General features: G+C 44.5%; 1 protein-coding gene across 1 annotated transcript; it reads left to right on the forward strand.

Moving 5' to 3' along the window:
* Positions 1–78,848: 78,848 nt before the first annotated feature.
* On the forward strand, positions 78,849–232,485 carry WTAP (WT1 associated protein). The gene is made up of 8 exons (XM_085611648.1): positions 78,849–79,237; positions 87,824–87,859; positions 88,002–88,057; positions 114,182–114,240; positions 115,864–115,991; positions 138,577–138,755; positions 191,113–191,267; positions 231,290–232,485. Exons 2-8 carry the CDS (start codon positions 87,830–87,832, stop codon positions 231,859–231,861), a joined length of 1,179 nt encoding a protein of 392 aa, XP_085467774.1. The 5' UTR covers positions 78,849–79,237; positions 87,824–87,829; the 3' UTR covers positions 231,862–232,485.
* Positions 232,486–288,358: the final 55,873 nt, after the last annotated feature.

Consider the following 288,358-nt stretch of genomic DNA (forward strand, 5'->3'; position numbering starts at 1 on the left):
CACGCACGGTGCGCTGTGCGCACCGTGTGCGCACAGTGGGCACGCGGTGCACTTCGCGCACCTCGCGCACACTTTACGCACTTCGTGCCGTGGGCGCACGGATCGCTTCGCGCACCGTGTGCGCGCGGTGGGCACGGAGGGCTTCGCCCCCAAGGGCCAAATACATTTTTTTTTTTCGAAAAATCGCGGAGTGCGCGCACGCTGCGCGAACTTCGCAGAATGTTTTCCGTTTGGGTGGTGCGCGCACGGTGCGCGCACTCGGCGATTTTTCGAAAAAGAAAAAAATATATATTTTTCCCTTGGGGGTCCTTCTGGGACCCCCTGACCACGGCTAGGGGGTCAGGAACTGTCCACCCTGCCCCCTTTTCACGTTCTCCACATTTGTTTTTCACCCCCTCAGAGTGCGAGAGACAAAATGGCGGCCGACACTTCCTGGTTTTGACCGATTCGAATGTTTACTGAGAACTTACAACCAATCAGAATTGTGCTCGCACACGCACCGCCACCCCAGTGGGCCCCGTGAGGGACGAGTCCAGGGACCGCGAGTACAACGCCCTGTGATAGTTACCACCACGCAGCAACCACCTATCCATGGCATAACCAGGGCTGAGGGCAGGGCCATAGAGACCATGATTAATCGCGCTCAGCTGGGTGGCCCAATAGTAGCGTCGGATGTCTGGAAGCGCAATACCCCCATCATACCATGGAAGCGTCAACTTAGCGATTGCTATTCGCGGCCGCCCGTCCCACAACAACGTTCGTTGGAGGCTTTCGATCTCCCGAAAGTATTTGGCCGGTACCCAATCTAGAGTATTCTGCAATGCGTAGAGGAACCGGCGAAGAGACATCATTTTGAACAAGGCAGCGCGCCCAACGAGGGAGAGCGGCAGCCTCCGCCAGCCCTCTACATCCCGCCGCAGGCGCGCCAGGGGGGGGAGCAGGTTCCTCTCATACCGCAAAGCGGAGTCCGTGGAGATAAAGATCCCCAGATACACGAAGTCCTGCTGAGCGATCTGGATCGAACAAGTTCGCGGGATCGGTGGAACCTCGCCACTCAGAACATATAAATACGATTTACTCCAGTTGATGACGAGACCCGAATTCCTACCGAAAGATGTAAGAACGTCACAGACCACTATCAGTGATTTCTTGGGCGAGGCAAGATACAACAGGATGTCATCAGCATATAGCGAAATGTGGTCCTCGTGTTCGGGCGACCATCTAAGTCCCCGTATATCCGGGTTCCAGCGTATCCACGCCGCCAGTGGCTCAAGGGCGAGGGCGAACAACAATGGCGACAGGGGGCAACCTTGCCGAGTGCCCCTCCCAAGCTGAAACGGAGTCGACGCCCGGACATTTACCACCACACTCGCAAGGGGTCCCTCATACAGCAACCTCACCCAGCTCACAAACCCATGGCCAAAGCCGAACTTGGCCAGCACAGCCCACAAATATGCCCATTCCACCGTATCAAAGGCCATCGTGGCATCGAGAGACGCCACAACGGCTGGTTCACGCAGCGTGCCCGCCCTGGCGATTACGCCATGAAGGCGCCGAAGGTTTAACGCGGTGTTACGATGCGGAATAAAACCGGATTGATCCGGGTGGATCAGGTCTCCAAGTACCCTGATCAATCGGGCCGCAAGGACTTTAGCCAGAATCTTCGGCTCGGCGTTAAGAAGTGAGATAGGCCTATATGAGGCACACTTATCTCGGGGTTTACCATCTTTGTGTATAACAACAATTGTCGCCAGTCGCTGATCCAACGGGAGGGTCCCACTCCCCCGCGCCTCCACGAACATGGCGCGCAGGTGAGGAGCAACCCTATCCGGAAACAGCTTATACAGGTCAATTGGCAAGCCATTCGGGCCCGAGGCCTTGCCCGAGTTCAGCGCGCGGATAGCTCCCGCCACCTCATCGACCGTTATGTCTCCATCCAAATCGTCCCTATCTACATCGGAAAGACAGGGCAAAGCGATATCACGCAAGAGGTCATGCGAGTCCTCGGGCGGCCTATCCGACACTGAGGCATAAACCATACGGAAATAGTCCGTGAAGCACTGTACAATCCTCTCAGGTTCCACAATCACCTCTCCCCCCTCTCCCGTCAACTCCGGCACTACTCTATTAACCCGTTCTTTTTTGTCCAGCCAAGCTAGGAGTTTCCCGGCCTTGTCACCAACATCATACAAGCGGCCCTGCTGTTCCCTACTGAGGATCTTAGCAGCATTCGTCACCAGGTCCTTATACTCGGCTTGCTTCAAGCTCAGCTCATGCAGTGAGGCCTCTGTAACCTCCTCCTCTAGCGCTCCCTCCAAAGCCACGATCTCCTCCTCAACCTGCATAACCTCGCCATCTCTCCGCCGCTTGGCCGCCACTACAAGGGAGAGGGCCTCCCCTCGCAGCACGGTCTTAAATGCTTCCCACAGCGACACTGCCGAGTCCACGGATCCCTGATTATCCTTGAAAATGTTTTAACTGTCTTCACCAGTGCGCTGCGCATCTTGGGGTCTCGGAAGTACCAAGGGTTAATAGGAGCCACTCTTCCCCCTCCCTCACGGCCAACATCCAGCCTGACCCACACTGGCGAATGGTCCGATATACCTCGCGCCATGTGCCTGGCCTCGGACACCATTGAGGCATGCGCAGCCAGAGTGAGTAGGTAATCAATCCTAGAGAGGCTACCATGCGCTCCGGAGTGGAAGGTGTATTGGCTCTGTGTGGGTTGCCGGAGCCTCCAGCAGTCTATCAGGCCAAGAGTGTCAAGAAAGTCTGGAAGCCACTTCTGAGCCCCCCCTGTGTCTCTGGGCGGGTATCTATCCAGCAGCCCAGAGCCGACAGCATTGAAGTCACCCCCCACCACAAGCATACCCCCCGGGAGATCCAGCAAGGCCCTACCCAGATCTGTAAACGTGGAGGCCTGCAGGGCCGGCGGGACATAAACCGAAACTAAAACCAAAGTTCTTCCTTCCCACCGCCCCGCCACCGCCACAAACCTCCCCCTATCGTCAACAATGGTGGAGTCCACCTCAAATGGTAGCGAGGCTCTGACTAGGATGCCCACACCCCTGGACCCAGAGGAAAATCCCGAATGTGCTATGAGTTTATAACCCTTCCTATTAAGAGCATAGCACGTGTTACCTATAAGGTGCGTTTCCTGCAGTAGGGCGACATCCGGCAATGACCGTTTCAGGAATTGCAAAACAATCCCGCGCTTAATGCGATCCCCCAAACCATTAACATTCCAGCTAATAACACTTAAACCCCTACCCCCCATCCCCAAACGTAAGGAGGCCCACCCCACACCCGAAGAGCCACCATGGAACAGTCCTGAAAATAATCAATACGCCTTGCAGAAACAAACCCCCCAACAACAAACCCAAAATCCCAACTATCCCCCCCACCCTGCACCCCTGCTGCAGCTTACAAAGCCCCCCCAACTTGCAGTGTGCCTGTCGCCCTACCAAACCCAAAATCTACAAAAAGTACCCTAAGGGAGGAAAGAGCTCCCCTCGTCCTCCCACAACCCTCCGTATTTACTGCATTCTGTTCAAGTCATTAACTAGAGTCAGATCGAGTCAGTCCGGTTCCGAAGACATCAACCTTGTTCATCCCGGCCACTGTCCCCGTCTGCGGCAGTGTCCTCTCCCGTCCGTCGTCGGGGCAGAGCGTCCAGCCATTCATCGGCCATGACAGGCGACTCAAAAAAGAATGTTCGGTCTTCGTACACCACACGTAGTCTGGCAGGGAAGAGCATGGCATATTTCAGTTCCCTCTCCCGAAGCCGCCTCTTCACCCCCAGGAAGCCCTGCCTCTGCCTCTGCACCTGCTGGGTAAAGTCAGGATAGAAATTCACCGAAGCGTTCTGGAAGGGGACCGGGCCCGTCACCCTCGATGCTTGCAGGATAGCGTCCCGATCTCGAAAATGAAAGAGCCGGGCGACAATCGGCCTCGGTGGGGCTCCCACCTTGGGCCTACCACCCGGCACTCTATGGGCCCTCTCAACTGCGAAAAACTTTCCAAGACCCTTAGGCTGCAGATGGTTAAGCACCAAGTCCTCCACTAGCAGGTCTACAGAAGTCTCGTCAAAGGACTACGGGACCCCGATAACGCGCACGTTATTGCGCCTGGCCCGGCTCTCAAAGTCCTCCAGCCGACGGGCGGCGAGATCACTCTCGGTCCGCAACTTACGGACCTCGGTCTGTAGTTCCGAGACATCATCAGCGAGGCCCGTGGTCTTGAGGTCCAGGGTTTTAACTCGTTCGTTCGTTTTGCCCAAATCCGCGCGGATCAGATTAACGTCCACCAAGATGGCATCCACTTTGTGCGCCAGGGCATCAAACTGTCTCCCAATCGAAGTCTGCAGTCCTTCGAGCGCGCCCATGACATCCTGGAGCGAGAGCTCCGGGGCCAAGGGTGAGGCAGTCTTCTGTGCATCCGGCGACTGGCTCGGTCCACCCGGTGACCCCTTCTGCTGGGCGTAGCGGTCCATATTATTGGCCTGAGTATAGGCTCCCCGCCTGGTGGCCTTAGGCTTCAGCCGATCCACCTCTGCTTTGCCCGACATGGTTGGCTCAAGCAGGTCGGTTCAAACAGGACGACCCTCCTCCAGCGAAAGGAGGCAGGAGTGCGCAGTCCTGCGATGGGCCGCCAGAGTAGCGTGCAGAGCGTCCAAATGATAATAAAGCAGCCGGGAGCACTCCCTGGGCAGGGCCAACAAAGGGCGAGAAAGTGAAAGTGAAAGGATGAGGACCTCCGTCCGGTAGTTCACACCTCGCCTGGCCGCTGTTGTTCAATTAGAGGTCGGGCATCCTGCCAACTCTAGCCCCTGGCATCCCTCGGAGATAGGCCTCAATCTTCCGCCATGCATAACTCCGGTTCCCGGTGGGCGATCCGACCGCGGGTGGCATCAATCGCCTCCCTGACAAGTCATCTGCACGATGCCATGCATGCAAACAGGATTAGAGACAGGATAGTCGACGGAGGGCACGAGGGTCTCGGGAGCTCAAAGCTCACGCGGCCATCTTGGTCAAGCGCTAGGCTCCTCCCCTAAAAATATATATATTAAACATATTATAATACTAATTACATATAACAAAAACCTACAAATACTATATAAGATAAAATAATAAATAAATGTGCAAAAAGATTTTTTTAAACTAGAAAATATTCACAAACAAAAAAATAATTAAAACATAAATGTAGTTACTTTATTTCCTACCCTATAACACCACACCAATAACTAAACACTTCAACATGTTTAATTACATTTATTTCCATTATTAACATAATTTATATTTTATTATAAATATATTATTAATTAAAAAAACGAACACACATTAATTAACTACACACACTTTAACACCTAAATTAAACTATAAAATAATAAAAACACAATTAAAACTAATTCTAAAATTAAATACTATTACTAATAACAACTAATAATTAAATATTAACAATTTATTTAATACCCTCCCTTTACCCCTTTAAAAGTAAAAACAACACACACAAAATAAACAATTACCCAAAATAAATATAAAATAATTAACATTAATTAACAATGATATATATTTAATTACACACACATTACTTACCATCCTTTACTCCTATTAAAACCACAACACACACCTAAAACTAATTACCCAATTACCATAATTAAGATCAAGGGTGTGTCCTTGCCCCTTTTTTTTAATTTTGTCTCTATATTAATGACCTAGAAAGTTACATTAATCAAGGGCATGTTGATGTTCCCAAGATAGGTACTAGAAATCTTCCGGCACTACTCTATGCTGATGTCTGTGTGCTAATATCCAGAACCAATGTGGGCCTGCAGAAGCTTGACACTAGATTCAACGATTTTATAACCGAACTGGGCCTAAAGACTAACACGGCCAAGTCCTACACCACGGTGGCAGGTAAATCTCCCCCCTTTTAAAATCATGTTTTATTAAAAATGAAAGGCTGTCCTATGTCCCAACTTTTTCGTACTTGGGAATCCCTTTTGATAAGAAAAGCACTTGGCACCATCTAGTTGAAACTTGGGTGAGTAGCTTTAATCAAAACCTGGAGGCGCTATTTAGCTTTTGTCAAGAATTCCTGTCCTGCGAGGGGAGGAAAACGGTAACCAGCGAAAACGGACTACATCTCCCAGGATGCTTAGCGGTTGAGAGGTTATGTAAACAGGAGAACTGTTACATAACTCAAGGAAAACACGCCCTTATGTAAACAGGAGAGCTGTTACATAACTCAAGGAAAACACGCCCTTATGTAAACAGGAGAGCTGTTACATAACTCAAGGAAAACATGCCCTATAAAGGGAGGAACCGGGAGGTACAACGCTGTCGGATATTGTGTTTACACCGACGTACCTGCTTAGTGAAGAGCAGTGTTCCGGAGTTGTGCTCCAGTAAGGCAAGAACGGAGGTAGGTCGAGTCGTTACTCCCTGGGCCGTGTCTTGCCCCATCGTCACCTGTGAAGGACCCGGAAGCTCTACCGGATAACCATTGAGCTTCGCTTTTTGACTCGGCTGAGTCAAAGCGCAGTGGCGCTTTTTGCTGGTTGGAGTCGTAACTCCCAGCCCGACCAGAGATACAGGGACTGCCAGCTGTAACGCACACCAGGAGGTGTTTGCCGCGTTACAGACTCGGAAGTCCACAGGATCGATCGAGCGGCTGCTCTCGGTTCAGTCTTCTTTGCTTGTGATTGGGGTATCGGTGACGCATCACCAGGAGGTGACTCCGCGTCCCGGTGCAGTCTGAGGAAGAGGTTGAGCGGCTGCTCCCTTCAGGTAGAGACCCCGGCTGGGTGTTTCCCTGACTCCTCGATTCTCCCCAACACTCTTCGTGCCCCTCACAGCCTACCGATTGGCATTGTATTGTTTTTGCCTTCATTAAAATAACTAAACCTTCACAAGTGGTTGCGTTCTCATTATCGTGTCTGTTAAACGATCCTGAGACGTTCAGGGCGTTACAAAATATCCGACCTTAATAACACTAACTGTCTCCCGGTCGATAACAGACATGGCAACACTTGATGATGTGCTGGCTGCTTTAGCGACCGTGCAAATTGAATTGGCTGCCTCCAGGCAAGAAACAGCCGATGTAAAAGCCAGACTGGATGCTATCCAATTGGACCCGCTCACGCCCAGCACCTCCCTCACGAACCAGACCCCTGCGGTAGTAGTGGAAATGCCGGTAGCCGTCCCCTTGGCAACACCAGAGAGGTACAGTGGGGATCCTAACACAGTGCAGGTATTCCTCACACAAGTGGCGCTACATTTATCGTGCAAACCAAGGGCGTTCCCCACGAGTCAGGCTCGTGTGGCTTTCCTTATATCCTATTTGGCTGGAAACGCGGCACAATGGGCCGTACCTCTGGTGAGCAGGGACGACCCCATCTTATGTGATTGGGGTGCTTTTCGCGAGGAATTCCTGAAAGTCTTCGACTGAAGGGCTGACTCGTACACAGCGGACTGTGAAATGCTTGAGTTGAGACAGGGATCCAACGACCTGGTGCAGTATCTCAACGCGTTCCGAAGGCTGGTTGCGGAAACCAAGTGGCCTGTTGCTAAACAGACGGCGCTCTTCCATCACGGGCTGTGCGATGAGCTCAAGGACGCCGTGGCTCATATTGACCCACAACCCAAGACATGTGAGGGCCTTATCAACCTGGTATTACGGCTGGAACATAGGCTAAGTGAAAGAAAGGGGGATCATGGGAGAAAAGGAAACTCCCTTCCATCCTATGTGACAGTGGGAAGTCCTGAAACTTCCACCGCATCCAAGGGAGAACCCATGGACATCGGCGCAATACGAGCGAGCCTCACAGCCACGGAGAAAGAGTCACGCCGTAAACAAGGATTGTGCCTATATTGTGGCAAAAAAGGCCACTACGTACGTGAATGCCCTGCCAAACCGAAGACGTCACGTTATCGGGCCAACCGGTCGGTAACAGCCGTGGTGGACGTACCGGCGGAAAACTAGAGGACTCCCAGACCAAAGAAGGGGCATCTCGGAGTCACTCATCCATCCCTTCACTTTCCAACTCGGTCACTAAGGGACAACGACACCTGTTTCTCACGGTGCACGTGGGAGTGCATGACCAGTGGATACCCGTTGTGGCCATGGTGGATTCAGGGGCCACTGGCATGTTTATGGACCACAACGAGGCATGCAGGCTAGGGCTAGTGCTTCTTCCCAAAGCTGTACCCGAAGACGTCTATGCTGTAGACGGAAGGCGATTGGTGACGGGGCCCATCGGGCAGCACACGGGGGTCCTTCCGATGAGATGTGGGAGGAACCATTTGGAACAAATCGATTTTAACATCATCCGAGCTCCCCAATATGGCGTCATATTGGGATTGCCGTGGCTACAGAAACACAACCCCTCTGTGGATTGGCCAACACATCGCATCGAACTGACGTCACCGTATTGCATCCTGCATTGTGGAATAAGAACGGAATCCCTTGACGCAGATGAGAGCGAGAGTCAGACGGTGGCCACAGCGGCAGAAAAAGATGTGGCTCTCCCCCACGCTTATCACAGTTTTGAGGATGTATTTGATGAGGTGAAGGCGGAAGTGCTACCACCACATAGACAGTTTGACTGCCAGATCGACCTAGTGCCAGGGGCCAGCGTTCCCAGCGGCAGGCTGTATGCCCTGACGGAGCCTGAAAACGTGCATCTCCGGGGGTACCTGGATAAACTCCTCAAGCTAGGATTCATCCGCCCGTCCAAGTCTCCGGCCGCCTCGCCACTCTTCTTCATCCCGAAGGCTAATGGGGAGCTGAGAGCCTGTGTGGACTTTAGGGCATTGAATGCGATAACCGTAAAGAATCGGTACCCCTTGCCTCTCATCAGTGTACTTCTGGAACAGGTCAAGAAAGCTCGTATCTACACCAAGTTGGATTTGAAAGGGGCATACCATCTGGTGCGCATGAGGGACGGAGACGAGTGGAAGACCGCCTTTAAGACCAGGTTCGGCCTTTTTGAGTACCTCGTCATGCCGTTCGGTCTGTGCAACGCCCCGGCAGCCTTTCAGTACTTTTTGAATGAGGTATTCAGAGAGGAGTTGGATATCTACGTGGTCGTATATATCGACGACATCCTCATCTATTCGTCCAGTGTGGAGGAGCACGTACACCACGTCAAAGCTGTGCTCTAAAAGCTGAGGGAAAACCTGCTGTTTTGTAAACTCAGCAAGTGTGACTTCCACGTCACCTCCGTGGAATTCCTCGGAGTGATGCTGAGTCCAGAGGGACAGGAGATGGCAGAACGAAAGATCAAGGCGGTGAAAGAATGGCCGGTGCCCCAAAGCGTGAAGGACGTCCAAAGTTTCATTGGCTTCGCCAACTTTTACAGGCGGTTTATAGATGGATTTTCAGGATTGGTGGCCCCAATCACACAGCTACTGAGGAAGTCCAAGGAGTTTGTCTGGTCCCCTGAAGCGAACAAAGCCTTTGAGGCCCTGAAAAGCGCCTTTGGTAAGGCGCCGGTGTTGGCTCACCCCGATCCGGATCTCCCCTACGTGGTGGAAGCGGACGCATCGGATGTGGCGCTGGGGGCTATCTTGTCCCAACGCAACCACGACACAGGGGTGCTTCATCCCGTTGCGTACATGTCCCGCAAACTCAACGACGCCGAACGCAACTACCATATTGCGGAGAAGGAGCTTCTCGCAATCAAGGACGCCTTCACCGAATGGAGGCATTGGTTGATGGGGGCAAGACATGTGGTATCGGTGTACACGGACCATCGGAACCTACAGTTCATGACGGCCACAAGACACCTTTCTCCCAGACAGCTGCGGTGGATGATCTTCTTTGCGGGGTTCAACTTCCGCATCACATATCGGCCGGGGACGGAAAACCGGAAGGCGGACGCCCTGTCCCGTCAATCTGCAGTTAAGGAACCATTGCCTGCGACCGAGCATTCCATCATTTCCCCGAGGATGGTATTGGGGGTTATCCAACCGGATACTTTCCTGAGGGGAATAAAGAGAGGGATCAGGTCATTCGCATGGCGGAGGTGGCTCCTCAGTCACAGAGAATGGCAGCTGAAGGACGGGATACCCCTGAAGGGCAGGTGCCTATTGATACCCACGCCTAGGCTAAGGAAACAAGCATTCATCTGGTGCCATGACTCTCCATGCGCAGGTCATTTGGGCTTTGAAAAAACGGTGGCTAGCATGGGACGGCATTTCTGGTGGCCAACCATGAGAGTGGATGTCAGGAGGTGGGGACAGGAGTGTCCTACGTGTGCTACCATGAAGGCCGACCATGGCCGAACCCAAGGGCTCTTACATCCACTTCCGACCCCGGATAGACCATGGGATAGCATATCACTGGACTTCGTGGTGGGCCTACCGGTAGACCAGGGGATGACGGCAATACTGGTGGTGGTGGATTACTTGACGAAAATGGGGCACTTCATCCCCTGCAAGAGAGTCCCTACGGCCGGGGAATTGGCGTCACTACTCCTAAAGAATGTGGTACGACTGCATGGATTACCTGGGGTGATCGTGTCGGACCGGGGGTCGCAGTTTACTGCGCAATTCTGGAAGACTTGGTGCACTGCGCTGCATGTTAAGACCGCCCTGTCCACCAGCTACCACCCTCAAACGGACGGCCAAACCGAGCGCCTGAACCAAACGCTCAAACAGTATCTGCGATGTTTTGTGGACCAGGGCAGGGAAGAATGGGTCGACTTGCTATGGGTTGCAGAGATAGCCTATAACAACGCCACTCACAGCTCCACACAGTCATCTCCGTTCTATAGCAACTATGGCCAACATCCCAGGTTCTTGCCATTTCTACATCCGTTCAGAGAGGACAGGATTCCCGCCACAGCGGACAGGGTGGCACACATAAAAGACACGTTGATGCGCTCAAGGGCTGTCCTAATAGAGGCCAAGAGAAGATACAAGGCTGCGGCAGACAGGAAGAGAAGGCCCGGGCCACTGTACCGCACTGGAGACTACGTCTGGATATCCACAAGAAACATGAGGTTTCGAAAGAACAGTGTGTTCCATCCCAAGTACATGGGCCCCTATCGAATTACCAAGTGTATGGGTCCCGTGAACGTGAAGGTGTGCTTGCCCCAGTCATTGCGGATACACCCTGTCTTTCATGTATCATTGCTCAAACCAGCACCCTCCAAGCCGTCTGGGACACCTAGGCCGGTATGCGTGGAGTCGGAGGTGGAGTATGAAGTGTCGGGCATACGGGCGTCCAAATGGCGCAGGGGGAAGCTGTGGTACCTGGTTGCGTGGAAAGGCTATGGCCCGGAGGAGCAGTCATGGGAACCGGCTGAAGGGGTTCATGCTCCGCGCTTGGTCTCCTTGTTCCATCGGCGTTTTCCTGCCAGCGCTGGACCCGTGGGGAGCCGCTGAGAGGGAGGATGTACTGTCAAGAATTCCTGTCCTGCGAGGGGAGGAAAACGGTAACCAGCGAAAACGGACTACATCTCCCAGGATGCTTAGCGGTTGAGAGGTTATGTAAACAGGAGAACTGTTACATAACTCAAGGAAAACACGCCCTTATGTAAACAGGAGAGCTGTTACATAACTCAAGGAAAACACGCCCTTATGTAAACAGGAGAGCTGTTACATAACTCAAGGAAAACACGCCCTATAAAGGGAGGAACCGGGAGGTACAACGCTGTCGGATATTGTGTTTACACCGACGTACCTGCTTAGTGAAGAGCAGTGTTCCGGAGTTGTGCTCCAGTAAGGCAAGAACGGAGGTAGGTCGAGTCGTTACTCCCTGGGCCGTGTCTTGCCCCATCGTCACCTGTGAAGGACCCGGAAGCTCTACCGGATAACCATTGAGCTTCGCTTTTTGACTCGGCTGAGTCAAAGCGCAGTGGCGCTTTTTGCTGGTTGGAGTCGCAACTCCCAGCCCGACCAGAGATACAGGGACTGCCAGCTGTAACGCACACCAGGAGGTGTTTGCCGCGTTACAGACTCGAAAGTCCACAGGATCGATCGAGCGGCTGCTCTCGGTTCAGTCTTCTTTGCTTGTGATTGGGGTATCGGTGACGCATCACCAGGAGGTGACTCCGCGTCCCGGTGCAGTCTGAGGAAGAGGTTGAGCGGCTGCTCCCTTCAGGTAGAGACCCCGGCTGGGTGTTTCCCTGACTCCTCGATTCTCCCCAACACTCTTCGTGCCCCTCACAGCCTACCGATTGGCATTGTCGGCCATTTCATTTCTGCCCTCTGTTGGCATACGCCGGGATCGGCGTATATGCAGAGGACGGTTAGGACCATCCGTGCTGTGGGCTGGTAACGTACTTAGCCTGGAGGATTCCAGTGACTATAACCTTTGTTTATTCCTTGTATTGTTTTTGCCTTCATTAAAATAACTAAACCTTCACAAGTGGTTGCGTTCTCATTATCGTGTCTGTTAAACGATCCTGAAACGTTCAGGGCGTTACAGCTTTACAAAGAAATTAGGCTCAAGACCGATTAACTCAATAATTAATATTTATAAGGCCCACTCATGCCCTGTAATTTTGTAAGGGGCGGGAGTGTGGGGATTCTGTAACACGGCTCATCTTTAAGCAGCTGAGAACAATTTTCTGAGACGTTTATTAACAGGTCCAAGTAGTCTCCCTGCTACCCTTTGTCACAATGAACTTGGTTTGACTACTTTATCCCATCGAATACAAACTGCACCAATTTTATCATGGCATTCAATTTGGGAAAAAGAGTAGCCGGCCCTTAATCGTGCAATTATTTTAGACTGTTTTAAACTGTATCGCATGTTGAAGATATCATGGTTTAGCTACAAAAATAAAACAGTTGGAAACAGCGGGGCTGGTGGACTGTTTCTACAACCCAGCGCACATTGTAAAGATCCCAAAATTCCAGCTGAAAAAGGACTTCTTGCCTGTCTAAAGTTGTCTAGTGTGCGCCTGGTGATGGTGAAAAAGAGAGTCTCTGAACACTTCCTTCTAGTACGTTCTCCAAGTGTTGAGCCTTATCTCTCTTTTTATTTTTGTCATGTCAAATTGTTTTATCTCATTAGATTCAGGTTTGGCATTGCGCACCTTCTGGTCTCCTATCCTCGTAAAGCCTACTGTGATGCTAAACTGTATCTTTGCCCTTGTGACTCCAAATCTACACAGAACACGCTGCATTTCCTGCTTTTCTGTCATCTCTATTCCAAGCAGAGGCGGGATTTTATCATCCCCCTTTTGAAAATTTAAATATTAGGAAGTGCCAGCCAGCTCTACATCACCTCCAGCTTTTAAATGATGAATATATTTGTTTAACGGTCTACTACAGATAGATCTCCACACTGTCTGTTTACGTAATGTTGTTGCGAAATTACTGTTTTGCACTTGGTTTTTAATGAATTACTTTTGGATTTTATAGTTTTATGGGATAGGGGTTTGCCATAAAGCCCATTATACGCTGTTTGTATGTCATGCTGCTATTTTGTTGAAACACTGACTTAATCAATTATCACTGTTACACTTTGATTATGAATGAACACTGTCATGAAGTGTACCATATAGGGGGGCATGGCTTGGTGCCGATGGAGTGAGCAGCAAGCTCCTGGCACCCTAAGCGGGATTGAACCCCCACAGAGCACTCCCACGGTTGGTTAAGGGGAGCGGTGTGTACCAGTGCTGAAAGAACCTCTGAAAATCAGCTGAAATCCGCTGAACGGAGAGAGCTTCTTGCTGCCGCGTGGCAAGCCAAGATGGCAGTGCCCGCAGAGTGGTGACAGAGCCAGGGATGACACCGGTATTGCTTGAGCTGCGGCGGACCATACCTGTGGGTGCCTCCTCCTTCCACCCCTCCGCGAGGCTGGGGCTGGCCATGGAGACTCCCCCCTATTTGGAGCTGCCTGGACTGTGAGGAGGAAGCCGATCACAGCTACGGGCGAGATAAGATGGTGGCGCCCGCTGGTGGTTGACGGAGCAAAGAAGATCGCCGACCGGCGGCTCCATCTGGGATAAAGCGGCCTGCGAGTGCGGATATTCCCTCCCTCTTGCGCCGCCTCAGGAATTCACTTGGGCTGACAGAGCCTCCCAGAGGCTGCACAGGTAACTGCGAGGTGAGACAAAATGGCGGCGCCCATCGAGGAGGCTACAGGGAGGGTCGCGACAGCGGCACTAACCAAGCCGTGGCAGTCTGTGCTGGGGAGTCAACCCCCCCCTCCTACCGACCGCAAAACCGAGATCGCATGCAGGTGAACCCCTCCACAGCGGCGCCAAAGGAGCAGAGCGGGGGCTACTTCGGCATGCCTGGGACCACTGGGGGACGGGCCCGAGCGTGGAGCAAAGTGCTGGCCGGAGACACCCAGAGCAGAGGAGCAGGCTACCTGACTTGAGGAGGCACGTGCTGCATGGTCCCCCCGCGAGGTGAGCAAGTTGTGAGAGAGCCTGAGGAGAAAAGCAGGGGCAGAGACAGGCTGCTGAGCAGAGGGTGAACCTGGGAGGCCCCCCCTCTTTGCCTGGCGGGATAGGGGGGGAACGAGCCTGAGATCCCGAAGGGACTCTGGAGGAGGAGAGCCGCCACGTGAAGCTGGACATCCATGGCATTGTGAGACATCTCGGCTTGCATGGTGAGGCACTTGGCATAGCCTGCAGTGCATGATGGAGCCATGATGACCCCACAACAGAGGCTCTTAGCACAAGACCCCCCCCCAAAAAATAGGACGCAGAGACCGTAGATTGAGGCCTGGGGGCACACAATCACCCCATGAAATAAGCCTGCAAGGCTTGAACATGTTATGGTCATGAGCCCCTTACCTGGCCCAGCGGAGAGACCGAGGACACAGGACACTCCTGCGGGGCTGAGAGCACAGCAGTGAAAATTGAGACACAGGTGCGCTGTAGCTGACCGGAGGGCAAGGGGGGGCGCGCACTGGATTGCAGAGGAACCACCGGGGGAGCAGGTCCCACGAACGGCGGAGATCCCCAGGGGCGCCCTAGGAGCACGTGCAGCACCAGAAGCGCTTGGGACAAAGAAGGCATCATGGGAAAGATCCCCAAGAAGAAGGCTAGAGAGGAGGGCCCAACAAGTAAACCGATGGAAGAGGGGAAGAAGGCACTCTCACAGGCGGAAAGCCCCAGAGACCCTACGTTGCAGGACATTCTCCAGGCCATCACCTCCTCCAGTGAGCGTCTGGAAACTAAAATTGGCTCGCTGAGCCTGGACTTGGGTCTGCTCAGAGAAGACCACAAAAAGCTGGCAGACTGAGTCAAGACAACAGAGGGCCAACTCTCTGAAACGTTGCCAGACATGGCCAACATGAAACAGCGCGTAATAGCACTGGAGAGGAAGGTACGGACACTGGAATCCCCGGCTGAGGATGCTGAAAACAGATCGCGTAGAAGCAACCTCAGAATCATAGGACTACTGGAGAAAATTGAAAGCCGTAGTATGCTAGCCTATCTGGAAAAATGGCTACGGGAGAAAGTTGCGCCGGACGGCCTGTCAAACTTCTACGGCCTAGAGAGAGCACTGAGCCCCGGCGAAGCCACCGGTGCCTGGAGCGCTGCCACAGGTAGTGATATCAAAGCTCCTCTATTTCAGGGATCGGGACCATAGCCTTACCCAGAAGCGCCTCAAAGGAGACATAGAGGTGGATAATACGGTGGTGAGAATCTTCCCAGACTTTTCCAGGGAAGTTCAACGACAACGAGGGTCCTACCGAGAAGTAAACCTGCGGTTGCAGCAACTCAATTACAAGTATGCGACGTAATACCCGGCCACACTACGAGTCACTACAGAGAGGGGCACAGAGTTCTTCAGGTCCTCACGGGAGGCAGCTGACTGGCTGGAGAAGCATGAAGGGATGGCGCCGCCAAGGGAACCACAGCGGATGAGAAGGAAAGAGAACCGGTCCAGAGGTCGTCGGGCCATGAGGGAGAACCTAGTAAGAAGAGGCAAAAATTCAACGCCAGAACGCAATGCAGGTGGTGGTGCTAATCAGCAGCAAAGAGAGGAATCACGCACCCCTCGAGAGCAGTGAGACAGCGGCAGACTCAGAGCATGGATCTAGTGAGTCCGAGACTTTGAGCGTGGTGCTCCCGGACGTAACACCACAGACGGCAGACGATATCGCCTAGATGAAGGGAGCAGAGATCTTCCATGAACTGGTCTGGAGCCGCACTGGACACACCTAACCCAGCAATGAGGTACAGGGACTGGTGGAGGGGAGGCATTGTGGGGGCCCTGATGGGACAGTGGAACTGTGAGGCGGCTGCAGAGACCGGGAGAGCGGCGGACGAGCAGCCTTCCCACATTGCAATTGACTGATCGACCTGCAAGCAGTCACTTGCGGACCTTTGACCTTTGTTTGGATGGGGGTTGTTATCCTACTTATCCTGGGGAGTGGGAGTTGGGGACAATGTTAACAGTTAATAAGGAGGGAAAACCTTGAGTTGCAGCATACCCTGAAGCATGGAGATTTGAGTGGAGAGAGCAGTTGGAGGAAGACATACAAGGAGGGTGGCAGTCCAGGAACAGTAATATCTCCCAAAGGCTGACAAACACAAGTATAAGTGCATGACCTGGAACATCAGGGGTATGCACACAGTGATGAAACACCACAAGATCCTCTCATACATTCGGAGGAGGGGAGCTCATATAGCCCTGTTGCAGGAGACGCACCTCACGCAGAAAAAGGGACAAGCCTTGCACAGACGATGGAAGGACCAACTCTTTTACACTATCTATTCAGCATATGCGCGGGGGCCCTAATATGGATCTAAGCGGGGTACCATTCCAACTGACGGACTGGCTGGTAGACCCAGAGGGCCGATACATAGCTATAAAGGGGTGGCTAGTAGGCCAGGAGATCAATATGATTAGTGTCTATGCTTCCAACACAGAACAACCGGCATTCTTTGCGAGACTGAGCCACTGCCTGACACAATATTTGATGGGCACCTCCTTAGTGGGGGGCGACTTTAATAGCGTCGATGACAAACTTCTAGATAGATCACACCCGCCATTGCGTAATTCCCAAGCAGCGCGTGCCTCACTAGCATTTATGGCCTGGAGACAGGGGTAGGGGCTGGTAGACGCCCGGCGGACTTTGAATCCTCAAGATAGAGACTACTCCTACTTCTCGGCGGTCCACGAGGTTGACGCGCGACTAGATGCTTTCCTGTGCTCAGCAGCAAGCAGTGTGAGGTTCATGCTGCGGAATACTTAGCGCGCCCGATATCAGACCATAATCCACTGGTCCTCTCTCTGGGATGGAAACACCCTGTGCCAGCGATACTAACGGGGAGGCTCCGTCCGGACACACTAGAAGACCAGGTCTTCCGCAAAGAGATCATGGGGGAAATAGCGAGCTACTTCGAGGCTAACGCAGGGACAGCCTCTTCCCGAATGCCGAATGGGACGCCTTTAAGGTGGTCCTGCGGGGCCAATGCATTACGTGTGCTGCAGGGATCAGGCGTGTCATCTTGAGAGAAGTAGAGGGAGCAGAGATGACCTTCAGAGAGCTGGAACGCATGCGGCCTGGGCGCCCATAGCTCCAGCAGGCACTATTAAAGGCTAAGGAAGAAGTGGCGAGGCAGACCGAGAGGCTTCGATGCTTCGAATACAAGAAGTATCTAGAGCGCACCCACGCTGAGCGGGACAAGTCTGGAACGCTCCTAGTATGGCTAGCAAATCCGGTGAGCAGGAACTCGCCACTAGTGGAGATAGAGAACGAGACGGGGGTTAGACACTTTACACAGGTTAAGATCAATATAATCTTTGCGAGCTACTATGCACAATTTCATAGAAGGTCGAGAAAGGGCAACCGCGCAGACGCAAGGGAATACCTGGCAGATCTGCAGATGGCACAATTGGGCCCTGAAGAGGCGGAGGAGCTGGGTGCAGACATAACACAACGGGAGGTGCGAGAAGCCATCAAGGGCTTGGCAAGGAACAAAACCCCGGGCACAGACAGCCTACCAGCAGAATTTTATTTAACATATATGGAGGAGATGGCCCCCAGACTAGTCACTATGTATCAGGAGGCCCTGGGAGCGGGAATAATGCCGGAGAGTACTAGAGAAGCCCTTATTGTCCTGGTGCCTAAGCCTGGGAAGGAACCGTATGACTACACAGCCTACAGGCCCCTATCCATGCTCAATATGGATTACAAAATCTTGAGCAAAATTCTAGCAACGCGCCTCCTCTCAAATATGCCTTACCTGGTTCATGCGGACCAAGCGGTGTTTATCCACGGACGGTACACGCCCATAACTATCAAGCGAATCTTGGCTGTCATGGTCTCCAATGGGTACGATAAACATGAGGCGACGGTGCTCGCGGTGGACTTTGATGAGAAGGCCTTTGACAGACTTGAGTGGCTTTACCTATATGAAATCCTTTCAAGGTTGGGGCTGGGATATGGATTCTGGGCATGGGTACGGCTACTGTATACGTCCTCCACGGCACGGATGCGCACTGGACGAACCATTCCCCCCAGGCAGAAGGTGGAGAGGGGTAAGAGGCAGAGATGCCCCCTCTCCCCGCTCCTGTTTGCTTTGGCTATGGGGCTGCTGGCATGCAAGGCACAAAGGGGACAGGACTACAAAGGTCTGAGGGTAGGAGAGACGCAACACTTCATAGCACTGTACGCGGACGACCTTCTTCTGTTCCTCTGGGACACAAGGGGCGAACTAAGAGGGGCACAGAGAATGCTGGCCCGGTCCGGGCCATGTATGGCCTTAAAGTCAACTGGAGGAAAACTAACTTATACCCCATGACAGCCCTCCCACCACCTGACCTTGACCACCTGAAATGGGAGCCCAGCTGCGTGCAATACTTGGGAGTCAAAATATATCATGAACCGATGGAGCTACTAGAGGGAAACGTGGGCAGAGCAATCAGGTCAGTGAAGACTGCGATAGAATTCTGGGGTACATTGTCGTTATCAGTGACAGGACGGGTGGCAGTCCTGAAGATGGTGGCGCTCCCGCGCATCCTGTACTACTTCGGGGCCTTGCCGGTATGGATCCCAAGAGCAATGTTCAGAGATCTTGACTCACAGCTCATGTTATTTATCTGGGGAGTGGGGTGCAGACAAGTAGCGCTGGCCTCCTTGCAGCGCCTGACGGTGGCAGGAGGGCTAGCGGTCCCAGATTATGAGGGTTATTATATTGCTGCTCAGCTGTACTGGCTGATTCAATGGCTGGCAGCAAGCCGCGACCCAGAACGGGAATAGTACCCAGCTGCACCGGATGCCACAACCCTCGCACAGATACTCCTAAGGCCCCGACGGAACACGCCTGCTGACACCACGGCAACCAGGGTGGTAGTGCGATGCTGGGCTAGGTACTTGAGACGGGTGGGGGTCAGGATTCCCTACTCTCCAGACATTCCAATTACTATGCTGCAATGGTTATCACAGGGGACTCATTGGGTGGGGTTGGAGGACTGGGAAAAGGCAGGACTGAAGTCGATGAGTGACTTATACCTGGACTCCACGCTACTCCCATTTGAAGAACTGCAGGCGGCATACAATTTAGCGGGAGGTCACTTCCTTAGACACAGGGTCCAATTTACCGGGAGGTCACTTCCTTAGACACAGGGCCCTCACCAGAAGGATTAGACGACATTTGGGGGGAGGGGGTAGGAAGCCACGGGCATTGGTGGGATCTACATATGTAGTATGTAGTACTCTCTGCAGGAAGAATCAAGACAGTTTCCTGCCTGTACAAGGCAATGAGACGGGACATGCAGAAACCATTAGAGTGCTTGTGATTACAGTGGGAGGAGGATTTGGGTAAACAGATCCCAAAGGCGGAATGGGACAGGATCCTCAAATGGACCCCGAAAGTATCTAGGAATGCGCAATTCAAATTGATTAATTTCTACATATTGCACAGAGTGTACTTAACCCCCTCCCGCATTAGAAGATACTTCAACATAGACAAGGAATTGTGCCCGAGGTGTAGAGAGACAGAAGCACATATCATCCACATGTTCTGGAGCTGCCCCACACTACAAGCCTTTTGGGAAGAGATTAGACAAGTAATAGGGGATCTCATAGACAAGGAGCTCCCACAAACCCCTTAGCATTTCTTACTAGGATGGTTCCCACATACGGCCAAAAAGTAAACAACCGGGATATTCCAGGATTTAGCTTTTGTCCTGGCCAAAAGGGAGATAGCCAGAAACTGAAAGGCACCGGGAGGTCCTAGGATTGTCTCCCGGAGGAGAGAGTTAGAGAAATGGGCTAGAAGAAGGCAGATTGCTCCTCAGGAAACCTGGCCAAGGCATAGGGAAGATAGACAGGGCAAGGGCCTGGGAAAACTTAGTAGGTGAATTAGCAGCGGAGAGGCAAGATAGCAGTGGAGTAGGCTCCCCACCATCACCAGCGAGTCCAGAAGGAAATGACGAACAAGGACACCGAGAACAGGGAAGGCAGGAGCCGTAGTAAGCCAGAACAGGCGCCTTGCACTCAAGAACCCAATAGTATTTGAAGAGCATATTGTATCCACCTAAGTGCATCTCAAGGAGGGAGAGGGGATGGTTATGTTGGGGGGTAAGTTCTGAATAAATGCACCAGGAAATAATTGCAGGGTGTTTTATGTACTTGACTGAAGATGCACAGTGCCTATGACTGTAGATGATGTATTTGAAAACCAATAAAATCCGGTTGTACAAAAAAATGAAGTGTACCATATATAGTCTGTATCATATTTTTTAATTGCTTTTAAATATTTTTTATGATGCAATCTTTTATGGCTGCAAGTCAGCCGAATAAAGATACTTGGCTGACTGACTGACCATAAATAATCACCAATTAATTTCTTCAAATTAATTAACAATCAATTATTAATTCATACATTAAAAATAAATGACATCCCACCCTTTACACCTATAAACATCATAACACACACCTAAAATGTATTACACAACTACCATACTTAATTACCAATTAATTAATTACAATTAATTAATAACCAATTATTAACTAATTAATAATAAATTACAATTAAACAAATATTAATAAATATCATTTAATCAATACATTTAATATAATTAAATTACTTCTCACCCTATTCCCCTATAAACCCACAACCCGCTACGGAACTAAAAACTCAACATTCAAATATTTTTTTTAAAAATAAATGGAATTTAATTAAATTACTTCCTACCCTATTCCCCTATAAACCCACAACCCGCTACGGAACTAAAAGCTCAGAATTCAAATAAAAATAAATTATTAACTAATCAAAAATTTAACACATATATTAAAAATACAAACAATTCTTATACAAAAAAGCAAACATCACATACACATAAAATATATACTATTATACATAACAATAATAACAAATCGATATGTTTAACAACTATATTTTTGCAAACGATATTTAACACTTCAATATTTTTTAAATTGATATTACTTACCTTAAGTCGATATTCTTGACCACGATATTCTTGCTGTCGATATTTCTGACCCACGATATTAATGACTCGATATTTGTGCAACTCAATATTTTGTACTCAATATTCTGTCTATGCACCAATTCTAACATGTGGTAACACCCCAACCCTCTCTCCCCCCTCCCATCCCCAGATTCACGTGTCCAAGGAAATCCCTCCCAAAAGACCAACAGTTGTAACATTCTAATTATAAATCTTAACAACTTTGAGTTTAGGTCGTGGTGCGTATTCGCATGAGGGGTGCAATGCCCCGCCTGCTTCCCCAGTTCTTGTAATATGATATTTTATGAATCAGTGTCATAGTTCCTTTGTTTTTAAGGCCTTGGGTGTAATGTCTGACATTTCCACATATATTGCATTTCCCGCCAGTCCGTCGGCCGTTGTATAGCATGCTTACAGTTGTGGGTATTCATGTCCCTATTTTGCTTGCCCAGTTTCCTGCTTGGACCCATTTATCTCCTTTGGCAGTGAGTCTCCCTCATGACTCTGAGTTCAAGAAGGGCGCTCCTCTGTGTATTTTCAGCAGAAGTCCTGTACCGATGATGGGTTTTCAAAGATGTGCAGTTTGCCATTTACGTCCAGGCAGAGACGTGCCGGATATAGCATTCCATATTTCAGTCCCTGATTACGAAGCGTAGCTTTAACTCTGACAATTTTCCATCTCGCTTCTTGCACTACTGCTGTGAAGTCAGAGAATATATTCAAGGTGGATCCTTGCCATTGTAGCGGTCCCTTGTTTTGTGCTAGGCGCAGAACTGTGTTACAGTCTCTAAAGTTCAATAAGCGGGCGATAAGTGGTCTTGGTGGGCAGCCAGGATTAGCCCTCGCTCCCAGCATGAGGTCTTCTCTTTCCACTACAAAGGTGGACGTGGAGGAGTCTCTGCAAAACAGGTCTACCAGCAAGTTCTCCACGAATTGGTCCAGCTGGCCAGTATTTGAGGTATCTGCAAGGCCTATAATACGAATATCGTTTTTCATACCCTACGCCTCCAGATCTTCATTTTTGAGAGCCATGCTTTTCATGATTTTCTCTAGATGGTCAAGCTTCATGGAGACTTGCAACACCCCATCCTCCAATTCAGACATTCTACCCTCTGCTATGTCTAATCGGGCTTCGCTCGCCCATCGCATCTAGCCGTCTGTCCAGGCCGTCGAAGCGTTCCTCCATGGTTCGGAATCCGGATCGTAGTTCAGTCATAAGTGTGGCTATGTCCATCTTCCGTACTGCTGGTGTCTCCAGTTCCCCCCCTCTGCCATTTCTGACTCCTACGCAGTGCTAGTGTTCTTGCTCTCATCAAATGTAAGGCACCATTGTTTGGGGGTCTCCCAGTACCAAAGTCTATGTTCCTCGTGGCTGCGGGTAGTAGGTGGAATGTGGGTGGGGGCAAGCTACCAAGTTGCACTCTGCGGCCACCGCCCCACACTGCACCGCAGGGGACACTAGAATCTGCCGCAACTCTTACGACTGGTTACTTCCTGTTCAATCTCATCTTCCTCTGGTATGTTGCTCCTGTGGGTTTACGCTATGTCGGCGTGGACCATTTACTGCTGTCTGCCACAGTCGAATATCCTACAATGGGGAGGGGGAGGTGCTTGCGTTGTACTCCTGGCTAGTGTTTGGCCCCCAGGTCACGTGTGTTCTGTATCCCATGGGCCCTGTCACATCTGTGCCACTGGCAGAGGTCCTTTTTCTGATTGTGGATGCAGATAGCCCAGCACATTTTGTATGGAAGTGCCCTGTCAGTCGCTCACTTGATACCCCATTTCTCCGCCGCCCGGACTCTATTTCTGGTGCAGCATGGTCTGGGGCAGGCAAATGGAGCCCTCGACCCGAATGCTTCACGCAACAGTGCAGTTAAGAACGTGAGACCGAGATCTTCCATCCCCCCAATCACTCCCAGACACAGCGCGATGCAGGCGGCCCACCCCGGCATTCCGAGCCGGTTCCCCAGGCTCGCTAGCGGCCCCTGTCAGCGCCGGGCCTCCGGGGATGTGGTGGGGCTATGTTTGGCTGCCTGCCTAACCGGCCTCCTCTGCTTCTTCCCGGCTTCGGGTCTTTATCATGGGGGGAGACGTGTCCAGCCATGCCCACAGCCTGAGCACTGTTCCCTTGATCCCTCCACTCCTCGCCTTCTTATTTGGGCAGTGGCTGCTGAGTGCGTTTCGGCCCAGTTGTGGGATTTCTTCCCGGCCAGCAGCCCTGTCTTGTGTGTGTCCTGGGGCTGAATGCGTGTTGCTCGTCTCGCCACACTAGGTCGCAGGTCCGCTCTCGGCTATGACAGGCCCGCAGCCGGTAGTAGGAATTGAGCATCAGTTCCAGCCTCCACTCGGCCTCTGGAGGATGACTATTAATTCATTAGGAATAGGCAGGATTGCTGGGAGTTGCGGTGGAGCTTCAAGCCTTCGCTGCCTCTTGGTCGGCGGCTTGGCCACGCCTCCCAGAATGAATCACAGTTAGGTCAGTTAGTACACATTGGAGTATGTGATTCAGTGCAGAACATAATCTCTTATCTGTTTCTTGTGGAATTTGGTTCACTATATTTGGTAAATGAAACAGTGCATTGAGAACAACATTGAGAACATTTGCATAGCAGTTGACACCTAAGCTGTTTTGCAACTGGTAACCTACAATATCTCTGTCATTTTGAAGTTTTCTCTTTTTAGCACCCTCTGCATTTTACTTGTGTCATATCTTTTCTTGACCATCAGTAGAGTGTTTTGTAATCTTCCGCTTTGGATAGCTCATCTGTTTCTCATAAACATGGTGCTGGTCTAAATGAGAAGCGTATAGACTTCTTAACCAATTGTACTCTGTTAGAGTACTAACTTTCTTATCTTTGAAGTCAATCAAAAACAAGCCGGATAATGTTCTAATTTGTGACAATGCTACATATGACACTCCTTCTTTAAATACAGAACTTCCAACATTAACAAGAGCTGCATCTGCACTTAAACCTTATAATTTATGGATGGTTACAGCAAATGCTAGAGATAGTGTGAACTGCTGGCGAAATACATACACCTCATCGACCATCAATCTGATTACATTTTATAGTTAAGTATTTAACCTCATCTCTATTTGGGAAATGAATGAAATCAATAATCTTACCCAAGGCACCATTTACTAACCGTTCCTCAACATTTAAATTACAACATAAAATTAACAGTCAGTTTTTGCTTACGTGTAAACGCTTCTCTAATCCTGCAGTTGTGCATACAGACTTCTCCAGATAAACCAATTTTGCTTCTAGTTTATCTGTCAGTAGTTTAGTGACTCAAAGATGTTCCATTTGATCAATTGCTGTAATTTCCAAAATATCTTGTTTCTCTAGTTGCAGTAATTCGTCATTAAAGGTGGAGCACTTTTGAAGTGTTGGCATTAGATAAACTATAGATTTCTGTTCTTTGATGAAATTAAACATTAGTTCTGCCACTGTAATATTTGATGGGAATAGAGTTTTGATAAGGTGACTTTCCAAAGCATATTTCCCCTCTTTTGTCAGTATTCGCACTATAATATCCTTCAGCATGTCTCCATATTCTACATCAGATGCTAGGTGCATATTTTTTTTTAAAACAAATTTGTATTCAGGTTTTCTAGTTGATACAGCATTGGCCGGACAGCCTATACACCAATATAATTTCAATATAAATGTCACCTTGTACCAATTAAGAATAATACAAAAAAAAGGAAGGAATGGAAGAAAACAAACAGTTAACCATTACTAAACTAAGCACAGATTCGGCACCCCAGCTTTTTCCCCGCACCACCCTATCATTGACTCATCATATCATACTGAACAATTATATCTAATTTACAGAGGCTATGCAATTAGATTGCCTACCCGTGCTATGAGGGATTCCAGGGATTCTACCACTGGTAAGTCTATACCTCTATAGTCAGCCCATCGTTGCCATACTTTCCTGTGTTTTTGCGGGCAACCCCATGCCCGAAACACTGCCAGTGTCATTCCCATACACCTGCCCACAGCTTTTTTCCACTTTCCTATGGGTGGTGGGGCGGCACTCTTCCAATGTTAAGCGATATCCTGTTTAGCAAGTGTAAGCCCTAGAAATAAGAGGTGTTGTTTGTACCTTTTGCCATCGACCTCATTTGTTCCAATGAAAAGTTCTAGTTTGGGTTCTAACAGGAGATGCCATAATAGCACCTGATCCAGCGCTCAGGAACTTATAATTTTCCAAAGACAGGGTCCAATTTTCCATTACCCAACAAGCTCATTTGCGCTGGGATTAGTGTGATTCTAAACTTATACCAATTTACCAATCTCCATTATTATGTTTCCCTAATTTACCAAATATGGTGATGTAATCTTTGTGTTGTTGATCATATAGACAAATCAGTACTCATGAATAAAATTCTCTAATAAAGATAGACTCATTTGTAAATTTATAATATTTATCTAATAATGAAAATAATGCTCAATAAAGTACAAAAATTCAGTACCACTCATTGACCATCACAAAGCAAACAACACCGGAAGAGAAAATGACAAATTCATAATCAATGACATTGCATTAAGGAGTGGATAGGAGAAGAGACAAAAGATTCAGAGACAAAATACATTTGCAAAAGTTATGCAAATTCAGAATATCAGGTTAATACTAACCCAATTAGGAAACACTGTCACCTGGCCAGGGTAAAGAGCAAGGGCCTTTCAAGAATATTTGAAGAGGCAAAGACTAAGTCAGGAAACACAAGAAGAACAGCAAACCGACAACATGCGATGATCTCTCACCATCTGTCAGCAAAATTTCTGTACGAAACCCCTCCCTTCGGGCACCTCAATTATACCCTAAAACCCAAAAGACCAACCCACAGAAGTATCTAACTTAGGTCATGCTTCACATTTGATTGGTTTAGGAAAGAGGTGTACTGTCACACCATTCTCTACGTACACATAGGTTTTAATGACTTCTTTGTTTTAGTCATCCATAATGACATCAACTTTCTCCTCAGGAAATAATGTCCAAATCTCTGTCGCTTGTTTCCTCTTCTCCAGCAGTCATCTTCTACATTGTATTATTTTTCCCGCTGAGCGCCTCTCTGTAGAGGTAACTTCCCTCCACGTTCATAACATTGCTCTTTTCATTTGGATCTTGGCAGGCACTCAGGATTTTGAAAGACAAGGCATGTCCATCTTTCCCTCTTAATCACATTTTCGATTTTTCTAGGATTTAATTTTCAGCGCAGCTGACTTTAACCCTTTATCTGTCATGCAGAATGAAACACATACTTCTATCTACAATAAGTAAAACACAAACATTTATTCTTATTTGAAATGCATTTTTCTACACACCAACCCAAATGCTGCATTTATCCCTGCGAAACCCATGTTAGTGTTTGCATTAAAGCTTTTATTAATAACATGCACTAAAGCAGCATAAGTTCTCTGTTTTTCATTAGTCAGAAGCCTTTTGCGGCCTACTTCAGTAATTTAGTTTGCGCTTGCGCAGAAGCATTTTCTCATGTTACATTTTTCTCGTTTATTATTTCACTGCAAACGGTTAGTAAGTGTTACTGAGGGTTCAATCCGAGCAGGTTTTATTTTTACGCGAAAACCCTGCTCCATCATACCTTACCAAGACAGGTCAGTATCTTATGCCAGAAGGGTTGGAGAGCACTGCAACTCCATACTGTATGAAAGAAGGTGCACGTTTCTTGGTTGCACCTGAGGCACACCGGCGACGGTATTGCACCCATGCGCTAAAGGCAGTGTCTTGTATAATAGGCTCAGTGAATGGATTTAAATTGAATCAGACGGTAGCAAGACGCTTTAGCGGCACGGCGGGGACTCACCAGTGCCTCCGTCGTCCGAGAGATCAGTTATATCACTCTCCCAATTCTGTTGAAGTGTTCCTAGTCTTGTATTGTTATGTGTAACTATGGTTTGATATATTTATCTGATCTTGTGTGCACCTATGTTCCCCATTAATAATTGCCCTTCTGATAGATGAAATTCGGGGTGGTCTGCAAGTAGTGTAGTGTATGGGGTCAAGGCATGTCTCAATTTTAGGTATTTGTAGAATTGGTTATGATGGAGGTGGAATTCTTCCTGCAGTTGCTGGAAGAATTAAAGGGCTGTTCCCTTCATTACATCTCCTAGTGTGGATATACAAACAAGATCCCATGTGCGAAACCCGGACAATGTCCCAACCTGTCGAATGTAGGTTCCCTGCCATAGGGGGGGGTCGTCTGTGTTAACCGTCCCTCCCAGCCTATCTGCCGGACCACACGTCTCCATCGTTGAATTACTACCCTCGTAGCAGGGGGTAAATGGTTCAAGTGACTGCTACTATACAACAAGTCAAGCAACGATTGGCCTTCCTTCATGCTTCTTTCGACCACAAATGCTGGGTCTGTTTGAGAGTTGTGCAACCATTCGTTGATGTTGAGGAGATGGGAGGCTGAGTAGTAAGTGACTATATCTGCAAACGCTATCCCACCACAGTACGTGGATTGTGTGCATGTTCGTAGTGCGAGCTCTGTAGCCCCACCACCCCATAAAAAGTTGGTAAGAATTGCATTCATTTGTGTAAACCACAACTGAGTGATGCTATATGGATAATTCTGAAACCAATATAAAATCCACAGTAGTGAGATCATCTTGAAGATGGCGGATCTACCATATAGGGATAAGGAAAGGCGGAACCAAGCACGCACCTCATCTCAGATCTTTGGTATTAGGGGGTTTATGTTGCGTGTCCAGGACTCTGTCTGGTTGGGTGATATAAAAACACCCAGGTATTTGAAGCCGCCGGATGCGTCTGTCCACTGTGATGCCCATGTGCCTCGCCCTTAATCTCCGCAGACTGGGAATCAAATGGTTTTGGTCGGATTTGTGCAGAGACCCGACGTTTACCCAAACACTCTAAGGATTTGCATTATCCGTGGGCCCGTAAATCCCAGGTCTGTGAGGAAAAACAGGACGCTGTCTACATATAATGCAATCCTGTCCGACACCTTCTGGGACCAGTCTAAGCCGTGGACTTGGGCATCCCGTCACACCCATGTTGCCAATGGTTCTATAGCAAGTGCGAAGAGGAGCGGAGACAGAGGGCACCCCTGTTGGTGCATATTTTTCACAAATTCTTTGTATTCAAAGTTTAACCAAATATTGACGTTGCCAACATTTCCCAGAGAATTTCTTGTTTCATTATGGAAAAGTGTTTTCAAAACAGGTTGTCTTTTAACAGGGGTAAACTGTGGTAGGTCAGCAAACACAATTAAATGCTTTCCTCCAAAGAGCACATCATAGTTTGTTCTCGAGTTCTGCTGCATTCTTAAGTGTATGACAGCCAGCATTAAGTGCTTCATTGCAAGCTTCACCAGATCATTTCTGGTATTCCAGTTTATTGCCATGTTCAACAGGTATCATTAGTAGACCATGTAAAGTAATCCCTTTAATGTTATGTGCGGCTAATCCTTTTGGTGCTGTTGATGCACATGACAAATTTGATTCTGTAGTCTTCTGTAGATAACCAATGAAAACTTTAATTAGGAAGCTTTTTCCAGTGCACCTTGACCACTGATGTATAGTAATATTGGTTTGTATGAAGAACAATCACACTGTCTCCTCTTGTGGAGAAATCCATGCTTTATTTTTCTTTAACTTCATTGTAAATGTCTTTCTGTTCACTGTTCAGTTGCCCTACTGAGTGTTCGAAAGCCACAATTTCCTCTCTTGCTTGCTGCATTGCTATCCCTACCTCATTGATAGTTACAGCTGCTTCATTTTGAATAAGTGGTTCTCCAAGAGGATCTTGACGTGCTGGTGTAGAGCATTAGCTTCTTTGTGAACTCTCATTGGCTATCTCAGCTCAATGGTTACTTCCTGTTCAATCTCATCTTTCAAAATTTGCAAGTAGGTTTGAAAGAATGAATACTCAATGCTGTCTTTTACAACATTGAAAGAGTTTTCATAACAGTTATAGTGTCTACGTGAATCTGATTCAGAATGCCATGGTTTGAACAACTGTGAAAGTGCAAAGTAGAAAAACTCTCTTCTTTCTGGGGTTTGACAACTTAGCTTTTGGTGGTTTATTAGATTCCCTTTGTGTCTCACCAAACAACCATCCCATCCAAGTACTGCATATCTTCCTTCTTCTCTGTTTTCAGCTAGATTACTTCTATATGTTTAGTGCTGAAGTACTTCATAAAGACACATATTTTTAAGATGAGGACTCCTTCTTGGGTAGTAGGTATCCAGCATGTTAGTTGTTAGAATGTCTCTACTTCTGGGATTGAATTCTGCGATATACAGTATTTCTGGGAAAGACTTTAATACTCTATTTCGAATACTTGCACAGTCTAGGCTTACCCATACAATTCTTCTTGACTTAGAGTATAAACTAGCCGAGCGCAACCTGTCAGAACCTTCATAGGATCAGATTTCTCTGTGGAAAAGCATTTTCATACTTAAACTCTACAATTTTTTCTAATTACTTTTCTGCTGAAATATCCTCCTATGTCTCAATTATCTGTCTTCTATGATTTTGTTCTATATAAAGTTACATAGCAAGCCACAGCGATGGAATTGTCTGCAACAAAGTGTAGATCTATATTTGCATTCCACATCTTCAGAATCACAGGGTTGTAGTCCTTGATGTACTTGGAATCTTCTGATCTTCTGACGTTGTATGTATTTTTTGGTAATTTCCATGTCACGGTATGTCTGGCGGCAGACAAAAAGCTGTTGACTTTTCCTTCTGAGATGACAGGTTTTGAGAATCCAAAATGACACATCATGTAGAATTTTCCTTTACATCTGTATTTTCGTCTACTGTAGTTTCCACATCTATGAGTTTTAACCATAGACCTTCTTGTCTCAAGCTCTTGTCACCAGCATCTTTTGGAATGGTGCATGTGACATACTGTTATATAAAGGACAACACAGACTCATCACTGCCTGTACCAAATTTCAGTACATCCTTTACCCATAACAGCATGTGAATATGTGGAGCATCTCTAGCTTGGTACTCTTTGTAGCAAAATAAATCTGTTACTTGGCCATGGTGAGGGTGAGTTTTGTTGCAGATGAATGCAATAATCGCTTGAAATCTGTGGTTAAAATATTTGCAAACATTTCCAGGATCCAATGGGCAAAGTTCTCCTTCTGTCTTCAGACTGATATCTTTTATGTCTGAATTTGCCTCTCGCAGGAATTTAAGCAGCTCATCCCACTCATACTTAGCACAAGTGAGTGTAAGAAACCAAGTAGGTGCTCCTAGATTTCTCAACATAAATTTTAGCTCACCATGACGACGATACAAATACTCACTGGTACCACGTTGACACGTCATTAGATTAATCAAGTTGTATTTCAGGTTTTCATCTTTTCCTTGATGTTTCTCAACAAAGTCCCTTGCTAAAAGATTTTGCAAATGCACTCCTGTTTTGAGAATGTGATTTACTGCATAAGATAGCCCTGACAAGTTGCTTTCGAATAGTAGATTAAATATATAGGGAATACACTGACGAAATCTAGGATCCTCTGACTATAGTCTAGTTGATCTTAACTCAGCTGCTGGTATCTGTACAGGCAGGTCATCATACCCACCACCCATCCCATTGGGAAAAGATGCAGAAAACATTGAGCTTTTAAACTTTTCTCCCAGACACTCAAGGGAGTTCCTCTTGCTTCTTTCATTTAAAAGACATCAATTGCATCACACATAATCTCTTTAGAATGCAGAGGGTGGATACTGTAGTGTTCATATTTTTTTTAAGCTTGGGATCAATCCATCTCTTCTATCTGACCTCTTGATGTTTGATGTGTCATCCTCTTTATGTACTACTTTTTGAAGAACATCTATAACTTTATAATAAGTATTTTTCATACCAGATACAATGTTGCTTTTTTTTACTTTACTAACAGTCACTAATACTTGCCATTTTTTTTATTCTTCGTAGGGAGACCATTAACTAGAATAATACATCCTTCTTCCAAATCTTTCTGCACCCCGACAGTTTCAATATTGTGCTTGAAATCTAATGGCAAGTATACAACTCTACCTTTAAGACCTTTCTGGAGCTCAGTTGGAGGTAACTTTTCTCTTGATCATATCATTCAGTCATTAACTCTTGCGCCGGGTCAATTTTATCTCAGAGTGGCATATCTCACTTCTCAAGATACTTGTGTTAGAAATGGGGGTATCTAGTTGGAAAAGGTTGGTACCTTCGTCCAAATAGGGACCCTTTCTTCTAGTCAGGGTAAGGGGGGATATACACTTTGGATAAGCCCTGCTCACCCTCTGGGTCGCTTGGCACGAGGAGACAGACTTATCCCTAAGGCAATGTGTAAAGTACTTGTACTCAAAACACGCAGTAATACAGTGATAACACCACAAATGGACACCACACCAGTTTAGAAAAATAAAGTATCTGAAGCTAAACTCAACAAGACCAAAGCAACAAAAATCCAACATACATACAATAAGAATATGACTTTAAAAAGGTTTCAGACAACTTGCCTGATAGAAAACTTTGAATGCATAATTTCTCTCAAAGTACCTGTAGTTGCGACAAAATTCACAAGGCCAAACAGCCGCAGAGATGGGAAGCGGCAAAAAGCAAAGAGATGCGTGAGTTCATGAGACCATAGGGAGGTGATGCAACAGTACTGCTGCATGCAGAAGTGATGCGTCTAATCCAGTTGTAGGGGGAAGTGATGCGTAGATTCTGAGTCGGGTCTGGTCCGCGGGTGATGCGTCAGGAAAACTTGCAGCACAGGTACGATGCATGGCAATCCGGGATTGTTAAAGGTGACGTTCCTCAGGGCTTGCACGATGTTACCAGGGTCCACCTCCATGCAGCCCCAAATCTGATTGTCATTATGACACAAATGATTAGAGTGGACAGGCGGGGTAAAGGGTGTGGGGAAGGAACAGCAGGGAAGGAGATCTGAAATAGAATTACAGGACATGTTAATCGAATTGAAATCCTAGTAAAAGCTAACAATGTCTTAGTATCAGTTGAACATATTCACCTGTATCTTGCCTACTGTTTAGCCAGGAGAACTTGGGAACAGGAAAGCTATGAACAGAACATACAGAGATATTAAACATTGCACATTAATCAGGATTGTTTAAGCAGTATCTCGCAAGGATGAATAAAGTTCTACCTACTGAAGATCTATTCTCTTGGTTCTTTTATAATTGTCCCAGATTGATATGTTTTCCTTAGATGGTGATTAATAGAATATATGCGGGACCTGCCATGCAGCTTTATAGAAGAATGAACCTTAAATAGTGATGATCTTTCAACCTTCTAGTTCTGTCATCCGGAAAAGGTTTTGACTAAGTTGTCCAAAAATTATTCCTCACACGTTCAAGGACTAATGAAATTGTTCAAGATACACAGATCAAAACAATTATGTAAATGTTGTCCATAAATTCACGGAGTAGTCTTGATAAAAGTGGGACCAATCCTCAAGAGAGATGAAAATGAATGCTCTTACCCTGAATCAGCTGAGCAAATATCTTTTCCTGCTCCACGCTATTCTCCGTGCATTCACTTCACTGCCTGTAAACTCTGCGCTGCAGCATCCGAAACCAATGGGGCGACCGCATCAGCCGCATCTGCTGTCTTGGGAAGCGAGGGAATAACGAGCGCATGAATAAGGGCGTGGTCTCCTATTATAGAGGAGACCCTCCCAAGATGGCTGCCATGCTTTGAGGATGTACTTGGAGGGTGTGGCCAGATGATGCCTATGGAGGAGACTTGGAAATGATTGAAACAAAGAGTGTTTTACAAATAAAATACAAGCAGTACAATGACTATTTATATATACATATTCAATGTCTTTTCATTGGATGGAGTTCTTTATGTGTACATCACTGTCCTTTGGAGTTCTTTATGTGTACATCACTAAGGTCCTTTCACTAAATACTGTTTACTGTGCGCGCAGTGCAGTCCTTTCGTGGCATTTCCGATGACAAGACCACTAGTAACGCGCCAAGGAGGTGGCACAGTGCATTTTGCCACAGTTTCTGCGCGAGAGAGCACACCTGCCAGAACTGCCATTGATGTTGCGCATTGTGACAGTGCCCCTAGAGCCGCAGCTCATAGCCATGACAGGGATGCATCGTGATCGATGAGGCAGCGTTGAGCGGCACGGCGTTGGTTGCTTAAGTCGCGATTCCTCGATGCGTTTGTTCTTGCAGCGGCGACAGTCGCTGCGTTGGTTCGGCAGTGGCGCGGTGATGTGTGAGATTCTTCTCTCACAGCTGTGCTGTATCGGAAAATCAGCCGCAAGAACAGCGATGCATCAATTTTCCTGTAGTTGCATTGCTTTCCCAGCAACCAACAGAAGGAACAACCTCCAGAAGCCCAACACAGTCACAGGCAACTCCTGGCAGGTCAAAACTCCCAGCAAGGAAGTTCAGGGTGTGAGAAGTTGGCCTAGTATATGCTGTCCGCTAATTATAGTGGGCACTTTGCACCAGTCCAAACAACCCCTTATTGATGATAGGTTAAAGACAACCTTTATTGAAAGCTATCCTAGTGATAGCTATGGAGAGCAGCCTTCAGGCTAAGTCTTTAAGGAATGTAAAGCAGCTTGTTTTACCAGTCTATAATCTCTTGAGTGGCTAAATAGAAGGAGACCACACCAGGTATATATATAAAATATATATATTTATTACTAAACTTACCCCTCTAGTCTCTTTATGAGGCTAGAGGCAAAAGCACATAAGTTACACTTCAAATATTACAGTAAATTAGCACAATACACGTTAGGGCCTAGGGGCGGACCAAACCATATACTAAGAAAGTGGTATAAGAACCACGACTTGACTAGACACAAGGCCTAGAGACTGTAGAATCGCTGGGACCCCAAGTAACCACCCAAGGTAGTGACACAGGGGACCCACGGGGGCCGTGTGTAGTGTGAGAACACAGCCGTGAGCTCCCGTTAGCTTCTATGGGGAAAGTCGCGGTTAGAATTTTTAAGTTTAAGGACACTTAGAGGTGGACTAGGAACAAACCCTTTTGGACTTAGATGGTTCTAGGGCCAACACCCACGGGAGCACCAGAGTACTCGTGCTACCTCACCCAGGGAAGCCAGGTGCATTGTTGTCAAATGGTGTCAGGTCGCGTCGTCGTTTTCAATGGCAGGTGACTGAAAAGGGCTGATGCCGTGAAGAGGAGAAGTGTCCGAAGAGATCCAAGCCTGTATCGAAGATGTGAAGAACCTGAAAGCAGAGAGGACAGTGTCTGGGTCACTTGCCAGTGACCAGGGGCACAGTAGACGAATGCCCACCGATGTCGGGTGCTTCAGGTGAGAAGAGGGGAAGCTTGACTCTTCAGCCATGAGGACCAGGATGCATCGAGGACAACCAGGAGCTGGATTCGAGCTGTCCCATGAAGGATGTCGAGTGATGCAGCGTCGGTGCCCGGATTGGACACAACAAGCCTTGGCAACAGCAACCCATGCAGGAAGAGAAGAAATGCTTCGGTCCGGACGAGCATGGTCCTGGGGACTCCCCAAGCGATGGAGAGTCAGGGCACGTCTGGAGCAACCAGGGAAGCCCAATGGAAGTAAGACTTGCCTTCACAGGGACCCACTAGTCGACGGACCAGGGATCGCGAAGGAGCCTCGAGCGAACACACAAAGAGCGGGCTCACAGAACACTCGTGGAGTGTAGGCCAGCAATCTTCAGTGGAAAAGGTGTTCGGGGTCTGGGCTACAAGTAACCCAATGCACAGCCTCAAGGGACGTTGAGAAGCTGATGCACTTGCAAATGTGCACGGTGTCCAGGGGTTCAGGTTCCACGGCACCCACGAGGACTACGGGTCTCAGCTTTGCTGGGGACTTGAGTCAGCCTCTGGGAAGTCTGGAAACCCACCTCCTGAGATGCAAAGTCTTCGGCGTCCGGCGGAAGCTTCGGAAATGCAGACCGGACAGATGCGTCTTTGGTGCCTGCCAAGCAGGGGAGTAACTCCTTTACTCCAAGGGAGATTCATCAGTCATCTAGTCATGTAGCTCATCGAAGTTCCGGGATTTCTGTAGCAGAGTTTCGTTGAGGGGAAATCTAAAGTCAGGAGTTCCTTCTTTATACCCAAGGAAGGGCTTGGACTAACTCTGGGGACCCACCTATGGGAGGGTTTGGAAAGAGGGGTGGCTACCCCCATTTCCTTTGCAGGGGCTGGTAGCCCCTGCAACCGGTGTGAGCTGGACTATGCACAGGGACACCAAATGTGCCCCCAGTGCAAACTTCAAAGCACTCCTGGAGTGCTCCCACCCAGCCCTAATCCACTAAGGCCTGTCTGGGAGGTGATAACACCTCCCTGTGACAGGAAACCTATTGTCCAGGCCTCCCCTGCCGGAGTTTTGGTCAATCCACTGATAAGTGGCCGGCATTAGATCATGCCCATTCAAACATGGCGGCAATAGTTACCAGGTGAAATCCTCACTAACGCGTGGTAACGTGACTCGTTTCCGGTCGCGTAGTTTGAATATTATGCTACAGCCGCGGTCCCGCACTCATGAAACATCGCTCGATTGAGAGGTCCCCACGGCGACGCTTTAGTAAGAAGACTATAGACACTTCTAATGCTATAATAAGTGTCAATACACGACTGACACGGCCCTAGTATTATCGTGGTTGTTACAATGTTATTATTAAAAAAAATTGCAGTTCGTCCCGGCACTGCATTCAGTGAAAAACATGGCATCAGGCCACATCCAAGGGTTCCACTTTCCACCCACAATGCCCATGCAATCGACAGAACCTTCCAATAGTGAGTTCTGCTTTTTACTAATTTATTTTTTAATAAGTTAACATACAGGCTGTATTATGTCTATATAAGGTACTACATTGAACCCATCCTTAATATTACAGGTTCAGCTATTATGCTGATCTGATCCTTGGTTCCCCAAGATCCAACAGCAATTATCCTTTCTGCTAGGAACCTTCCAGAAATAGATGCCCTGTGCTGTACTGGTAAGCAAAGGTACACACAATCACTGAGCCCTAATCACCACCTCCATGCATTCCACCTCCATAATGTAACATCTTTCCCTCATTCAGTCCCCAGAAACGCTGTCCTGAAGAGACCCCGTATCAAGAGAGGGTCGAAACGCCGTTGACACAAAAAAACAGAAGAGAGAGCCTATAATAATTTATTCCCTATTGTGTACAGCTCTCCTTTTGATGTTTTTTCCAATAACCAATTCCCCTGTGATGGGCTTTCTTAGACACAATTTATGGTAAAGCGTACCTGGACTTATCCAAAGGTCGTATTGGATATTAATAGTGTGAATTTGATTGAGTCTGAGCAAATAATTTTATTTTGCATATCAAAAAATTGTTTAATTAAATGAGTTCCTTGTGAACATTTGTTTCTCTGGCAATAGTGCTTACCCAGTTCACAAGGACGTATGGGTTGCTCTTGTTTCTTGAAATATTGATTGTGCAGGTCTCCTGCAAGAGCTTTTTCTAAATAGATTGCTCGAAACCCAAATTGTTGGGGTGTTTGTTGTTTAAATTGTTGTGTTGTGTCCAAAAATTAGATAAGGTCGTTGACCTCTGATTTTTACGAATCTATTGTGAGTTGACAATACATATTATGTCAGACAGAGAGGCACCACTGTACACAGAAGAGTATATTGCTAGAGTGATAAGTGGCCCCTCTCTTTTTTCCTCAACTACACATTCAGTAAGCACTAATCCTAGACTAGTCCTTTTAGACAAGCTAGAACGTGCAAAGTAAAAACATGTCCGCACGGAGCTACACGCTCAAATGCTGACAGAGTACTTAAAAGCCAATATCATCCCTCAAGGCTTAATAGTGAGGAACGTACCCAGGATCTTCAGAGAAGATAAAAATTTCAAAGGAGGTTTCTCACATATATCCACCACGTGCTCAAGACACTGGATGGTCCTGGGCATAGAAACAGCTTTAGAACACAGCAAATGAGAACTAATTGAAATAGAGAGCCTCGAAAAAGAGCTCTTTGGGTGTGATAATATTGAAGAATCAAAGCTGGCCCTTAAGAAACTAAACAATACAGGAGTTCAATTCCTTTGAACTGAAGAAAAAGGCAGATAAAGTGCAGAAGGGTATCACCGCCTACAGCAAAGAAAAAGCCTTTCCATATCTTCAAGAGGATTTCTACGCCCAACCTCAGCAATACAAGAAGAGCGTCACCTGGGGCCGATATAAGAATAACAACCTTATTGGTTTCTCAGATTCATCAGCAGGTTCCGAGTCATCTGACGACGGAGGTGAAGGCACAAGTGGACTTCAAAAAAAGCAGCAACAGCCTTTTTTAGGACAAGCTCAGGGGGGCAGAGGGACCAACAGGAACCAAAGGAGAGTATGGCACCAGTTTGCAGGAGAAAGACAAACGCGCCGCCAATATTACACCTGGGGACCAGATGGCCAATGATAACAACAAAAAGACGGAAGATCTACAGAGTACATTGATCCTGATAACAATGGAGCCCAAGAGACGGAAGCTACCAGGCTGCATAGGCGTATCTCTGAGGACAGTAACGTTGATACCTCCAGATACCTGATTAGCCACATGGACCCTCTGATCAACACCGACAATTGTAACTCAGATGGCACAATCCCTGTTTTCAATTTATCCACACACATAATGAATAACGATGAAATGTCCCTTTTAAGTAAAGGCTTATCATATGTTGTAACGGAAACAACGGACTTCTTTAAACTGCAAACGGAGTTGCATAAATTCTTTAGGACACTAAGGCTTACAGTGTTTTTTTAGCAATCAAGAAGAACCACCTACAACTCCTAGATCCTTTGTGAGACCCAGATCTACCTTTATACTAACCAACAGTATGATGCCTCCAGAAATCGTAGCCTTCGAAAAAGGTGTCTTGGAAGACCTCCTGAAACTGAAAGAACAAAAAACATTCACCCCATACAACATTACTAAACCTGAACGTAATGTGCTCATTACTCTGAAAAATAATCAAAACATTATTCTAAAACCAGCAGATAAAGGTGGAGGGATCGTCATACAAGAAAGAATCAAGTATGAGGCTGAGATAATGAGACAAATACATAACACCCAACATTACAAGAAATTACCTCGTGACCCCCTGGGAAACATCCAGAAATTGATAGAAGCAACCACAAAGAATGGCCTTGATAAAGGATTCCTGACCAAACAAGAATTTGACTACTTAAATAAGGGACATCCTAGGACCACTGTCCTATATACCTTACCTAAGGTACACAAGGATACAACTAATCCACCAGGTAGACCCATCCTGCCCGGATGCGGGTCTATATTGGAACCCTTGGGACACTACATCGACAGTTTTATATATGTCCCTCTCTTACCCACCTACGTCAGAGATAGCACATACATGATTAATCTGGTTGATGGTATGGAATACAATCCCATGGAAGAGATACTAGTGACTATGGATATAGATTCACTATATACAAATATCCCACAAATGGACAGCATGAATGTTATCAAAACCATCTTGAACTGTCGTACAGCACCATTTAGAGTTCCCACTGAGTTCATAACCAAGCTGTTAGAAATAGCACTCACCAAAAACTATTTCAGATTCAACACTAGCTACTACCAACAATGTTCGGGAACTTCGATGGGAGCTATTTTTGCACCAAATCTAGCGAATCTCTACGTAGGTGATCTTGAAGAGAAATATATCAACAACATAACCAATCCATTCTTCACCAGCATTAGATGCTGGAAACGCTATATCTACGACATCTTCTTCATTTGGAATGGCACAGAAGAAAATCTAGAACGGTTCATCGTATACCTACATGAATGTCAGTCAGCACTGACCTTCACACACCACAAAGACAAGCAAATGGTCCCGTTCTTTGACCTAAAAATTAGATGCTATAACAACCATCTGAATGTAACACTGTATCGCAAACCTACAGACAGAAACACGTTGTTACAATACAACAGCTTCCTTCCAAGGGCACTGAAGGACGGTCTCCCATATGGCAAATTCTTAAGGTTGCGACGCAACTGTACGGAGAAAGAAGGCTTCTTCAGAGAAGCCAATATACTAAGCAACAGACTACGCGAAAGGGGATATCCTAAAAGATTAGTCAGGACCTCAATGAAGAGGGCCTGGTTTAGTCCACGTGAAGCATACTGGTGCTGTCATGTCTCTCCCTCTAGAAGGGTGGGATCATACTCCCACACCAGTTACTGGTGTGGGGGTATGATTCCAAGGTGTTTGACACCAAACACAACATGTTTCCGTGCAGCCATCCCAAAGTTAGCATTTACCGCGAGGATATAATGCACTTAAGAGTATATGGTCAGGCTACATCACAGACAACCCTGAAGAATAGATTCTGAAGGCTGCAGAGGGGCTCTGCTCATGAATGGGCACCCTCTCACATAAAACCAAGCACCCTGCCGTCAGGATTGATAAGGCCTGCCATAGGGGGGACTGGTAGATTTATATGTGCAGTGATAGGGTGAGATATAGTGAACCTATATCTCAGTAAGGGGTGCATGCACCACCTTACCCAGGCTGCAGTAGTAGACCTGTGGTGTCATTTTGGAGGGCTTCCCAGGGGTGGCATAATACATGCTGCAGCCCCTGGTAGGCCTCTGGGGTATCTATGCCCTGGGTACATAGTATACCATATACTAGGGCCTTATAAGGGCACCCCAGAATCCAATCTGTGGTTTACCTAAGGTACATGGAATCAATTTAGAGAGGAAGCAACTAGGCTGGGGTCCTGAATAGCAGGGCCTCAGCTAGACTAAAGTCGAAAAACAGTGAAACATCAGCAAAAAGTGGGGGTAACCATAAGAAGCAGATCCTACTCTCCTACACAGGGGAGCTAGGGAAGAAGTCTATGTGTCCCTGAGACTTCAAAACAGGAGGCAAGCTCTACTCAAGCCCTTGGAGATCTTCCTCAAGCAGGGGGACACAGCACACAGCAAAGTCCTTGTCCTTTTCTTAGCAGAAACAGCTACTGCAGGCCAACCCCAGACAGCACACAGCAAAGGGGCAGTACTCCTCCTCCAATTTCTCCAGCTCTTCTCCTTGGCAAAGGTTCCTCTTGAATTCCAGACAGTTGTAATCTCCTAGACCGTGTCGGAACCCTTCCGACCAACTCGGTCGGTTTACAATCCGACCGACTGATTACGATGTTCGAGGTCAGTTTGTAAACCGCGTGGTCTTTCTGAATCGATCCTGACAGCTCTACGGACTGCATTTTCGACCGAGCGATTACGATGTCGGTTTCCAAGAGCCTTTCTGAGTCGGCCTGCCTGACACAAAGAGGCTGTCAGAAAGTGACGTTTGGGCCCCTTCATCCTGTGGCCTCTGGTTGGGGGCCGGGGGGGTACCTAAGGGACACACTGTAAAACCCTGCACTGTGTGGCAGGCACCATGGGATGCCTAAGACAGGGTGCAGAGTTTTCACACCCTCCCATTTTCCGATTGGAGCCTGTGTTGTCGGGCGGAAGACGGGCTCCCATAGAAGTCAATGGGAATCCGACCAAACAGTGTTTGATCGCATCGTAATCGGTCGGGAGGAACTGCTGACCAAAAGTCAGTCGGTCCCGATTCAGAGTCTGACTGAAATTGCCTCTGCCTTAATAGAAGTCAAGGGGGAAAATGCGTTCCTACAATAATTGTTTTCAAAATCTCCCACTTTTCTGTTGTAAAATGTCGGTGTAGTAACTTCCAAATAACACAGGACACTTTGAATAAGTGAAGATTTGTTACTTTTATTACAACCCCTGCGTCGCAGGTACAGCCAGCAAGACTGACCACACAGAGAATCCCAACTACATTGTACAATTCTAACATTCTAAGGTTCTACAGCAGTAGAGATATTCTAACATTAACCTATACATGACTTACCAGTGAAATACAATACTACAGAATCCCCTTTTAAAAAGGAAAACAAAAAAAACAAAAAAAACAAAAAGACGTAACTGCAATCAAACATTTCTAAGCACTTTGGTTTCTTAACAATCCTACCACAAGAAGTTTTAACCACATTCCTATCACAAGAAGGCAAAACAGAATTAGGAATACCAAGTAGATCCTCATCTTGCACAGGTTTGAGGGTGGAATAAATAACTTGAATTTCAGTAGGTTCAGGTTCAATGTTACCCCAATCTAAATCAGCATGGCTAGTATTCCCAACATCCAGATTCTCTTGAGTGAGATCAAAAGTATCTAGCCAGGGGGAGGAGCCTAGCGCTTGACCAAGATGGCCGCGTGAGCTTAGAGCTCCCGAGACCCTAGTGCCCTCCGTCGACTATCCTGTCTCTAATCCTGATGGTATGCATGGCATCGTGTTGCTGAGTTGTCAGGGAGGCGATTGATGCTACCCGCGGTCGGATCGCCCATCGAGAACCGGACTTACGCCTGGCGGAAGATCGCGGCCTATCTCCCGGGGATGCCAGGGGCTAGAGTTGGCAGGATGCCCGGCTCCTAGTTGATCAACAACGGACAGGCGAGGTGTGAACTGTCGGACGGAGGTCCCCGCGCTTTCACTTTCGATTTCGTTCCCTTTGTCTGCCCGGACACTGGAGAGCTCTGGGTGGCTTTATTACCCCAAGGACGCTCGGCGAGCTACTCTGGCAGCTTAAGACAGAACTGCTCACTTCTTATTCCCCTCTCTGAGAGGGACCAGTCTTAACTACACTGGACGGCCTGGAGTCCATTATGTCGGGCAAACCAGAAGGGGATCGGCTGAAGACTAAGTCTACCAGGCGGGGAACGTATACCCAAGTCAACAGCATGGACCGCTACGCTCTCCAGAAAGTATCACCGAGTGGATCGAGCCAGGCGCCGGATGCCCAGAAGGAGGACTCGCCTGTGACACCGGAGCTCTCCCTACAGGATGTCATGGGCGCGCTCGACGGGATGCAGACCTCGATGGGGAGACAGTTCGAGGCCCTGGCGCATAAGGTGGACGCCATCCTGGTGGATGTCAATCTGATCCGCTCGGACCTGGGCAAGACGAACGAGCGCGTTAAGAACCTGGACCTCAGGACCACGGGCCTCACTGATGATGTTGCGGAACTGCAGACCGAGGTCCGTAAGCTGAGGGCCGAGAGTGACCTCGTCGCCCGCCGGCTGGAGGACTTCGAGAGCCGGGCCAGGCGCAACAACGTGCGCGTCATCGGGGTCCCGGAGTCCTCGGATGAGGCTTCGGCGGACCTGCTTGTTAAGGATTTGGTCCTTAATCGTCTGAAGCCTAGGGGCCTTGGAAAGTTTTTTGCGGTGGAAAGGGCCCATAGGGTGCCGGGCGGGCGGCCCAAGGCGGGTGCCCCGCCGCGGCCGATTGTCGCCCGGCTCTTTCATTTTCGAGATCGGGATGCCATCCTGCAAGCATCGAGGGTGACGGGCCCAGTTCCCTTCCAGAATGCGTCGGTGAATTTTTATCCGGACTTCACCCAGCAGGTGCAGAGACAGAGACAGAGCTTCCTGGGGGTGAAGCGGAGGCTTCGGGAACTGGATCTGAAGTATGCATGCTTTTCCCTGCCAGACTACGGGTGGTGCACGAAGATCGAACATTCTTTTTTGACTCTCCTGTTATGGCCGATGAATGGCTGGACGCTTTGCCCCGGCGACGGACGGGGGACGACACAGCCGAGCATGGAGACAATGGCCGGGATGGACAGGGCTGATATCTCAGAGACGGCCTGACTTGATCTGACTATACTTGAGAAATTGAACAGAATGCAGTAACTGTGGAGGGTTGCGGGAGGACGAGGGGTGCTCTTTTCCTCCCTTAGGGTACTTTTTGTAGACTTTTGGTTTTTTAGGGCGACAGGCACACTGCAAGTTGGGGGGGCTTTGTAAGCTGCAGCAGGGGTGCAGGGTGGGGGGAGTTTCGGGGATTTGGACTTTGTTGTTGGGGGGTTTATTTCTGTAAGGCATGATGATTATCCTCAGGGCTGTTCCATGGTGGCTCCTCGGGTGTGGGGTGGGCCTCTTTCCGTTTGAGGATGGGGGGTAGAGGCTTAAGTGTTATAAGCTGGAATGTTAATGGTTTGGGGGATCGCATCAAGAGGGGGATTGTTCTGCAATTTTTGAAACGCTCAATGCCAGATGTTGCCCTGCTGCAGGAAACGCATCTCATAGGTAATACGTGCTATGCCCTGAATAGGAAGGGGTATAAATTCATTGCACACTCTGGATTCTCTTCTGGGTCCAGGGGTGTGGGCATCCTAGTTAGAGCATCGATGCCTTTTGAGGTGGACTCCACCATTGTTGACGATAGGGGGAGGTTTGTGGCGGTGGCGGGGCGGTGGGAAGGAAGGACTTTGGTTTTGGTTTCGGTTTATGTCCCGCCGGCCCTGCAGGCCTCCACATTTGCTGATCTGGGCAGGGCTTTGTTGACTCTCCCGGGGGGTATGCTGGTAGTGGGAGGGGATTTCAACGCTGTGGGCTCCGGACTGTTGGATAGATACCCGCCCAGGGACACAGGGGGGGCTCAGAAATGGCTTCCAGATTTCCTAGACACGCTTGGTCTGATAGACTGCTGGAGACTCCGGCACCCCACACAGAGTCAATACACGTTCCACTCCGGGGCGCATGGTAGCCTCTCCAGGATTGACTACCTGCTCACTCTGGCCGCACATGCCTCGTTGGTATCCGAGGCGAGGCACATGGCACGCGGTATCTCTGACCACTCGCCAGTGTGGATCCGGCTGGATCTAGGTCGGGAGGGAGGAGGGAGGGTGGCCCCCATCAACCCATGGTATTTCCGAGACCCCAAGATGCGCAGCGCCCTGGTAAAGAAGGTAGATAATTACTTCGAGGACAATCTGGGAACTGTGGACTCGGCGGTGTCGCTGTGGGAAGCTTTTAAGACCGTGCTTCGGGGGTAAGCCCTCTCCCTGGTGGTGGCTGCCAAGAATCGGAGGGATGGCGAGGTACGGCAGGTAGAGGAGGAGATCGCGGCCCTTGAGGGGGCTATGGAGGAGGGGGTTACAGAGTCCTCACTGCATGAGCTTTGCTTGAAGCAGACGGAGTATAGGGACCTGGTTACGAACGCCGCTAAGACCCTCAGTAGGGAACAACAGGGCCGCCTGTATGATCTTGGAGATAAGGCAGGGAAACTCCTGGCGTGGTTGGACAGGAAAGAACGGGTCAATAGAGTGGTGCCAGAGTTGACGGGAGAGAGGGGAGAGGCGATTGCGGAACCTGAGGGGATTGTGAAGTGCTTCGCGGAGTATTTTCATAGGGTTTATTCCTCTGTGTCGGACAGGCCGCCCGAGGACTCGTCGGATCTCCTCCATGATATCGAGTTGCCCTGCCTCTCTGACATAGATAGGGACGATTTGGATGGTGACATAACGGTTGACGAGGTGGCGGGGGCTATTCGCGCGTTAAACTCGGGTAAGGCCTCTGGACCGAACGGATTGCCGATCGATCTGTACAAGCTGGTCCCGGATAGGGTCGCCCCTCACCTGCGCGCCATGTTTTTGGAGGCGCGGGGGGATGGGATCCTTCCGTTGGACCAGCGGCTGGCGTCGATCGTGGTCATACATAAAGAGGGTAAACCCCGAGATAGGTGCGCCTCCTATCGGCCCATTTCACTCCTCAACGCTGAGCCGAAAATTCTGGCTAAACTCCTGGCGACCCGTTTGATCAGGGTACTTGGCGACTTGGTTCACCCGGATCAATCCGGATTCATCCCGCACCGAAACACAGCATTAAACCTTAGGCGTCTTCATGGCGTCATCGCCAGGGCGGGCACGCTGCGTGAACCGGCTATTGTGGCGTCTCTTGATGCCACGATGGCCTTTGACACGGTGGAGTGGGCATACTTATGGGCCGTGCTGGCCAAGTTTGGTTTTGGTCGCGGTTTCGTGAGTTGGGTTAGGTTGCTGTACGAGGGGCCGCTAGCGAATGTTGTGGTGAATGGTCGGGCCTCTACTCCGTTTCGACTTGGTAGGGGTACTCGGCAGGGTTGCCCCCTGTCACCTCTGTTGTTCGCCCTCGCCCTGGAGCCGTTGGCTGCGTGGATACGTTGGCACCCGGATATACGGGGCCTTCGGTGGTCGCCTGATCACGAGGACCGTATCTCGCTTTATGCCGATGATATCCTGTTGTATCTTGCCTCACCTAAGAAGTCACTTATAGTGGTCTGTGACGTACTCGCGTCGTTCGGTAGGAACTCGGGGCTCGTTATTAATTGGGGCAAATCGTACTTGTACGTTCTTAGTGGCGAGGTCCCACCGATCCCTAGAACATGTTCGATACAGGTCGCCCGGCAGGGGTTCGTGTATTTGGGGATCTTTATATCCATGGACCCTGCTGTGCGCTACGAGAAGAATCTGCTCCCCCCCCTGGCACGTTTGAGGCGAGATGTTGAAGGTTGGCGGAAGTTGCCGCTCTCCCTTGTTGGGCGTGCGGCCCTGTTCAAAATGATGTCTCTTCCCCGCTTCATCTACGCCCTCCAGAACACTTTGGACTGGGTCCCGGCCAAATACTTTCGGGAGGTCGAAGGCCTCCAACGGACGTTGCTGTGGGATGGGCGGCCGCGAATAGCTATTGCAAAGTTGACGCTCCCGTGGTACGATGGGGGCATTGCGCTTCCAGACATCCGACGGTACTATTGGGCCACGCAGCTGAGCGCGATCAACCATGGGTTTTATGGCCCCGCCCTCAGCCCTGGGTATGCCATGGACAGGTGGTTGCTGCGTGGTGGCAACTACTACAGGGCGTTGTATTCGCGGTCTCTAGACTCGTCCCTCACGGGACCCACAGGTGTGGCGGTGCGTGTGTGGAAGGTGGCGACTGACTCGTTGGGCTGGAAGGATAGGCTCACCCTCGCTACCCCATTGTTTGAATCGGAGAGATTGGGAAGGCTCTGGCATACGAAGGGCTTTGATAAGTGGGACCTGATAGGTATATCCAAGGTGGGAGATGTGCTGCATAAGGGGAGAGTGAAGTCCTTCGAGGAGTTGCAGACAGAGTATGAGCTGGGGCCCTCCGAGTATTTCAGGTATATCCAGCTGCGCCACGCCCTCCGATCAGTCCTCGTGGAGGGTGAGAGGGTGCCGGAGTCCTCTCCCCTTGAGGACCGGGTCCTTGATGGTCATATGCCCGAGAGCACGATCTCGCTCATATATAAGAAATTGATTAACGTCCGGGCAGACATGCTTTTGGGGCTGAGAGAACAGTGGACTAGGGATGGCCTTGAGTTGGATAATGAGGACTGGCAGTCAGCGGTTTCTTCTCCTAAGGAGGTTGCGATCCCGTCGCGTCTGAGGCTGGTGCAACTTAAAATACTGCACCGGGTGTATGTGACGGGGCCAAGGCTGGTCCACATGGGATTCTCGGAGGATGGCCTGTGCAGGAGGGGATGTGGTATGGTGGGCACTTTCCTGCACATCATTTGGGAATGTGGTGTCATTGTGGAGTTCTGGAGGAGAGTCCATGCAGTTATGGGGGAGGTGACGGGCATTGCTGTGCAGCCGGAGGCGCGGTGTTGCCTCCTGAACGTCTGGGGGCCCACTGACCTTGATGAGGCGCAGACCCAATGGGTGACTCTGGGTAACATGGTCGCTAAAAGGGATATCGCGCGATTGTGGGGCTCCTCGGGACCCCCTACACTGACCGCGTGGAAAGAGAACATGGACTGGAGCATGTTTAGGGAGAAGACGGTCTATTGCTCCAGAGGTCGCCCCCGGAAGTGGCATGCCATCTGGGGGCGGTGGAACCAATACAGGGGGGGAATATGTCTTGCCCCGGATCTGGAACCTCCCGAGGAACAGCTTTCCCCCTGACCTTCTTTCCGGCACAGTTGGGTTTTAGGAACTGTTTTGGGCCTCTGCTGCCCCCCTTCTTCCTCCGTACACCGTCCTGTAACTAGTAGATGAGTGGGGTCCGGCCTCCCCTGGGGGCTTTCGCCATGGGCTTTCAATGTTCTTGCCTTGCTGGGGTTTGTTGTGGTTTTTTGTGTTTACCTAAAATTGGACCTTTGCACTACTCTTTGTACTGTACTGGGGACACGTCACTGTATCTAATTCTCAATGCTGCCGAACCTTCGGGCTGTCGGCTGAATAGCTGTGTCCAGATTTTTGAAATAAAGGTTTAAAAAAATAAAAAAAATGTATCTAGCCACCAAATATTTTGTGTTTTACCCTCCACACCCCTCAATTAACAGGTGCAAGGCGGCTAAAGTGCCAAACTTCACCATTTTGTAGTAAAGCAGTGCTATTCATAACTTTAACCACAAGCTTGGGTTCACTGAATTTGCTTTCTCCCTTGGAAACTTTTTTAGTGTATTTAACACGAACCCATTGGCCTTTGCATAAATTTACCTGTTTGGTACCATGTTTTTGGTCATAATAAATTGTATTTCTCAACTGAGACTCATTAATGCGTTCTCTCACTTCAGGTATATCACATTGAATCATTCCATTTCTTTTCAACCAACCAGGATTAATTTTGGAATGAGGAATTCTGCCTCTCATCAAAGAAAAGGGACTCCTGCCAACAGTGCAATGGGTAGTGCTTCTATAAGGTCATAGCAGTTTCTTTAACTCTTCATCCCAAGATAAATTACCCTTATTGGCCAGTTGAAAAATTCCTTTAAATACTACGGTTGTCTCTCTCAACAATGCCATTTCCACTATACCAGAAGCAGTTAAATAATTCTTAATTTCCATAGACTTGAATTGCACACCATTGTCAGACAAAATAACACTGGGGAACCCCTCTCTTATCAAAATGTCATCTAAAAATGTGATAACAGTTCTAGTGTTAATCACCTCAACAACACGCACTTCTAACCATCTGGAAAAAGTATCCACGAGAACTAAAATTAATTTTTGTGAACCATCTTGCCATAAAACAGGTCCCATGAAATCTATTGCAACTACCTCCCAAGGAAGACTTGGAAATGTCGGAGAAACTAGAGGTGGGTTGAATGTTTTGAGGGTTTTATCAGAAAGTTCACATTTGACACAGGATCTCACACACCTTTCAACTTCAATGTCAATTTTGGGCCACCAATAAAGTTCTTTCAATCCGAGCTTGGTGCGTGTAATGCCTGAATGTCCTTGGTGACATAGATCCAGTATTTTGCTTCTTAAACTCTTCGGAGGAACAATTTTGTCACCTCGTAAAACTAATGAATCACACAAACTGAATTCATCACGAACTTTCCAGAAACCTCTAAGTTCATCATTGACCAACTTCTTGTCCATAACATTCCACCCATTCACAATTAATTGTTTCATTTCAAGTAAGATTTGATCAGAATTCTCAGCCTTAAACCATTCTTCCTTACTGAAACTGTTCTGAGTTTTGTCAAAGGTCACTGAAGCAACCGAAAAATCATTCCAGGAGTTCTTGTCAACTTCAGTCGATGGTAGAGACATGCGACTTAAGTACTCAGCGGTGCAGTTTTTAACACCAGGTACATATTGTATGTCATAGATGAAGTCTTGCAATCCCATAGAGAGTCTAGCGATTCTAGCTGTGGCATTGTTCAAACCCTCAGTAGTTAGTAGTTTAGTAAGGGGTTTGTGGTCGCAACGCAAAACAAATTTTCTGCCCCATAGGAACTTCCTGAAATGCTCCAGGGCCCAAACACACGCTAGAGTTTCACGTTCTATAACAGAATAACGCTCCTCAGCAGGAGTAAGAGAACGAGAAGCAAAAGCGATAACAGATTATTTTTTATTGTCATCTAATTGGGTTGGAACACCACCCAAACCTTTGCTACTAGCATCGGTGGTGACGATAGTATTAGCAAGGGGATCAAAGCCGTGAAGATTTGGAGCTTGACCAATAGCCTTTTTTATCTCTTCAAAAGACTGTTGGCAAACAGCGCACCAAGTGAACTGCACTTTGTTCTTAAGTAAGGACCTCATGGCATGAGTTTTTTCAGAAAACATTTTAACAAATTTTGCGTAAAATTCCGCAAGCCCTGATCCAACTATACTACTTACACGCCGCCTACTTAACCCCAGTACGCCTTCATCGGGCAGGCTTCTATCCGACTGCTTCCTGCACAATGTGCGGCCAAGACCCTGCCGAATTATTCCATATGGTGGGGGCGTGTCACCTTCTGGCACGGTTCTGGGGAGACATTGAAGAGGAGCTCACCGAAATCCTGGGATGTGAGTTCCCCATGACCCACTGCACTCACTCCTCGGGATTTCGGATGGGTTGGATGGGTCTAGGAACGAGAAATTGTTTTTCAACATGGCTATGGTAGTGGCCAAGCGAGACATAGCTGCTTCCTGCACCTTGCTCTGGGAGGTGGCGGAGAGGGGTGGACTGGTGTGCGTTGCAAGATAAACCTATGTATGAGGCTCGGGTTGTCCAAAGAAGTTCTGCAGGGTGTGGGGCAAATGGATGGGTACCATGGAGTAGTCAAAATTGTGTACACATTGTTTATATCCAATTGCATCTGATGGGGTTGTGCGTTTGGGGATTGGTCATGAATCTGGCTGTGATTTGTTACCCTCTGTGTCCAATGCTGATTTGCTGGTGTTTGTTTATTGTCAAAAACAATAAAATTGCTTATCAAGAAAAAAAATTCTGCAAGCCCTTAGAAGGATCTGAGATCTTCCTTGGACTTGGGCGCAGGTGCATTAGTGATAGCATTCACTAAACTGGTTTTAGGTCAATTGCCTAGGGAGCTTACTTCATGACCCAGGTAAGTAACCTTCTTTTCAGCAAACCTGCATTTAGAGATCTCTGCAGTAACTCCCTTATCTTGTAAAACTTTCATCACATTCCTTAAACGTTCATCCTGTGTGTTCTTGTTGGCACCAATAATTAGAATATCGTCCTGAAAGAACACTACTCCTTGCATATCACCAAACAACTCATACATGAGTCTCTGGAAAACCGCAGCTGCGGATGCCAGTCCAAATGGCATGCGGCAAAATTGAAAACAGCCTGAGGGGGTACAGAAAGCAGTAAGACTTCTACTCATGGGATGCAGAGAGATTTGATGATATGCACCAGAGAGCTCAATGGTTGAAAACCATGTGGCACCTTTGGTTAACAACAGCATTTCAACCAATCCTAGGAAGCGGAAATTAATCAATTATGATGTTATCGTTCAAATATCTTAAAACAATACACATGCGAATTTTCCCATTGGCACGTCTGGCAACCACAATGGGAGAAATCCAGTCAGATGCCTCTACTGGCTCAATTATACCAGCATCTTGCAATTTTTTAAGCTCGTTCACCAATTCATCTCATACAATCGATGGAATGTGACGTACCTTATGTAATTTGGGAACCGCATTAGGTTTAACAAGGATTTTGTGTGTGAAACTATCTAGTTTACCAATACCACCACCGAAAACTTTAGGAAACTCACCTAAAACCCATTTTTTTGTGTCTTCAGCATCGCACATTACTAACACTTATTCAGGGCTGTTAGGATCCAAAATAATATTCAGAGAACGTTGATATTTTCAACCTCAAATAGAAGGCCCATTGGTAGCTACGTACAACTTGCTCAATGCTCTTCTGCCCTTAAATTCAAACATCAGAGATCTGTACACCAGCATCTCACTTTTTTCTCCAGTGAAACTTTCTGGATTTACATCAGTAGGTTGTAAGTGAGAACCAATGGTGTTAGCAAATTTGTCTTCCCAGATGGATCGAGCAATAATAGTAAAAGGTGATCCAGAATCTGCTGCAACCTGTAAACTTATGCCAAATCATATACAAAGGTTTGTTACTATCACCACCACTTATGTATACAACAATATATTTCTTTGCACCAGGGGAAATAACATCAGGATTGTCAGGATTGTCATCAGAGTCATTACATGATAAGTCTAAGTTATTGTTCGTAAGACATGTAACACGAGATTTCTTAAAACGTTTCTTTCTACAAACTTTAGAAAAATATCCTATAATCCCACATTCTAGACATTTAGCTGACTTAACAGGACACCTATTACATCTTGCTGTATGTGATGTGCTTCCACATCTACAACAGACAAAGCCTGATTGACTATAGTTCTCTTCTTTCGTGAAATTGGTAATTTGATAAGGTTTTTGTTGTTTATATGCGGGAGTTTTTCCAGTTTTATTGTCACTAATCTTATTAACAGACAACCCATCAGAAGAAGGAGTTACAGCTTTTGCACATCTTTCGGAAAGTTCCGCTTTTTTGACTAACGTGATGATGTACTTGTGTCAAGCTTCACCTTTGATCCACAGCCTGTCCTGAATATTTTTACTCACACTCCATTGATCTGCTTCCCTAGAGGAATAAGCTTCCAAACGCTGACATGAAAGGAATACCTTTACCTAAATACGTTGACTCCAACCCTAAGATATTCACCTCATAAGGCAATGAATCATTTAGTTGTTTTTATAGGTTTAGTGTCACACCCATTTATCTACTCTTTTCATACTAAACTAAATTCTCTTCTTTAAATAATCAACGCAACACATTTGTCAATTAATCAAATATTCTTTATCTAAGAAATATTGCAAAAATCGTTAGAAATTATCATTAGCATTGCAGAACATCATATTTACCTAATCTGGCTAAAAGTCGTCCTCTAAGTCAGTCAGGTCGGGGAAAAATCTTTATTCAGCAAAGTTAGGCCGCAATTTAGTCTCTCAAAGATTCAGGATAACAGCTGTCCAGCAGTGTCACCGTCCTCTCCGTCAGCATAACGTCAGGAAATCGAGTTTGTCAAAGAAGAGCGAGGTTTTTAGTTCAATTCCCTACCTACTTTTATAATGAAAATAATGTCAAAAAGTATCAAGATCGGGGTTTAGAAAGTCCTGATTGGTCGACTTAGGGTCGCGGGGTAAAGTTCTCATGGTGTCTGTGTAATGAACTCATCGCACTTGCTGGTTCCAGTTTTAAATTGTCCATTGTCTTTGTTGCTGGCGAAGTTCCCGGAGAGACCTTGAAGGTTACATGTTCTCCCAGGGTCAGGTCCAGGCCACTGCTGCTGGCGGTGATGCCTGCGCACTTCACCCAGAACCTCGTGTTGTCAGGGGCAGTCGCGTTCAACGTCTCGTTCAGCCATCTTGTCTAGGCCAAAATGGGCAACTTAAGCAAAAGAAACACAAAAAAAAGGTAATTAAACATAGAAATGGCTAATAAAATGTTAACCCCTCGCTAATACCCATATGTGTGAGTAATTATCTAGCAGAAAGCAACACTCAAAGCGGTTTATACTTACTTAATAAAGCACAAATCACAAATACATCACCAAAGCAACATATATCATGCAATATTCTAATTTTCTACTATTAGTATGCGTATACAAGTTAATTTACAATTAATATAGCCATACAAAGTGCAATTCCCACGTGTAATTCTTTTGTTAATATGATTGATAAGTATTTCACTGCAAACTCATTAATAAGATTACTATTAGTTAATTATTCAAATTAATATAAACATGCAGAATGGGGGGTATACAAAATGTTGTACTACCCGCTCCAGCAATCCCCCCTTTGGTGATTATATCACCACGCCAACCAAAAATTTTGTATCCCTTTTACGGAATTTTTAAATTGATTTCTTGTTTCATTCATATTTCAGTTTCCCCTGTTTCTTCTCTTTTTGCTGTTTTTTACATGCTTTCCTTTATCTCTTCTAGTTCTATTTCTTCAAATTCTCTTTCTTGTTTCTTATCCCTTCTCCTTAAGTTTTTTCTTTTTATTCTTTTCTGGTTTTTATTCTTTCTACAACAAATACATCCTAGTCTAATTATTAATTCTAAGGAAATCACACATGTTAATGGAAATAATATCTTACCTATAAATGTACTACCTAATTTTACTACAAAGTCTTTAATAGCTGATATTTTCTTACCAATCTTCTCCCAGACACATTCAACCTCCAGTGGTACAATTTCGTCATGCAATTCTGTAATATTCTTCATATAAATTTCAAATCTCTACTTTCGTCAGGAATGTAAGTACAACAATGTTGAACTTTTAGCATTAAACAGACTCCACCCTCTTTTGCCAATAAAATATCAAGGACAAGTCGATTTTGCATTACCATAGCACGCATGGCAACCATATCAGTATTTACCAATAAGAATCCTCCGGCGGTGCTTGTTGACAAGCGATCCACTACTGTTGAAAGTTTTCTAATTTTGTTTGCATTCAGAGATATTCCCACTGCGGGAATCAGTGCTCCAAAAATGTCACCCACAATTTCAGTCCAAGATTCTCTCTTACTACGTGCTAAATAACTACCTAAGCTATGTACACCGTCTTCTCCTCTATCCATATGAAAAATCTTTGGAAAAACCAGGCCAACATAACATGTGCCATACCAATGGTCTGGTAAACGATAATATGCCCTGTTCTCACAAATGAAATACAGTCCTGGAAAGACTGGATCTCTTCCACCTTTAAATCCCCATCCTCCCATGATTCGGTATGTATCATGGCACTCACTATTCCCTAGAAAATAATTGTCATATGCCGTTTGATTCCTTCTTATACACAATTTCCCCTTCTGAGGCCAATCTAAAGCCATAGTTGGACTCGTTTCTCCTTCTAAGTGCTCCTCCATTTCTACATCCCAGACTGTTTTCTTCACTTTCCCTTCTGAAGCCTTTCTTTGCATTTTCAATCTCCTTTCTTCAACCATATCTAAAAATGTCTTCTCCTCTTTCTTTAAACTGCAAGTCAAATTATTTCTAAATATATATTCTAGTGTTAGTTCTTTAGTCTTTAAGAAAAATTCACCTAATACCTTTGCAGGTTTTACCTTGTTTAGTTTGTTAATTGCTGGTACTTGTGAAAATATAGTATCTACATCTGAAAAATAATACTCTAATTTACCTGTTTGATAAAATAAACTAGCTATTACACTACATGTTATTCCATAGGTTACTGGAAGGTGATGATAAGTCACTCCTTCAGATACAGATGCAGGTAATTGCATACAAATGTAGCAATCCCTTACGTCCATTGTTTTTACATATTCATATAAACATTTTGAAAACACATTGTTAGAAAAATCTGTTATTGACCTATCTTTATGTAAATAGTTTTTATCTATTCTAGTTGGAACTACCTTTTGAACTTTCCCTATATTAGTTATGTTATCACTATGTCCTTCTAATGTATCTACAGTAACTTTAAATGAAATTAGTAGAGCAAGAATACTCCAAAGGAGCATTAATAATCCTGTACAACAACAACACGTTGCACCATCTTCTAAGGGAGTTACATCTACTTTTGCTACTTTCTATGTTTGCCAATTTTTCTAAAATGAGCCGTGTCTTTTGACTTAACCTCTTCTACTTCACAACTAGTTTCTAACACAAGGCTTCTAAGCACCTACGTGGTTCTACCAGTTTGTCTTTTTCAGTATTTTCTTTTCTTCCCATCAGTACTTTCTTGTCTCATTCAGCTTGAAATCTCATCATCTTTCACTTTCCCTTAGTTTTCAGCATACAGCTTGTCCTGAACATCCGCTTCTTCTCCAATATCGGACAAGACAACTCTCAGGATTTCCGATTCTTCGTCTTCCTCAACCACTTCTGGTACAACCACCTCTGGATTTCCTTGGCTATCCGCCTCTTCTTTCACTTCAGGCAGGGCCACATATTGTCATGTCCTCTCCTACCGTTGCAGCTGGCGCATGAACTCATCTGCCCATGCGCGCACCAGCGATCCACCGGAAAGAGTACGAGGGGGTCAGCAGTCTAGATGTTAGACGTGACCCGCCTCGCACCAATCAGGAAGTACTTCCGGGGGCATGTCTATTTCTATTCCGAAGCCGCCTGAATCGGGGCTTCGTATTAACGTTTCGGACGCATTGGAACTTCGCAGCAACCGGACCTTGTCCGGACCGCGCAAGGGTGCCAACTTCGAATTCCAGTGGGCGTGCATCCGCACGTAGCCGCCAGCATCGTGTCCATCAGCGCAGGAGCGTCTGAGAGACACGTCCTTGGAGCCTCTCCTTACCCTCGTTACAACAGCAGCACATCAGGTGCACGGAGCCGCTTTTGTTCTTGTTTTCGCACCGGTGCACAGTTCTTTCCCCATGGCAATGTCGGCTCGTGCAGTGACACGGAGCTGATAAAGATCTTTTGTTTCTTCAGCGCAGGAGCGCCATACATTTTCCTTTTCTACCCGGCTTGTGCACAGACACGGAGCTGTTATTAACCTTTGTTTCCTTCAGCGCAGGAGCGCCTTTATTTATCCTTTTTCTTCACGTCTGATGCAGGGACACAGAGCCTAATGATATTTACAGTGGCAGCGTGAGAACACCCTTGCTCTCCTTTCCAGGTATCGTTGCTTTGGAGTGACTCTCATATTGTTACTTGTTACGTATACTTGTCCTGGAGGTTTCTATTTGGTGTGTGTGCTACCCATGTGCTCTTTCCCTTAGGTCGCACCCTCCGCCAGAAACCCCGTGACTACCTGGGCAAGCTTCTCCCGGCATCATCCCCAGTCATCCCTTTCCTCCTCTGGCTACCTCCCCCGGTCCCCTTTGTTGTCTTAGATAGTGTTCAACCTGTCTGAGGGGGTGAGGGTACCGGAGGGGGTTGTTCATGTCGCCTCTGCGGGATTACTCCACACAACAACACGGTAAGCGGTGTGGGGATCTGACAGAATACGAAGCCCACGTTGTGTATCCCGCCCGGTCGACATGGACAACCCCACGGTTACGTTACAGGACCTAGCCGTCATGCTCACAAGTATACAGGCAGAAAATCGTAGTTTGAGGCAAGACATAACGGCCCTACAGGGACAGGTGGGCGCCCGTCCCTCTGGGCCTTGGGGTCCAACGGTTAGGCCCAAGCACGAAGGGGTTTTGAGACCCCCTTTGTTTACATATGGGGATCCTGGGGCCTCGCCCTCCACAGTTACTACGCCCATACAGGTCATAGCCCCGCAGTTAGCACAGTTAGCCGCACCAGAGCGCTTTTACGGTGACAGCTCTAAATATAGCATATTTCTCAACCAGTGCCATCTCCACTTTATGGCTCATGCCTCTGCCTTTCCTGACGATGCCTCCAAGGTAGCCTTTGTCCTCTCCTATCTGGGAGGCGATGCTGCCCAATGGTCTATCCCCTTGGTAGAAAATGACGAACCCCTACTCTACAACTTTCCGGTGTTCAAAGATGTTTGCTCGCCATACATTCGTCCAAGCTGCGGATAATGAACTACTCAACTTGAAACAGGGCAACACTGACCTGTTGCATTATATAACTACGTTCAACCGGTTGGTGGTTGAGGCCCGATGGCCAGAGACAAAACAGGTGTCGGTTTTCTACCGGGGTTTGCGCGATGAGTTGAAAGACCTGATTTCTCAAATAAGCGAACCCCCAGAAGAGATCGGCCCCTTCATCGACATGGTAGTCAAACAAAACTATCGCCTTCAGGAACGGCGGACTGAAAGAGCAAAAAAGAACGAGATCAGGGTACCCTTCTACAGAGAGACCATTAAAAACCAGGACACCTCAGAGCCTATGCAAATAGGTGGCATCCGCGGCCCTCTAACCAGAGAAGAAAAAGAGAAACGGCGCAACCAAAACCAATGCCTGTATTGTGGCAAGAGCGGCCATTTCGTCAGGGACTGTCCGGTGAAACCCCGGAAACCGAAAGAAAAAACTCCTTTCGTCCTTCCCATAACCCGAGGAGAGGGGCTGGGAAACGGGGCAACCCAGTAGCTAATGGGGTCTGTCTACTGGGGTTGTCTGCTGAGAAAAAACAGACCCCTACCTTCCAGGGCGTTCCACGGCACATAGGCATGCCAGTGATCCTGCAATCAACCTCCGGTCTATCCTGGCATGTCACGGCACTAATCGATTCAGGAGCAACAGGGAATTTCATAGACACTCGATTTATGGCCACCCTGGGCATATCCAGCAGAGAAAAGAGAAAGCCTGAAACAGTCAAGGCAGTGGACGGCACAGACCTCACCTCAGGACTGATTCGCTACCAGACCGAAGAACTGGAAATGACATTGACCAATACGCATACTGAGGTCATCGCCTTCGACGTCATCGACGCCCCACAATTCAAAGTGATACTGGGAATCCCCTGGTTAACGCAACACAATCCGCACATAGATTGGGTAACCAAGATACTCACGTTAAACTCAACCCAGTGTCTTTCTTCTTGCTACTCCCCTGCCAAGCGATCCGTTACCAGAACAGTACAGGCCTGCGCCCTGCTGCTCCATGAGGTAGGAACCGTTATACGGGGGGGGTCCCTACTGAATACCAGGATTTGGTCCACGTCTTCGACCAGAAAGGCGCCAATACATTACCCCCGCATCGCAGTTTTTTTTTTTTGTTTTTTTTTAAAAAACCTTTATTTTCAAAAGTCAGGACACAGCTATTCAGCCGACAACCCGGAGGTTCGGCAGCATCGATATATAGAAACAGAGATGCGTCCCCAGTACCGTGAAAGGAGAAGTGCAAAGGTTCAATTTTAAGTAAACACAAAAACACACAACAAACCCCAGCTAGGCAAGAACACTGAAAGCCCATGGTGAAGCCCCCCAGGGGAGGCCGGACCCCACTCATCTACCAGTTACAGTACAGTGTAAAGAGGAAGAAGGGGGACAGCAGAGGCCAAAGAAGTCCATAAACCATACTGAGCTGGAAAGAAGGTTAGGAGGAAAGCTGTTCCTCTGGAGGATCCAGATCCGGGGCAAGACATATTCCCCCCCTGTATTGATTCCACCGCCCCCAGATGGCGTGCCACTTCCGGGGGCGGCCTCTAGCGCAATAGACCGTCTTCTCCCTTAACATACTCCAGTCCATATTTTCTTTCCACGCGGTCAATGTGGGGGGCCCCGCGGAGCCCCACAATCTCGTGATATCTCTCTTAGCGACCATGTTACCCAGAGTCACCCATTGGGTCTGTGCCTCATTGTGGTCTGTGGGCCCCCAGACATTCAGGAGGCAACACCGCGCTTCCGGCTGCATAGCAATGCCCGTCACCTCCCCCATCACCGCATGGACTCTCCTCCAGAATTCCGTAATGACACCACATTCCCAAATGATATGCAGGAAAGTACCCACCATACCACATCCCCTCCTGCATAGGCCGTCCTCCGAGAATCCCATGTGAACCAGCCTTGGCCCCGTCACATACACTCGATGCAGTATTTTAAGCTGCACCAGCCTCAGACGCGACGGGATCACGACCTCCTTAGGAGAGGAAACAGCCGACTGCCAATCCTCATCATCCAACTGGAGGCCATCCCTAGTCCACTGGTCCCTCAGCCCCAGAAGCATGTCCGCCCGGACGTTGATCAGTTTCTTATAGATGAGCGAGATCGTGCTCTCGGGCATATGGCCATCAAGGACCCGGTCCTCCAAAGGAGAGGACTCAGGCACCTTCTCACCCTCTACGAGGACTGATCGGAGGGCGTGACGCACCTGAATATATCGGAAATACTCGGAGGGCCCCAGCTCATACTCCGTCTGCAACTCTTCAAAGGACTTCACCTTCCCCTTATTCAGCACATCTCCCACCCTGGAGATGCCGATCAGGTCCCATTTATCAAACCCTTTTGTGTGCCAAAGCCTTCCCAGTCTCTCCGATTCAAACAGCGGGGTAGCGAGGGTGAGCCTATCCTTCCAGCCCAGCGAGTCAGTTGCCATCTTCCACACACGCACTGCCACACCAGAGGGCCCCGTGAAGGACGAGTCTAGGGATCGCGAGTACAACGCCCTGTAGTAGTTACCACCACGCAGCAACCACCTGTCCATGGCATACCCAGGGCTGAGGGCCGGGCCATAAAACCCATGATTAATCGCGCTCAGCTGGGTGGCCCAATAGTACCGTCGGATGTCTGGGAGCGCAATGCCCCCGTCGTACCATGGAAGCGTCAACTTTGCAATAGCTATGCGCGGCCGCCCATCCCAAAGCAACGCTCGTTGGAGGCCTTCGACCTCCCGAAAGTATTTGGCCGGAACCCAGTCCAAAGTATTCTGCAGTGCGTAGAGGAAGCGGGGAAGAGACATCATTTTGAACAGGGCCGCACGCCCAACGAGGGAGAGCGGCAGCCTCCGCCAGCCTTCAACATCCCGCCTCAGGCGTGCCAGGGGGGGGAGCAGGTTCTTCTCATATCGCACAGCAGAGTCCATGGAGATAAAAATCCCCAAATACACGAAGCCCTGCTGAGCGACCTGTATCGAACATGTTCTAGGGATCGGTGGAACCTCGCCACTAAGAACATACAAATACGATTTACTCCAATTGATAACAAGACCCGAGTTTCTACCAAAAGATGTGAGTACGTCACAGACCACTATAAGTGATTTCTTGGGTGAGGCAAGATACAGCAGGATATCATCGGCATAGAGCGAAATACGGTCCTCGTGTTCAGGCGACCATCTAAGGCCCCGTATATCCGGGTGCCAACGTATCCACGCAGCCAGCGGCTCAAGGGCGAGGGCGAACAACAAAGGCGACAGGGGACAACCCTGCCGAGTACCCGCGCATCGCAGTTTTGATTGCAGAATTGACATCATCCCAGGATCCACGCTCCCCTGCAGCCGAGTCTACGCTCTCACCGAGAAAGAAAACGAACACCTCCGCAACTACCTCAAGGAATATCTACAGAACGGATTCATCCGTCATTCACGATCCCCCGTCTCGTCTCCTCTCTTCTTCGTGGCAAAGAAGGAAGGGGATTTGCGCACGTGTATAGACTTCAGGGCGATCAACGCCATAACCGTAAAGAACCGGTACCCCTTGCCACTAATCCCTGACTTATTGGACCAGGTGAAGAATGCGGCAGTCTACACGAAACTGGATTTGCGCGGGGCCTACCACCTAGTCAGAGTTCGGGAGGGAGACGAATGGAAAACCGCCTTCCGAACACGGTACGGCTTATTCGAATATTGTGTCATGCCCTTCGGACTCTGCAATGCCCCTGCTGCTTTCCAGTTTTTTATCGACGAGGTATTGAGGGAGTATATCGACCGCTTTTACATCGTCTACATAGACGACATACTAATCTACTCGGCAACCATGACAGAACATATTCCACATGTACGGGCCGTTCTCCAGCAACTACAACAGCATGGTTTATATGTCAAGCTAGAAAAAAGCGTCTTCCATACCACCTCAGTGGAATTTTTGGGACATATCCTAACCCCGACCGGTGTCGAGATGGACTCCCGGAAAGTAAACACCATACTGCAATGGCCGTCCCCGGACTCTGTGAAACAAGTCCAGAGGTTCCTGGGATTTGCGAATTACTACCGTCGCTTTATCGCGGACTTCTCTAAGTTAGCCAGTCCCATCACTTGCTTATTGCGAAAATGAACACGGTTCTTCTGGAATGAAGAAGCCGAAAAAGCATTTCAGGCACTGAAATCATGTTTCACATCAGCACCTGTGTTGAAACACCCGGATCCAAACCAACCCTTCATTGTAGAAGCCGACGCTTCACAAACCGCGCTGGGGGGAGTATTATCACAAAGAGACCCCATAACCGGTCTGCTACACCCAGTAGCGTATTATTCCAGGAAACTGCAACCAGCAGAATGTAACTACTCCATATCAGACAGAGAACTATTGGCCATCAAGGCCGCCTTTGAGGAATGGCGACATTACCTAAAAGACGCCAAACATACAGTCACCATTTTCACTGATCATAGAAACCTACAGTTCCTACGTTCCGCAAGGGCTCTAACCGCTAGGCAACTACGATGGACTCTTTTCTTTAATGAATATGATTTCCGGATTACCTATCGACCAGGAAAAGAGAACGCCAAGGCCGACGCCCTGTCCAGGTTGGAAGAAACAGGAAACAGCCCTGAGCCTACCGAACCTATACCAATTCTCCCAGAACACTGTTTTCAAGGAGCGATACTCACTTCCACATTCCTATCCCAGCTACGTGGGGACCTAGGAAAGAAACGGCCTGAGGACTGGACAAGAGACGTCCAGGGAATGACTGAAAAAAACGGATACCTATACAAGGGAAAGAACTTCTACCTACCGTTAGAGAGTCATCAACAACAGGTACTGTTCCTATGCCATGACCACCCCTTGTCGGGTCACCCAGGGTACCAAAAAACCAAGGACCTGCTACAGAGACACTTCTGGTGGCCTACACTAGCTTCCGATACACAGTCTTACATCGCTCGCTGTACCGTGTGCGCCCAAGGGAAAACCTCTACCCAGCCTACGGTGGGTCTATTGCACCCGATACCGGTTCCACCCTACCCATGGCATACCATCTCAATGGACTTCATCGTGGACCTCCCAAAAACCAAGACAGGCCACACCACCATCCTCACCATTGTGGACCACCTCACCAAGATGGCGCACTTCGTACCCCTCAAACAACTCCCCTCCGCAGCAGAACTAGCGGTAGTCTTCACGCATAACATAATCCGGCTTCATGGCATTCCCTCCGTTCTGATCACAGACAGAGGAACCCAGTTCGTGTCCCGCTTCTGGAATGAGGTCTGTAACATTTTGGATCTGGAAGTACGCTTGTCCTCCGCCTACCACCCCCAAACGGATGGACAGATGGAGAGAACCAACCAATCTTTGGAGCAATACCTCCGTTGCTTACTGCTCACCGTTGACAAAGACTGGTCGGAAGTACTATGGTTGGCAGAATATGCGCATAACAACAACAAACATGCAGCCACTGGGGTGTCGCCATTCTTCTGTCTCCACGGTCAACACCCCCGGACAACACCTTGGGAAGACGACCGAACATGCAACATACCCACCGTGCAGGAAAACCACTCTTTGCTCCGTGCTACATGGCAACAAGCCCGCTTTGAACTAGCCAAGGCCAAAGAAAGCTATAAACAAAATGCTGACAAACACCGACAGGCAGAACCTAACTACCAAGTGGGGGATAGGGTGTGGGTATCCATCAAAAATCTCAATACCCATGGTCCCAAAAAACTATTACCACGTTTTATAGGTCCTTTTCCCATAGCACAAGTGATCAACCGTGTTTCCATGAAACTGACCTTGCCCACTCAGATGAAAATCCATCCTGTCTTTCACGTTTCCCTCCTGCGACCCGCTCACCCTGACAGTCCATCACATACCCCGCCACCTCCTATTCTCGTTGACGATCATGAGGAATACGAGGTCCGGGCCATCCTGGATTCCCGTAGAACTAGGGGTAAACTCTTTTACCTGGTAGATTGGAAAGGCTATGGCCCCGAAGAACGATCCTGGGAACCCCTGTCCCATGTCCGACACGCCCCCAGCCTAGTCCACGCTTTCCACATTCTGCATCCCCAGAAGCCGCGCCCTGCTACCCCTGTATAGCCGATGGGGTGGGTTTTCTTTAGGGGGGGGGGTACGTCATGTCTTCTCCTACCGTTGCAGCTGGCGCATGAACTCATCTGCCCATGCGCGCACCAGCGATCCACCGGAAAGAGTACGAGGGGGTCAGCAGTCTAGATGTTAGACGTGACCCGCCTCGCACCAATCAGGAAGTACTTCCGGGTGCATGTCTATTTCTATTCCGAAGCCGCCTGAATCGGGGCTTCGTATTAACGTTTCGGACGCATTGGAACTTCGCAGCAACCGGACCTTGTCTGGACCGCGCAAGGGCGCCAACTTCGAATTCCAGTGGGCGTGCATCCGCACGTAGCCGCCAGCATCGTGTCCATCAGCGCAGGAGCGTCTGAGAGACACGTCCTTGGAGCCTCTCCTTACCCTCGTTACAACAGCGACACATCAGGTGCACGGAGCCGCTTTTGTTCTTGTTTTCGCACCGGTGCACAGTTCTTTCCCCATGGCAATGTCGGCTCGTGCAGTGACACGGAGCTGATAAAGATCTTTTGTTTCTTCAGCGCAGGAGCGCCATACATTTTCCTTTTCTACCCGGCTTGTGCACAGACACGGAGCTGTTATTAACCTTTGTTTCCTTCAGCGCAGGAGCGCCTTTATTTATCCTTTTTCTTCACGTCTGATGCAGGGACACAGAGCCTAATGATATTTACAGTGGCAGCGTGAGAACACCCTTGCTCTCCTTTCCAGGTATCATTGCTTTGGAGTGACTCTCATATTGTTACTTGTTACGTATACTTGTCCTGGAGGTTTCTATTTGGTGTGTGTGCTACCCATGTGCTCTTTCCCTTAGGTCCCACCCTCCGCCAGAAACCCCGTGACTACCTGGGCAAGCTTCTCCCGGCATCATCCCCAGTCATCCCTTTCCTCCTCTGGCTACCTCCCCCGGTCCCCTTTGTTGTCTTAGATAGTGTTCATCCTGTCTGAGGGGGTGAGGGTACCGGAGGGGGTTGTTCACGTCGCCTCTGCGGGATTACTCCACACAACAACACGGTAAGCGGTGTGGGGATCTGACACCTATGTCCATTCCGGTGATTTATACTTCTGGTTAGGTTTTCTTGTTCTTTTGCTTTCTTTAATTACTGTTGGTTCTTCTCCTTTCGATTTCTCCTGACTCGTCACTTCATTCACCTGTTCAACCCTTGGCGAATTTATACGTGTCAGTCGATATCTCAGTCTCTTTATTTTGTTTGGCCACACCTCGTCCTTTGCCTCTCTTTTCAATTTACTCCCTTTATCATTCTTTTCAGTTCTCCAAGCTCTCTTTCTCAGAACTCGGCCTTCTGGTATTTCATCTTTTCTTTCCTCAGACTCTGTTTCAACTTGCTTTTTACCTTCAACGATTTCTTTTTCCACCACTTCTTTTGTTTTCCCTACTTCTATCCCTCCTCGAATCTCTGACACGCAATCTTCCTGCTGACTACTTGTCCCTGCTTCTAACTGGATGATGGAATTCCCTACACCTCCTCGGGGGTCTTCCGCAATAATCTTTCCCTCTCTCTCTGTATCTGCCACCTGTCCATCTAAAGGTGTTGTTTCAGGTGGAATTCTCTCAGTCTTTCATCTGGCACTACCTTCTCATGAATTTCTTTTATTGTCTCTCCACTGTCCTTTTCTTTGTTCTTCCCTTGTTCTTTCTTGGAAGAGTGTGCTCTTTGTTCTGTCTCTGCATCTGAACTGGTATCAGAAATCTGTAACCTTCTCCTCAGGGAATTACTTCTGGGGACCAAAGTTAAATTTGGCTCTGTGTCCCCCCTTTAAGGGTTTTCTTTTTCTTTGTCTTTTGGCTCTCCGTCATCCGACTCAGTACTGGATTCTGATTCATCAAAATACTCCTTTTCTTTAAAGTCAACTGGATTTGGAATTCTCAAAGTATGACTTGCATGGATCCAGTTCTTCAATCCAGCACACTTCACAGCTGTTGTTGTGGTCAAGATGACTTGCCTTAGTTTTCCCAACCTAGGAACCAAACAGTTTCTTCTTCTGTGTACTTTTATCCTTACCCAGTCCCCTGGGCTTAGATCATGGGCTGGCTTCTTTTCAAGGGTGGTAGCATCCGCTCCAACCTGATGAAACACAGAATGAACTGCGTCAGCCAGGCTTTTACAGTATTCCAACACCATGTCATCAGTTATAGTCATCAGCTTGTTGACTGGTATAAACACATGGTGCATGGCACGTCCCATGATGATCTCATGCGGACTCAAACTAGTAGTTCTGTCTGGAATTGATCTAATAGTCATGAGTACCAGAGGCAAGACATCGGGCCATTTTATACCTGTGACTAAACACATTTTCCGTATTCTGTTTTTGATAGTACCGTTCATTTGTTCTACTACACCAGAAGCCTCTGGTCAGTAGGCACAATGCAGTTTTTGTCGTGCATTCAATGCTTCACAAATCAGTTTTATAATCTCATTATGAAAATGTCCTCCTCTGTCTGGTTCAATTGTTACTGGGAACCCAAATCTAGGTATAAATTCCTTCAACAGTAATTTTGCCACTGTCCTTCCATCATTTCTTCTTGTTGGAAACGCCTCTACCCACCTGGAGAATAGGCATACCATCACCAAAACAAACCTCAACCTGTTACAAGGAGGCATCTCAATGAAATCCACTTGCTTTCTGGTAAAAGGCCCTCCCTCTTCACCTATTGTTCCTAAACTCACTACTGTCTTTCTTCCTGGATTGTATTGCTGACAAATTAGACATCTTTGACAAATACTTTCTGCTACAAGCCTGAACTTGGCATTATACCAAGTTTGCTTGAAAGACCTAATCATGGCGTCTCTCCCTATATGTCCCTGTCCATGATACATCCGTGCCATGGCAGACATCACGCTATCAGGCATAACTGGTCTTCCATCTCGATAGACCCATACATGGTCTTTTTCTCTTGGTGCACATCCTGCTTTTACCCACTGTTTTACTTCTTCCTCTCCTGCTTCTTCCTGCAATTGTCTTACCTCTTCCCATGTTCCCACAGTGTTAGTAAACATTGGGAAAGAAGAAATCAATTCCTTTTCCTTTGCCCGATTGATTGAATTCTGATTTCGTGCACAATATTGCACCATATCATTAGCGAATTTGTTTCCAGTGGCAATGTAATCACCACTGCGACTATGGGCAGCACATTTTACCACAGCCAATTACCTAGGCAGCTGCATTGCCTCAAGCAACTTTCCAACCACTTCAGCATTCTTAATGGGAGTTCCACTTGAGGTTAGGAAACCTCTTTGCGGCCAAATTTGGCCAAAATCATGGACCACCCCATAGCCATACTGGCTATCAGTTATCACAGTCACTCTCACACTTTTCCCAATCTTACAAGCCCTGGTCAGGGCAACAAGTTCAGCTACTTGGGCCGACCTTACTCCTTTCAAATAGGATGCTTCCATCACAGCTGCAACTGTACATACCGCATATGCTGCACTCAGCACTCCATCATCTGTTCTCAAACAAGATCCATCAACAAACATGACATAATCACTTTCTGGCAGAGGTTCATCTTTTATGTCAGGTCTTGGTTTTGTACAGAAATCAAGTACATCCAAATAGTCATGATCTGCTTCATCTCTTACCTCCACATGCTCTACGTCTGGCAACAGCGTTGAAGGATTCACATTCACACGTCTCACAAGACTCACATTTGTTGCACCCAAAATTACCTTTTCATACTTAGTCAGTCGGCTGTACGTCATATAATGAGTACGACTCCTTGTTAAAAGAATCGCCACATCATGAGGTACAAACACTTTCACAGGATATCCCATCACAATTCCCTCACTCTGTTCCAAACTTCGACATGTAGCAGCTACTGCTTTCAGACACCCAGGAAGGGCTACAGCTACTGGGTCCAACATGGATGAAAAATACGCAATTGGTTTCCTCAGTTTTCCATGCTTCTGTACTAGAACAGAGAGTGCACATCCATTTCTCTCAATGCAATACAACTCAAACTCCTTGTCGTAGTCAGGCATTCCTAATGCAGGTGCTTCACACAATCCCTCTCTTAATCTCTTGAATGCTGCCAACTCCTCTTTGTTCAAATCAATTGGATCTCTCACATCACTCCTTATCAATCGTACCAAAGGTTTTGCAATCAATGAAAAATTGCCTATCCACTGACGACAATATCCAACCATTCCCAGAAACATTCTCACTTCTCTTTGGGTCATTGGTGGACTCATTCTTTTTATGATCCTGATTCTGTCTATGGTTATTTTCCTGTGTCCTTTCTCAATGCTGTGTCCCAAATATTGGACTTCTTTCTTACAAAATTGTGATTTCGATGGTGACACTTTTAGTCCTCCATCTGCCAAATGATTCAGCAATGCTACTGTGTTTACCTCGCAAGCTTCACGAGTTTTCGATGCCACAAGCAGGTCATCGATATATTGCACTAGTACTGAGTTTTCAGGCATTTCAAGGCTTTCCAAAAACTTCTTCAATAACTGATTAAATATTGAGGGGCTTTCTGTATACCCCTGTGGAATTCGGCACCACGCCAAAATACGCTCACCGAAACGAAATGCAAAAATTTGCTGACTGTCATGGTGCAATGGGATGGAAAAGAAAGCATGGCACAGATCAATCACTGTATACCATTCTGCGTCATGAGGGATCTGATATAAAATCACAGATGGATTTAATTCTTTTGGTAATTCGTCAGGGTTAAATACAGCATAGGTTCCTATAACCTCTTTCTCTCTGTTTGCCATTGTCATTTTATACAGCACATCATCATCTGGTGTTTCAAAGGCTATTCTATCTGGAGTACAAAATATGGTGCAGTTCATCTTGCACAATAAATCTCTACCTAACAAGTTCACAGGACTGGTATCGCACACTACGAATCGGTGCATTTCAGAAAATCTCCCTATACTAACTTTCACTGGTTCTGTAAGGTAAGTTTTAATCTGTCTGTTGGATACACCAACTACTTGGATCGTTTCATCCGAGAGAGGAAGATTCTTGACATCAGCTGATCTAACAGTTGATCGAGTAGCACCAGTATCAACTAGGAAAGTAATATTCTCATTATTAACTTTCCCATCTACGAATGGGCCTGTCTGTTCTACTTCTAGAGTTGCGCCAAGTACGCACTCTTCTTCCTCCCTTCGGCACCATCAATAACCCTCTGATTAATCGCTCTCATCGCGTTGCAGCCAATACTGCGAAGCAGCGCTAGCGCTTTGCGGCTTATTTACCTGTTTTTCGTTGTAGAATCCATTCTCCGTACTATACTTCTGGCAATTTTTGTTCTGTGGAAAAGGTGGTTTGGGCACCTGATTCTGTTGTGTTACACCCTGCTGTTGCTGTTGCTGTTGACCACTCACCTCATTCTGCACCTGTGGATTCAATGATGGATTTTCATTGTTAGTACTTGGTGGAAATTTACACTCGGATTTCCAATGCCCTATCCTATCGCAATTATGACACGGAAATTTATTTTTAGCTTCCTCAATATTCCCTTTATTTTTCCCAGGATTAAATTTTTGTTTCGACCCAGCTTGTTCTGCTAATTGTGCTTCCTGCCTCTCTGCTACTTTTACCTGTGCCCACATAGCCTTCTCTTTCAGTTTTCGCTGTTTTGCTTCAATTTCATCACTGACATATTTAGCATGTCTCAATACTTCGTCTATTTTCTTATTTTGCCAATCTACCGTATGCTGTTTTATCCTTTCACTAATTTCTGGACGAAGACCATATACATATCTGTATACGAAATGACTCAAATCCTTCTCACTCAAATTTTCATCTCCACTGAATTGTTTAAAGGCTCAAATTAACCTCTCATAATAGGCATGTACTGACTCTTTGCTTTCCTGATGTGTTCTGTCAATTTTTACCCAATCTGTCTCTTTAGGGGGTACCTTGTTCTTCAAAAATGCCATAACCTGTTCATATTTCTTCATTACCTCGGGGTCTGGCGCTCCTGTCTTTGGAACCCTTGGGTATTCCTGTGTCGGCCAATCTATTACTATTTTACATTCTGTCCATAGATCTGCTGGTACTATTATGTCAAACAAGCTATTCAGATCAATCCACAACACTTTGGATAATTTCACAAATCTGACCACCTGTCTATACCACTCAACGGGTTTTTCACGCAGTCGAGGGAAGTCATTCGTAAATGACAAAATATCCTATCTAGTCCATGGGACATGTACATATCCTCTTCCTGGAATCTCTCTCATAGGGCATTCTGTCACAACCTTCTCTTTTTCTCTCACAGGGTAAGCTGAAAACATTTTGTCTGAAACTTCGTCTCGTTTACGATACCATCTGCTTTTCCATTTGTCCACATCTCCCCATTTTCTCAACAAAATAATTATCTCTTTAATCTGACCTATTCGTCCTGTGGTATTCATGTTTTCAATGTCTTTTCAGTGAAATCTACTCGATAGGGTTTTTGTGGTGCCTTTACCTTTTTAATATCAATACCCATTTCATTTGCCACTTCTTCTAATCTTTCATGAAGACTTTTTGCTCTCCATGTTACGCTTTTACACAGAAATAACAACTCCTCATCTTGATAAGTTTTTAACTTTTCTGTCGGGATAGTTCCTATTATTAATTTTTCCAGTACCATTTGTAATTTGGCCACATCTATTGACTGGGATTCTTTGTCTTTCTTTTGCAAGCTTCTCAACCATTCACTCAATTCCTCTGTAGATGGTCCTACTGGCTTTTCTACATTTTCTTGTCCAAAATCTTTTTGAGTTTCTGACATTGTCTCTATCATCGTCATACGCTTTTCTGCACAGTTTTGACCTAAAAACGGATTCTTTGAAAAATTCGGTTCAATCATACTCATAGTCTGTCTCCATGGATTCTCACTCTGACTTATTCTTGGTTGTTCAACCGGTTTACTACTTTTATAAGGGACTGTCAAACAATGTTCACGTTCTTTCTGTTTATCAAAAATAGGCATTACTGGACCTATCGTTACTGGAACAGTTACAGCTTCTAGATTTTTAGTCAATTCTCTTATTTTCTCGGTTAATTCTAGGGTCGTTTTTGCTAGTTCTGCTGAATTTTCTCCATCTAATTTTCCTCTGGACTTCTTCTCTACCTCTCTAATGGAATTGTTTCTTCCCAAAACTTGGAACTCTGGTTCCGATTTTATGATTCGTACTGTTTCTTTCATTGGGACACTGGGGTTAATATTTCTGGTTCTGGTCGATATGGAGGTGGATTCTTATAGAACGTATCATCAAGTACATCATCCTCTGATTCATTCATTCCATACCCCCTCGATTCCACATTATGCCTCTTTTCTACACACTTTTGTCCTTCATTCTCTCCTACAGTTCTTACGGGAAACATACCCTCAGTCATACTCGCATTCCGCCACCTTCTCATTCGATCATCATGCGTCTCATGTCCGTATGATCTGCCAAACAGATACCTATATTCTCTACCGTTTCTCTGTCTTTCTCGGTCATGCATCTCGTCTTCCCACTCCGTCAAAGTCTCAAATTGTGACGGTCTAGGTCTTGGTTCTAAATTCATCATTTTCTCTCTCAAATTTCTCAATACAGCCAAATTAAATGAACCATGCTCTGGAAAAGCCAACACTCCGTCCTTCTCAGTATATTTGACCCAATTATCTAACCAAATACAAGTGTGATATCCATATTTCGCAACCATGAAGGATGCAGGGGTTTTCGGTGGAGGAAGTAACTGTCCTTCCCTAGTTACAATCGGTTTGTCGTTCTTAAACCACTTCTTAATTCTACCAAACCAAGACTTTTTCTCTTTTTCTGGTGGATCGTAATACATTTTCCCTTCTTTCATGTCTCACTAGTCTCTTTTACAACTGTACCGCTTTTCTGTCCAATCGTAGCGCGACTCACACTAACGCACCAATCTGGAGCGTTTATATCACTTTTATAATGCTCCAATCCCAGCGCGACTCTCACTAACGCACCAATAGGGAGCGTTTACGTCACCCTGTATTTCTCCACTCCTAGCGCGGCGCACACTAACGCACCAATCCGGGGCGTTTTACGGTTCTGACCGACTGTCCAATCCCAGCGCGGTCGTTCTGACGTCAGCAGCCGCTGCGGCAGCTCCTGCTCCTGTCTACCCCTCCTTCACAATCCGCTTAGTAAGTTTTTGTTTCAATTTCTACAATTCTGTTAGTAACAACATAAAAACGCCACCATTGTCCGCTTCGCTCAATAAGGAATAGCAATAGACCTTTCTCACGAGAATTCCGTCTTTCCCGAGAGCAGCGCTTACCTCTGCCCTACTACGCAATCGTTACTTCCGTTGATAAAGTAACACATCCCTCTACCTTACCCTTCTAACAAGCATTAGCTAACCGTTTTTCCAGAATTAAGACACATAGTTGGAGACCCAATACTTCTGAGAATAAAACTAGAGTTTCACAATTAACCCTAATGCCTTTACATTCACGCACTTTCACATAGGAAAATGTAGTACGTTCACACAGAATCCTGCCTTTCCCGAGAACAGCGAACAGTCTGTCCTACTACAGAATTATGACATACGTTAACAAGCGTTACAACAAACAAATGATGGACGGAATGCTGACAATGCATACATTCTCCCCCAGTCAAGAGATCTGGGTTAAATCCATCGTTCTTTTGCCCACTACACCACCCCAGTTCAGACATGGCCATATGCAAATCAGTCTTGACCCTGTGCCTCATGGGAACAGTCCAGCCCGAACTGCCAAGCCATGTCTTCCCTGGACCGGAATCAAGCATCCTAGGACCGGTTTCTGGCTATCAGCCGTCATCAGCCAGGATAGCTTGACTCCAGTGGCGTAGTGAGCACGGGTCCCACGTCTGGGAATACCCATCCCACTTAGGGCGAAAAGCGTTACAACAAACAAATGATGGACGGAATGCTGACAATGCATACATTCTCCCCCAGTCAAGAGATCTGGGTTAAATCCATCGTTCTTTTGCCCACTACACCACCCCAGTTCAGACATGGCCTTATGCAAATCAGTCTTGACCCTGTGCCTCATGGGAACAGTCCAGCCCGAACTGCCAAGCCATGTCTTCCCTGGACCGGAATCAAGCATCCTAGGACCGGTTTCTGGCTATCAGCCGTCATCAGCCAGGATAGCTTGACTCCAGTGGCGTAGTGAGCACGGGTCCCACGTCTGGGAATACCCATCCCACTTAGGGCGAAAAGCGTTACAACAAACAAACGATGGACGGAATGCTGACAATGCATACATTCTCCCCCAGTCAAGAGATCTGGGTTAAATCCATCGTTCTTTTGCCCATTACACCACCCCAGTTCAGACATGGCCTTATGCAAATCAGTCTTGACCCTGTGCCTCATGGGAACAGTCCAGCCCGAACTGCCAAGCCATGTCTTCCCTGGACCGGAATCAAGCATCCTAGGACCGGTTTCTGGCTATCAGCCGTCATCAGCCAGGATAGCTTGACTCCAGTGGCGTAGTGAGCACGGGTCCCACGTCTGGGAATACCCATCCCACTTAGGGCGAAAAGCGTTACAACAAACAAATGATGGACGGAATGCTGACAATGCATACATTCTCCCCCAGTCAAGAGATCTGGGTTAAATCCATCGTTCTTTTGCCCACTACACCACCCCAGTTCAGACATGGCCATATGCAAATCAGTCTTGACCCTGTGCCTCATGGGAACAGTCCAGCCCGAACTGCCAAGCCATGTCTTCCCTGGACCGGAATCAAGCATCCTAGGACCGGTTTCTGGCTATCAGCCGTCATCAGCCAGGATAGCTTGACTCCAGTGGCGTAGTGAGCACGGGTCCCACGTCTGGGAATACCCATCCCACTTAGGGCGAAAAGCGTTACAACAAACAAATGATGGACGGAATGCTGACAATGCATACATTCTCCCCGAGTCAAGAGATCTGGGTTAAATCCATCGTTCTTTTGCCCACTACACCACCCCAGTTCAGACATGGCCATATGCAAATCAGTCTTGACCCTGTGCCTCATGGGAACAGTCCAGCCCGAACTGCCAAGCCATGTCTTCCCTGGACCGGAATCAAGCATCCTAGGACCGGTTTCCTAGTCCTGCATATGGCCATGTCTGAACTGGGGTGGCGTAGTGGGCAAAAGAGCGATGGATTTAACCCAGATCTCTTGACTGGGGGAGAATGTCTGCATTGTCAGCATTCCGTCCATCATTTGTTTGTTGTAACGCTTTTCGCCCTAAGTGGGATGGGTATGCCCAGACGTGGGTCCCGTGCTCACTACGCCACTGGAGTCAAGCTATCCTGGCTGATGACGGCTGATAGCCAGAAACCGGTCCTAGGATGCTTGATTCCGGTTCAGGGAAGACATGGCTTGGCAGTTCGAGCTGGACTGTTCCCATGAGGCACAGGGTCAAGACTGATTTGCATATGGCCATGTCTGAACTGGGGTGGCGTAGTGGGCAAAAGAGCGATTGATTTAACCCAGATCTCCTGACTGGGGGAGAATGTCTGCATTGTCAGCATTCCGTCCATCATTTGTTTGTTGTAACGCTTTTCGCCCTAAGTGGGATGGGTATGCCCAGACGTGGGTCCCGTGCTCACTACGCCACTGGAGTCAAGCTATCCTGGCTGATGACGGCTGATAGCCAGAAACCGGTCCTAGGATGCTTGATTCCGGTTCAGGGAAGACATGGCTTGGCAGTTCGGGCTGGACTGTTCCCATGAGGCACAGGGTCAAGACTGATTTGCATATGGCCATGTCTGAACTGGGGTGGCGTAGTGGGCAAAAGAGCGATGGATTTAACCCAGATCTCTTGACTGGGGGAGAATGTCTGCATTGTCAGCATTGCCTCCATCATTTGTTTGTTGTAACGCTTTTCCCCCTAAGTGGGATGGATATGCCCAGACGTGGGTCCCGTGCTCACTACGCCACTGGAGTCAAGCTATCCTGGCTGATAGCCAGAAACCGGTCCTAGGATGCTTGATTCCGGTTCAGGGAAGACATGGCTTGGCAGTTCGGGCTGGACTGTTCCCATGAGGCACAGGGTCAAGACTGATTTGCATATGGCCATGTCTGAACTGGGGTGGCGTAGTGGGCAAAAGAGCGATGGATTTAACCCAGATCTCTTGACTGGGGGAGAATGTCTGCATTGTCAGCATGCCGTCCATCATTTGTTTGTTGTAACGCTTTTCGCCCTAAGTGGGATGGGTATGCCCAGACGTGGGTCCCGTGCTCACTACGCCACTGGAGTCAAGCTATCCTGGCTGATGACGGCTGATAGCCAGAAACCGGTCCTAGGATGCTTGATTCCGGTTCAGGAAAGACATGGCTTGGCAGTTCGGGCTGGACTGTTCCCATGAGGCACAGGGTCAAGACTGATTTGCATATGGCCATGTCTGAACTGGGGTGGCGTAGTGGGCAAAAGAGCGATGGATTTAACCCAGATCTCTTGACTGGGGGAGAATGTCTGCATTGTCAGCATTCCGTCCATCATTTGTTTGTTGTAACGCTTTTCGCCCTAAGTGGGATGGGTATGCCCAGACGTGGGTCCCGTGCTCACTACGCCACTGGAGTCAAGCTATCCTGGCTGATGACGGCTGATAGCCAGAAACCGGTCCTAGGATGCTTGATTCCGGTTCAGGGAAGAGATGGCTTGGCAGTTCGGGCTGGACTGTTGCCATGAGGCACAGGGTCAAGACTGATTTGCATATGGCCATGTCTGAACTGGGGTGGCGTAGTGGGCAAAAGAGCGATGGATTTAACCCAGATCTCGTGACTGGGGGAGAATGTCTGCATTGTCAGCATTCCGTCCATCATTTGTTTGTTGTAACGCTTTTCGCCCTAAGTGGGATGGGTATGCCCAGACGTGGGTCCCGTGCTCATTACGCCACTGGAGTCAAGCTATCCTGGCTGATGACGGCTGATAGCCAGAAACCGGTCCTAGGATGCTTGATTCCGGTTCAGGGAAGACATGGCTTGGCAGTTCGGGCTGGACTGTTCCCATGAGGCACAGGGTCAAGACTGATTTGCATATGGCCATGTCTGAACTGGGGTGGCGTAGTGGGCAAAAGAGCGATGGATTTAACCCAGATCTCTTGACTGGGGGAGAATGTCTGCATTGTCAGCATTCCGTCCATCATTTGTTTGTTGTAACGCTTTTCGCCCTAAGTGGGATGGGTATGCCCAAACGTGGGTCCCGTGCTCACTACGCCACTGGAGTCAAGCTATCCTGGCTGATGACGGCTGATAGCCAGAAACCGGTCCTAGGATGCTTGATTCCGGTTCAGGGAAGACATGGCTTGGCAGTTCGGGCTGGACTGTTCCCATGAGGCACAGGGTCAAGACTGATTTGCATATGGCCATGTCTGAACTGGGGTGGCGTAGTGGGCAAAAGAGCGATGGATTTAACCCAGATCTCTTGACTGGGGGAGAATGTCTGCATTGTCAGCATTCCGTCCATCATTTGTTTGTTGTAATACGTTAACAAAGCAGCGCTTCCCTCTCCTTTGTCCTTCTAACAAGCTCAGAGAATACCTATTACTTTCAAATTGATGAGCGTTATCGGAATGCCATTTGGATTCCTGGTACCTAAGACCAAAATTTCACAGGTAAGCTTCGCTATCATACACACTTTTCTCACATACAAAAAATGTCTCTAATGGCAACACACGGAGATGTCACTGAATCGAACCCAGACAATGCATGGTGCAACTTCAATCGTTACACGTTTCCCCTGTGTACCTACAGGGCAACAACAATTCCGTCTTTCCCGAGAACAGCGCTTTCCTCTGCTCTACTACGGAACCGTTACAAACTTCCGACTTCCTACATCCCAGAAGCCATGCAAACAATATAAAACTCAACACGACTCACATAGAATGTTAGTACATAAACCAATATCAATAACCAATAATCAATAAGCTATTTACAAGCAATAATCACCAAACCAAAACAATAAAAACCATAACTCTGCTACCAGAAAAACTGTTGCAGCGTGGAACATCAAATTCCCCCTTCGTCACAGACCAAATACCTCAACTGCAAATTCACTCAAATACATTCATTGGTGGGGCCCATAACACCAATACTCACACTCCATTGATCTGCTTCCCTAGAGGAATAAGCTTCCAAACTCTGACATGAAAAGAATACCTTTACCTTACTCTAAATACATTGACTCCAAACCTAAGATATTCCCCTCATAAGGCAATGAATCATTTAGTTGTTTTTATAGGTTTAGTGTTACACCCATTTATCTACTCTTTTCATACTAAACTAAATTCTCTTCTTTAAATAATCAACGCAACACATTTGTCAATTAATCAAATATTCTTTATCTAAGAAATATTGCAAAAATGATTAGAAATCATCATTAGCATTGCAGAACATCATATTTACCTAATCTGGCTAAAAGTCGTCCTGTAAGTCAGTCAGGTCAGGGAAAAATCTTTATTCAGTAAAGTTAGGCCGCAATTCAGGATAACAGCTGTCCAACAGTGTTACCGTCCTCTCCGTCAGCATAACGTCAGGAAATCGAGTTCGTCAAAGAAGAGCGAGTTTTTTAGTTCAATTCCCTCCCTACTTTTATAATGAAAATAATGTCAAAAAGTATCAAGATCAGGGTTTAGAAAGTCCTAATTGGTCGACTTAGGGTCGCGGGGTAAAGTTCTCATGGTGTCTGTGTAATGAACTCATCACACTTGCTGGTTCTGGTTTTAAATTGTCCATTGTCCATTGTCTTTGTTGCTGGCGAAGTTCCCGGAGAGACCTTGAAGGGTACATGTTCTCCCGGGGTCAGGTCCAGGCCACTGCACTTCACCCAGAACCTCGTGTTGTCAGGGGCAGTCACGTTCAACGTCTCGTTCAGCCATCTTGTCTAGGCCGAAATGGGCAACTTAAGCAAAAGAAACACACAAAAAACGTAATTAAACATATAAATGGCTAATAAAATGTTAACCCCTCGCTAATACCCATATGTGTGAGTAATTATCTAGCAGAAAGCAACACTCAAAGCGGTTTATACTTACTTAATAAAGCACAAATCACAAATACATCACCAAAGCAACATATATCATGCAATATTCTAATTTTCTACTATTAGTATGCGTACACAAGTTAATTTACAATTAATATAGCCATGCAAAGTGCAATTCCCACGTGTAATTCTTTCGTTAATATGATTGATAAGTATTTCACTGCAAACTAATTAATAAGATTACTATTAGTTAATTATTCAAATTAATATAAACATGCAGAATGGGGGGGTATAAAAAATGTTGTATTACCCGCTCCAGCACTGGCACTCACTGTTTGTGCAGAACTTGGTGTCACAGACGCTGTGCTGGAATTCCCTTCCATGTTATAGTTGAACAATTGTATTACAGTACACAGTAAATAATGGCAGATGAACAGTTGCGAAAAGAACGAAAGAAAGTTAAAAAAAAATTATAGTAATCTTACGGCCAAATATCATCCATGCGCAATCTCCCACAGGAAGCGGTTGAAGAAAACGGGACCGCTGGAGCAAGTAGAAGAAATTGTGAGCTGTGTTTGCGAAGATGCGCTTGAAACAATAACAAAAAATCAAAGATGACTGCCAAGAGGTCACGCAGGCTCCTGTACGCTTTGACGTTATATGCTGGAGGCTTGGAACGCACACGATGGAACGCAAGAAGAGAATGCACAGTACATGTCTTCGCGTTTGTTTAGCGAGGGCTGCGAGTGAAGCAACAGTTGACCATGATTTAAAGGTAATCAAGGCAAAGCTTTGTAGATAGGAAATTAAAAATTTAAGTATTTGACTCACAATAAACCAACGGAGTTCTCTCAGAGGAGCTTCTCTTCAAATGCCTAATGTCGCGGTTGAAATAGGCATAATTTGTAGAAATACCGGAACTTCACGATTCAGTGGAACAGAACTTCATGAATTTTCACGTAAAAAGTTGGCAGGGGTTGGACTATCACTCGTTGACAAAACGATGTAGTAACTTCCAAATAACACAGGACACTTTGGAAGAAGATAGGTTCTTTTTATTCCAACCCCTTCGTCGCAGGTACAGCCAGCACGAACGGGCGCCAACAAGACTGACCACACAGAGAATCTCAACTACATGGTACAATTCTAACATTCTAAGGGGCATATTATCAAGGGCCATATTGCCGCTTAAAGCCGAAAAAGTGGCGAGATTTCCATCGCACTATAAAACAAGCTCACAATAACCCTTGTTAGTGCTTGTTTTCGTGCGATGGCTGCCGTTTTTTTATCGCCCTTTATGCCATCGCTAATGACATAGTAGGCGTTCCTGGGTAAAACAGCATGAGAGAACTCGCTAACACGGCTTCGTGCTATCATCAAGCCTGCAGCAGACCCGCGAAGTGATGTAAATAATCGCGCTAAGCCCCTTTTATCGCAGGAATTTAACTCCTGTTTTAAAGTTGACTTAGCCATTAGTAATGGGAGGTGGATTGCAAGGCTGAGACCACAGGGGTGTATTAGCAGGGTTTCCATTATCGCCCAAAATATATTGCAGCATTTCCCGCGCTATTCCCGCTTTTTGCTGCTATCGCTGGATTTGCTATCGCCTTTGAGATAAGCGTTGACAACGCACTAAGGGGCATATTATCAAGCAGGGCGTTAAAATTATTGCCGCTTTAGCGGCAGAAAACTGCCGCTAAAGCGGCGATAATGGGCTTGATAATATGCCGCAGAGAATTCCCATAGAAGCCCATGTTGGCACCAGAACATGGGCTTCTATTGGAATTTAATAACGCATATTAGCAAGCCCATTATCGCCGCTTTAGCGACAGTTTTCTGCCGCTTTAGCGGCGATAATTTTAACGCCATTTCTTGATAATATGCCCCCAAATCGGCGAGGAAATCCAGCGATAGCCGGTAATAGAATAAAACGCGCTAAGCGCGCACTTTGATAATATGCCCCTAAGGTTCTAGAGCATTAGAGATATTTTAACATTAACCTATACATGACTTACCAGTGAAATACAATACTACAATCGGCATTTATGTAACTAGAAGCAAAGAAAAGAAAAGCATGATGTTCACCGCTAAAAGCATAATAGAACTGAAAATTCGTGTTCTTGTTTGCTAAAAGAATTTCGATTATGGTGTCTTGACATTTTCCGCCACTACACCTCTTCCCTGGCGAGAAGATCTCATTAACGTGCCACAAAAAAAGTTAGTGAAACGAAGCGTCTGTGGCTCATGTGTGGAGAAACAAGTGGCAGTCTCGCCTCCCGGGCTGCGCGCGCACCTCCTCTCTGGGGCGGACGGACGGACTGTGCAGCTTCTGGCAGGCCTCCCCTCCCCCCTCAACCGCCGCCATTTTGTGTTCACAGCTTTTCCGATCGAGAGCTCCAGGGAGAGAGAGAGGAGGGAGCGCCGCCTCGGCAGGCTCCTACGTACAGAAGCTGGCTTAATCACCGGGGACAGGGCCCCCTGCGTCGACATTACACTTCCAGCTCTCGTAAGGTGTACGCGGTATACGAAGTACTTTAGAAAACCGTCCGAGCAAGCTGCGCGTCCGCTCTCCATGTGCAGGGCGGGGCGGGCCACCCCCAGCCGCCGTTGTTCTCCCTCAAACTAAAGGTAGGTGGCTTTCCTTCGTTTGGGTTACGATTCTGTCTTTTACTTAGATTTTGTTGGCGAAATTGTGTACTGGAGTACTGCTACAGTCTGTGGAAGACCTCCTGCTTAGAGCGGTGGAGCTGCGGTATTTTCGAGGGGCGGCGCTGTTCCCTTTGGTATGACGCTATGCCCCCCTCCCCGAGTAGCGCCCTTGAGTTCTCCGTTTTAAAAAAAAATACTGAATTATTTTCCACGCTGGAAAGAGTCCCACTACAGGCATTGGTGAGGAGTTTGGTCTGACTGTTTGCGATGCAGAGTAAAACGCATAGGCCTTTATTTTTCAAGCCAGAGGAATATGGGTTTGCCAGATCTATGTGAACACTGGGCCATTTTGTGCAACTCGCACTGTGTCGTCAAAAGGTTGCCCAGTATTCTCTCCCACCACAGGACACTCGAAGTGGTTTTTTTTTGTCCCGTCATTGTGGTAGCCTTTCAAAGGCCTTGCATGCAGCCTTACCCTGTTTCCATAATATTTGCCTGTTTGCGGCTTCTTGTTGTGCTCTTGGCTCCTCGGACATATTTTCTAAGTGTATTAAGAACACGCGTCGCTCAGTGCGCATACCTATCAGGTTTGTTTTTTTATGTAGAATGGTGACATTCATGTTTACCTTTTGTCACCCATTATTGTGAGAATTCTTCAAGTTGCAGTGGTAGATTAGCAAGAGTCCCCGTTTCTATTTTTACGCTTTTTTCCCCTCCATATTGGCACATATATACTTTGAGTTGTGTTCCGGGTAAATGATCTTTTAAATCTTAAGAAGCATTTTGTAGCCAAAGGTTAAAAAATCACCATATAATTTTGACCTGGGTTATCTGGTCGTACAGTTAACAGTTTTCCCTCAAAACTATTTGACTGTGTAAGTTGGAGTCCAGCTACAATTGCCTTCTGAATGTAGCATCACTCCAATCCATACCTTCGATAAAGTAGTGTTTATATTTTAAATTCTGACCTCCCGTGTGTTTTATATTCTTTTCTGCCAGCACACATTACACGTGTCGAATTTCCACTTGGTGTGGACATGTTTCGAAACTGTTACGTTTCGACCACGAGGTCATCACTAATCTCTTTGTACTGAAACTCATGGCTGGTTCAACACTAATCCACTCGTTCCCGCAATGAGTTTTGAGGTGGCTGCAGGTTTTAGTCCTTGTAATCAACTTTGCTTAACCTTTCTTAACATAAACGCTTGCATCCTTCTAATATTACCCACTGTTGTGGATAATCAGTTGGCAATTAGGTCCTGGTATTTTTGGAAAACGTAGTTTAGTATTTCCTGCATTATCAATCAGTGGTAAACCATGAGAATGACGCTTTTACTTACCTCTTTGCGTATTTATAAATCTTGACTGTACGTTTTACCAAATGATTAGTAGTTTGTAAAACATTATTTTCTGTGCGTTTTATTTGATTGGGACCCTGATGTCTTTATAGTAGGCTGGGCTGATTGTATAGTGAGTGCTGCGCTTTATTTCAAGTATGAACGATGTTAGGCTTGCAGCAATATTTAGTGGAAATTAGCTGAAGAACTTTTATAATTGTGCTCTTCTGTTGGGACTGTCTACCACATGCTATTTACACTGGTGGAATCACTAATTTTGGCACCCTGATAACCGTTTAGATCAGCGATTAGGACAAATGTGATGCTGCCATTATAACGTGGTACATGTAAACTAAAGCTAAGTTACAAAGCTTTTCGAGTACTTGAACATGGTTAGTTTAGGATAGAGCACATGCATGACATTTTAATGATTTAGTTATTGGAGCCGTTTATTTATTGGTAGTTTGCTTTACTTTTTCAAACCTTATTGTTTTTCAAAAGGTATATGCAGTTGTTCACATGCATCAATTTCCGCATGGGCAGCATATATAGGTGCATTTACAATAACTCGCATTGCTTTACACCAGCATCTATAAGCATCTTCGGTTTGCTTTACTTAATTAAGATCAGTTTGTGGTTTGCAATTAGTAAATCTAACCATACATAGCAGTGTGATGGATGTGACCTAAATTGAATAAGTGCTCATCATTCACAAGCAAATTGATGCGAACCATATTTTGCATAACTGTACGTCTGCCTCCGTTAAAGACAGCACAGACATCCACCGAGCGCACTTTTTCAGTGAAGACTTGTGCGACCTCGTCCCCCTCACATAGTGCTTGACCACTGAGCTTGTAAAGCTGCTAAACACCAATCTTTAAGACATTCTTTTAAAAATTACTTCCACCAAGGTAAACGTGTTCCCATCTTACCACATTGCTTGCCACCAAGTTTTCTTGATAGCATTTCAAAAGGACCACCATTTATGGCCGTGTGGGTAGTCCAAAGGAACCTTTAATATATCCTGAGGTTTTCAGCTTGTACAAGTAGTCAGTCGGTCCCTTTTTGCAAACCGTGGATTTAAGAATAGTCAACATCCATGCAACGCCCTCCTTACAAACTAGATAGACCATTATTCATAATTGCGTTCTGTATTTCTGCAGTTCCTACAAATCATTCCATAGATCACAATGTCTTCTTAACCAAATAAATACCTCATATCGTCCTAGCCTCTATTCATCCCACCAGTCTTTTGAGAATGCCAGAAAGACCCCACTAATAATGTCATATAACGCCACAAAAGAAATTGTAGTAAATGCATAGAATGCTTTCCGCTAGAGCACAATACTAAACCTAATAAATTAACCACTATCCTTGTGTTCAGAAGTGTGACTGCTTCAATGCTCTTGTCAGGGATAGTAAGCGCTATACAAACGTCAATATCTTCTAATTATTATAACCACGCACCTGTAGTCTGAAGTCTTAATACATAATGTTGATTGAGTCAAAGACCACCTGTTAACCGCACCTGAATGCCAGTTGCCTGTGTAAAACTTATACCGACCAGGATGAGAATGTAGCCATGATCCTCGCCCAACGGTGATTGACATACCTAAATCCAGTAACTACAACAAATGCAAAATTGCCCAGATTTACCATAGACTCAGACCACTTCCTTTAAACCTGTTGCCAAGAAAATGTAGACTCCTTGGGCCATTCATGTGCTGAAATGAGCCACACAGCCATTGAAGTGAATTTTTGACCGGCCAACTATTTCCTTTTACTTGAATGAGAGCAGCTGTTGTTTTTCCTATACCGTTGTGACATGACAGACTGGCCTTGTCAAAAGTCTGAAGAAATAAGATCGCATCATGTTTCTCTTGGTGTATCGCCTACGTAAGAAATGGCGAGGTATCATATGTGCTACAACATACTCCGCATTCGTCAGGGGAACCCTGATCTGGGTAAGGCCGGGGGTTCCCTTTCGAGAACAATCCCGAACGGTAGACAAAGAGGGCAGATACTCCCTACTAGCGGGACTCCTGGAGGGCAAGGAAATAATGGTTGGAAGTATTTATGCCCCAAATATAGAACAGGAGCCATATCGGGCCCGCCTTACTGGAGCATTAACGCAATACACATCACTGCCATGGCTGTTGGGAGGGGATTATAACTGCGCTCTAGACTTTAACTTGGATAGGTCTCAACCCCCTCCGCCACGGTCCCCAGCGTGGAAACAGACAGAGCAATTCCAAACATGGCTGACCCACTGGTCATTAGCAGATGCCTGGCGGGAGAAAAACCCAAATATAAAAATATATTCCTTTTACTCCGCCCGCACAACCTCAGGGTAAGACTAGACAGATTCCTGTCCTCCACAGCGCTGCTCCCCCCAAATACAACATGCAGACAATCTAGGCAGAGTACTCTCTGATCATGACGCACATTCTGTGATCCTCTGATGGAGGCCTCCCCACCCTCCGGTACCCACGTGGAAATTGCCCCGAGAGTGCCTCACAGATCAGGTGTTCTGTCACACACACGGCGAGCATATACAGGATTATTTCACAGTAAACACGGGTACAGCCTCATCCAGATCAATTGAATGGGACGCGTTTAAGGTTGAGGCTAGAGGTCACTGCATACAGCACATAGGAGTGTGAAAAACTTTAGAGCAATCACTGCAAGCAGCGGAAACCAAATTGGCGAACCTCACCAAAAGCATGGACAAAGGGGAGGCTACCCCAGAGCAAGTGGCGGCGGCGAAAACAACATACGCGGGAACCATGAGCGACCTGCGTAAATACAATTTTAGGGCTTATGCTGCCAGGGCCCACCGGGAGGGAAATAGGGCGGGAACACTCCTAGCCTGGCTAGCAAAACTGGATACAAACATACAGCCGATAACAGAACTGATAGATGCGACGGGGACCCCTAAACAGTCACAAGTAGATATAATGCGCATTTTCCGCAACTGTTATACGGGAATCTATCGGGCTCCGCCACAGCGACTGGCGTTGCCCCAATTCTTCCACACACTGCATTTACCACGCATCCCGGTGGCAGATAGGAAGGCGTTAGAAACAAAGATAAAATCTCCGGACATGACCCACACAATCAGGGCAGTGGCGCGTCCCAAGTCCCCGGGAATGGATGGCTTTCCCCATGAATATTATACCACCATCTCAGGTCACCTGACTCCACGGCTTGTATCCATGTATGAAGACGCACTACAGTGAGGTGAACTTCCTGGTTCACTTCGGGAGTCTACCCTGGTCTCATTCCTTAAACCACATAGGGATCCCACTCTTCCATCCTCATACAGACCTATAACCCTACTCAATGCGGCTTGGAAAATTTTAGCAGACCGGTACATTCAAGTTCTCCCGCAATTGATCTATCCAAACCAAAATGGGTTTCTCCCCAGACGCAGCGTTTCACAGAATATTCGTAGACCCTTCCATATCCAAGACAGAGTGAAAGACCTTCCCACGTGCCGCATGCCTAATTCTAGACCTCGAAAAGGCCTTCGACACACTACTATGGCCATACCTATTCGCAGTCCTTCATAAGGCACGTGTCGGCCCGACCGGCATACACGAAACTCCTCTACAGGAGCCTCACGACTAGAGTGAGGAGGTACATCTCAGCTCCTCTCCGGGTGGAACGGGGGGACAAGGCAAGGGTGCCCCTTGTCTCCCTTCCTTTTCGCCATGGCAGTGGAACCACTGGCCATCTGTTTGAGACAGGGGAGTGGGGCATCCCAATAGCGAACACAGTGCATAGTGTATCACTGTACGCTGATGATCTCCTGATTTACGTGCAAGATATCACCAGCGACCTCACGCCGATATGGACAATACTACAGGACTTCGCAGAGGTCTCGGCCTCAAAGTTAATTGGGAAAAATCGTCTCTCTTTCCGTTAATCCCCCATCTAGTCCCTTCGGAAATAGCGATTGGGCCCCAGATGCTCGGTTGGGATGCCACGGCACCCCGATACCTGGGAGTGCGACTATATCACTCGCCCGAGAGTCTATATGAGGGAAATCACCGCAGGACTTGGGCGGGACTGCGTGCGGCGGTTGCGTTCTGGAAGACTCTGCCTTTGGCCCCCATAGGAAGGGTAGCTCTAGCGAAGATGATTATGGTACCCAGGCTACTCTACTCTTACTAATCTCCCAGTAATACTACCTCGCTCCTTTTTTCAAGAACTAGATGCGCTACTCACAACCTTAATATGGGGGTGGGGGGTAGACACAGGGTAGCTCTAAAAACCCTGTATTTGCCCACGTCGCAAGGAGGGTCTGGGAGCGCCCTCCTTTGAAGCTTACTTCCTGGCGACCCAATTACAGTGGCTGTCCCATTGGACGGCAGAGCGCCACATAGAGGAGACATTCTCCACCAACGGCCGGCTTCCTCATCCAGCCCTTCAGAGATTACTGATACCGGGCACCAAACCAGAGTGTACTCATTCACTGCAGGTAGTGATAGCCCGTAAATGCATGATGCGCATACATCGCATGTCAAGGGGTCAGCCCCTCTAATCCCCATTGCTCCCATTAGTGGGATTCCATCAGCGGGAGAAATATTACACCTCTAGCGCCCTCCGGGTATTGACGGAGCATGAGGTGACAGAAGTAGAGTCCCTGTTCGAAGATGGACAGGTGAAAACGTGCGCCCAAATGAGGGAAAGCTATGATCTCCCCCGGGACAGTTTTTGGTCCATAGACTATTGCTAGAAAGCGCCCGGCAATGCTGGGATATCACGGGGGTTGAACCACCGACGCACCCACTGCTGCACACAATTCTGCGTAGGGGCAGACATTTAGTCACCTGGCATTACAACGCGATACAGGAATCGCTCGCAACTCAACTACAAGCCCTGCGCCAGAAATGGGAGGACGAAATAGGACGGGCGCTCCACGATAAAGAATGGGAAAAGGCACTAGAGTTCCCAAAAAAGGTTTCCAGAAACGCACGGTTCAAAAACATCCAATTTAACATGTTACATCGTGCTTACTTAACACCTCACAGGCTCCACCGATTTTACCCAACACATTTCGCATGTCCCAGATGCCAAGCACTGGAGGAGACCTTCAAACACATGTTCTGGGACTGTCCCACACTCTTCCAATATTGGAATAGGGTACATCAGACTCTAAGGGTGACGGTCAACCTCAGATACTTCCACGTGGGAAGCCAGCGCCCTAGGTATCTTCCGCTGCCGTAGACGGAAAATGTGCAATGTAGGTTCGCTTCCCTAGCTCTGCTCCTAGCAAAATGAGGAATAGACATGCACTGGAGAGCCCCGGCGGGACCCCCAGAGGCAGCCTGGATAGGCGCAGTTAAAAAATGGGGGGCAGCAGAGGAAGATGCTCTGCGAGATGAGGAGGTGAAAGGGATTCGTAAGCATCCCATTTCCATGTCATGGGCTCAACTCAGGTTCCAATTTGCTCAGGAAACGACGGTTGAGGACGCACCCGCGGCCTCACAATCCCAACCTCCGCCCCAGTACCCTGCGACGCCCACAACCACTAGCATGTAATGGGCATACGGCCTGGAGGGCAGACGTTATGCTAAGGCCCTATCGGAATATCACCCCAGATTTAATGATAGGCGACACACCCTCTCCAGGGATTCCCCTCCTCGCCACTGACACCACGGTACAGTAATGAACAAACCGGAACCAGAATCACCCACACACTAAGTGAATAACACGATGCAATCTACAAGCTCCCTGACCCCCCCCCCCCCCCACTTCCCTCCTTTAACGGTTATTGTTTTACTTCCCCTGGTGGCTACTTAGGCAATTTCACCGGGTCGGAAACACATTTATAGGCAACTCCAAAGAACATGCATCGGGATAGAGCTGGGGACTGCATATTTACCTACATAGGCAGGCACCAGACAAACTACCACTGCCTGTACTAGTTCAGTTGCAATGCACTCTCCGTCCCCCATTTTACTATTTCATATGTCTAATGCAGCATAGATAGGGGGATAGTTGTTTCTGGGCCACAAGGAAATCATTCAACGGTCTGCATACAACTGCTTTCATGTTTTAGTAATAAACATGTGTAATTCTGTACCATGAAAAGTGAAAATCCCAATAAAAAAAATGTTAAACCAAAAAAGTTTCTCTTGGTGGACCCACTGTAGCTTCTTTTCTAAGTTCTTATCTTCCAGTCCTGCTGCATCGCATGCACAGCAGTGACCGTGCCCTCACCTATCTTTTTATATTTTTAAAAACCCACATACACCTAAATGAGGGTCAACACTAGAAGAAGTTAAGAAATGTAGAATTAACCTTTTGCAGAAATATTTGCCCCACTATGCGCCTCATATCATGAGTAATGTCCCGCTATATTAACTGCGCCAGTGATACTGTAGCAAGAAAAATAATCTGACAACTAATTTCTTCAAAGATCTGACTGAAATGAATACCTCAACCCTTATAGACCCTAGGAGAAGAAACTTCACTTTGTACACAGTCTTGAATCATCTAACTAACGTGCATTGTTGCTCCTCAGCTAAGGTAGCACTTTATACAGGTTAGCACACAAATATTTTGAGTTCAATGTCAAACAACAAGGATTGGTAACTGGTTTAAATAACTTGTGATGTGATAATTTTAAATTCACTGAAGCACAGCCTGACTTGATATGCTGGTGAAATGGAGGCATTGCCCTTGAAGTTCGATTGTGCAATTTACAAATAGAATACATATATGCAAGAGAAAGTGACGAGCTTGGTGCCATTGGAATGAGAACGTGGCCTTGCTACTCCCCTGTACAATTAATTCATATGTGAAATGGTTGTAGACTCACTATATATATGTTTTCCTATATGAGTGAGTTTGGAGTTCATACCCTAAGTTAAAGGAAGCTCTGTACAATGCCATAGCTGTACATGGGACAAACAGGGTAGGCAGCAAAAGTATGCGTTACAAGCCAGTCCTTTTCTAATTCAGTATTTTTGGGACATGGGTTGTGACAGACTACCAAAATTGCTTTCGGTTTAAGCCACAAGCCCCAAAACAATCATGGCTGCGTAAATGAACTTAAGGGGGGTTTGTGCTCAAATAAAGGTAGGTGAACGCAGGCATGGTACATCATTGATTGCCATATGATTAATTTCTTAGATGTTTGTAAAATAAACTTTCAGTGCTAGCTCCAGTTGACACCGTGGATATTGAAATGTAACTGTATATTTTATTTTTTTACCAGGTCACAATGACCAACGAAGAACCTCTCCCAAAGAAGGTAGGTGCTGACAAGCTTCTGTTCCTAAATACTGATCTTCGAAGCATCCACTTGCACCACAAGTTTACAGTTTAACAAAAGCCATTTTTGATGCTAATGTAAAGTATGACATTGTAACAGTTGTGCTTTTTTGTCTCTTTAGGTTCGACTGAGTGAAGCAGATTTCAAAGTCTTGTCCAGAGATGAACTAGTACAAAGGTAAATTAATTCTATTTCTGGGTCGTAAAGGATTGATGGCATTAAGGTGCTGCATGGGTACCCAATGAAACTCAAATATGTCACAGTTCGAAGTATGATTGAGAAACAAAATGTAGTTGTTGACCTGCTCTTAAATGCAGTGTATAGATTATCAATATCCTTGTATACACAGTAGGTGCACAGGTGAAAAAGTATGTGACTGTGTCTGCAGAAATTCTACATTGTGGGTGAGAAAATCATGTGGACGGTAGTTTTCTTGGTGAACGAGGTCAACTAACTCTTGCCTCTGGAATTTCTGATGGCCTCCAAAGAATATTTTTCCCCTAAGCAATTATAATTATTTTGCAAACCAATTTGTGAAAGGCACTTGGGCAGAGAATTATTGTTGCATGTGTGCCACTGTTCATACTTCTGCACTTTTGAACTAATTGTGAATAATACTCTTTATTTGACTTGTTGCAAAATGGTTTGGTTTTCCAAAATAATAGAACCCTTGTTGCTCTGTCTAGAATGTCCTAACGACTACCACCCTTGATATCTGCCTCTGGGGGGAGGGTGCTCTGTGGGTTTCTCAAACAGTCTTGAGGAATCATTTCCATTTTTTCCTGTTTCTCCCTCTGCAGCACTTTAAGAGTATGCTGGCAAACAATGCTATTTCATTTGTGCGTTTAAGGCAGTTCTGCTATTTGCCAGTCACGTAATGTTTTAGGATATTTTTGCTTGGGTTGGAGGTACACCATTTTATTCATGAAGTGGTACTATTGTATGTACAAAGTTAAAAGGGAAACGCTTACTTTTGGAGAATTTTGAGTTCCCGTTCTTTTGGGTCGGATGGTTGGGACTGTCACTTCAGACTACCCGGTTTCTCAGGGTGACAAAGCATTTCTCCGTATAGCTCTCCGAACAGGTTAAGCACTGTAGACCCTTTGGTTGATTTCTCAATAGGAATATTCGGCTGAGGAGTAGTCTTATTTTTGGGTCCGGTAAGTTCCCTCACCTTTCCCTGGGCCAGATTATCGATCGTTACTGCATGAGACTGGCGGGTCAGTTAATTTGGCAATCCTTTTGTATAAATATTACCCAATTGATGGTGGTTAATTACAACCAACTCCAGGGCAAAAAGGTCTTTAATGTTTTGTCTGCTTTTCAACTGTTAATTAAAAACTGAACTTGTTCGCCCTGAAGAGCAACTGGGGCACTATTCACACCTAAAAAAAATCTTTGACTGCAAATTACACTGCCAGTCTAAGATCGTAGCACATATGCAAAGAGACAGTAAACAGTTTTGACCTGCTTTGCTTTTCAGATATTCTAATCCGCCTATACTTTTGAGATTCAAATAAGTAAAAAAAAAAACTTCTCTGCTTGGCAGTGTGTTGTAGTAGAAATTTCAAGAGTCCGCGTAGTTGCTCCAGGTTGTAGTTTATTAGATGGTTCAGTTGGTTCAGTTAGAGGTGATAAAGTAGGTAGCCAAGGTGGTAGGTCGGCCAGTAAGTAAGTAAGTTGGTATGAAGGCCCCACCAGGAGCAGCTTCCTAGCTACTCAGCCTGAAGTCAACTGACTCGCATGAGGCACCCAACATTCTATGACCTGTCAGGATTCTGCTGACAGGCAGGCTGAATAGCAGAGAGAAGTCAATGCAGAGAAAGAGAACGTAATAACACCGTACTACACAGTGCTATAGGAAAAAGTCCCCATTATGGGCTTCTTAACAAATTTAATTGACTTGTATTCCAGTTTAGAGACGTACGTGCTTGTGGAGTACAACACAACCACTCATCCCTTAGTAAGGTACCTCTTGTCACTTTTAACTTGAGCAGGTATGCTGAGAACTTGTGGTGGTGCAGCCTCTTGCATTGTCAGGTTTGATGTAAATGCCTGTCTCAAAGCAGAGTGCTGTTGCTGTAGATCTTGGGACCACAGAGACAGGTAGGCTAATGGCAGAGACCCCTCTGAGTAACCAGCATCTTGCAGAGTGGTCTTACCTCAGTTTGTGAACTTCAGGGGCGCTACTTCACTAAGATATCAGGTTCTACAGCACACTGCAAACTCAAGAATAGGAGTAATTGTATTTGTTTAGATAACTATAAACTGGGTATATAACTCAAGGGCACTCTTTAATAGTGTTACCGTGGTATGGTTAAGCCCTCTACATAGATTAGGCATAATAATTTAGGTCCTGACAAAATACCAATACATCCTGTATGGGATTGTGAAAGGGCAAGAAACATATTGGGATATGATCAGATCCAAAGGAACATAATCTTCCCTAGGATCGTCTGTGTTTTTAACCTTAACAAAACATTACTTTAATTTTTAAGAGGGATTTTTAGATAATTTTCTTCACCCTCATCCATCTTGAAAGGCGACTGTCAACTCGGGTAGACTCTTTGGCTAAATAACAAAAGATCTCCAGCAAGGAGCCCCTTTGAGGGGCCCAAAGGATATTGCAGCTCCAGGCCTACGAGGAGCATATGCTCGATGAAGCATGCCACCAAATTGTTTTTCATACCTCTGCGACTCAGCAGAGCTTTCTCTCCATAGTCTGTCAGGATGTTGAGGTCTAGATTTGAAAATCTTTGGTTAATTAATCAACTTTCAATGTTTCTCGCTCCAGGGTATTACAAACAGAAAAAGTATACGATAGTGCTCTTTCTGGTCTTAATTCCACATCTTTAGAATATCTCTCTACACTAAACTGGATACTAAGAATTTCAACAGCAGTGCTCCCGCACACCTGCATATGGTGTTGTGCAGCTCCAAGTAGTCTTCGTATTGCCTCAGACTCGACAGACAGAGCAGCATATAAGAACCACCCCGATGCTCTGCTTTCAGATTCTTTATTTTTCAGCCCCCCTCTGATGATCATAGAACTATTGTCGACAGTGCTCCTTTGAAATTTTTTAGATGTCGAAGGGGAGTCAACAGTCTGTAATTAGATAGAGTATCCACCGGATAGAGCATTACTAAAGAGAAGTAACTTGTTCTTCTGATGTAGCCTACTGGCCGCATATTCCTACCCTTATAATAGATACCAAAGCAGTTCCTTCCAAAGGTGGACATACTGAGGAGTGGATCCAGACCAAGAAATCTTGCTGTATGAGTGAGTGATCCTCTTGTCAGACTTGACTGTCAGGACCGGAATACTTGGTAAACATATGCATCCAGTGGCGATTACGATGTATAACGGAGTGATAGAGCATCGCAGACAAGTGTGGATTGCAGTATGAGCATAGAGTGCAGTGCTGCTTAAGACTCTTCTACATTCTCAAACAGGATTCAATACCTTCCCTATGCTGAAAATCATTCTTGATCAAGAAGGGAGGCTTTCGAACAGCCGTTGGACTGCAAATCTGTAACCCCCAGGGTAGGCAAAAAAATATTAACATTCCTCAAAAGACCCCTTATACATCAAGGGCAGTACAGCATCAGATTTCATTCTTAGTGGTGACTACAAGAAAGACACCGTGCCCCACCATACCTTGGACACCTGAAAAGGACTGCAAGTCCGTAGGGATTGTGAGGTCAAACGGGGAGCAGCAGTGTAATGGAGAATTGCTAACGGCAGTGCCCTGCTAAATCTCCATGCCCATCAGCAATGGAAGGATGTGGGGGAGCTAACCATGCTCCTAGAGCAATACCAGCAAATGACTGTCTCTTAGAGGTGGAAAACAAGCTACAAATAGTGCCACCCAGAGCAGATTTCAGGCAGGTGATAAGACAAGCAGGCAGCAAGTCACAGGAACGACCCTGAGGAGACCAGTCTGGCTACAGGTATCATGCTTCAAAAAGGATCCAACATCTTTTACTTAGGAACACTTATTCAGTGCAGTAGTGGACAAGACGTATTAAAAAAGATGAGGCACCAAAGGCCTCGGGTGCACAATAATATCGTGGCCACCCACGAAAAAAGTAACCTCTATGAGCAGACCAACAGGAACCGAGCTTCCAAACTTCAACACTGCAGGCCTCCTTTCAGCATCCAGGGTCACTGCAAACCCCTCAGCAGTGGCTGGGGGAGGGGAGGGAGGCAGAATTGAGGCCTTATTCTGTTCAAAAAGAAAGGTGACTTAAGAAAAATGGATACTCATCATCTTGCACTTTTATTTGATAGAACTTTAAAATTACAAATGAAGACGTTCGGTCTACAACAGGATGTGAGAACTCATGTGAAAACAGGCAGTGGAAAGAGTACAAAAACAAAAAATGGGTGTCAAGGGAAAGAACGCGCAACCAGCAAAATTTCACACCATCAGTAGTATTGATACACAATTATCCTAGTGCGGTGCTTTCAACTTGAGGATAGGCACCCTAATCCTCAGAACAACAATCAAATTGATTCATGTATTTTCTCGTGTTGAAGCACTCACAAATTAACCAACAACGTTTCCTGTTACTGTCACAAAACTAAATACACATTAAAGTGGGCTTCTCTTCTTCTTTTATTTTCATATGAATCTCCAAACTTCTTTTATTCATAACATTCCTCCACTCCCAACGCGTTTCGTCGATAGGGAATAACCCATGCGACTTCCTCAGGGCTTGATCTTGTGTAACTGTCTCCTTAAAGCAATTTGAATTAAATAATATCCGTATCACCTTCCTAATGGTCGTTTTGTTATCCAACAACACCTGATATCACTGAACACTGTACGTGACCATTAGCGCAATTGTTTAGGCAGTAATCCTCAAATTTGTATTCCAAGTCTCTGAAGTACGGAGACCTGATATCACTGAACACTGTTCGGAGACCTGATATCACTGAACACTGTACGTGACCATTAGCGCAATTGTTTAGGCAGTAATCCTCAAATTTGTATTCCAAGTCTCTGAAGTACGGAGACTTTTAGCAATAGCAAGCGTCCCCAGATACGGAACCGTCTTCGTGTTCAGACACGAAGACGGTTCCGTATCTGGGGACGCTTGCTATTGCTAAAAGTCTCCGTACTTCAGAGACTTGGAATACAAATTTGAGGATTACTGCCTAAACAATTGCGCTAATGGTCACGTACAGTGTTCAGTGATATCAGGTCTCCGTACTTCAGAGACTTGGAATACAAATTTGAGGATTACTGCCTAAACAATTGCGCTAATGGTCACGTACAGTGTTCAGTGATATCAGGTGTTGTTGGATAACAAAACGACCATTAGGAAGGTGATACGGATATTATTTAATTCAAATTGCTTTAAGGAGACAGTTACACAAGATCAAGCCCTGAGGAAGTCGCATGGGTTATTCCCTATCGACGAAACGCGTTGGGAGTGGAGGAATGTTATGAATAAAAGAAGTTTGGAGATTCATATGAAAATAAAAGAAGAAGAGAAGCCCACTTTAATGTGTATTTAGTTTTGTGACAGTAACAGGAAACGTTGTTGGTTAATTTGTGAGTGCTTCAACACGAGAAAATAGTGGAAAGAGTACCACAAACGAGTTCGGCCAGTGAAACTATTCTGCATACATTGGGTACCAAAACCCGACGACAACTCTGAATTCTAGATCTTTGCTTCCGAAACAGAATCATAAAGATTCCGAATGACCACACACCATGAGGTCATCCCTCTGCTGAGAGAAACGTGATATTGCAGACAAAAAGGCCTAAAGGAATCTTGCTTATACATTCCCATGAATCACAAACACAAAGGATTTGTAGGCTTTGTTAACTATTAACGATCAATTCAAGGTGCTCCCCAGATTGGCACCCAAAGTGTTCATAAAATGCCTAGCCTCGGAAGCAGCTTACCTGCGAAGGGAAAGGACACAGCTATACCCCAATCCCGATGTGTGGTGGGTAAAATAGCGTTTGTTCTTTCATTTCTGGAGGAGCTGCAGGATAGTCCTCGCACACTTGATAAACGTAGAGAAATATTTGCCAGATAAATAAATACATCTTTCTAGAAGCAAAGATGAACGCTGGGAGGGCAAGGGCCATCCTATTAACCGAGAGGATCCAGGCATTAACAGGCGACCAATTTCGCTCATACTTCTAGTGATGAATGCAAATAAGCACACAATGCTGATTTTGATATACATGGTTCACAAACCTTATGTGAATGGCACAGGTACACAGAGACTACCTGTTGCCCATGGCCATGTAGTGTAGGCAAGCAGATTCAACCACCTGGAGCTGGCCTGCCTTAATCTTGCAGCCTGACTCCTGAAGACATAGTTTGAACATCTGAATCTTCTAAAAAGTTCAGTTGACGTTCTAAAGGAAGCCAAACCACAATAAAATGCTATGGCAAAATAGGAAAAATGCATTCTGTAGAGCAGACACAAGGGACTTTCCACAGCAGTGAGTCTAACCTACTCTTCACTAGAGGCCCATTTTGCAGCAATAGTAGCCTACACAAGAAGACGCATAAAAGCTTTGTCATTCCACAGGTGATCAAAAGATACCCGGGGGCAGCTAAAAGGAATGGCTCCAGCCATGTCGCCACTAGCACTCGCGTGGAACCTAAATTTGGCCTTGCGTTAATGAAGCCTTTTAAACCGCTCCACTAAACTGAACTCTGGTTTTTAACCCGAAAGCCTTATTTGTAATTGCCATCATGTTGCTATTCAGACTGCAAGCGCTAACCACTCGGAAGTCTTACCTAAAAATATACAAGCACAGGGTGGTTATGGGAACCAACCCACCTTTCCTAGCGAAGGTCATATTAGTTTCTGGTCAGTCAGACCATGCAGCTGCCAGGATTATCCCAGCAACAAAAAATGAAAGCAGAAAAACCCTGCATATATCCTGGATGTACTTGGAACAGTTATGTACTACTTAGGACAAAGGAAGTCAGGAAAGGAAGCAAATTCTTTGTGTGAACAAGGACTCGCCAGTAACAAAGGGCACCATTTCAGTCGATACTCCAGGCAATCCATATATGCCCTATAAAAGCTGGTCGCAGTTCCAGGCAATGCCTAGAACTGATTGCAAAAGAAAGAAAGGAGCCACCCTAGCCTTTCTAGGTTGCATCCCTATCAATAACTTGTGTTACAGCCAGTTTTTCACCCATCCGTTCGCTCACAAATCACTACTGTGTGCACATTCTAGTCAGCAAGGAGTCACAGGTGGGACCAAGTGCTTGAGCATTTTTAAGCTAATTTCAACGAACTTCTAAAATATTAACAAGAATATTGCTACAAAATCAATGCACAGCATGTGAATCTAGAAAAGATTCCTGTTGCAAAACAAAATTATTACTTACCAGTAATGAAAAGTTTTGCTGCTCAGAGAATTTTCTGGATTCACATGCAACCCACCCATTTCCCAAGACGCTAGGTAAAACTGAAAGTAGAACAAAACCAGAAGTGTTCAAGATAGCAGGAGTCCTAAAAGGACAAAACAGTTTGCTGGAAGAAAAAATCTGAAGATGGCGATCACACATACAGGCTTTTGGGGCACACGCCTGATGTGATAGGGTGACAAACATATAGCCAAACGGGAACAAGCGATGCCCGTATGATTGACTACAGAACATTTTTGCAAGCTTCAAAGCTAAGTAACAGATGAGTAACCATTTCATTGGACAGCTGCTGAGGGAATGAGTTGTGAAAGGTGCAATGAGCAAGAACTTGGAGGCAAAGTGGCATGCTAGAACAAGGAGCCAATACATTGCAGAAAGTTAACCACTCAAGGTAATGCAGTGTGAGAAACTTGCGCTACCAGATCTCCTTTTTGACCTGAAAATACAAAGGGACTAAAGGACCCGCTCCCCCTGGCTTGTTTAATCCAGTCACTGTCTTGAGTTGGATTGGATGTCCTGGATATGGCTACCAGAATTTCCATTTCTAATTACCGCTATCTCCTTTGCGTAGACTAGAACAATGCCACAACTGCTTGATGGAATCAGGCCCATAGATCAAGGAAGAAGAGATGCCTACTTTATGGAACACACCATTTTTCCCTGAATAGGTAACACAAGGGTTAATCCAACACTTTGGTGAATGTGAAAGAAAAGCAAAGCAAGTAAAGCAAAAATATTTACGTTAAATTTTTTTTTTATAATTTCATGCCAGAAAATCACTAGATGCCCTGCCCATCTAAACACACCGGTATAATTGGCCTCCTGCAGTGTTTTATCAAACCAACACCAAGATATTCTATTGCTATTAACTCCCCTCACAAATACATCACCCGATTGAGATGATCTACTAAACAGTTGAACTGCTGGCACATCCTCCATTCTGCCAACAGCCCTGCATAATCATTTGATACCAACTATGCTTTTGCAAAAAAAAAAAAAAAGCCAGCATACAAACATTAACAAACTTCTCTCTACAGGCATATCATCTCCAACCTGAATGTTTAGTGCACACCAAAGGTACCCCATGTCTCCTCTTTGTGATGCAGCCAGTCCCCTAACAGACCTCTGTCAACATGTCAGCCAGAGCGCATCACATATTCAAATCTGTTTCAGCAAACCCCTTATTCCCCGCCTCTGAAAAAATACCTAATCATCCCTACATGCCATCTGAGCTTTAAAAAAAAAACACAAAAAAAACCCCTCGCTACTAGGCAGCAGCTCCCGCTTGCAGCCTGAGTGATTGACAGAGCAGTGCAGCTGCACACTATCCAGAGTGACAGAGGGCATTCCTTCTGGTACATGCACAATATACAAATGACATAACAGTGGCAAGTGCTAGAAGCAAACACCGAGTGACTATTCTGTGCAGCGCAGCAAATTAAACGGTGAAGACAGCTAGCTGTGGAAATCTGTACTTATAATGGGCAGCCCTGGCAGGTGCACAAACAAATTTATGCTGCAATTGGGGGGCGAGGGGGGGGGGGGGGGGGGATTTTGAAAATGGAACACCCGGACAAACTGGCTTAAAGTTGAGCAGAGTTTAAGAAGTTATTGAATGGTCGTGGCAAAAAGGAAGGTGCTTGTGTGCAGACCTACTGCATAAACGCCAAGATACCTGTTGGTTTCATCTGCCATTCTTGAACAGCGCTAACTGCAGAAGCGGCATGGGTCTGAAAAATCCTCAAAAGGAGCATAGGCCTGTTAATTTCCCTATGGTACAAACCATTTTCTGGGTGAATTGAATTGTTTCCAATTTAGCTTTCTCGTTTACCCATGTCAGTTCAGATGCTGTTCTGTGGTTCTACTAATACTTCGTACTTAAGCTTTGTTTTCACCTAGATGTGAGTGTTAGTCCTAGAATATGCTTGTACTGTGTGCCAAGTATTGTCCTGCTCTAGATGTGTATGATGAGCTGCTCCATTAAACAAGTCCTGTTAGTATCATCCTGTAGTAGTGCAGTGTTCTGTTTCATTAATTCAAAGCTTATTCTAAAAGTGTAGAAGGCAAATGATCAAGTCATCAATCAAAAAAGCTTTAAAAAAACAAAAGCTGCCGCAGAATCCATAATGCGTAATACCCCAATGAAGACATTTTTTTAAATACTCTCGGAATTTCGATATCCAAAATGTACCAGAGGAATCTCATCCCATTTCTTAGTAATTTTGTCACAAACGTGCAACCTGTTAATCAACCAAAGCAGGCATGTTTGATTCGTACTTAAATCATTAAAAACATTCTTCTAACCACTTCAGGGGCTATCACAGTCAGAATGTTGATCACCAACTCCTTAACGATGGCTGTTTTTATAGAAGGTTTCAAAAGTAATTTGCTAGCTCATTATTAAAGAAAACTAACATTAGACCCTCAAGACCCCAACAATTACAGACCTGTAGTAAATAGGCCATTTCGAGGTGCTGCCTGTGATCGTACCATGAGCCTTGCGCTCCCGAGTCAACCGCTCTGGCTGCCGCGCCATACCTCTCCTCGCTGCTTCTCTTGAACCTTTCAGTTGCCTTCGCCACAGTCAATCTGACTCTAATAAGTCTACATACAGGACACTGCTCTCACTTGGCTCTCATCTTAGCTTCACAATAGAACACGTGATCCATACACCTCCTGTCTCATGGAAACCCTACAGCATACAGGCAGGAGTCGCTCAAGCCGAATCATTCCTACCCCACCCCCTCTGGACTCAAAGCACTCGGTTGAATGGCTAAGCTATCCAGATCAAGCTTCCCCCACATGGTACAAGCAACAATCTCTCTTGTACTGTCAAAACTATAGTACGCTTCACCATCTGCATCATGGCTCACATTTTTCACATATAAAAAGTTTTGAAGTTTCAGAACTGTCTCTAGACTACTCAATGTAAAGTTGCAAGCCCACATCTCCCCTGCCTTGAAGGCTCTCCAATGGTTACCAGAAGATCCTACTTGGAGCTGATATGTACCGCCCACAATGCAATGAATGGCCAAAGACCTCTTCTCTACAGCATAGTAGTAACCTACCCTCTATATTGGCACCCCGTTCCCAGAATCTCAGCATATAGGGAAAAAAATCATGGGTTGGTTCTGCAGGAAGTAATCTAAACAAGCATTGGCATAGCCAATAGGTCTCGCCTTTGGGACCTTATAAGTGTTTAGCCATGCAACAGTTGCATAACTAAATACTTAAGGTCCCAAAGCGAGACCTATTGGCTATGCCAATGCTTGTTTGTCATTGCCGTACTGCTTTGTCAAAAAGCGTTGGCTAAGACAATAGTTTGCAACAGTGCTTAATTTGTGCCCAAAGCTCTGTTCAGTCCATGGCCTCTGCTATTAAATGTTGGCACGGCAAATGCGTGGTCTTGATTCTACCCCTTGTCTCTTTAATCCACCACTTGACACACCCCACCCATGTATCTCTCTCTAGTAGGTTTCTGCTTTCTCCCTTTATGAGGGTTTTTTCCGTCGGATGAGAAAAAATAAGTGACAGTCCCAAGAATGAGTGCAGTTGGACACCACCAGCAACCACCCGCTCAAATTAAGCACGGGCCTAAAAGTGAGACCTATTGGCGTTGTCATTACTTGTTTTTAAGAGATGCTCAAAATAATAGACCGGGCAGTGATGGAGAGTGGCAGTTCGATGGACAACCGAATATAGAGGAACACTGGAAAAATAGGCATTGTCTCATCATCAAAGTAATTCGCAGACGAGCACACAGAGTTCAAGTGCGAATAACTGGCAGAAGGGAAAGTGTCTGCTCTTGATCGTGAATTTGCAGGTGTCTGATAGCAGAAAAGGTGCCTGTGAATTCAAGCGTGCTTCGGGAAAATCAGAACACATTACCCGCTCATGAAAAATACAACTTATGATAAAACACTCTAAGGGAGGCGTGAGAAGCGCCCAAAACTCAGAATACATTGTGCTAGCAAGAGGGCTTTTAAAGGGTAGAGGCATCGCCCGCCGCTGCGGCATCTTGCAAAGTACGTCATCGCCCGACGCGCCTCGGAGGCAAATGGCCTTATTTACAGCAGCCCACATATAATGCTACTTTTTACTCCTTCCCTTTGAATAATGGGGTGAAGGTGTTGTTGCAAACTGGAATTAATTAGAACAAGGATAGCCAGCATAATTGTGCTGCCACTTTAAGGACCTCCAACTAGTTTGGGGCTTTCAGCAGAAACAAAAACAAGCCAGCGGCCGCGGAAGACATCGCATGCGCAATCAAACATGAAAAAGTGAAAGTAATCACGCTCCAGCTCGGCGCGCGCGCCCGTGCACATGCACTGTAGTTCTAGGCTGGCCTGGTAGCACTTTTTGGAGCCCTCTCAAGTCTCGCCAGACCAGCGCATGCGCTGGGTCAGGCGAGACCTAAAGATGGAAGCGGTCTTATTGGCCTGGAGTGTTCACTCACCCCTGTCGGCGGCTCGCTCTTTTGGGACTCTGCCCCATGTCCTAAAAATAGTTTAAAAATATATATTACGGGAGGGTAAGAGTATCCTGACATTTGTAGGCCCACCACTGGGGCAAAAAAGTTGCAGTTTTTGAAATCTTGGTACTCTTTTGGGCCACAGTCTGCAACCTTGTGTTGGGCTGGTGCTGGGTGGCTGTGTGCGGTGGTGGGGTGGGGTGGTAAGTGGGTCGAAGGCCATACACACTGATGGGTTGGCTGCAGACCAGGCCCTGGGCCCAACTTCCTCTTCGCTGCTAAGCACAGCAAAGGCAGTGTGTGTCGAACGTTTAAGTGCAGAGCTTGGCTGCTGGCAAGGCCTGAAACCAAGGCTGTCCCTTCGGTGCGCACAGTATTTAACAATCAAAAAATTGAAATTCGCCAGTTATAAGTAACTGACGTAAGTATAACTTGTACTACTAGGATGCTCTGTTTATAGTCTCATGGCTGCTGTGGTGAGAATTGCGACAGAGGTCCTTGACCTCATCCCACCCTCAGTGGCAGTCGAGACTAACGTCTTGACGGATGTGCTTCAACCGGAAGTGACCTCCTCAGAACAGCTTCTCCCTTTCAATGAAGCCCTCACGGACGTCTTCCTGGTCACTTGGCCCAAACCCTGCACGCTGTGAACAAGATGATTGCCAGCTGCCATCGCCCTAGGGGACTCCAAGTTCCTCACAAAACACCCTACTCAGGAGAGCTTGGTGGTCTAAGCCTCCACACCCTTTATAAATCCCTTCTCAAGAGGCTGGACATTTTATGAAAGAAAATGTTTTCTTCTACCAACCTGGCGGTCTGTGAACACGCATACCTTATGGGCAGTTATTCCCAGTCCTTATGGGATCCAGTTGGGCAGGTGCTGCCTGTGGTCCCAGAGGATCCCCGGGCGATAATCTCTGAAGCTGTTGCTGATGGGAGAGATGCAGCTAAGTTCATGATTCGATGTGGGCTGCACACGACTGACTCGCTAAACAAAGCTGTTCCTTCATCAGTGGCCTCAATAGTGCCACGCCTGGCTGAAAAAAAGCTGGCTTTTCCGGGGATGTCCAAGTGTCCATTATGGACATGCTCTTTGTCTCTTCAGAGGACACCGTGATGGAGCGCTTTAAGGATAATAGCTGCGGCCAGGACCTTGGGCATGCCCCTCGCCAATCCCAGTCTGCCTCTTGCTTCTTACATGGACATGTAAGCGGCTACCAGCCGCATATTAACCAGGCCATCCACCATGGTGTGCAAGATCCCCAGCCTCTGCATGGCCGAGGACATGGTACCCACAGACCCAGTGGGTTGGGTGAGAGAGAGAATCTCTCGTTTTCCACCAGGAAGTGATGGCTTGCTTGGCTTAGGGGTCATATAGCGCGCCAATGCGCCCCTCTGGTGATCTCCAAGGTAATGGTGGTGGTTGCGACTCATCTGCTAAGATCAGGGGTGGCAGTCTTCCCCCTATCTTGGCGACTGGCTGTTGGCGGCAGTCTCACCCAAGGCTATTTTCCCACCCACCACACACACTTCCAGACTACGGAGGATCTCCTGCAATCGCTGGGTTTCACTATCAATTTGCTGGAATCACACTTAACTCCCTCTCAGATGCTCCCTTTCATCAGAGCTGTTCTGCCCTTCAACAAGGAAAGGCCAGTGCAGATGTTCAAGGGCAACACCACCGCCATGTGTTGCTGCAACAAACAGGGCGGGTGGGGTTCTGTCAAGAGGCTCTGAGTCTCTGGACATGGCTGACAATGTCTGGGCATTCCGTTGACGATTCCAACACCTGGCGGCTCTCTGATTGCCAGGGCAGTCAAACTCAGCTAGGGATGCCTAGCGGATCACAAATGGCCTCTCCCTCCAGACTTGGTGCAAGGTGTCTTTCAGCTGTGAGGCGAGCCTTGGTTTTGCAGCGCGAATCTTTCTGGATTCACTATGCTGTGCATTATTCTGCGGTCTCGTGGTTGGGTCCGGAATCGTAGTATTCTATATATATATATATTTTTTTTTTTTCTGTGGCCCAGGTGGGCGTCGACGTCCCGCCATTTGGTGTCGTCCTGTGACGTCGGCGTGCTTCCTCCGGAAGTTCCCACCTTTGGGCGCCATCTTCAGAATCTTTTTTCTGCCGCTAGGTCAGGATTGTCTCGGAGTTAGTTTTTGGGAAAGAAGATAAAATCAAGCAGAAAACACCAAAAGTTAGTTTTTCAACGCACGACCAGAAGCACAGAGCCAGGACGAAGAAGAGGGCGAGACAGATAAAGAACTTCAACGTCCAACGGAGAATGCGCACACAGGGGGCCCCCTGAGCGCAGGAATGGACAAAGCCCCATTCAAATTTTGCTGTAATTGCCGCCACAAGTACGCTCAGAAGGACCAGCACCCGATCTGCAACCTCTGCCTGCCAATCGACCACGAAAGCAAGGATTGCAACGCTTGCTCGTCATTCACCCGAAGACCTTCAGGGTGAGAGAGACAGAGGAGAGCGAACTTCGCCATGCAGGGGCATGGACAACCTCCGTCGCTCCGGGACTTGGGCCTCTCCAGCGGAGAAGAGGACAACATCGGCGAGGGACCAGAGAACTACGTGGTCGCAGAGACCGATAAGAAGTCGACAAAGGAGGTAAGAGACGTCGACCCTTAAAGCCCCGACAGACTCTCGAAAATCTGAGCCAAAGTCCTCGAAAGGAGCACTGGCGCCGAAGCACTCGACGACTACAGCTGCGTCCACGTACAAACATCCCAGCGAATCCTTCGAAAAAGACTCCCAGCCGGCGAAAGCTCTAGACAAGCCTAGGTCGTCTAAGCACAGACCCGAAAAGTTGTGCTCGACGCTGAAGGAGATTTCGACGTCCACATCGACGACCTCGAAGAGAAGCGCCGAAATGGAAAGAAAGAAGAGGAGGCTCGAGGCCGAAATGGACAGTGTCCTCCAGAGGAAGAAGGACTTCGAACGGATGAGAAGATTCACCATCCCTTCGAAGCCTTCGACAGTAGTCGAACCAGAAGTCGAAGAGCAGTTCGAAAAGGCCGAAAACTCCAGAACCAGAAGAGAAACAGGACGAAGAGGGCCTGTATTACTACGAAGAAGGTGAGGATGATCAACAAACTAACTTGGGCTTGACACCCTCGGAGGCGCAGGACCTGGAATGGCAGGACCTCGACGCCGAAAGCCCGGAGGAGGGCGTAGAGTCAAACCCGCCAAGGCCTTCGCCGCCAGACGACATTGGCATCTACAACATGGTCATCAAGAATGCTGCAGCAACATATGGGGTAAAATTAGAGGAAGAGAAACCAAAGGCTTGTTTTTTCTTGGAGACCCTACTCCCCACTCAAACAAGGAGCCAATTCCTACCCATGCTTCCAAGTGTACTGGACCAGGGTAGGGAAGCTTTCAAGGAGCCAGCCGCCTGCAGATTCCTCGAAGGATCCAGCGTATATCCAGGGATCCGTACCAGCTGACTCCATTATAACGTCAACTGCCAGAAAGTGGGCCAACATCCCCACGAACTCTGGACCACCTCCAGACGAGGAGAGTAAGAGAATAGACCTCATGGGGAGTAAGATAGAGAGAAATGCTGCGATTCACTGGCGCATTGCGAACACCAATGCCCTAATAGACATGTGTACCAACATTGGGAGGAGGTCGGCCAGCTGCTCAAACATCTCCCAGCAGAATACCAACAGAGGGCTACACACCTAGTGGAGGAAGGCAAAAACATGGCCGACACCTGCCTAAAGTCGGCCCTGGATGCGGCAGACAAATCCGGAAGGCTTATGATGATTGGAGTGACGGAGAGAAGGCATGCCTGGCTGAGGATCGCTGCCTTCAAGCCAGAAGTCCAGAACAATATTCTGAACATACCCTTCAATGGGGAACAACTGTTTGGCACACCAGTGGTCGAGAAACTGACACAGCTCAAAAAGGATAATTAAACTGCAAGGTCCATGGGAGCTCTGCAGTTCAGAAGGATGAGAAGGGGCACACCCTCAAGACCAAATGGCAGAGGAAGGAGCCAGCCGGTAACATCGCACCAGGCTTTCCAGCAAACTTATCAGGGAAACAACCAGGCGCAGCAGGGTCAGCAACAGCAAAGCTGGCAGTACCAACTCAGGGGCCAGTCCTTTCGGGGGCGACCGAATGGGCGGGGACAAACCAGAAGAGGGGGACAGCAACCCACCTCCAAGTGACTCCGCTGTATCGAACTTGACCACCTCCACAACATCTCTAGAGGGGCGGCACAACAAAAGACCCAAAAGAAAATTGAAATGGAGAGAAAGAAGAGGAGGCTCGAGGCCGAAATGGACAGTGTCCTCCAGAGGAAGAAGGACTTCGAACGGATGAGAAGATTCACCATCCCTTCGAAGCCTTCGACAGTAGTCGAGCCAGAAGTCGAAGAGCAGTTGGAAAAGGCCGAAAACTCCAGAACCAGAAGAGAAACAGGACGAAGAGGGCCTGTATTACTACGAAGAAGGTGAGGATGATCAACAAACGAACTTGGGCTTGACACCCTCGGAGGCGCAGGACCTGGAATGGCAGGACCTCGACGCCGAAAGCCCGGAGGAGGGCGTAGAGTCAAACCCGTTAAGGCCTTCGCCGCCAGATGACATTGGCATCTACAACATGGTCATCAAGAATGCTGCAGCAACATATGGGGTAAAATTAGAGGAAGAGAAACCAAAGGCTTGTTTTTTCTTAGAGACCCTACTCCCCACTCAAACAAGGAGCCAATTCCTACCCATGCTTCCAAGTGTACTGGACCAGGGTAGGGAAGCTTAACGGGCGAGGACAAACCAGAAGAGGGGGACAGCAACCCACCTCCAAGTGACTCCGCTGTATCGAACTTGTCCACCTCCACAACATCTCTAGAGGGGCGGCACAACAAAAGACCCAAAAGAAAATTGGACACGCACACAAAGGAGAGATCAGCGAACATGTAACACCGGTAGGAGGCAGATCAAAACACTACTTCCAGGAGTGGAAGAAAATAAGACAAATGGATACTCAACATCATACAGTTCGGCTACTGTATAGAACTGAAAAGAAAGCCACCAAACAGGAGGCCAACCAACAAAACGTGCTCAACAAAAGAGCTCGCACTCCTTTTATAGGAGGCACAAGAACTCCTCCACAGGGAGGCAATAGAAACAGTACCGTTCAAGGAAAGAAACAAGGGAGTGTACTCCAACTACTTCCTCGTACCAAAAGTGGACGAAACGTTAACGCCCATCCTGGACTTGCGGTTCCTAAACAAATACATAAAAGCTCAAATTCAAAATGACGCCCCTACAAGAGGTTATACCACAAATAAGGGACAGGAATTTGATGTCCACTATAGACCTCTAGGATGCCTACCTTCACATTCCCATGAACCAAAAACACAAACTCCTACTGAGATTTGCCATCAACAAAGCGCACTACCAGTTCACAGCCCTGGCCTTTGGGCTAAAATCCGCACCACGGGTCTTCACAAAATGCCTAGCTGCGGTAGCGGCGCACTTACGGAGGTAGGGAATACATGTGTACTTACCTACCTCGACGACTGGTTGGTAAAGGCGAATTCCTACAGCCTATGCAAACTGCATGCTCAGCGGGTCACGCACACGCTTGCAGAACTAGGGTTTACGATACAATGGGGAAAGTCCTTTATAGAACCAGAACAGGTGAAGATCTGGGCGCACAGATCAACACCATTCAGGGCAGGGTGTTCCCCAGCGAGAAGAGAACCTTCGCCCTGCTGAAGGACACGTCCATACCGGAAGGGGCAACCTCTGACAGTGAGCACAGTGAGCAAAGTCATGGGGATGATGGCGTCCTGCATACACCTTGCCCCCAATATCCGACTCCACATGAGACCATTCCAGGAATGGCTCCAGCAGCAATGGTCACAGGCAACAGGGAGTTGAGAAGATCTAGTGGTTGTAACGCACTCAGTGCAAGAGGAGATCACATAGTGGCACACAAAGAACATAACAAAGGGGAAACCATTTACACCACCAACTCCAACAGTGACCATCACAATCGACGCATCCCAAATGGGATGGGGAGCACACATGAACCGGCTCAAAGTGAGGGGTTTGTGGACACAAACAGATGCGATCAGACACATTAACTACCTGGAACTAAAGACCGTGTTCCTTGCCCTTAAAGCCTTCCAGAAACAACTTCACGGGCAGAGAGTGTTGATACAACACCACAACAATGTTCTTCATCAACAAGCAGGGAGGAACACAATCTGTGGCGCTATCCAGGCTAGCGCAGGAGATATGGAAGTGGACCATCCCACTACAAATAGACCTCCTGGCGATACATCTACCAGGGAAGGACAATGTGGAAGCAGACGGACATCAGCATCCCACGAGTGGGAGCTCCATACACAGGAAACGCAAAAGCTATTCAAGAAGTGGGGGACCCCACAAATAGACCTGTTTGCAACACACCAGAATGCAAAATGCCAATACTTTGCATCCAGACAGCCAGGTCATCAATCCCAAGGAAATGCCCTTCTGGATAAGCTGGTCGAAGACATTTGCCTACGCTTACCACCCCCGATACCGCTGAGTGCTCAGCAATTGCAGAACAAGCAACATGACGCTGATACTGGTAGCACCACAGTGGGCCAGGCAGTCCTGGTTCTCACAGATAGTGAAAATGGCACAGGGGCCACCACACAGGTTCCCAAAAAGAAGAGACCTGCTCTCAATGCAAAACGGAAGGGTGCTCCACCCAGAACCAGAGAGCCTCAGCCTAGCAGCTTGGCTCCTGAAAACTTGGAGTTCGCACACCTAAAACTCCCATAGAGCATGCTGGCGGTGCTGCGGGAGGCAAGGAGACCTACCACACGGAAGTGTTGTGTAGCAAAATGGAAAAGGTTCACCCAATGGTGCATCAAGGAAAAGCTCCAGAAGAGAATCACCAGGGGATCAACAGTGCCAAGATATTTAACACACTAGCTAAAGAGTAACCTAAGCTGCACCTCGCTAAGAGTACACCGAGCAGCAATAGTAGCCTACACAAGAGGAGAAACCGGCTAAAGTTTCTTTACATCCCAGGTGGTAAAAAGATTCCTGGAAGGAGCCAAACTAATCCCCCCCCCCCCCCAACCCCGACAAAGGATGCCACCGCCGGCATGGAACCTCAATGTAGTTCTAACTCAACTTATGAAGGCGCCTTTCCAACCCATTCACAAGGCCTCTCTACATATGCTCACCATAAAGACAGCTTTTCTGGTAGCAATCACCTCGCTACGCAGGGTACGTGAACTGCAAGCACTAACATTACAAGAACCCTACATTCAAATTCACAATGACATGGTGGTAATGAGAACAGAACCACATTTTATGCCAATGGTGGTGTCAAGGTTCCACTTAAGCCAGACAATACAGATACCAAGTTTCTTCCAAAAACCATCCTCAAGCGCAGAAAGGGCACTGCACACTCTGGACGCTAGAAGAGCAGTGATGCATTATATTGAGAGAACTAAAGATTGTAGGAAAACAAAGCAGTTCTTTGTGTCTTTCGCAAGCAGTTTCTTGGGAAGACCGGTAACCAAAAGCACCATCGCACAGACAATCCAATTCTGCCACAAGCAGGCAGGCCAAGAACTACAAAGAGCGGCACAAGCTCACTCTACCAGAAAAAAGGTAGCAACAATATGATTCTGGTCACTCTTGCTTTGGTGATCTCTCGCCTGGATTATGCCAACTCGTTGTATGTTGGCATCCCAGCATACCAACTGAGGAGCCTCCAACTGGTTCAGAACCAGGCGACCAGGCTGATTTTCCATCAGCTTAAATGGCACCATGTCAGTCCACTTATGAAAAGCCTTCACTGGCTTCCAGTGATTAAGCGCTGCGCTTTTAAGATGGGTTGCACCATTTTTAAAGCACTACATTGTAGCGGTCCGGCTCGTCTTCATCGCTACATTCCCTCTCGAGACCTCCGATCTTCCCACTTGAATTTGTTGGAATTCCATCATCCAAACGGAAGAAGTATGGCGGATTAAGGTTCTCAGTCCTTGCTCCACAATTTTGGAATTCTCTCCCGGTTGAGATAAGGTCTCTGACCTCCTTAACCCAGTTCAGGAAACCGCCAAAGACCTGGTTGTTCATCCAAGCATACTCTGACTAAGCGATCTCTCGGTCACCGCCTTGATCCTCACTTGAGCGCCATGAAACCGTTGGTGTACGCGCGCTTAATAAATGCTTTTAACATAACATAACAATAGACTTCCTGGCAAACACACCCATCAAAGACATTTGCCTGGCGGCAACATGGGCTTCAGTGCACACGTTCACTAAGCACTACTGCGTGGATATACAGATGAACAAGGAAGCACAAGTAGGACAAAAAGTGTTTCAACATATATTCAACAACCAACGCTCCTCTTCCACCCAGCCGCCACAAACCTAGCAAACCGCTACGGAGTCTATGCACAGCATAGTGAATCCAGAAAGATTCACGCTGCAAAATGAATAGTTTCTTACCTGTCGGTGTAGTTTTGCAGCGTGAAGACTTTCTGGATTCACTAGCGAACCCACCCACCTCCGCCAGAAAGATGAGACCGGAGGAAGGGGATCAAAAAAAGATCAAATGGGAAAAGACTTTGAAAAGAAGGGGATGAACAAAAATAGCACAAGACAAAAAAAAAATCTGAAGATTCCACCGACGTCACGGGAGGACACCAGATGGTGGGACGGCGACGCCCACCTGGCCACGGGGAAAAAAAAGAGAAATACTACGATTCCGGACCCAACCACTAGACCGAGGAATAATGCACAGCATAGTGAATCCAGAAAGTCTTCAAGCTGCATAACTACACCGACAGGTAAGAAACTATTCGTTAGAGCTGTTTGCCATTAACGACAGAGCTCCATCTCAGCAGTTCTGCGTGCATGAGTTTCCAAGACTGCTTTCGCACAAAGCCGCTTTTCGCTTTGAGTTGGGCAGGCCTGCTTTACGCCCATGCCACTTCTGCCCAGTGTTCTCAAGTAGATTAGGAACGACTGGGCCCAAATCATCCTTGTGGCTCTGGCTTGCACTCAGCATGTTGAGCATGGCCATCGGTCCTCGGATCCCACTGCCTTTTAGAGAGAATCTGTCAAAGCAGCAGGGGAGGATTCTCCATCCGAACCGGTCAGTGCTCCACCTTCATGCGTGAAGATTAAGCCATGGCAGTTGACCACCTTCGACCTTTCACTTTAAGTTTGTATTGTTACCTTGGCAGCCAGGTTTCCCCACCCCTTCCCTTGACATCTGGTAGACAGCAACGTTCGCCTCTCTGCACACATTCATGAAACACTACTGCCTTGACAGTCTGGGCCGTCTGGATGGGCACTTCACCCGTTCGGTCCTGCAGGACTTTTTGGTTTGAACGTGTTTTTCAGACCCACCTCCAAGGGGGTATTGCTTGGGTATCTATTCTAAGGTATGGGGTCTGCGGCTGGATGGGCTCTACCAGATAAGGCGTTACCGAAGGTAAGTAACTTGATAGTTTATGAATTAGATTGACATGCCTTTCTATGTAAATGTAACTTCATCTTAATGTATCCAGGTACTTGTGATTGTGCATTGTATATTATAATTATTTGTATAGGGTAAAAATATTAAACATCTGTTATGTACGTAAAAATGTTTATCCATTTTTTTCATATATTTGTGTGTATATATCAATAACTTACACATGTGTAAGTATATGCTTGTTTGCATGATGCATATGTCGGCAGGTGTGAATATGACTAGAGGGTGGGTGCCAATACCTGTGCACGGGTTTTTATGCTTTTTGTCTGGATGTGTATTAAAACATCCCAGAAAGTTATGTGGGTATGTAGATGAAGTTGCTTATATACATGTATGTAAATTGTTTGTGCTTGTTTATAAGGATGCATACAGAAATAAAAAAACGAATTTAAGTGCATGTATATTTGTGCAAAACATACGCAAGTATGTTTGGCCATGTCTTATTAAACATATATGCATGTAGGTAGGTGTGTGTATGTGTTTATATATGTTTACATCTTTTATAAAGCTCTGGGAAATAGGGAAATACACGTCACTGTGTGTGTGTATATCTTCATATATATATATATATATATATCTATATCTATATATATATATATCTATATATCAAAAATAATTCTTCCTGTCTTCCCCCTTCTCTCTGGCTCATCCCAAACTTTTCAGACTACAATGGTTTCCCCAACATGTTTCCAAGCTCCTCTTTCTAACCAACGAACCGCCGCACATAACTCCTATTAACATCTCGCATTGTCCCTTAGCTAGTTCACTTCAATTAATCTATCCCTATTCAAAACATGAGTAAATGCATGAGGATTCAAGAGCACAAACCTAACTACTAATCCTGATATGAAAAGGAAGCATATATGTTTGTGTGTGTGTGTGTATATATATATATATATATATATATATCTATCATCTCGTACTTCATCTTGGGTTCAGGAGTATTGTGTTGGTCACCACAAATCGCTTCAGTGCCTAGTCAGGGTAGTAAGCGCTATATAGATACAACCTGCTTTGGCCTTCTCTTATTAGAATGGTTTTAGAATCTCCTTGGGCAGTTTCATTATCAGTAAGCCAATGTGTGCTTGATCTATGTTTTGCTAACCTCCTAAGCAGCTTTAGGAAGAGGGCAATTTTGGACACAAAATGTAATCAACGTTAAGTATCCTTCAGTAGGGACCTGTATTGACAATTGGATTGATTTGATTTTATTGGTTGAAATTAGGAAGTCCTTTATGTGGAATGACTTTGGGGGCGGGGGGTGTCATTTAGCAAATTGGGAAATCACTGGATTATGTGTTCAGCCTTATACAAATCAGAACAGTGTCTGTTTAGTATCAATGTTTCCTGGATTTAATGTCTGTCGTCCGGAGCTAGTTGAGCAGTGTGTACAGCCGAATGCTCAGGAAGAGTGATGTTTAAGCATGAACTAGTTTAAAATGAAGCGTGCACTAGGTAACCACTAATGAGCAGTGCTAAAACTCAAGATTGTTTTTTTTTTTTCTCCCTCTGGAGCTGACCATCTGAATGGTGCCAAGGTTAAAAGTTTTATTGTCTTTGAGATGCCAGTAAAAAAAAAAATGCTCAAATACTTCTGCAGATCTGATCAGTTAATAGCACAAACTGCTTTTTTCAGGTGTTGTATGAAGTAAAAAAGGCATTGAGAAATTAATTGAATTCAAGGAACCAGAGATCTTGCTAGAATTGACTGAGTGAGTTAAGGTCTGTTAATGAATTATTTCTATTTAACAGCCAGTCTGGAAAATGCTTTTTCAGTAAGTGAAAACCAGTAATAACCGCTGCAATGTATAGGGAGTATTTGGTATAAGTTCACACAGACTGGAGTTCTGGAAGGAAATCAGAAATGTATAGGCTGAGAGGATTGTATTAGACTTGACTTTGGCACCTGGGTTGGAGTCTGGTATATAAATGTTAAGTTCCAGGACACCACTTTACTGAAGTAATTTGAATACTAAAACGTAAAGTGACATGGGTTCTAAATGCAGTGGTAGTGCTGCACAAGTCACCATAGTGTGGCTAAGACACTAGGCTTTGTTATCATGGTTTTTGACCTGTAAATTATTATTTCTGCAGCTTGGTACAAAAGCTTAGCTTTAGAAGCACTGATAGAGAGAGAGGCTGATATGCAAGCTACTTGGGTATGTGACAAGTGTGAGGTTAGTATTGGGATCTATCTGTTTGGTTTGTCTTCGGTGTTGCCACTAGATACAGCAGTGTTCTTGTCAAGGCATTATGTGGGTTCACCGTGACTTACCAGATTCTTAATGTTTCTTCTGAATTCAGATTGGGGCTCAGTCGTTTTTGGGTACTCTTGGTAGCAAAATGATATGCCCTTGCATGGCAAAGCATAAAGACTTTTCAGGTCAGTGAAAGCATAGCAGATATGGTTAGTAAAATATAAATGGCCTTCCATAAGGATATCACCAGGGCAGTCAAAAATGTAATCCTTGAGGATATTCTAGATAGTTGAACGAAAAAAAAAACTTTAGGTTTCAAACTGCTTCAAAACTGCAAGTAAGCATGTACTTAAATTTGTTGCAGATCTTCTGGAACTCCTAACTCCATATTAAAATATGTAGAGTATTTTGGAAAAGATGCAGAAGCTTAGAATCTGAGTCTTTCTTATTGCATGACGCACCGCTATCAGATTTCCTATTTGTTTTGATGGCAAAAAGTCGTTCTTTAGGGGCAGGATGGCAACAGTCACTGAAGTGACTTATTTCATAATGGGCCCTTGGTACAGCAGAGGACAGTTCTGTTGGCTCACAATTGCTGTTAAGGATTCTGAGGTGGCAATTGTGGCTACTATGAATTTTCTTGCACTCCAAGCCTACCCAAAAATAGTCTTTCTTTTTTTTCTGGAGGCTCTACTTTATGATCTCCTGTAAATAAAATCTGAAGAATGTAAACACAGTTGAGGACTTTGGTTAGAAGGCTTGAGAATGTTTCCTTAAATATAAGCACAGCTAACAAGTAACTTCATCACCTGTAATGAAAAACGCAGCTCTTCTAAGAACAGCAACAGATGCCCTTTCGGCGTAAATATACAGATGTTAAGGATATTGCAACATCCTTCTCTAGAGCCAAAATATGCCCTGCTGCAAAGTTATTCTTTCAAGCTTGCAACCAGGTAAAGGTATATCCTCCCTGTGTGGCAGAAAATACCGGTAAACGGTCATGATTTTTGTTTGGTGAAGGCGAACAGAAAAAGGATTTATATCAGCTAGCCTGCAAAGTATGTGTTGAAGTTGTAGATTGGGTTGAAGGAAAACTTTTTTTGGTGACTGAACCTTGATGGTAAGATTTCAGATTGAAGTGAAGAAAATGCTCTATAGTATTGTAGTCTGGATTGTTGTCTAGAAAGAGTTGGGGAGGCCAGAAGTGTGTGTAGAGTAAAGTTTAGGGCATCTGATCTGTAAACAATGGCCGACATGGAAGATTGAGTGTACTTCTTAGTGATGTGGTTGGTGTGCTGTCTGGACGTGGCTGCCTGAATCTCCATGGAACCCCGTTATGTGTATTGAAACCATGAAAACATGCTTCTCAGGTAACTGCTTTTTTCAGCTGCATAGATAGTGGATAATACAAAGATTTTCTGAAGAGGAGTCAGTTTTTGTAAGCTTTTTTTGCGATGATTAGCATATCCTAAAAGTAAATCGGCTTGCTGTATTAGGCTGTCACTGCTTACATTAACATGATCTGTAAATTACGTTTGAAACTTGGGAATGGAACTCTGCCTTTATCCTCCTGAAATCGTTGGGCCGAGTCATTATTACATTGTGTAATCATTACTCCCGTTCTCTGCAAAAGAGAATTGGAACAAACCAACTTACGACGTAGAGTGCAGTGTGTTGGCTGCGGGTAAGGGTCATTCAACAAAAAATATTCGGGGAACTAGGCCTGCTAGCTCTACAAAACTAAATACATTCAACACCAACCCCTTGGGGTTGTGCATTGTGTGGAGCAGATATTTGTTTAAATGGTATGATCCTGACTAAAATGGCCTCTTCATCTCTGCCGAGATTGGCTGAAAATCCACCCCTATATAGGCAGCTTGGCCTGCAGAGCATAGCGAGTAGAAATGTCCATTTGTCCAGAGATGATGTTGCGTAGTTTCTGAACAGGATTCTGGCTGACCATCTCCTGTGGTTTAAATATGTGAAGGATCTTTCAAATTGGCATGACAAGGATCTGAGGAAATACAAGGATCAGGAGCTACAATATTGGGGCTAGTGCGTCTTTTTCTCTAAGAAAACAATGAAATGTGCCACCATCTTGGCTTTGTTTCCCATCAGAGTATGTTGGGGGAGGTTTTTTTTTTTCCTTCCTTTACCCACATGTTGAAGGCGCTTTTTTTTTCCTAACCATTTTTAGGAATTAGATCAGAAGGGTAATTGGGGCTGTATAATATTGCTCATTGGCTGCAATTTGTCTGTTCGAAGTTTCAGCCATTCTGCTAGGTCCTCTTGCCGCCTTTGGTTAATGGGGTGCCGGTATTGAGTGATTGTATTTATTATCTAATTTGAGTAGGGAAAAATGGGCAACTACAGAAGACTCTGGTAGTGTGCAGAAAGGCAGATTTTGTACATTCTGTGATGAATGAACATGTAAGGTACTATGCCTTACCGGTTACGATCTTGTCTCTGTTCCAGTTCTTGTTTTTATAGTAGATTTATTTTTGCTTTTTATAAACGATATAAATTGTATGCATGTCTTATGATAAATTTATCTCTAAGCCAATTTTGATTCTTGCGGTGACCATAGGATAAACTCCTTCATTAAATGCTTTTGATGTCATTCTAAATATACATGGCCGTGTTTTTCCCTGCTAAACATGTTTAATAAATTGTAACAAATATTTTGTTTTAATTTGTAGGTGGAAACAATATGAATCTTATGTACAAGCCTTGGAGAGCAAGTATACAGATCTTAATTGTAAGTTTGTATCAGAAGAAAACTGAAGCATCAGGACTAGCATTACCTTAAACTATTGCAAATTGCAGATTAAATTATTTCAGATTGACACATTTTTTGTATTCAGAGGCAGCTTGTGTGCTGATGTAGAGAAAATTGAAAGCATTTTCTCAATCTAACCAGGGATAATACAGTAACCCCCAAAATAATGATTTCCTGTTTATTCATGTGGGTTAAGAGAAAGGAATTAAAAAGTGCAAAATTAATTTGTATACTTCACTTGTGTTGCTGATGAACAAACATTTATTTTTGTCCCCTAAGCCCCAATTTAAAATGAAGCATTTTATTTTTTAGTAGTCATCACTTCCAAACAAAAGAAACACTGACCAAATTGTCTAAGCTTTTCTCCAGTTATAAATAGCCTAACTGCATGTATAATAATTGCAGGCAAGTGCCAGATTATGGTTTATTGTGTTTTGTTTGCAAGCACCATGGTGTTGTGCATTCTCTATCCGTTCTTGGTGAAAGCCGTTATTTCACGCTGTTTCGAGGTATGAAACAATTCAACGAATTTTGAGGGAAACTAAATAAAAATTGGTATTTTTAAACCTTTTATTCTTCCCTTTCTTTTAATATGACATACTTTATAAAATACAAAACTGCAGCTGTTGTGTTTAATTGAAAGGAGCACCCAGGTGTATTCAAGGTTTGGGAAAAAGAGTGTAGCAGGTGCGTCTCTTGATGTTGTACTCTGTGGAAAGTAAACATCATCTCCCAAAGGTGCTGTCTGTTAGTTGGCTTTAAACATGAAAGCTTTGCTGTGTATTAAACCTATCTGTGCATATTGGATGCACCTAAAGGGTCTTGATGCCCCCTTTGTCGAGGGTAGGTTAGTCTATGAAATTTAATTTAGCTCTTTTACTCTCATGCACCTCTTGGGCTTTTGGTACACAACGTTGCTATCTAGCCCGAGTGTTGCCTGAGAAATGTTGTTGTCTTCATTGCGCTTGGCACCACTTTCTTGGGAATCACTTCCAGTTCTCAGTAGATCCAATTTATTTAGACTGGTAAAACTTGGCCAGAGGGAATACTCTGCTCGAAGGTCTAAAAGCCAGCCTTTAACAAAACAATTGTTACTGTAATCACCTGTCGAAATGCTAAAAAATCATCAAGCCAGTAACTGATTATCCCACAATACATAACTTTCTTGACAGATGAAATGCTCTTATGAATCATTCAAAGAATTGTCTTATGATTTGTAGTTATCGTTGTAGAATTCAGATTCAGCTTTGTTCATTAAAAGTTTCATATAATGATACACTAAAGTATGAAGTATAACAGCGTTATAAGTTACATTTTATTAAATTTCCTTTGCCAGAACGTTTTCAGTTAAATTACTGTTGGCAGCAATTGCTGTTCGGGTTCAGCAAATAACTTGTTTGAAAGACCCCACACTACTGTTTAAGGAAACTAATGTTTAAGTTAAGTTTTCACTGTCTACTTGAGGCATCCTAACACCTCCTTGTAAATCCTGCTGTGTCCACTGAGCCATTGTTCATTAGTCCCTGTTAATCAGAAAAATAATAGACCACTTGATTTGTATAACCAGTTTCAGACTTCCCTGCACTTTCTTTTTAAAACCAGCTAATGATGTGACTGGGCTGAGAGAGTCTGAGGAGAAACTCAAGCAACAACAGCAAGAGTCTGCTAGAAGGGAAAACATCCTGGTAATGAGGCTGGCAACAAAAGAGCAGGAAATGCAAGAGTGTACGGTAAGTTTTAATATTGCTGCTGTGTAATTGTGAGTTTAGACCTGATCTACTTTGTTTTATGATCAGAATAAAATAATCAAAACACTTTTGATCAACCTGAGATTGTGCTATAGCCTAAAATCTTGTAATTTAAATGATATTACAATGGCATTGTAGACCATCTTAGCCGCTCCCCTACCGATGCTCCAGTATTAGCAGGGGCTCGCGTGCCTGTTCTCATGTTCGCGGACGACACGTTGATAGTTTCGCGGACACCGAGCGGGCTTCAAAAGGCACTAAATATGTTTGGAGATTTTTGTAAATCACGTGGTCTTGAAATCAACCCCTTCAAAACCAAGTTTATGTCCCTAAACCAGCGGAAAAGATTTAGAGGTGTAATTAATTTTAATAATACCCCGTTGGAACAGGTCGAGGCATTCACGTACTTAGGAATATCCCTCCAGAGTAACATGTGTTGGAAAAACCACATTGATATGGTCGCCCTAAAATTCCACCAGTTGGCGGGGGCAGTAGCCTCCAAACATAAACTTTCCCTAACTAAGCCCATTACTCCTGTCCTAGAAATTTATAATATGAAAGTCATAAGTGCTTCATTGTACGGTTCAGAACTGTGGGGCTTTGCTAACTTGAACCAATTAAGTTTGGCAGAAAATAAGTTCTTACGCTGCTTAGTTGGAGTTCCTCAAAGTACCCCAACAATACCGCTCATATATGACCTAGGCAGGAAAAAAATAGAGTATATAGCACGGCTACGTCCTCTCCTTTTTTGGCGACGGATTATAACTACTCCTGAACTTACCCATTATGCCATCGCCATGAAAGATATTATTGTGGCCGATTGCTTTCACTCTATTCTATGGCTAAAGGAAATTAGGGGCTTGCTAACTAAATTAGAATTAGGCCACCTATGGGACGAATCAAGTGGCTCAAGCTTTCCATCTAAGCAAATCCTCAAAAAAATGTACTGGGATATGACCTGGACGTTTGTCCTCAGTTCTGGCCAAAATGCTAAGCTAGCAGGTCGTTTCCTTGACATTAAATCTATACCCTTCTGTGAGGCCTATTGGGACATCCTAGAAAGGGCCTTTGACAGGAAACTGTATTTTCAGTTTAGAATTGGGACCCTGCCTGTAAAAGCATTTACCCATAGATGGTCATCTAACCTGGATAACAAATGCCATCATTGTAAAGATCTGATTGAGGATATAGGCCACTTGTTGTTTGTATGTCCTTTGTACACCAAACTTCGCCACAAATGGCTAAAACCAGTGTGCCTAAATTTGGGGACACGTAGGTACAAAGTGGCTCTAAGAATATTTGAATCTGATTGTTCCCCTCCCATGGCTATTGCTGTGGCAAAATTCCTAGGGTGGGCCTGTATGAATTCCTGACACCTAAGAATGTATGATCAATTTTAAAACCAAGTTTTCCTTTTTCAGAAGTGTTTTTCACCATTGTTGCTGAAGCTTTTTCTTTTAATTCGCCAGCATCATGATTTAATGAGTTTTTAAGGGAAAACATGTATATTGTATTTTATTGTAGTATTTATGGTATATGTTAGGATGTTACATGCTTTTATGACATGCTGTCGAATAAAGCTTTGAAATTGAATTGAAATAATCAAAACACTTTTGATCAACCTGAGATTGTGCTATAGCCTAAAATCTTATAATTTAAATGATATTTAAGCATCTTTTAAAAATACCCATCTGAAACCTAGTTGATTAATTTCTAGAACAAACATCCCCATTAAACAAGTATGTCGAAACCTGCATTTTTTTGGTCTGAGAGCATTTGTGAAGTTTTTAAACCATGAATAGGTGTTATCAACTTTACCCAATTGCTAGCCTGCTGTATAGCCCTGCAGAGACCAATAGTCATTACATGTTCTCATCCGAAGTCTTCATATCGGTATGTAAAAAATATTTTTACTGTGTTTTTGGAAGTCTGCACAGTAGAGATTATTTGAATGAACTGGGAAACATTCACAAATCTTTTGTTACTTGTTCTTTTATTATGCTAAAGCAAACTGTTATCAGGGAACACAACGTGACAGACTACGACATACCAATATTTTTCAGATCCCATTTAATATCTTATTCTGATAGTTTTTCGGACTTTACTTCTGTATTTTCTGAGCTCTGTTAATAACAGGTTGTTACCCAATTTAAAGGTACTAAAACTATCTGTCTTCAGAAGCACTGAAATCTGAGTATGCCTTCCGAGTATTCCAGCTTGTGACTTGTAGACTATCGCATATTTCAGCAGAGAAACTCCTACTCACTGAGCTGTCCAGTTGGTTTACTTACCTGACTACTCATTTATTCAGTTCCGTTCTTAATCGTTTGAAGGATGACCCCAAAATAGCAGTCTGACCTATTAAATTACTCCTTTATGTACATTGCTTTTCAAGTAGCTTCTCTAACCCATGTAAATAGTTGGCTTATATTTGTTTAAGAAGGTATTAGTGGTGCTGATTGAGCATTACAGTTTAAAAGCTTAAAACTCCACTCGTGCAGTGCTAGAACCAGGGGGAAAAGCTAGGGTTGATGGGGGTGTGTGGTCCCCCCAGATATAGAGGGTGCAGAGTTGGGCCGAGGGGAGGTGAATACTTTATTGACCTGTTGGTATAGGACAGTGTACAGGTCCTGAGAGGTCCCAAAAAGAGAAGGGGACAGAGCTATTATGCTTAAACAACAAGAGGGCTCCTTGGGGAGGATAGCTTGTGTGGCATTCTCGTCGGGGAGCGGCTTCTGTGGTCCTTGACTGGCTTCTCCTTACTGCCGGGACGTCAGGGGGTTGCGTGTGTGGCCCGTATCCTCAAAGAGAACAAAAAAACAACCAGGTCAGCTACACAGGGTTTGGGTCGGTTACTTCACCGCCAACGTCACCCACAATCAGGGATGTGCCTTGAGCTTAGGAAGGAAGGATTTGTGCACGGGATGAGGGAAGGGTTTTTAACCAAGGGCCTTCTCACAGTCCTGACCTTCACCATCCCGCAGTGAAATAACTAAAAAAACGGTACTTGCCTAGGGCCACGGCCCTCCTGGGTCGTGGCTGTCTGAGTCTTGCCACCCTCCTTCCCGCCAGGGTGGCTGGACTCTTGGGCATTGCCACTAGGCGGTTCTTTTGGCGACGGGCTGTTTTTCCTCGCCGTTGTCTTTCTACTGGGATGAGGTTCTGGTCCAGTCTCCTAAACAGCAGTCTGCGGAAGCGGCGTAAAACGAACCTTGGCGTTCTCTCTCCCTGCTGTTTGTTCCTCCTCCTGCCGGGCAGTTGGATCCTCTTCTGGATAGACTAGACCGCCTATTTATTGTTCCGGCGGTCTAGTCGTGGGCGCCATCTTTGAATTCTCGCCCGCGAAGGGCGCGGGACTACAGGGTGACTCAAGATTTTCTCTAGATGACACTGCTTCCCTGGTTCAGGAGCTCAAGAGAATTTTACCTTATGAGATTAGTAGCAGTCATTCTTTTTGGCTGCTGTGTTGTGCTTTCCAATGTCATTTGTGTCTTTTTTGTTTTTCCATGTTTCTGGACGATCTAATAAAAAAAATAAAAAAACTTTCTTGCAAGACTTATTTTTCTCACTTTTTGTATTGTACCAAAACTTTATCTGCCTTGCAATGTGCTGCACATAACCAACTAAATAAAATTGATGTTCAGCAAGCCCAGTTGAGCGGTAACCACTATCCTGTGCTTTTTGATGATTGGTGTTGCAAATATTGAATTAAATTCATCATTGTTCAAACCCACAAAGGTCCCAAGCAAGCCTCTTTGGTTGGTGTATGAATAACTGGGGACGTTTTGTTAGTGTGTTTTTATTTGTTTTTCTTATCACTTCCTACACTTACCACCAACACTTTGTTGGTATGAGTGTTTGGGGACTGGAGGAAGAGGTGGGATGACAGCCTAGGGGCTATACATTCCCTCCCTAAAAAGGTGAGGTGGCACTAGGAAGTAGATGTTTTCATCAGTCATCATCCAGGAGAGGGAAGGAGCTCCCTGACAGATAACACAGTATTGGACAGGATGTGGTGCAGCAGCCAGAGCTGCCGATTCGAGCGCTGGGGTCCGATACTTGGCGGTGCCCCAAAGCAACATTCTGTGAGTCTATGCAAATCGATACGGGTGATAAATTGTTATATAAAATGCTGCATTAGAAAAAGGCAAACATTTATGAAAATATAGTTCCACTAAAGTGGATATTAACAGTATTTCGGTGGCGGGAAACCAATGAAAAGCAGACCAGGAACCAGCATTGGTAAATGCAGGAAAATATGCTGCAGCCAATAGAACCAGAGAAAAGTTTAGTGGCATGCACAGGAACCAATGAGACGCCAGGAAAAAGAGGAAGCCAGATGTAAGTCACTTAAGTTTATATTAATAGATTTCTCAAGCACAGTGCAAGGGGAACCTAAAAATGTCATCCTATTCTGGATCTTCAAACTACGAGCACTCGTAGAAATGTTTATTTTGTTCTGGAAGTGGATTACATGTGAATGAAGGATCCAAAGGAGGTTTAGCCTAAAGTGTGTGGGTGTGCAAACGCGCACACAATTTTGTGTTATCTGAGACTGTAAAAAAAATGTAAACCCCACCATTTAAAAACTTGCTTACATCGGAGAGCCCTACTTCTCCAAAGTAGTTGGACATGTACATTGGTCCAAACTGTTAAGCATTTTTATTTTGAGTCTGAACAGATCCGTATTAATCCATACTGTCAATAGAACATTTATATATTTTGTAGCTGAAATGTAGCTAGTCAATTAATGCAGCAAAACTATTTTTCACTTAGTAATTGGGTAGCTGACTGCAGACCTTATACAAGTGAGGACTGAAAAGAGAGACCAGATTACCCTTGTAAAGATTCAAACACTTGTAAAGTGTAGCTAGAATCATTAGTGACAGAAGGCCATTTTGCTATAGGATGCATTCTGTAGCGTAATTGCACAATTAAGCACAATTATGTGAAATGCATCTCACACTAAAAATTACCCAGGTGCTTGTTAGAGTAAAAATTAAACTCCAGAAAGTTTATTTCTGGTTCCTCGTGTTCATAACGATGACACTTTCAGAGTTGTAGTTTTGTGCTTAAACAATACATACACAGTTCGCTCGGGTAAAAAAATCTATCTGAAATGCTGCTCGCACTCAAAAGTTAACCACCCAAAGTGGTGCATCTCGTGTTAAAATTTCTCCATGAAATTACGCAATGTTTGGTGTAATCTCAATTTTGCAAACATGTTAAACCAAATTACCGAAGTTACACTGGTGTAATCAAAATTTCACCTTGGCCTATACTAAAATAGGTTTATTTGGGCACAGTTATTTTATAGCTTGTGCTTTTTTGACCTAGGGAGGGAAGTCTTTAAGCAAAACTTGTGGCCACATAATTTCTCTAAAGCTCTGTTCCCTACCTAAAAGTCCAGAATCACTCTCATAGCTTTCTAAATATACGCTACAAGTTTTGTCTGCACATACTGATGTCAGTCTTGAACTGCTGCCCCCGCCAGACAACATACAGGCCTATTGGGAACGACTTTGGGACCACCATAGATGAGTTTGTGTGGGAAGGACTACTATACTGCGCTCTCTGATGGGGTGAATCGGGGGCTGGATTACTCCATATGTTTTGGAGCTGCCCAAAGCTTGGTGTCTTCTGGCAGATAGTGACTAACACATTGACCGAGGTTATAGATGGGGAGGTCCACTGCACACTGGGACATTGCTGCCTCCCACTGGTTCCTGCATACACCCAAGACTAACTGGTAGTTTTCCGGACCTGGTGCTTCTCTTGGCCAACAGGGAGATTGCCTGGAACTGGAAGGCACAGTGAGGGCTTACTACCGAGGGATGGAGAAGGGAGGACTGGGTGGACTATGAGGGTGCGGTACGACTCAGACGGGGCCAGGGATCCCTCGAGGCTTCTAGAGCTTGGGAAGCATTAGTAGAAGACTTGAAACACCTGGACCACTCCTTACCCGAAGAACCCCTACATACGCCCTGATATGGATAACATTCTAGCCCTTGTAGAAAATGGGTACGGTGCGAAGGGATAACCCACCCAAGGCTACGCACCTAGATGATTTCACAATTTGGGCACTAATATTACAGTAGAGCATCCTCCAACACCCTCTTAATTCCACAATGTGGTTAAGTCAGTTTATCGTTGTCTACCTAGTAGCAGGCGCAGCCATGGCACACCAGGGGTGGGGGGAGGTGAGAGGGAATGGAGGTTGCTGCTCCCTATAGGCAGCACCGCAAGTTGATTATCACGATTCTTGGTGACAACAAAGACGTTGTGTCTGACAAGATAACATTTCTAAATTAATAACCCTATTATTACTGTTTAGGAGGGCCCAGATTCTTGTTGGGTGCAAAATTGTGTGCATTGCCTGTGAAATGTGAACTAGCAGCATTTAATGTTTATATGTCCTATTGGGTGCCAATCACCTGGTTGTACTTGAAAACAATAAAAAATGTTTAAAAAAAAATGCTGATTTAAGTCTTGTAGATATTTCCATAGCAGCCCTATTAAAGAGTGTTCACTGCAGGATTTGCCATTTGTTCATAGTTTTTAGCAGTTTCGTATATTGGCCAAAGCATATTCTTCCTTTTCTCTCCATAGATTTTCTTCCGGGGGTTTTAAGAAAAGACCTGCCAGTGACTTTGGTTCTCCCTAGTTTTGCTGCCTAAGAGCAGCTTCATAAGGATATACCTAAAGCCTGGTAGACTAGCTGACAGTGACTTGAGAAGCGATTAATTTACGCAGTAGGTACTATTGCAGATCTGTAGTTGAAGATTACAGTGAGAAGCAATGTGTGAATGTTAGGGGTGTTCTGTTTGACAGAATAGGAAAATATGACCAACTGAGGTACAAATAAATTTCTAAACCAATCTTTTGGAGGATAAAGAAACGACTGACCCACAGTGGGATAGAAGGGATAAAGCTTGTTGGCAGCAGGATATAATTGGACTTCATTGATTAGAACTAAAGGCCGTCAATTGTCTTAATTCCTCCACAGTAACAAAGTGGTAGACTGTTGCTCAAAGATTTTGGGTAATCGGTAGATCTTTCAAGGTACAATGTAGAGCCTGATCTATTCTACCACAGTTCATTGCTTTGAGAAATCTATCTCCAGCTAACACTCAAACGAAACTGGCTTCAGGAATGGTTTTTAATAGTCCTGTTTCAATGCCTTATTACACAAGTGTTGGATATCAGCTTGGGGAGGATGCGCTGTGTATTCAAATCCGTCAAGATGAATCCCCTCTCTGAGCTTCCTTCCATCATGCTTTCTACTTCATGTGCCCAATTTTAAATTTTACTGTGACGTTACATAACTGTTTGTAGCGGTTTACATTTCAGTTATGTGTTTTTGGTTCTTTGAAGAAAAGGGGTATTAAAAAGCAACCTGCTAAACTAAATGCTTGTTGCATTTCCTACATTTCCTTTTCAGGAGAACTTTCTATGTTTGATCAAAATGTATGTTCTCCTTCAATGAGCTTCCAGAATTTCAGTACGAGTATTAAAATAAATAGCTTTGTATAATCCTTTTTATTAATAGCTGCAGTCTGTTGCCACATTTTCCTTTCCGTTGCTTTTGACCAGCAAGTTTGAACAGGAACCGCTGCTGTCACTTAATTATTTTTAATGGCTTTAGACCTAACACACGTTTTCTTTGATACAGTTTTTAAGTGTCATTTATTTCTGCGTGCACCTCGGAGCTTCCAATAAGCAACGCTTTTACTGTGAATAACATTTAATCTCAATCATGAGCTGGAAAATTAGCATTATATGTCAATTTACACTTCTTGGATCATGTTCACATTTTTGATTCCACTCAAGTCAATGGTTGTTGAGCACGCTGTAGCTGCCATCTGCAGTGTTGTAGGCACCTATTTATCATGTAAAATGTCAAGCACCCGCTTGTCTCACATGCAATAGATTTCACTCGCATTTCTTTCCAATTTAGTGATAATATGGAATCATACACAGCATCGACAAAGCAGCCCCCACTCCACAATCCTATTAAGAAAATTGAAGAGGTTAGTGGAAAGGAACAGGGTGTTTGTTTAAACTGTAGCATGATCTAGATTACCCTGGGAATGGCGTAGGGTTAGAATGGTATTAGAGCAATAGAATGTAGGGTACGCAGTAGCTCGTAGCATCACCTGCTTTGAGGCCATGCAAAGGTGCCACAATTGCTGTGATTTTCTTATGTAACCATTTGGTGTAAGTGAGGTTCAAGGAAGGCACATTTTTAACTGCCCTACTTCGATCGCTCTCAGATAAGTGGCTGGACATGATATTCTGGCTTCACAGAAGATGACTGTAATGCTCAAGGCATTCGTCTTATTGACAGTTTGTCACCTCCTCCCTCTGCTACAGCATGATCCTATATAAAATGTTGCCCTGTCCATAACCTCCATAGTGCTATTCTCCAGTCGGTTGATCTCCTCAGACATCAGCAGGCTTGAGATGGAGGGAGTGTCCAGTAGGCCAGTCGGGATACTTCATGCTGTACTCTTTTCTAAATCCCTTTTCTAAATGCGCCACCATCCGATTGTTCCGTCTTAGTAGCTTTATCCATCGCCAAAATCAAGAAAACTGGCGTAAATGTATCTGCAAATAATACAGAAATTGGGACTGAAATGGGACCAGTAATGCTGCACGTATGTTAAAGCATGCACCTTAAACACCTTTGGTAACCCTACTGCATCTTAGCCCTGCATCTCGTGAGTTAAGCAGAAGAGATTACCATTTTAAAAATGTTTTGGTAGGAAATCAGTACTTGCTACATCATGTTAAAAATTAGATCTCCTTTTAAATGGCATCTATTTGGAACGTTTATTAAATAAGAGCTACTTATGTTTGATGAAAATCATCCTGAGCTAAAATTGGAATTGTATTTGTGACCACTTAAGACAAGATGACGTTGGTGTGCACCATATGCTAGATTACTTGCAGCTATCACCCCAGTTCATTGTATACGTTTGTCAGCAGTAATGTAAATACAAACTTTGTCAATGTAGAAAGCCTATGTGATAATACATAACAGCCATAACTGCAATGCCTCTTGCATCAAGTTAGCATGAAGTCTTTACATAGTTGCATGATTTATCACTCAAATGATCAGCTTTAACTATATTTTGGAAATTAAACCATTTTCATCTAAGTATCTGCTTATGACTTCTGAAAATACTCACATTTTCTCCTTGAAAATATGCCTTTCAATTTTGGTATACATTTATTTATTCAACCAAGCAAACTCTTTCAATTTAGTAAGATGGAGGGCCCACAGGAGTGCTAATTGCATGTAGATGGAGAGCTACCAGTAGATTACATGCTATTAGTTGGAGAAACCTGGTATTGCCTCTTCATAATCACCCCTACAGTGTAGTGGTAGACATCCAATAATTGACCGCAGTCTACTGGAGCAAATCGATTGGTGTTCCACTGCAAACACTGAAAAAAAGTAGGGCTCAATAAATACGAAGTGGAGCATTCAACCTTTCAGATGCACAGTTCACTTGCACTAACTTCGCTTAATGTGCTTCTCATTTTACTTCCCATTTAAACTGATGAAGTGGATGGAGCCAGAGCGAGCTTGCTACATGAGAAAGTGCTGGTAAATCAGGACAGTTCAACGTGAAAACCGAGATGGGCAAGTGGTCAGGAGATTTCCTTTGGTGCTGCTGCTGTATGACCAGCTGAGTTCGGGCGATCGGCCCATGAAACCAATCTTTCCTGGTCCTGCCATACTTTTAAATGCATTGATTTGTTGAAGGGTCTTTTCTACTCTCCGGCCAGACCCGTTGTGACATCAAGCGCTCTTCTAGCCCTTGCCTGTTTTTGGCACGCCTCTTTCACTGACTCTATATACAGCCAGTGAAGCTGAGTATCTGTAAAAGCAGCAATCAAGAGGGTTCGTGAGCTGTGGAAAAGAATAACGATGGGGCTGGTCTTCAGGGGTGTTCCTTTTTTGTTGGGGGGAAATCAGGAGTTCAGCTAGTGAGTAATATTGAAAAGATGTATAAAATTAAATATGTATAGTTATTGGGTGCTAACTAATACTCTTGAATAAAATGAAAATTAACCGTTCATTTAAGAAATTAATTGCTGCAAATTTTTAGGGAATTTGGGATGTGCCTTCCACTATGAGAAGCAAGGGCTGGTATAATTCATGGTAATTCATAGAAACTAATTGTGTTCCTCATTGCTCTGTACAGTTTAGCTGGCAATATCTTAGAGTAAAAGTGACTTGTCTAAGTAAGTGATGTAAAGTAGCTTCTTTGGTCAGTTAGGCTGCCCTAATGCATTTCAACAGCCCTTCTGTTTTTTTTTTTTTTTTGTAAATGCTTCGTTATTCCTTTGATGTAGACTGCCAGAACTGTCTGTAAATCCTTCCCCTCCACCCAACTTCAACACTGCCCACTTAAGTTTTCAACTTTTTTCAATATGTTAGACGCTTACATCAGCTCTCAAAATTAGTTAACGCTCCACCTATCCCCACATATATTTGTCAAACTTGGTCATATTACATTTTTTTAATAACGTTCCTTTATTATTATATAGGTTGTTGTAAAAGTTACATGAGCGTCATTCTAATGATGCCTTCAATTTAATTGATCTTTAAAACAGATCAAATCAAAATGCTTAAGAGAAACCTAATTTTAAGATTGTCTGATTGCTCATACAGGCCACATGTACTTGACAAAGATGGTAATTTTGATGGTCCTGGCAGAAATTGGTGCTGCCCAGTGACTATTCTGCACCCCACTTTTGATTTTTCAGCTGTTTATAGCACTTTATTCTGCATTTCAGGAAGACTGTTCTGCACACTCTAGTTTGGAGGCATCTGTTAGGTGCGACCAGCATGTTGCTCCTTTATTTCCTTTCTAGGAAGCCATTGTTCAGGGGTGTAATCATAAAAGTACGCGTGGTTTTTTTTTTTTTTGTTGGTTTATTTTTTGTACAACATCTATGACAAACTAGGTTAATGAAGCTTGCACTCACACAAAGGTGACCCTTCAATTTCACAGGAAATTAATAAGTACTTAAAGCATTTTCAGGGCTTTGCTTTCACCCATAACTGCCACATTCCCACCTTTTCTTATGGTGGTAACCCTCCTTGGCCAAACACAACCTGTACAAGAGGACTTTTTCCAGCCACACCAATTACAGAGGCCCATGGAAAGGAGCATCTCTTAAAGAAGCAGAGGGTCCTTTGGGTTCTACAGCTTAAACGTAACAGATTTTCTGTTCTTTTGGGCACCAACCTGTTGAGGTCCAGCTCAGCAAAGCCTGCCATGCATTGGACAAGTCCTCGCCAGTCCAGGCAGCCTACTGCCAGTTATGGAGAGAGACGAGAGCACTAGCTCGACAAGAGAGGCCAAACCACACGATGCGCATGATGCCAAGTAGGTAAAGACTGAGTATGTGTTTTGCTACAGTGCTAGTACGTAGGCAACCGATGCACAATTCAGACATGAACTGCCTCAGTTAACCTCTTCAGCCAGTCTCGTCTCTGATACAATTTAATAAACTTCGAAGTAAAGTGTTCTTATTGATCCCTTGTCCGATCCTGGATGATAAAGTGTGCTAAAAGATTGACTTGGTTTTTTGGTGCTGGGGTTTTTATGCATCCCAGCTGGGAGTTCACAAACGCCAGTCTTTATTTGTAAAGAGGGCCTTTATTTGATCACTTTCTTCAATAAATGTTGACTATATGAAGAACATTTTTGATTACTGCTATAACTGACCTGCAGCAGGAGCTCAGAACAAGAAGATTCAGGATCCTGTTGCACAAGGCTTCTCTCCTAGTCTCTAATCCCTTTCAGGATGCTGTGAATAGCAACCCACATGCAGGGTTGATCTTTGCAAAGTCTAATATGATATTTGTTCATTATACAGCCAGTCTCGACACGAACACTGTCACAAATATTTGGCTCCAATGCTATCTCGTCAAGTGATGGCTACCCCGAATCTTCCTGCCTCACTAACTCTTCTGGCATATCATCCTTTAAGCCTCCTCCTTAACAAAGACCAGATACTGAAACAGACAGGAAGCAGATATTGAAGACTAATTCATCAAGCTTCCTTTCTCAAGGTTAAGGGTGTTCGAGTTGACGGTCTAATCACCCAACCAGTTTTTAATTTTTTTTAAAACCATATTTTTCACTGGTTGCTCTTGGCTTCCCCACTAAACCTTTGCCTCTGGATAAAGCCTCCAGTAGACTCAAGTATTTTTTTTTCTTTTTTTTTTTTCTTTTTTTTTTGTCCTCATGCGCCACCAAGGTTCTATATACGTGATCGATAGGTTAGCCAGCAGAGTGCTAGCTCAGTCGGCGACTGGAGGGGACCAAACGGTGAGCGAGAGCCTCGTCCCGTAGCAGTGTAGCTTGACATACCCACGATCGACATAGAATAACCTTGCAGAGGATTTTAAGGATCCACCAAAATACTGAACAAAAGTGTCCAGTCATTACTCATACCCAGACAGAGTATAGATGGCTTAATCATTGGACCTGGGGGAAAAAAAAAAAAACCCCAGAGACTCAATGATCCCATCTCAGGAGGTGCCAAAAAGACCTTTTCTCAGGATTCCCTATTCTGACCAAGTCAAGCTTGGAGACTTGCAGGGCGGAAGCAAACCATTCTATAGCTGAGGGAGGTGAACAGTCCTTCCACTTCTTGCATATCTCCCTTCTAGCAAGTAATATTGCATAAAAGACTAGCTTTTTCGCCGTATTGGAAACCCCCTCTAGGATTCCAAAGATCACTAACTGAGAATCCAATACTATGTTGAAATCGACAGACGTTGACAGAATCTTACAAATAGCATCCCAGAACTGCAACAAAGATGGACACTCGTAAAACATGTGGATGTCCGAGGCAGCCAGGAGGCCACATCTAGCACACTTCACCGTGTTCCCTTGAGTAAATTTGGACAGGCGAAGGGGAGACTCAAGTTTTGGGTGAAGCCTACCCCAAGTTCTTCATCTCTGCCACAGCAGCCAAATCAGTGTCACTTTTTTTTTTTTTACAACATGGAAGCACAGTCTATTTTGCTGAATGCAGTGGCCTTGCCTTGTCACATGTACATAGAAGCTAAAATGTCTTGAACTGTGGGAAAATAATTAGCAATTTCGTGGTCTCATTAAACAAGCTTACATTTAAGGATTGCCTTTTATAAACTGCTCTAGAATATTTTCATCAATATTGTCAATCTGCGTTCCTTCCTACTTTCTGCCTAGTCATAAAAAAAGAGTATAAATATGTGCTCTGACTGGGAAGAGGGACAGCAGAACAAAAACTGCCTATGTCTAGGATCATCTATTAAGACAGTGGCCAGGACCATGAGTCTCTCTTCCATATGCCTCTGCGGCCTTAATACTAACAGCAGAAATACTCTGATAAAGTGATGTACGTGGACTTGAAAAATAATCTCGAGCTCTTCTGGCAGATAAAGCACTATTGCAGTTTGTGACTGCTACAGTGAATACTAAGTCAAATTGTAGGGTTCCATCTAATGGCTGCTGAACAGACCTTAGTCTTTAAAATGGGACAAGATAATTTTACCTTAAGCCTCCAGACTGCCTGCGCTTTCTCTGTCACAAAAACTAGAGAAAGACACTTCAGGGGTGGAATAAAGCCCTTATTTCAGTCCACATGTGAGAAGTAGTAGTCAATTACTTCCCCAGAGCAGTGCTGGCCCGAGCCACTCCCATCACTAGAAAATCTTACTCTGTGGAGGGAAGGGGAGTGATAATTTGCCACCACTACCACCACTGTGTCTAAAGAAAACGTAGTAAATCAATTGCTGTGTCCTGCTGGTGGAGATTTCAAAGGCTAAGCTCTTCAATCATCTGCCTCCTCACTAACTTTCTCTTCCAGTTGTTCTGTGCACCCTTATAGAATTGGAGCTAGTCCAATGAGACCTGTAGAGCTGACCGCTAAAAGGGCTCAATTCTACTTCCAACTCTGGCCAAGGTGTTAGCAGCAGTTTAAATGAATTTTAGTTATCCTGAACACATAACCCCGATTAAAATGTTGTGGTACTGTAGACACTACCATAAGAAGTTCTATAAAACGTTTCCAAAACTAGCCTGGGTTGTGGCCATTCTTTATCAGCCCAATGTCTGCTGCTTCCCCTGTTTTTGCCATGTCCCTATACTAAAACATGCAAGTCTATTGGTGAAGCACAGCCCATGTTCCTGAGGCTTCTGGGATTGCCGGTTTACTAAAGTGTGATCTCAATTGACAAAATGCATATTACATCACTAAGACTTACCCTGTCAGGGCACTTGGGACCGTTTCTGGACAGACAGTATAAATCCATGCTGATTCATCCACTTCTTGCCTCCGGTATAGCCCCTTGAACGGAAACTGCATTTCGTACTCACCCCACCATTTCTTTGCTTAACATAGGTAATTATGACCACATTTCTGTGTATGAGTAGAGAGTAAAATATGGAGCCGTGCCTATTCCTTAGACCCCACTGACTATCCTGTCCAGACCTTCAAAAAAGTAAGTGAGAGTCCTAGAAGTTCTGCCGTCTGGGTGGCGCCAGGCTTTTCACTCTGGGTCTGGTTTTTAGATATCCATCATCCCTTTAATAAGGAGACCATGCGCTGTCAATTGAGGCAATATTTACTTGTCACAGAAGTTCGATGGACTGCTGCTCTTTCCTTAAAATATCTTGGCTTGAGTGCCTTATTCCTCAAGAGCTAGCTTAGGGTACTAGGCTTTTTTGACAATCTTAAGAGTTTGGGGCTTGTCAAAAAATTAACAATCTGTTATATGTCATATTGCGGTATTTTCACTGTTCATCCTTGCCCAGAAAATCGAATCCTTTTTGCCATTGCCATCTCTGTGGACAATGTAATGTCTATACCAATTACCAGCTGCTCCAAGATATGCCTGGTCCCTGATGTTGCCTACATCCGAGGAATGCCAAGGTGATCTTGAGTCATAAAATGACTGGTCAACTCTCTTTCTCCACATTGTGACACAAGTAGTGTGATGCTTTCTCATCGGTATCTTGTCACTATACCTATCCTTATTAACGTGATGTGAATCATCTTTCGTTGAAATAGTCTTCCTAGATATCCATTACTCCTTAAAAGGCGTGTTAGTGCTACAATTCGTTGGGGCTTTTGGCGTATACATCCTTTTCTCACAGGGATTTATTGTTGCCTTGCGCACTTGTATTTTCTCAAAGCTTTTGAGACTTCAGCGCAAACAAGGCTATTCACCATGTATTATTTTTTTTACTTTTTATTGGTTGTTTCCAAAACATACAATAATACACATGAAAGGACGTGAAAATATAACCAAAAAGGACAACAAAAAAAGACAAATACAGTGATTATTCAGATTGAGGTGGCAATACGACAATCTGGGCAATGCAGACTGGGTATAATGACAGATACATGTTTAGATTTACTTAGGATTGACTTAGTATTGTTTTAGCCATCTAGGTCCATCAATCAGAGGTGTACAAAACCTAATCAGCGTGCGGGAATGCAAAGAATACAATAAATCAGAATATGTAAAAATATAAATACCGGTATGCATCCATTGGACTATAGTATGTTTGACAGTATTTCTCTATTAATGTAGTACAGCGAACAAGTGTGAGAGCATCCCCTGTAAGGGACTAGTTTGGTAAGCCTCCATTGTGATTCATGGCAGTTTGTATGAATTAAAGAATAGATCAAGGCTATCCCACATGTGTCTAAGCGGGGGGTTTCCATGGTGAGTTCTGGAGAGCAATATTGTCAGCTCCCCTTAGGTTAGTGACCCAGTTCAACCAACATTTGAAGGATGCTTTTCGTGTGTCTTTCCAGTTGTTTAGTATGATCTTAACTGCTGCTGTTAGGAGTAGGTCAAGCAGAGCCCTAGCCTTATCATTCAGTGACTCTACTCTGAGGTAGCCAAATGTCAACGTAGATAGTTCCCTACTGAGGGAGCATGAAAAAAGTTTGTAGAGATGAAGTCAAAAACCTTGTCCCCAAAGGGTTTCACACATTTGCATAGTAGTAGTAGATGGGCTGTCTATTTCTTCCTTACAATTCCAGCAGTTGGGGTCCCCACAAATCTTATGTGAATGTAATCGAGATGGTGTCCAGTAGGCCTTGTGTAGTAGCCAGAACTTTGTCTGGGAAAGGGCTGGTGTAATCTTATTCCTCGAGACAGAGCTCCAGGTTTTGGACCAGTCAACCTCTGATATCGGCGAAGAGGAGAAAAAATATGAATATAACCAAATTGCTGGAATGTGGATCAACAAATTCAAGGCACTCAAGCTCTGCGAAGGGAACAAAGCGGGCAAACTATTGGCCTCGTACCTCAAACACCGTGTATTTTCATGCTCACGCTACCGTGGCACATGTTCTCAGATTTATCTGGACACGACTAACAAATTACATTGTAGTTACAAACTCGGTCACTGGCGGCAGCGAAGCAGGCAGGCCTTTACCCAGAGCAAGTTTTGCCTAATCGGTCACTACCCGTGCTCTTTTGTATGGTTTGCAGTCCTAATCTCACCTGTTAACTAATTGAACATTTTCCAGCTGCAAAAAGTCATTTATGGTGTTCTTGCGGACAAACAGTTTACAAGTCCTATCCCCTTATTGCTTCTTGCTGGGGCAGTCCAATGAATTTTAAGACCACTTTCCTTCATTCCGTCTGTATGATGTGGCTTCTCCTCATCTTTCGATTGGCTGGAGTGACTAATTACGTTGTTATGGTCAAAGTATTGAATAGAATGCTTTGTGGGTATAAAGCGACTGTCTCCTGATGACCAGGGCATTCTTGCCATAACTATTACAATCACATAAGGTAACATTAACCTACTTATTAACTGGCTAACTCCACCTGTGAGGGTCACTGCAACAATCGCACAAGCACTTGTCCATGAGTGGCAACTAAAAGCCTGAGCTGAAGGTAATTACTTGAATAGTGCTTCATACCTCTGAACTGCCATTTCGAAGCACTGTAAATGTTACTGTCCCCAAATGTAATGGTAATGAATTTAATACAACAAATTTGGAATAGTAATAAAAAGATTGCCGTGCTGCGATTCAAAACTTGTGATCAGCTGACTGCTTATTAGTGAACATTCAGCTTGCTGTGCCATCCTGCCTTCAAATTATTAGATGACTGGTTTTTCTGCTGGGAGCACATGCACAGTTTTTTAGGCAGCGTGACCACTTGGAAATCCTACATCTTTAAACAGGTTTGGCTCTCTACAATAAATACAAGTAGGGTGGGGTCTAGTGTGCTACAAGAGTGTCCTCCAGGGTTTCAGGGACGGAAGGTGTTTGGGAGGGCTGTAAAAGAGAAAGCTAGTACTCTATTTGGCAGCCTGAGAATCTCGAGGAGTGAACATTTAGGTTCAGACTGAACTTGTGTGTTCTAGAACAGCATGGTTAGGTGCATCAAAATAACATGGTTAGTGTAAACAGATTTATCATTTTAGGAAGAAATCAACTTCCCTCTTCCCTGTCTGGATGAATACAAGAAGCCCATACTGATTTATCCTTGACCTGTCTGCTTCCGTTGACACAGTGGATCATGAAACACTGCTGGAAAGGCACTGCAGTGGGTCCAATCCTTTCTCACAAACCATAGTTAAAAGGTGAGAATAGGCTCTTCAGTTTCTTTTCAAAGTCTGTGATCTGTGACTTTCCCCCACATATCCACTCTCGTCTTTTCTATATCTACCTACACCCCTTAGCACACGCATCTAAGAGTACAAAGTTTCAAACATATACCTACAATACAGTGCTTTGATAATGATCTGAAGAGACAAGATTCCCACAATTAGACCTTGTGTTTCACAAGAGTTTGTGCTTCCTGTTTAGGAAAGGAGACCTTTATGGTGAGATTAATGTCCACATCACTCCCCTTTGAATGGCGTTCCGACCTCCGAACACCCCGATCACTTGATCAAAAGTGAGCAACCTTGGAAAACTGTTTGACCTAAACCTCACCTTTGAACTCCAACTTGAGGCAATGCCAGTCTGTTTTCTTGTAGCCCATGCTTTTTGTGGAAAGCCCTACTTCTCTTTTACACTGACCAGACAGAAGTCCTTGCTTAAGTCTACTACTGCAATATGCCCTATTCGTATCTACCTATGTAACTCATTTAGAGGCTACAAAGATTTTGGAACTTGCCAGACAGAATGTACCTTAACCTCTGTAAGAGGAACCAATTCAAAATGGCCCTGAAAACACTCCTCTAGCTTTTACATAAAATGATCATGATCCTACAGGAGGATGAAACTCTGTTAGTTCCCTGACCGTCCAAGGGATGAGGCTCTAGAGACTCTCAGTAATCTCACCCTGAGCGCTGCAACCAAAGGCAGTAAGTTCAGAAAACCCATGAAAACTGAACTTTGCATTGCACAAGGGTATTCTCGCTTAATGCCATAACTTTTTGAACTCTAAAAAACGTAGTCCAGCCACCTCTTCTGTTGTCGTCGCACTGATGTAACCAATAGGAAATGTACTGCATTACAAACCTCCTTAATAAATGAACCGGTTCTTCTGTTCGGTCTCTGGCGAGGGAATCCTTGCTCTTTGAGAGAGGTCAGACTGGCAGTCTTATTGACCATCCTAAATAATCATGACACATAGTAAGGGAAAGAATGAGACGGAACATTTTTTACACCTTATTCCCATTGGCAGTGCCTGGTCCAGGACTGAAGGAGAGTTCGAATATTCTAGGTAGAACAAAGGAGTGCTGCAGTTCCGCACGGAGGGGAAGAGGGTTAATGGTAATCCCGGCTTCTTCAGAGTTTAAAAACCTGCAGGGGATGGTCCATTGGTATAAATGCCTGCATCTGGGGTTCATAATACCAAGGAAGCTATGGAAACTACTGGTTGAACTTGTCATACATAATGCAGTCCATCACCTGATCTTCGCTACCTCTCTGTCTCTCTAGTTCCGGATAAAGAAACCTGAAGGTGAGTTATTGTTGGTTCTTTACAAAGAAGCCGTATAAAATTAATTTGTTGGCCAGTAGCGTCTGAAAGACTTGAGCACAGTCCACTTTCTGATGTTTCGAGAATGCGTGGCTGCAATTAATTTCAGTTGTAGGTCATAGTAAGGCCAGTGACTCCAAGTCAGTTGTCGGTAACAGTTTGCATATTCCTCCGTTAACGCATATTAAAAACATAGGCCTAATACAGAGTGCTTAACAATCATTAAGACATTTTTCTAGAATGATTGCGTTTTAAACACTAAACCAGTCTAGGGGGGGGGGGGGGGGGGGAGAAAGGGAAAAGGAGAGAGAGAGAGAGAGTGAGAGAGAAATGCTTAGTCACGGACCTTGCTGTAGCACTTAAAGCAGTTCCAAAGGTGAATGAATTGGTCTTCAGAATTCAAGGAAAAAAGCCATTGCTGAATGTGAGAAGAATTAGCGACATTAGTGCCACTGCTTCAGTACAGTAAAAGGGGAGCTTTGATATTGTTTGTGTATGTTCTCTCAAGTGAAAACTACCTAGGCATTTAGCAGTGGTCAACAAAAGAATATAAAAAAAACAGCATGATTGTTTTATTGATGTTTTTTTATGATGATTGCACTGAATGCCGTTTGCCCTATTCTGTTTCCTGCAGCAGCGTCTTCCTCTTCCATCATCTAGGTCCCCTACACCCCATTTCCCAATACCCTCCCAAAAACACTCCTTCCTTGATGAGTGAAGCGAGGTTTGAAATAAATACCAAAAAATCATTAATTGTGCTTGACACAGAGTGTAGGTTTCACTGTTGGTTACTTTCCTTCAGGTCTCGAAAAAAATGTGCCTACAATTCAGTACGTTGTTTTTCGTTGAACTCTCAGCTCTGTGGCAACCCTCATACAGAAAATAGTTGCATTTGGGAACCGGAGAAACTTTGTTTTAGGTTGAATATTTGCCCATTTCCTTCAGAGTCCAAAGCTAAAATTATGGGAAACTTAGTAAGGAAAGTTTTTTGTGAAACCTGCCCATGCTGTGGTTAACACTAATCAACTACAAAGGTATTTCTTATGTAAATTATAAACAATAAGTGTAGAACAATCCCTCTAGATTATTCGTTCAAAAAGGGTCCGATTAGATATCTTTCATTGTTTGCTAGTTTGGCCCACTGAGGTAAATTACTGCATTGCGTTAGGTGGTGTTCAGTCTATGGTTTCCGATCATTGCATCTGGTTTTTGAGGGCAGACCGCAAATGTCACTTTTAGATTAACTTTGGAACGTTTTTTTCAAAGAAGCTCTGTTTCACGCCTTTCATTGTTTGGTAAGTCCATTGCATTCAGGCTGCTTGTAGACTTGCAATTTTTCTAAATTTGTTCATGCTTTAATGGATAGACTGGTTTAAAGACTGACACGAGGACAGCAAGATACACATGTCCTGACTCGAATTTGGAAACGCAGGAATGTAGGAGAAAGTCACTAACGCCAAGGAAGGCAGGAGGACACGGACCGAAGAACAAGTACACAGAGAAGGGAAGCTTTGTCTTTGTAATCCGAGTCCACTCTTGAGGAATCGCCACAATCTGCGGAAGCGCACACTCCATATAGCCACAGCACTTCGAGGATGAGCGGTGGAAGGAGTACACTTCAAATACTAAGTTCCAATACTTAACCTATTGCTTGCCGACATGAGGAGGGAGAAACGATCACCGTTTTGTTTTATAGCATACTCTGGTAGATTTAGAAAGAAGTTGAAGGCTTTGAGAGAAGATGTGGTGTAACGGCCCAAACTGCAATTTTGCAACTGGGGAACTGGGTTTGAGTGTCGCCTCAACATCCTGTGTTTTTGAACAAATCACTTTATCTCCACGTGCTTACAAAAAAAATTGTGTCCTTGTGTAATTCAGTTGGTGCTCATGTAAAGTGATCCAGTACCCTTGGGTCGAATTTGCGCTATATAAAAAAATTTAATTAATTTAAAATATGTTGCCCGCCCACACAGCAACAAGCAACACTGTAAGGCTCGCCAGTACCTGCATAGCTATGTTTAATGGGGTTGCGTGGAAACTTGTTTTCATTCTTGCCGACATTAAATATGCAAAAAGAATGTCACAACTACAGGTTAAGATTGCCCAAATGCAACGTATCGCCAATCTATTTTCAGGCACTGTGACACCCCTACTCAGTGAAGAGAGCAATCTGCACCCCCCCCCCCCCCCCCCCCCGTCCATAAACCCTCTCACTTTGAAGTCAGACTTGGCCTTTGAATGCACAGTATATGTGATGAGGCAGATTAAAAAGCAAGAAAATGCGAATTGCAAACCACAAAGCCAATGGCAGGCAACGGGCAGAATGCATTCCCAGGTCTGCTTCATAAACTCCCCAAGATGTCTTTTACATAGCGCATCTGTGTGGTATCTGGTAGTCCGCGATCTAAAAAGGAGCCTTGTATAGTATTCCTAAAACATCTAACACAGAACAAAGACAATGTTGACTTTTTAAATTAACTTATTGCATTACTAAATTATTGACATTAAATATTTTGCAGTATGAATTGTTTTTACATTTTTGCTCGGTGGGAAGCACATGCAGTTACAGGCTGTGTTTAATATGAAGAATGTTTGAGTGGAGATTAAGTAGAGCGCTGTATATACACCTATTCTTGATATACAGAGCTCAGTTCAATATTACAACATTTTTAAATCCTTAATCTATGTAGTAGAGGAAGAGCTATTGTAATTAATAGTTAAGTCTTTATAAAGGGTGTTTGTCTGCCCAAGAACACACTTCTCTGTATTACATTATCAATGTTTAGGATAAGATTTCTTTTAATTATTAAAGCAGAAGATAATTTTCAGATTCAGAAGTCATGCTTTTAAATGGCATATTTTAATGTTTTTTTCTTTGCTGTAAATGTAAATTACCTTTCCCTCAAACCATAAATTGAAATGCCTTTGAATAAAAGTATGTACAATAACTTTATCTAGTGAGTAGTTCGTTTTCAAGTTGCAAATGTCCTAATTTTCCTCCTCCTTTCTTGCCTTATACGCTACCATCTGCAGCACGTTATCTGCAAGATAGAACTTTCTCCTTTCTAAACTATTAGTATTTTGGCTTAATGTGCAGTGTGTAGCTAGGATGGATTCAGTTATGTAAGGACGTAGATGAGCTCTTGTTTTTTTAAATTTATTTTAATTTAAGCAGGCCATTGTTTTAATATCAACAACGTTGTTGCCCTTGCCGCCTCTTTCTTGGAATGTTGGTGCTCTCCCCAAGATAACCGGAGGCTGATGTCTACTCCATGTGGGACATGTTGTATGGCATATTTGCATTTCTGCAGAGACAGAAGTCTTCTTTTGATAACTTAGTGGTTGTGTGTTCTTGCAGCCGGAGTGTGTCCTAAATATTGGTAATTTAAGGAGTAAGGGGTTGATTGGTTTGGCAGGTAGACAGTACTCTGCAGCCCTGTGTTTACTAATATTTAGTTTTCAGTGCTTAGATGCTGTAGAAGTTGTGCATTTAGAGTAGAAACATGAACAAATCACATTGTACGATTTAGAATTGTTTAGCCTGCTAAACGTAATATTCATAAGTCAAACATTTATTTTTTGTTAATGCAGAACCAGATACAGTACCTCAAGCAAGTTCAGCAGCCGAGCGTTGCCCAGCTGAGAACAACAATGGTGGACCCAGCCATCAACTTGTTTTTCCTAAAAATGAAAGGTGAACTGGAACAGACTAAAGACAAACTGGAACAAGCACAAAATGAACTGAGTGCCTGGAAATTTACGCCTGATAGGTAAACAAACAAATACTCCCCAATCAAGACAACCCTGACAGTCCCACAACAAGAATGATTTGGTGGGACAGACAAGTACTCTTTCCACTCCAAGACTCAGACTTTTTTTGAGCCAAAGCCACATTAACTGTCCAGCTTGTAATGCTTAATGTTATCAGATGACCTTGTGTTTTAGCTTTTTTTCCTCCCCATTGCTTCAGAGGCCTGACTGCGTCGGAATTCTCCGAAGAAGTGGCCGCATCCAATACCAAAATTGTTTCATTGCTAGAACTTGGTCACACTTGCACAATGGTTCGGTTTGAAGACATTACAGGGAGGAACTGAACTCTGTAGTACTTTGTGTCTACAGACAGTTTGGAAAACAACGTAGTGTTTGAAATCCTGATTGAACATATAAAATTCCAGTAAAAATCTAAGGAATGTTCTTCGCTCCTAACCTGAGCCTATTGACTTACAGACTGTAAGTCAGTTTTGCCAGTATGACTGTGGACTTCCTGCGTGTTCACTGAACTGAGTCAAATACTAATACCTGGGGGATTATGCCTTAAATACTGTTTGCTAATACATTTTTGAATTACCACACAAAGTGCCATAACTGCAAGTTGCACTACCAACAATGTGCATTTATGCTTCACCAAGTGGTCTTGGGTTCTGTAGTATGCAACTGAGCCCTGATTTGGAAAAGTCAAAACAATGCATTGTTGTTTGTAAAATTGGATATTCAGATATGCAAGAACTTAAAAAGAAAACCTGATTTATGTGCAATATGGGTGTCTGGAATTAACCAGATCTCTTAATTTGAGGCAGTTTCGCTGCTTGATTTTTATAACAAAACTACATGTATTTAGTACAACGTGTGTACCTGTAGTACAGGGTTTACGTTAGCTGCACTGATAGTAAAAGGCCAAGCAAATGTAGCAACATTTATGGTAGGTTTTGGTCAATTTTTTTGTTACATTGTATGACTGTTTTGCACTGCTTCTTAAAATATATTTAAGTTTGATGGTTACACTTCTGAGGACCATTCCTTTTTATATTCTACTGTGAAATCCTTTTGGCAGCTGGGTTGACTAGAAATTGTTTGGAGAATTTCAACAGCAGCTTCTGACAGTTTTGTTTTTCCTGAGAGGATCCAAGACCTTTTTCAGTGTAGGTTGCACACATCAGAACTGGTACTATAGATATATTTGACCCAGTGTTAGTTGTCCTGAGCTATAATTTCTGGCTTTATTTAATGTATAAAGCCAAGATGAGACAGTAGATATATACATTTTCAGGTTAATATTAAAGCTTCTTATTTCCTGGTTCTGCAAAACCGCACTACTGAACGTTTGTCCTAAAGCTAGGCTTAATATTTTATTTGAGGCCTATATATGTCTATTTTTAATGAACTGGGGGAATATGCTCATGTAAGCTTTCAAAATATTGTGGCTGGCAGTTCTGGATTATTATGGTCTTGGACTTTGCTTAGAAAATTTTAAATAAAGATGTCTCTTTTTAAAAGGATAATACAGCCATTGAAATGACAAGGTTTTCTTGTTGGTTTCAGAATTATGGCTTTTGCTCGTTCAGGCTCGGGTGTGCACAGAGTGAATTGATTAACTAAAAGCAAATACTTGTTTGCTTATATATGCTAGATTTTAGGTAGGGTGTACTTATGGGATACATGAAAAGGGATAGTGAATAACATTTGTTTACGTTCACACCAGGTCAGTGCCTTTGGTGGATAACATCCTGTAGTTTACCTAGAACAGTTAAACAATATTGTTTTGGTTTATATCTAGGGCAAAACATGGTTTCCGGATGCACTTAATCAATTTCAGTCCTATGCAAACTGTAGATCTACCACAGATAGAAAATAAAATTGTTATTGGGCTGTCATGCCTAATATAACATTTTGATTTAATAGAGCATTAAAAACCAACATCTAGAATCGGTCCAACCTGCAAATTGAACTTTGCAGGCCTCTATGTGTCCTATGCCGCAATAGAGGAGCCAGATCTAAAAATACCCTAATGTGCAATTTTGATACTATGTAAGAGTGAGTAGCAAAATCCAGGGGTTATATGCCTCAAATCTTTTTGACATAAAACTATAAGGGAAGGTGACCGTGTTTGCAGTATATTTTCAGCACACCTTCGTTTCTCAGTGTCGGGTTTTCAGGTGCAATTAAAGTAGTATTGTATCTATTATAACAGCCTGTCTGGTCTACAACAACATTCAGAACCTATTAAAAAAACACGTACTTTTGGTGTTATTGTACTAAGCTCAGCACGTGTTTGTGCTGTTGCTGGAGCTCATTGGAGCAGAAATGATTACTTAAAGTAGCACAATCTGTTGCAAAATGGGTTTGCACGTTAGTACAAAATATTTAAAATGTGACGTCTAACAAAGCAGAATAGTTTACTACTTCCAGTAAACAAAAGGAATTGTAAACACTTGTTGGATTTTTCTCCAAACTGTTAAGGGAAGACAACATTTTTGGATCTTCAGATTAAGTGTTTTAAAATATTTAAAACTGCATACTCGTATGATAAAAAAAAGTGACTCAAATCTGAACCAAAGCTTGTGCGTATTCTCTGTATGTTTTTGAAAACTGAAATACCTGCTCCTCATGCTTTTCCCTGTCGGTCAGAACCTGAAGTTACTGCTGTTGGGCTGCAACGTGTCAGACCAATTTAAGGTTCTGTTTTTTTCCTCTTGAGCCAGCCCAATAGTATATTTCTTGTTTCAAAGTCCTATCTAAAGACTGTCTTAACTAGTATCCTTCAATAAGAATTTTGCGCTGCATTTTTCTGTTATCTCGTGTTTGCGGCATATCTAGAGTGTTTGTCGGCAAATTTAGACTGCTGTATCCACATGATTTTAAATCTTTGGTAACCTAACTTTGCTATATGTAGAGGTACTAACGCCGCTAATGGTTCAAGTGAAAATAAAACCACGCAACTGCAGGCTTCTGCTTGAAATTTGTACGACCTATTGCCAAATGCTCGGCATAGGTTTAATGCATTAATCGTTTCCAGTCTTTTAAAAGTTTATCAGTCAATCTTGGAATGGGTTTCCAGAGGACTCAAAATATGTATTGCAATGAACGATTTATCATGTGGCCCAAAAGCAAATTTCACCTTTTAGTATTCTTAGGAAAACCATTTTAAAACCAGCCCCAGTAATACCAAAGCCACATTGGTTCTGCAGAGCTCTCAAAAAACTACATCAGCTCTCAAAAAACTACATCTCACGTACTTTTCATAGCCTGGACCCATCTCTAGCCATTATCTCTTCGATCACCCAGGTTTAAAAGAAAAATCAATTTTATAAAATCCATTGACCGTGTTGAGATTGAAACATATTTTCTGTTTCTTAGGTTTGATGGGGGATTGAGTCTCTTCTACTCTCCCATGAATTAAAAAGGACTTCTTAAAGAAATAATCATTCATGATAGTAACATTAATAACTGCGTCATTGTGTGTTTTAGCAGGTAATCTTAAAGTTGCCTAGGATTAAAGACCTGTTCTCCTTGGCTCTGCCGTAATGCATTTTTGCAGCTGTAGAGGCCGCACATTTGTAATGCCGGCTTAATTTTGTAGTGTTTATTTGAAGCATAGTGTAGAAAGGTCAGTCATAAGAATGCAATAAGTGACATGCCTAATTTATTCCAAAATAGTGTCCAGAATGCATGCACATTAATATTTTGAAGCAGTAATTCAAAATAATTGACATGTGGACTGTTTCTTGCCTTAATTATTTTACATGACTCCACAAAGCCTTAACAGACCTGAAACTGTAAAACTGATAGGCTTTTTAATGTATTCCAACACCTGATAAGCATTTATCACTGAACATAAAAATGTTCAAAGAACATTGAGCAGTTCATTGTGTTTCCTATTTGAAATCTATTAGTGCTGAATACTGCAGACTGTTACCTTAAAATTATAAGTTTATAACTTGGAGCTGCAGATGGATTTAATACTCAGATTTTTGTGTTATCCACAGAAATCTATCCCTAGCCACGTTTTACATTGTTGGTATTCCTGAGATTGATATTCTACACACACAGCATTATTTTACTACTTGGTTACATTTGTTGGATTTTGTTTTTTTGGGTTGGTTGTCCACCAGCACTACTTAAGCTGAAGTTCTAAACAGTTGGGGCAGTGCACATTTTTAGCAACCTGACAATGACCGTTCGCACCATCAGTTGCAACTGATTTGCTTCCCTCAACTCTACCTACTGAATAATCTTTACATGTTAATTACATTAGTACACTATAGGTGGGGGTTAGTGGGCTATTACATTTTCATATTTTAGTATTTGTTGTAATACCCTTGATTCTTTATAGTTTTCAGTTGTTGTCCTGATCATTTACTTGGCAGGCCATTTTCAATTCAATCTTTATTTCAAGTTGATAGTTCTTGCAATAAATAGTTCTTACCTTCTCTACTCTGAACAGTTTTAAGTAATACTTCTGAGACCCCTCCTTTTCAACCATCCATTCTTGATTTTTGTGGAATCTCGTTGTTTGAAAGACTCCTGCTGCTTTTACTTCACTTTAATCCTTTTAGCTCAATCTTTAGTACATCTTCATATTTCGGTCTTTTTACCGTAAAGTACACTTTTTGTGTGTTCACATAAATGCTCTTGTGCGATAATTGTTCAACTCCCCAAAAACTAGAACACCCCCATGCTAATTTTCACACTATTTGATAAATCTGCAATGTATTTTGGCAGAGCTTAATGAACTTAGTTTGTCATGTTTACTGCAGAATGGGAAGTAGGGTGTGAGGTGATCTGAAATATAATTTTCAAATTTAACTCTAGCTCTACAGTTCAGAGATTGGGACTCTAGAACCACACACAATACTCATTCTCTTTTATCCCACCACTTCTTACTACTCTTTTAAATGTACGACTATGCACTTGGTTGCCCTGCATTTCAACAGCTGCTTCTCTGACAACTTTGATTTTTTTTTTTTTTTTGTAAACCCATCCTCAGCTTTTAGTGTGGTTTTCCAATTGCATGTATGTGTGTATATATAATATATATATCCTCTGCCAAGAAGCTTGGCTTTTTTAAGTTGGTGGTAGCAAGTTCACTACATCGCACAAAACCAATTTTCACTTGTAGCCTTGTCCCCAGGATTTCCAGGATGGGGAAATTGCCAGTTTAAATCAAAGTTTTTTTAAAGCCAAATTAGTAATTATTATCTGACTTTCACCTCGGAGTCTGTTGCCCCATCATGTCTAAAAGTCCCAGTACCAGAAACCTAGTCAAGTAAATGGTGAGTTCAGGGCATGACTTCCAGGAAGCCCTGTTTCAGCAGGATGTCCACTACACTTTTTTTTAATGTGGGCCAAAAGTGTAAAACGGCTCGGAAGCAGTTTCCCAAAATCTAAGAATGTCATGGCGTCCTAAAAAGTGAGCAATTTTGTTTGTTGCAAGATCTGGTAGAATAAGCAAATCATTGTCACTAATTTAGTCGGGTGGGCCTGTTGAAGCATTTTCAAAACCATAGGAAAGTTATTAGCTTGCCTTTTTGTAGTCCTAGTTGCTGAGGTATAGGCATTTTTTTTGTAGTAGAACGTATTTTGCAGTAGTGAACTAAGATTCTAAAGTTTTCTTAGGAATTCCATTCACAAACTGTTGCAGTTCAGAGAGCATAGGGGCTGAGTTGTTGTCAGTCCAGTCATTGTATTTAAAACATGCTATCTGGGTTGCTGAGCCGCATCTAGTCTTGCCGTTCGTCCAAAAAATAGTTCTTTAAGAGCAAGCATTACAGGCAAGTAAATCATTTTTGTGTGTCTTGCACTAAAAACTCCAATTTTGTTGAATTGGAACATCTGTCTATAAAACAATGTATTTGCAATGCATATTACTTCAGGTTGAGGCTGCAGTTGCATTTTTTAGTGGCGACTTATCTGCCTTGATCCTTTTGTCAGTGTTTTTAGTTAGAATGGCAATTGATTGATTAGAACAAATATTGCTGTGCTAATTTTTCTTAATGTCCAACATTGTTCAAACGGCTATATGGGCAGCCTGCTGTAATGTGAATGCATGTCTTAGCATAGTAAAAAAATATACCAATTCTGTAATAGATTGTATGATGCTGTGTTGGTACGACATTCTTTACATTTGTCACAGTATTTTGCTCTGCCACATATGTCAAGCAGAAGAGTGGTTTTGTATTCATCAGGTAAGCAATTTGAATTATTGGTATTTGAAGTATGAGATTAACCACCTATTTTGAATGTGAAATATGTATGTTCTTTTGAGCTAAATGTCTTTTAAATGTAATGCAGGAAAATTTACACTTTCTCTACCATGGGATCTACTGTTGTAGGATAATTTACATTGTTTATCCATCGTGGAATCTTCATTAATACTAGAATATTTCGGTGTATAAAATCATGAAATTTATTCAAAAAAATTATTTTATAACCTCGATTGCCCCCCCCCCCCCCCCCCCCCTCCAATTCAGTTTCTTGTGTAAAGTCAATACATTGTGTTCTGTATTGTTATGCTCCAGTTCGTATTAACGGTCATTAATAGCGAAGTGTATGACTGGCTTTCGTTTTTTTAGCCTTTTAATGTGTACGAAGCAAAGCCAGGTAGCCAACAGTGTCTATAAGAAAGAAAACTGAGCACTGTCAAAGCTGTATTGAGTGTAGACCAAGTTGTCTGCTCTGAGCAAGGATAACTGAACATACTAATGTACTTTTAGGCTTTCTAGCTCCTCAAACTGTGTAAATACTCTCTCTTTACTTTACATTTTTGATTTGAGAGCACTATCATAAGGAGAAACCTGTCCTTACTGGTAGTATTAAACCTACTTGTCCCACAATGGAGGGTCTTTCTACCCCTTCCCTCCCTCATCGCAGGGGGTCGCTCGCGCCTAATATTGTACCAGGCCATTGAACCATTGCTGTCCCAGTCTTGAACATTTTGCTCGACTAAGGATAGTAGCATGGAGGAGTTGCTGTACCCGGATATGCAGATAGCCTCTTAAAGATACCAACCTACGTAAGGGAGTTGTCATTAATAGGTAGGGTTTTGCTATATTACTCTTATTAGATTTATTTCCTCACCCCATGGAGCTTCTTTCCAACACCACTTTCCTTCAAAAACTGCTTTGCAACACAGTATTGGGTATTTATCTTCAAAGTGTTTCTATAAGAAGCATTTGACAGTGCAGTGTATCTGACTCAATTACAAAGAGGTGCAGAATGTTTTGAAACCCCTCATTTACTCTCTTTAAACTAACGACTGACTGTTAAAAATTATCTGATGCAACTATAGATCTGCTTTAAATGCAAAAAAAAATCTATATAGATATACATTTGTTTTTTTGTTGTGACGTTTGAGAACTGTGTCCTAGACTAAAACCATTAATATACCTCTGCTGGAGTTGCGTAGAAAACACAAAAGAGAAAGGTGCCTCTTGGTTTTAAAGTTCACCAGCTGCACTCAAGTACATTGTTACTTCAAGAGAGCCAGCATCTTCCATTACCCAGCATGCACTGTAATGGTAGTTTGCCTTAAAGGCTCGGGTATGGTTTTTTTCTCCAGGTCGTACTGGCTGGATCTTAGAGCATAATCATTTTTAAGAGGATTTTTCTTCTTACTTATTCCTTTTACACTTCTTTAGACCTTTTTTGAAGAATATAAGAATTCTTGTATTTTTTCCATCATAGAGGGCTTGTTTTGACACATAGTGAAAGCATAATTAATACAAGTGTGAGAGAAAAAAAGGCTTAATCATCTCCGTACCATTTATGTGAGGTTTGCCTTCCAACTTCTCACCATGTAAAAGACTGTACCCGTTGTCAGAAAACATGGAAAATAACTTTGAAGGACAGGGTTGAAGTGGGTGGGATTGGAGGGCCACGACATGCCCATAATTTAATTTGAGGAAAATAGTTCCCATACTTTCTGTGAAAAGATAACCTTCCGTGGACGGTTAATTCCGAGAGCTGAAATGCTTCAGCTGCGGTGTAAGGCAGGGAGTCTCCTGTGCTGTAAAACCTAAGGCGAGCAGACAGCTAAACAAGCCTTCTTGCCAAGGTGCCGGAAAGAAAAGTAACGGGTCAATCTGCAAATGTAAAGGGAGCTCAGGAGTCTGTATTGACTTTAATTAATCGAATCACTTGACACTTGCTGATTACAGATGTATTCTTTCCGCTCCAACTAGGTTTCTAGTCTGTGGCTCTCTGGTTACCGACATAGACCTTTGCGGTGCATTAATTAAATAAGCGGGTTCATATAGTACGACAGTTAATTTCCCACTGATGAACTTAACATGCATTTATTTTACGTTAACACTGTTATTTTATATGTACGTACTTGAAGGGGAAAGACCGAACCAAGTTACAAAATATTTTAGTTTTCCCCCACACCTTTGACCCCTACCGCCACGCTTACTCGCTCGCTCCCATTGTGCACAGTATTACTGTCCCCTTACTTTTTAATGCACTTCGACCGCTGCAGGGAAGGTTTAGCCTTTAAGGAAAATTGGAAAATCTTAAAGCAGATAAAAAGGACAAGACCTCCTTTACTATTCAATGCTTCTCCTATGAAAAAGACATCCACAAAGGTAGACTCACACAGAGAAAACGTCAGAGACGTCATCCCCATCGTTCCACACATTCTTGCACCTCTAGGGAGCACCAGTTGATCTCTAAGGCATCAGCACCTCCGTTTTCACATTCAATAAATTCTTTGGCACCTGCGAAACAGACTGACAGCTAAAATACTAAACACTACAGAATGGATTCAACTGTCCTCGACAGGGAGACTGGTTTCATCAACAACTATAGTAACAATACCTGGTCCATCACACCGTTGTTCTCAACAGCACAGAATCCACAACATCACCACTCGGGACCATCTCATTTGAAAGTTCCACCGTTGACACATTGCATCTCTGAGCCATAAATGTCTGATACTATACAGCCAATGTCCAAATTGGACGTTAATGCACACTTCAGTCTCAGTTCATCCCCTTTCTTCCATGAACTTTAATGCAGTGACTCCAATGGATAAACCTACATTACCTCCAAGACCTAGGTATGCAAATGCTTTTAGAATCACTACCTCCTCTGCCAGACGCTTCAGTGCCACACTGTATCATCAGCCCATGGCACCATCCGCGCCACAACCTATGGATTATCCAGCTGTTCCAGTTTTGCCTATGCCTAATGGGTCATTTTTCAGTATGCGCTTCAGATTGATGTAAAGAGAACACTTCACTCTGCATATACATCCTATACACCTTCTTTGTTAATTGATGAAGTCCTTACATTTCCAAGATATGTGAGAGGTGAAGCAAAACGAAATATTCAGATTGAAGTACCACTAGCTTTGTATTTGGTGATTATGGAGACATTACAACCATGAGCATCACCAAAAGTGATATTGCCATTGATGCCAGGTTTCACAGAGCTTGCAGAAGAAAAGTTTTCAATTCCTGCAAATTTAAAATTGGCACACCACTTCTAAAAAAAAAAAAAAAAAAAGTACATACCGGCCCAACAGGGTCTGGTTTCGTTAGACAAGAACTAAAACAGGACTCTGTAATTTTGTGGTAGGTAAAAACCATTTATCGGCTCTAGAACATCTGCCCCTTCAGAACTGTAAAGCAAAAGAATTGATGCTGTGGGCGGGAAAGTTTGTTGATCTACAGCTGTTACTTTAATATCAGTGAGTGATTCTGACATTCTTTGATATGACCGGGCTTTGTGTGAATAATTTCCTGCCTTAGCTGGTGACCTTCCAAGGGACAGAAGACTACTTCATGGAAATACTAAACGAAGGTCGGATTGTTTCCCACCAAGTTATTAGTGCGGCCATTGTTACTGCAGATTTATCAGCAACAACAGGGCATCACCTTAACGTGAGCATCTTGACTTCAACTTAACATCTTCTTCCAGATTCACAAACTATTATGAATCTGCCTTACTCTGGTTAGGTCCTCCTTTAAACCTCACTGTTGATGAGATGAAGTGGGTAAAAAGGAATCTGAGACCCTAAAGGCTGTGGGTCTTGAAGAAAGTTTTATTGCCTCAGTACAGGCGTAGAGCTTACAGACAAAACCAGAAACAGAAGGTTCTATCACCCAATTGGTCCTACTGTCCCCAGTCTCGAGTACAAAGGAAAGGGACAACAACCACCCCAATATGCCCGTAGTGGCAGACGTCAACAGACACATAAAATATACAAAATGCAGAACTAATATTATAAGTAACATTTCCTTTACAGGCTTTGTACATGCATTTATAGAAGGTTAAAACCTCCATAGCCTTAACATCCTATTGTTTCCAGATTCCTTTTTACTTTGATTAATGCACAAAGCAGCATTATAGCATAAAGTCTCAAGCGTGCTACAACCAATAAACTCAGATGAAAGAAAGCACATGACGCTGAGAAATAGACTGATGAGCATACTTTATAGAGAAGTGAGAACATGCACTCTCATTGTCACCTGCATCTTCCCTATCCCTGCATGTCTTATACTGACAGTTTGTTCATTGATCTTTTTCTCCATGTCTTAAACATGCTTGACGCTGTTCCACCTTTTTTTTTACCTGCAGGAATTTCGTTTTTATTAGTCTTTCAAAGCATACTCATATTTACATGTTCACTCTTAAAGGCAGCATCAACGCAGGTTTGTCGCTGAGACGGAGCAACCTCTCCACGGTAAAGGAGAAATCTGTTTTTCCTGGCATTTGACATTGGTCCATCAGCAGAGATATCGGTCTTTGACACTCGTTTTTTGAGGTTTTTTTCATCGCTTGATGTCGAATACCACCGATACCGAGCGTCTAAGAAATTTGACTGTGTTGTATTCAACATCAATAGTAGTGTCACATTCTCTCTGGTAGAAAGTAAGTGCCACAAACTTTGGAGGCACCGCCATTGCAGTCGAGGTCTCCGATGAAAATGACAGCAGAAGATCTGTTGAAGGTTTTTACAGGTGTTGCTCCTTCCTCCTAAAACTGCTCATGGTTCAAATACCTCCATCAGGAAGATCCATCTAACATCAGATGTTCCGGATCTTCTCTCGGCAAACATGCCAGATTTTCAGCCTCTGCTTGCGCAGCACCCCAGCTACAAGAGGACAGATCAATCCATACTACTTGGGTGTGGTTTTTCAGATTGGAGTTTGTCATACTTATCCTATACACCAACGGTTTCACTTACAAGTTTGTCACCCTTAGATGACATTACAACGTTTCAGGATTTTCTGTTGAGGAGAGTAATTAGATTAAACAATCCAGATAATGTCCTTTTAAATTGAGTCTTTCACAGTGGATCTCTGCAATCTTAGTCGCCACCTAAACTTCTTCAGCCTAGACCTCTTCTGCTGTTGGTTCCTGGGTCTACAGAGATATTGGAGGAAAACCTCGTCTACTGCTATGAGCAGGATTTCGACCCTAAAACTGCTTACCAAAATGTGATATTACTTCATCAAGAGCCTAAACAGGCCATAGATCTTGAGCAATTGAAAGTTTTTGCAGGTTGCAGTTCAGGAGTGATGACTGCTGTTCCCATCCAGGGCGGAGGGTTCAGGATTCCGTGGTCCTATCTGCTCTGGACAAACAGTAGCTTCTATACCACATGCAATGGTCTTCTAACTCTGGAACATTACAACAACAGTGCTCCTCAGGGATGACGCAGTCTCATTCCCAATAGTGCCCCACATTCTCTGCTCTGTAGATGACTTTTTCGGAGGGAGTGAATGAAATTATGCAAATACTAATTCACAGAAGTGGGCATTGCAGTTGATCCAAAATGAGTGCCCTCCAATTCAAGCCCTCTGCTACAGTGATTCCTCCAAAAGCAGGCTACACTTGCTACAGAGAGAAGCTGAAACAAAACAAGCTATACAGGCCTGTTCCTTCCTCTCAGGGAGCAATAGGCATATCTTAAGTTTTACATATTTGTGTTTTGCAAGAAAGGCCTCAAGCAAGAATTAGAACAATTGTGGACCTAAAGCTAGCAAACAAACCAGAAACCACTCATTTGATATGCTGGCACTTTCTAATATGTCCCCAGGTTATGAAAGAGGATTAGATATGCCTGATACTTTTTGGCATATTCCATTAGCGGTGAAAAACAAAGGTCCTTGGGGTGCTCACAGTAGCATCTCTCAATTCAAGTTCAGATTTCTACCATTCAGTCTAGAATAAATACCTGCCTTTTTAGCTCTCGCCTGACCCAGCGCCGCGCTTTACCGCGATTACTTTCACTTTCGCGGCCGCTTTGATGTTTGATCGTGATCGCGTTCACTTTTACGGCCGCACGGCCGCTTTGCATAGCCAATAGGTCTTGCTTTTGGGACCTTATAAGTATTTAGTTATGCAACTGTTGCATAGCTAAACACTTATAAGGTCCCAAAGGCGAGACCTATTGGCTATGCCAATGCTTGTTTTGTTGTTATGCATGGGTGTGGTGTCCATGTATTTGCAGTCAATTTTTTGTCTATAGATATCTCGACAGCCTGCTGAAGGTCTTAAGGGAGAGAAACCATTGCTCAATTTCAGCATCCAGGTCTTCATGTGGGCTTCCAAAAATCTACATCTATCTAAGTTCTGCTTCTTATTTAGGGCCAACCTTGAATGCAAGGCGATGTGAAGTGTATGCTTTTTGTAGACTATCGTTTTTCAGAAATGCTTCCATATTCAAGCAAATTGCCACTTACTTGCCAGATGGCTTTGCTTATGGGGAGGATGACCTGCTTTTTTCTTGTCCCGAAACCAACCTCCATCTGAGACTTCTTCAGCAGTGCTTCGAAGATCAGTGGTCGCCGTGGAAAGACAACTTGGACATTTAATTTATGCTATCCATTACATAAAGCATTTGCTGCTGTGGTGGTGCAAGAGGTTGAATCATCTTAGAGGAGTCCCATTTCATACAGACCGGTGTTTTCAGAGTGTTGTGTAAAATGGTTCATTGACATGCTGTCCAACTCTTCTTCAGAACTTGATAGTGCAAGCTCTGTGTTAAGATTATGACCTGAGGCAGCCTACCAGGCTCTCAAGGCTTCCTACCTTCTCTGAAAAAAGAATAGAATTGTACTTTTTTAGTCAACACAAATGCAGTGTGCTGTTTCACCAGTGTGATACCAGATCCAGCATTCTTTCTTTTTAGGCCGTACATTGTGGAATTGTTTGTGTGAACAGGGACAAAACATTTGAGGAGTACACTCTTGGGACTCAAAGCGGTACTTAGCACATTCTTCATATAAAACACTGAACAGGTTCTCAAGTTTCTATAAGCTTTTCCACCAGTCCTTCTGATTCAATTGGTCCTTGTGACAATGAGGTATGCTAATGCGCGTGCGATTCTTATTGCTTCAGAATGGCCAAGCCAGTTGTGATTTCCAGAGCTTCTTCACCCGTCTTTAAACCCAAGCAGGAAGATGTTATGAAAACCCAGTTTGCTGACTAGGCTTTAAGAACTGTTATAACACACTATGATTACTTGAATTTGGCAGGTTGGCTCCTAAGATTGAGCAATATGAACAGCTAAATCTACATCCATAGTGTATGAACAATCTATAAGAGATTATTAACCGGACATTCCTGTGCTTTTATTTGGGGAATATTTTGTTTTGTCAATGTCCTAACCATGACTATGCCACAAAGATCTTATCTTTCCATAGCTGCTTCATCTGCAGCTGTCAAATCTACAGCAGCTGTCAAATCTAGAGTTTACTCCTAAAATTATGCTTGGTGGCTATTACAGCATACAATGCCTGTCATAATCGTTTTGGAAGGATTAAAGAAAACTTACCCTCCTAGATCAATCAATCATTTGTAGAGCGCACTAATCACCCGTGATGGTCTCAAGGTGCTGAGGGGGGAGGTGGGTGCAGCTACTGCTCGAACAGCCCGGTCCTTAGAAGCCTCCTGAAGGTCCGCAGGTCCTGAGTATGTCGTAGTTGGGTGGGTAGGGTGTTCCATGTCCTGGCGGCGAGGTAGGAGAAGGATCTGCTGCCGGTATAGGTCCTGTGGGACGGTGGCTAGGTCGGCGGAGCGAAGCTGGTCTTTCGGGATGTAGACGGTGAGACGTTTGTTGAGGTATGCTGGTCCGGTGCTGTGGAGTGCTTTGTGAGATGGGTGAGGAGCTTGAAGGTGATCCTCTTGTTGACTTGGAGCCAGTGCAGGTCTTTCAGGTGGACGGTGATGTGGGTGTGGCGGGGTATGTTGAGGATGAGGTGTGCGGAGGCATTCTGTATGCGGTGGAGTCTTTTCTGGAGTTTGGCCATGGTTCCTGCGTAGAGGGCGTTGCCGTAGTCCAGTCTGTTGCTGACGAGGGCCTTGGTGACCGTCGTCCTGGCTCCGGTGGGGATCCATCTGTAGCTCTTGCGGAGCATGCGAAGGGTGTTGAAGCAGGAGGAGGAGTTGGCGTTGACTTGCTGGGTCATTGATAGCGACGAATCCAGGATGAACCCCAGGTTCCGTGCGTGGTTGGTTAGTGGGAGTGGGTGCAGCTCCCAGGGCGGCTGGCCACCAAGAGTCGTCCCAGGCGGCGGGGGTGGAGCCAAGGATGAGGATCTCGGTATTGTCTGAGTTAAGTTTCAAGCGGCTATTCTGCATCCAGTGGGCGACGGCTTTCATTCCTTCGTGGAGGTTGGTTTTGCTGGTGGCGGGTTTCTTGGTGAGTGAGAGGATCAGCTGAGTGTCGTCGGCGTAGGAGACCATGTTGAGGTTGTGCGAGCGGACGATGTTGGCGAGCGGTGCCATGTAGAAGGGTAGGGCTGAGGGATGATCCTTGGGGTACGCCGCAGAGTATCTTGGTGGCTTCAACAGCCTTCTCCTGTATAAGAGCTCACTCTGTTTCTTTTTAATTTGATGGCATCTCCTATTGTGCTTAGACAGAAGTTTATTTCAGCATTGGACTTCTAAGATTGATTTTCTAGTGGTCATTTTGTCAGAACAGCACGAGTGAGCTTTAGGCTCTATATACAGTGGAGCCTTACACAGTATTTAACAAAAACAGATTATGAGAACGTATCCCTTTCTTACCTAAAGTAGAATCCGATTTCGACATCATTCAAACTGTTTACATCAGTGATCCTATCTCTCCTATAGAAAGTTCTCTTCATTCCTTAGATGTAAAGAAAAGCCAGGGGTTTTATTCAGACATATAAAAAAAAGATCTAAGGGAATGTAACCTGCTGTTTATAAACTGGGCCTGGGTTAGGCACGTCCATGCAGTCCATTTCCAGATAAGTAGATCACTTCCATTTCCTTTTGATATAAGCTAGCTAATGAGCCTCTTTCTAGTATGCCAAAAGCTCATTCCACACATGGAAAAGTGGCTACAGAGGCTTTACCAAAACGACCCAATGTTAGAAATTTGTGGATCAGCTTCTTGTAATTTTGTTCATAGTTTTACATAGCAAACTTTTATGCTGACTTTAGAGAAACCGAACCAACACTACATCTATTCTAAAGATTATTTTTTTGAGGTCCTTTTCGTGTAAACATTTTCTTGATTGTCTTGGATATTCTTGATGCAGAAGAAAATGTTACTTTTAATCTTAGTTCTGCATCTTAGTTATATTCACCGAAGTCGCAAATAATCCTCCCACTTTATATTTCCTTTATTTTTCTGAGTGGCAAGTACCTGTTTGATTTAATATGAAACTTTAAAAGAACAGAGCCAGTGAATCATATACTTGCTTCACTGTGGTTGTAGCACACTTCAGGGTTCATGCCGCAGTGTTGCCATTTGTTTTATTGAAAATAATTCAGAAAACATCTAGCAAGGTTAATGCTGTTGAGGTTTTGTATGGGAAATCAGGTTTTTGCACCCTGTGAATGCATATACTAAATTTGAAAGGTAAGTCTGTAGATGAAGAGTTTTGTTCTTGCTTTCTATAAGAAGAAAAAAACAACCTCTAACGACTCTGTAAACTCATCAGCATATCAAAGATGACCAGATAGCCAGCAAAAGTGACTATTGCTGTACTGAAATGCAAGGGGTGTTGCTCATTTTTTATCCATTTGACTTGGGTGCAAATTATATAGCAGATGTTAGGTTATTTGGTACATTCTGTAATTGAATTTAAAGCAGTGTGGCTGTTAAATTGCAAATTAACTGCTTTGTGTTCCCGTGCTTTCCGTCAAAAATCTCACCAGTACAAAATATTTCTAAATTTAGTGGTGTTATGGTTACCGATTTTACAAAGGGTACCACCCTTGGTTCAGCTATCTTCGAAGCACACTTCTTTTAAGTTTGAAATGTTTGACTAAATACTCTTCCATCATGGAATCTTCATTGATGCTCAAAAACACTAAATCTGTAAGCCTATCTGTCTCTTCTGCCAGTGTTCTCTGATTGAGTAACACAACTCTGAAGTGTCCAGAATGACAAACCATGTCTAGAAGTATACTCCAGGGACTGCCAAGATTTCCAGCGGACGAGTCACTTGCAAAACCCAAGAATAAACAAGCATTGGCATAGCCAATAGGTCTCGCCTTTGGGACCTTTTAAGTGTTTAGCCATTCAACAGTTGCATAACTAAATACTTATAAGGTCCCAAAAGCGAGACCTATTGGCTATGCAAAGCGGCCGCAATAGTGAAAGTGATTGCGATCACGATCAAACATCAAAGCTGTAATCGCGGTAAAGCGCGGCGCCCGCGCACATGCACTGTAGCTCTAGGCTGGCCTGGTAGCACTTTTTGGAGCCCTCTCAATAAGTCTCGCCAGACCAGCGCATGCGCTGGGTCAGGCGAGACCTAATAAACGGGGAGGGTTACTGGCCCGTCTTTGGCTGTTTGGATCTCATTACGCTAATATGCACAGGAGTTATGCATGGCACTGACGGCTGATAAAAAATATGTAGTTTTAAACTTTGTGATGGGGACTACTACGTGTGTTCTTTGCTCTGGAAGTTCGGTCCTTTTTTCTGGGACAGACTCCAAAGGCTTTTGTTCAGAGGCATAACGGCGTAGTGTAGATCTGAAGATCCTCATTTAGTACCTCGATGATTGCCAAAGTTCCACTGCGAGCTTTACCTCTGGCGCTCCGAAAGTTATTTGGCATATATGTTGGAGACAAAAGGGAAGAGAGTATCCTTTGTATGCAAGACCGAGCATCCGGGCTACCAGGTTCAGTGCTGTTCATCTTTTTTTCTTATCTAAGTTTGAGGTCCTTAGTGCATACTGAGGCAGTCATAAAAATAGACGCATGCTGCATAAGACTGGATATGAGAAGTTAAGTGACTAAGTTGGACTATTTAAATATTTTCTCGATGCTCAAACCATGCAGTTAGTGGAAAAACACAAGTAACGCTCCTGAGTAGCACACCACTCATTATAAAGTATCTGATCTACATAGCCATAGAGATAAATGCCTTATGACCATGTCATCCTTTAGCAGCAAAGGCCCCAAGGCATACTAAGCAAATACAGATTCCCATCAATGCTAAGCATGTAAGTGAGGAAAAAGCACCTCATACCATCTTTCAACTTGACAGAAAATGAAACTTGTGCTTGATGTTGCGCAGAACAGATATCCTGGCAAAGATTTTAAAAGACTTCTCCAAACATGCTACCTAAGCAGCAGACTGCTTTAGTCAGTCATGCAAGCTGCTCATGCGCCTCTGTTGTAGAAAAGTTTCAAAACATGAAACGAGGGGGGAAAAAATTCTTGCCACCCCTAGCTAGAAAGGTGGCTTGAAATCTGAGTAAAAGCTCTAAAAAAAAAAAGCATGCCTTGCTTTATTTCCCTATTTTTCAAGGACACTGAATGTGTGCACTATTTTCTACAATAGGTTTATCCGTTTAGTTGCAAAGAAGTGCAGACCATTTAAGTGAAGTTGGAAAGAAATGAAACGGTGCCAGGTATTGCCATTTTTCTAGAAGTGAGTCTCCGCTTTTTTCCAAAGGACTGTCATTGGATATGATGGGATACCCTGGAAGCATAACATGCTTATTTGACTACACGTACAGGGGGGCAGCTGCCTCTGCATCGGCATCCTGCTCCAGATAAACCAGAACGATTTGAGTCCCAATACAATGCCTGGTCATAAATCCTTCCAGTAAAGTTGTTTGTTTGCTTCTGGTCTGTAGATATTTTAAGATGTCAAATGTCTGCAGAAGAGCGTGGCATATTTTCAGATGAAAGATTCTGCAACTTAGAGCCTAGTAAAATGCTTTTATTTCAGGATGCAGAACGAGCAGATGGTTACACGTTTCCAAATCTTTTATACGATTTTCTTCGTAAAACGTGAATAGACAACCATTGCGGCACATATGAAATGTGCACACTTTTCCATCAGCGATTAGAGCTTCTTGGAAAGACTGAATAAAGATTCACTGCAACCCCTCAGCGAAGCGACACTCCACATTGAAAATTGAATTGACTACACTGGTTTCCACATTAACAGTTGTCTCATTTATGAATGTGCATAAATCTAACTATGTTGAACTGTCGTGGGAGGAATCGTTCTTTGAACGTCAGATCGGCCAGAGGAATGAGTGAACTGCAAAACCTGTTCTAAGCCGCCTCACTCAAGCATAATAAAATAGTTTTGTAGAGAACATGCCCTCCTTTCCTTGTAAATGTTATTTTTGATGTCCGGGTACAGCAAGTGATTTCTCTAGAATTGCTTTCTCGTAATCTTTACCCTTCCTTCGACTCGACTTTTTACATCCTTGATATGAAAGAGCATTTTAATAATATTTTGAATAAAGAGAAAAACATTTTAGGAAGTCCAGCAAGTCTTTAACTTTAAATCATTACCATCAGCAAGCATCCGACCCCCTCAGGATAAGCCAAGAGTCCAGTTCACCAAAGGAAAGGCACGTGCTGCTGGTGTCGAATCTTTAGATTGCTATTCTGCAAATATGAAAAAAGATTAGAGTGCCTCTAGAATAGACACTAGTTTGGACAAATAGTAAATATTTTCGCTGTCTCTCTTCCTATGTCCCACCTCGTAGTGTTTGCTTGTGTTCTATTTACCGTTTATTATGACGATTATTTAAGATTCTTTGAAGAAGGGAAGATAAATGGTAATTCTGTTTTTCCATCATAGGACTGGATTAAATACGTAAATATCCCTCTTACTTCACAGTACTGTCAGGAGAGTTGATGGTGTAATGGTGTGGGGAATTTTTTGTCTGACTTGTCCTAATTAGAACTTTACTTGACTCTGAGCCTAAACTGCTTGCTACCTTGCAGTGGCTTAAGGGGACAGTGGCAACTTTGGGTGTACGAAAACTTTTTGCCTGTTTGGTTCAATTTCCTACTGTTTTTCTGCTTAGCGTTTTACTGAATCTTGTTTGTGAACTCTAGCTTAAAAATGGAAGACAAAATGTTTTCTTTTCATAGATATATGAATATATTTTGGGTAAAGAGTAATTTGTCTTTAAGCTTGTTCTTGCATTTGTATATGTTTTATTTAGAGGCACAGAGCTGAATTACAAGTGATTTATCCAAAATGTTGGCTGCTAGGATTGTCCCATGGGTCCACTGTGGTCACAGAACACTTAAACATGTTAATTATAAAAAAGTTTGAAAAACGAGTATCCTCATTTTAGACTAGCTGTCTTCTGTCCCTCACGCGAACAGCTGGATTGGTGTTCAGTGCCTTATTTTCATGAAAGTTTCATTGGTGGTAGTACAGGTCAGGTGCCAGATGCTTAGAAATGTCCTGATGAGATCCTGTTTGAAATGGCGTGACAATCTATTAAGTGCACGATCCTAGTATCTGCGAAGTCTTTGACAGTGGCTTCTGCAAGAAGTGCCTGAAAGTGGTGTAGAATAAGTCTTCTACCAAACTTTTTTTTCCCCTTTTTTTAGCTCTCTGTACTTGTGTAAAAAGCTAAGAGTTACTTTTGCTTCTAGAATTTCTTCTTGCCTCCTTAAGAAAATAGTTTTTTTTTTTTTCTTTCTTAAAAGTGATGATCCTATTAAAAGTGATTATGAAGAACGGCTAAGACTCCATAATGGAGGATCCTAACTTGCATAAAATCGCATTTCTCCATCTTGGGCATGTTCAGCATTCGCCTAAAGGACTTGCTTGATCTACTCAGTACTAGTAGTGCTCAAAGCTGTGCAAAATTAGCATTTGTGGTCTGATCTTAATGAATCAGTAGCCAGTTCTTTTGCAGAACATCTGCACCTCTTTTTTTCTTTTTTGACTTTAATATTTCCAAAAATATAAATGACTAAGCTTTTCAGTGTCCTGCTTTGACCTCTGTGTTATAGGCAAGTAGCAATGTGATGAAAATTGGCAAGCAGAAAGATACTTAGTGGTAGGATGCTTTTGTTCTGCTGTATAACAGTGCATATAATATGCAGTACGAATGGGCCTTGGTATAAAGACATGTTTTGCCTTTTTATTTAGCGAAACTTTTCAGCATGTCCGTTGAGTTATCTTTATTGTAACAGTGACCTGTAGCTTATGTAAACGGCTGGTTAGATATGCAATTTGTAAGCGCAAACTACTTGCAGCACCACCACTTATGTTCTCTTTGTCTGCCCAGGTGTTACCTTTTTCACCACTTCAACACATGTTGTAATCACTTTTTTTAATGGTTTCCTTTTATATATTTTTTGTATTTATCAACCTTAGGCAAAGTATTTTTTAGTTGACCAGTGCCCCACTTTTGTGTGCAAGATTGCAACGTTTGCAAAATGCTTGCAAAGCTTCTTTACAACGGATTATCCGCTGTTAAGTGTTCTAGTGCCAGAGGTTCATAGACCTTACACCCACAACATTTACCCTCTTAGAGAACAAATTGTGCTCCCTGCAAAATCTACCAAAGATGCATGAAGTACTGGAAAAAAGTCCATGGAATGGCTTCTGGATCCCCCTGAGATGTGGCCTTTGCATTCCTCAATTTTCTGCAGTTTCTCTTTATTAGCTCTAAAACATAGCAATTTGCATTTGTGACTCCTGCATACACTTATTTAATTTTCAAAACCCGTTTTGTAAGGTGAAAATATATTTGAGCAATATTTTAAATGCATTAGCATGAAAATATATTTAAGTCCTTCAGATTGCTTTTGTTCCTTTACATCTCTGAGAAGAATTTCTTTTTTAAGAGTGTCTAGCTTGCAGCTGGTCAGTTTTCCGCAATGGGTTCAAATTTAAAGCACGCCACTTTGCTTATTTCGGTACCTGATGTTTACAGACGTTTTCTTTGCTGGTAAAAGCTTAAATTAAACAGACTTGTACAAAACCTAACAACTTGAGCAGTAGATGGGTCTGCGGTGGTTTTAGTCTCGGGCATTTTCACATTTAGTCACATTTAAAGTTCTTTCTATGGGGCCAGTATTTGGATCTATTTCTTGGTTGCCCTTTTAAATGAGCAAAGCACCAAAGTACTGGTGAACCATGACAGTGCATACCATTTATTGACGAATCTGCATGAGGGCTGTAAAACATTGAGGTAATTCATCCATAAAATTTGGTCTTTTTGATTCCGTATGAAATTTCATTGCCAGAAGCTTGCGTGGTGGAAAAGCTCATCCAGAATTTGGACTGGTTTCAAAGTTATATTTCCACGAACTATTGAAATGGATTTAATGTCAACTAGACAGTTTTTTCTGTTGCATTGTTTAGCATTTGACACCTCAGTATCAACAGTAGGCAACATGGAATGTCGATGCCTCAAACAAGGCCACTTCAATATTAAGCAAGGTTCCTATACTCAATGCTATTTCTTTGGGAAGCTAGTTGATCATTAGAAGAGCTGTTCTTACAAGATAATATAAACAAGCCATCTTGGTCCAAAGTCAACAGGGACTTTTAATCATGTTGCTGGTGTGACATTTAGAAGCTCATTATGAAATGTTTTTTCCTTTCACAGAACCTAAATCCCTGATAATTTAGGCTTTGACTAGTCCTCTAACACTACTGGTACTTGATCTAAATGATTCTAAAAAAACGAATGAATAATGTAAATACTCTCCCATGCACTATGATGTTATACCCGTTTTGTTTGTTGTTGGATGCTTACGGAAATTCTACAAATCGCAGAATTGTTTTGACGTGCTTTTCCTCTTGGCTACTCCTGGACCTTGAGTTTGTTAAATATAAATGTTGTGAATTGGATACATAAGTAGCCAGTGCCATTATAGCTTGCTTCCTTCTTGCGTGAAGGCTTGGTCCCATTCATCTACAAGTCTCTATCCTGTTTTCCCGGCATTATGCATTCCATGTTTGTTCCAAACTGGGCAGTGTTTTCAGCTCGTTGAGTTCTTTGAATTTGTGCTTCTTTTTTCCCCTAATGATGTAAAACATGTCCTCTTTTAAGAAAAAAGGTGCTAATGGATGCAAGCATAAATAACCTACTGGGTTTAGCTCTTCTAGGCTTTCGTCACCCTAAATCGTACGACGCGCCTTGTACTCTGGCCACCTTGCAGGCAATGTAAATATGTAATTGAGATGTCCTAACTAAAGAGGCAAGAGGGTGGGATGGGTCTTGAATGGAGTAGATTCTCTTAATCAACCCTCTATTGGGCCTTATCCCCTCTGTGCAAGAGCAGTTGCTCGACTGTGCTGAGAATTGGACCATTTCAATCATATGACTGAAGGACTAAAAAGACTGAAGTGTCACAGAGAACATGCTGCATTCCTTCGATGACCACAGAAGAATTTTCTAAAATTTAACCAATGCTGTACCGAACGCTACAGCAGCCTCTTGCTCACCAGCCCTATAGGATTGATTACAAATGTTGCAGCAGTATCTGTAAACAACTATCTGATTGCAAAGAATATCTGGTGGTTAACCCCATCATAAACTGTGATTGTGGAGAAAAGAGTTTGTCCTGAGCAGTCTGTCAACTGCAGAAAAAACAAATCTACCAGTTTAAGTATTGGTTTTGACGACACAGTTGTCAAACACCTATTGCTACAATATGTAGTGTGTATGTCTGCATCTTTCGACCATTGGCTTACTTCAGCCAGTCTCTCAGCCATTGACTGGAAACTGACACATAATGGCTCAGCCCAGTGGCGTATTCATGTGCCGCATAATGCTGTTGGCTCTTTGGATGCATCCTTTCCTCTGGTGCTTGCTTTAAACTGAATGAGGGAGGACTTTGCCACTTTAGGCCTAACTCTTTGCTCCCGCTTGCTCCCCATGAGTATTTTACTTTTATATGCTAATGCTGTACACATTAAATCCAGGCCTGTTAGCACTGTCTACGCTTGTTTTTCTTACCTGTTTCCGTGCTTAAACAAGAAGTGCCAAATCATTTGATTAAAACATTTCATCCATATGGAATGCGTAACAATTTGATGGACTAATCGGTTTAAAGTAACATGGAGAGTTTCTTCTGTTTCTAAATAGAACAGCTAAACCAGCTTTGACAGTGATGATTTGCTAAGTGATTTTCTTCTAATAGTGTTTCTCTATGTTCCTCTCAGACATTGGCCTATGTGCCAACTTTGCTAATGACATGATTAGACGCTCTCCAAATAACACATTATTCCATCCTTGACCACATTATAAATACTCTTAACCATGCTTAACACCTCTTACAACAGAAGCACTCTAGACTTTATAAAAAACATTACAACGCAATTCTTTTAATTCCAGAATTTCAATGGAATTCACTTGCATCCAAGAGTCTTGTGATCTTATTGACTTCTACGTAACAAAACAATAATCAGGTAGGCCTCATGATTGGCATATAGTGTTGATCCCTATTCAACCCCATTTTGGTTACTTTCAAGTTTATTCATTGTGTATATAACTGGGAAGCATACTGAAATGTAGCACAGAAGCTAGTCTATTTTAGTGTCCTGCAAGACTTTCAAACAAAAGAGCCAGTTTGGTGCTTCATCTCAAATTTTTTTTTTTTTTTCTCTTGGTTACGTTTATATCTCTTTGGTTCCTTCTGTATTTCCCATAGGAAAATGTTGACTGTTTTTGTGTGTTTTTCCTTCAGTTTATGGCTTGATTTTAAAGCCTATTAACCCTTTTCTTGCCTATTCCTATGTTTTTTATATACATTGCCCACTGTAGGGGTCAGTGTTTGACCTCATGCTCACCGGTTCAAATCTTGGTAGGTACAATCAGCCTTTCATCCTTCTGAGGTCGATAAAATGAGTACCATTGAGTTGGGCAACAATAAACATCTGTTCTTCAGCAGCAAGATGGCCACGGTTGAATGCGCACTTTACAAATACACTTTGTCTCGGTTACCTCTTCAGTCTTCCTCTGTCTGTTTTTTTTTTTAAAATAACTAATTGGTCGCTGTAAACATAAGGCCCCCTGGGCCTTTTTTTGAATACGGACATTTAATCTTTTTCATGAAAACACACTACTTTTTGGAAAAATGTATTTAATCAATTTGACATTTCTTCAATTAAGTTTTGTCCGCCTGAGTCTCATGCGCAAGTCTTAAATAATAGTTTCTCTGATTGGTTAAGGACTTTTACTTATGGTTTCCAAATATTTCACTAATGGTCAGGATGCAGGTTAGTTTCAGCAGCAATAGATGCAAGCACGTTTATTTTTTCAGTATATATCAAATGTGTCTACAAAAATAAACCATGATTGGGAACTCGTTCATTGGCTAGTACCAATTATCCATTTAGTTTCGCTGAGTTTTTAAAAGTTGATTTTTTTTTTTTTAGGAGTGCTTATAAACTGGATGAATTACTACAATCTGCCATGCACACAACACAAGGATCATGGTCCCAGTTGCATACTAATGATGCCCCATTCACAGTTTAGCATCAAACAGTAGAACTTTAACAGAAGTAAAGTAACAAAAAGGGCATTTAATGAAAATTGGTGCAATATAATATTTTTTACTTTTTACCCACAGTCCCCTAAATAGCTCTAACTTTGGCAAGGCTAAAATAAAATGCATTGTTTATTAAATCAAACGACTAGTATGACAGTGACCTCCATCTTTGAAAAGCTACCAAGAAGCCGAAAAGTAAAATCTAGACTCCTCTGAACTAAAACACTGCCATACGATCTCCAACGAGCAAAAAATAGAGAAGTTGGATAATTTCTTTCCAGGCAGCTACTAGGTTTTTTGCCCTTGATTGCTTTTGGAAGTACAACCAACAAATCGCCCAAAAAGGAAAAATTACACTCCTTAAGGAAGGTTTTTTTTGGGGTAGGATGCTTGACGTTAAAGAGGAAAATAATACAACTGGTCTTATTTTTAAATAAAATTATATTGAATTTTTTTAATTTCCATGCCCAATTTGTTAACAAATAAAATGTGACATGACCGTGCATGTACATATTTATTTGTTTAGACCTTACTTTGTAGTTTGCTTCTAATGCAGAACATGTTGCATTGTTTACAAGATGGGTTGGGTGTTAGTCATCACATAGTTCATGCGCATCTCAAACAAAGCAACCCGAGCAATGGATGCACTACTTGGATATGAAATGATATGCCAGATCAGTAGTATGACTGTTTGTTCCTCTGAAAGCCACTGTATTGGGTGTGTGGAAAAAACACATTGTTATATATATATATATAAGTCACCTCTGTGTACTTCTAGTTGGGTCAGTTTTCATATGAAGAGCGTTTGTTTTGAATATGGCAGACAGCAGTTATAATGCTAGACCTCAACTGAGAGGAAAACAAGACCGCCTAAAAACTAGTTAAGGCAATCTGTCTGTAGCACTAGGTTAAGGAATAGTAGGTAAACTTCTGGTTTAAAGTGTTTTATGGGATGTGCGATCTTAATACGACACAGATCATGTGAACTTGATTTGCATAATTGAAAGGCCTCTCCTGTTGTGAATGTCCCAATTAATAGTGGCTTTACATTTTCATTTGATGCAGACGTGGTGAATTAATCAGAACATCTTTACTAGCTATGACTTGCTATAAACATTCCTCCCTGTGTACCCCTTGTAAAAACCTACTTGAAGAATGTAGAAGCGCCTTGTTTTCTTCTTCCCAGTCCTCAAATCTAGCCACATCAATTTGCTTTCACGTGACCACTAGAACTTTTATTTCTACTCCTCAACAACTACTTTAACACGTTCAAAAGCTTTTCTACGTTTTCCTCTTTGACTAGTTCCTTCAAGACGGACACATGACTCCTTCAGTCAACTATTCTGTTGGATGCCATTCCTCAATGTCTCCTTGACTTATACTTGTGTGATTTTTTTTAACCAATTAATGCTGTATTGTTCACTTATGACTTTTATGAATCCCCTCATGTACCGCTTTTAAACGTTATCACATAACATGTAAAGCGCTCTGATACCTTCGACTCTAGCTAGTGCTATATAAAACTCAAAATCATTTTCAAATGTATTGGTGTAATACATTGGCCTGTAGTTTTTAGAGGGCTTAGTTGAATCCTGGGCACTGTTTCTCCCTCTGGCAATAACCACCCTAAAATGGTAATCTGCAATAGTACAATCTATAAACCGGTCCCATATATTAAGATTTGTGAGGCATTAGTCTTTAATAGTCTAATTTTCCATTGTTGCGAATAGTAAGATTTTATTCTAGCAAAGGTTTGCTTATGTCAATGAGCTATAGTCTTTTTGACGGTTAAGATTCCTAAAAAACATGGAATAGTCTGGCAAGCATGTCCATTACAATGCTAGTGGCCAAAAATGTTGAGCTGTGGAAAAAAGTATGGCAACAGTGGGAATCCTATAGGGGTAACTGGGAGATACCTGAAAGCTAGAAGAGGGATAGGGGTGGGGGAAGAGACTTGTTTCAGGTTGAGATTCTGATTGTAATGTGTTCATTGTCGTATACGAATATTGATTGCTGATTGTGCAATATTGTACTCAGGAGGTATAAAATATGAAACTCGTGATAATGCTATATTTTGATGTTGACGTATGTTTAATAACAATTTTTTTTTTTAAATGTTGCGCTTTCCAGCTAAGCCCATCTTTTAAAGATCTAAAATATATTTATTACTTGGATAAGAAGCTTTTATTTATATACTGTGCTTGGAATGGGTAAAGCACAAATAATCAACATCATGAATAGCCGTAGGATAATCATAGTAGTTTTTCTAACAGTGGGCACATTTTCAGGATTCCAAAGTGTTCAGTGCTATTGTTATTGCACAGTTTTTGTTGAATCCTTATTAAAAGTTATTTGGTAATGCTGATGGTTTAAATTACTGTCTGGGAATGATAGCTTAGTTTTTGTATCATACAAAAGTGATCCAGAAACTGATTTATTTGGTTTCTCTACCTACTTCACCATTGACCCTTGCGCTTTGACATTCTTTGAGTTGGAGTACTCGATGAATTAAATGTGATAACTGGCATCACTGGTCGGTTCTATTCTGGAGCGGGATTTTAGCCAAGATATTTCCGGTTCTGGATGTGATAAAAATGGTTTTGGAATGATTCCAGTCTGTGCAGTGGAAGGCCTTCTCTGCATCCAATGCGTGAATTGGTGAGTGGATTTTACCATATTCTGTTGTTTATCTGCTTGTTGTAGCAAAATTGGTTTCATCTAACAAAAGCCACTCTGTCTGGATCCATTTGTTTAGTATGTAGCACATTTTACCTGTTTTTAACTGAACAATGGTTCTTTGCACAGAACAGAGGTCCTTACCGCTTACCATAGTGTGTTTTTCAGCCATATGTTTGATGATTAAATAAGTGTATAGAAATACTGTGGATAGTGTTGGCAAGGAGGGGGCGGTATACTGTTTTTGATTTGTCATATTTTTGTGATACTGGGTTTTTAATCTTTTACGATATAGCTCTTTAATGTTTCCACCAAGTTACTGCTTATGTTTTTGCAACCATATAGTTATCAGATAAATTCGTCAGTTAAGCTTTTGTTTTTTAAATTGGAATCCCAGCAAATGTTCAGTTACTAGCATTTTGCCATAAATGCCTAGATTGCAACGGCAGTTTACCATAGGAATTCTCGCTTTGCCATAGTGTCTAATTGTCTATGGCGTTCTGTTAATAAATTCAAGATGCATTTTACTACAGACTCCAGCTTTTGCTAACTCTGATGGCTAGAATTCTAACATGAAGTAATATGAACTGGTGGATAACGTCAAGCCGTCCTTTTGATTAACTTGTTATTTTCCTGTAGAAGGGAAGTGGAATTACCTTTGACACTGGCTACTCATTATGGGTATGTTCCTATTTACTTGCCTCCTCAGACTTTGAGCTTGGAACCGTGGAGCTTGCACCTTTTAGTGCGTTGTAGGGTTGTTTAATATCTACTAATTTAAAATTAAGACTATTGCTTTAAACGTAATGATTTCCCCTGTTAACATTCAATGTTACTAAAATTGTAGGCTCTGAATGAACCGTTAGATTAGCAATGTATTTTGAAAATTTTACACGTATCAAGAGTTTGACAGCACTGTCATATTCTCGCTTTACTCATTGGTGGAATATGTTGTGGAAAGCAAGAGAAGTTGTATCAAGAATGGGATTTCAGATCAGACATTTTATATTTCTGCAATTAACATTTTCTTCTTCTAGGAGTCCTACAGGTGAAAAAAGATTCTCTGAAGCTTATCAACATTCTAGCTAGTGCTAAAAGATTGACACACTTAACCACTCGGATGAAGCTACCCCTCACATGTGTTCTCCCCCCCCCCATTTCTCTAACAGGAGATGTATAGGGACATGAATATGACCATCATAAAGGAGTCCAAGCATCCCCATTTATAAAATGAATGGGGTTGTTGCTGTTATTCTAAATTGGTAGCTGCTAATTGTGTCCATGGTGCTTGTAGGTTGAAATTAGAAATTTAGAACTACACGTTAACCCCCTTCCCTCTATTTTACACAATAGCAAAATCAGGAATGTAGATAATGAATCTGTGCGAACCCCTAACCCAGTCCTGGTATTTCATGAGCTGGGCCAGGAAGAGAGAGCTGTGGATGTGGTTGTACAGTAATGCTTAGGATAAGAGATTTTACAATTATGCTAGTTTATTATTTTTAGAATTTTATACCGCTATCTAGACCTGAAGGTATCCGAGCGCTTTACATATGTGACGTTTACAAGAGGTACATGAGGGGATTCATAACAGTCCTATTTGTACAGCATTAAGTGGTTATATAGTTACACAAGCGCATTGAGGTATGGTATTTGGGACAGAACAGGAGAATGAAAGTCATGTGTCCGTCTTGAAGGAACTAGTCAAAGAGGAAAACATAATTCTTCTAACAAGCTAATATCCTGGCCTTGCATGACTCAGTCTATAAGAAATAGGTTTTCTAAATTGATAGACCTATCTCGGAGATACACCTCACCTACTTTACTGCCAGAAGCAAGAAATTCATACTGCTGTAAGATAAATAACTGAAGGCACTGCCACCAGATTTCTAACTTGCTGAAATTACCTACCCTCAAACATATAATGTAACTACTAGGGTTAACTCCTCATTTGGTGGGTGAGTCTTATTTTTAGTGGTCTACTGATTAGGCCATTGCGGCATTCAAGACCGAAACAGTGTATGCCTGATATCCAGGTTCCTTTTTAATGTCTTTCAAAGTGGTTGTCAAAGATTCAGTGTCAAAGTTGAAGAGAATGGGTATAAGGGACCAACCTTGTCAAGTACACGCTTCGAAGTGGGAAGAGCTCTGATACATGCCAGGTAGTTATAACTTCTGTTTCTGCTCTTGCATACAGGTTTTGAACTAAATCAGTTGAGGTGGAAAACCAACCTTTTATGGAATGTTCTAAAAACACCCAATATATATGACCAAATGCCCTGCCGTCTTTGTCAGAATAAGACTGAAGTACACTTAAGATTCTGTCCGAATTGCTACTGAAAGTCTGTCAAACATCTAGTGTGCATCTTATGCTAATCAAAGGATTATAAATAGGTGATTAATTATTGACCAAAAAGAGGAAATGTCCAGAATCCTACATTTTGAAACAGAAAAAACAGGAGACATTGACTGCTATGGAGGTTTCTGACAGTAAAGAACAGAGGTAAATGAAGATGCTCAAGAGAAACAATCCAATGACTCCAGCATAGAGGAGTTATCTACACACAATTTTACCTTGTGTGAGCTTCTTCTAGAAAAAACAAACTGTAGGATCCCGATGCTGCAAGATAATCTGCTACTGGAGTAAAAAGGAAAAGGCTATCCAACTTGAAAGACTAGCGATTGTTATTGTGTTTGAATAGCCATAAAAAACAAATTCCTTGAAACAAGACACTACCATGAATAAGCCAGAACAGACGGCCTGACTTTGAAGCATGATCGGTTTCGAAAGATGGCTCCCAAGACTCGCAAGGAAACTCCCCATCATAGGCAGTCAACCCCAAAAACTCTACAAGGGGTTTGAAGTCTAAAAACTAGTTGCTTATCTCTAGAGTCCATGAAATTTCAGCTTTTACGTTTACCTGATGAATGTATGCGATTTATACGAAAGACCAGTGGGCTTTCAGGTTAGACATGCTATGCGACTGAGTGGACAAGGTATAAACTGGGGTTCCCATATTATTTTAATATAACATAGGAAAAGCTCCTCCATCAAACCCTGATTAAATCTACTTAATTGCAAGTTGCCATATTTCTACAAGTGTATATTAATAGCTATTGCACCACACATTATTGGTGTGAATCGAAACCTGGTTTTTACAGTTACATACGTTTTGGTGGGAGAAAGATTTGAATTTCATATACAGAAATGGTCCTATGTTTGTTGCTGGCTGGGCTCGATGCAACATTTTAAACGGCTGCATTAAACTACTCTTAAATTATTTGACAATAAACTGCCTTCCTGTTTGCTGGTACATTATTAACAAGTTAGTGGGTTACAAGCTGTAACTGTACAAGAACCATATTTGGTACGCACAAGGACAAAGTAGTTGAGAGGAAATAAATCCATGTTTTGTACCTAAAGTTGACCCACCTTTTTATCTGAAACTTATGAATCTGATGAACTATAAAATTGCCTACTGTTTTCTACAATGTAACTATTGAGGCAAAAAGGGACTTGCATACATTAAATATATTACTTGCATACATTAAATATAAGAGCAATCCTCATACGAAGTGAAGGAAACCGTTTTATGCAAATGATTCACTTAGAACTATTACTAAACGAAGATCTCGTTCTCCACACGCACACATGAGCCTCCCTCCACGCAGACAAAAATGAAGACATTACCATTTAGCTTTTGTTTTATTTTTTATATCGTTTGTACAGCTATGTACATTTACTAAACATTGAGTAGCTAGTCACTTACAAAGGAAATACGGCTAAGTTATCAATGTACAACATGTGAATCTAGACTGTTCACAATGCTAAAACTTTTTTACCACTAGTTTTAAACCTCGAAACTCCAGATTCACAAGTGACCCTCTCCCAGTGAAGATTAGTTGATGCCCACTGTGGGGAAACCATCTATAGTAATTGTGGTCACATTATCTAATTCGGCCTCTTGATGTGTCATGTGGTCGACAGACAAAGTTAATCTTGTTCTAAAAACATCCAATTCTGAGCTCAACCTCTAGATGAAAATCCTTGCGTAGGTTTGTCAGTTTATATAATTAACCTGCACTGTTATCTCAAGGCAGTGACTCGCAAGCTAGCAATTATTTCTTAATGGACTCTGTCTCGGCCCGGATATCCGATTGCCAGCAGCAAAGGAATAAAAATGTTAGTCCTATAGACCATTGATGGCAGCCATGATCTGCTGACATGGGACTTATTGAAGAGTAACCGCTTCAGAGAGCATCTTACTCAATGTGCATCTCCGTTTGCCTAAGTCGCACACTAAAACCCTCGGATGAGTCTTCCAGTTGTAGATGCCTTTGATACTAGTTCTTTATTTTGTTCAATTCTCTGGCGTCTATTTGGTCAATGCTTGAAAGGATAGAAAGTGTAAAGCTCTGTCAGGCTAACCTTTTTATAAAGGAACCAATTTAATTGTATAAAGCTTTCCTGCTTCTTGTCAAGTTCCCAAAGTGTTTTTCAAATATTTGGACAATGATTCTAAAGTGCTTGGATGACAAAAGAATGTTAAGTCTTTTTATTTGTGTGATGCCCAGCGAGGGAGTTTTAAATATGACTCTGCAGCTTGCAAGCTGGTCTTAAATCTGTTGGAAAAGTAAAGCCATGTGAGGATAGGTACGAAAGTAGTCTAAGTTGTGACCTTAGAGCTCCTTGACTCTAGTTTATTGAAATAGTTGGGATTTTATGGCTCTTAAGATTGAAGACTTATTGAGAATATTTCTCAATGGCAGTTGTTTCCATAATTTGTATGTGTATTGAGAAACCATTTCCTTCTATGCAGGTTTTATGGTATATAGGAATTAACGCATTGGAAGCAATTCCTAATCTGAGGTTTCTTGTTTGTTTTTATTGTAAAAACCATTTTACAGCCTGATCTCACACCATATGATACAGTGGCGCTTCAAAAGATATTAGCCTGACCATGGTTTACTACAAGTCTAAAATATTAAGATGGTCTTGTCTGTTTTGGTTGTAGACTTGTCTAGCTTCAGTGTTCTATATTCTCTGTAGTTTGACAATTACATTTTTTTTAGTGTTTCCAGTAAATCTATTTGTATAAACCAATTTTAAAGTCATTAGTGCCTGTGATGTCAGTGCCCAATGTGAGATCCCTATATTGTGCTTAACTTGTCATAGATCTTTCGTTGTGCAGAATTACTTGTTCGTCACCTTGTTAGTTTGGGTTTGAAGAGAAAGACTGGAGTCCATAATCACGTCAAAGTTTTTCACTTGTCAAAGTTGTAGGTGGCTGCCACATTTCCTGGGCTAAGAAGTTATAATTTTGCAATGATCCACGTTTGAGTATTTGTGTTTTGAGAATTTGATTTTGAGATGTTAAACATTGAATTGTAAAGGTGTAATTGTGTGGTCTTGGAACACCTATTGAACACATGAATAATGGTGAAAGGGAGACTATTAGAGGCCTGTTCCTATGAAGGATTTTATCCTGTTGAGGACCTCTATATCCAAATGTCATAGCCTTTGGTTTAATGGGTGGGAGACAGCAATATCTCGGTGTCCATTTCTGCCATCGGATTAGGAACTTGTGATAAACTAGATTGACTACAGTCGTAGACATAAAGGATCTGTTTGTCCCTCTACAGTGCATGGCAATAATCCTAAACTATCCGTACTGACCTTATGAATAATTTGAATGACCGTGTTATTAGGACAAATGTTATGAAATATTTTAATAGTTTTTGATAAGAACTGTTTGAAATAAAGATACAGCACAGTACAGACCCTTTGTGCTGTTACCAGTTATTCATTGTACTAAAATGCTGCTCTCCATCAAACATAGCGCATATATTTGCACTGTGGATTTTGGAATATTTTAGTTTGGATGGTGATGTCTACCCTGTATAAAAAATCATTGCAGTGGCCAGTAACATACCCGGAACATTGATAAATTATTTTTGGATATCGAATAAGGTTTCTGGTAAGACCTATTGAGCTCAAAATCTACACACAGTTAATTAGCCGTACACTTACGAATGATGTCATTGTTTTTTATATGTAGTACTGTCAAGTAACCATTCATGGTTTTATTTATTCACAAATGAGATGAGTCATTGTTCCACAAAAGTATCTTTAACATACAAGTCTTTAATAATATTGGTCGGAATGCTGCTTAAGAGGAGGCCAGATCGATTTAACAGGATTGATCTTCTACTAATTGTGACGTTATCGGAGTGGCAAGTGTGGGTACTGGCTTCTCTACCACTAGTGTCTTGCAGAGCTTTTAATTTTTTCTTTGACTTGTGCCTCATCACGGCCTGCATTGACAGTCTACAGTGTGTGATTGGTGGGTGGCCTAGATGACACTTGTTTAAGATCATGAGTTGGCCTCCTAGATGAATGCTGCACATCTTTTTGAGTCAAAATGGGGCTTTTTTTCTTACATTCCCGCTGCTGCTAGAGCACATAAACTAAGCGTGACAAGTTTTTAATTTTCCAGGTAAAAATGCAAAAATTCTACTTGAGGGGTGTGTATGTGTGGTAGGCCAGAGAGAAGAGTTCTATTGCTTAGAAAAAAATGTTTTGTTTAAACCAAGAAATCGTTACTTAGTAGGTCGTCCTTCAAGCTTCCTGAAGGTAACGCGCTACAGATTCTATCATTTGAAAGGAGATAAAACACTGCTAAATTTGCTGTGGGTGGTGAAAAATAGTATTTATTAGTAAACTTTGCGGCGTTAAACTTTAAATTTCGAAAGAACATAAATGATGGAAGCCCCCTTCAGGCGGTGTAGGGAAGCATAATGGTTTCGAATTGTCATTTATTACGGTGATTTCTGAAGAATTGTAAACTAGTAAGAAGAGCCTGCATGGAAAGGCTAATTATCAGTGGAGTAATATCCAAGCATACCAGACATTTATAACTTGATGTATTTGCGGTTGTTTCCAAGTTTGCATGCTCTTGCTCGTTGGACTAGTTTCTCAATTATTTTTGCTATTGTGGTCTTTCAACGACCCTCCCTTTGTCTTCTCTTTATTGGACTGTGCATTTGCTAATAGTGGGGCAATGGTGACTTTTTTGAAATTGTAAACCTTGGGTATAAAGGTGTGTACTAACCAGGAAATATCCAGGCTTTTGATTTTTAAATTGTATTTGACAAACTAAATTCAGACAAACAAAATGCCTCTTACCAACAGTATTTCACTATTTCAGTGTTAAATAGCTGCACATTCTCTTGCCTTTAAATTGTTTGAGATTCACAAAGCTTCAGAAAAGATAATGGTTGAGTTCATGTGAATCAATCAATCAATCAGTGACACTTGTAAAGCGCGCTACATACCCGTAGGGTCTCAAGGCGCTGGGGGGGGGGGTGGAGGGGGGGGGTGCCGCTACTGCTCGAACAGCCAGGTCTTCAGCTTCTTCCTGAAGGAGAGGTGGTCTTGGGTCAGGCGCAGGTCGGTCGGGAGGGAGTTCCAGGTCTTGGCGGCCAGGTAGGAGAAGGACCTTCCTCCTGTAGTCGCTCTTCGGATGCGGGGGACGGCGGCGAGGGCGTGGTTGGCTGATCGGAGGTGGCGTTTGGGAGCGTAGAAGTTGACTCGGCTGTTGAGGTAGCTCGGGCCTTGTTTGTGTAGGGCTTTGTGTGCGTGGGTGAGGAGGCGGAAGGTGATTCTTTTGTTGACGGGGAGCCAGTGAAGGTCTCTCAGATGTCCGGGGATGAGTCTGGCTGAGGCGTTCTGGATCCGCTGGAGTCTCTTCTGGAGCTTGGCGGTGGTACCGGTGTAGAGGGCGTTGCCGTAGTCCAGTCGGCTGGTGACGAGGGCCTGGGTGACGGTCTTCCTGGTCTCGGTGGGGATCCACCAGAAGATCTTCCGTAGCATGCGTAGGATGTTGAAGCACGCCGAGGAGACGTTGTTGACTTGCCTGGTCATGGAGAGGGAGGAGTCCAGGAGGAAGCCCAGGTTGCGTGCATGGTCTGTCGGTTTGGGTGCGGTGCCCAGGGCGGGAGGCCACCAGGAGTCGTCCCAGGCGGAGGGTGAGGAGCCCAGGATGAGGACCTCCGTCTTGTCCGAGTTCAGTTTCAGGCGGCTGGTCGTCATCCACTCGGCTACCTCTTTCATCCCTTCGTGCAGGTTGGATCTGGCGGCGGCGGGGTCGTTGGTCAGGGAGAGGATCAGTTGGGTGTCGTCGGCGTAGGAGATTATGCTGAGGTTGTGTTTGCGTACGATGGCCGCGAGGGGGCTCATGTAGACGTTGAAGAGGGTGGGGCTCAGAGATGATCCTTGAGGGACGCCGCAGGTGACTTCGGAGGCCTCTGACTTGTACGGTGGTAGGCGGACTCTCTGTGTTCTTCCGTCGAGGAAGGAGATGATCCAGTTCAGCGCCTTGTCCTGGATTCCGATGTTGCTGAGGCGCCGTACTAGGGTGCGGTGGCAGACCGTGTCGAATGCCGCAGAGAGGTCTAGGAGGATGAGGGCCGCTGTTTCTCCATTGTCCATCAGGGCTCGGATGTCATCGGTGGCGGCGATGAGGGCGGTCTCGGTGCTGTGATTGGCTCGGAAGCCGGACTGTGAGGGGTCGAGGGATCCGTTTGTCTCGAGGAAGGCGGCCATCTGCTTGTTGACGGTCTTCTCGATGACTTTGGCTGGAAACGGGAGGATCGAGATGGGGCGGTAATTCTCGAGGTCGGTGGGGTCCGCTGTAGGTTTCTTTAGTAGGGCGCTGAGTTCGGCGTGCTTCCAGCTCTCAGGGAAGATGGTGGTGTCGAAGGAAGTGTTGATGATGTCTCGCAGGTGGGGTGCGATGACAGCGTCGGCCTTGTTGAAGACGTGGTGAGGGCAGGGGTCGGTCGGTGATCCGGAGTGGATGGAGTTCATCGTGCGGATGGTGTCTTCGGTGCTAATCGGGGTCCAGGCGTGGAGGGTGGTGGTGGGGGGTGGTTGTTCGGTCATGGTGTGCGTTGGTTGGTTGTTGAAGCTGTTATGTATGTCCGCGATCTTGTTGTGGAAGTATGAAGCGAGGGAGTTGCAGAGGTCTTGCGATGGGGTGATGTCGTTGTTTCCTGCGCTGGGGTTGGAAAGCTCTTTCACGATGTTGAAGAGTTCCTTGCAGTTGTGTGCGTTGTTGTCCAACCGGTCTTTGAATGCTGTTTTCTTGGCGGCGCGGATCAGCTGGTGGTGTTTCCGGGTGGCAAGTTTGAAGGAGGTCCTGTTGTCCGGTGTCGGTTCCCTTCTCCAGACTTTCTCGAGGGCTCGGCAGTTCTTCTTGGAGCTCTTGAGTTCGTCGGTGAACCATGGGGCCTTCTTGCTGCCGGGTCTGCTAGGCAGGGTCCTCAGTGGGGCGAGTTCGTCCGCGCAGTTGCTGATCCACTTCGTGAGGTTGTCGGCGGCTTGGCTGGGGTTCGCTGAGCTGGCAGGAGGGTGCTGGTTCAGGGAGGTGGCGAGCTGGTCTGCTGTGATCTTGTTCCAGCTTCTGCGGGCTGCCTGTTGCTGGTGTTGGTGGGTCGTCGTTCTCTTGAAGGTGAAGTGGACGCAGCTGTGGTCCGTCCATTGAAGCTCTGTGGCGTGGCTGAAGTCTATGTCTGTGCTGGATGAGAAGACTGCGTCGAGTGTGTGTCCGGCGAGGTGGGTGGGGGTGGACACCAGTTGCTTGAGTCCCAGGTTGGCGAGGTTGGCGAGCAGGGTGCTGGTGTTGCGGTCTTTGTTGTTCTCCAGATGGAAGTTGAGGTCTCCCAGGAGGATGTAGTCGGCGGAGGGGAGGGCATGCGGGCTGACGAAGTCGGCGATGTCCTCGCTGAATTATGTGCGTGGTCCAGGGGGTCGGTAGATCAGGGTGCCTCTGAGGGTGGTGTTCGGGTTGGTGTGGATCTGGAAATGCAGGTGTTGGGCGCTGGTCAGGGTGTTGTCGGAATACTATGGGCAAGTGTATTTTGAGGCCAACGATCAGGAAGGAAAACTGATTTGTGGGTGTGGAGAAAAAAACATCAGAATAACGTTTAGATGGAAGCAAGTCCTTAATTATGTGCTTTTTTGAGGTTCCATGAGGTTTTCATTCCCCAAGCGGCTTATTATACAGTCCTTCTCAGAAGTCCATTCTGTAATGGAAACAAATACTTTTAGATCTCATGCCCTTTAAGACCTGGCTCAAACGTGTCTCAGACAGGCCATTGTTTTATTTCGAATGGCCTACTAAGGCTCATGCCTACTTAATTTCGGAATATTTATTTCCTGCACTGTTGTAGTTTTCTGTGATCAGTACTTTCATTTTACTTTATTAATGGGTGCCATTTAACTATGTAGGTTTTTTAATCTTAACCTAATGTTTGGCCTCCACTGGGCACTTGACATAGGCTATTGTTCGACATTGGTGGCGCCCGAACTGTACAGAATATGAAATCAGTCGGCCTTAAAATAGCTAGCAGCTGTGTGAATTTCAGTTACCCCCCCTTACCTTAATATTAAAAGGAGAGCGGTGGCAAATGAGTAGAGTGGGTTTACTGAATTAATCGTTGGAATAGGTGTCCCTTTCCGGCTAACTTGGTCCTTTCCTTCCATTGAGCGCAATTTGGAGTGATATTCTCCCACAGCACAGTACAATACAGTGTTGTTTCCAAAGCTTTTTTCAATAGTCTTGCGTTTCGGCACTAACCAGAGGTCCTAACTTCAGCTGGAAGTAATGTGGTAAGCAACATCTTACAGTGCTGATAAAAATAAAATATGAATGGCCCTATTGTGAATGAGGAAATTCCCAAGGCATCTGCAGGCAACAGCTTTACAAGCAGAGCGTTACATGTCCGGGATAGCGCTCAGTTTACTTGGGGGAATGCTATAATTTGTAGTCTGAGCATATTGGTATATGCTTCCAAAAGGAGAATGCAATAAAATAGAACCTCTCTTCTGGAACTGGCCCTCCCTCCTCCTAAGCTGCTCCTCACTACCTCACCACTAGAATACCCTTTGTTGGTCTAATCGCTATGCATCAGGTAATGGTTCCTGCACAGTGTATACCATAAGCCTGAGCAAGGATTGGGGCTGAACGCCGACTTGTATGCCCAAGTTATCAGACAATGCCACATTAATATAACAAAGCCAGCAAGCTGCACCATTGCTTCTTATTTGGTGTCTTGTGTCACACGGCTGGCAGTCACCTTTATATGCTCTTGCCCTTCCTATGCTTCTGCAGTAGTACTGTTGACTGTTGCAGCTGAAGATATGGGATGAGCGTTTTTGCCTTTACAAGTAGCAAAAATGGTAGTTAGTTACAAGTGGGTGCAATTAGTTGTATTCTATTTAAATGTATATTTAGAAATTGCTGTCCTCCTGCGTTCCTTTACATCTGGGTAGAAATTGTTTGCACCACAGCTCTACTTGAAGTTATATTGAAGAACGAACTTTAGGAATGAACAACTTCTTGTTATACTTTTTGCCACCCATTAGGCAGGATGCAGATCAACTTCTCATGCTTTCTCGCTTTGTAAAGTATTTGTTTTTTCCTCATTTCTCTATTTGATTGGATAAAAGTAAATCTTTTAGCTACCCATTGATCTTTTATACATGTTGGCAACTGATCATTGAGTCTTGCCCCTCAGTAGTAAGAACTGGAATATGGTAAATTTGTTTTTAGTGGGTTAGAATTCATCTAAAGGTACACATCTGCCTATCCAAAAAAGGGCCATTACTGAATCTCTAAAATTCATATCCGGATGTAAACAGTAGCCCATCGGCAAGAGGAGTGTTGTGGCAAATCTGCAACTTGTGTGTGGGATTACGCAGACATTACCAACATTCTGGTGCTTTCTGCTTTCCATTTATGAGGGAAACCTCTCTGCACTGATGAGTACCACCCAGTACTCTTAAGTACTTCACACCTGGCCTGATCGAACAGTACTGCAGAGTGGTGCTCATGTTTTGGAATTCCACTGAACAGGTCAAAAGCTTACTTGTATTGATTGTGTTCCATGTGAAAATCAGTCTAAGGAGGTAGACTGATCCTGGAGTAAACCCTTTCATCAGAGGTTAAACAGGTTTCCTTGGGCCCCGATATATCATTGTGGGTTGGTTTTGTACTTTTAGAGTATAGTGCTTGAGAAAAGTAGAAAGATAAGGTGAAGGGAAAAAAGTGTTTACCAACTGGCCAGTCATTGCTACTCGCATGCATATTCAATCTGTCTTCTGGTTCAGATGAAGAAAGGAGGGTGGGGAATGTTTTTCTTGCAAGCGGGCCCAAGGTGACCATTGGGAAGTCTAGATCAATGTGGATTTTGAAAATGTTGAGGTGGCTGGAGATGTTATCCCAGTATGATCTGACTAGTTAGTAGCTGAAAATGTAGTCTGTGTCATGCCTGCTTTTCTTGCAGTTCCACCACACTAGAATTGATCAGTTTTGGTATAGTTCATCGGGATTCTGGAACGCTCAATCAGGATTTTATATAGCGCGGCTACTCGCCCATGCTTTATGGAGTGTGTAGAGCTTTGATTAGGAAAGGGAATGTATGCGTTCACCTTTTAGGGCTTTCTTTTAGTCCAGATTACGTCTATTCCAGTATTTTTGAACTCCCATTTCCCATTTATATGCTAGAGGAGTGGAAGGTTTACTTGTGTACATATTGATCAGTTTATATACTTTGCAGTTTCAACGCCCAATCTTTTTTTGATGGTGTATCTGGGCTAGAGTGTAAAATTTCCGTTGCTTGGGATAAAAATCCAATTAATGCAAATAGATCCGGTGAATGTTTGTATTTTTTATTAGTAGCTGCAAACGAAGAAAGGATGGCACAGCCAACACGTGTTTCGCCCCCTAAAAGGCCATCAGGCCTGGGGCTTCCTCAGGGCAGGTATTCAAGTAAAGTGGTATTTTTGAGCGGGGGTTTGTGAACCCGAAGATTTCTCTGGTCTCGGCTAATGCCAGGTGCTGCTGGTGTCCGTGTTATGGTAACCACCATAACACGGACACCAGCAGCAAACCCCCGCTCAAAAATACCACTTTACTTGAATACCTGCCCTGAGGAAGCCCCAGGCCTGATTGCCTTTTAGGGGGCGAAACACGTGTTGGCTGTGCCATCCTTTCTTCGTTTGCAGCTACTAATAATAAAAAATACAAACATTCACCGGATCTATTTGCATTAATTGGATTTTTATCCCAAGCAACGGAAATTTTACACTCTAGCCCAGATACACCATCAAAAAACTCGCTTCCATTTAGGGGGAAAGGGGGCATCTCCCCCTGTCTCTGGGCAAGAACCAGTACACGAAGGCTACTTGCTTATTAAATGATGAGTAAGGGATGAGGATCTCTTTTCCCCTCGCATACATAAAATCAACGCCCAATCTGTTTAGTTTAAAAAAAAAAAGTTCAAGAGATCTGGTTTTTTAAGTTTTCTTGACATGGATATTTTGGAATTAATTTTTTATAAAATTGTAGATGTCTTGGGCTAGAGAGGGAGTTGATGCTTTAGTTTATTACAAATAAAGGCCTGGAGAAAGCCTACAGATCTTTAGGGAATTCTCATGCCTTTTTCTTTCCAATTAAAGGGAATGCTTACATTCTGCTTTCTTTGTTTCGTAATGCTGTTAAATTTGATGTGGATAGTTGGTTGGACATCTTTCTGTCAAGGTGAAGACTAGCTCTAGTGGTATCAAGGATAATTTGTTTAGTGTGGGACGTTAATGGGATTCATACATGAGAATGAGAGCATGTGACGAGAAAAGAAAGCAAGTTCTATTTGACGCTATTTCGGTTGTTATCCAGTGTATTCAAAGAACTAGCGGGTGCCTTGAAATTAATGGAAGATGTTCTAGTAATCGAAACAGTGCGGGAATCATCATCTGCTCTGCTTATAGCCTTTGCGTGGCTGTTTGTATGATATTGTGGGTCTTTTTATTTTGGTTTTTTTGTACGAAGTGAGTTTAATCATAATTTTTGTGGTCTCTACTCTTTCCCACCAGGGTATATAATGGGTGACCAGGAATCTAGAATGTCCTCAACTTTGGCAATTGTTCTTGTTTATTGTCTGACCGAGTCTATCGGGTATGTCCAGGTATTCAATGTACTGTGGTTGCCAGGTAGCCCCATGTTTCCAGCTAAAAAAGGAAGGCACTACAATTCTAGGGATAGCACTTCCATTTTTCTTTATTCAGACTAAAGCCAGAGACTGTGGACAATTTATTAATCAGGGGTGTGGAATTTATTAAAATATCTACTTGTCCATGGGGCAGGTTACTTAATAAATCTACTTATCCTGTAACAAAATCCACTTGTCCCTTTTGTGCCATGTAATGCGGTGACACATTATGGCAGTAATACCCTAATGTAAGAGCTCCGAAATAGCCTCTCTAAATATGCCAGGGCTCCTTCCATAGCAGGGTATGAATACTAGCAATTCCCTTTTGTTGCCACGTTTACGCAGATCTACATACTGGCGCTGAAGTTAAGCAACAATTTCAGGGTTGGAATGCCCTTTTGAGTCTGTGCAAACCTACTAACTTGCATGTTTTAAGGGTTTTCACCAACTTTTCTCTAATCTTTTCCCATACCGAGAAAGGTTGGATATTTACTCCTGACCATGGCAAACATAAAACTTCTTCCTGGGTTGGGAAAAAAGTGGTTGGAGGGGGCAGAAAACTTGCAAACGCTCGGATTTTCGCATGAGCAAATCTACACATGCATATTTGCTAAAATGCAGTTCACAAATATTTTCTAGGAGTACTATTTCTTGGTCTACTTCTGTTAAGTCTTGTGAATTCAGGAAAGTCGTATATCTGCACTTAATGCAAGGACAGAAGTGCACTTTTGATTCTTTAATTAATAATTGGCCCCCTAATTGGGTCTGGCGTTAACCATGACATGTTGTGTTTATTAAAATGTCTGTCAGTTGGCTAGCTTCACTGTGAATGACAGCATTCTGTTCTTTCACAAGGAGCAAAATTGACACACAGTCGTTTTGTTCAGTGCCAGTAACAACTGTGGCAGTGTGTGCTTTTTGAGACCGAAACAATTTTTGCTTTTGCCAATGTTTGTTAGAATGATGAGGGCCCAGCAGCACCCACACCAATAAGGTTTTACAAAAAACATGCCAAAACAAGTCACGCATTGATAAAACCAAAAGACTGACCAACAATTTCGGCCCAATTGGCTTTACCAATGCTTGTTTATTTTTCCCATAATCTTATTAAAACTGGTTACAGTGATGTTCCATTATGAATATTTTTGGGAAATACTAGCATGCATCAACACATTTTACTAAATGATGCTGCAGAAAAACGCTACCTAAAATGTTACGGCAGTTTAGCTAAATGTTTTTGCTTTTTTTGTGAACATTTTATCTTGACCGCTAAGAATAATCAATCTTGCTTTCAACTGTCTCCATATATTTGCATCTAATCAGAGAGCATTCTGCATAGCCTCATAGTGCTAAAAAATGAAAGCGTGTGCACCCATTTTTATACTTTAACCACTGTCAGTAGTAGTCTGAGCTTACAACATGTACTTAGATCGCTTACCCTAATAATAAAGGTTTTGCATTTATGAACCATAAATACAAGTTTGAACAGCGTTAAAACATGGAAACAAATATTACCTTAACTGCAGGCAATGCTTTCCCTGATCCATCATGTGGGACTTTAAACTGGCAGTCAAAGGGTTTGTGATGTAGGGGGTTGGGCCTACTTGTCCCAAGGACAAAATACACATGGAAACTTGTTGCCCTTGACCCCAAACAATATGTCCCGGGCGTCGGGCTATAGGAATTCCACATCCCTGATTAATGATCTAGCAATGCCAGAATAGCCATACCCGTTTCTAAGGTAAATATCAAGATGTTGTCAGAGTATGTTTTTTTAAATGTAAAAGACACATAGAAGATGGACGGAATGCAGACCTCCGTCCATTGTCTGTATTTGCTTTGTTTGCCCTAAGTTGGCAGGGTATGCCTAGATGTGGGTCCCTTGTTCACTTTGCCACTGGATTCAAGCTACCCTGGCTGATATGGGGTGTTACCCTAACACCGGTCCCGCGATGCTCATTTGTGGTCCAAGGAAGACCTTACTTGGCAGTTCGGGGTGGACTGTTCCCATGAGGCAAAGGGTCAAGACTAATTTGCATATGGCTTGGTCTGAAATGGGGAGGCGAAGTGAGCTTAAAGAACAATGATGGATTAAACCCACATCTAATAGTGACTGGAGGTGAGTGTCTGAAAAGCGCTCTGTCCGTTGTCTTTGTGTTTGCGCTGTTTTAAATGTGCCAAAATTAATCTTGTATCCTTTTATGTTGTGACAAGTTTCAGAAGGGAGTCAGAGCTAGCAGGAAAAGTAGAGGTAGTGAGGACATACCTGTTGTGTACCCTGTTGTAGCTCAGATTGGTCTTCCATTAATTCTAAATCTTGCAGTTGGGCAAGCGTATAAGGCTCCTGGATCATATTGGTGAAGAAGGGTCCAAAGGTAAACGCCATGCGAAGGCCGCTGATGGGCAGTCTGAAAGGTGATCTTTCTCTATGATGTGGCACTGACCAGTCTGCCCTTGACTAGCACTGTTTGGGAGATGTGAATTTGCTTTATAATTTCCTCCAATGTTTTTGCTGCCACTTTTGCATATTCATTAATGATATTGGTCTGTAGTTTTTTGGGGTCAAAGTGGTCTTTGTCCTCTTCGGGTATGACCTCTGTCGTCTCCTCTGACATTACCAGTGACCTTGCCCTTGGAGCTGGAATGGGCACCTTCGGGCGCCTTAACAATGGTTTTAAAGAATGTCTTATGGAAGGTGATTGGGAATCAGACTGGGCCTGAGTCTTGGCTGCTTGGAATGGACTATTTGGCTGCCATAATTTATTTTTTCTCATGGGGGTTGTTTAGGGAGACTTTGCATCAGATGCTTTGTTAATCGTAATGCTTTTTGTAGGCGTTCCATACAATATTGCCTTGAAGTGGAGTTGAGGCATTGACATACCTGAAGTCTTTATATTGAGCCTACAGAATCCTTAATGCTTGACATTTTTGATGTATTCTTTTCTTTAATTTCAGATAAGAGATTAGTTTTCTCTGCTCTGTTTAGATGGCATGTTTTATTCTGTTTGGACATACAAATTAGTTTGTGTACACCTATTTAAGACGATTGAGTGTCCCTAAGTCTTTGTCGTTTTTGGTGCATCAATGTTGGTGCTCTTTTGCTATAATTTAATTGAATAGGCTATCAAATTTGAGTTTGATTTATCCACTTCTTGACCTGCTGCTTATAATAAGACCTCTGGTGTAGCAGTTTAAAGCATCCCAAAACCATGACTGGTGAAATACTTGTTTGTGTGTTGTTGTATGAAGTCTTAATTTTTTTCAAATTCCTATACATGAGCTCCTTTCTTGAGCATTTCTGGATTCATTCATCAAAACTTGTCTTGAAAAGTTGGGAGTCATCTTGTAATGTCAGTGATACAAGGGTGATCAGTAACAGTTTGGATTGTGAAGTCTCCAGAAGTCACCAAGTTTGTGACTACTGCAGAAGTTGAGCATCTGTTGTGAGCTTTGGATGGTCTGAATTTAGACATTGTGTCCCTAATGTTCTGTCCCTACCTTGGTTAGGATGAAATCACCACTGAGTTTTATAGAGCCATAATGAGGGAGACGCATTGTTTTCTGTTTAAGAATTGCCGAAATTGTGGGCAGTCTGCATTCGTTGCATTCACATTTATAATAGATTATCATTCTTCAGTCTGGTAATGAGCCACCTACACTCATTGTCGTTCTCAGAAATAATGACTAGTAGGCTAATGAACACCTGGATGCTAGTGTGATTACTCCCATTTTTTCCTTTGTCCGTCCTGATCTCATATGTAAAGCTTTGTGATAGCCAAGTTTTTGTTTTTATCGAGAATTACCATATCACGTTTTAACTTATTACAGTAATCCGTTATTTTCTTGGTGGGGGCAGGGATTTGACTGACAGTGAAGAGCTTTGGTATTTAACGAGAGAATTTTATAGTCTGGAATAGTGCGTGATGAAATTAGATAGGGTTGCGAGTGGTGTAATGGGGCAAACGAGAGATGCCCGGGTTTTTTGCAGTCAACAAATTGCGTAATTATTAGGATGCGATTGTCCGAAGATATCATGGCATGATTTTTAAATTAGTGAAATGCTTTTTCTTGGAATTGAATACTCCGCATAATGATTGAAGTGTGCCTATTATAATACTTAAGTGTTATTCATTTGTAGTGACTGAGGGTGATGTATATTGTGTGCAATTTATTTCTTTGAGATTGTCACTTGGTGATTGAATAGATGGGTATTACAAGCCGAGTGTGAAGTAGGTGAGAAGTTGATTAATACTGTATAGTTGACTTACAAGGATGGTCGTCTGTGTGTTAGTGTTGGAGACTTGCCAGTTGATTAGTACAGGATTTGTTAGTGTGTTGGATACACCTGCAGCTTTACTACTCTGATTAAGTTCTTTGGTTTCCTAGGGAATTCAAATTGTCCTTCCCTTCGCAAGATAATTCAAGCTCCCCCTATGGACCCTACATTCCCTAACACAATAGATACATCCTCATTTTCTTTCCTTCAGCAAGTTGCTAGGCCTGTTTACAATGTATATTAGTATATTTGCTCAATTCTTTGCTTGTAGTGCTGGCTTTGACTGCAAAGAATTCGACTTTCACAGTATTTTCTTTCGTATGGTTTTTAGGATTGTTGACCGGTTTAAAATATGTACCAGTTTTAACACAAGACTGGCCTTCGATTCCTGACACGATTTGAAATAATGAAATTGAGCTTACTTAAACAGCTCTATTTAGCTCATGGACACCATGGGTTTACAGGACGCTTTGGAAGTACAATTTTATCCATTCAACTTATGACCATTACGTTGTCAAGCAGACTTAACATCAGTTACAGGTAACTTGATAATGATCTTGACACATGCTTCATTAGTAAGAGGAAGGCCAATGTCCTTTTGCCAAAAAGGGATGTGGATGAATCTGGACCAGTGGATACTGAGTCAAAGAATATTCTGCCTTAAACCTTTCTTTAGCTCTTCCCATTTGTCCTCTAGGGTCATGTCTTTGTCTCTTCATTGGTGTATGTGACAGTCTTTTTAAGAGACGTACTCTTACGCTGACTCCTAAAGTTGCTTTTCCCAAAGACTTGTTATTGCCACTAGAAAGCTCACTGCATGAACGAGCAGACTTGGTCTCTGAAATCTCCAGATATGAGTGAAACCTACATATCAACCATCTGGAGCTCCAGGCCTTTATTTCTAGGCTGACAGTCCCTCCATCTCCTCTTGGGAAAGGGTTGCATAGGTTGTTATTAGGTCATACAACTGCATTATTCTGTCTCAACAAGCCCCCCAATGTGGCTGGTGTGTTTGATTCTGAATTGGTTCTTGGGGAACAAACATCTCAGAATAAGGTCTAATTTTTAGGGATGATATGCTTTTTCCAGATGAGAACTCAATTTCGGGGTTATAAAATCCATCTTCAGGACGTTGTGCACCCAGCAGCTTTACTGTTTTTGCCGCATGATTCCACTGAAACCCAAAGTTAGTACCCTGTTTGAAGATTTATCTTGACTGGTCTGCAAACTTATTTCAAGCATTTCTTCCAATAAACAACTTGGTTCAAGAGCTCTTGTAACCACAAGTTAACACTGATACCAGCTATGTATCTCAGCATTCCTGCCACTCTTGTACATCAATTTTCCATTGGTTCCCGTGGTCCAAGATGTATTAAGACGCCATAGAATCCTGATTCTTTGCTGTTCTGTTCCATTGCCAATCTTCGTCTTGGTTCATGAGAAACTAATCTGTGCACGTTTCGACTTGTTGGAGGAACATACAGCTATTGTGCAGGTAGAAAATATACAAAGAACTATTGCAAAAATAAATTAATACACTTGTTACTGGTTCACGATTTGGAAAGCAAGGTCTCTTCATTCATATAATTTGTGGTCTCTACAGAGATCAAGAGATTTTGGACACATTCTGAAACCACTTCCTTGGCAGTTTATAAAATGAGGTGGATCCTCCCCAATCCAGTGGAATATAAATCTGGTTTTGGCCTCGGTAATGCATAAACCCCTGGCCTTGTAGCATTTATTTTATGACTTGAAAGACCGCGTTTTTAGCAGTGATCTCTTCTAGAAGACTCGTCAGGCTTCAGTGTGTCTTCTGAAGACCTTTCTATTGGTTTCTGACTTGATGGTCCATTTTGTTAGTTATAATGGAATTTTGCTTAAACTAATAAATAGTTGTCTTTCAGGCTGGATCTTGTGCTTATTCTGCTGAAGAAAATAAAATGCTTTAAGTTTGATGTGGAAAGAGTACAGCCTTTCTATTTTCTACATTTCTATTTGGGACTTGTGTGTTGGAAAAAACATGCAGAGTCTGGGTGTGTGATCAGTACCACATGGATTTGGGGATATTCACACAAAGCGGAATGATCATGCACTGATCACTTCTAATATATCGAAGTGATGGGGTTTCCCCTGAAAGAAATCTGGCTAGAATCTTCTAGAAATGCTACTTCTGCTTTTTGGGGAATGGCTAGTGAGTCGGTTTTCAACGTTTAGCAAACTGTCATCTGCAGGAAGGAGAGGCGTTAGAGTTTTGCATTGAGGGAAGAGGTATTTTTCCAAGAATAACCAACACTCCTTTACCAGGGGCAGGGAAAAGTTTGCAAAATATAGAAAACCCTTGAAAGGTGAAATTCCTCTCCTTGACCTAGGCTTCCTTCCTGGAATCTATGCGCTCCTCATGTGGCGATAGACAGATGGGCACATTTAAAAACACACACACACATATATATAATATATTATTCCCGCGGTCCAATCCGTGATTATAGGTGTGCAGTTTCATGGGCTAATGCTCTTTGGTAAACATTTCAGACTGATCACTCGCTCCCCAGTCTTGTTACAAGCACAGTAATGTGTTTTTTTTCAGGATCGACAGGAATGTCTGCCCATCCTGTGTGCAGAGGCAGCAATACATCTGTGCCATAGTCAAAAGACTATCCCAGTCAAGACCAAATTATCACATAAGACACTGGCTCCCAGGGTGTCTACCACTACCTTCCAAATCTGGAAGTCAGGATTTCCCAGTACCTTCAGCCATGGAAACAAGTTACTTTAGATCGGTGAGCATTAGAAGTATTCCAATCTATTGAAAGTCTGGGGTTTCAAAAGGCGATTTAAGCCATGTGCGTTGGTGCTCTCTCCTTAGTGACTTTTAATACCTCAAGCATTTATTTTTTCAAATACTGGCCAAAGCAGCCAGAAAACCCCACAAGGAAGAAATCGGGAGGAGACAGACCTATCTTGGATATGCCAGCCACTGAACAAATACTCTTGCAAGGATCGCATCAGAATAGTAACGGTTTAGGTTGTCATCTCCCTTCTAACCCAGGACAGATAGTTATCAGTTGACATTAGGACGCTTGCTTTCATACCCCTGTCCACTGCAAACATCACAGATGTTTTAAATGTTGTCTAAATGACCAAGACTATCCACTCCGGTTGCTATCATTCAGCCTGCAATCTTCTTTTTTTTTATTATTAAAAAATGTATATATATTGAGCAGAAACATTGATTAAAAACAGTGGTCTACTATACAAATTTCACAATGAAAACCAGTGCCTTGAACCTTAAAAACCGCTTTAATAAAAATGTATAATACTCAGGGGAAAAAAAAATCTAAAGTGCAATGTGCAAATTTCCATCTTCTATGTACAGTAATAGGAATGAATCAAAACAATTTCAAATAGTTTGATAAAGTGCTGTGCATTCAAATCCCAAATAAAGTGCATTCCCTTTTTTCCCTCCTTTCCCTCACTACCTGAAACTGAATTTCATTTCCATAATACAGATTTATTAAACACAAATAGAATTTTAAAAAGTGCAGTGCAATTAAAGTCCCATAAAGGTCTGTTTTTTTATTAACCTAAAAACCAAGTGCAATTAGCCTGGGATACATTGACATTACATATTTCCCTCTTCCATTTTTCTGCCTGCAATCTTGTTGAAATTTTACAGAGGCGTGGTCACCAAGTCTGTCCCCACTTAGACAACAAGCTATTAAATGAATTGACAGCTCAAAAACTAGGGCAAACAACTTCCATGCTGAGTTTTGCCACACCCAATCTGTCTCGAAAATAAATAAAAGTAAATTAATAATGTTTTGACTCAATCAAAAATGATGCAATTTGATACTCTCCTCGTCAAAGGGAAAATGTTCCTTTCAATGGAATGGTCTCTAATCCTCCTCATGATGATGACTGTACTGCAAAAGAGAGATCACCTAGACCAGGTTTTTCAAATCTTTGCCCTGGACCAAGTCCTCGTACATCACCATTCAAGTCCTGAGTAAATGCAATTCTTCTGATGAGGAATTCTGGTCAGATGCTTATTAATGGTCCAGCATCACTCCATCTGACGGCCTGGCTCAAAGGCCAGACTGAAAAGTTCTTTAGTAAATTTTTTATATGGCTGCCATTAGCCTTGGATGATATTTTAATTAGGCTGACAATTTGTGAAATTCCCAAAGTTTATCATTATGCAAAATGTCTCAGTTTTGCACTAGGCAGTTTAATTTAGCCTTTTTTACCTAGATGTCTTGTGCAAAAATGGAAAGCAAGTTTTGTGAGATACCAGAGAGATTGGTTTGAGCAGAAAATGTCTTTTGGAGAACCAGTGTGCTGCTGGTATTTAGCAGTGTTTTTGATGGGAGGTGCACGCTCAGAAAAACAAAAGCATAATTTTGTTAAATTGTTATGGAATTTTGTACAAAAAAGTGATACTTGGCTTCTCTCTCTAGATGCACAAGGGACCCAGGAATGCTATCTCTTGAAATCAGATCGTCAAATAATATATGCATGGGCTATTAGGTTTATATGAATCAATAGTAAATCCACCAGGTGCGTGTAAGCCCAGCTTTGCCAGAACACATGGCCCGGCCTTCGAATCTAGGCACAAGGCTGACACCTGATTAGTTCCCCGGAAAGCAGTGTTGCTAGAGGTGAAAAAGCAGTGTTGCTAGATGTGAAGGATGAATGATGCCAAGATCAGAGTCCTACCAGAGGTCCCAACTGTTTTCATCTCATCTGGTTGGTTTGCCTAGGTTTCTGCCAAATCTTAGGCAACTAATAGAGGTCCCTAAAGTCTGTTTCTTTCAAGTGGTGTTTGAAATTTAGAGGAAACCATGTAAGAAGGATGACCCAATTGTTGGTCACATTTGGATAGTCTGACAAAGATACCTACTTGCATTAAGTTCCCATCAGGATAAGTGACTGAACTCTAAGAAGGGCTCATATATCGCGCGCGCACACCCACACCACACATCTCTAAACCGGCTACTTTGCACACATAAGAGGAGCTATGTTTCCCTCTTAGGTCGAGTGGAGTTCCGAGAACCTCACGTTCACTGGCTACAGTTTAGGAGCGCACATTAATACTAGGATTATTTAAGAACGTAATTGGGATTCCAAGCCGGATTGAATGGTGGGGAGGAGTGCTAGTCATGTCAGTCCAGGGAGATACCAAGTCTGAGGAACTTTTGTTAAAAGGAAGTAACTTGTTTTTGTAGATTTTTATAGCACTTACTACCCCTGAGAAGGTGTTGAAGTAGTTTGCAGATTGGTAGCACACTTTTCCATTGAGCTCAAAGTTAATTTGTAATGGGACCCTTATTTAATCAATCCTGTATTGGGCAGCATTATTTGGGTTGGGTACCTGATTAGGTGCATGCAGTTTTTAGTCTGGAGGAAAGTTGGTTATCTATTGATTTGCATTCCAAATTGAGTCTAATTTAAAGAGAATAGAGGGGAAGTAAATTGTACTATTCTATTGTATGTAAATTTGAGCTATGTATATTTGGATCATGCTTATGCAGATTGAGTCATTATGTCTGGTGGTGACAGTTCAGGATTTAGTTTGGAAGGTCCAACCGAACAGGATAGGAGGAGACATGGGCTAACATGAGTTCAGTGAGTAGGTATGATATATGCCACAAGTTTGAAATGAGATTGACGTACAAATGAACCGCCTTTTGGGGTATATACCAGTTTGGGACAAAAACTACTCTCCCAACATCTAAATCCGGTATCTAGTTTGGTTAAAAATCAACTGCTAAGTATTATAGTAGAAGGCTGACTGTGTTTCCGTAATGCTCCTAATTTCATATTTTGAAATCCAGAAGGTGCGATGCGAGAATATGGATAGTCTAAACTTATAATTGTGAAAAAGGGTATATTTGTATCCGAGAAATTCCTGTGGAGTATTTTGCTGTCATTTTTGACGCAATAGTGACCAAAGTGTTACTTTTTTTTCTTTTTAAACAATCGATCAAGAATATGCCTATGTTTTACTAATTTCCTGCAAGCTGTTCCTAAGAAATGCAGTGACTACCACAGCGTCTGTTCCAACTTCTTTGAGGCTGTTGCAGCTAACCTTTGTTTCGCAATAAATATGGAACTGTAGTACTCTACTGTAACTGCTGTGATGCCACAACTGTATGTCATTAAGTATGTGTTGCAAGAAAAGCGGACTACAAGATAAAAGGATAATCTCCGTACCCTAGACGAGATCAGAGCCCAGATGTCTCCTTTATTTCCAAAATTTCAAAAACACTCCTTTGTACCTCCACTCAAATATAGTGGTAGATATTCAGTCACTCATCTGGAAGTCGGACGCAAAGGCTTGAATGAATATCACAACTAGGACTGTGTCAGGTAAAAAAAACATTCCCGGAGAACCCTGGAACTGTTCACATTCAATGTAGATTAACCTTCAGTTTGGTAAACACCTACGTACATTATCAGCATGATTTGGAGGGCAATGCCGAGAATGGTTTTGCAAGGATTCTGTAGGCCATTAATCCTGTAACATTTTTTTTTTTCTCTTCAAATGATATAATAAACTTTTCTCTCAGCTGTGTAGAATAGTTGCAGTTTTGTCTTCTCTTAGCGATTTAAAATTTTTATGATTGTTCTCTTTGCAGCCAGACAGGCAAAAAGTTAATGGCAAAATGCAGAATGCTTATCCAAGAGAATCAGGAACTTGGGAGACAACTGTCCCAGGGCCGCATTGCACAGCTTGAGGCCGAGTTGGCTTTGCAGAAGAAATACAGCGAAGAACTTAAAAGCAGTCAAGATGGTAAGAGCTTGCTTGCTTGTGCATGTTAACTGCTTATTAAGCACAGAAAATAAGTGTGACCTTGGGGTTGTGTATACACGAAGTAGTAGTTTTTTCTCCTGCATGTCCATATACTCAGTAGGTCGACTCTTGGCCCGGTAATTCATGAGATTGGCTGTGTCTCCGTTCATTAGCTCTCCAGTAATCAGTAATTAGTAATAGCATCACCTACAAGTTACTACTTTAATCACATAGGCATCAGTGACCTATTTCTTCTAGATGATTACTTAACCGCAGGCAGGTGTAGAAACCACCTCACATCAAACTGCTTCTATATACAGGATAGTGTCAGATCCCTTAAGTGTTTCCCCATTGGGCGTGACAATGTGAAAGTCCACTGGAGGTGCACTACATGTGTACAGATATTAAACAATAAAATTTAGGTTTTTTTCAGAAAGCGTAAATCTAAGGGGAAGAAAGCATCAGAACCCAGGTACATTCCATCCATACCTGTGGGTGGCTGCTGCTTCCTCACCCAAGCCATGTTGTAATTAGCCGTTGCTGGTAGCTTTATACTTTATGCTCCTGGTGGGAAGACTGGTACTTTCTCTCCTATGAAATGGGCATAATTTCTTAGAAAATCGCATTTTTTTTCCTTTCTGTGTGATGTGCACGTATGCTGTGCTTGTATTTTGCATGCGAGTAGATTAAATTGTAGGAGATAACTGGTGCATTTACAACAGAGAGAGACTGCAAAAGACGGTGTTATTCTGGAGGTTACCTTTATCTTAAGTACACAACAGCTCTTAAGCCCTTTCTTCTGGGTACCCCTTTTAATGCTATGACCGATGGTGGCGGATTAGGGAATTCAACCTCTGCTTTTCAGCGTTGTCTGGATTCCAGCCTACCCAGTTTTGTGTGTTCTCTGCCTGTCAGCTGACAACTAAGGAACTTAGTTCATCCACTCTGAAATCAATAGAATCCGTTGACTGATTGTGAACAACTAAGCATCATTCTCCCCCTGGAATAGTCCTTGAAAGAAAAAAAAAAATGATTAAAGATGCACTTTCTCATGGTTGAAGGAATCTTTTCACCGAATCTGGCGCTTTAGTTTTACTCTTATTCATCGCATCCATAGTAAAATGCATATTTCTCCTCTGATCTGAGAACTTTAAATTTGTCTGGACTTTGAGAAGAAACTCTTTCTGCACTAACAAAAATGGCAGGTCTCTGTAGCTGCTTTCCTCCCGTACTGCTGGAATGACGCCCCAGATACTAAGAGCACTGCCACGGTGCTCTGCTGTGGAGAAGGGCAAACCTGTCCTGCCTGAGAAAGAGGTACTGCCAACCCACATAAAGCCTGTATGTTGGACATTAGACATTGTGTTTGAACACTAAGAAGCCCCAAAGTCCTAGAAGATCAAACTGCTGCCACAGCAGCAGAATAGGCTTACCTGCACTATCCCCCAGCCTGGACTGTACCCCTGAGCCGTCTGCATCTGTTCTCACCCAGCACCAGGTTCATACCGAGGTTTTTTCTTTTGACCCAGGCCTTGGCGTTGTGCTCAATTAGTTGTAACTGGGCACAGCTGGCGTGGAGTCTCTAGCACTAATGTTCGAGAGAGAAGACAAAGGTGTAGGAGTTGCAATCTGACCCATATTCTAAATTCCAGTTGCTACTTGTCAGGATGAGCCGGTGAGTTTTGTCGGTGGTGCTTGTTGTCTGTGGGCTCTTGCTAACTGAGAGTTTACTGCAAGTGGGATGTTTTGAGACACATGCCCCTGAGGTTTGGTGCTCATAAGGTCACATGTGATTACTGTATTCGCTCCAGTACTTCCTCTTTTTGAAAACTATTTTTTTTTTCTTTTTTTCAAAGTCGGGGAAACCAATAAATACAAATATTTCAAGATTGACACAAATCAGATTCATCAATTGATCAATAGAAATAGTCATGTATAATTATATATATCCTACTCCGAAGAGTGGGTACAAAGAAAAATGAGAAGGCCGGAAAAAAAAGAAAAAAAAAACTTCTTCTCCATTTTCTCCCTCTTTCCTTAAAATTAAAACTATATGCTTAATACTCCTCTGCTTCCCACAACGGGCCCCACACTTGGAAACCTCCTTTTTTAAAAATTTTTTTTTTTTTTTTTTTTTTTGCCCTTCTTCCTTTGCATTTATACAATGCCTTCTCTAAGTTAAAGACATGAAAGAGCCTGGCATACCATTCTTGAAATGTCGGTGGATCTACATCTTTCCATCTTGTTGCAATAATTATATGAAAAATAGCTGTTGCCATAAAACAATAATACGTTTGGGATAAGTCCAACTGTAAACTGTCATCAACACCAAATATAATCAATGTAGAGGTTAATCGGACTAAACACCCTATAGTTTGATTCATAAAATGTTCTATTCTTTGCTTCAAGATACACAGTTTACTACATCCACAAAACATGTGGACTATATCAGCCGGGCCCTGGCCGCATCTTGGACACCTGTCAGTTTCCCTTTTCCCCCAAGTGAACAATTTCGCTGGCGTATAATATAGCCTAAACAGAGTCTTAAAATGCTGAGCTTTGAGATTTGCAGCCAAAAAGATTTTTTTAGACAGATATAAAGATCTACACATATCAACATCCTGATCCCCCAACTTCCCTGCCCATACACTTTCTGATCTAGCTATGTCCTCTTGATTAGCATTCAAGAGGATTGAGTACAGATCTTTAACCCGGGGCTGCCTATGCCCCAGCCACTCCAGCATAGGGATTCTGTCCGAACTACTAAGTTGAGCCAATATTGGTTTAATTATATCCCTAATTTCTAAGTACTTAAAAAATGTCTTCGCATCTACGCCATATTGTGTCTGAAGCTCTCTGAATTACATTACCTCAGATTGATCAAACATATCACCTAGAGTGTTTATTCCAGCCTGCTCCCAAGTCCTGACTAACCTGTCATTAGATAAGGAAGGGAACATTGACGAACGCCATAAAAATAGATATCTCTGAACCTTAGGAACTCTCACAAGCTTCCTTACCTTATTCCAAACATTCCAAACAGTTCTTACTAATTTAAACCGCGTTTTTTTGTAATAGCTCCCCTCAAGCTGCCTCAATAAAATACCTGATGCTACATCCCCTAGGGCCAACTCCTAGATAGAGGGGGAATCTCCCTACTTTGATCTCCCAGGGTAGTTTCTGGACAGTTTTTAGGCCGAGAAAGACTAATCATTTGCTGCAGAGTTACAGCCCAGTAATAATGTAACATATGGGGGATTGCCAGACCCCCACTGCTTTGTGGTAAAGTCATCGGTTTCATTGACCTTCTGATCTTTTTATATCCCCAGATAAATTGTGAAAATATTCCTTCGATTTTGAAAAAAAAATCCCTTTGGTGGTTCCAGCGGAATACATCTAAATAAATACAAAAATTTGGGGAACATAGTCTTTTTTATAACATTTCCATGTCCTATAATGGAGAGATGTAAATTATCCATTAGTTTTAAGTCATTACTTATCTTTTTGAAAAGCTCTGCCGAATTGATGTCCCAAACCGTCCCTAACTCTGCACTTATATTTATCCCTAAATATGTGGCCTCAGTAGACCTCTGTGAATCTCGAAACTAGGTGTTCGAGGCATATGAGCTGCAGATCACACACTAAGGATAAGATCGCCATCTGGTGTTGGGCTCGGATGATTGCAGGTTGTTGTTGTCTTCGGAAGAAGTCTTTGGTCACGAGATTGGTGACTCCTCCCCTGGACAACAGTGCGCATGGGCATCCACTCCATCCTCAGATTGTTTTTATCCGCCATTGGGTTCGGATGAACTTTTTTCCGCTCCAGCAGAAAACTTATAAGCAATCGCTACAACTCTCAAAATTTGAAACTCGACATCGAAATCCATATCGGACTGACTCCGGACACGTCTGATGAAAAGGACACCTTTTAAAAAATGCCCCCAATGTGGAGCAAAGTTTCCTCATAGCGATCACCACGAGGTCTGTAATTTGTGCCTTTCACCAGACCACAACGAATCCAGCTGTCCAGCCTGCGCCGCATTCCGTTCCAAGAAAACCATCCGGGACCGAAGAGCTCGATGCCATATCATGGCCAAGCCGGTTCCGGAACCAGAAGACATCTTTGCACAGGATGTCCCGGACGACGACTCCGAAGATCTCCAGATCGTGTCCGAGGCCGACGATTCTGATCCGGGGCAGCCTGTGAGTACCAGCCCCCCTACCCCAACACCACCCAAAAAGACATTGGTCAAGACTCTGCCAGCTGGGCCCAGTCGCGATCCAAAAACATCTTCAGAAGCCCTGCCCTCGGGCCCGGCTCCGAAGAAAAGTAAGCCTGCAGGTGGCTCTGGCTCAAGCAAACCTCATGTCATTGTGCCTATAATACCTTCGGCACCGAAGCAGGCTCCGAGACCAAAATCTCCATCGGCCCCGAAACGTCACTCGGCACTGACATCTCGACCGGTACCGAAACGTTCTTCGGCGCCGAGGTCTCCACCGACACCAAAAGGCTCGTCAGCACCGAAAGGTCCTTCGGCACCGAAAGGTTCCTCGGCACCGAAAAGTTGTTCGGCACCAAAAACATCCTCGGTGCCAAAACAAGTCCATAAAGAACAAAAATCAAAATCGGAAACAAAAAAGTCGTCGCCAAAGCCGCCTTCGGACAGTGAGGAACTCTTTCGGCCTGATCCAAAGCAAAAACGGATTTACATAAATCCCAAAACTGGACATGTCACAGCGGTGCCCTACAAGAAAAGGAAGCTGGACACAACACCTCCTCCAGCACCTCCAAAGAAGGACTGTGCCACTTCACCCATACGTCCTTCCTCTCCTACATTACCTCCTATTCCATCCCCCCCACCCCCACCTCCTTCACCTCTACCATCTCCTTCTCACACACCACCTCCACAGGATGATGATGATTTAGGGGGAGGGGGAGACCCAGATTTCTTTACTTATCCCACTGATCCCTTTACACTCCGGACACAGCACCAGTAGATGAGTGGACTTACCCTATGCCTGATATACCTGACCCCACTCCATACCCCTCAAAACCCTCCCCTCCTGATGACCATTTAGGGTTCGGTCAGCTTATAAACAGAGCAGCATCGTTTCATGGCGTCACCATGCACACCGACACTCCTGAGGAGGATTTTCTCCTCGACACTTTTGAGCAGTCGCAGAAAACAGTTCACATTCTACCCATGATTAAGGGAGTGATAAAGCTTGCCAATGATGTTTTTAAAGACCCTGTCAGGGCCAGGGTTCTCAACCCCAGAATAGAAAAAATATATAGACCGGCGCCACAAGATCCTGCGTACATCAAGGCGCAACTCCCCCTAGACTCACTAGTCGTATCAAATGCCAGAAAGCGGGCGAACTCCCAAACAACCGGAGACACGCCGCCCCCAGACAAAGAGCCTAAACTCCTGGAGGCTTCCGGCAAAAGGGTTGCCGCACAAGCTGCTAACCACTGGCGTATTGCAAATACACAAGCCCTATTGGCTCGTTATGATAGAGCCCATTATGATCAACTAGAGGATCTCTTGCAACACCTGCCTGAACCATACAAAACACAGGCCACTGACCTCATCCAAGAGGGCAAACTAATATCCAATGCCTCCATTAAATGTGCATTAGACACAGCGGACACCGCCTCTAGGGCAGTCAACACAAGCGTATTGCTTAGACGCCACGCATGGCTACGCATTTCCGGCTTCAAGCCGGAAGTCCAAACCACCATTCTTGCTCAACCCTTTAATCAGGAGCAACTATTCGGGCCTGCAGTAGACACTGCCCTAGAAAAAATGAAGAAAGATAATGAGACTGCCAAATCTATGGGAGCATTGCAGTCTACTCAACCCAGAGGCTCCTTTTGTCGCTCCTTTTATAGAGGAGCTTCCAAAAATGTGGGAACAGACAACTCTTCCACCTTCAAAGCATCAGGTCAAACATCCCCTAACAGAGGATATTTTAGAGGAGGTTATCGGGGAAACAATACTAAAGGTAGAGGACGGGGCAACAACAACACCCGCACCTCTACAGCCACCAAACAGTGACTTGCCACCACTCCCCCCAGACCATTCCACTCCGGTCGGGGGAAGACTTCAACAGTTCCTACCTGTCTGGAATACCATCACAACAGACAGGTGGGTAAGGCAAATTATCCAATCTGGCTACTGCCTCGAACTCATAAACCCACCCCCAAACATACCACCCAGGCACCGTCCCATGACGTCTCACCACCTCACGCTCCGCAAACAAGAAATACAGTCTTTGCTTCAAAAACACGCAATAGAACCTGTTCCACTACAACATCAGGGCACAGGTGTATATTCCCTATACTTCCTCATTCCCAAAAAGGACAAAACCTTAAGACCCGTACTGGACCTCAGACTACTAAACCAGTACATACAATCGGATCATTTCCACATGATCAGCCTCCAACAGGTCCTTCCATTACTTCAACAAGGAGACTTCCTTGCCACATTAGACCTAAAGGACGCATATTTTCACATCCCTATGCATCCCGCTCACAGGAAGTATCTACGATTCGTGGTAGATGGTCGGCACTATCAGTTTACAGTTCTCCCATTCGGAGTAACAACTGCACCTAGGGTATTCACCAAATGCTTGGCAGTTGTGGCAGCATATCTCAGGAGACAAGAAATCCATGTCTTCCCCTATCTGGACGATTGGCTCATAAAAGCCAATACTCTAGACAAATGCGTTCTCCACACTCACCGCACTATTCAAACCCTACACAACTTGGGATTTACCATCAACTATCCCAAATCTCAACTACAACCCTCCCAAGTACAACAATACCTGGGAGCCACCATAGGCACATCCAAAGCCGTAGCTTATCCCAGCACAGCCAGGATAGCCAACATACAAAGTCTCATCAAGAAATTTCAAACGCAACACTCTCTCCCCGCAAGAGTGTTCATGCAACTCTTAGGCATGATGGCATCATGCATCTCCATAGTACACAACTTACCGATCTGGTGTTGGTGGACAGCCGCTCACTTTGCTCGCTGAAGTGGTGGAACACCATCAACCTGTCCAAAGGGCGGCCGTTCTTAGAGCCTCTTCCACAAGTTGTGCTGACCACCGACGCATCTCTCATGGGGTGGGGAGCCCACCTCCTTCAACACACCACTCAGGGAAAGTGGACCACTCAACAAAAACAGCTCCACATCAATCACCTAGAACTTCTAGCGGTGTTCCTAGCACTGAAATCCTTCCAAGTGCATCTACAAAACAAGACTGTCCTCATCCGCACGGACAACATGACCACAATGTATTACATACAGAAACAAGGAGGGACACATTCTCTACAACTGGCGCAACAAATTTGGAGATGGTCAATTCCCCAACACATCTACCTGCTAGCAGAACACCTCCCAGGGGTTCAGAACCAGGTGGCCGACCTCTTAAGTCGCCACACACAGCAAATACACGAATGGGAACTACACCCCAAAGTCTTACTCCCATTCTTCCAAAAGTGGGGACAACCAGACCTAGACCTGTTCGCCACACAAGAAAACGTAAAATGCCCAACCTTCGCCGCTAGGTTCCCACACCCACGGTCACAGGGCAATGCAATATGGATGAACTGGTCAGGCAGATTTGCGTACACTTTTCCGCCTCTCCCACTCATTCCATTTGTGGTACGCAAACTGAAACAGTCGCTAACACTCATCCTAGTGGCTCCCACTTGGGCACGTCAACCCTGGTTCACCACACTTTTGGAACTATCGCTAGTTCCACATCAAAAACTGCATCTCTCCCTGGATCTTTTAACCCAAAACCATGGAGAAATCAGACACCCAGATCCTCAAACACTGAACTTGGCAATCTGGCTCCTGAAGTCTTAGAGTTCGGGTACCTCAACCTCCCTCCAGACTGTATGAATATCATTAAAGAAGCCAGAAGACCTACTACTAGGGCGTGCTATCCTGCAAAATGGAAACGATTTGCCAATTACTGCGCTAACAATGACATACAACCATTGGATGCTTCCATCCAAAACATCATTTGCTATTTACTACACTTGCAAAGATGCAATTTAGCGTATTCCTCTATACGTCTACATCTAGCGGCATTAGCAGCCTATTTGCAAAATAGACAACACCTGTCCCTCTTTAAGGTACCAGCCATTAAAGCATTTATGGAGGGTCTTAAAAGAATTATTCCTCCAAGGTTACCACCTTCCCCGGTGTGGAACCTTAATATTGTTCTAACAAGGCTCGTGGGTCCCCCATTTGAACCAATGCACAAATGCGAACTGCAGTTCCTAACATGGAAAGTGGCTTTCCTCATCGCAATCACATCCCTGCGAAGAGTAAGTGAAATACAAGCCTTAACTCTCGAAGAACCCTTCCTACAACTACATCGGAACAAAGTGGTTCTTAGGACGAATCCAAAATTCCTCCCTAAAGTCATTTCCCCTTTCCATCTAAACCAGTCAGTCGAACTGCCAGTCTTTTTCCCTAATCCAGACTCAGTAGCTCAGAGGGCACTTCATACCTTAGATGTTAAGAGAGCCTTGCTGTATTACATCGACAGAACCAATCCTTTTCGGAAGACCAAGCAACTGTTCGTTGCTTTCGCTCCACCACATAAAGGCAACCCTATTTCCAAATCGGGTATCGCCAGATGGATAGTCAAATGTATCCAAATATGTTACCAAAAAGCTAAACTTACTCTTACCGTTCCCCCTAGGGCCCACTCCACGCGTAAAATAGGGGCTTCTATGGCATTCTTAGGGAACATCCCCTTAGAAGACATTTGCAAAGCAGCCACATGGTCTACTACACACACCTTCACTAAGCATTACTGTGTTGATGTACAATCCAAACAACAAGCTTCAGTGGGCCAAGCTGTCCTAAAAACTCTATTCCAAACTGCTGCAACTGATACTGGTGACCACCGCTAGGGGAGACACTGCTATATAGTCTATCCTTGGTGTGTGATCTGCAGCTCATATGCCTCGAACGGAATATGCTACTTACCAGTATGCATCTGTTCTTGGCGTGTAGAGCTGCAGAGCCACACACGCCCACCCGCCTCCCCGGGACCTGTATCCGTTCCAGCATTGTCTTAATTAGACACGTGGACATCCTTTCTTTTTACTTCTTATACACCATGATTTCCGATCATGGTGAAAAACAATCTGAGGATGGAGTGGATGCCCATGCGCACTGTTGTCCAGGGGAGGAGTCACCAATCTCGTGACCAAAGACTTCTTCCGAAGACAACAACCACCTGCAATCATCCGAGCCCAACACCAGATGGCGATCTTATCCTTAGTGTGTGGCTCTGCAGCTCTACACGCCAAGAACCGATGCATACTGGTAAGTATCATATTCCATTTTTGGAACAAACAATCTTGGTTTTACCTGTATTAAGTCTATAGTCCGACTGGTTCCCAAATTCAGATGCCAGGACCTCAATCCGATCCAAAGCTTCCTTTGGGTCAGGGGTTACTATTGTGATGTCATCAGCATAAGCTAATACTTTGGTGTTATATCCCCTGACCACTATCGGTTTGATAGCCTGATCGTTTAACATTGTTCTAATTAGCGGGTCGATATAAAGAGCAAAAAGAATTGGGGAACACGGGCATCCTTGTCTTGTACCGCGTGAGATCTTAATTCTTCCCGACTCCATCCCCATCAGTTGAATTTTAGCATGGGGTTGTACATACATAGCCCTTATAGCAGTCAGTATACGGGGGCCGTAGCCATTAGTTTTTAAATTCTGCCAAAGGTATGCCCACTCAACCTGATCAAAAGCTTTTTGGGCATCCAATAATATGAGGGACATTTGCTCCCCTGTCTGTTCCCTTATATCGAATAATGAAATTACACGTCAGACGTGATCAGTCGTTCCTCGACCTGGAAAAAATCCGTGCCCTCACGGACTAACCAGGGAGGCAATTATTTTTGCCCGTCTGAGCGCTATAATTTTAGAATATAATTTCTCATCCGCATTTATAAGAGAAATGGGCCTATACGAAGCGGGATCTTCCGATGGTTTTCCCTTTTTCAGAAAGATAACCATTTTGGTTTCCTTCCAAGAATGAGGCGGACTCCTTTATGTTGTACTGCCAAAAACAGATCCAACAAAAGGGGTGCAAGTTCCGGCTGCAAAACTTTGTATATTTCCATTGGGATCCCGTCAGGGCCGGCGGCCTTACCAGATGCCATAGCCTGGAGTGCCTCGGTGACTTCATTTAGTAAAATGTCTTCTTCTAGTTCCTGTATTACAGGGGGGAAGATAGCCGTTCCCACCCCTACTGATGTTTGCGGATCAACCTCGAAGCTATATGTCACCGTAGAATTCAGCGAAGACCTGAACTAGGTCCTGAGGTTTGGTCACCATATTCCCATCCTTCCTCTTTAGCTTCAAGATGTTGTTTACCGCCGCCCTCTGTTTCAGTCTGAGTGCAAGGTGTCTCCCTGTCATCTCCCCATATTCATAATTGTCCCTGGCCCGAGTTTGATATATTTCGGCAATTCTTTTATTATATATTCCGTTTAGTTTTGCTTTGGTGCTAATTACTTTTAATTCTAATTGGCTCAGTAATTCCATCTGTTTTCTTGCAATAGCTCCCATGTGCTGTGTCTCATATTTAGAGAGCTCAACCATAAGCTGTTGTATGACCACTCTCTGTTCTTTCCTGAGGTGCCCGGCATAACTAATAATCTCCCCCCATGGCAAGCCTTAAATGCATCCCACACGGTTTCTCTTGATGCGCTACATCTATTTGCCTCATAAAATTGTCTAGTCCACCCCTTAATGTGATCTATGAAGCCCTCGGTAGCCAAAAGTTTTCTGTCAAAGGACCATTTTGAGGGCAGGTTCTCATGTTCCTGAACCTCGATTTCCAACATCAGAGGGTTATGGTCTGATAAAACCTTTGGTAATTTCCGTATTGGTAGCTTCCTCTATAAGCGAGGCAGAAATAAGAAAATAGTCAAGCCTAACATATTCCTGATGAGGGCAAGAAAAATATGTATACCCGGCATCCCCAGCTTTTTTATGAGCCCAGACGTCCACTAGGCCGTGGCTTCCCACCAAGGCTTTAAGAGCCTTAAATACTTGTGGCTTTCTCCCCAGATACTCTCCCCAGGGTGTATCCTGTGTTCCTAAGTGGATATGAAAATCTCCACAGATTATAAGTGGGGATGGCCAAGAAGCTAATTCGAGCTCTAATTTTGCCCATATCTCCGGGTCGTCCAGGTTCGAGCCATAGATCGTGCATAGTGTGACCCTCCTAGGTAATAAAACTATTGCCCACCTTCCCCCTTTATCCGCTAGTTTGCTCAGCCAGAGGCATCAGTTTTGAAGTGTGTATGGCAACACCTCTCATTGTGGTTGTCTGCCGTGAGCTAATTGCCTGCATATATCCAGGGATAATATTAAGCCCTCTCTTTTGCCATGGGATGTGAGTCTCTTGTTGGTAGATGTCTGCCCCCCACGAGCGTACCACTTCTGCAGATCTATTTCTCTTGCCACCATCATTCAACCCTCCTATATTTACCGAGCAAATACTCAGCCTACCCATCCCTATAATTTGTTTGATACCTCAATTGTACCGTAAAACATTCCCTCATCTCCGTGTCATTCTGAACTCGATTCTCCTCAAATTTCCCCCCCCCCCCCCATTCCCCCCCCCACCTAGCCCCCCTGTTCTAGGAGGCAACAGACCTGTCAGGTCTGTAGTGGATGATCGGTGTACCCTCCCGAGAATGATGCATGTACTTATGTGTACTTAAAGCCCGTGTTAATCCATACTAACCATATTAACCCCCGTGAACCAACCGCTCCAATTATCCCAGATATGGCCGCACCCCCCCCCCCCCCCACCCGCGAGAAAATGTATCCCTACAATTAAACAAGCAAAGAAGGACACTATTTGTATCAACATTGTGAGTTAAACTCTCCCCCAGCATCTAAAATCTCCTTTTCCTTTATTTCTGAAGTGAAGAATCTCATTGTATCCTTCCAGGCTACTTTTAGTCGGGTAGGATTGAAATCATCTGGCGCAAGCGCCACCGACGTTCCACAGTGACATGCCAGTAATCTGGTCTAGTGAAATACGAAAACCCATCTACACTACGTTGTGCTTCTGGTCTTGCCCTTTCAAAAACATTTTGTCTCAATAAATAATTTCCAAAATAGACCAGAAATGCCCTAGGTTTGGCATCGGGGCGGGTTGGTTGTCGAATTGTAAAAGGGACACGGTGTACCCTTTGTATCTCCTTTTGCCAATTCCAGCCTTCCAGTTCGGGGAAGGAGTTCTGCAACAATTGAACCATGGAAGTACGGGCATCGGGCCCCTCCTTTCTCTCCGGGATACCCAGGAATCTCAAGTTATTCCTTCGCTGGTAGTTGTCACTCTCCTCCAGCTTCCACTGAATATCCACAATTCGAGCATCATGGGCTTCCACTTGCCCCTTTGAGCCAGCGACCTCTGACTCCAACAAATCCGTCCTAGACTCGATCTCAGTCATCCGGTCACTTATGTCTTTACAAGTTCTTGCTACTTTCCTAATTGCCCCTTGCAGTTTACGAGAGGCATTCTGCGATCTTTTACTTTCCAACCGGGATTCCTCTCGGTGTGCAACCACGCACTGCAGGATTGATGCTAAAGTCAGAGGGTCTGGGGTGAGCCCTTCACCCGGGGTTATGTTGGTATCACCCATCAGTTGTTCTCCGAGTGAATAATCCCATCTCAGGGCCCCCTGTTTTTGCCTCTCAGGTCTCCCCGTACTGAGATACATCGATCGAACAGTTGCTGCCGAGCCTGAGGCTGCCGTGCCCTTGTCTTGTATGTCCCTTTCTTCACTTGACTCCGTATCACCCTCCGACTCTGAACCGAAACCTGACCATGTTGTGTCAGAAAGTGAAAAAAAAGTCATTTGCCTCTGAATCTATATCTCTTTCTCTATGCGGGGTTCTAAGAGCCCTAGAACCCCCCTTATGTTTTTGATTCCCCCCAGGCACCTGGCTGGATTGGTTCCCATCCTCTCCTCCGATTAAATCATTCTGGGCCCCTTTAAGCCCGACTTTACCTTCGTAGGACTTTAATTTTGCACTGGGGTTTACCCCTCCCTTATGAGGAACCATCAATATTTCCTGCCCGTTTTCCCGTGCCTGGACATGTTCCTGCGTGTCGATCACGACTCCAACTTCAGATTCATGGCCATTACCAGAGATGGCTGCACTGCCCGGGGGGACCGTAAACTGAGCTCTTTCTACCGTTCCACAGCCACCTGCTGCAATAGATCACTGCCATGACAATCATTCTCCTCAGCCGGCTGCTCCTGGAGATTACTCTGGATTGCAAGCTCTTCAAGCCCCTCTCCGGCCCCACTCAGCTCCTTACCCGTCAGCATTGGGATATTAACTCCTCCGGCAGTTCCAATCTGGTCTCCCTCCTGAGCTCAAGCGGAGCCAGCCCCCAATCCTCTGAGCATCTCGATCACCGAGTCGGAGGGCCGGTGTGGCTGGGGCTGAACGCCCACACCCCTCCCCTTCCTGTCAGCCGAGCTCTCAGTTCGAGCTCCAAGTCTCTGCTTGCGACCACGAACGGTTGCTGGGACCGGCTCGATCTCCAAAGGGGGCGCCGGAGGGCCGTTACGTTCTCCCGCACCTCTGCCTGTCGAAGCCACTTTGGGACCCATGCTTCCCCGAGCTGGATCAGAAGATGCCAGGAGCAAGACCTGTTCGAAGCGCTTACTGCCGAAAATCAGCTGCTCCGCAATCCGAACCAGCGCCGCGACCCAGCACTGTAAGTTACACAAGTCTTGATCAATTTCAGTTGCCGCGCTGCCGCTTCTCTTTAGATTGCTAACGGGGGGCTCCACATTCTTCGGTTTTGGAGGTCTTTTAATGTATTTCCTCATTACTGCATCAGATCGGGAGAGCACCTACGGCTGACCCTTCTCACTCAGCTGCCATCTTGCGTCTAATCGGAGATGCTCCCCAGCGTTTCTGTGTTTTCCTCTTTTTTAAAACTAAATGCAACTAATCGAGTCCTTCTTACCTCAGTCTTGTCTGCCCTCTGCTTGGCACAGGTTACCAAACTAGAGACTTTGCGAACCCGGACACTGTTAAATCTTGGTTGAGGCATCTGTTCCAGTTTGTGGGGCAGGATCCGAGTTTTTTTCAGCCTCGTTTTGATTAGCATGTTGCCTATTTTTCTACCAAATAGTGATTTGGTGTGGAAATGTTCTTAGTAAAAATAAAACTGCTTTTTGCGTATGGTGTCAACCATTGGAGGTGTTAGCTCCTCTATGCTCCATATAGGTTGTTAAAAAAATGCATATGGGGACGGATTTCACTTTATCTGCAAAAGAAATTTAACAAATTAACTTGTTCGGGAAGGTTTGAGAGATAGCTGCCGCTCAGTTGTAAACAGCTAGTCCCTTTTGCGTCAATACAACAGCACCATTTGGAGTTTGTTGATCAACTCCCCTGATTGAAGAAAGCTGGTTTACAAGAGATTTTAAGTGAAGGGGTTTGCTCTCACAAGGATACGACTCGTGCTCTAAATATAAGGTGCCCAAGTCCATGGGAGAAACGTGACACCTACAAATATAAAATATGCCAAGCACGCATTATACAAACAAATAGGTATTGACCCTAAGAGCACGCATTGGCACAAGGTCTTTTCTTACAGACCTATTGGCTATGCCAATGCTTCTTGCTGGTACTGTGCCACATCGACAAAGAACACAACGTTTTTGCCAGTGTTATGCAGCTTCTGCAAAGAAAAAAAGGTGCAATTACAGGTCTTGTGTTGCCAAGCTTGGCATTCCGTAGATAAACATTTTATAACGGGCACACAAACAGGCGTCACCATGCAAGTGCTCTCTTAGCGAATAATCCAGATGTAAATTTTTTTTTTTTTTTTTTTTTTACTTGTCTCAAATGCCGAATGTTACATCAGCTTACAAAAAAACTGGAATTGTAAGTAATTGTGTAGGGGAGCTCCCAAAGCAAATAGCAGCTCCTAGGACAACCCCAAAAATTATTTAAAAATATATATTTTCTGCAGGGTGGAGAGGTTTAAAATAAACATAGAACTGGGAAGGGCAAAAGTATAACACGAAGGTGAGAGCAACCAAGTCTATGGGATTGGGAGGTTAGCAGGGGGAGATGAATACAAGCGAGAGCAACACTGAGCGTGACGGGGAGAGCTAGAAAATTAATAGTTCTCTAAAGTGGGTAGTGAAATTATAAAAGTCAGCCAGACATAGTTGATTCACACTGGGAACTCTTTCGTACAGAACCATGTAGAAATTACCAGAAAACAGTCTACTTTTCATTTTAATGGAATTACAAATTTAAATGACTGAAATGGGCCAATACTTTATAGCACGAATAAGCTCCATCCATCCTGCAGTCCACCCTAGGAAATGGTCTCTAAAAGGACCTACCACCTACGTGTGCAAACTGTGTTCCTGACCTCACAAATGCATTACATAAGAAATAGGATGCTCATATGGGAATATTGATGGTCAGGGGTTCATGTTTGGTGATACCCCACACAGCTGCGAGCTAGAATTAAAGACTTTTCCTAGCCCTCACTGTTTGATGAAGCCAAATTCACAACAATCTATTTCAAATAATGACAGGCAACACATCTGTGTTTTATCAAAAGTTGTGAATATCCTTCCAGTTGTCAGCACTAGCATAGCCGGCTACTGATAACAATAACAACTTGCATATCGAATCAAAGACTACGAATCCATCTTACAGGCAGCCAGAAGACTGTGATATCTGAAATCTGAGAACATGACCATCAAAATGCTCCCAAACATTGTTGGCTGTACAAACAGCAGAGATATTATTGCCTGCAAAACTGCAAATCCTAGACAGGAAGTCATAGAACTTTTCTACATATGAGGAAGCCTAGGAGCATATTGAGTAATGGCGGTTAAATGTAGACAGAACATGCATGTGGAAAGTGTGGCTGCTGAAACTGGAAGAGTCTGCCTTGGCTACTTGATGAACAGGTTCCGAAGGTATAGAACGATCAAGACAAAAAATAGGACTCTGTGATGAGCAACTGCGATTTATACTGTTCATGAAGGGGAGGAGTAAATCTGCGAGGGGGCTTTTTTCCCTCTCCTGGATGCAATGGGGTAGCCTAATGAACTGATGGGATGGACGTTGACATGCAAGACGGCTGACCTATAGGTAAAATAACTCATGCTTATTATTTTCACATAATAGGAGATGGGGTAAATACTGAAACCAACTACTCATGAATACTAAATGTTACTAAGAGTTGTTAACTAAATATGAAGGGACAGGCTCCAGTTTAATTGAGCAGCAGGCAGTTGAGAAATTGCAGTGCACGGAGATTCGATGGGGGGGGCCTGTAGAGAACGTGGATGTTAAATTGTCATGAACAGTTCTAACTACTGTGAGTCATAGTCATGGCTGTGACAAACGAGAGGCAAATGGCAGGTCATGATCGCTGGACCCCACTAATTGGGAAGATTAGGATCTTATCCTGAAATATAAATGGGATTTGTAGTAAAATGAGGGGCATATTTATTCATTATTTTTTTATAAACATAACGTGGATGCAGTGCTCTTACAGGAGACCTGTCTTAAAGGTACATAAAGTTGACTGCAGTCCAGAGGAAGTTACCGAATGAATGCGCATTAAGTCTATGCATCAGATTCTTGGGGAGGGGAAAAGTGTTCCTTTGCTAGAGCAATCAATCATAGACCACAAGGTTATGTGGTGCTGGTTGAGAAGTTCGTTGTGGAAATACAATGCTATGTTCTGTTTACCTCCTGTCTAGACTTCCATTCCTGCAATTTGATGAGCTAGGAGCAACCTTGTTGCGAGCACTGAATGGAATACTGTTAATGGGAAGAAGCTTCAAACTTAAAATAGAGTAGGCTGAATGCAGATATGGTAGCAGGGGTGCATTGAACTTGTGACAGTTTAACTGGGCGTTTGGTTTGATTTTCCTTTGGAGTTGCCATAAGTCGGTAGTGAGACCTTTCTCCATGTTCGGAGGCCTCTGGCTCCTACTATAGGCTGGACTATTGATCACACAAGGAATGCATGTTCATACGTATATTAAAAGATTCCTAGCTAGAGGACAATCTGATCATTCACCATTGGTGTGATACGTTGGCAAATTTTGGATTAGTGACTTGGATGGAAGTTAGATAGCTGGCATCTTCAAAGAAAAGAAGTGGTAGATGACAGACTATCTACAGACAACTACTTGAGTGAAAATGAAGTCTATAGATTGAGATAGTGGTGTGGGTAGTATATAAGACAGTGATAGGTGGACACGTAATTTAATTGAGTGCTGTGCTTTTGAAAACGAAGATGGGAAGTGATCCAAAAAGTAGAGACACAGACACTAGAGATCCAGGGTGTTGACGCAACACAAAATTGATGAACTATAACATTACCAGAAATGACGATCAGAACAATTTCCTTGTGACAGAAAAACTATATGAAATGAGCAATAAAAAGCATGAGCTGCTTGAAAAGAGGAAATGAAACACTAGTTGGGTGAGTGATATCAGGAGCACAGCATAGGATAGAATAATGGATACAAAAATATTGACTGTATGCCTCTCAGTGCAGCCATATGGAGACTGCAGTACAAGCTTTCTTAGGAGATGTGCTGTTGTGCCCCTCTGCTGCAGTGATGAACACCTTAGAGTCTGATATAATAGTGAAACAAATTGAAAAAGTGATCAAATCCCTAATGGCCTGTCAATTGTTATTTAAATGCCAGCCAGTAAATTGACGGGCATCTCTTAAATAGTTACTTTTTACCCAAAAATAAAGCCTGCTTGTCAAGGGATTTTAGAATGGCTACTGCTGTGATCATTATAAACACAAACAAGTAAAAGGAGGAAAATGTGGGGGGGCAAATTCCCACGCCTTTCCTGGAAAACGTGAAGTTGTTTAAAATTGCCCTCGCCTGCTATGTAGTGGCATGCTTCGTCATAGGGCTGCTACCGCATCCCTGTGCAGACCAACACTTGGGATGGAGCAATGGGAGGGGTAAGACAAAAGAAGCATAACTGGTTTGGGATCCATGCAGTAAGTAACATATAAACGGACAGTGATTGTGTGAGTGTAAATCCACCTTTGAGATACCCTTCCAAATGTATTCTTAATCATGAGATGCCGGGGTAGGATTAAAAGTTAGAAAACGGAGATGGTCTAGAGGAGAGTTAGGACCTCTTATCTCCTATACTGCTTCTATTTCGACATGATTTGTCCTTTACTGTCGCCAATGAAGGACTAGCGATCCCGTTTTGTGCCAATCCCTTCCCTTGAACAATCTCCAACTATTCAGGGGAATATGTAGATTTGGACAAAAAATGTTTCATATACAATGACCTTGATTGTCACTTTCTTTGTAGACACACTCGTGTTTCATGTTTTATCGATCAGATTGCTCAAACTAGGTTACGAGCTGGAGCATCCCCCCATAGTCACACTTTCCTCAAGGGTTGAATGCCACTTCTGAGTCCCTCTTGTCGCCCTGTGTAGTTCAAGGTCATTGTATGTATAAACACTTTTCCTCATTTTGTGTTTATAGTGTGTACATGACGGGCAGGATGGAAAAGGAGTAGTGCCTTTCTCCCCTCTTTATGTATGATATTACGGTGATCATTCACAAGACCGGTAAACCTCCTGATAAATGTTCTTCTAGACCTATTTTCCCTTTTAAGCGTTGAATCCAAAATACTCACCAAGGTCCTAGCAAACCGATTACGACATATATTTGGCACTTTGTTTCATCCTGACCAATCGAGTTTCATCCCAGAGAAAATGCACAAGGCCTTAAGGCAAAAAGAGGGAATTGCAAAGCAGTGATGGGGTCTTTGAATGCTTGCAATTCCCTCAACTCCCTGGAATGGACATATGATTTGGGTGATAACTTTTTAAAATCTTTGGGCCTACTTCTACGGCATGGATCAAATTGTTGTATCAGAATCTTCTGTCCAGCACAATAGTGTATTTTCAAAGCCCCTTCCTCCGAGAGAGGCCCCACGACAGGGATGTTCCTTGTCCTCATCATTTTTGCTCTGCTGCTGGAGCCAATAGCATGTTGAATAAGGAAGAACACAATAGTGAGAGGATTGAGATTGAACACTGTATGCACCATCATCTGAGGTCACTGTAGACCGATTGATGCACATATTGGGTATATTTGGAGCTTAAAGTGGGTTCTGAATAAACTGAACAACATATGTGATTTATGCTCATACTCAATGACCGATCAGAGTGGGTTTACGTATCAGGACATTTATCATAGAGGGGATCAAGTCTTGCGATGTGGTTTTTTTTTTTTCCTTCTTCTGGATTTACATGCTGTGCATCATTCCACCATCTAGTGGTTGGGTCTGGATTTGTCGGAGCCTCTTCTTACTTTTAATGCAGCACAGAAACGGTAATAAAGTGAAAACACAACACAAGAAAAATCCTTAACCAACGTAGAAGCAGATTAAACTTTAATAAATAAAATGATGCCAAAATTACAAAAATCTAATTGGTAGAACTGGATATATTCAATTTTAAAGTTTTAAGTTAAGTAGAGCACCTAAAAGCACAAAGCGCCACTTGCATTCATCTGGTCGTGCTGGATAGGGGAAAGTCACATGTTCAGGCTGACTGTGATGAAGCACGGGCCGGAGGCAGGGCATAGGTTAGTCCAGCTGAAAAAGTTACATTCTCAAAATCCGGCACAAACATTTCTGTTCTGGTGGAGGAGGCTGTAAGGAGAAAAGAGAGCATTGCAGATGGTCCTTGCTGTAGCGCGAGGATTCGGTCGGGCGTTGCAGACAGTTGCAGGGGCTACGAGTACCGTGAGCTGCTGTTGCTGTAGTGTGAATTAGACCTTGCATTGCCATTGTCTCGGGTGTTCGCTGTAGCACGAAAAGACTGTTTAACTGGAGCTTCACGTTGGTGACCATCATGGGTAGCAATGCCTTGGCACAAATGGACCCGGTCGCTACGAGCTCAAAACTTAAGGACTTTACCATTTGTTTTACAGGAGGAGCTCAACTGTTGCCAGCCAAGGGTCTGGGTCCTGGGGAGTGACTGCTTTGAGATCACGAAGTCACTCCAGCAGAAGCCAGCAGGGCTCAGGCTGGTCCTATGCAGCGGGTCAGCTAAGAAGTTTGTATCCTAGTAGCTCATACAGGTCGGCTCTGCCAACTGACCCTTGAAGTCACTCAGGTAGTCTAAGATTAAGAAGCAGCAGAACAGCCTTCTTGGGTTGAACACAGTCCTCAAGCAGCAGGGCAGCCCTCTGGAGAACAAAGCAGCCCTTCTGTAATGTCCACAGGTCCAGGAGTGTACTGAAGATTGGCTCTGGAGGTCCAGTATTTATACAAGGTGCCAGCCTTTGATGTGGTGGGGATTACCTATCCTGCCCCCAATATCTGGTTCATGAAGTTCATCCCTTTCAAGGCTCCAAGAAGTCTTGTTTGACATGCAGGTGCTCAATGCCATGTACCTCTGCTGAACTGATGCCTATGACAGGGCGGGGACCCGAAACGCGTCGGCTTAATGAAAACTGGTGTGAGGCATCCTTCCAACTTAAGCTGCAGCTTCTATTAAAATTGTTACGCTTTACCTACCTGTGTGGGCTCCTCCGTTGTGGCAAACTTTTTGGTGGAGCTGTATGTATGTATATATATCCACATGGTTGTGGAATAAACATGGGGAGTGGAGCCTACCCTGCTTGTGGCCTGTCTACCAAAATACATAGCTCAGATGGTTAGGATGCATGTGCAGAGTTTCAGCCCAAGTATCTTAAGATGGGGGACCATAGCTTGGCTCAATATGCCATGGCACAATCACAGAAAAGTTTGATTCAGGGCTAGGATAGTCACAGACAACAGAGAGAACACAGGGAGAGGGTTGCAATGTCAGAGGTCGCTGAAGCTGAGGGAGAAGGTTCCGAAGAAAACATCAAAAGAAAGTGAGGCGAAGAAGTGGCAGATAACACATGGTCTTTGTGGGGCCGAACCAAAGCATTCCAACTTTAAACCCTTGAAGACTACCCAGATCTAAATGACCAACGTGATTTGAAGCTAGCACAGCCAAAAGAAACCTCACGGATCGAAGTTGTAAGTAACTGTTCCGTGGTAAACCTCAGAACCAGCTTCAAATCTGAAAGGGGCTTGAGAGCGCAGGAAGGACAAAGCGCTTCATATCTCAACAAAGAAGTCATTTGCTCCCAGAAGTAAGACTTCAATGTGGAACAGAAAGCTCTCAACATCAAGAGAAAAAAATTAAAGCTTGGGGCTGAAATATATATCCTTGTGAAGAGTAAGGAATTAAACGACTCCCTCACGTGATATCACATTCCATAAAGGCCTTAGAGGAAAGAACTAAGAGGTGGAGAATGTCAGTTTAACCGTGGTTTTTACCAATGACCAAGAGACAGCACAAGAGGAGTGGCAGGACATGGAGACTACACCGAAGAAATGGTGGCCTCTTACTCTTCTATACCATCACTTCCAATGATATTGTGCTGTACAATGCCCTGGTTAAAATGGCAGCTGACGTGTACAGGGTACAGCTAGAGGAGGAGCAGACTGTTTTTTTTTTTCTTTTCCCCCTGGAGACCCTCCTTCCAGCACGCAGGAAGAACCAGTTCTTCCAGTGCAACCCAGTGTCCTAGATCCAGGGTGAGAGGCCTTTAGAGAATCCGCTTCAGACAAAGCTGTGAAATCCAGAGAAGAGAATCAATACAAATATACCTCATGAGACCACAATGTACATCAGAGGAAATATGGCAACAGACTGCCGTCATTTTAATTCCCTCACTCAAATGAGCAAATGCTCCCACTACCACAGGTCCTCCATCTGGCAGGGAAAGCAAGAAGATGGAGATGGTGGGTGGGCAGCCATTATCGTATCGCCCACTTTAACACCCTTCACAGCAGTTACAGCTGCCCGCAATGGGACACAATAGAGGAGCTGGTTCAGCACCTACCAGACTAGTATTAAACAGGGCACTGAGGCTCGTCCATGAAGACGAGGACATTTTTGACATGCCGAAATAGTCCCATAATGCGGCAGATACAACCAGCAGGCAGCTGTGTGAAGGGATCACCCTAAGGAGGCAAACATGTCTGAAGGTCTCTTGATTCAAGTAGGAGTTTCAGGCTGTATTCTTAAATAGGCATTTAACAGGTGAAAGACTTCCTTACCCAGAAGTGGACAACTCTGCAATGAACAGTAAGACTGCAAACACTATAGGAGCTCTTCATTCAGAGGAAAAAAGGGGCTAAAGAGAATGCCAACCGTTAGTCCTTTACCATGCCAGTTTTGTACCACAACCCAGCTTGCAAAGTGCCTCATCCCAGTAGCAATACCTCAGTACAGCATGTCACCCCATTTGAGGAACAGCTCGCTGGAGAGGTACTGATCCATGTGGAGTATAACATGCAAACAAGGGACTTCTCATTGTGCGGCATTCCCGCCTGCACTCCACTCATGTAGAGGGGCAGAATGTGAGGTTTTCTCTACAAATCCAGTCACCTTCAACAAATGGTCTTGTAAACCTCAGCCAACATGGCTATTGGATAGAACTATCTCCACCAAACCTGGTCTTGGAACAAGGAGGAAAGTTACTAGTATGGGATAACCAAGAGGTAAGGACAATCGGACCCATTCTGAACCTGGATGCTTTAAACATTCATAAAGTTAAAAATTGTTGTGCTGCAGAAGGTCATCCCATGGCTGCGGAATGAAGACTACATGGCAACTATACATTTCATGAATGCCTACCCACATGTGCCAGTGAACAGAAGACACAAGACTTTACATCTTGGACATGGTACCCTACCATTTCAGGGTTCTGCCTTTTGAGATCAAATCTGCACCAAAAATATTCACTTTGTCTCGATGTCATCACAGCACACATGAGAAGATAGGTGATACATGTCTGCCTTTACCTTGACCATTAGCTGTTAAAAGCAGGATCTTTGCCTTCTGCTGAGGGATATTGCTTTGCCCTGCCTGTCCGTCGAAGACCGTGAGCAGCTGGACGCCCCCTTGTCTGTCGATGAAATTGCAACTGCGATTCGGTCCCTTCGTTCGGGCAAGGCGATGGGTCCCAACGGTCTGCCTATTGAATTATATAAGTTGCGCCCGGATAAACTCGCGCCCTTCCTCCGTCGTATGTTTCAGGAGTCCCTCGCGGCTGGCTCCCTTCCTGACGACCAGCGTCTGGCTACGATAGTCGTGATCCCCAAGGACGGTAAGCCACGTGACCGCTGTGCCTCCTATAGGCCTATTTCACTGCTAAACGCAGAGCCTAAAATCCTGGCTAAAGTCCTTGCCAATCGTTTGTTGAGCGTCATCTGCGATCTGATTCATCCTGATCAATGCGGCTTCATCCCTCACCGTAACACCGCTCTTAACTTGCGGCGGCTTCACGGCGCCCTTGCCAGGGCGGAGTACCTCTCCGAACCAGCCGTGCTGGTTTCTTTAGACGCCACGATGGCCTTTGATACCATCGAGTGGCCATTCCTCTGGGCTGTCTTGACCAAATTCGGCTTTGGGGACGGATTTCTTGGCTGGGTGAAGCTTCTTTACACGGGGCCCATGGCTCAGGTGGTGGTTAATGGGCGGGTCTCTCGGCCCTTCGCTCTCGGTAGAGGTACGAGGCAGGGGTGCCCGTTGTCCCCTCTGCTCTTTGCTCTTGCCCTGGAGCCGCTCGCTGCTTGGCTCCGCTGGGAGCCCTCGATCAGAGGGATTCCGGTGGGCCCCGGGCTTCGAGGATCGGGTCTCGTTGTATGCGGACGATATTCTCCTGTATCTCACCTCGCCGCGGCAGTCGCTGAATGTTCTCTTTGATGTTCTGACTTCCTTTGGGAGAAATTCGGGTCTAACGATCAACTGGTCTAAATCCTGTGTCTATCCCATCTCCGGCGACCCTCCTCTCTTGCCGCCTCGGCTTCCGATCCAATTATCTCTGTCCGGCTTTAAGTACCTGGGAATATACGTCTCGAGGGACCCGGTGGCTCGCTATGAGCAGAATCTCCTGCTTCCACTTCGGCGTTTGAGGGAGGACACGGCTCGGTGGTGTAAGCTGCCCTTGTCCCCTCTGGGTCGGGCAGCACTGTTTAAAATGATGTCCCTTCCCAGATTCCTCTATGCACTTCAGAACTCCTTCGATGTCATTCCTGTGTCCTACTTTCGGGAGGTGGAGAGCCTGCAGAGGAGACTGGTGTGGGACGGACGGGCGTGTATCGCTCTGACAAAGCTTACTCTCCCCTGGTACGACGGGGGCATCGCGCTTCCCGACATTCGCAGGTATTATTGGGCCTCACAGCTATCGGCCATTAACCATGCCACGTATGCGCCTGGCTTGAATCCGGCGTATGAGATGGATAAATTCCTGCTTCCCGGCGGAAACTATAATAGGGCACTTTACTCCAGCTCGGCTGGACGGACCCTTACGGGCCCTACTAAGATTGCAGTACGGATCTGGAAGGCGGCCAATGTAGCCATGGGCTGGAGTGAGCGGTTAACATGTGCTACTCCCCTGTTTTCCTCCGACCGACTGGGAAGCCTCTGGACAACGAAGGGGTTTGAACGTTGGGACACGATTGGTATTAGTAGGGTGGGAGACTTATGGATTAAGGGTGCGGTTAAAACATTCGCGGCGCTCCAGAGCGAATACGAACTTACGGAAAGGGAGTTTTTCCGCTACGCCCAGGTTCGGCATGCCCTGCTCTCTGTTTTTGGGGAGGGGACCAAGATCCCGGCTTCTTCGCCCCTCGAGGACCGCATACTCGATGGTCATGTCCCCGACAGTACTATCTCTTTAATTTATAAAAAACTTATCAACAATCGGGCGGACCTCCTGGTGCGCCTTCGGGAGGCGTGGACGGGGGATGGGGTGGAATTGGACGACGAGGACTGGCAGTCCGCACTGTCGTCCCCCAAGGAAGTGGCCATTCCAGCCCGTCTCCGCCTGGTCCAGCTTAAGATTCTCCACCGTGTGTATGTGACGGGTCCCCGTTTGGTCTCGATGGGATTTTCTGAAGACGGGCTCTGTAAGCGGGGTTGTGGGCTCAGTGCCACCTTTCTCCATATCCTTTGGGAGTGCCGCGAGGTGGCGGAATACTGGCGTCGGGTTCATGTGGTCATGGGACAAGTCACCGGGGTTGCGCTGCTGCCCGAGGTGCATCGCTGTGTCCTGAATGTGTGGGAGCCCAATGATTATAACGCGGCTCAGACCCGGTGGGCGGCCCTGGGGAACATGATTGCCAAGAGAGATATAGCGCAGCTTTGGGGTTCCCAGCGGCCTCCCACCGTGTCCGTATGGAAGGAGAACATGGACTGGTGCATGTTCAGGGAGAAGACTGTGTATGTGGCTCGTGGTAAACCGGGGGCATGGGGTAGAATCTGGGGACATTGGAACGCGTATCGTGGGAGTATATGTACTCCCCCCCCCCCCTAGTGGACACCGATATTGCTTTGTCCCCCTGACCCTTGATGGTTCCTTGCGACTTTTGGAATAACCGAATATAGACGTTCCTCTCCCGTGACCCCCCCCGACCTATCAGTACTCCTTCCTCTTGATAGCTATTTGAAGGTCTGAATTAGAGTCCCCCGGATGTAGCCTGACCCACACTTTTTGCCCTTATGCCTCGCCTTTTGTTTTTAGTTGTTATTTATGTTAAATCGATGTATCCTGCTTCCCTAGGACTATCCGGAGCCATGTACGGGGCTGTGCCCCGGGAGTCGACTACTGCCTTAACAACTGTATGATCCTTTCTGAATCTAGCGGCCGGCCCTGGTGGTTGTAGGCCCATGCCTGTAATTGACTTATTGTTCAATAAAATTCCATTAAAAAAAAAAAAGCAGGATCTTTAAACCGTGCTAGACCTACCTAATTAGTCAAACTCACCTTTACCAGAAGGGCCAGTCTCTGATATTGAGGACAACAGTAAAAATAATGAGTACAATAGAACTGTGCATAACCCTCCTAGTATGATGAGCAAGTTTACACATACACAAGAGGCCATTACAAGAAAAGCTACAATGTCAATGGTCACAGGCAACGAAGTTGGGAGGATCTAATAATTGTCAAAGAGACTGTCCAGATAGACAGTGGTTGGGACATCACATTAGGCAGACCTTTCAGATGCCCAATTCCAAATATGGAAACCACTGATAAACTTACTTGCAACACAAAGGTATGCACAATGCATAAACTTTGTCCATAACCCGCAATATAAATTGCAGTGGAATGACCTGTCAATAGACGTGCTAGAGAAATTTGTGCCGTGAAACTACCAACACCCAAGGGTTTGTTTACAAGGAAAGGGAAAATTATTTCCAGATAGAGCTTACTGTTCCGTATTTGGCTCCTGAAGTCTCAGAAGTTCTGTCCATGCAAACTGAAGGAAATGTCTGAAAATGTCCATTAATGAAGATAGGAGACTGTCAACCAGGAAGTGCTATTCTGTCAAGTGAGAACTTCTTCAGAAGACGCTGCTTATTTTCAAACGCATTTTCAGCTACTGCAATTTTTACCAGGGGGAAATGTCAAGCATATTTTCTATATTCCAGTTGTCAAAAGGCTCTTGGAAGAGGCAAAAAAAGATGTACCCTTCAGATGTGGTTTCAGCAACAATATAGAGATTAAATATAGCGCTAGCCGGCCTAATAAACGGATTTGAAACCAAAGTGTAAGGTATCTGCGAACCATCTGCTTTGAAGGATGACATTTTGATAGCTATTACATCTTTTTGAAGTGGTTGTGAATTGCATCCTTTGTTTGTATAAGAGACAAATCTGTGAATTCATAAATATATCTATTGGCAATACCAACATTCCCTCAGTTTATTCCAAAAGAAAGTTTCACATTTTCTTGTTAAACAACATAATCACCACCTTTCTTCTAAACACTCACTCTTTCAGCAGAAAAAATATGTATTTTTGAAGAACAATCATTTACTGTGTAAGATAAAAACACGAGTCTCAATTCTTTGTGACACAGATCACCCAAGTAAAAACTGTTTTAAGTGCAAGTACTTCTGAAAATCTTTTGTCATTAGGCTTCTGACGTTTGACATGAATCGGAGTCTGGCCAGTAGCTGCTTCTAACTGACCCTTATCCTATAAATCAACTTCAGTGTTGCAGCTTCTTGGATGGGGAAGCCAAGATTTTGTTTGGGCATGTAATTCCCAGCATTAGAGGTGTCCAGGTTGCAGCTGGCTTTGTGTAGTGGCCAGAAGGTGTCGTTGAGAAGGTCACAGTTGTCGATGTGGTAAAGTGTCTTGTTGACTTCAGTGAAGGTGCCTTTGGTGGTAAGGCGTCAACTGTCATTGGTTATTGTTATATAGTCTGGTTGAGTTTTCAGCAGTGGTAGACAGTCTGCAGTTTTGTCAGTAGTGCTTTCATTAATGAGGTCCTGAAAGAAGGCACTTTGCGAAGCATGTCTGACTGCTTGTTTGACATTTTTTAGACCTTTTGGCAGTTTTCAGATACCCTTGGTTCTGTTTTTTTTTTGTTGTTTTTTTTTTTGTTGTCACCCACAGATTTTTTCCCTTTCGGGATGTTTGAGTGGTTTGTCAAGGAGGCAACATCCACCACCACCTTACTCTGGAGTTGCCGTGGTAGGCAGCCCCTAAGCTATGTACCACCTAGTGATAACATCTTGAAGGTCCAGCAATCGGACATCAAGAAACACTAGTGGGAGATTAGGAGTCCTCTATTAGCATAGTATATTATAATCTGAGGACACCAGGCATCAATTTTTTTGCCACGAATGAAGAATCCCAAAACTTTGCCTTTCAGTCACAAGGGAACCCTACATGGATAGCTTGGTCAGGAAATTTCCCTACCCTTCCACCAAATGTAGCCAGGAAAATAAGTCTGGTTCCAATTATTATAACCCTCGTTACTCCACTGTGACATTCCCATCTCCCTCTGTTCAGGAAATGTCAAACTCACTTAGATTTATACACGCAGTAGTAGGTAAGGTATGATAGTAACAATCCCTGATCATTCAAAGAATTAAACAATTTTTCAGTTCCTACGTGGTTCTCATGGGACCGCCATTTAAACCATTGTGCACATGCTGTCTAAAACTACGGTCATTGAGGTTTTGCAGCGTGAATCTTTCTGGATTCACTATGCTGTGCATTATTCCGCGATTTGGTGGTTGGGTCCGGATTCGTAGTCTTTTTTTTTTTTTTTTTTTTTTTTTTTTGTAGCCCAGGTGGGCGTCGACGTCCCACCATTTGGTGCACCTCTCGTGACGTCGTCGTGCTTCCTGCGGAAGTCCCACCTTTGGGGCGCCATCTTCAGATTCTTTTTTCCGCCGTTGGGTCTGGATCGTCATCGAGAAGCTCCAGGATTTCAATCGAAGGAAGAAGGAGAAAGCGCGAGTTTCGTCGAGAAAGAACTACTGAGATCACAGAGAGGAATAACTTACATCCGGGACGCGAAGAAGGAAGAATTTCCCAGGAATTTTCTTCGACGCCCTTCGAAGATGCGCACTCAGAGGCTCTGATCGCAATGGACAAGACACCATTCAAATTCTGCCCTAACTGCCACCACAAGTTCGCCCAGAAGGACCAGCATCCGTTCTGCAACCTTTGCCTACCGATCGACCACCCGAGCAAGGACTGCAACGCCTGTTCAGCTTTCACGCCGAAGACGCTCCGGGTGAGAGAACGCCAGAGAAGAGCGAACTTCAGCATGGAAGGCAAAGGTAAGGCCCCGTCGCTTTACGATCTGGGCCTCTCCACCGACGATGAGGACAACATCGCCGAAGGACCCGACGTCTTCACGGTCGCAGAGACCGATACGAAAACACCTGACGAGGTAAGAGAATCGTCAAGTGCAAAACCCCCGAAAGGGCCTCAAACCCGAGACCGACTCTCGAAAATCTGAGTCAAAGTCCTCAAAAGGAGCACCGGCGCCGAAAATTTCGACGACCAAGGGTGGATCCATGGACAAAAGGCCGAGCGGATCCTGCGAGAAGGACTCCCTGGTGCCGAAGGACGCCGAAAGGCAGAGTTCGTCGAGAAAAGCCCACGAAATGGGGCGTTCGACGCAGAAAGACAAGCCAGCGTCGACGCAAGCTTCGTCGAAAAGAGCCGCGGTAGACGTCGAGAGCATCTCCGAAATGGAGTAGAAGAAGAGAAGGCTCGAGGCGGAGATGGAGAGCATCCTTCAGAGGAAGAAGGAGTTCGACGCCAAATTGAAACAATTCAGAATTCCAACAACTCCGTCGACGGACGTCGTCGAGATCGAGGAACAGGACGAATTCTATGCCGATGGGCTGCCAAGAGATCCTGAGGAGGAGGAAGAGGGCACCTACTAGGAAGGCGAAGACTAGGAGGGCGACCAGCAGTCGTTCTACGGCTCGGCGCCATCAACCACTCACGAGCTGGAGTGGCAAGACATCGACGCCGAAAATCCTGAAGAGCCCGTGGACACGTATCCTTCGAGGCCTTCGCCGCCCGACGACATCGGGGTGTACAATATGGTCGTCAGGAGTGCTGCAGCAGCCTTTGGGGTAAAACTGGACGAGGAGAAGCCGAAAGCTGATTTCTTTCTCGAGACTCTGCTCCCCATTCAGACGAGGAGCCAGTTCCTCCCCATGCTCCAAAGCGTAATGAACCAGGGGAAGGAGGCCTTTAAGGAACCAGCAACATGCCGGTCCATCACGCCCAGGACGGAGAAGAAGTACAAGCACTCCTCCCTGAACCCGCCTTACATCAAGGGAGCGGTCACTGCCGACTCAATCATCGCTTCCACGGCCAGGAGAAGGGCCAACGTGCCAGCGACCGCGGGGCCACCCCCCGATAAGGAAATCAGGAGAATGGACCTCACTGGAAGGAAGGTCGAAAGGAACGCTGCAATGCACTGGCGCATGGCGAACTCCAATGCGCTTCTCAATCGACACCAGCACTGGGACGAGATGGGGGAATTAGTCAAACACCTCCCTGAAGAGTACCGCCAAAGAGCCTCCCACCTCGTGGAAGAAGGTAAAAACATAGCCAACTCATGCATTAAGACTGCATTGGACGGGGCGGAAACTTCAAGCAGACTAATGGCCATAGGGATCACCGAACGAAGACAGGCTTGGCTGAGAATCTCTGGATTCAAACAGGAGGTGCATAGCAACATATTAAACACCCCTTTCAACGGGGAAACACTATTCGGGGCGACAGTGGACGAAAAGCTCACCCAGCTGAAGAAAGAGAACGAGACGGCAAGGTCCATGGGGGCCCTACAGTTCAGGGGGATGAGAAGAGGCACTCCAACTATGAGACCCTACGGTAGAGGGGGTAACCAGCAGGGAGCGTCGCACCAGACGTTCCAGCAAGGACAGCAGGGTGAAAGTCACGGCCAGCAAAGTCAGCAAAAACAAAACTGGCAGTATCAGCCTCGGGGCCAGTCCTTTCGCGGGAGGGGAAACGGACGTGGCCAAAGGAGACGAGGGGGTGACCAACCCTCATCTAAGTGACTCGGCACGCATGGGGACGCTCACCCCCAACATACCCCCAGGGGTGAGGCACAATGCAAAAACAACGAGGGGGTGAAGAGACCCGATCGCCTACGAGCATCCAACACCGGTAGGCGGAAGACTGGGCCTCTACCTACAGGAATGGCAACGTATAACCACGGACAAGTGGATACTGAACGTCATACAACACGGTTACTGCGTGGACTTGGAGGGGACGCCTCCAAACAGAAAACCAAAAAGAAGGCAACGCTCAGGTCAGGAGCTTGCTCAACTCGGAGGAAACGCAGAAGCTGCTCGAAAAGAGCCATCGAGCCAGTGCCTTACAAGGAAAGGAACAAAGGGGTCTACTCGAACTACTTCGTGGTACCAAAAGTAGACGGAAATCTCAGTCCCATCCTGGATCTGCGATACCTAAACAAATACATCAGAACACAAAGGTTCAAAATGACATCACTGCAGGAGGTGCTGCCCCAAATAAGGGACGGAGACTTCATGTCCACCGTGGATCTCAAAGATGCCTACCTGCACATCCCAATAAACAGAAGGCACAAAAGACTTTTAAGATTCAGCATCAACCAGGATCATTACCAATTCACGACCCTGGCCTTCGGGCTTAAATCAGCACCAAGGGTATTCACGAAATGCCTGTCGGCAGTCGCAGCATACCTACGAAGGAAGGGGATTCATGTGTACCCTTACCTAGACGACTGGCTGATCAAAGCAAACACCCACAAGAAGTGCGAGAAACACGCAGCACAGGTGACAAAGACACTGACGAACCTGGGGTTCTCTATACACTGGGGGAAGTCATCAATGAAGCCAGAACAGGTGAAGATTTTCCTGGGAGCAAAAATCAACACCATAAACAGAACGGTCGTGCCCAGCGACAGGAGAGCAGCAGCCCTACTGAAGGAGACAAGCCTCTACCAGAAGGGGCGAGTTCTGACAGTGAGAACAGTGAGCAAGATCATGGGGATGATGGCGTCATGTATCCACCTGGTCCCAAATGTACGACTTCACATGAGACCATTCCAAGAATGGCTACAACAGCAATGGTCACAGGCAAGCGGAAGTTGGGAAGATCTAGTGGTTGTTACGCACGCAGTGCAGGAAGAGATAACTTGGTGGAACAGGGACAACATAACTACAGGGAAAAGCCTGGCACCACCAAGCCCAACTGTGACCATCACCACGGACGCATCTCAAAGGGGATGGGGAGCACACATGGACAAACTCAGAGTGAGGGGTCTGTGGGCTCCGGCAGATGCGGTCAGACATATCCATTACCTGGAATTGAAGACTGTCCTGCTAGCCCTGAAGGCATTCCAGAAGCACCTGTACAACCAGAGAGTGTTGATTCAAACGGACAACACCACAACCATGTTTTATATCAACAAACAGGGTGGGACACAGTCGTTCCCCCTTTCCACTCTGGCACAGGAGATTTGGAGATGGGCCATACATCTCAAGATAGACCTGCTGGCAATTCACCTACCAGGGAAAGACAATGTGGAGGCAGACTGGCTAAGCAGGCAGACCTCGGCTTCACACGAATGGGAGCTCAATGGGCACGAAACGCAGAAGCTTTTCCAGAAATGGGGAACTCCCACAATAGACCTGTTTGCAACACGCCAGAATGCAAAATGCCGAAGCTTCGCGTCCAGGCAACCAGATCAGCAATCCCAAGGGAATGCCCTATGGATAAGCTGGTCAAGGACATTTGCCTACGCTTTTCCGCCGATACCACTGTTACAAAGGGTGCTCGAGAAATGCAGAACCAGCAACATGACACTGATCCTGGTGGCACCACAGTGGGCAAGGCAGACTTGGTTCTCCCAAATTCTAGAAATGGCTCCAGGGAATCCCCACAGATTCACAAGAAGAAAGGACCTGCTCTCCATGCAGAACGGAGAGGTTCTACATCCAGAACCAGAGAGCCTCAGCCTGGCGGCATGGCTCCTGAAGACTGAGTTTGCGGACCTTAGATTGCCTCCAAGCACTATGCGAGTGCTGCGAGAGGCAAGGAGACCAACTACACGCAAATGCTATAGTGCGAAATGGAAAAGATTTACAATATGGTGTAGGAAAAATGGGCTGCAAAATAAAATGACTAAGGACTCAACAGTGCTGAGATACCTCATGCACCTTCTGAAAAGTAACCTATGCTCGACCTCCCTAAGGGTACACCTAGCGGCGATAGTAGCCTACACAAGAGGGGAGAAGGGTGGAAGTTTCTTTACGTCGCAGGTAGTAAAGAGATTCATGGAAGGAGCGAAAAGAATCGCGCCACCTAAAAGGTTGCCGCTGCCGGCATGGAACCTCAACGTGGTCCTGACGGAGCTTATGAAGGCACCGTTTGAACCCATACACCAGGCCTCAATGCAAATGTTGACTATGAAAACGGCATTTCTGGTAGCCATAACCTTGCTACGCAGGGTGAGCGAACTGCAAGCACTAACGCTACAAGAGCCCTACATACAGATACACAAGGATAGGGTTGTCCTGAGAACGGACCCACACTTCATGCCTAAAGTCGTGTCGGCGTTCCATATGAACCAGAGTATTCAGATACCGAGTTTCTTTCAAAACCCAACTTCGAACGCAGAAAAGGCTCTACACACTCTAGACGCTAGGAGAGTGGTGATGCACTACATTGAGAGGACCAAGGAGCACAGAAGACCTCAGCAGCTCTTTGTGTCCTTTGCATCCAGTTTCATGGGGAGACCTGTGACAAAGGGCACCATTGCTAGATGGATTGCACTAACTATACAGTTTTGCCACAAACAGGCAGGACAGGAGCTAACGGAGGGCCCTCAAGCTCACTCCACAAGGAAGAAGGGGGCAACCATTGCCTTTCTGGCAAACACGCCCATTCAGGACATATGCCTGGCAGCAACATGGGCTTCGGTGCACACGTTCACCAAGCACTACTGCGTGGACATACAGATGAACAAGGAAGCACAAGTAGGACAGAAGGTGCTTCAACACATATTCAACGACCAACGCTCATCTACCACCCAGCCGCCACAAAGATAACAAACCGCTACAAAGTCTATGCACAGCATAGTGAATCGAGAAAGATTCACGCTGCAAAACGAATAGTTTCTTACCTGTCGGTGTAGTTTTGCAGCTTGAAGATCTTTCTGGATTCACTAGCGAACCCACCCACCTCCGCCAGGAAGATGAGGCTGGAGGAAGAGGGTGAAAAACAGAGAAGTACAGAAGGAATGAAATACTACAGAAAAGTGGACATATAATTAAATCATTCGCCTAGGGTTAAAAAAAAAAAAACGAGAGGAAAAAAGAACCCTAAGATGGCGCCCCAAAGGTGGCACTTCCGCAGGAAGCACGACGACGTCCCGAGAGGTGCACCAAATGGTGGGACGTCGACGCCCACCTGGGCTACAAAATAAAAAAAAGAGACTACGAATCTGGACCCAACCACCAGATCGCGGAATAATGCACAGCATAGTGAATCCAGAAAGATCTTCAAGCTGCAAAACTACACCGACAGGTAAACTATTCGTTATTTCTTGTAGTGATTACAGCTTTTATCTACTGAAGAGCCTTCCTTCTGGTATTCCTAGTTTTTTTGCCCTGGGGTCCATAAATATAGAGTGGACTTAATACTCAAAACATTCGAGATTCTTGCCAAAGGTAGTTTCACCTTTCGAATGATCATGTGCACTGAATTGCTTTTTTCCTAATTCCCAAGATGGGACAGAAAGGTATTTCCACACGCAAAAAGGAAGAAAAGCCCTGTTGACCAATCAGAACCATTTCAATCAATCCAAGCAAGTTTGCTACCTTTGCACAGCCACATAAAGGTAAAGCAATTTGAAAATCAAACATTGCTGGATGAAAGTTTGTCTGTAAGATACTGTATCCCCACGTTCCACTTGCAAAAGAGGCGCTCCAGTAGATTAAGAAATATTTCTTTTGCTGACGTTTGCAAGGCAGCTACATGTATATCGTTCCACACATTTACTCAACGTTACTCTATTGACATATAAGCAAGAATAAGCCCAGCTTAGCGAGACAGTATTGAAGCCATTGTTTGATTACTTTTACATTTCAGCGAAGTTGAAGGTGCTGATTTACAGTCTCTGCATTGCATTTGAATTTCCAGGCATGCTGCAACCTGAAAATGAAGCTTCTTATTAACAATTGGTTTTCATCTTGTTCTTTTGCACCCAGCACTACAGGGTACAAGAGAGCGCAGCATGGAAATAGGCAACAGAACACACTGGAAACAATTGATTACGCTAAAATAACGTTCATTTGTCTAGAGAAGGTTCTATTACATGCCTGTTTGAAAAGAGACAAGATAAAGGGGGCCAGAGCCTGTTTCGTTTCTGTGTTTTAAATTAGCGCTAGACCAAACATATTATTTTTGTTTCGATCTGATACTTTATTTATACCTTTTTGTTTTAGACTTTTTTTTAAAAAAAAGGATTTTTCTTTACATCATATTAAGGCGAAATGAAGACAGTGGTGTCTATATACAGAGAATAATTATATACATACAATTTTCAAACAATTGAAAAGAATTGTGTTTTGAGTGCACAATATAAGTCAACAGTGATTTGAAAAGTTCAAAACCTATCATCTTAATATCTTTGCGATATTGTTTCTAAATCATGTCGATATTCTTTCAACAATTTTAGAGTAATGCTGTACATATCAACAATTCAATTTTTTTTTTTTTTTTAACATGTTTTTTAATGCAACATTTTCAGCAACATAACCATCGGGGCAACCGGCACCCCCTACAATCTCCGGTCATATTCCTCGGTTTAGCAACGCACACAGCCATTCAGCCCACATCCCGGAGGCCGGGCGGCATAGATGGATAGTTAAGCAATGGAACACAACTATCGCCTCACAGCGGTGCCTGGTGCGTGCCCCATGGGAGCCTCTGCTTTTCTGTCCCACCAGCTACATTCTTCACCCAACTCAGTGTAGCATTACCCTCCCACCGCAGGAACTCCCCCCCCTCCCATCCCGCCCCCCCCCAACTGCTGCTGCTGCGGGCCCCTCCAGTGGTCCCTAACTCTAATTCGTGCCAGCTATCTGGGGTACATCTATTGTCCTCAGCCTCAAGGAACTCCGTCCTCCTCACGCTCCCGTTCCGCTCGCTCGAGCCGGCAATCCTGCAGGGCCTGCTTGATCTGCACATATCAACAATTCAATTGGAGAAAACGTTCCAAAGAAAAGAGATCAAACCAGGGGGAAAAAAAAAATTTCAGTCAAGTGTATAGAATTTCTTATCTTGACCAGAACATCAATTCAATAGACCTCAGTGTTTGTATCATTAATCATAGTGTGCCAACGCGTTTCGAGTCGCTAATATTTAATATACAGACTCTCATCAGGGCTCTTGATTGTGTTACAGCAATGAAGATTAAGGGCTCTTGGTTTTATAACAGCAGTGAAGGTTTCTGATATTAAAATAAATAACGTGTATAGTGAATAAACGCTTGAAAACATTAAAGCTCCCTCTGTTTTTAAATTCTTACATTTTTCATTTGTGATGTATACGCTAACACCGAAGTAGTAGCGTTATCTTTATCTATACAAGAGAAGGGGCAACATTCTAGAATGCTTCTTAGTTCCATGTATTGATTTTTAGTATTAGAAGCTAAGTTGCAGCACGTCGAATTATAGCCTCATACCTTCAGTTGAAGCCGATCGTTTTTCACTCGTGGTTTTTAGGTAATGTCGTCTGCCGGCTCTGTATAGAAAATTACATGCCATTGGGCAAATATGTACGCTAATGGAAATGATTAGCATAAAGCTTTTAGCGTACCTGCGGGCTCCTATTTAATTTGGAAAAATCTTCATGTTTGCGGCTTGCCGGGCTTTTTAAACAAGCTGGAAATCAAAGTTTGAGAAAAGAACGCTTAAGGTTAATACGGCGTTCAGTAAATACGTATATCCCTAACTTGGAAATTCATTTGGCTATTATCGTACCTGTGGTGTTTTTCGCGGTGAATTCTTCAGACTGGATTCACTCGCGCTTGGCTTTTTTGATCAGTCTGAGAACAAAACCATGCGGGCACGCTTAGTTTGGTTCAATAACGATTTCACCAAGTTGTTTCTTTCAGGTGCTAAACGTAGGTGAAAGACGGAATACCTTATGACGGTTGTATTCTTCTTTACCGGTGTCTTTGTTTGAAGTTACAATATTGCTCATGGCTGACAATATTTTTAATGGCTTCTAACTAACTGTCATGGGAGTTGTAGTTTCAGGTGGCATTTTCTTACTTTAGGGCTCATCATTTTTTCATACTCCAGCACAATGCATTATGGACTTTGTAGTGGTTTATATTTTTGTTAATTCAGTCATGTTTAGCCCTGAAGTGGCGCTGTTAAATTCCAAAATTAAGTACGCTTCTTTGCGTAATAACAAATTCTCAATATCTCTGGGAATATTCTTCGCAGATTGAAAGCTGGCCAACACTGTCCATTTGAATTGCGTTTCCGTATGATTTTTTTCAACAAAATGCTCAACCATAGGTGCAGTCATCACTTTTTTCTTTAATCTAGATCTGTGCTGAGTGATTCTCGTGTTCACTTGCTGGTTCGTTTTACCTATATAGATTTTTTGGCACGTACAAATTATGGCGTAACTGCATTTTTTTGTCTTACAATTTGTAAATTCTGTATGTTTCCATTTTATTTTATCATGAATGAATTCAGTATCCTCGATTGTGTTGTTGCAGGCAATGCAGCTGCCGCATTTTCGGTGTCCTTCAATAGGCTTCAAGTTCCATTGCGCCAATAAATCGCTCTTAGGTTTGGGTAAAGTGGTGTCTGCTCGAATTATTTGCTGGCCAATGCTTGGATTTTTCTTACATGCAAAGAGTGGTTTAGGAAATGCGCATTCTAGATTTTCTAATCAGTGCCAGTTTTTTAAGATAGTTTGTCTAAATGTGTTGGTGTCAGGACCATACGTTGATATGCACACTAGTATTTCCACGGTCTTTTTTTCTTTTGTTTGAAGTAAACACTCTCTAGGTGTAAACCGAGCTCTTTTAGTTAAGTGTTTAAGCAATTTTTTGGAATAACCTCTCGTTTGCATGTCTTTACAAAAAAGCGCAGCGTGTTCTTCAAAGTCTGACATTGTGGAGCAGTTTCTCCTAATTCTGAGTAGTTGCCCTAATGAAGGACACCGAAAATGCGGCAGCTGCATTGCCTGCAACAACACAATTGAGGGTACTGAATTCATTCATGATAAAATAAAATGGAAACATACAGAATTTACAAATTGTAAGACATGCAGTTTACGCCATAATTTGTACGTGCCCAAAAATCTATATAGGTAAAACGAACCAGCAACTGAACACGAGAATCACTCAGCACAGGTCTAGATTAAAGAAAAAAGTGATGACTCCACCTATGGTTGAGCATTTTTTTGAAAACAATCATACGGAAACCCAATTCAAATGGATAGTGTTGGCCAGCTTTCAATCTGCGAAGAATATTCCCACAGATATTGAGAATTTATTACGCAAAGAAGCGTGCTAAATTTTGAAATTTAACAGCGCCACTTCAGGGCTAAACAACATGACGGAATTAACAAAAATATAAACCACTACAAAGTCCATAATGCATTGCGCTGCAGTATAAAAAATGATGAGCCCTAAAGTAAGAAAATGCCACCTGAAACTACAACTCCCATGACAGTTAGTTAGAAGCCATTAAAAAGATTGCCAGCCATGAGCAATATCGTAACTTCAACCAAAGACACCGGTAAAGAAGAATACAACCGTCATAAGGTATTCTTCCGTCTTTCACCTACGTTTAGCACCTGAAAGAAACGACTTGGTGAAATCGTTATTTAACCAAACTAAGCGTGTCCGCATTGTTTTGTTCCCAGACTGATTAAAAACGCCCAGCGCGAGTGAATCGAGACTGAAGAATTCACAACGAAAAACACAGGTACGATAATAGCCAAATGAATTTCCAAGTTAGGGAAATACGTATTTACTGAACGCCGTATTTACCTTAAGCGTTCTTTTCTTAAACTTTGATTTCCAGCTTGTTTAAAAAGCACGGCAAGCCGCAAACATGAAGATTTTTCCAAATTAAATAGGAGCCCGCAGGTATGCTAAAAGCTTTATTCTAATCATTTACATTAGCGTAAAAGCGTAGTACATATTTGCCTAATGGCATGTAGTTTTCTATACAGAGCCGGCAGACGATATTACCTAAAAACCACGAGCGAAAAACGATCGGCTTCAACTGATGGTATGAGGCTATAATTCGATGTGCTGCAACTTAGTTTCTAATACTAAAAATAAATACATGGAACTAAGAAGCATTCTAGAATTTGGCCCCTTCTCTTGTATAGATAAAGATAACGCTATTACTTCGGTATTAGCGTATACATCACATCTGAAAAATGTAAGAATTTAAAAACAGAGGGAGCTTTAATGTTTTCAAGCGTTTATTCACTATACACGTTATTTATTTTAATTTCAGAAACCTTCACTGCTGTTATAAAACCAAGAGCCCTTAATCTTCATTGCTGTAACACAATCAAGAGCCCTGATGAGAGTCCGTATATTAAATATTAGCGACTCGAAACGTGTTGGCACACTATGATTAATGATACAAACACGGAGGTCTATTGAATTGATGTTCTGGTCAAGATAAAAAATTCTATACGCTTGACTGAATTTTTTTTTCCCCCCATGTTTGATCTCTTTTCTTTGGAACGTTTTCTCCTATTGAAATGTTGATATGTACAGCATTACTCTAAAATTGTTGAAAGAATATCGAGATGATTTAGAAACAATATCGCAAAGATATTAGGATGATAGGTTTTGAATTTTTCAAATCACTGTTGACTAATATTGTGCACTCAAAACACAATTCTTTTTGTTTAATTGTTTGAAAATTGTATGTATATAATTATTCTCTGTATATAGACACCACTGTCTTCATTTTGCCTTAATATAATGTAAAGAAAAATCCTTTAAAAAAAAAAAAAAAAAAAGGTCTAAAACAAAAAGGTATAAATAAAGTACCAGATCGAAACAAAAATATATTTGGTCTAGCGCTAATTTAAAACGCAGTAACAAAACTGGCTCTGGTCCCCTGTTTCGTGTTATATATTCAAAGCGGCCCAACCAGAACCTGGCCTATGGGCCTAACTCCCTTTTTTCACAATGTTTGAAAAGAGAAGCATGAAAAGGTCACATCTGACTGAAATAATAAAATGAGACCCTAAATTCACCATGACCATCGTTGGGTCCACTGTGAGAAACTTTGAATCTGGTTATCTGTCACTGCCATCTGTTTTAACAAGGTGGACCTGCTTAGCTGAAAAGTACTTTACATTTATTTTTTTCCAGAAAGGTAGTCTAATTTTACAACCGAAGAAAGCTTATGTACGTTTTTCCTTTTTTTTTTTTTTTTTTTTTTGTTTTTTTTTTTTTTGTTGCTATATTAGAAATTCTAAAATGTTTTTTCTTTAACTGCAGAACTGAATGATTTCATCATCCAACTTGATGAGGAGGTTGAGGGAATGCAAAGCACTATTTTGGTTCTCCAACAGCAGCTGAAGGATTCTCGGCAACAACTGCTGACGTTCCAGCAGCAACAACAGTCACATGCCTCTGCCCCAGGTACCAGCAGGACTCCAAGCTCTGAGCCTACAGATCAGGGAGAGGCCTCTGGTAAAGACTGCAGCCGTCTGGCGAATGGACCAAGCAATGGCAGCCCCTCCCTTCAGAGGACGTCGGGGTCAGGGTTTCATAGGGAGGGTGGAAGCTTAGAGAAAGACTTCACTGCATCCCCCGGAAATGGTAAACTCTCCAACCACTCCGAAGAGAGAGCTAGCAAAGCCACCAGCAGTAGCTACCTTAATCAACTGAGTATTGGGTATGAAAGTGTAGACTCTCCCACTGGAAGTGAAAACTCTCTCACTCACCATTCAAATGATACAGACTCGAATCATGATCCTCAAGAGGAAAAACCACTTACTACAAAAGGTAACAGAACTATGAGTTCCCGACATGTTCAAAACGGTTTGGACTCCACTGTAAACGCATAGGGTTCAGTTTTGTAACTCTTTTTTGCCCCTGCATTTTTATACAGCGTCATTTAAATTGGGAGTGGCTACTGTACAGGAAGAATTTGAATTAGTGCATACTTTTTCACGATTTTGCTTCATTTTTTTCATTCTTGCTTTATGTAAATTCTCTGCCAGTTTGAACATTTTAACTGTTATGTTGACTGTTGCAAAGAGATGTGTAGACACAAGTTATTTTTGTACGAGTTAATGTGAAGTTCAAAACGCACTCCTTTCCAAAAACATTTGACGTCTGTACAAATCTATGTTTATGTAGACTCTGTGCTATGTGAGGGCATTCTTACTCTCATTATAGACCCATTTAAATGCTCGTCATAGTATACTGTGGGTTTGACTGCCATGTTTGCCCAGTTCAGTAGTTTTGTTCATAAACAGTAGGACTTCAGTCCTGTGGTAGTTTCATTGTTGATGTTTTTCACCACACATCTGTGAAGTTTCTCTTGGTGAACTGAATGTTGAAGGCCTGTGTGCTTAGTTACTCAGTTTTTAAGGACTGTTGTACTTTGTTCATGCAAATTGCTCTGTGGCTCAAATATTATCTTACCTGTACTGACCAAACCTAAATAAAGATTTTTAATATCGAAAGTGGTTTTTTTTTCCAACTATAAATTGTACTAATGCACAGTGACATTTGATAAGTACACGGACGTTGGATTTAGAGGTCCTTGCACAGCCCTACCTGACATAGGTGAATAAAATGAAAAGGGTTTTTGCTCTCAGTGTGATTATACTAATTAACTTTGCATTTTATTAAAGGTTTTGAATAATGTGGCTAGTTTCTCTAAAGAACACACCTTTTCAGGGATACAAAAGTAGTGTTTATATATAATGACAATATTCGCTTTCCATTTTTCCTTCCAATACACCTGTAGGAGAAAAGTACAAAAGATAAACGCGTTACAAAAAGTAAGTTGTTTAAAACACTTGCTGCCCACACCTTTTTATTTTTATCCTTTTTAAGGGATACAGCTTTGCATATACGGAAAATTGTGCTATAGCTTTAAGTCTGACCAAGCACCACCAACACAATCCTAGCATGCAGCCAGTTGACAGCCCTCTGGGTTTTTTTTTCTGGCTCAGTGAAGAATCACAGAACACAGGTCTTTGCGACCTCATCTGATTTTCCCATTTATATTTTGGTGTTTTTCACCTAGTCTTTAGACCTTTAGGTGACTCTTAATTTATCGACAAGTAGTTGGCACTGGTTTATATTTTACCCTCCATTTTCTCTTCTGTTGGAGATCACAATTTGCTATAAGGGAGAGATATACTCCGAATAAGATTTGTTCCAGAAGTTTTATTTTGGTACAATGATTCCTCGTTTTGGCAAGTTTTCAGAGGAAAAAAAATGTTTTTCCTTCACAAATCTGACTATGCGAAGTAAAAAGTGGGGTCCTTTAGCTTTTCTGTGTGGCCTGGTTTCCATCAATGTGGTTTGTAAAGCAAAGGGCCAGTGGAGAACTTTTACTTATCCTTAAGACATTCTGATTCTGTCCCCTTCCTACCCCATCACAATTTCACTGCATATGCACCGTTTTATTTTTTTAAACCATACTCCAAATCTTTTTTTTTTTGTTTGTTTTTTTCAAGAGTATGCCACAGCATTAATGGCAGCGTGTTAATCCAGGACTAAATTTATCTGGGTTTAGTAGGGGCCCTTAACATTGAACAGGGAGTTTGCAAAATCGAGGATGTTTTCCACTAAATGCCTTCTATTGCAGAACAGTTTTTGTGAGCCATCAAAATGCCTTTGTTGCAGTGAGGTGTTAGAAAAAAGTATTGTGTTACACAAATAAAATTCACATTTGCCACATTACCCACTATCTGATGCATAATGTGCAGAATTTAAATCGAATCGAGTTACTATTGCTGTACACAGCGGAATTCTGCACCAAAGCCTACACAAAAGTTAACTCGTCACTTGCAGCTGTCGACGATTGGATGAGCCATTTAGAGTTGTCAATGTTGCAAATACAGGGAAAGCATCATTTTTATTGAAACAGTTTAAGGAATTCTGTCTGCAACTGGAAACCAGAACCTTAAATAGTTGAATGTAGCTTTACGGGGGATTTGTAATACTTTTGTATCAACACGTTTATGTGTACATCACGTACATGGTTATGAAAATGTTACATCTAATTTTAAGATCCAATATTGATCCCTACAGAACATCGTAGTGATGCCCGTACCCGAGGAAAAATATTGGCCTGTTCTGCAGATCATTTAGTGAAGGAAGAGGTGCTGCATAATTTGCCTTTCCTTCAGGTGTAATGTATTCAATCCTGCCATATAATTCTGTACTGCTGCACTGTCGCATGTTTGCCATGGCCTGATTATATTGCCAAATAATCTTTACCATTTAGCAAGGATTTCATGGACATTTCTTTGAACAAATGCCAAGTTTTTCCTATATGGCAAGGACCACTCTGTCAATGAGTAGCACCATATTAGTATATTCTTAGTCTTGGAAAATGTATACTTCTCTCTAAGCTGTGCTTCCCAAAAGCATACCTCTAAAAATGTCTCACTGCCTGAAGGCAGGCAACCATTGAGTCAAAAGCATGGTAGTACTCATTTCAAGTATTCTCTGCTTAAGAGATTACAAGAAGATGCGGACAACCCTAAACTGCCTTATAACAGGCATAGTTTATTTAGGCAAACTGGTTCCATTCTCACTTGGGAGATTATTGATAGTCATAAGCATTTGAATAGAAATGCCCATGTGCAGGGAATCCCAAAATCTTACATCGTAGACGTTCACCTTTCTTCGGGAATGCTTGCAGAAACTTTTATAGAACATAATATGCATCCTAGAAAACAGGGTACAGTGGTTAAATTCTTCAGGTTGTGATTAGGAAAAGGATCGATGTTCCCATATAAATGTATATTTTGAGGTAAATATTTTTACAAAACAGCTTAAATCTTTCTCAATCCCTTTTCTGTAAAAGAAAAAGTTGAAGGCTAGTGGGACAGTGTAGCCTCATAGGTTGCTATTATGTAAGATTAAAACTGTGACTCTGCCTTTAAGAACCTAGAGACCACCAATATCCCACCATGCTCAGCAGGTGGCAGTTGCTTCAGTTCTTTGTTGCGGCACCTGGTGACAGGATTCTAGAGCACTGAGCTCGGCCTTTTAAGCTTTTTCCCCCTCAAAATTCACCTTTGAATTTTGGTTAAAACTGATTCACTCAACGTCTTTCATCACTGTCTCAGTTTTTAAGGCTTTTTTGGACAGAAAATTGAGGCACTTTTTTCAATTATGTTGTCTCTATTTGGTAAGTGCCCTGCCTGTGCGAAAAAGAAGGCTAAATCAGTTCCTCACAATGTCTGTATTCTCTGCCTTCCCTCTATTCCTTATGCACGGACAGCAAGTCCAGTCTCAAGGTGAGATCGCAGAGTGAGGAGGGGGGCCATCCTCTAAGGGACGTAGAAGGTCCAAAAGGAGGGTGCCAGCTCAAAAAAACTGTCTTTCCCGATCAACATCGAGAACAGGTACAACAGCGGCTTGCTTGCTGTCGAGAGTTGGTTCGCCGTAGAAGAAAAGACAGATTGTCATTGAGGCAAGGTAGAATCCATACGCAGTCCACGCGCACTCTAATGTCGAGGAGCATAATGATGTTGAGGTGGCCTGAACCTTTGACGCCGAGAAGCGGGTCAACGTCTGGGAGCAGTTTAAGTCGTCAACAGAGGTTGACATAGAGGACAGGAAAGAGGAGATAAAGGAGGGGCATCTATTCCTCACTGGATTCTGAGTACTCGGGCCTATTACCCCTCTTCACACAATAGTACTAATGGACTCTCCACCTCCTTGTCTTCCTCCACCACCACCACCGCCTCCTCCACCACCTGCACCTACCCCACCAACGCCACGACCTAGATTGTACTCCAGAATGTGCCATCAGTCACACCATCACAGGCGTTATTCCAGACATTCATAGTCTTCCAGGTGCTCTCATCAAAGCCACCGATTTCAAACCCAAACAACCTCAAGAAATCGGTCCAGATACGCAACGTCCACATCATCAACATGATGATACTTTCCGACACTGTCAAATTCTCCACCTTTTCTCATTCCTCCGCTGGACAACATCACCACCTTCCAGGAGGTTCTGCTGAGATGTGTGGCAAAACTTAATATATAATATACAGATAGTCCCCACACCTACCACATCTGTTATATTTGAGATGCGACCCCGTCAAGACCTGTGCTTCCATTGGTCCCAGGACTTTTAGACCCTGCATTTTGACCTCCACCTCAACCTCAAAGGCCCCTTCGAGGCTACAGAAAAATATAGCCATCTGGAGCAAGATCCTCTATTCTTCAGAGCTGATCCACTTCCTGACTCCGTAGTCATTCTGGCGGCCAAGAAACATCACACAACCACTCATGCTTTTTCTGTTTCTCCTAATAAGGAGAGTAAGAAACTAGACTCTGTGGGTTGCAAGATTTGCAACATGGCTGCAAACACCATGAAAGCTACTAGTGCCTTGGAATTTGCGGACGATCTTTCCCAGGGACAGGAGGGATGACTCCCTAGAGATAGTTAACGAAGGCCACATGGTGCCCAACCAAGTCATCAGATCTGCAGCGGACACTTCGTTAGCAGAACATGAATATTGTCATGGAATTGCCTTAAGGCAGCATTCTTGGCTCCGCCTCACATCTCTTAAATCAGTCACAGCAAAGGATTTAAATCTTCCTTTTTCGAGGTCTACTTTCTTTGGCAACCACGCATACGATGAGATGGATCGCATGAAGTCCGAACTGTAGACTCTTAAGGCTGGTGGCCTGGAAAGACCAAAAGAACAAAGGTGTTACTTCAGGACTTAACGCCGATTTTACCCTCTGATGGTTCAAATCCCTCTTTGGTACCAGAGTCACAAGCAGCCACAATAACAGCAGCAGCGACAGCAAACTAGAGGGCAATCTTCCAAACATCCCGCCCGAGGAGGTAAACCCACGACAGGCACCAAGCCTTGAATCTTCCCTTCCCCCTCCTCCGTTACCCACTCCGGTAGGGGCGAGCATCTCTCAGTTTCTTGCGGTGGCAAAAAATCATAAAAGACGCCAGGGTTCTAAATATTGTTCAAGATGGGCATTGTCTCAGATTCATTAGTCCTTCCCCAACCATACCACCAAATCCACCCAGCCATCATCTGCACATACTCTGGAAGAACTCTGCATCTTGCTACAGAAGCATTAAGTGGAAGTTGTCCTCCACAAACAATGGATCTACTGCAGATACTTTCTTGTTAATAAAAAAGAAAAGCACTAATTCAGACCCTTTCTCGACTTGAAAATAGCCAACTAATGGATTCAGCGAGAAAAGCTTTAAGTGCTGGCATTGCATCATATATATCCCCAACTATACCAGGGAGATTGGCTCTGTTCCATAGACCTCCAAGACATGTACTTTCATGTATCCGTCACCAAGAAGCGCAGTGAGTTTTTTAGGTTTGTAGTGAGGCAGGACCATTATCAATACCAGATCCTTCCATTTGGCTTCAAGTCAGCTCCCAGAACCTTCTCGAAGTGCATGGTGGTAGTTGCTGCTCATCTCGGGAGGCATTGAATCTTTGTCTATCCCTACCTAGACGATTGGTTAATCAAGGCGTCCGCTTCACAAGAAGCCAAGTGCTATTACAACTGGACATGCAAATTCCTTAAACGGTTGGGTCTTCACACAGCAAGTCAGTCTCCACTCCGATTCAGACACTGCAGTGTTTAGGGGCTATCATCGACACCATGTAATCAAGTGTGTCCTTCCAGAGAGACTTTTAATCTGTCGGAAATCTCTCTAATGAAAGCCTCTCATACCACATTGAGGCCAGTGTCATCCCTTCTTGGCGCCTTGGCCTTACGCATTCTCCTCACTCTGAATGCACACTTTCACTTGCGTCCCGCTCAGGAATGTCACAAGGACTAGTGGGACCAGGCAACGGGGAAGACAAGCTCACACTCTCCCCTCATGTTAAGCAATCTCTGACATGGCAGTTCTCTCCGACAACTTCCTTTCCAACAGCAGGCTCACTCTCAAACCATAGTGACAGATGCATCATTACTGGGGTAGGGACCCACATGGATCATCTCCAGGTTCAATGCACATGGTCTCCGAAGGAGAAGACATCACATTAATTTCCTCAACCTCCGGGCAGTCCATCTAGTGCTGAAAGCGTTTGTCAGTCATTCAGGACCCAGTCCCTATTTGTTCAGATGGACAATACAACCACCAAGTACTATATTAACCAGCAGGGGGTATGAGGTCTATACCTTTATTCCACATAGTACAGCAGTTTGGAGATGGCTCATAGCCAGAAACCTGTGGATCACGGCAACTCGCCTCCCAGGTGTACAAAATGTGTATAGAGGTCCTCAGCAGGGTGCTGCAAGAAAACCACAAATGGTTCCTGCACGATGAGGTTGTGGAAGACCTCTTCAGGCCGCGGGGCGCTCTGCACATCAGCTTGTTCGCCACTGAAGAAAACAAAAAATGGCAAGACTTCGCCTCGAGGTACTTCCAAACAGGAACTCTGGGGGTACGCCCTATAGATCGACTGGTCAGGAAAATTTCTCTACACCTTTTCACCAATCCCTCTGATCCTGGCAGTCCTCCTCAAGCGGTCTTACTCAAGAGCTGCTGTCTTGATAGCCCCGGAGTGGCCACTTCAATGGTGGTTCACGGACCTCCTTCACTATGCAGACCCGTACAGCACAGGCCTTTAAGTAGAAGAGATTTTGCATTTGATGTTCTTCCAAGAACACAGGCCCTACATCTTGGCAGTAAGAAGTTATTTGGCAAAATCTGGCATGCAATTCTATTCCGTAAAGTTCACTTGGCGGCTCTTCAGAAAATGTCCTTCTCAAGTCTTTTTTTTCTCAAAATCCCAGTAATTAAGAATTTCCTTGAAGGGTTAAAGGTTTTCCTCCCATCAGGGCCTGTCCCCTCCCTGAGAGCTTAACATAGTAATTTCTCGCCTCCTGCAGGCAGCTTTCGAACCAATTCATAAGGCATCCCGCAGCATCTCTCATAGAAAACAGATATGCTCGCAACAGTCGCATCTGCTCACAGGTTTAGCGAAATCTAGGCATGCTTTACCAAAAACTTTACAGTTTTTCATTCTAATAGGGTAGTTATGAGGACTCGCCTGAAATTCCTTCCCAAGGTTATTTCGGATTTGCATGTCAGACAATCTAATTTCCAACCTTCTCTCAGAATCCTTCAACCCCGGCTGAAAGAAATCTTAATTCCCTAGATGTAAGGCGGGTCTTGAAGTTTTATCTAGATAAAATGTGCAACATGCGCGGGTCGGTCCAACTCTCTGTCAATTATGGGCAGGTCCATACAGGTTTGGCCACTTCAAAACAATCCATCTCCCGCGGGATAGTTTTTGCATACTTTTATGTCACCAAAAAGCCAACAAAACCTTGTCAGCTAGACCTAAGCCTCATTGCACTAGGGGAAAAGCAGCTACTGCTGCTTTAATGAGAAATGTCCCTGTTGCCGAAATTTGTTGTGGCCATATGGAAATCTGTTCACTCATTCACCAAACACTATTGATTGGACTAGGATGCTAGAGCAGATATTCAAGTAGACAAGCCTCCCTCAGAAATGTATTTACTTAACTCAGTCCTATACTTCTCTCTTCTGTTCTTTCCACCGCTGTTGGTAGGGATGGGCTTGCTATTCTATGGAAATGCTTATGACGATCAATAGAGATCCCCCAAGAGAGAAGGCATGGTTTCTTACCAGTAATCCTGTTTCTCTCTGGGGGGAATCTCCATTAAAGTTATAAACAACCCTCCCTCCTCCCTGGTGGAAATAGCAGAAGAAATTATGGGGCTTACCTATCACTGCACTTCCCATCAATAAGAATTGAGGCAACACCCACCTGCAGAGCATGACGGCACAGTCGTTGTTTTAAACTCTCATAATAGCAGCCTGTGAGGCTACACTCCTATCATTTACCTCTTACTTTTACAGAAAAGGGTTTGTGAAAGAGATTTAAGCTGTTTTGTAAAAACATTTACCTCAAATTATACCTTTATTTGGGTACACTGACCCTTTTTCTAAGTACAATCTGTAGCATTTCACCACTGTAGCCGGTTTTCCAGGCTTCATATTATGTTCTTAAGTGTTTCTGCAGATCTTCCTGAAGAAAGGCGAATTTCTACAATTAAGAAGATCTTCAATGAGGAAGTGCTCCAGGATTCCCGCACGTCGGCAGAACTGTTCAAATGCGTATGACTTCAGTGGAGATTTCCCGAAGACAGAAACAGGATTACAGGTATGAAACCATAACATCCTTGTGAACACCCAAAGGTACAATACTGAATGCTGCTAACCTTATGGCTTTCCTGCATGAAGACCACCTTTACTGAAGACAATGCTAAGGATTCTGGAGGACCTGTATTTCAAATGGAAGACTCTTAAAAAGCTAGTCCATCTGGAACTTGCTGTATCTACATTGTGTCACAAAAATGTTTCAGAAGCATTTATGTTTTCCAAAATCTAGGTGGACCAAGATGTTTAAAAAGCAAATTATTTACGGTGCTAATGTGAACCTGTGACTTAAGACTTGAAGTAGTATTTAGTTATGAATGCTGGTGAGTCCCCAAAGCAGATTGAGGATAAGGACACGGTCAAGGTCAAAAGGCTATTGTTTACTCCTCAGACATGTTTGGCCCTTGACACACATGACCTCATCTTACTCATTAAACATAGGACCCATAGGCCAGTTAAATTATGACTAATCTGCTTGAAACTACTGCGTTGTTTAGAGCAGTGGTTCTTAACCTGTGGTTTGAGGACCCTGGGGGGGGGGGGGGGGGGCGTTCACACGGCCCCAAATAAAGAAGCAAAATTGAACATTTTAAAACTTTTCTATAGTTGATTTTGAATTTCACAATATTTGTCTGGTACATACTTATTTTTGTATTTTTTTAAATATTGTTTTGAGGCTCATATAGAAATTGCCTACGCTGGCAGTCCCCAGTTTCTTCCAATGACTTAGTGAGGGTCCCCAGAATCCAGTAATGTTTCAGTTGTGGTCTACAGAAGTCAAATGGTTAAGAACTGCTGCACTAGAGACAACAGGAACCCATGAAAGACAGTTGTGCACTGTGAACCTCTTCTAAAGTCACATGCTGTTTACTTTTGCAACCTCTAGTTGTTCAGTCCGCAAATGTGTATAGTATTAAAAGTTTTATTTTTTTATCTTGGGAGCAATCAAGATGTCAGCATATCTCCATGGTCAACTGTAAGCTCACAGTGCCCTGATACATAATCTCCATTTTTAGATTCCCCCCCACCACCACCAGTAGAATCGAGGTGTTAAGAGCTCCAGAAAAAAGAATGAAAATTGTTGAAGTCAACAGAAATCAGGCTTCCAGGGGATATCTTCAACTTGGCCTGTGAAATCCTGCCAACTCAAGCTTTGTGCGACAGCTTAGCGACCTTCTTTATGGAGAAAATAAGTAACCTCATTGATGGATTGAAGGTGAATAATCTTTCCAGGAAAGAAGACCTCACTGCTAAAACTAATGGGGCACGAGATATAAGAAAGGAAAATGGGGCAGAGCTAGGTCCTCCGACCTCCCTGACCCATTTTGAGCCACCCTCGGAGGAGATTTTTAACAGAACTGCCTTGGGTGTGTCATCGGGCTCCCCTTTAGACCCTCTTCCACATAAAATCTGGAAGGAATTGGGTTCTGAGCTTTTTCCCACTCTGTGTCAGATCTGCAATAGTTCCCTAACTTCTGGACTAGTACCAGCATGTTGGAAACGCGCTGTGGTTACCACGCTTTTGAAAAATGCAACACTCGACCCGACTTGCGCTGGTAACTACAGACCGATTTCTCTCTTACCATATCCGATCAAAATCATTGAAGGACTGGTCAGCAAAACTTTGTCTCAATTCCTGGAATCCAACTCCAGGCTAGATGATGTTCAGTTTGGTTTTCGACCTGGCCATGGAACTGAGACTGCTTCGGTGATCGTGTTAGACGATCTTCGATTGTGGGCAGACAGGGGACAATCTGACGTTCTTATTTTGCTTGACCCCTCTGCCGCTTTTGTCACGATCAACCATGACATTTTGCTGACCAGGTTGGAAGAGGTCGGAGAGTCTGGGACGGTTCTAGAATGGTTCCGCTCCTATCTATCCGGCAGGTGTCCGGCAGTCTCCCTTCCGCCGTATCAATCTAAGTTTTCCAATATCCATCATGGCATTCCTCCGGGATCGGTGATAAGCCCCATTCTCTTTAACATCTATACGAGACCCTTGATTGAAATCATAAAGGCACATGGTATGAAATTGGTGAACTATGCCGATGACACTCAGCTCTTCTTCTCCCTATAGGGAAATCAGTCCATTCCTCTGGCGACATTTCACGATTGCATGCAGGACACTGCCCATTGGCTAAGAGCCAACTCACTTCACTTTAACTCAGACAAGACTGAAGTCTTATTTTACGTTGTGGGGAAAGTCCCTCCCCCATTTCCTGATAATTTTTGGCCTTCTCCAACTACTTCTACTCTGGTCCCGGCTAAAGCGGTACGTAATTTGAGAGTTATGCTTGATGCTAATTTAACTCTGGAAATACATGTAAATAAGCTGGTGGGGATCAGAGCCTTGAGGAAGATCCTTCCGTTGTTGCCAAAGACTGCCAGAGCACTGGTCGATGGAAGTATCATCCTCAGCAGGTTGGACTACTGCAACGCCCTTCTATTGGAGGCCCCAAAATTTCTGGTTGAAAGTCTTCAAAGAGTCCAAACCTTGGTGGCCAAACTGGCCCTGATGAAACCATGCCGCTCATCGGGCTCCTTGGCCCTTGCAGAGCTTCATTGGCTACCAATAATGCAGAGAGTTCAGTTTAAGTCTCTCTGCCTGGTTTTCAAGGCCCTTCATGGTTTTGTTCAAAAACAACAAAGTCAGTGTAAATCAAGTCATGGTTTTGGACACACACCTCTTCAGGAGACCTTTGCATGGTATATTCCATCAAGGTGCCTTCTTTCCTCCACTGCTTGTCTGGTGAGAGCTCCCAAAATGTGAAGAGCCAAGTCAGGAGGCAGGGCGTTTAGCTCTGCTGCTGCTAAACTCTGGAATAACCTCCCTTTGGAAATTAGACAGTCCCATGACCTTCTGCAGTTCAGGAAAAAGGTCAAAATATGGTTGTTCCCTAGAACCTGACCGCTCTGAGGACTTCCTTGTTAAACCCACTTTCGACGCACTCTACTGATTGATGATTCACATACCACAGCGCCAAGATACCCGTTGGGTGATAGTTGCGCTTTATAAATACTGCATACATATCAGGATCTTTATGTACGTAATGCGTGACTGTAGATGCACATGCTGAGCGCATACTCTTGCCTTGTACTGTTGGGCTTTGAAGTTTTCTTGTTGTTTTCTCCAAAGAAATCTCTTGAATCCTGCTATGTGGTGTGACTCCTCAAGGGTGCTCGATCTCAAGGACGCATATTTCCACATATTCATCCACGCTGCTCATCAGCGTTACCTACCTTCACTTTGTTGCAATTGGACAACATAGCAAACACTAGGAGATGATGAACGGAGCACTGAAAATTTTCAGACACTCCCCCCGCAGTCTCAGATCTAAATTGTATCCATCATCGTTCTTTAGCTCACTTCACCACCCCAGTTCAGACACAGCTATATGCAAATCAGTCTTGACCCTGTGCCTCATGGGAACAGTCCAGCCTGAACTACCAAGCCATGTCTTCCCTGGACTGGAATCAAGCATCCTGGGACCGGTTTCGGGCCAACAGCCCTCATCAGCCAGGCTAGCTAGAATCCAGTGGCAAACAAAGCAAACACAAGGAGATGATGGACGGAGCACTGAAACCTTTCAGACACTCACCCCCAGTCACAGATCTGGGTTGAATTCATCATCGTTCTTTAGCTCACTTCGTCACCCCAGTTCAGACACAGCTATATCCAAATCAGTCTTGACCCAACCCTCCGTCCATCATCTCCTTGTGTTTGCTTTGTTCACCCTAAATTGGCAGGGTATGCCCAGACGTGGGTCCCTTGCTCACTTTGCCACTGGATTCAAGCTAGCCTGGCTGATGAGGGCTGTTGGTCTGAAACCGGTCCAGGAGGCTTGTTTCCAGTCCAGGGAAGACATGGCTTGGCAGTTCGAGCTGGACTGTTGCCATGAGGCACAGGGTCAAGACTGATTTGCATATAGCTGTGTCTGAACTGGGGTGGCGAAGTGAGCTAAAAAACGAGGATGGATTCAACCCAGATCTGTGGCTGGGGGTGAGTGTCTGAAAAGTTTCAGCGCTCCCTCCATCATCTCCTTGTGTGTACTTTGTAATTGTACAACACTACAAATTCAAAGTACTTCCCTTTGGGTTCATTGCTGACCCAAGGGTTTTTACGAAGTGTCTAGCTGTTGAGACTGCACATTTGTGAAGGGAGGGCATGCATGTTTTTCCCAAACGTGACAATTGGCTGATCAGGACCGTCAGCAGGCTGCAGTGTCTGACCCACACACAGGCATTGGTACCCCTATTCCACAGCCTAGGGTTCATTATAAATGCCCCCCAGTCCTACCCACAGCCTCTGCATATGCAGCACTTGCTAAGGGTCCCTGTTGGATGCAGTCATGGGAAAAGCTTACTTCTAACCAGCGGAGTTAGCCTTTCAGCAGCTGCTACCTCTTTATCAGCCCCTAATCATGAGCTCACTGTAAAAGCTGCCTTGCGTCTTCTAGGCATGAGGCCTATGCATTCCCATTGTTTCACATGCAAGGATTCCTTTTAACCAAACCCCCTCCCCTCCTACAAGAGTGCCTTTTTGGTTCAGTGGTCTGAAGTAGAGGATAGCTGGGGACATCTAGTGTTTATTCAGGCCAACTTGACTGTCTCGGAAATGTAGTTGTTTCAACAACAAGGTCTCCACTTGAACTACCTGGAGCTGCTATCTGTTCACTTAGCTCTCAACCTCCTCATAAAGACAGACATGATTGCCATGTATTACCTACAGAAGTAGGGTCATGTATTAGTAGGGTGGCACACACACTCCTTAGCTACCTATGGGATTCACTACTGGGCTCTCCGTCATATCATTACCTTAATGACGGAACATTTTATGTGGGTGGATGACTTTGTAGACCTACGCAGCAGGACTCATCGAGTGGGAAGTTTGAGAGGGGCAGTGGAGACAGATTATGAGATGGGGGTAGAGAATAGAGAAAGAACGTTGGAGGTTAAAGGATCAAAATGAGCGATAGATACACGTGGAGAAATAGTGACTGGAGGCTTTATGTGGAATTTATAGCTTATGTTTTGGCCAACACACCAGGCCCAATGTGATTTCAATGCACAATTTTGCACTTTATTTTCTAAAAGGGATCTTACTGTAATATCCGAAACTCACCCTGCATGGTGGTCTCTAAATTCCTAATAGGGTCTTACCATCGTTACTTGATCCACAGTGTGTTTTGCAATGGCACTCCCTAGTCTTTTAATACTTATCAGCTATGTCTACATTTGCTGGTCTAGTCGCTGGAAAATACAACCTACTTGGTAAGAAGTTCAAGTGCTAATAAGGAGATGATTTGACTTTCTACTGCACATTTAAATATCAGTCTCTCAACTGTTTCATAACACGAAGCTTGACTTTTATGCACATCTTGTACACTGAAAAGTGCATGCTCATCCAAGCAATGTTAGCCACATAGAGGGGGCCACCTTGAGGATTCTGTGCAAAGAGTATGGTGCATTTGAAAGAATGGAGAATAGCCATAGTTGCAGCAGTGGAGGAATTTGCAGCATCCAAATGGGAGGTACAATGCAAGCGGAATCAAAGAGATGTTATCACAGAGCAAGAGCCGAGATACAGTGAAAGCACCACTTGGAGCTTTAGAGAATGCTGCCTGCCCATCTATGACTCCTAGCTGAAGATGGGATTAGTGTCCTCAGCCAGTCCACAGGCCTCAAATCCACCCATCCCAGTCTTGCACAATCACCTTTTTTTTTATTTGATTACAATGCCTATCTGTCTTGCTGGTCGATGTCCAACGAAGGTCCCCTTTTGTACTACACCTTTCGCACAACCTGCCTATAACTATGAAACTATGAAGGGTGTGTATCAATGTCAGAGCCTGCTTCAAGTGCATGCAGTTTTGACTGGTACTTTTGATCAAATGTAATGAGCTATCCATCTTTTTGTCACAGCCTTATAGTGAAATTTATTGTGGACCTTCCCCACTTCCCCTGTAAAATTGCATCTAAATTCTGTTTAGTGTTCACCATTGTTGCTGCCCTCAAATGTTTAAAACTCACTGTTCACCACAAATTTCCACCATGCACTTTGTGTTTCAGCATGAGAACAGACAATGGCACTATTTCCATTTCTGAGGGGGAAATACAGCAAATCGTCAGTACGGGGGGACCGACACAGGCTTCTCATTCACGAAAAACATAATGATGGCTCAAAGTGGTAGAGAGCACAGCGTTTGTGAAAAATTAGTTTTCGCACACACCTGGACTTTTGTGGCTGAGCTTCAACATTGATGGACCGTGTACTGGACCCACCGAACCACTAAGAGAGTCACACAGAAGGGGAAGGCGGATACCCAAATGTAAAACCGTGTTCGTGGTAAAAGTGTGCAAAACCTGTGAAGCCTCATTTAGAAGTGAACTTCTATAACACCAACCCCTGGCCCTTTATATGCACCACCCCCACTTGCACGCAGGCGTGTGCTCAATGCGCATACAAATGACTGGCAGGAACACCTAAGTAACACCTTCTCTGTGAAAGAACGCATGTTTTAGAAGCACAGCCTGTGGAACTTTCCTCTACACGACAAGTGTGTTGGGCGGACCCCCACACCCCTGCAGTAGGAGCAGAACTATTGCACGTTGGAAGCACACATAAGACACTGAAGAAGAGCCGAGTGGCACTCTCACCTCAGCGTGTACATGCTGTGTGAGCAGGACCCATTGGCCCCCACCTCTGCATGCTTAGGCAAGGCACTGAAGAGGAGCCTGGCACGTGCACAAGCTGTGGGACTAGAGTACTGTGGCACAGTTCAGTGATGCATATACACAGTCTTGGAGCAGGGCCATACTGGCCATAGCAGGCACCGGGCATTTCCCCGGTGGGCCGCCAGGGTGGGGGCCGGTTTTGTTATCAGGGCGGGCAATATCGACCCCTGTAACAAAAACGTCAGAAACCGGCCCTTTCAAACAGCTGGGCTGCACCCTCCTCTCCCAGGGTCAGATTGGTATCAAGGACACTCGGGAAATGGCCGAAGGGCCGGTAGCAGAGTTCTAGCTTTGGGCTGCTTTTTTGGGCAGCAAGGGGGCTGTCCATGCTGTTAGGATGCCGACAGCGGCCCAGTGGGTGCCTGAGTGGCCTTTCTAGAGGCAGATGGGCGGAGGTATCACTCCCTTTCTCTCGCTGGGCCGGCCCATTAATGTATGCTTATTGAGCGGGGGCAGGGGGCCTGAGCAGAAGTGATCTCACTTGCATTCATGTGTGGTTCAGCAGTGCGAACTAATCTGTGCATTTTTTTGATCTAAGTGAAGTTAATAAAACATACCCCCCACCCCCTTTCTTTTCATACAACTTCGCTGAAGCAGTGTTTTGTGGACAGGCAATACGCAAATGTGGGCCACTTTTTTGGTGTGCCCGGGCCGATTTTTGATCCCAATCCAACCCTGTTCTCTACCCCCCGGGGGCCAGCTGAGCAGTTTGCCAGGGCCAGTTTTGGTAACCAGTCCGGCCCTGTCAGGGAGCAGTGGCCCCGGGCGCCCCCACTTAAATGCACACATGCTGTGGGATCAGATACCTTTGTGGCACTCTCCTCGGATACAAGTACACAGACTGGCACCATAGACCCCTAACACCCGGGGCTTAAGTGGGCCTGGTCCAGCATCGAAACGGGTCCCTGTCCGGCTATGATTTTATACTCTGGCCTGACATTAACAAATGGTGGACAGGCGTAGCAAACTTGGCTCACGCTATGTGAGTCACATGTAACACCTCCGCCCTTCTCACCTCCATTACAAAACCACCAAATGAAGTTTAACCCAAAGATGAGTGCCCAAGATGTTATTTTAACTGCATCCCTGCCTGCTATGCCTCCTTTCTCTGCTTCATAAGAACAAGGTGGCTAGAGTAATTTGGGAGCCTCTTGCAGATCCCCAACATGATATTCTGTGGAGTGGATCCAACCTTTCCTGCTGCAGACATGACCTTTCCTGCTGGATGTGAGGTTGGTGGGAAAACGTAATCGTCTCTGGACAGACTACATCTAAATAAGGTGAGTGATGGGTGTCACTTGGCGGTACTGGCCTAATTTTAAATAATGATTTAAAGACTGGGGGGCTTATTTACAAGCACTTTACGCCACCTGTATGTCACTTTTCCCATGTTAACAATGATGCAAAAGTGGCGCAAGGGGCTTGTAAATAAGCCCCTGTGCATTTTTCACCGTTTTGTCACACCTTTTCCTCCTTCTCACCGCTTGATGTTGCTGGATCACTTTTGAGCTGCAGGGGCAGGATTCTGAGATAGATGCATATATCTAGCTTGGTGCTGGGGGCAACCACTTCTGGGGTCAAACAAGTCAGTAAACAAGCACCGCAGCTGCTTAGCTTCCATGCTGAAGTGGAGCCCTGCGAGAGCCGTGGCGAGGGGAATTTCAAACTGCCCCAAATCTACATTAAAATAAACAAGTTATGAAATGCATGAGCTTGGATTCATGAAGTTTCAATTATGCCATGTATTAATTTATGTGGTATGGAGGAGAGACTCGTCCATGAGCATTCATTGTCAACGTGTTGTATTCATCGACACTGCTGTTGCTCGAAGAAGGGTAGGTAAGCTTGGAATGTGTCATTCGCCCCACTGCATGCTCAACAATTAAATGGAAGCATACCTTCAACACACACAGCACACACAGGCTATTTAAGCATTTACAGCAGATGTTAGGGAAACATCAGGGTTTAAAGCAATACACAGTTGGGCAACCTTCCCTCTGGGGCCCCCTTTAGCCATCTACATGCATATATATGCGTCCTCCAGGGACAATGTTCACTTGGTGCAGCAGGGATCCTACGGTATTCTATGGTGCTGGGAGCTAGGTTATTAGATACAGTGTTCAGGTTTATTTGTAATGTTGTTCGGTTAATTTCGTAACATTACTTTCAAGATTTCTTGCCATATTTATTGGTCAATACATGATCTGTTGCTTATGTTTATCAGTCTCGATGACTTAAGCGAAGTAACCCTTCTGGGAAGTATTTTGTTTTCTGAAAAACATTATCTTTTGATCATAGCACACCAAGTTAGCCTAGCAATTCACTTACCGTGTTTTAAATCGAGTGTTAATAAACACAAGTAAAATATGCTGAAATATAAACATGCACGTATAACATAACATCATCATTTACATCGTATTGTTTTTATCCCAGGATAATGCGCTGCAGAGCTAAACATTTACAAGGTCCAAAATGTGAAACCTATTGGCTATGTCAAAGCTTGTTTTTTATTGAAGAGGAAGGGTGCCACGCACCTCCCTGTGCTTTTTTTAGGTCCTGGAGACCCCAACCCCCTGACCGTATTTATTTTATAAATTAAAGGGGCTGTGGCGTGCACCCCCCTTCCCGAGCCTTTATCGGTTCCGGGGACCCATCCCCGATGCCTGCAGTACTTAAAGGTGAGTACCCACCCAGAGCACCCATCATAAATCCAAGGCAACGCGGTCCCAGACAGCTTCCCACATGCAATGGGAGCTAGCATTGCCCCCTTCCCAGAGGGAGCAGCTACTTATGCTGCTTCCTCCAGGCGGGAGCAATATTTAGATCAGTTTCCCTGCCCACATCAGGGCAGGCAGGGAAACAGATCAAAAGTCTGCTCCCACCAGGCGGGATCAAACACAGGTTTCTCTACCTACTCCGGAGCAGCCAGGGAAACCGATTTGTACCTGGGTCGGGCTGCCCTGGACACAGAATTTATGAGCGGTCCCCGGGGCCAATAAAGACTTGGGGAGGTGGGCCATTCAACCCCCCTTCCCTTCTAAAATACAGTGGGCCTCGGGAGATGGGGTTCCTGGGGATGAATACAGCCTGGTGGGGGTTCGCGTGCCCCTCTCCCTTTAAAACATTCTTCAGGCCCCAGAGGATGTGTCCCCAGGGCCAAAATCGGCCCAGGGAGGGGGCCCCAAGCACCCTTCTCCCCCAAAGATTTAAAAGAGTCACCCACCCCACCCCTGGCCGTGGGCCACTGTGGGGGGTGGGGTTAAAAAAAGAAACAAGAGACACACTGGTTTATTTATTTATTTATTTTGATGTGGAATCGCGGATCCTCCACAAACTTGCGGCCCCACTACCAGGCCTAGGAGGTCAAGGTATTCCTAACCTGCCTACTTTTTTTTATCTTTATTAACTTTTTTTTAATGACTCGTACTGGGTCCCAGTTCCTAAGATCCACCACCGAGTCCCCAGCAGTGTGAAATATATATATATTTTAACCTTAATTTCGCCAACACTACTGAACATATTTACACCAATACACGAAAAGCACTCTCTCTGGACTGAGATCTAGCTTTCTGTCAAATTTCGTGTAAATCTGTTCAGCAGTTTGGGCTGTAGAAGTGTCTAAAGTTCCTAATAAAAAATGTTTAGGGAAAACTGATTTTGGAACCCTCCCTTTTTCCCCGACCCCCGCTTGACAGATCACTCCGAAACTTTCCATAGGCAAATTAGTCTAAAAGTAGCACTTTTTTATGGAAAGTTGCATATATATTCACAAGGCATGTAGATATGAAGTTAGGAATAGTAAATCTAAATTCCTTATATGCACTTGCCTTTTGATATTCTGTTCTACATATTCTTGTACCACAATATTCTGGGGGTCAATATTTCTTGGTACAACCAGTATTTGGTAAAGAATGAACCTATGGAACACAGCTTTAATGGTTGGTCATAGATGAGTGCCATGTCCCCCTGAAAATATACCTCTGGTTATGCGCCTGGGTGGCAGCAGCAGATAAGAAGGCCAAACTCATGTGACTTTTTACCTGTATCCACGTGTGGAGGATTCATTCTGGCTGTCTCATTTTAAATGCCTGTCCAATCCTCATAATTAGGGTCCATTGTCTTCATCATGTGTGAGACACGTGTGGAGGCGTGTGTGCGGTTAACTAAGAACCAAGAGAAAAAGGGGGGTAATTTGGACCGTGTGTGAGAATGCAGCAAGCCTAGTGGGCCTGCCAGCTGTGTGTCCTTCCCATGACGTCGACCTTGAGACCTCTTCTGTCCTTGGTCGTTTGTGGAATGCTTCAAGTATATTTTCTTCTTGCTCAAGATAAACTTAACTCCCCCCCACCCCTCTTTCTGTATTGCTACGTGTCGCTAACGCAATAATGGACTGGTGGTGTCCTTCTGGCCTGTAATCGGCACAATCACCTAGAGCTGTCCAGACTGATCTGATATGAGGCCCCTTGGTCCTAAGCCCTCAGCACTTGACACCAACTGGAAGATGCACTTTCAAGGTTGGAGGACTGTTTGAACTTTTTTTTTTAAACAAACATTTTGATTAGCTCTACTTCATGTCTAGGTCACTAAAGTGCTATAGAGGCCGGCCCATTTGAGCCAGGGAGTCATACTCTTCTGGACTTACACGTGAATTTACATACATTGTACAGCTAATGTCTAGGCGGGATTCGAACTTCTGTCTGTTGCTCCTCTCCTTGCTATTCTCCCTCTATCCCTGGCATCTGTCAGCGCCCCTGTGTGAAGCTTTGCTGCTGTACTATATCATTTATGTTAGTTCTTTTTTTTTTTTTTTTTTTGGTGAAACCTTTATCATTTATGTTAGTTCTTGATATAACGCATCAAGCCCTGGGCTGTTGACTGGAAAAAGTGAGCATGGCTGCCTGCTTGAGGTGCCGAGTGCCTGTGCATGGAGGGGCCCACCTAATGACAGGAACACTTTTTTGTGTAAGGCCCAACTGACTGGATAACCTGTGTGGTGAACTTCTCGAGGGTCCAACGAGGTTACCCTGGATCCGCCAGATGCACTCAGCGCAGACGACAGGAACAAACCAAGAATCAAGCTCTGACCACCTGGTTCGAGAAATTGCTATATTGTCTGTCTTCGCTAAGTCACCGATCCTCCATAGTCTGGGCCACAGGAATTATGCGATTGTGCGACTGCTGCGTTTTTCACATAATTCTGGATTTGCCACAGACCCCATCATCAGCTGCATAATCTGCAGATTTTAACAAAAGCAATGTGTTTCTAGCTCAAACAGATCAACCTGTAACCATGGCAAAAACAGCCAATTTGGGCTGATACCCTGTAATGGTAAAGCGCGCTTACCTGTAAAAAATTAAATAAAATACTTTGAAATAAAAATTTAAAAAAGTTACTATAGATTAAGCGACATGTTGCTATGCAGTGGAGGTCCTTTGCAAAGGTTGCCTGATCACTCTTCTGTTGCTTATTGCATATGTGAGTGTTAAACTGGTACTTATGAGGTACAGCCTATGTCCAGAGAGTGCTGACAAGTGTAACAAGCATTGGCAAAGGCAATAGGTCTTGCCAATGTGTTTTATGCTTCAGCCATGTTGTGCGCCAGCGTGAGTGCTGTTCAGCATGACAGTTTGTGGCATAGTGGCGTAGAGTGGAGTGTCAATGATTATAGTGGTGTGGAATGGAGTGATGCACAGTGGTGCATAATGGAGGGTAATAGAGTTATTGGCGTGGAGTGGAGCAATGTACAGTGGTGTGTCGTAGAGTGTGGCAGAGGGGAGTTAAGTGTTGTGTCGTACAATGGAGAGGTATAAAGTGGAGTGTCATAGGTTGAAGAGGCATAGAGTGTCAGAGTGGAGAACAGTATAGTGAAATAGCATGAAGTGGAGTAAAGTGTTGCAGAGTAGATTAAAGTGTCATAGAGTGCTGTACAGTGGGGTGAAGTGCCATAGAGTGGAGTGGCGTAGCATGAAGTGGCCTAAAGTGGAATAAAGTGTTGTAGAGTGGTGTGATGCAGCATGGTGCAGAGTGGAAGGTCATAGAGTGGAGTAAAGTATCATAGAGTGGCGTGGCATAGAGTGTCGTAGAGTGGAATGGCGGAGAGAAGAGTGGGATGGTGTCGAGTTGCAAAGTCATTGAGTAGAGTGTTGCAGAGTGTCGTAGCATAGAGTGTTGTCGTACAGTGGAGGGACATAGAGTGTAGTGTCATAGACTGGAGTGACGGAGAGTGGAGAGGAGTGGCATGGTGTACAGTGGAGTAGCATGGAGTGGCGTAGACTGGAATAAAGTGTCATGCAGTGGTATAGAATGGAGTGGCATAAAGTGGCGAACAGTTGAGTGGAATGGCATAGATTGGAGTTGAGTGATGCAGAGTGGCATAGAGTGAAGGGGCATAGACTGAAGTAAAGGGACATAGAGTGTTGTGACATAGAGTGGAGTAAGGTGTCGTAGGGGGTGGCATAGAATGGAATGGCGCGATGTTGAGTAGCAAATAGTAAAGTGTCATAGAGTGAAAGGTCATTGAGTGGAGTACAGTTTTGAGTAGTAGAGTGGCGGGGCATATAGTGGAGGGGCAAGAAGTAGAGTGGAGGGCATATGGTGGCATAGCATTGAGTGGAGTAAAGTGTTGTGGAGTGCCTAGAGTACAGTGGCATAGGGTAGAGTGGAGTAAAGTGTCACAGAGTGAAGTGGCATGGTGTAGAGTGGTGTGGAGTGTAGTCGCTTGGAGTGGCATAGTGAAGTGGTGTTGAGTGAAGTTGCATAGAGCAGAGTGGCATTGTGTTGAGTCAAGTGGTGTAGAGTGGCATTGAGGTGTAATGTGGAGTGACATAGTGTGGCATGGAGTTGCGTAGACTGGCCTACAGTGAAGTGGTGTAGAATATAGTGCATTGTTCATAGAGTGCAGTGGCATTGAGTGGTGCAGAGTAGTGTACAGTTTCATGGAGTGTGGAGGCGTAGAGTGGTGCAGAGCGCAATGGCATAGAGTGGTTCAGAGTAGAGTGAAGTGGCATAGAAAGGAGTGGTGCAGGGTAGAGTGCAGTGGCGTAGAGTGATGTAGAATACAGTGGCGCAGAGTTGAGTGGTGCAAAGTAGAGTGCAGTGCCGTGGAGTGGTGCGGAGTAGAGTGTGGTGGAGTGCAGCGGTGTTGAGTGAAGTGATGCATAGAGTGCAGTTGAGTGGCATAAAGTTCAGTTGTGTAGAGTAGAGTGCAGTGGCATAGAGAGCAGTGGTTTACAGTAGAATGCAGTGGCGCAGAGTACTGTAGAGGAGATTGCAGCATAGAGGGCCTAGAACGGAGTGGATTAGTGTGGCGTAGAGTTCAATGGTATAGAGTGGTTCAGAGCAGTGTGCAGTGGCAGAGAATGGAGTGGCGCAGGGTAGAGTGCAGTGGTGTAGAGTAGATTAGAGTGGAGTGGCGAAGAGTGTAGAGTCTTATAGTGGAGTTGTACATAGTACAGTGCATTAGCATTAAACGTATTGTCATAGAGTGCAGTGGCATAGAGTGCAGTGTTTTAGAGTGTAGTGGTGCAGAGTAGAGTGGCATAGAGTAGAGTGGTGCAGGGAAGAGAGGCATAGGGTGGTGAACAATAAAGTGGAGCGGTGCAGAGTAGACTGCAATGGCATAGAGTGGAGTGGCACAGAGTAGAGTGGCATTGTGTGGAGTGGCGTGGGGTACAGTGACACTGTGTGGAGTGGAGTGGGATAGAGCGGAGTCACATACAGTGGAGTGGAGTGGCATAGAATGCAGTGGTGTAGAGTAGCATACACTGCATTGGTATAGAGTTCAGTGGTGCAGAGTAGTGTGACTTACAGTGGTGTAGAGAGGCATACAGTACAATTTCGTAGAGTGCAGTGGCATAGTGTAGAGTACAATGGTGTAGAGTGGAGTGCTGCAGAATAGAGTGGCGTAGAATGCATTGGCTTAAAGTGCAGGGATGCATAGTGTAATGATGCAGAGAGGCGTAAAGTGTAGTGAGTGCAGTCGAGTAGAGGAGAGTGTTGCAGAGTAGAGTGCTGTGGCATAGACTACAGAGGCATAGAGTGCGTGGTGCAGAGTAGAATGGTGTAGAGTTCAGTGGCAGACAGTGCAGAGTAGAATAGAGACGCGTAGATTGCAGTGGTGCATATTAGAATAGAGTGGCTTAGAGTGCAATGGTTTATAATGGCATAGAGTGCAGTGGCATAAAGTGTTGCAGATTAGAGCATAGTGGTGTAGAATGCCGTGGTGCAGTATAGATTGTCACAGAGTGCAGTGGCGTACAGTACATTGTTTTTTAGTGGAGTGCAATGGCATAGAGTGCAGTGGTTTAGAGTAGAGTGGCGTAGAGTATAGTGGAATGACAGGGTAGATTGTTTCAGAGTAGAGTAGAGTGAAGTGGTGTGGGGTGGGGTGGCATAGAGTGCAGAGAAGATTTGTGTGGCATAGCGTGGAGTGGTACAGAGTTGAGTGCGTTGAGGTAGAGTGTATTGCATAGAGTGCTTTGTTGAGTAGAGTGACCTAGACTGGAGTGGTGTAGAGTAGAGTAGCATAGCGTAGAGTGCATTTGTATAGAGTATAGTGGTTTAGAGAGGCATAGAGTGCAGTGAAGCAGAGTGGGAGTGGTGCAGAATAGAGTGCAGTGGCATGCAGTGGTGCAGGGTGGAGAGGCCTAAAGTGGAGTATGCATAGTGTGGTAGCGCACTGTTATTACGGACAACACATTTTCAATTGAAATGACCATTAAATTTACACCGACATACAATTTTACTGATAAAGGTGTGCAGCACACAAATGATAATGTGTTGAAATGTCATCACTTAGTGTGTTGATTTGTGTTGATCGTATTAAAATATGTCTCCACTTCAGAATTACAATCAAAATGTGCTTCATTTGTGCTTTCCTAATTCTGTTATATTCTGAAATATCTGCACAGTTCATTTACAGACATTTAAATGTTGTTGTGTGCTAGAAAGAAGCCATTGCTTTCAGAGCAAGATTCTCTCATGAATCCTCTTACTTGGAGGTCAGAGAGAGAGAAGTAAACGCCAAGCTCCCTCTTAAGACAGATCCTGACATTTGACCTCTGTGTTTGAATGCACAGCAAATGTGACATAATAAGAATAAGATTTATAGGCATGTTTACAGAAAGCTAGCACCGTGGAAGAATACAGTAAATAGGGTATGCTCCATTGGAGGTACGAACTCAAGCTGGAAAATCTAAAATAAATAAAGCTAGCAAATAGAAAGTAAACAAGAGTTAAAAACCACAAAGTCATTGGTAAGCATTGGGAGGAATGCATTCCCAGGGAAGATTTCCAAATGCCCTCAAGATGTCTTTAGTACACCAGACAGCTGTGTTGTCTGGTAGGCTTCAACCTTAAAATGACAAAATAATGAAATAATATTATTATAAAATGTGCTGCATCAGGGGGTGTGGCTGAGTGGGTCAACATGGCGGATGCGTTTTAGCTTGGCTCCTGTAGCCCAGGCGAAATTCAGCATAATCCTGCCAGTTAGTTTGGGGCCTGAGCCCCGATCGGATAATATTACATTCCTCTGACATCCAAGGACAGGATTTAGTCCCCTTCGAGCTAAATCTCGCCACCACGGAGCCAAAAACACTGGGCCTTTCGTGACGGTGGGTGCAGCCTACACCCCCTTCTGAAGCCACACTTTGTTGCCCGAGTGCTGTGGAGGGACGGAGTTGAGTGCCAGCGGCCGCCCAGACCCCTACCTGCTGAAGAGTGATTGCCCCAGTACCCCTGCTGAATCGGAGGCGTGGCTGAGAGACGGGCTGCGTGGCCTCACGGCAGCAGACTGACCTCCTTGCTGTTGTGCTTGTCCTGGGTGGTCAGGTGTGTGCAGCGGGGGGTGGTTGTGCGGCCCAGGCTCTGAGTGAGGCTGTGCCGGGTGCTGTGTACCGCAGGGCAGATTCTGGCTGGTGCTTGGGGGCTGCCGTGGGAGCGGCCCGCTGGAGAGAAATGTGCCTAGCCTCAGCCGTGGGAGCGTCCCCCCGACCATCAGACCACACCAGGAGAGACGTAAATGAGGCCTTGTTTACTGGGTGGCACGCGAAGACGACCTAAGGAGCTGAAAACGCTGTGACAGCGGGTGCAGCCTATGCCGCCTAGTGGAGCTGCGCTTAGTTGCCCGAGTGCTGCGGAGGGATGGAGTCGCGTGCCAGTGGCCGCCCTGAACCTTACCTGTTGTTGAGTGATTGCCCCACTGCCCCTGCTGGATGGCAGGCGCAGCCGTGCTCCAGGCTGCACAGCCTCACTGAGGCCGCCCAACCTCCCCGCTGTCAAGCTTGTCCCGGGCGGCCAAGTGTGTGCGGCAGAGGGCGGTGGTGCGACCCGGGTCCCGGGTGAGGCTGCGCCAGCTGTTCTGTACTACGGGGCGGATTCCGGCTGGCGCTTGGGGGCTGCCAAGAGTGCGGCCTGCTGTAGAGAGACGCGCCTTGCCTTAGCGCAGGCGGAGCGGGCCCCCTGACCATCAGAGCATGCCAGGTGAGACGTGGAGGGGCCCTGTTCACTGGGTGGCCCGCGAAGGCGACAAGATAGAGCAGAGGTCTTCAAACTTTTTTACTCTGAGCCCCCCTAAGCAAAATGTTTTGAGATCAGGCCCCCCCTCCAAAACTTTATGGCAAGGATTGGGGGAGCAGAAGGGACATGGCTGCGTGCAGGGAGCGGGGCTTATGAGATCATTTCAGGAATACTTTTTCTATAGCTTATGAACCGCACCAAATATGAGATTTATAAAAGAGCAAATTAATCAAACCAAAACAGATATCCCAAACAAACTGCTCCCCATAATTGGGGTGTTGTGAGCCCCTCACACTCTTTGACCCCAATGCAACTATACCTGCTGCACTAATAATAACTGCAGTCCTGAGTAGCAGGCTATCTCCTCTGCATCTTTTATCTCTTCCCCACCAAGACGGATCATCACCTCTGTCCTAATGCTTGAAAGGACAATAAGCTCTGATGCCCCTTTTTTTAAAGGTAGACAGTCATAATTGTGATGCAGTGGGCCCCCCAAATCCCTGGGCCCCAGTCCTGCTGTATCCTTTATGATAACCAGCAGTGCCCACTTACACACTTGGCAGCAGCACCAGCTTCACTAATGAATGTCCCTTTAAAAAAAACTAAAACACTTATATTGTCCCCTTCTTTGGGGTATCTCTCTGAAGAAGTGGTCTCTGGCCATTTGTAAACATAAAAATGAGTCCGCATACAGTTCTCCCTATTCTGGGCCTTCTCTTTGACAAAATCTATGAATCTCACTCCTTTCCTCTGTCTCCTGGACCATTACTGTGAGGCCCCCAGGGATCGAGAGGAATAGGGCTCAGGATCTGAATGCAACCCTGCTGGCCTTCCACCTGCCAACCCATGGACTCAGCTTTCACAAAAAAACTGCCCCTGAATGGTTAATACTGACTTTGAGATGCCTCTGCCTGAAATCGAAGTGTGTGGTGGTAGTGCAGAAAGTTAAAAAAGAAACCAGCCTTCTTACCAGCCATTAATTGATTGAGTCGCTTAAAGCCAGGGCCACTGGAATTATGAGTTTCTGCAGCAGCAGCGTTTTCCACATAATTATCAGTTTACTGCATTTGCTATATAATCTGCAGATTTCAACAAAAAATACTTGATTCTAGCTCAAACGGAACAAAAGTTACTTAAAGCGTAACAGAGTTCCGGAGCAGTGGAAGGCCCTTTGCAAAGATTGGCTGGTAATCTTGTAGTTGCTTACTGCTGTATTTGGGTGTTAAACTGGCACTAATGAGGTGAAATATTTCCCCTGACAGCGTTACCGTGAGTTAAAATGACAAAAAAGGAAGTAATGCTAACCACAAAATGTGGTGCATTGTGCCGCATAATTTACCTTTTCTTGCTGCATAATTTAGGCAAACGTGCTGCATAATGTTGTACTCTTCTGCTGAATAATTCCAGTGGATCTGCTTAAAGCTTTATGGTGGCAAAGATCTATTTTTTTAAAGATGTAATGTAAAGGAGTTATCAGCTGGAATCTGGAATAGTGGAGACACTTACAAAAATGTCTGCATTAGATACAGTTTGATTACTTTTTACTAAAGTATATTTTGTAAGAACTTGTTTTATCTCAATCACTGCATCATTTTGCAGCAGACTAGCTTAGAGTATGTGAATACTGATTTAAAATATTCACAGTGCTTTCTGCCACAGGCAGGGATCTCACAGCACTATAAACAGGGCCATTGGAATTATGCGGCATGAGAAGGCCAAATTATGCAGCAAGCAAAGGCAAATTATGCTGCATTCTTTGTGATAGCATTACTGTGCTATTTTGCTATTTTTACACTTGTTCACATTATCATGGCCTTTATTGCCCCTCATAAGTACCACATTAACACCCACATATAGCAACAAGCAACAGAAAGGTGAGCAGTCAACCTTTAGAAAGGGCCTTCCACTGTGAGGTAACATGTGTTGCTGCATTTTATACATTTTATAATCTGTAAATTATGCAGCAGACGAAGGATTATGTGACAAATGCGGAAAAACAATAACTATGCGCTGTGAGTGCAGGGTGAGCTTGAAAGTGAAGGGTGAGAATGAGGAGTGAGTTGTCTGAATGCAGGGTGAATTCCCAGACACTTGAAGTTAATCAGCATGTTATTGATGGGGCGTAGGGTTTCAGATATAAATGAAACTATTGCTATTACGGAATTAATCAGGGAATCGAGGGTGAAGGAAATAAATAATGTGCTGATCCTGCAACAAACTTCCAGTCTTATGATTAAGGTTGCCAGCTCATTATTTTGATGTCCCAGACGGTACAAAAATAAACAGTACCTAAAACCCTATTTTCAGCACTTATCTGTGCATACTTCGAAAAGCAAATATAAAGCACTTTTAAATGTGTTCTAGGGCTGCTTGAATGATTCATGACTGAAAATAAAAGGAACAGACAGAAAGTCGCATTACAAATGAATACATACGTCTTTGCAGGCTCTTTAAACATACATGGCTGGAATTTTTTCTATTGGCAACCCTTTTTTATATTCCTTTTCATGAAAAGCATTATCACACTACATCAGTAAATGTAAAATACAATGAAAAAATAGGCAGAGTGGTGGCCCAGGGGGTACTGGAAACAGAAAAAAAACGAAACCTCGGAAACCATTTTCCAAAGGTATGTAAATGTGCCATTGGTCTTTGAAAACCTGTGAAAACTCAGGCGTGCTGGAATCTTAAAACTCCAGACACTGCCCAGCGAGCCCCCAGCTGCACACCCACTGACCTCTGGCCCCACGGCACTCTGAGGGCTTCAGAGTAAATGAAGACAGCCTGGAAATGCAGCAAATACACATCGCTGCACTTCCAGGCCTCTTCATTTACATGTGCTTGCAGAGGCCTTTGCGCCCCCCTGGGAACCCATCCACGCCCCCGGGGGGCGCGCCCCACAGTTTGAAGACCTGTGCGATAGAGGGATGCAGGTGTAATAATGGCAGAACCCTCATACAGTGCAGCATAATATGAGACATGTCGTCCATCGGGTACGCTTCATCCTATTGGCGCGCGGGGCCTATGCCAGGCAAATCTCCAATGCGACAAGCCGCAAGTTGGCTGAAGATAGCGCAGATTGCCACACTCTCTTCAGCGCCATTGGATCGAGAACAGACCCCCTCACCTTAACAAATTCACCAGGGCTACTCTACACGGCATAGAATTGCCTTCTGGGCAGGTGCCTATTTGAGGGTGGGCGTACTGTACTGCCTGCAGAAGCAGCTGGGCTAGGTCCCAGTGCGGCTTGGGGGTTTGACGGGCCCCAGTAGCGCAACTTCCCCAGTGTGCACCCTGTGATCGCATCATACTCTGGCAAACTGCAACCACCCTGCATCCTACATCACGGCTTATGACACCTGTGTCGCTCCCTGTCGACCCTCATTGACGGTTACCATGTCTAAGGGTCAGGCGTCCAGTCATGCCAGGTAACAGAGCACAATGGACAAATATACGGGTGCAAGCAACAGCCCCACGACCCCAGGCAACACCTCCACTACACCACTGGATAACGCCGCACTTCTAGTGGCAATAACCCAATCAAGGGATATGTTGGACGCAAAAATTGGCGCGGTCGGTGCAGGCATCATGCTGCTACGGCAGGACCTTTGCAATGCTGTGGCGCGAGTGACACAGGCCGACACTAGAATATCGGGTGCTGAAGATGGATTCACCGCACTACAAGGAAAAGTCAGCACCCTAGAAAAGCTCACTCTGGGATTGGCTACACGGGTTGAAGATGCAGAAGGAAGAGCCTGTTGTAATAATTTGTGATTTGTGGGATTTCTGGAGGGGTGTGAGGGCTCGAATATATGTGCTTTCCTAGAACAATGGCTCAAATCCTGGATCCAGGACGGCGCACTGTCCTCCTGTTTCATCCTGGAGAGAGCTCATCGGGTGCTCGGGCCAAGCCACCTCCGGGCGCCCGCCCTTGCTCAGTCATTTCACGGATCCCTAATTATCATGATCGTGACATCATCCTGAGGCAGGCCTGAACGCAAAAGTCCATTACCTTCGAGACTCATCCAGTCATGATTTTTCCGGATTATACTAAATTAGTGCAACGACAGAGACAGTCCTTTACAGCCGCCAAGGCGTGCCTTCGTGAACTGCATATTTCATACATGTTGCTCTTCCCGGCCCGTGGGAGATACAGTTACAACTGCCTTTAGACGTTATAGTTCCTCTGTGCCAACAATATATTGTCCCCTCTTGATATTCGTCTGGGTCTCTTCTAAGCTTTCATACTGTACTCCATGGCGTTACACCTGCATAGGTTGGCTGTGTCCGGGGCCATTAAGGTAGTCTCTTGGAATATACGTGGCGTGCTCTATAAGATTAAGTGTCGGTCAATCCTTAAATACGCGAAAAGCTTGGGGTGGATATTCTGTTCCAAAAAGAAACCCATTTAATGGGGACCCGTACCCCATGTATGGCCCACTTTGGTTCCAGGGGTGTAGCCATAATAACTAATCGCAGAATTCCATATACACACATACATACGTGGGCAGATACAATAGGCAGAGACCTGCTCATTCATGGCACAATCAGTGGAGAACCTATAGTGCTGGGTAGCATATACTCTCCCTCGCTGCTTAGTCAGGCTTTCACTGAGCGCTTCGTCAACATTTGTGGATCAATACCTGACTTACTGGAATGATGTCCTGCATCCCTTCCATGACAGATGCCGCCCCACCAAAACACATTACATACATAGGGAGCCTCGGCTGGGGCCTATGATACCGACATTAGGCTGGACTGATTCTTGGCGTACTCTTCACCCTTCAGGCACTAGTGACACATATTTCTCAAGTGTCCATGGGTCGTTCTCCAGACTTGACTATATTTTCATCACAAGAGAACATATTCATAGAGTGGTGGAGACAGAGATTCTGCCCAGAGGGTTCTCAGACCACTCCCCAGTTCAACTCAAGCTACAAATAGGTCCTGGGCGATCCCCAGTTCATTCTATCAGATAGCAACTATCGCCCTGGCACCTTCACAACCTGGCCTATAAAACCAATCTCCATACAGCTCTGCTAGAATATTTTTCATTAAATGAAGAATCGGCAACCTCCGCCCCTATAGTATGGGAAGCCATGAAACCCACTAACCGCGGGTTCGATATTAGTGAATGCACAGCTGCCAAATGCCAGAAAAGAATGATCCTACTACACCCCGAAGCTCAGATATTAGAATCCGAGCGCCGACCATTAGAGCCGAATGGTAATAGTGCCTGCAGACACTTGGTAACCTTGCAGGGAAGATACCAAAGCATACTTCTTGATGAGGCCAAACATGCATAGCAGGCCACGCAAAGTAGGATATATCAATGGGGGGACAAATCGGGGAAGCTTTTACGTAGACTGTGTCAGTACACTCTAAAACCGATAGACTTACCTGTTATTAAATCACCCACAGGGGAGACAATAACTGACCCCACAACCATAGCCAAGACCTTTGCCAAATTCTATCATTCACTCTACACTAAGCACAAAGTCCTATCAGAGTCCCAGATAGAGGACTTCTTCCAAAACATACCAGTCAGGGCATTATCTAATGCTGCACGAAGCTCCCTCGAATACCCCATCTCACTTGAGGAACTCACCTCGGCCGTACCTGAGATTGCATCGGGTAAGTCACTGGGACCCAATGGATTCCCTGATGAGTTCTTCAAATCATTTGTAACCATGCTGGGGGCCCAATATCTTGCGACCATTGAGAAGGTCCTGCAAAATAAATATATGCAGTTAGACTGGAGATAGGCAGAAATCGTCGTCTTTCTTAAACCAGGCCGCCCCCCAGATCTATGCACGTCCTACCGGCAGATATCGCTTGTAAATATCGAAGAAAAGCTGCTTGCCAAGGTGCTGGCTAAAAGATTAATCCCACATCTCAAAGAACTAGTCCATCCAGATCAGGCCGGATTCATGCCACAAAGAATGACCCAACACACCATCCGTAGACTACACAACGCGATCGCCGCCATTGATCTCTTGGACAGACCAGCCGCCTTACTCCTGGCCGATATGGACAAGGCATTTGATTCAGTCATCTGGACATATCTATTTATACTATTAAGACACCTAAGCATGGGCCCCCGTTTTATTGCAATGATCCGATTACTCTACACCATAGGTCTTCAAACTGTGGGGCGCCCCCCCCCCCCGGGGTGGTGCAGCATCCCCTCAGGGGGGGCGCGCACTCCACCCCACCACTTCACCTTCCATTGTTGCTTCCGAAACGCCCATTAGGCTGAAAGGGCTTAAGCCCCTGCTGTCGTGTGTCTGTGCCCGGGCTGCTGCTGCACCTCGAGTTGCTGGGGGCTCGGCTGGGCAGTGTCTGGAGTCTTATCTCCGGCACGCTCGAGTTTTTCACAGGTCTTTAAAGACTATGTGCATATTTACATATCTTTGTAAACTGGTTACAGAGGCTGTTTGGTTTCTGGTCCAGTACCCCCTGGGCCCCCACTCTGCCTGTTCCTTACATTTGGATTTTACATTTTACTGCCTTAGTGTGAGTATGCATTTTATGAAAAGGAATATAAAGTAGGGTTACCAAAAGAAAAATGCCAGCCATGTGTTGTTTAAAGAGCCTGCAAAGGCCTTGCCTTGACACTAAATAGGGTTATAATAAATAAAATAGTATGTATTCATTTGTAATGTGACTTGTCAATCTTTGTTCCCTTTCATTATCAGTCATGGATCATTCAGGCAGCCCTAGAACACAATTAAAAATGCTTTCTATGTATTTTTGCTGTTCCAAGTATGCACAGATAAATGCTGAAAATAGGTATTAGGGGTCTGCTTATTTTTGTACCGTCTGGGACATCAATATAATGAGCTGGCAACCCTAATCGCAAGACTGGAACTTTTTTGCAAGATTAGCACAATATTTATTTCCTCCAACCTCGATTCCTGGACCCTGAATAATGCCATAAAAGCAATAGTTTAACTCATATCCAGGGCCGGACTGGGAACCAAAACCGGGCCTGGCAAAGTGCTCGGCCACCCCTCCCCCTCCTCGCGGGGGGTTGGGAGGGCCGCCGACCTCATTGCCAGGGCCGGTTTATGGCCGATTTTGTTACAGGGCCGATTTTGCAGCTATGCTTCAAAAACGGCCCTATAACAAAAACGGCCCCCAGGGGCCCAAAACTGGCCCCCACCCATGCGGCGCACCAGGGGATTGCCCAGTGCCCGCTACGGTCAGTCCGGCTCTGCTTATATCTGAAAGCCTATGCCAGCCCTCAATAACATGCTGAGTAACTTCTACTGTGTCTGGTAATGCACCCTGCATTCAGACAACTCACTCCTCATTCTTGCCCTTCACTTTCAAACTCACCCTGCACTCACAGGGATCACAATGTACTCACACTGATCACCATGTACTCACACCACCCTCTCACCCTGCACTCACAGTGACCACACTGTACTTATGCCACTCGCCATGAACTCACACTGTTCTCCATCCACTTACCCTGCGGTCACATGAGCACACAGCTCACTCTTCACTCACAGTGATCACTGCACTCACAATGCTCTTGTGCTATTCACCCTGTACCTCACCCTGCAATCACACAAGCACACTACTGACCGTGCTCATGTGACACTTTACTCACCTGTCCTCTCACTGCTCACTATGCACTCTCACTCAAACAAGCCCATCACTAACCATACATTCATTTGTCCCACTCTGCACTTACATCCGCACCCAAATTCATATGGTCACCTCACTCACCATGCAGTCACTCCTCTCACCCTACTCTCACACTGTCGCATCACTCACTGTGCACTCACCTGGGCACTCCTGTCACCAACACAGCGCAGAAGGCTAATGTGCCTGCTACAAAGAACATGTACCATGCAGATCACAGAACTGAGTGTTAGTAAACTATGGGTAGCCCTACAAAAAAGTGAAATGTTAGTCAGAAAGGGGCTATAGAGAGATTAGGTGCATTGTTGGCGAGTGGTAGTGAGGGAATTCATGGAGAAGGAGGAAATGGGAGAGGGGGGGCACAAAAAGACTGTTGCACCGTGCGCGACCAGTGTTATAACTGGGAGTCTTAGGCCCCCACGAAGTTCGGGTTTAGTTGCACCCCTGGTTGCTTCCCACGTCGGAAGTACGTTTGCTGCCTGTAAGAAAGTGGCTGTGTATATACTGTACTCAAATAGGTAAGTGTGCCCAGAGTCCACAGTCCCCATAGGTTTGGCAGAGGCTAAAGTTAGATATAAACTTACTCTCTAAAGTGGTAGCTTGGTCGAGCAGTAAGGCAGTATCAGAGGACAGTGTAAAGCATTTGTTGTACACACTCAGTCAGCAAATGCTCTCACACACTCAAGAACTGAACTCTAGGCCAATGGTTTGTATATAAACATATATAGTTGTTTTATTTTAGAACCAACAATAGGTATCAAAATATACTTTCTCAGAATGAGATGCTTTAGTTAAATACTTTCAATAGTCAATAGACTTTTGAATGCAATAGATACAGTTGTTGCAATAGGCAACACAATTCAAACACAATTATAACATTGAGCTCAATGGAACTTTTTTAAGTAAATGCAATTTCAGTTACTTTACGAATGATTTTCTTACTCAGGGTTGGATACTGGATTCAACCCTGGTGCATTTCCTGTAAACAGTTGAAAGAAATCGTTTTTGTTACACAGGAGATTTTTAATGAATATTTGTAAGTTTGAAAAATCGACACTAAGAAGAATTTCTGGCAAAAACCAGGCAATGTTATCCTATGGAGGAAAATCAAGTTATTGGTAAGTACGGTTGTGATTACTTTTCAGGGTCAGTGCTGGGCATCAAGATCCAGCACTGGGATCTCTCCTGATAACAGGTGAATAATTTCATCTTTGTTGATCGGCTGATTTTTAGTGAATATTTTAAAGTTTCAAAACTCGACACTTAGAAGAATTTCCAAGTGAAACCAGTCAATGTTACCCTATGGAAGAAAAGTGAGTTATCGGCTTTTGGGTAAGTACTCGACTGGCAGAGTTAAGGTTCTGGGCATAGACTCAGGGGTCTCCCAGGGTCAGGTAGGTACAGTTGTTACACCCTCAGCGGCACAGGGGCAGCCGGGTGCAGAGAGAGTTAGGGCCAATGTTAGCCTATGGCGGGCAGGCGGCCTTTGGTTGGTGGCATGCCAGCAGGCAGGCCACGCGGCTGTGGGAGCTGGGCTCCTGGTCACTTGCTCAGGGCAAGTGGGGAAGAAAAATAGGACAGAGGTTGCACTCCCAGGGGCACTCGGGCGGCTGGGTGCAGGCTGCTTTTGAGTCGTCGGGCGCTCAATGGATTTCAATAGAGAAGCTCGGTGATGAACAAAGGCTGCAAGCGACCACCACTTCAGGAGGTAAGTTGGGAAGCTGTAGGTTAGGTAGGCACCCAGGAGCTGGGCACAGGGGGCCGCAGGGCGCAGGGGTGTCTTTTAGCGTCGGGAAATCTTACCCTCATCTGGTCGTGGTTGGAGGGGTCCCTGGTTCTGAGGCTGCAGGCGTCGTCAGGAGTGTCTAGGTGGGTCCTTGGGGGCTGGATTCAGGGTCACAGTCACCAGGGGAACGTCTTCTGGGTCTTCGTCCACTCTGGCACAGGCCAGGCTTGGCGGGTGCAGAATGTGCAGGAGTCGCGGTTCCTGGTAGGCACCAGGAGCTTGTTACTTGCTTTGAGCAGAACCACTGCTCGTGGGAGTCCCAGTCTTTTTAGAGTCACAAGGCAGTCAGGTCCTCCGGGGTTACTGAGGTTGCTGACCACTGGAGACGCTGGATTTCAGCAGGAGCAGGTTCGAGGGTCGACAGGCCTTTAGGGCTGGGGCCAAGTCAGTTGGTGTCGTCCTCTTGTTAGCAGCTGCTGGCAGGTCTTCTTTCTTCTTGTTCTTCTTCTTGCTTTTTTCGGAATCGGGATCTGAGTAAGGAAGGTTCAGGGTGCCCCTAAATACTAAATGTACGGGTGTTACAGGTAGGTAAAGGGCAGGGAGCCCGGAGATGTGCTTCACCTCGCCTCCCACACCTGAGGGGTGGGGTTGGCAGAGGCTGGCACACCCCCTTTCCTCCTTTGGGGTTTCCCACCAGTCTTCCCGCCAGAGTGGGATCAGAACCGGTGGGGGCCAGTTGCTGAGTACAGCAAGTGGCCTGGAGAAGCTCACAAAGGCGGCATGCCTTTGAAGCTTCCCCTGCCCATCCTGGGGGAGGAGACCTAGCACCTCGCCCAGGATGTGCATTGTTGCAGGCCCAGGAGAGCGGATGGCTCTCTACCCAGGGGTCCAGCAACATGTCTGCTGTGTGGCAGCATAGGCAGCCCCTCAGACAGGACGTGGATTGTAGGTTAGGTTCAGGGGGCAACTCTAAGTTGCCCTCTGTCGTGCATCTTACATTAAATCCCACACTGGCATCAGTGCGGGTTTAATGTGCTGAGAAGTTTGATATCAAACTTCTCAGTCTTCAGTGCAGACATCATGGTGCTGTGGAGTTCGTGTTGACGACCTCCCAGCACCATATACTCTTAATGGCAGCACTGCACTTACAACGCCCAGGAATGGACTTGGGTACTGTAGAGGTACAGGGCTTATGCACCTGTACCCACACCACTGGCATAGGGCACCCAGCTAGAGGGGTTACTGAGGTATGCCAGGGCAGTGTGTGTTGTGGGCATGGCACACATGTGCCATGTCGACTCTCTGTTTTGCTCTGCACCAAGACACTCAGCCTGCAAAGGCAGTGTGTGCCAGGGTACAGGGTCTCTAAGGGTGGCACAATAAGTGCTGCAGCCCTTAGGGGCCTTCTCTGGTCACAAGGCCCTAGGTACCTAGGGTACCATTTACCAGGGGCTGACATGTGGCCAGAGATGCCAATTGGGTTTAGGCTTCATGCAGTTTTAGGAAAGGAACACAGACCCTGGGTACGTGATTGGCAGGAGCCCAGGGCACACTCAGACAAAGTACATCAGCAATTCAGCAAAAAGTGGGGGCATACCATTCAAGAAAGATGGCACTTTCTCACACTGCCTGTTTTTCATACCCCCATCTCGAGTTAGGGCTCTTTGATTGGAGTAGTCATTCAGACCCGCCAATCAGCATGTAGGTCCTGCAGCAGAGCACTGCTTTGACGTCAGCAGAGACGTTCCTCCAATGAACGGGACAGCAGGAGAGATGCCAGGGAGTGCCGGGAATTTTGTATAGGTAAAGCTGCAAAATACTTCAACTTTGCTGATAAAAACTCACTTCTTCACTGCTGCCTTTTGCCTCGTGTTTGCTGAATTTTACTTCTGGTTGATGTCGTTCGCTTCGCTCTTGAACCCTTCCCCCTCAAGGTTATCCTGGTTTGCACCCTCGCAGCTACTGCCTTTCACTGCAAGGAATTTACAACGGCTGTATCCTTCATGAAAATTCCATTCTCTGGCAGGTAAGAGTGAAGAGCTTTTTGTTTTAGTTTTTTAAAGCCTCGCTCCTTTCCCCTTCGTCCCACTACTAGTGGGAAGGTTGGATGTTTAAAGGAGGAGCATATTTGGCATTAATGCCATAGGTGCTGACTTTGGTTCTGGGGACCTGGGTTCGAGTCCTGGCATCGGGTCAACATCATTTAATCCTGAGCAAAATCACTTAATTTACCAGTGAATTACGTAAAATGAATTTGACCATGATTAAAGTCTCTGGTGCTTGTTTATCATATTCCAGCCCCTAGAGCTGAGTCCACAAGCCTAATATAATAAATATTGTGAAGTATGCCTACCATCTACCCACTTCTTTCGTAGACCAAATGTAAATGCTTTCTTGTGCAGCTTTTTCTGAAGCTTTGGAAGGCGATCTTCTTGATAAGCCAACTATGCTAACAAATTGAATTTGTCGAAGAGGGGCAGTGGGGTATAGATTGCGCACGGTTATGTGAGAACGTGATTAGGACTATAAATTCTTCAGATAGTGCTCAAAGGAAATTGAGACAACGACTACCCTACGATGTCAATCAATGTGAACTAAGATCCACACACTTATAACTGAATGCAAAGTCAATTTCCTGAGTCACAATCATATAGTGTTCAACAATGATTAATCGACGCAGTAGTTTTTCTTAAGTGTTCATCTTTTTTTTTTTTTATTTACATTTTTTTTTTATAAGAAACCTTTATTACACATTAAAAAATACAAACAAGGGCCTACAACCACAAGGGAAGTGTTCATCTTTGATCTTTATTCTGTATCTTGTAAAGTTCAGATTGCGCTTCAGTTCTTCATCAACTCAACTGACAGCCACAGTTTGTGCCAACACGTGTTTCGTCTAATGGCAATAACCAAAGACTTCATCAGGGCTAAGACAAACAAATATATAACTAAGTTATAATATAAAGCATCAACATTAAACTAGGTCAAAACAAACCTCCACCAAATTAGAAGCGAAACTACCAAACACCCAGTGCACAGCCTTTAATCTTTAAAGGCAAAGAATATACACACCCAAAGTAAAGTATATGGGAATACCTCAAGTATTATAAAGGAAAACCTTTGAACAAAGGAGAAAGAATCCCAAAAAAGATAAAATGAACATCGAAGAAAGATAACCATGCAAAGACTCATAGTCAAGCCACCGATAATAATTCCAATATGGACAGAGGAGGTCAAAACACCCCGTGCACATCTCCAATGTGCGGTCGAAAATCTCATAAAACTCACCGTGGACCGCAATATCTATACAAGTAATAGACTTGATAACCTCTGCCGCAATCAGCCTTCATCTGATTCGAAGGTCAATATATATGCTACGGCAACACATGGATAAACATAATATAGTATCTATCCTCATAGATGCTCAAGTCTCAACACCAAAATGTTATAGCTCGCATATACCCAGAATTAAAAAGAAGAGCAGAACGGCACTCACAATTGTAGTAATTTCAGCAAAATATTAATACAATTTCTCCAATCAACATCCGGTCTTCATAAGACCAGTTAGCATCCTGAAAGATCATATAGGTATACATCATTATATTACATCCTACCACATCCTATCAGTAAACAAATTCAGTTACCAACTACATAATTTTACATGAAGGATATATGTATCTATATATCGTTCATGCACCAAAACGTTAATACAATTACTGAGTTGTTACACCACAATATAATAGCAACACCATCCGACATTCTAAAAACGTCGAAGATGTCAGTCGGACATGATTCGACCTCGTAGAGCCCATAAAGTATAAGTTAACCATATGCACTATACAAAGCACATATTGACCCCCCCGTGTGTGCCACGTATGCTAACAAATTGACTCTTGATGCTGCTAGAGAATAAAGATGTGTATATCCTCTTGAATCACTTATATCACATGTGTATGATGTAAATGTCCCCTAGGCCTTCTTGGAAAACTGTGGCTGGCCTCCTACTGGCATGGCAACACCTTGCCATACAATAAACTACAACAGAGGGACCCTGAGTATTTTAAGTTTGTGTGGAAGAAATCAGGGAAACAGAACAGATGAATAAAACAAAAACAAAACTTCCTACACCTATATACTTCAATTTAGTGCAATATGTCCATATAATAAGGCACGCCCACGGCCAACTGTGTACAAAAAAGTTTTTTTATCAATTCATTTATTGAATAATTTTTTCCATTTTTTTGAAAAACATATACCTTATATATCCATTTTAGCTTTTTGTTTTAGACTAAATATGATACATATTAAATCACAATAATAGTACAAAAATGAAACATATCATCAGCAGCACACAACATAATGATATTAATAAATAACACTAAAACACAATACAATACAAAAGCCAGAACAATGAAAACAATAATGACAATAATGTTAAGACAAAAACCAGTATGTACAAAGCAATTAGGTATAAAATAAGACACAAGACAAGCGCCTACGCGCGTTTCGGAGATCCTATATAAACTATACAGGCGCCTTCCTCAGGGCATACAAGATAGGTCTTTCAGAATGCGACAAGTGCTAAACAAAACTTGAATTCCAACGTCATGTAATGAAGGTGCTGACATAAATTCAATATTGACAACTGTTGGTTTGAAAGTTTAATCTGTCGACGGAGGCACCAGGTTTAAGATGGCTTCAGGAAATGTGATATAGAACAGCCTTTAATGGGATAGTAGTTGATTCGATATCCTAACCGGAAATAAACGGCAGAAAGTGCGCCCGCGTTTATTGATGTTAAAACCAGAGAAAATCTATCGGGATACGGTTGTGTGATAACGTGCTGCCGAGGCTACAGATCGCACGGTCTAAGTTTAGTGAAATAAGCGCCCATACTATTGGAAAATGATAAGTCTTCACGTTTAGACCATCCCCGAGCCACAAGGGAATGGACGAGAGTTTTACTTCAAGATTTAGCAGTTTAGAGTTTCCAGGTTTACGACAACCGAAATCCCGACGAGTCTAAAACACCTTGCCATACTCCACATAGTCACAGATTTTTCAATTGTGTCAGAAAGCATGTTTTGTGGAATCCCTTTTTAGGTATCGCCTGAGCCAGCGCTTTAGCGCTGCTCTGGTGAGAGTTTTAGTAAGCCGGGTTTTGGAAGTGCAAACTAGTGGCTTTTCAGGCCTCTAGCTACAGTGCATGTGCGCCGGGCGCGCGCACCATTTGGCAGCCTGCGTGATCACTTTCGGGGCCGCTTTGATGTTCTCAGTGAGCTGCGCGGCCACGGAGAACATCAAAGCGGCCGCGAAAGTGCACACCATTTGCCAGTCTGCGTGCCTCTATCCGCCTTAGTGCGCGCGACGTGCCCTACCCCCTCCCTTATCCCACTTCCTGCCGGCCTAATTAAAATTTCACCCAGGCCTAAGAAAAGTGAATTGTATGTAGCCTTATTATCTTAATTCGATTTCAATTTGAGGTGTCTTCAAAATTTCACTAACCATTGAAAATAATTGAGGTTTTCAGCAGCTGCACAGCTATACCACCCGATTGCAAGTTGGAAAACATTGCCAACACTACCGTCCAGCCATAGCACAAAAAGTTTCAAAATGTAACTAATAGGAACTAAGAGGAATATCTTTCATCTCTAAGCATTGTTGACCGTGAGGTAAACAGGACTCACTGCTCTCAGTGGGGAAATGTATAACCGTATGCGACACCTTCTTCATGTCGCTTTAAAAACAGCCTCTTCCTTACAATTTGAAAAAAAATGTGTGTCTACCTCAAGCTGCAACTGCTAGCCTCGAATCCATAGGAACAGTACTGTGGTTGTTTTAATGCCAAGGCCCTTAATTGAGGTATTTGCTTGTAATACAACCACTCCCACGGTCACATTGTTTTGTATTTTGTGGCATAAGCACAGGATGGGAGTAAGTCCAGAAAAAACATGCCCAGAGACTTCCATGACGGATCAGCTCTCACGTGAAATGAAAGGTGGCTCGGGATACTGTCAACAGGGGCAGCACACGTACAGGCAGGCACACACACAGGCACGTGCACACGTACAGACAGACAGACACATGTACATACACACACACACAGGCGCACGCACAGGCACAGAGACACACACGCACATACAGAGATGCACAGGCACGCACACATACAGACAGACACATGCACAGACACACACACACACACACACACACACACACATACAGACAGGCACAGATACACACACAGGCACAGACACACACAGGCACGCGCAGAGCCACACACACATGCAGATAGACACAGACACAGATGCACATGCAGGCACAGACGCACACACATACACACAGACGCACACACGTACAGACAGACACAGGCACTGGCACAGACCCGCACCGGCACACACATGCACACACGTACAGGCAGACACACACAGGCACAGAAACACACAGGCAAACACACGCAGGCACAGACACACACACAAACACGCACACACGTATTTGAGAATTGGCTTTGGCCACACCCATCTACTTTTGCATGTAGCTGACATTCCCTGCCCATGACTGTCCCTGCAATAGTATCTACTCCAGCATCCTCCACTGATCCATGGGTGTGCATTTATCCATACTGGATTGATTGCTTTTGTCTGTGATGCTGCTCGGACCTGTATCTGCCCTTGCCTGTGAGTGTTTCTGTATGGTGTTGGGCCTATCTCTGCTTCTGACTTCAGACTCTGAATCTTATATAATGCTGGTCGGGATTCGCCCAAAGAAACAGTACCCTTTTAAAGTGGGTAATGAGAATGTTCCGATGACCACGTTATTCTCTTACCTGGGTGTCTTGGTAGATGATCGGTTAAGCTGGGGGCCCTTGATTAAGAGGAAAAAAGGGGAGGTAACCAGGGCGAACGCCGCGATTTTTAAATTTGCCGCAAAGATGGGTAAGCGCCCAATAGCGGCAATGGTGAAAATATATCAGGCCAAAAGTGTTGCCATTGCCAGCTATGGGAGTGAAATCTGGGGCTATGTATCAACTGACGCTTTACAGGTGGCTGAGAATGATTTTTTAAAACGTCTTTTAGGAGTATCAAATCTGGTGGTACACGAAGAATTAGGGTTGCCATTCATAGGGGATACCTGGGCTATGCGTCCAATGTTGTTCTGGCTCAATTGTTGGTTAAATAAAGATCTAGGTCTCAATCACCAGATATTAAGAGAAATCATGAGCTTCGACCATATGATACGCATCCCATGGTTAAAATACATTAAGGACTGCTTTGAAGAGCTGGGACGGCCAGACCTTTTTACAAACCCTGATTCTATTACATCGAAGGATGTGGAATTTATAAAGTATACCTTCACCACTCTGAAAAGGTTCGGTAGAGATGCTACAGAAATTGGAAAATCGAGTGTACGCAAACATATGGTGCTCAAAACATCGCCATCCATTGAGCCCTATCTTTTGTGGCCACTTTCTTCTCATGAACGGTTTTTATTGGTCAGGTTTAGATTATTTTCATTTGTTGCTTGCTGCCCCAAAAGGGAGCTGCAGAGGTCAGGTGTTAGCATCCTGTGGCTGCGACGGAGTGTCTCCTCAGGACTTGCTACACTTTATGTTCTTTTGTAAATTTTATGAAGTACCTCGCAGATATTTTTTAAAACCTCTTTTTAAAAAGTTGCATTTTATCCAGGTCCGCCCACCTCTTATTTATTTACAATTGTTGAAACCAGAATGTATATCTTTTATAGTAGGCTTTCTGAAATCTTGATTGAGATCTAGGATCTGTATGGAGAGCTAGTAAATCTTTAATGTTGGTAGGCACCCTTCATTGTGTACTTTTTCCGCTTGATTAATTTTTTGCACAAAATGTATATATTGCTGCGTTTTCCATTGGATTCATACCCCTTGTTTTATTGCCATTTATTGTATTATATGGAATTGTGTAACTTTTATGGTTTTAACTCTAAAGCCGAATAAAGTATATTTTGATTTGATTTGATTTGACTTCAGATGCATTTCTGTCCCTGCATGTGATTATGTCTGCTGTTCATGGTGCCTGTAAATGCACATACTAGTGCTTGTGCTCTGCGGATCACTTGTGGTTCTCTGTATGGGAATGTGAAAATATATATATAGATGCCTTCCTGGCTTTGTGTTTGATTTTGGATATGTTGCATGTTGGTTTGCTTTTCCCTGCTTCTGTGTTTGCGCTTGTGTGTGTCTTTGAAAAAAAAAATAGTAATTGTTTCTGCATGTGCCTACACAGCTTTGCCCTAAGACCAGTGGTCGAAGTGGGGAAAAAAAATGTAGGCGAACTGTGGGCGGAGAATCAGAGGGCGGGAATAACCTGAGGATTGGATCAGTGGGCGGAGTTAGAGGTGTGGCCAGGATTGACAAAACATCCCAATCTTTAGTATTTGTTTGGCATTTCACTGACCGGTTACAGTTTATTATGTTATGTAATTTAACCAATGGATACACATGATTATTTAATGATTAATATGAGTTATTGAAATTAAAATAAATTCACAAAGTGGGATATGTTTCTAATCACAGAATGTCCCACATATGCTGAAAAGTGGAAGCACAAGCCATTTGCTTCCGAGCCATGGATTTTCTGACGTCAGCAATATACACAGAGACAATCAATTTTACGTGTGTAAATCACTGTATAGGAAATGTTACATAAAACAAAGGACTGCAAGGAGTCACATTACAACCATATTAGTAGGCAAAATAGTTTAATAGTGATTGATCTGGAGAAACACAAACTAAGAATTTAAAACTTAATACCATGATTGGAGGTTCACTTTAATAATCATTATTGATTTCTATCTAAATGAACACTTTTTGCAACATTACGATAATCAAAGGCTTAGGGAAAAAAACCATAAAGCTCTGGTTCATACCTTGCAGTTTATATGCAGCTCTAAGATGAAAGTTATTAGCTCACTGTTCTTTGTTAGGATTTTAACTTATAAACTGCAATTAGCAAAATGATCTTACTGACAAAAGCAGTAACCCACTGACCTATTTACAATATGTGCACTTTGTGATGGGCATGGTACATGTTCTTAGCAGCAGGCACATTAACCCTCTGCGCTATCTTCCCATGAGTAAAAACTTCCACTAGACAAAACTCCGATCTCGCTCTAGGAAGACGTTTATTCACCATAGTTATCATGACATTTGTATTATTGCCGAAAATTGCTGTAGGCCAGGAAGGAGGCAGTAAGTGCTTTTAAAACCATAATATACAACGCCCCCACTCAAAGTCAGCACCCGTTGCGGTCACACCGGTCGCACCGCCCTAGAGCCAGCTCTTCTTAGGGGTCCTGTGACCTCAGTGACAGAGTCACTGTTGCTCTAGGGTCTGCTACTTCGTAGGCCTGCCCGCAAGACTGGAGGTGAACTTCAGTATGGATTGTGGTGGGCAAGCCTTCAAGGTGAAGCCACACTAGCCACTGCTAGGGTACACCTGCTAGGGCTAAGACACCAGGGCTTCTCTGGTTTTGCGGGGCCTTCTGAGGTCTAGCATGGGAATGTGCTTCCTCAGGAGAGTGGTCTGGGGGACTGTTCATGAAGGCTGAACCTGGTTCCCTAGGTCTAAAATCGGCAGCTCTGCCCCCAGTGCTACATCCGCTCCCTCAATGAACACCATACTGCCCCACTGAGAGAAATTCACACTCCCTTCAACTACAATCCAATTTGACCTGCTATAAACAACTGGATGCCACTCAATTCAAATTACGCACTAGACAAGAGCAATATGCTCCCTAAAGGAACAAGCATTGGCATAGCCAATAGGTCTCGCTTTTGGGACCTTATAAGTATTTAGTTTTGCAGCACAATATCATTGGTGCAACAACATGAACTGTTGCATGGCTAAACACTTATAAGGTTCCAAAGGCGAGACCTATTGGCTATGCCAATGCTTGTTCTGAAATCTTGTTTAGGAGCAAGGATGTGACGCAGCAGCCAGAGCTGATTACTGTGGAGCTTGGGAACCAGGTTCATTTCTTGGTGTCTGCTCAACATCCTGTGATTCTGGGCAAATCACTTAATCTCCCTGTGCTTACAAAAAGTGAGTGAATGTGTTCTTGTGTAAGGTAAAAGATGCTCCTGTAAACTGCTCCAATACCTTTGGGTCATGCTTGCGCTATATAAAACTGCAAAAAATATATTACGAAATGTTGTGAGCACTCCCGTTTCTAGGTACTTCTCAAGACTGGAAGTGGAGCACAACCTAAGGATGGCAGAAGCAAGAATCCATCCACACATTGACTGTCTCTGTGGAGAAAAACAGGCACACCCCTCACCTGTGTTTTGGGGGTGTTTTTACTAATCTATCCTAAATGTTGTGTTTTATGTGAAAAATAAAGCTCCAAAGTAATTTTTTGTGCTCATTTTTTCTGTTCTTGGAGACATATCATTTGAACTTTATAATAAGCACAAGCACTACAAAAACTTCAGTTTACTAAACACTCCTAATTTATTTAATATTATTTGCTCTATACGACCTGGGCTCTGCAGGAAGGAATGGCAATTAATGATGCAGAGTACCAGCTTCCAGAACATTTTTGTCACGTGGTGGGGGGGCTCGACTTGTAAAAGGTTTAGATGGGGGGGCTCAGTCGACAAAAGTTTGAAGACCTCTGCTCTACACTAACCTTGTGGCTACAGTTAGGGTGACAGGCATCACATCGGCTCCCTTCACAATCCAACGGGGCACCCATCAGGGATGCTCCCTCTCCCCTCAATTATTCGCCCTGCCTTTGAGCCACTCGTAGCCTGGGTGTAGCGCAACGCACTCTGCCGCGGTTTCGAGTGGACTCCTGACATCTCTGATCATATAGCATAATACGCTGACAACATCCTATTCTTCCTGACTGATCCCCACCGCACTTCAAATTATGCGCTTCTTTGGCGAAACTTCCAGCCTTTACATGAATACCTCCAAATCACATGTTCGGCCTGTCAGAGGGCTGCTTGGGAGTGGTCAGTGGGCTGAGGCACTGACACTGGTCTCACAGGGCTTCACGTACTTTGGCGTCTTTGTATCAGACAATCAAACACTCTCCTGGGGGAAAACCTAGAAGCTACAACCGCTAATGTCAAGGCAGGAGTGAAGACATGGTCCTCGCTCCCCATATCATTATACGGCAGATCGGCCATCTTCAAGATGGTGTCTTTTCCAAAACTGTTGTTCCAGCTACAGTCCCACCCATACCCGATCCCTACTTCCTGGTTTAGTCAACTGAACACAGCACTGGGGCAGATCATGTGGGGAAGCGGCACAGCCAGTGTGGCCTTTCGTAATCCACATATTGTGGGAGTATCGCCACCGCGGATATCTCCTCTTATTATGCAGCCACACAGTTACTGATTATGAATGAATGGTAGTATGGACCTAGAGATGAACTTGCATATAGGATTGAACGTTGTTTCATGGAAGAACCATCCTTATATTCCATCCTGTATAGTAGATCTGACCCTAAAGCTCTCCCCCTGCCACACGAGCGGGGATTATGACCTGGCGGCCTTGCCCGAGATCCACTGCTCAGTATTTTGGAAAAACTGATTAGAGAAAAGGAGCAGTTCAGAGTAAGCACTTCCAGTTGCAGCATCTTGAGATTGAAGGTCAAACCTTCAGTGTTTCCGGTGAAGGTGCACCAGTGCCAATATTCTGCCTCTGTTTTCCTTAATAGATTCAAAATAATAGAATCTCTTTCATACACAATGATTTGGAAGCCTACTTGGATTCATGTTTATTTAAAGATAATATTCTGATTTTGCTTTCCTTGACGGATTAAAAAGGATAGAAGCTCTTGTACATAGCAATTTGGAATGCAATGTTTGTAACCAGAAAGACTAATTTATTAGCAAGAGCAACTGGGATGCTATAAATATCCTTGAAATAATTGCTCAAAGGCCAAGAATGAAAAGCCACTGAAAGTGAAGTGTACTTAGTTGTTCCTTTCACAACTTTCCATGGAAAATACCAAAAGGTAAAGAACAGTGAAAAGACTGAATTCTATCTCAAAAGGCATTCATGTTTGTGAACAAAAGAATACTTGTTTACTAAGACTAGAATAAGTGTGATCTTAGTTGTTCATGGAAAATTGCAGGGGAACAATAAAGATTTATAAGGACTGAATAAACAGAAACTCATAGTTCTCATTTCAACCAAAGGAATAAACTCTAGCCTTCCAAGTTCTAGAGACAATTGGGAACAACTTCTATGGGCATGTGATTATGTAATAATTGTTTGGTAATATGTTGATGCAATTATTCTCTCAAAGAAATGGAATGTGATAATTAATCATTGTCTTCCTCTATGAATAGATATCTGCATGAGCTTCTGATCCTTACTAACTTGTAAGTGGCAAGCTCCCTTGCAGGTAATCACTGTAAATGTCTTATAGATTGTCTCTCAAACCAGTTGGAAGAAGAAGAAGGGGAATAAGGACAAGGAATAACAAGCAATCTCTTCCCTTCCAGGCCTCCCTCCTTGCTGTCCCCATTTCCAAAACTCCTTCCCTAACCTGGCCACTCCAACACTCAGTGAGATTACGGTAAGCTGAGTTGGTGGTTCCAGGAGGTGGACCCAAGTAAGCATTGGGCTGACCTCGAGTATCAACGGACTGCTGACACGTGATTATGAGAAGGCCTGCCTTATTTAACATGGCACCCCTTATATTGTGATATTGTTATGTTGCTTCTGGTATAGGTGGGAACATTCTGATGGGGTTCAGAACACACTAGGGGTGTGATGTAATTTGAGGGTGTCCCCAAAGGTATTTCCGTCTTCTTGAATGTATATATTTGTAATTTAATGTGTAGTATTCAGTGTAGTAGGTGAATAATAAAAACACTTTTCCTTTTTAAAAGAAAAAACACTGACTGGAAAACAATTTATTGAATGTTGTTGTCGTGTGTCAGCGAATTGGGTTTGATAACCAACACCAACTCCACTGAGTAGACTTTGGATTGCTCTGCTTCGCTACCCTGATAGAATCACCTGCTACAATGGGCTACTTGGTTCTCAATAAAAAAGACAATTGTTGACCTATTACTTGTGACAGACTCACATCCTGTGAAACTAATAACCCCATTTCTTACAAGTTGGATTACTAATGACTCGGCTACCCTGTCTGGTTTCTCATTTTTACAATGCCTTGCTAGATTCTGTGTCCACCTCTGGATTCCTACCATGCTGCTGCAATGAAGGAGTAACCAACAGAGGCATGGTAAGTATAATAATAACTCAACAGTTGTTGCTCTGTGCATTAATGAGTGCAAGTGTGTGAGAGTGAATGTGTGTGTGAGTGAGTGAGAATCAGTGCAAGAGTGAGAGCGAGTGTATATGTGAGTGTGTTTGTGAGTGAATGTTACTGAGTGAGTGAGAGAAAGTGAGCATGAGTGAGTGAGATAGTCAGTAACAGTGTGTGTATATATTTGGGAGCCATGCATAATGTATTGTGAGTGAATATGAGTGAGTTAGAATGTGTGGAAGTGAGTGAGAATCAGTGAGAGTAAGAGAACAAGAGTGTGATAGATAGTAAGTGTGTCTGTGGAAGAGAGAGAAAGAGTGAAAATCGATGACCGTGAGTTTGTGAGAGTGGGCATGTCTGATTGTGAGTGTGATTGTGCATAAATGAAGAGCAATTAAAATTGGTAAGACTGAATGATATTGAGGGAGTGAAAGTGAGTGAGTATATGGTTGAGTGTATTTGTGAGAGAGAGTGACCATGTGAGTGTTTCTAACTGAGTGAAAGTGAGTATTAGTGAGAGAGGGAGGGGGTGAGTAAGGAAATGAGTGAAGTAATGTGAGTGTGATTGAGTTAGAGCGAGAGAGGGGGCATGGAAGAGAGGAAGTATTAGAGTGAATGTGTGAGTGTCTTTGTGAGTGTGTGAGTGAGAATCAATGAGTGAAAGTGAGATCCTAAAAGAGTGAGAATGAGTTAGTGATTGTTTGTTTGTGTCATTAAATTAGTGTGAGGGTGAGTAAGTTAGAATAAATCAGGGAGGATGAGTGAGCAAGAGTGGTTTGTATAATAACGGTATCTATGACCACCTATTGGCACTTATATAGTGGAGGTAATTCTTATAAGAGAGGAGGGCACCTATGGCAAAATGAATGCCTTGGCATGTTGAAGTTAATTCTTTGACTATGAAGGGACCCACAGAAAAATGCTGGTACTAGAATATTGCAGGGGATTCCTAGCTTATGTGATGGCAATCAGGGCATATGTGGAGAGATGGGGCACCATGAGAACTCCTGGCCCTGACATACTAGAGTCATTTTTTGACATATGGAGCACTCATGATATATGGGCAGAATGAATGGTAATATTCTGGCACTGGCCTATTGTATGTGATGTTTGGCATAAATAGGGTACCCATCTTATAAATTTGGCAATAGCATACGAGGAGTAATTCGTACCATATACCATAGCAAATGTTGAAAAAATGGGTCAACCCCTCAGGGGTATTAGGCTTCATTTTCACCTCATGGAAATATTGGAATATGTCTTTAGTGCCTCCCCAGACCCTACACCTTTTTTGTTGTTGAAAATTCATGTGAAAAATTGTGCTCTAAATGCACTATTTTAACCCATGTTTTAAAACAGGTTCTATGGGAAAGCCCCCACCCAAACCCTCCACAAAGAATTCAGGTTTGCTTTCTAAGCTCACGTAATGGAATTCAAGGCAAGTATTACTCCCTACCACTTTCAAAGATCGCCAACTGCCACTGCAGCGCCTTGAGACCCTCACGGGTGAGTAGTGCGCTTTACAAATGAACTGATTGATTGATTGATTAATTGCAGTTGACACCTCACAGTTCGGATTGGTGGTGATCACATTCACAAATCGTATCTGTTGGATGCCCCACCCACTAGTTACACTGCTTGCTTATTTCTCCTGGACAGTATCTCCTTCTGCAGGGCCAGGCACAGCCCTTTCATCTCTGAGTAGGCAAGCAGACTTTTAGACACTACAAGATCATCAACTCTCGAGTGATGTCCTTTCTCTACTGTGAGAGAGGCTATTATGCAGACCCCAGATCTGGATCAAAGTAACTCTTTCAGTACCCTTCAGGGCACTGCTTTCCTTCATCAATAAGAACTTGGAATTGGAACAAGGTGATATCGTTTTTGTCCCACCTTTATGCTCATTTTCTAGACAAGGGGTGTTTATCCAATGTCTAAAGTCCAGGTAACGTTTTGGGAAGACTCTTTCAAAGTGATTGCTCGCACAGCGGATAGCCATGATGCTGGATCCAAGCAGGGTATCCAAAACAGCCTTCTTGGAGTAGCCTTCCTCAAGGAGTAATACAGGAAAGGCAAAAGGGCAGGACCTGCCTAGGAGCTTACTTACTCCTAACAACAGATTCCGCTGACTCACCACCACTTCCCTACCATCAACCAAATGGCAGCCCTGGGGAAGGGCTAATCAGCAATCCCATCCTAAAATATCCTTTTGGAAGTTTTAAGAGTAGCCTTATCTCCATTCCCCCACACTTCAGTGTCTGGGGCTCTTTCCTTCAACTTCAGGAATGCACCTAATACACTTCCACTGTCTGGGGAAGCTGTTTCCCAGCCTCCAGCATAGCTTGTGACTTGTCAAATCAGGGTCTCCCACTGGTACCAGCAATCAAACTCTCCCCATGGCACAGAGTCTTGCTACCATCTGTACCCTGCATACATGCACTCAACATGCACACAAATATATCAGTCAAGGGTCTGGGTGGCACATATAAATATATTTATAGATATTTATGTGAGTGGGGCTGGTAGGATCCACTGCTCCTGAACCAAAAATATTGCCAGCTCAGTGTTCTCAATCCAAAAAAATCAGTATGCTATCACCATTGTTTCATGTCAACTCAGGACATGAAGAGTAGTCATATGTCAATAAAGAGGAAATGCTTGGTGTGTCCTTCCAGGTCACAGAATATGTTCTCGGTCTTGTGTTCACTATGGACAGATTTAGGTCTCAGTTCTAGTTAAGAAAATCTGCTTTATGTCTGCTGTGGTTCTGGCCCGATCTAAATGGTACAATAAGCTTGTGTAAAATCTTAAATGCTTAGACTAAATTAGTGTTGGATTCTATAAAAATGAAGCAAACTGCCTCATTTTAAAGTGTACCGTCAATCCAGTTCTTCAAGTTTTTTCTCTGACATATTTAACCCTTATGTTACTATCGAACAACATAGGGAGGTCATGTTGATCATCATCAGAAATGCGTTAGGCATTACGGAAAAAAGTATATTCTAGTCTGCAACATAGATCTTGCGGCATTACATTTCAAATTAGGTTTCCTGTGGGACAAGATGGAATATGAAAACCCAGAGTGGCTGTTGCATAAACCATCAAATACACAAAAGGTAATGGGAAAAATGCTTGCAATAAGTCTAACCACTGGCAATTGCTCGGGGTAGCATTTCACCCAACGGTTCTTTTCACAACCATGCACCTCAAATTGGACCCAGCCTTCTACAAATCAGTCTTGACCTAGCCCTAATAGGAACAGCCCATCCTTACTGAACTGGCAGTTTGGGCTGGACTGTTCCTATTTTAGCAGGGTCAAGACTGATTTGCATATGGCTCAGTACAAACTGAGGTGGCATGGTGTGCAACATAATAATGGACTGGAATGTGGCCCCAAGTAATTAGCAGTGGCTGAAATTAATTCTAGCCTTCTGTCCATCACTTTTTTTTTATATACTTCAGTGCGATACCCTAAGTGGGATGGGTAGGCCCAGACATGCGTCCCGTGCACACTGTGATGCTGGACCCAAGCAATACCTTACTGATGATCCCCAATGAGGGCAAAACCTGTCTAGGATTGCTTGTGTTTCTGTTTATGGAGTGCCTGGCCTGGCAGTTTGGGTTGGACTGTTCCTACTGGAGCAGGGTCAAGACTGATTTGCATATGGTTCAAGCCAAACTGAGGTGGGATGATCTGCATAATAACATTTGACTGGGATGAGACAGCGTAATGGCCAGTGGCTGAGATTAATTCAACCATTCTATCCATCAATTTTTAGGTCTTGCCTAGACAGTGCTGGCGCGGTCTCTTTGAGACTTGTTGTACATACTTTGTAGGCTTCAGCCCACGCATAATGCTTCCCATTTGCTGGCTCTGTTGTCACTCTCATATTTTTTCTCCCCATTTCTCCATGGCATGCATGCATCATTCCTCTTCCTGTGTTTAGCCTTCCCCAACAGCATGGACATATAACTTCTATCCAGCTATTAGTCCCATTTTAGCAACTTTTTTAGGAGCACTTCTCACTAGCGCTCGTGTTTTTACTTGCTCCGAGCTCTGTTTTTGTAAACAGACCTATAATTCTTATTCTTATCTCGTTACATTAGCTGTGCATTCAAAGACCGATATCAAACGTCAGATGCTGTTTCACGAGGGTGCCTGTTTATTTTTCTTTCTCTTGTCTTCAAAGTGAGAGAGACCCATCCCCTCCACCCCCTCCCTCGTTGTTACTTGCCCCCTTCTTGCTTGCCCCCTCCGTCCCTCGTTGCCTGGTTAGGAAGAGTCTTAGTTCTGTATTTGTTTGGGCCGCATGTTTTTTTTTGCGGGGCGGGGGGGGGGGGGGGGGGGGGGATTTCAAATCCTTTATTGAAAATAAACCAGAAAATAAAACAATACGGCATATTGCATGTAATAGTTGCATTGGTAGCAGTAAATGTCTCTCCGCTTACATATAGAGTCGACATTACATAGTAAATAGGTGATTAAATGTTAACATGACACATTTGCATATTAAACGATATAATGACGATGGCATTACGAAGGAGTCAGAGAGGTCGGTCTGATAAGTGAGCTAAGTTCAAGGAGTCAGTGTCGGCAAGTGAGGAGATAGCAGGGAGGGGGTCAGGCGCAACATCGTAAGAGGCAGCTTGCCGTTGGAGGTAAGACGTGAGCGGCCCCATATGTCAGGAGGTCTGCTAGCCACAGGCATCAGATCCCAGAATTCGCCAAGGAGCGTCTGACAGTGGGCAGCATCATCCAACCAGCCCTTGACTCGGGGTACTGGCTTACGGCCCCAGTGGATGGCCACCCATCGCTTAGCGAGCACCAAAAGCATCGCAGTCAATTTGCGTTTAGCGTCTGACATATGCCCGACATAACCCAGGAGGCGCAGCAGGGGATCGGGAACGATGCGTTCAAGTGTAATGTCACTAATGACAGTGCACACCTCCACCCAAAACGAGGAAACCCTAGGGCACAGCCAGGCCTGGTGCGCGAAATCTGCGCCGGGGGCTGAGCAACGCATGCATCTGTCAGTGTTCCTTAAGCTCATCTTGCGTAGTGACGCAGGGGGACGGTAGAGTCTATGTAGGTAATTGAAGTGGATAAGGCAAAGTCGGTAGTTGGGGAAAAGACATTTAATTTGACTGCAACACTAGTGCCAGTGCTCGGGAGAGAGGTCGCCACCCAAGTCAGCACTCCATGCGGCACGAGCGTGTTCTGTGCAGACAGGGGAGGCGGCCTGAGTGATAGCATAGAGTTTTGTGACCAGCTTCCGTGGAGAGCTAGATGAGTGGACATACTCAAGCACCGCACTGGGCTGGGGGACACGAAGAAACGTGGGTTTATCACTTCTGCATGTTGCCCTGATCTGATAGTAGAGAAGCCTGTCAAGCGGGGCATCATTTTCTGGGAGTGCAAAAATGTTGTTATCAGGGTAGATGTCTGCAGTGGTATGGATGCCCATGTCCGCCGCACGACGGGCCATACCTGCTGTCTGCAGTGGAGGAAATGACGGGTTGCTGGAGACCTACATGGACGGCGCATAGAGGACGTCAGCGCCGATATATCTGCGCAACCCATCTCAGGCCAAGTGCAGACACTCAACCGTGTCCACCTCACCGCGAGGGACTTTCTGTGGCAGAAAGAGAGAAGTCTGCAATGGCCAAGGGGAGGCGAGATCTGCCTCAACAGTCACATGGGGTTGGAAAGGCGTGGGGTGGATCCAGAAGTGGAGAAAACTGGCTTGGGTGCACAGCGTGTAGAGCGCGAAATCCGGGGCCCCCATATCACCCCACACTAGGGAAATTTTTAAAATGTCGTATGCGATCCTGGGCTGACGCCCAGTCCAGATTAATGCGATGATGCTGGAGCGTAGCCTCGAAAAAAAATGTAAATTGAGAGGTATAGGGATATATAAAAAGAGATACTGGAATTTTGGGAGCACCACCATTTCAGCGATTGCGATGCGCCCAGCGAGTGACATGGGGAGTTTTTGCCATGCCCGGATATCAGCTTCGAGCCAGTCTATAGCCCTGCTGAAATTGGACTTCCATAGTTCCTCTATGCTTCTGCTTAGACAGATGTCCATGTATTGAATTGGGCCTGTTGCCCAAACAAAATGGTAATCAGGCGTAAACGGTATAGTTGCATCTGTGAGTAGGAAGAGGACCGATTTGCTCCAGTTAACCGGGATGCTCGAGATGCCACCGAACAACCTCCCTGGTCATGGGTGCAAGATTCTCCTGAGGCTCGCGGATATAGATCGTGATATCATCTGCGTACATTGAGATAACAAGGGCACGCGCCGAAAAGCCTATGCCCCGCTAAGTATGGTGCTGCCACAGCCGGGCCGCCAGAGGCTCCATGGCTATGGTGAAGAGCATGGGGGAGAGGGGACATCATTGCCTGGTGCCCCCTTGAGATCAAGATGGGGTCAGTAACCCGTCCGTTTACCCGAATGCGCGCCAGTCAGTAACCCGTCCATTTACCCGAATGTGAGTCGTGGGGAGTGTGTATAGCTGTTGTATCTTGCGCACAAAGCCCGGGCTGAGACCTAAGCGAGGGAGAAGATAGAAAAGGAAAGGCCATTCCAAGGTATCAAAGGCCTTTGTGGCATCCAATAAAGCAGCTACAGCCAGCAGAGAGGGGTTAATCTGGTGAAGGACCAAGATGGGGCGTAAATTATGTGAGATAGCACGACCAGGGATAAATCTTGATTGGTCAGGTGGAGCGATCAGTGGCATGAGCGGGAGGAGGCTGTTGGCCAAAAGTTAGGCGGAAATTTTGTTGTGGCTGTTGATTAAAGATAAGGGCCGGTAGTAATCGCAGCTCTCGGGTATTTTGTCTGATTTCAAAAGAAGAGTGAGAAGGGCCTCGTGGAGGGATGGGGGGAAATGACTCAGTTCAACAGAGTCGGTGTACATTTCGGCCGATGCGGGACAAGAAGGGGCACGTATTGTTTAAAAAAAGGAGTGAGCCTTGTCTCCAGGAAGTCCAGCAATGACTGTGGAAATCTCCTTGTGAGTGAATGGCTCATCTAGGTATTCCCTGATACTATTCCCAAGCCATAACAATTCAATAGTGTCAAACTATTGATGCAGAATTTCCCACGGGGCCACCGCTCCAGCAGTGTACAGTTGGGAGTCGAAAGAAGAGATCTGAGCAAGGATCTTGGTAGGGGAGGTAGCCATACCTGCGGTGTCCTCACTCAAGGCAGTGATATAAGAAGACGCAAATGGCTTCCGAAGGAGCGACGCCAGGGTCTTGCCAGGGCGGTTATCCTCGCCATAAAGACGAGTGTGGGCTTCTTTATTAAGGGAAGCGACCTCTCTATCTGCCTCCTCATGAAATTCAGGGAGTTTTGCTCTGAACTGAGCGAGTGTGGCAGGGCTGGGGTCTTGAGATTGTTGAAGGTCCAAAGTCCTGAGGTCACTCTCCAACCGGTCATGGGTAGCCCTGATGGATTTGAGCACCCCAGATTGCCAAGCAATACATTTCCCCCCAAATTACGACCTTAAAGGCCTCCCATAGGGTCGAGGGCGAATCAACAGAGCCCGCATTGTGCTCAAAATAAGCAATGATGGCATTGCGTATTTCTTCACGAAAGGTGGCGTCACGGAGGCCATTTGGGGGGAGGTGCCACGCGAATGCGCAGCGAGTCGCGAGCGGGAGCTGCAGGTCTAGACGTACGGGGCATGATCGGATAGAGTGCGAGCCTCGTGGCGTACAGATGTGGTCCAAGAAGTTACGTCACGAGCCATGATCCAGAGATCAAGACGGGACCAGGAACCTCACAAGCCTGTGGCGCAAGTCCCCTCACATCTACCGGGGTGGGCATGCTGCCAGGCGTCCAGCAGGGAGTGATCAGCCATGATGGAGTGGAGGAGAGTGGTGGCTTGCGGGTGTTGGGTACGGTCTCCAGCAGTCTAGCTCCTGCGAGGGAGCTATATTGATGTCTCCCACCCAAGGTTAGAGGATAGGGCCCCAGGGCAGATATGAGTTGCCAGACACGTGTGAGGAAGTCGGGTCGTCGAGATTAGGGCTCTAGATTTCCGCTAATATCAGTGGCTGGTTGTAGAGTGTGCCAGCGTGGATCACGTAACAGCCCTCCGGGTCAATGTGAGAGTGAGTGTTGTGTCAGGGTAGGCCCCTTCTGAAAAGTATGGAGACGCCGCGTGAATAGTTAGAATAGAAGGAAGAGTAGGATTTGCCCCAGTGACGAGATGATAGTCTGGAGGAGGTGGCGGGAAGGAGGTGTGTCTCCTGAAAGAAGCAAA

The sequence above is a fragment of the Triturus cristatus genome, chromosome 6 (assembly GCF_964204655.1).
Source record: "Triturus cristatus chromosome 6, aTriCri1.1, whole genome shotgun sequence".
In the NCBI taxonomy this organism is placed as follows: Eukaryota; Metazoa; Chordata; class Amphibia; order Caudata; family Salamandridae; genus Triturus; species Triturus cristatus.

Excerpts from the sequence above, each read along its gene's own strand:
- WTAP (XM_085611648.1), top strand. The coding sequence starts at position 87,830 with ATGACCAACGAAGAACCTCTCCCAAAGAAG. Across the intron at positions 115,992-138,576 it reads AGGAAATGCAAGAGTGTACG|AACCAGATACAGTACCTCAA; the intron begins GTAAGTTTTAAT and ends TTGTTAATGCAG. Across the intron at positions 138,756-191,112 it reads TGGAAATTTACGCCTGATAG|CCAGACAGGCAAAAAGTTAA; the intron begins GTAAACAAACAA and ends TTCTCTTTGCAG.